Below are 265927 nucleotides of genomic sequence, written 5' to 3'. Positions count from 1 at the left end.
AATGTGAAGGATATTTCTGTTCCCTAAGGGCAATACAATCTGATAGAAGGTACCAGTACAAAAAGAAATATACTCGTTTACAAGCAATCTGAAGGTAGCTTTACAAATGGCATTCTTGTAAAGAAAGAGAATCAACAAAACCACACCAGTTCTCAGTGTGAGAAGAAGGGGCTGGTGGTACAGTCTTACTATGTTTTAGTAAAAGAGATGAACAGCAGAAGACAGTCTGCTTTCAGTAAACTCAGTCCAGTTGTTTCCATTTCACTGGAAGGTGAAAAACCTGTGACTGAACAGAAATACTTACAATGCACTTCTCTACATCTGAGCTAATCATCTTGGTTCCTTTTGCAGTCATTGGAGAGAAATGGACAATGAGTGGTGTAGGATGAAACGTCAATATTACAAATTTCTAATTCTAGATTTTTAAAATAGAAATTTGTAATTGAAACAGGAGGTTTGTATTATGCCCAAACATATAGGAGATAAGTCCTGCCTTTGCAATGACCTCTTGGAAAGGAAGAACAAACAGGGTTGTTTTTTTTTCCTCCCTCTATGTATGTCACTTCAATTTTTGTTTCTGAAATGGATTACTGCAGAAGCACTGGCAGACAGTAGATACTAAATCATTACAGTTTTTCCTCATGTATGAAGAGTGTGTTTCATAACAGAGGCCGTGTCAAAGTTAACAGGCAGCATATTCCACTAATTGCTGTTCATAATTGTCATCTCAGGCTTGAACAGTCCCACCACGCACAGAGTGGACAGAATGAGAAAAGAAATAATCTAAAATAGGAAGCTTATGGGCTGTTGATTTGCCTTCTTGTTTCATTTCAATCTGTATGTAATCCCAGAATAATTTTGCAAATTGTGTCTCAGGTCTACCAACACTGCATCCATTCCCAGGGCTCTTGTTCCTCTGAAATCAGGAGGTGAACCTCAGCAAATTGACCACGCACACAAAAATTGGTTCTGTAAAAGTTAATTCCACTCTGCAGTCTCTGGAGAATGGCATTGGTCTCAGTAGCATGCACTGTGGCCAGGAAAACTGACAGAGACTGCCTGCAGACTCGAGCCCAGAGTCTCTTGTGCTGCATGATGCCACAAATGGGTGAATGTCTCTAACCGAGGAATCTGTCAGAGGAGTTAGTGAGTGGCAAATAGTGAGATATTAAGGAAGAGATCTTAAAAATGTCAGTCTGGTTGTATTTAGGACAACATTAATATAAACACCTCCACTGCTAGAAATTTGGTGTCATGAGCATTTGTAGATAGGTAGATTTTTGAGCAATGCCAGCCAGTTTGCGGCTGCTTATAGAAAGCAGAAGGAAACCACTGTGCCTGTCCTGGTGTCTGTCCAGCGTCCCCACTGAGGTGGCATATGTACACAACAGGGTGAGTGAAGCTTCAGGTGGCCATCTCATAAGCAGAGTTTTTCTAAATGAAAGCACCAACCTTACTAACTGGCGCCAGAAGTATGGAGAACTACCCCAAGTTTTTATTACTACAGTTTCACAGTATTGCTGAGCATTGCAAAATGTTAAAAGAACTAATATAGGGGACAAGATATCTACTTGTGCCTGAGATACCAATTCATCATCTCAGCTTTTGTTAGGGCATGGAACATCTTCTTCTAAGGAATATAACAGTGATGACACAGGAAGCTATCAGCATGAAGGAGTTAGTGTCAGATAATACTGATGAAAGAACAAGAAGATAAAATATGAATGGAACAGTTGGTCTAACCACTGCAACACTGGAACTGTCAAAAATGAAAGAACATTCAGGGAAATGAAGAACGGAAGGACTAAAAGGTGGGACCAGAAAAGTCAGGGTAGAGCTACAAAATATGTCGGGCAAAATATGGAACCTGCATGGCCTTGCAGCATAAGCTGATGGACTTAGGTTCCTATAGGATCACATCTATGACAGTGTCTTATCTTGTTCTTCTCCTTTGTGGGGTGTTTTTCATTCCTACTCATTCATCCCTGCTCCCTCCTGCATAAGGATATAACACTTTCTAATCCTTTTGTGGCAGCTCAAAGGCTCCTCATACTGGAATTGCTTCTAAATACTGAATTCTGGACTAATGGCAGCCTGGAAAGATGCTTCTCGACACTGTTACTGCATTGAAGGGGAATTCTTGCAGGAACTTGCAGTGTCTTGAGTTCACTCCACACAGGCAAACTGTTTAATGAGAAAAGCCAAGTCAGAGCCTACTAAGCACTGTTTACATGGAGTTCAGGACAAATAGCACAAGTACTGCACATCAGTACAAAAATAAGTATCACTTAGGTAGACCCAGTCTGACTTTATAAATTGTTAATAAATAGTGCCAAGGCCTACCAAAATACTAAGCCAATGTAATGATAAACTAAAAGCTTTCCATTTCCTTGCCTTGAAATAACAACTCCCATGTGTTTTATACAGTTATTACCTTCGGGGAATTTAGACTTTCATAAGTGCTTTGGCTATTTACTTTATTTGCTAATGGAGTTAGCTGGGCTGTAATGTGAGGAAAGTTGAAAAGGCAAAACCGGTTTGTGTTCAGAAGTGCCTAGCAATTTGCAAAGGAAACAGTAAAAGTAAATTAAAAAAAAGTGAGGCTGTTACTTCTAATAATGCAGGGAGATGTGTTCCCTCTAATTTAGCTGCCAGCCTAAGCACGCTCCCAGAGAATTTTTAGCTGAGCAGCCCAGTTTGCCAATTGTAATTGTTTAAATCCCCCCCTGGGGGAAGGCAGGTACGTCTGCAAACCTGCAAAGAGTCACCTTGGACAATTTGCCATTTCCATTGTCTATTCAGGCAATTTTCAGGTCTTGGGAAGACAGCCCAGTGGAGCTGTGCTGGTGCCTTGCAGAGCGCATGTCTGTCGGGTGCTGGACTCCATCATAGACATTACCATCCCTGGCTGAGGGGGCCTGAGCCTGTGCCCCAAGAGCCGCCGGGTCCCCAGGCGTGGGTGCTGTGCATTGCTGGGGTTCAGGCAGTTGGGAAGTTAAGGTGCAGGAGTAGTCGAGAAGGCAAGACAGAGGAGGTCACTCAAAGTGGTTGGGGGAGACTCACCCTGTTACCGTGGGGGGCCTGGGGAGAAAGCCCTGGTTTTGGCTGGCTAGAACAAATACACCTTCCTTATGAAATCTTCCTGGGATAAAACCTACGAACAGCCCCATGAGGAGGGAGCGAGACCCTACACGACTACGATCACCGTGTTTCTCACAGCTGGTCTGACACCCCAGGGAGGTACTTGTGTGGACTGGACTTTGACGCATCTATTAACATTTCCTTCCTTTCTTCTTGGCGGGATGACAGAGACTCTGTAGATTTTGGACAGAGGCAGGCTCTCTCCATCTGTGCTCAAAGCTAACTTGAGTCCTCTCTCAGGCCCCTCTGCGGGCTGTCCCAGGGCCCTGGGAGTTTGTAACGCAGCACCAAGCCCCTGCTCATAAACCCCGTCCCCAGGATTTACAGCTCTGGCCCAGCGCTGCGCTGACATCCTTGTGCAACTTCCCTTTCTCCCCCTCTCCTCCGGCTCACACAAATGCCTGCCCTCGATATACAACATAAGCATACTCCTGCACATTATACTGACAGCATTTCACTTGTGTGCGAGAAAAAAAGCAATCTGCCCTATTTTTTTAGTGGCATTACGAGCACCCTAGATGCCGTCCAAGGGCAGAGGCTGAGTCTTAGTGCAAAATCACAGATATTCATTATTCTAAAAGCCCTGTTATGATCCCATCTGCTGTTTGTTTGCTGCAGCATTGTCAGATTTCAAACTTCAGGAGAGGAAAATAGAAACTACTGTACCAAACGAGGCTGTTTCATGGGCTGAATTTCATTAACGTGGTCTTTTAAAATGGGTTTAACTAAAGCTTTTTAGATGGTTCTGTCAAATCAATTATTTAAACAGGCACAAGGTGCTAGATAACCAATGATGCAAGCATCTAAATCCTCAGAAAATTAACTGTTAAAATAGCTCCCTTTCTTTCAGTGTTTTGCTTCTGTTTCGCATGCTTAAAGGCCTCTATGCAGCAAGTTGTGTAATTAAAAAGACTTAACGAATTAGAAAGAGAAACCTATATGAGAGACGTCATATGAGTACCAACCCTGTTTCTGTCTTCTGATAGATCTGAGCTTGCAGGGCAGCTCTGGGGCATGTCCATCCCTGAAGTCATTCAGCCATTGTCAGGAAGATGTTGGCAGCAGGAAACAGGCCAGTCTGGCAAACATCACTGTTTTCCAGCATCATTGAAATGCAAGAACTTGAATTAAGGGAAAGTGCTTTGTCTTTCCAGGAAAACAATGTATATCTTTAAACAAACTAAGTGAAAAATGCACTGTCATCCAACTCCTTTATTTACATTAAATCCTCCTGAGGCTAAGGCAGTGACCTGAGTGGACAGGAGTTTATTTAATTGGAGTGAATCATTCTTTTCAGTTGCCTTCAATGTAAGGGAATGGGGCTGCAGGAAAAGCTGTTGGTCTGGCCAGCCTGTAAGATCCCAGAGCTGAATGGGAACATGGACTGTAAACCAAAACATGTTAATCTTGAAAATCTTTAAAAGCCCCAAACAGAGGAAACCAGAAGACCTGGCTGAATGCGAGCCAGAGCCAGGCTGAGGTGCAGGTGAAGCAGCAAAACTCTGCTCCCTGTCTGCCATCCGCAGGTGACCTTTCCAGTTTGGAGGACTGTGAACCCACCTAATGAGGAGGGTCAGTGCATGCTGCGAGCTCTAACAGAACATGATTGAATTTCTCTTTTACTGCTTCACTGCTATTGCTGTGCAGTGACGTGTGGAGTTTGTTAATAAACTGCTGTGCCCATTATTGTTCCTCATCACAACAGACACTATCAGCGTCCTCCCCTTCCTCTTCTCTTCAGCAGATTCAATCACTTTATCTTGGCAATATATTAGTAAATTAGTACTATAACTGAGACACTTTATATATCCAACTGTCTGAAAGACAGACTGCTTGCCTGCTTCTACAGGCATGAATATAACACTGTTAAATACAGATGCTGTGCAGGGCTCAAGTTGTGTAATTATTTCCACAAGCTGTTTTCTCTATTAAGTAAAATTTTTAATTCTTTTTTCCTCACCACCCTCCTCAGAGGGTAAGAATTCTCATAAACGCAACCTTCAAATAATCATGTTTTTACTACCAGTATATAATTTAATTTAAAAGGAAAGGAGGGGGAAGTTTACAGGGTTCTTATTATCCGACTGTTACATTTCATGATTAAATGCGTTAAAGTAATAATTCAGAGCGAAGGGGTAGTGCTGAGGGCAGGAAAGTTTACAGTGTAAATACTTAGTGAGCCATGCTGGATACCCAGGCCTCTTATCTTGTGAAAATGATTTATAGAAAACAACTTGATTACATTTTCAGCCCTACTACTGCTGGGTGATTAGATGAGAGCTCTTTGTTGTTATGACTGTCTACTTTAACTAAACTTAACTCCATCTGCTTTTCATTTAGCAGCCACCACCTCTCTCAGGAAGGCAGCTGCCAGGTAAAGAACAATTTGGAGGCTGATGCTGCTGGGGGTTTGCAGCCCTCGGTTCGGCTCCCTGGCCTCCCACAGGCTTCCTGCCAGAAAGTCTGACATCACTTAATCCCTCAGCAAGGTCTCTTGAAATAGCTCCTCCATCTTTGCTTATTTAGACTACAAATTTCTGAGGCAGGGTCTCTTTTGCTAGGCTGAAACTGCTGGACTTTCAGGCATTAATGGAGTGCAAATACTGTAGACAGGAATATTTGGTATCATTATGCTTATGTCATCTGATAACACAATTTAAAATGGTACTAGCAGGTGTGCCTGAAGGACCTGGGCATTTCTTAGACCTTATCACTATAGTAGGTGGAGGAGAAAAAAGAAGTAATCTAACATCTTCTGATTTATCAGACTTTAGCTTGTGGCAGGCTCTTTACAGCAAGGACTTCAGTATTTGCAACTATGTTTGGAAACGGCATGTGTGGAAGAAATACCAGGAGAAAAATTAAAAAAAGACAGCCTCTTTTGATCACTTTTCAATGCACAAATGATTGCCATCTCTGCTTTCTCATGTACACATATGTAATTGCATTTCATTTCTATGCTTTCCCAACTGCAAGCAAAATGATGTAAAGCCCTTTGGACCTAATTCTGCTGTCAGAAACACTGACGTAAGTCCTGCAAGATACCCACAGTGTGGTTGCTGGTGTTTATGAGGACAGAATCTTCCATATGGGAGCTGTAAATGAACGTACATGTTCACTGCGGATGGGGGAGGTGTTCTGGAAGGGCAGAGAAACACCTTACCTGGTCAGCTTGAGGGTTTGAATATTTCCATTTGACATGAAGGAGATCCATAAGAGGGCCTTGGGTACTGCAATGGGGCTCAAAGTCAAACATGAAGACTTCCTGTGCAGTACACAGCAAGTAACAGAGAGCCAGAAATGGAACTGAAACTGCATAAAACAGAAGAATTTCCTCCTATAAATCTGTGCACTTTATTCTGAGATAGAGACACACTTTCCCCTGCTCAGAGTTCACAGCTCAGACCTTTGACCCGAAATAAGGGCTTAGTTATCTTTCTTTTCAAAGAGAGAAGACATCCCATCTATCCAAAGAGGAAAGAAAGGGGTCCTTGTCCACCCTTAGCATAGGGACCCCTCTTGCACTGCCCCCAGCTAACCAGGCTCAGCACCTCCATCCTTTGGTGAGGGTTTTAAACCCCAGGACGCCCAGGATGGGTCTGCGTCATCAGGTGCGCTCTCAGCACTCTGCCTCCCAAGGAACAAGAAAAAATATTCACCACGGAGGAAAGAGTAATCATTTGGCTTAGGAATTACAGCCACCACCTGAGGCTAAGGAAAGCTGGATTCTAGTCCTTTCACTGAATGATTAATATAACATATAACTGTGCAGTGGGGACTGGGTAGCGCATAATTTACGCTTCAGAGCACTGTTTCTCAGCAGGCAGGTGGGTGGGGTGTTAATCTTTAGGCTTTATCCCAAGAGCCTGGCTCAGTAAACCTACTGTAACAGGGATGTAATATTTTGCCTCCCTTCGAGGGCTGGACTGTGAATATTCCCATGTCTTTCTTTCCCTGGAGGCACCATGTTGCTCATCCAATTCCTTCCTTCAGTTACTGGAAACTCCATCCTCCCCTGGCTAGGAAGTGTTGTCCTATAGCTTGTCCTATAGCAAACCACAGGGAGCGAAGGTTAAAAATGTTACTTAAACAGATCAAACTACAGGTTTGTATGTCCAGCTGAAAGGGGGGGTGGGTGGGCTTACATGTGCATTCAGGGAAGCTGCTAAAAGTGAAGGTTTTGTGGCTAAATAAAAGGAAGTGTGTACTGGGGAAACCTATTTCCCTGTTTAGTCTGTTTTCAACTAGCTCCCTAAGGTTTCTGGTTTCATCCAGGGCTATACTCTCAGGCCAGGACATTAAAGTTTCTAAAGACAGTGGGAAAGGACAGAAATAGGGACACATGAGCATTGCAAATGCCCTTAAAGTTAACTAAGAAATGGGTTATAGTGCAGGACAGGCAAGAAACCCTCTCTGCCCAGAACATTTCATGCCTCAGTTTCTTTCTTTGCCACCACTATGTACAGTCTTTTTCTAAAGATTGTTACAGCTGGTTTATTTAAAAACTTAATGTACATGATTGCATCATGCATATTTTTGTGGCTCACACAATATATTGAAATTTGACAGTAGCAGCTATGAAATATCATTATGCCCATTTTAAACAGAGGCAAAGAAATTTTTGGTGACTTGCCAGTTATAGTTCTGGGACAGGAGACATAAGGGCCATTCATAGGTCTTTGTCATGGTTTAACACCAGCCAGCAACTAAGCACCACACAGCTGCTCACTCACTTCACCCCCACCCAGTAGGATGGGGGAGAGAATCAGGGAAACAAAAAGTAAAACATGTGGGTTGAGCTACAGACAGTTTAATAGGACAGAAAGGAAGAAAATAATAATGATAATAATAATAATAAATTGTCAATAATAATAGAATTGGAATATACAAAACAAGTGATGCACAATGCAATTGCTCACCACTTGCTGATCAATGCCCAGTTAGTCCCCGAGCGGCGATCCCTCCCAGCCCCACTCCCCCCAGTTAATATACTGGGCATGACATCACATGGTATGGAATACCCCGTTGGCCAGTTTGGGTCAGCTGCCCTGGCTGTGTCCCCTCCCAACTTCTTGTTCCCCTCCAGCCTTCTTGCTGGCTGGGCATGAGAAGCTGAAAAATCCTTGACTTTAGACCAAACACTACTTAGCAACAACTGAAAACATCAGTGTTATCAACATTCTTCTCATACTGAACCCAAACCATAACACTATACCAGCTACCAGGAAGAAAATAATTAACTCTATCCCAGCCAAAACCAGGACAGTCTTAGATCCTGTTCTATATCTGGATTATGCTGCTTCTACTCATGAATGCAGAAGTTGCAAAGGGATCTAAGTGAGTGTTCCCATCTCACAAAATATTGCCTCTATTACTTGAAAGTCCCCTGGTAGTTATGAGAGGGAATAAGGAAGGGAAAGTAACTGGCTGAGGTATATAGGATCAGATGTATCACATCTGCCTTGTTCCACTTCTACAAAAAAATGAAGCCTTTCCTGAACAAGGGGAAGCTGTTTCACCATTTGTCTATGTAGCAACTTCCCCACTCCTATGCAGAAATTGCATTTCTGTGTACCTGTGCAGAGCTGGCTGGAGAGAACGCAGTTGCTAATATTTCGTTCCCTGGGCAGTAAAGGCTTAGGCTTGAGGGAAGATCTCCAAAATGAAAAGGCTTGCACTGGAAGAAGTTTCATGGCCTCCCTCACTGCTCCCTTCCTTATTTTAGCTAAAGTGACAATGTGGTCTTCATTGAGCTGCTGCACATTGTAATGACCCTAAGGAGATCTCCTCAGCTGCGCATTGAAATCACTTTCTGCAGAGTAGTGAGCAGGATGCTATGGGATGGTTGATCTTCATGGATTTGTCATGGAAACTAAGGCTGAGGTTAATCTCACTTTACTCTCAGTCATTCTGAAGATGAAGTAACTTGATCACAGCTAGAAAGAACTTAAAGTTGATGCTCAAACCAAAATTAATGTGATTTATTTTAATGCCACCGTGTAAGGATAAATAATCAAGAGCACACAATTGCAGCTCATTTGTGCCAGAACTCTAGTGCACAGATCTTCTGCATTACAAAATAATAAATTGTAATTCTGTCATTACTTGCTGCCCACTCACAGTTAGAAGAATCGTTCATTTCATCATCCTGCTCACTACTCTGCAGAAAGTGATTTCAATGGGCAGCTGAGGAGATCTCCTTAGCATCATTACAATGTGCAGCAGCTCAATGAAGACCACATTGTCACTTTAGCTAAAATAAGGAAGGGAGCAGTGAGTGAGGCTGATATTCACAGCAAGCTGTGAAGCTAGGAAAAAAAGGGAAAGAAAAGAAAGTCTGTTCTCCTGTTCCTTAAGTTGTGGTGCAGAACATGGAAGTTTGCTAAAAAAGAACCTCAAAATCTCCATGTGATGTTAGTAAAATCAATGTATGATATATAGAAAAAAGATACATCAACACAAGACCCCTAGTTTTCCAGCAGAAAATCTTTCATATATGCATAGGAAAAGTAAGGCAGATCAGAAAGGTGGCAAAATCTTATTCTGCCCTAAAAAGCTTTTTTGCTGATATTTTTCTGAAAAAATATTAAAACATTGGAGTGTTGGCAGTTTCCCAGGCATCAGTCTAGAAAGATCAATGCAAAAAGGTGACTAGAGCAACTGACACTGGAGGAAAAAAGAGGTAAAGTCTCTGACTTGAATAAGAAAGAAATCCATCAGTTCTTTTCAAAGTACTCTATCTCATCCATCAAATACACCTGCCAAACTTTATCCTTGGACACCTAAAAAATCAGGTAAGTCTGGAACTGCTAACAGTTGTGTCATGGAGGAATAGTGAGGTATAGGAAGGATGGGAAAGGGTAAACATAATGCATCTAAAAAGAGGGAGGAGGCAAAGAAGGGGGAAAGAAAAGGAAAGGGATCAGGGAATTACAGAGCAGGCAGACAACTTCAATTTCCAGAAAAATTCTGGAACAAACACTTGAACAATTTATATTTATCTGGAAGTCATCAAAGTAAGCACCAGCAGATATGAATTTGTTAAGAGCAAATATACTGTGTTTCATTCTGTGACGGAATGTCAGGCCTTATGACTAAGGTGTAAGCACTATAGATGTGCTATAATTTGACTTTCATAAGACTTTGGTGCTGCTTAACATGACATTTTCGTAAGCAAGGAAATACGATCCAGAAGCAAGTTCTACAGAATAGTGCAAAATGAATTAATAACAATTTTTATCATTGCCTAATTGCTAAAAGGGGCTTCTCCATCTAGAGGTTTCCACTGATTTCATACTGGGTCTGACTCTAGTCAATATGATCATTATTGACTTGTATACAAGTTATGCATTAAGTAAGGTAGAGCAAAAAAAATTTAGCTGTTGTGAGAAGAGACATCATACTCAAGAAAGGTCTTCATGATGTATAGCAGTCCTACTCAGCATGCATAATGGCTTGGCTGGAGCAATATGTGTCCATTTGGCACATTGCTTTTCAAAAAAGATCTGCAATAAAGGTAGAACTGGAAGGAGAATAACTGCAAGAATATTCAGAGAAAAGTAGAAAAGTATTTTTTAACACTAAAAAAAGTGGAATGGGAGCAGAGGAATATATATCTTCATGGATGGTAGTGACGTGGAAAAACATACATTTGCCACCTGTGTGGTGGATAGGACACATGTAACATGAAAGACAGAGTGAAGCTAGATGTAAAGAATAGAGCAGGCAGTGAAGCAGTGAGAAAGCGTGGCTTGGAAAAAGGTGTGTATTGGGCTTGTGTGGCAAGGTTTTGGTAGTGGAGGGGCTACAGGGATGGCTTCTGTGAGAAGGTGTTAGAAGCTTCCCCTATGTCCAACAGAGCCAATGCCAGCCAGCTCCAAGATGGACCCACCACCGGCCAAGGCCGAGCCCATCAGTGACAGTGGTAGCACCTCTGGGATAACAGATCTAAGAAGGGGGGGAAAAACCCTACACAACAGCAGCTGGAGAGAGGAGTGAGAATATGTGAGAGGAACAGCCCTGCAGACCCCCAGGTCAGTGAAGAAGGAGGGGCAGGAGGTGCTCCAGGCGCTGGAGCAGAGATTCCCCTGTAGCCCGTGGGGAAGACCATGGTGAAGCAGGTTGTCCCCCCGCAGCCCGCGGAGGTCCACAGGGGAGCAGATATCCACCTGCAGCCGGGGGAGAATCCCACACCGGAGCAGGTGGGTGCCTGAAGGAGGCTGTGACCCCATTGGAAGCCCACACTGGAGCAGGCTCCTGGCAGGACCTGCGGATCTGTGGAGAGAGGAGCCCATGCTGGAGCAGGTTTTCTGGCAGGACTTGTGACCCCATGGGAGACCCACGCTGGAGTAGTCTGTGCCTGAAGGACTGCACCCCGTGGAAGGGACCCATGCTGGAGCAGTTCGTGAAGAACTGCAGCCTGTGGGAAGGACCAACACTGGAGAAGTTCATGGAGGACTGTGTGCCATGGGAGGGACCCCACGCTGGAGCAGGGGAAGAGTGTGAGGAGTCCTGCCCCTGAGGAGGAAGGAGCGGCAGAAATGCATGATGAACTGACCGCAACCCCCATTCCCCGTCCCCCTGTGCTGCCCAGGAAGGAGGGAGGGGTGGAGGAAAGGTGTTTTAAGATTTAGTTTTTATTTCTCATTATCCTACTCTGACTCGATTAGTAATAAATTAAATTAATTTTCCCCAAGTTGAGTCTGTTTTGCCTATGATGGTAACTGGTGAGTGATCCCTCTCTGTCCTTATCTCAACTCACGAGCTTTTTGTTATATTTTCTCTTCCCTGTCCAGTTGAGGAGGGGGAGTGATAGAATGGCTTTGGTGGGCACCTGGCATCCAGTCAGGGTCAACCCAGCACAAGATGACACCTCCAGCACTTGTAGTCTGCCGCAGCACCACCAAGGACTGCAAAGCTGTGGTGATTCTGCTTTCTTGGCAAAGGAAATGGGGAAGGTGGGTGGCTCTGCAGTTTCCTTCCAGAGCTAGTTTTCCATGGTGTTTGACTGCCACAACAGAAACTGAGATGAAATAGATGGATGGGGCTACGGCTATTTTTTTTCCAGTCATCTTACGGTGTCTGCATTGCCCAAAAGCTCTGCTTTGGACTCTGATGCTCACTATTTTATATTCCTGGCAAAAGAAAGGGGTCTTTTAGTGAGAGGAGGTTAATGATTTTACCCACTTTTAGACCACTCCAGTAGTGTGACTAGAGTATAAATGAGACTCAGCATTTGATTTAACTTATTTTGTTTTCCAGCCATCAGGTTGGAGCTTTCACCATTTCAGGTTTTCAAATATGTTGGTTTGCAATTTGTTGTCATATGATTTATCATCCAGCATCACACACACCATTAAAAAAATATTTTCATGTCTATGGCTTTAGTCGTGAAAATATCATAGAATGGTTTGGATTGGAAGGGACCTTAAAAATCATCTAGTTCCAATGTCCCTGCCATGGGAGATCACTAGATCTGGTTGCTCAAAGCTTCATCCAACCTGTCCAAACAGGTTGGATGGTTCAAGGGATGGGGCATCCACAACTTGTCTAGGCAACCTGTTCCACTCTCTCACCACTCTCACAGTAAAGAATTTCTTCCCAGTATCTAAACTAAACCTACACTCTTTCAGTTTAAGACCATTACCCCTCGTCCTATCACTAGACTTTTTGATAAAGAGTCCCTCCCCACCTTTCCTGTAGGACCCCTTTAAGCACTGGAAGGCTGCTATAGGTCTCCCTGGAGCTTTCTCTTCTCCAGGCTAAACAACCCCAACAGTTTCTTTCGTCTTCCTTTGTTGTCCTATGTACCTGAAGAAGCCCTTCTTGTTATTTTTTTACATCCCTAGCCAAGTTCAGCTCCAGCTGTGCCTTGGCTTTCCTGATCCCCTCTCTGTACTCTTGGGCCACATCCCTATAATCTCCCCAGGATGCATATCCCTGCCTCCCCTGCCTATGCATTTTGGTTTTGTGTTTTAGTTTGGCTAAGAGGTCTTGACTTAACTCCTGCCTCCCCTGCCTGACTTCTTGCATGTCAGGATTGAGAGCTCTTGCACCCTAAGAAAAGTGTCTTTATCACCCAGCTCTTGTTTGCAATTTTATCTCTGAGAGTGGTTTTCCAAGGGACCCCACGCACTAGCACCCTAAACAGCCAAAAGTTTGCCTTTCTGAGGTTTAGGGTCCTAACTCTACTTTTCACCCATCCTGTACCCCTCAATATTGAGAATTCCACTAGGGCATGATTGCTACAGCCCAGGCTACCTCCAGTCTTGACCTCTCCAATAAGTTCTGCATCAGTGAGCAACAGGTCCAGCAGTGCCTTTCCTCTGCTCAGGATTTCCATCACCTGTACTAGGAAGTTATCCTCAACACACTCCGTTAGTTTCCTGGACTGCTTGCAGTTCTCTGTGCCACTTTTCCAGGAGATGTCTGGGTGATTGAAGTCCTCTATCAGAATCAGGGCCTACGAGCGTGATGCTTCCTGCAGCTGAAGAAAGAACTCTTCATCAGTCTCCTCTCCTTGATCAGGTGGCCTGTCGTAGACACCAACCACAGAGTTTCCTTTGTTGGCTTGGTCTCTAATTTTCACCCATAAGCTCTTGACCTGCGCATTGCTATTCTTCAAAGATAGCTCTGTGCAATCAATCCCATTTCTAGCATAAAGGGCAACTCCCCCACCTCTCCTTCCTTGCTTGTGCCTTCTGAATATTTGTAGCCATCAACCACAGCTTTCTAATCCTGCAATTCATCCCACCAAGTCTCTGTGATAGCAATCAGGTTGTAGTATTTCCATCTGGGCAGCAGCTGCCAGCTCCTCCCGTTTGTTTCCCATGCTGCATGTGTTGGTATAGAGGCAGGTCAGCTGGCCTGTCAGCCACATCACCTTTTTAAAGGAGTTCTCCCTATTTCCTTCAAAGCAATTCACAGGTGTTTTCATGTTGCTTCCTAATGCCTTAGCAGCCCCTGGCTCTTCTCGAGTGCTTAGAATTCCATACCCTTTTCCCCCACCCTAAATCTAGTTTAAAGCTCTGTTTATAAGTCCAGCCAGCTTGTTGCCCAAGACACTCACAGGAAAATATACCCCTGCAAGGAAGACAAAAATCATTGCTGCATCCAGGTCTCCCAGTTACCAGGAATCCCTGGCTTTGCTCGACCCTCCTAGTCCAGCACCACTTGAGGATCAGATAAGGGGGGCTGGTATTGGATGCTGGAGAGAAAATGTGTAGAAAAAACTCATGGTGAATGATTATGAAACAATTTGCCTAAAAGGAAACTTTCTTCCCTGCTTCTAACCTTCAAGTTGTGTTTGGCAGGAGTTAGTGCAGGCTGCATGACCCAACCTTTTCCACAGTGACTCAGCATTATATTGCCTACAGTTCTTCGTAAAGCAGACATAAGGTGAAGTCTGTTTTCTTTTCTGTAGAAATAGGGACAGCAGATGGCTTGTGGAAGAAACTAAACTACATTTCAGGTCCTCCTGGGGCTTGTTTAACGCAACCTTCCACATAAATAGTCAGATTGTGTTTACTTGCCAATGAAGAAAAGTCTGTTTTCAAATTCTTTTCTTTCAGAAGACATAAACATCAGCAAAGGTTGAGATAATGTTCAAGCAGTTTTAGTAAATGAGTAAAAAAAAAAATCTAAATTGCAGAGGGAAGATAATAATATCAGCACTTCTATTGTGAAAGGCTAAAATAAGGGCAGAGAATCCATTTCATAAAATTTCTGAGATTTTACAATAACACTTCTTAGTCTGCCATATGCAGATCTGAGCTGGTCATGAGCAATCAGACCTTTAGTTTCAGGGTCTCTATCAATTTGTTTAGTCTTTATGTGACTGGCACATTTTTAAATTAATTTGCTTTGGCATTTGTAACAGTAATTTCCAAAAAATCATCTATACAGGCTTTGCATATCTTCCTGATGGTGAACTGAGCTTGCTGAAGTGTTGGAAATTTGTCATTTCAGTGTCTACTTGTAGTCTACAATTAAGGCATAGGAAATAGCCTGTGATTTGCAATGCAGGCTGATACGAATTATGTATTTTCTCAAATAATAAACTAGGTTTATAGATATTTTCATCTATTTCTCGTGTTACAAATTTATCTGGCACAGGACTGTCAGGTTAAATTATCTTCCAAAGGGTCATTCAAAAGGATGTCTAAACAAACATCCCGAAGGAGATGGGGATCTTCCAAAAACTTGTATCTCCTATTATTTAAGGATTTTGTACATCTTGTCATTGAAAGGTTGAAATTTAACTCAAAGATTTCCTTAGTCAGGATTAAAAAGGGTTTTCTTGTTTTCTATTTCTACTATACCTTTCCACCTTTTTAATGAACTTTGCCAAAAGTTTCCTAATAGATATAAAGATACGAAGTCCATAACATGGAATGAGAACCTAATCAAAGGCCACGTAATGACATTATTGAGCTCCACAAGCAAAAAAAAGAAAAATTACAACAGGGAATTCTGTGAATGATGAAGCCTGCTGCAAAAAAACCACCATGATATATTATCTGAATTAAATGTCTACCCAGTGTATTGTAAGGCAATCCAGAAGAAGTGTCCTGAGAAATGTGCTCCAGAGCTGCTCTCCTCCCTGTTGGTATGGTAGGGTGCATGTGGGGTTTATGGCCATGTGCCAGGGAGCACTTACTGACTTACTCAACAGCAATCTCAAGAACACTTGTGTAACATCTGTCTTTACTGGAACAGCTTCAGTGTGCCAAGTAATTCTCATCCTTGCTAGAAAAAAGCCTACTGACACCATCTCCCTGTCCTGGATTCCTAGGTCTTGTGTGACAAACTAACAGGACAGAACTAGGTGCCAGATTTTAGTTCATAATACAACCCTGCTAGAGTGGTGGTGTTAGTCAGGACACAAGCTTTGAGAAATGCTTTGACTAGCTCTATTAGGTTATTAGCTCACTGTTAATGCTATTTACATAGTGCTTCATTCTATTGCTGAATTAAATATACCCATACTGGATAGGATGACATCCCAGAAAGAAAACGTTTCTTACAGTTGTTGAGAGAAACTTCACACCACAGTTTGTTTCTGGGGAAAAAATGCTAGATAAATTGGTACTATTTCATTTGGCCTCAGGGGATATAATGTCCTCTGAGAAGTAATATGGGACCTAGATAACAGCACACACCTTTTCTGAAGAGAAAATATAGAAATACTATGTTATAAATCAAAGACAAGAGTGTAAAAGAGAAAGATGCTTTCAGTTTGAGAAGACTGAAAGGAGGGCAAGATACCAATGAAAACACTATCTAGGAATGGATAGCAAAGCTTAATGAAAAAATACTGTGTTCAAACAGTCCTGTCTGGAAACCTAAGAAAAGTGTAAATATGAAGAAGGAGAGGAAACCTTTAGAGTGATCATTGGAGACATTATCTGAGAAAAGCTTTAGAAGCTGAAAAAGAAACATTTTAGAAAGTTAATTTATCAAAGTACATGGTAACCTATAAAACTCTTAGAGATGTTTTTATCCTGAGATTTCTGCTTGAATTCTTTCCCAGATAAATCTCACCTTTCACAAGAGGTGACGGCAAGAAAATATTTCTGCAGAGGAAGCAAGCGGAACACAGCACGGTGGCACTGGGGCACAAGCCATCCTCCGTGCCAGGGAGACTGCCTGGAGCTGGGAAAGATGGGATTTTTAAAGCATCTAGACCCATGTTACTACCTCCAGTGGTTATCTCTAGGTTGAATCCCCAGCATACTTCAACCCTCATCAGAGTTCCCATGCTAGAGCTCTTGGATCTGTTTTCAAATGCACTGTTTTTGCCCTCTTGTCTTTTAATGTCTAAAGGGAGTTTCAGTATAACTTTTGTAAATTGTTGGTGCAGCAGTCAGCTCTTTGGCTGCTGGGAACGGGTGGTTTCTTCAGAGCTGTCAGCAAGCTTTTAGGAGATTTTGCACACCTGTTATTTATCACTTCTGAAGCCACATGCTTCTCATCCCCTGGGGTGAGGCGGTATACACGTATGGTTTAAGTTATGTTTAAAAATTAAAATACAACTTGATACTTATAGAAATCTTAACCTTGGAACTTTTCTTGCCACTGTGTAACTTTCCCTTATGTAGGTATGATTGCCTCTCTTCAGGAAATATCATCCTGGTTACCTGAGGGATAATTCCCATATGCCAGATTTATAAAGGAAGGAGTTAGAGAACATCCTATTTCAAGTGGGAAACAGTGAGTCATGGTGATGACAAAGAGAAATATGATTCATGTTGTCACATTTTCAGGTATTTCAATTCCTCAGATATCATAGGTAATGATTCATCAGTTCTTTACAGATTTCCAAGTGCCTCTAATGTTTTGTTCTAGCAGCTGCTTTGTGATGGCTCTCAGCTTTAGGAGTCTTACTCTAAAAAGTAGTGAAGCCTTAAAAGCATGCACTGAAGGGTTTTACAGAAAGTCCAGGCCCTTTGCCTTTGCAAGCAACCCCAAAATTCCTCAAACAAAATTACTGAGATTTTGGCCTAGACGTCTGAAGTGTTCATTGCAGTTTGGATTGGAAAGTAACTTGATCTGCGGAACCAAGGTAAAAAGACTGAGGGCGAGGTGGAAATTGAACACAGAAGCTGTATGTGAGTTAGGATGGGCAGTCATCCTAGCTTTTACAAGCAGGGCAAAATTTTGGTGGATATGGGTATTATTTACTTTTATACTAGCCCCTGAGAATTATTTCAAACCACTCATTGATCTTTTAGGTGGCGGGAGGGGTCTCCACAGCACCTGGCTTTCTGTTCTCATTTCCTCTTCTCTTCAGGCTTTTTATAGAATTATCCCTTTGCCCTATAAACTTCCAGTGAATCTAAACGTAAAATGAACCAGGCAGAATGTAACAGTCAGCCCCCCTCGACACCCCACCGCCAGGAATTTCCCTCTGTGCTTGGAGATTTAATAGCAGAGCTATTGCTCATGTAGCAACTCCAGCAATAGCAATCATGGTAATAGCGATCTCATTGCTAACTTCATTTTTGTGACTGTATGGATGAGACCCTATCTTGAAGCGTTCACTATTTCAGTAATAATGAGGCTGTTCCTGCTGAATGTACAGAATGTATTTTATGAAGCATTTGCCTTTCTTTTTTATCCTTGTGTGGAATTGCTCTCTCATTCACAGTATTTAGCAATTCACAAGTCTAGTATTTCTGTGCAAAATGATAATGTTTTCATATATTTAAATCACAATTTTATAGCCCTGACATTGTTTTTTAGTGTCTATTCCTGTGGACTCTTTTAGTACAGGTTATGGATTTTCCTGCCACCTTCCCAACCCTGAATTTTAGTAGGCACTGTGGCTTGCATTAGGATGCTCAACTTGGAATTGGCCCCTTTTACATATGCAGCACTCCTACCTCCTCACCTTTTCAGCCATGTGTCTGCTGATTCTCTTCTCTCCTTTCACATAGTGCACTTATTCCTGTTCACTTTAGGTTTTGTTTTAATCTTTATTCCTCTGACATTTTCAGCCCCTTTCCCCATGTTTGGCTGTCCACACAACCTGCTCCCTTACCACACACGTAAGACCCTACAGTCCAGAAGGGCTGATTCCTCCTGTTCCTCACTGCAAAAACATTTGCATGGCAAGCCATTGCAATGCAAAAAGTGTCCAATCACACTCTTTTACAGCGTGGTACCACATCTTATTTTCCTCCAAGGAAAGGACGTAATTTGAAGAGTTGTCCAAGGACTGCACTTCTGCAGTCCTGAGGAAAGGCTTACTCAGGTGCTGTGTGAGGGCTGGGGTGCCACCAAAGGGTTGTGTGTGCATGGAGCACGCTCACTGTCAGAGGGGTGCTCCTGCCAGTTAGTTGTTAAAGTTCTTTCAGTGCCTAATGAGCAGATATAAACTGAGAGTATTAGAAAGAGATGGTTTGCTGAATTCAAAAGATTTGCAACAAGCAATAGCATAATCCCTAGTTGCTCCTCAGTCAGCTAGTCTGAATCTGTATCACATACCATTGATGTTTACCACATAGTCCTCTACTGGGTCCGATGGCCTTTGTGTTTTGAATAGCACATCCTGAAAACAAATTGTACTGCTCTGATTCAAGGACGGTGACAGTTTAGGAGATGGTGGATTTTCTAAGTAGTTTACTTCGGGAAATAATCTGTAAGAGTGTTACTGGGGTTTGTATCTTATTTCCTGTTAGAATTTATCTGATTCAATTTCTTAGGTTTTCTTACGCCTTTCTCACTAAATAAAAGAATATGTACTCGCCTCTGTTTTCTCCTTGTGAAGGCATTATACTCTGTAATCAAATCACCCCTCAATCTTCTCTTTTAATAAGATAACCAGATTTAAGCACTAAGCTTTTAACAGCAAGATGTTTTCTCCAGAAAATAGAATAACTACTGTGGTTATCTTCGGAGCTCTCTTGAGGCTTCTAAACGCCACTATAAATACAGCTACCAAAACTGTGTGCTGTATTTCAGTACTAGCTTCACCTATGTTTCACACAGGGATAAAATTACTTCTACTTCATGGATTACAGGGTTCAAACAGTCCTTTTTCACTAATGCATGTCACTCAGAGGTATTAATGAGGTTGTCTCCCCTGCTGTGAATTTTAATTCTTTTCAGAGTCTCTGCTTTCCAGGGTACAGTCCTGCATTCTGTTGGTATATCCCATCTGTTAAGAGACATTTTATTGTGTGACTTCCCCATCTTCATTATTATTTACCAGTTTCTCAAAGCCCTTAAATTTTAGCAGAAGCACTTTTTCCTCCTTACTTCGTAATTTCCATTGTTAAACAATCACGGCAGAGTAGTGGGGCCCTGCACAACTCCCTCACAAAATGTTTCCTGGAATGATGGCATTCATAACATGATTTCTTTTTCACATACTACTGAGAAGTGCTTATCGATTAACTTGCTCTGGTTTATAGTTTACAAAATGTTACACTGGTTTTGTTAGTGAACCATAAGTGATCCACGAATGCTCAAAGTCCTATATTGCTTGTATTACTAATAACTCCAAGGCAACCAAGGGTATGTTGAGGGCTCCGCAAAGCATTATTCTGCCTTTTTACCCTCTCTAGCTTTCCTAAACGAGTTACATATGACTTTTATTTCAAGCATACAGAGTTTTCCACAAACTTTTAGTACTGTGGCTTAAGAGTGCATTTCTTCTTCCTGAGAAGGTAAATTTTCTGTTAATCTTACACATTTCATCTCTTCAAATCCCTGCAAGTCACTGTACACTCGATTAGATGGGTGGTTTTTTTCTTAGTTTATCATTAGTAGTCCTTTCCTTTCCTTACCTAAGAGGCTTCTCTCCTGAGTAAAATGGTCCCTTATTCCAACAAGACAGGTCACATCTATGCTAGTAACAACTTGTCATTTATCTTTCCTTGCCCATCAGCTGAGAATGACCAGAGAGGCACCTGGCCTTTCTTCCAAAGCCCACAACCAAACCCTATTATACCCCACAAAGTCCCTTGTTACACCCTGTCTTTGGTTCAGTCAACGACATGTGGAGGTTTGTCATCCGACTTTATTTTCCCATCCGGTCCTGGAGTCGCATTTCACATTGTTGTGCCAGAGAGTCAACTTACCACCATGCTGTGATGAAGTCCCTTGTCTGCATTGCATTCATAAGTCAACGCTGATGATTTTTTATTACTTCACAATGTCTGGAAGGATCATTAGTGGTGGCTTGTTGTATACTGAAAGGTTCCCTGTAATTTTTTTTTTTTTTTAATAAAAAATGTAGATCAACACAAAGCATAGCACAAACTGTGACATAGAGACCTGTGCATAATTGAAACTAGTCTTAGAAGGAAAGTGCCAGACAGCTGTGTCTAGCTGGTGCTGTCAACCCCACGTAAAATATGTACTCTATAAACTGTGACTTACTATGATGATATTAAATCTACATTTATTTATCATGTGCAACCTTCTTCCAAACAATTCATTTCCTCTTGTTAATACAAAGTTTTGAAGGATCTTGAAATAATTGATGTCTAAAATGAGATGGGAAAACCTGGGTGCTAACTGTTTTTATGTTTCCAAAGGGGGAATGTATCCCAAATCATTCTTGTTTAATATTTGGCATAGATGACATTTAAGGAAGAGTGCAAAAGCATTATGAATTGTTCTGTCTTTAAGGGCTAGGTGTTTACGTTTCATTCTTGTAACCAAGAGGAAGATATTTTTAAGAGAACACAGCTTCTGCTGCCATTTTTCTGCAGGAGAGTAATTTCTGAAATGTTAATATAGTTTTATCATTTTTGTGGTTTTCAGTATTTCTAGAATACACAAGAACATATGCTCTCACTTAGGTACTTCTTGGATTTAAAAAGTTTTCATGGAAATTAATGTATCAACCTTGCTGAGACATGATGGGCAAATTCCACCTTTTTGTTAATTGTCTAAATCATTTCAGCCAGCTTAAATCACTGGAAGGCCTTGAAATAAGTTCTTTCTTACTGAAATCAGAAGAAATTTTGCTATTCATTTCAACTGGGCTACAACATGTGCTGGTCTTCAACCAAGTGGTTGAACTTTTAAAAGCACACAAGGAATATTTATGAAAACAAAATGACTGATGGATAGACCTCTCTTTACATTGTAAAAGATTTTCCTACCTCTTCAATCAAAGCCAGGCTGATACTTTCTTCAATTAATTGTCAGTGGATTTGTTTGGGCTTCTCTTCATTATAAGCTACTTTCTTGAGATGTCAAAATAAATGTAATTCATGAAATTATTTACACTTTAGGAACCTCATTATGTTTAGAAAAAATGTGCTGTAAATTGACCTTTTTAAAAACACTTGCTGTCTCAGAAAATCTCCTTGTATAAATATTTAAACTGAGAACATCCTTTATTATTACCTCTTGACATGAGCTGCCAGGTGGTGTATCTATTTATATTTTAGTTTGCCTTAATTTCATTTTATTTATTGGTTTGGTGATTAAATTTCATATGAAAAATTCAAGAAAGTGCAGACAATAATAGTAAATATCAATTATGTAGCCTCTCAGATGAGCCAATTCAACAGAATTGCTAAGAACCCATCCATTTTCTCCATGCCAAGCAGTAATTTCTTTTGTATATTGTGCTACACAGGAATAAATTACATTAATGTTGTCTAACAAAGCTGTATCTTCAAAGGCAAAAACAAAGAGAAGATTAGGGAAGAAAAAGGACTGACAGTTCTAGATCAATTGTGAAAGGCATGAATGGAAATACAGTTTAACTTTACATCACAAGTGCATATACTACTAAAGCTCAGCAACAAACAGCTAACTCATATAAACTGCATCTCTGAATTTTAATTCAGTTCTGTCCCTGAAATACTGTCCTATCAACAGTGTTAATTTCCAAGGGATGTTGAATAGTTTTTTCCTGGATAGTTTCAGAACAAAACTTTAAGAAACAACCCAGACCATCCGACACTAAAACAAGAAAACCCAAAATGTCAAGGTCTTTCCTTGAGGGGGGAATATGCAGAGATTCAGGACTAACATGCAGTCTTTTAAATAAAATAAAGTAAATAATCTCTAAAAATAGTGCAAACAATGCAAAATATTGTGTCATACAAGGAAGATAATCATGTAACCCAGCCATCCTGGTTTACATACATTTTTCTCATTGTCATTAACCTTTTGGTAAGTATGCAGCAGTATGATATTAATGAGAAGCAACCTTAATACAATTATTTCACTTTCCATACATGGTAGAGGGTTTTCAAAGACACTATATGTAGAATCCAGAATGTATGTGTAAACTAATATATATAGGAGATAAAAGGATGCTTAAGCTCTTGATAAACGGGTTCCAGGGAAAATAAGCAGAAAAGGCTTTGCATGCAGGTGCAACAGCTTGGATCTGAAGCGTTCAGATTCTTGTGTTGAGAGCCTGCCCCATTGCTCTGTCTCAAAAGGAGTCTCAGACCTTACACACAGTGGTCTGAAGCCAGAGCTAGTTTACACTGTTATCAGAGCTTGGCCATCTATGGCTTTATGCCCCATCCTAAATGTAGAGTTGCCAAAGGTACAAAACCAAACTCAGTATGTTAGGGAGATTTTTCCCCCCTTTACTTTCATTAAAGTGTCAAACAGCTAAGAATCCTTTCTTGTGGAAGAACTGCCCTCCAGGTTGTTGTGTAAATCTCAGATGGTAAGAGATTTGAAAGATGCTGATAATTGCCTGTCTTAGTCTCAACGTCATGATAAAACGCAGTGTCCAACAAGACCAGTATAACGAAAATATCCCTAATTTTATTGTAGGTCCAGATTAAAAAAAAAAAAATCTTTCTTTTTGTTTGTTTTGGGTTTTGTTTAAAAAGCTAATAGGTGATCCTGCAAGCCCTAATCCAATGTTCACAGAGTCAAAAGTGGATCTATTTAAGATCACTTCCTCAGTTACTATCTTGGAGGCAAATTCATCCTTATTATACAGATCACCATTAGCTTAAGTGAAACTATTCTTAAGAGGAAAACAAGGAAGAGTTTCATACCCTTTCAGTGCCTGCAAAAATGAAATGGGCATACTGTAGGACAGTCATATGTTATAATTCAGTTATGAAATGAGTTCCTTTGTAAACAGTGTCTTCTTAAGACTACTGTGTTCATTAAATACTTGTGTTACCTGAAAAATATATATAAATGGCTTTGTTTTTATATGGTTTGTCAACACGAATAAAAATCTGCAGCTTTCACAATTGGTTGTAGTACCTCATTTTTCTCAAATTAATATATAATATATGTGTAAATTTCTGGACTGAATTACATTATTAGAACTAGTGGATCATGAAGCACAATTATTTTTCATAGAATGCATGTTATGAGAATAATACAGAATCATTCTCCAGATCAGTTCTTTTCTTTAAATGCCTTGACCTGTTCTTTGAAATCGAGTCTTTTGCTGAAAAAGAATTGAAGTCATACGTGAGCATGAGCTATTTCTGTCTTTCCTTCTTTAGGTGTTTTTTATTACTAAATACAGTGGTTTTTAGCTTTTAAAAACAATGTTTTTCTTTTCATTGCCTTTGTGTGAAGGCCAGCATGATGAGGCTCTTCCTGTATTATAAGAATACAGCATGTGTCCAAGACTGAAATATGATCACATTCAGCCAAGGCTTTTTGTATGCTTTTGTAAAAGTTTTTTCTCAGTCATTAGTCTGCTATCTTGTCATTGACTATTTGCACTTGAACTTTTTTTAAGCTGGATGGGGAATTTTATCTCATCCTGTTCTCTCTACATTTCTCTTCTAAACATTTATAGTAACAAAGAGCTAAATAAACAGAATTGCTTCCTGATCTCCAGGATATTTTAACCTTTTTAGTGACTTTTCATCTCTCCTTTCTTTCGGCTGGACTGAAATGCAGAAAGATGATGGTGGGATTTTCAAGCGGCACTGAAGATGTTGCAGCAGTTGTATAGGCTTTTGAGATTGTCCTCTGCAAAAAAAGAAGAGCCATTGATAAATTGTGCTCATGTCATTTGACTAGCCATTATCATTATGCATAAAGTCCTCCTTTGAAAAAATAATTTGACAATCTATCAAAGAACTGGATGTGAAAATTGGTCTTCAGCAAGATGACAGATAAGTTGAAGCTGCTAATTGACCTGTTCTGTAGGTAGTCCTGTATTTTCTTAATGTAGCTCCTAATAGTCCATAAGATAGTTGTGTTTAAAAGCCAGACAGTATTTTAGAAAACATTACTTGGTTTAAAGATTTTTGTTTGCATTCTTGCCTCCTTTTAAAGGAGTTTATTCCATTTTCCTTTCCCTGGACATTTCAAACACTGAAAATGTGAAAAGCAAAGCAGAAATAAGATGTTGGATGTCTAAATTCTAGAAAAAGTTACAATTCTGCATTGTACACAAGTGGAGTCTGTGCCTCCAGCCTGCACTGTACAGAATTTATGAGCAGCTGTTAGGAGATCCTGTAAGATGATGTGGATTCAGCTCTTAACCAAAATTAGTCAGTAGGCAGACAGTGGTTTGCCTTTTACATCAGATATGGGCTACTGCTACTTTCAGAGTGACCCATTGCTTGGATAAGTTCAGTCTGTGGATGAAAAGAAACCAAGCATTTAAAACAAAGCTGAAGCTTATGCTGGAAGTAAAGGAGAGCATTCTGGGGAGGTTGTGGACATAACACCATCTCTCTGTGTGCAGATATAAATCCCTACATCAGTCGAATCAGCATATAGATTTAGGAGTTTTCACAGACTCTAGTTTGCCACATTGAAGAGGCACCTGTGAATAAGTGTCTGTCATTTTTGGTTGTCCAAAAACCTGTCCCATTACGGATGTTGTAGATACTTCCCAGTCAGCCTGCAATGTTGCAGCATAACTGCTGGACATCCCCAAAAGTCCTCAGCTCACACGGATTGCTGCAGAACATCCCACGTCCCTCTTATTGTGTAAGGGGAACTTTTCCTGAACAACAACATTTTTATATCTAACAGGAAACTGTGTTGCACACATAATTTATTCTGGAGAGTGGATGAGAAAATGATTCACATATGTCAGAGATTAGTTAAAACACTTCTAGAAAGTATTTGAACACAAGGTAAAGGCGGCGGTAAAACAACTTTTACAGAGTAAAGGACAACTTGTATCTCTGTAGATAATGTAAACCAAAATGCTTTTTTGTCCTCGGGTATAAGTCATGGACTGCAGTAATGATGCTGGCACACAAATTTTGAGCAGCTCCCACAGCAGCTTGACAGTCCCAGAGCACAAGTCCTCATATGAAATATAGTTGCTCCATCTGCTATTCCCCTGGCATGAGATGCTCTTCTTGCTTTCATGCCAGTGTGGTGGGAGAAACACTCCTACTCACACTAGCTATAAAATGCACATACCAGAATTGTTTTTCTGTCACTGCTGCTCCTTTTCTTTGGTGCTTTACTCAGTGTCATTGTAATTCCCCCTCCACTTCCTATTATCTCATCTCCTAACTTGTACTACCATCACTCTGGAAGAGCTTTGAATAGAAGCTCTCTTTGCTGAAGTCCACCTATGCCTTTCTGGCCTCTGTCAGTCCTTGCTCTCAATAAGGAATAGGTCATTCCTGCAACTTTGAACTCTGATGGGCAGCAATACATCAAAAGCTGTCTAGAGCCTATAGACTCTTCTGTTGCAACTGTCCCAAGTACTGCTGTTCTAGCAATCATGCAGTGAGAGTTGCGATACTTACCAAAGCTGTCTCACCCTTGCAAAACACGATACTCAGGATTGTCTTTTCTGTAAATTGCGTGATCCGATTGGTGTATTCAGAGTCTGTGGAAATTCAAGCCTTTCAAATATAGCTCTACCCATAATTGTAGCAGAACTCTTCCTGTCGAGAAGGATCAGGTATTACAAGCTGATGCACATCTTAGTTGCATAGCCATCTTTGCCGAGTCCTCCTCCTGTTATTCAACCAAAGCCATTCTGATTTCACTGGCTCATTTTCTGCTGTTCAGCTCTGAATCTGTCTCCGATTAGACGTCTGTGAACCAAATAATTCAGAACATCATACAGTGCTCATTTTTCCCCTTCTTAACAAATAAAGCCTCTGCAATATAATGTGTTTGACTGATAGGCGGGCTGGTTGGTAAGTAGGTATGTAAATACACAGGTAGGCAGATAGATTGATAGATGGATTTCAAAGACTTTTAAAATTAAAAAGCATCTTATTTTAATGGCAAAAGATGTCTCTAAGAGCAAGCCCCATGTTCCAGTTGTGAGCAACCTCTGAACTACTCGTAGCCTGCCACATCCCTGTTGAGACTTTTATCTTGTAACTTTTTCATATGTGTTATTTCAGAGAACTGGAGTTATCTTGTCTCTTGATAGAATTGTAGTTGTTAAAGAAAACTAAATTTTGACTACAAGGTCTTTTATGACCAAGATCTTGAGATGTTCAGGAAACACAGCCCTAAGTATATTCCACAAAGACAGTAGCCTACACCTGAGCTGTTTCTGCAACTGGAAGCAGTAGACTTGCACTGCACCCAAGCCAATAAGGGATGTTAATGTGCTTTTACAATACATACTATTCAGAGCTAGGCCAGAGCATGTAGCTTCATCTTCTGCTGCATGCATGGGAATGCAATGCTCCACTGAGAATGAGGACTGTCATGTTCAGGTGACAGATGTAAGTGTGGATACAAAAACCTGACTTTCCCTCATCTGTAAGTGATAAATATGTTGGTGACTGGTCAGATCTTCCCTGGGGAAAGGGAAGAAGGCTGCGTTCTCCATCTCTGTCATTTTCTGGTGATACAGATTTAGACAGAAACCATAACCAGGCTATGACTTTTTTCTCTTCTCCCTAAAGCACAGGTAGCAGGTACTTTTATAATGAAAGAAAAAAAGAACAGTCTCCTTATTCTTACATTTACTGCTTTGACCAGCTTCACTCTTGCCCAGATTAGTTCAAGACAATTTTTCACTTGATTCCAGATTGCCTCCAGATTTTTTTCACATCTTTTTCATTTCCTATAAAAGCAAGGGTGTCCAGTGTGGACACTACAGCTGCCTGTGCTTTTCCCTCTGTGCACTTTCCCCTCCTATGCCACTCCACTGGTAACATTTGTGCCTAGATCTCAAAGCATGCATTTGAAGTCCCTGGTCAGAACCAAGCACATCATATTCTTCTGTAGCCCAGTATCCTGTGGAAGGAAAACCAGGCAAAAGGGCAGAAGGGAGCCACAGGAAACTGTGACCAGATCCCAGTTTGCATGACTGGGGACCAGAACGCAAGAGATATCTGCTTAATATAAATACTTTCATCTGCAATTTGTGAAAAAAGGCAGCACAAAAGGAAAAAGAGAACTCTTCAATTTCTAACTGTAATTCCTAAAGTGAGAACCCCCCAAGAGTTATCCTGGAAAGAAAGGCTGTAAAATGAGCTTTCTGAGAATCCAGCTAAAGAGGAAACTTTGATCAGTATTCAAATATGGAGAAACTTCAATTGGACTCTCACACCTTTTAGACACTGAAACCAATCAATGAGGTTGCACCAATATGTAATAGACTGGAATGAATCCATTCTTGGGCACATAGACCAAATCATCCTACCATTATTTACATATTTATTTATTTTTGCAGAGGCAGCTCATTTATGAGTTCCTCCATTCAAAATGATTCATTATTTTCAAGGGGTATTGCACTGTTACACATATGTCACTTAACTATAGAGGTGACAAGGCTAGCAGTTAAATGGGAGTGTGATTATCAAGAAGAAAGAAGTGTTCATGCAGGTGAAAGGTGGGAAACAATGTAAATGGGGAAAGCAGACAGACAAGCAGAGCAAACCAAAACAAAACCTTCTACAAAATCTAAGATCATTTCCATGTCATACAACTGGTTTTAAAAAGCCCAAGATAAAACATACCTCCACTCAAACTGAGCTGAAGAATTTTGTAAGGTTTTGCTATTTTTCCTTCCCAAAGGAAAAAGCAGTATTAAACAATGATATTTAGATCCAAAGCTTGTCCACAAAGTAGTATTTCAGCTCCATGATCAGCCAGGCAGATCAGCCATCAAAATGTAATGTGTTTTAAATAAGGAGTTTGTGTCTCTGAGGATGTTCTCTCTGAGTGGAAGAACATTTGTTTTAAGACACACATTGCACAGTATTTAGGAAGAAGAAAAAAAGCAAAACCTAAATCAGCAAACTAAAACCAAAACCACCAACTCAAAATAGCTTATTGATTAAGAATCACTCCAGTCAAGATAGCAAAATAGAAAAGAAAAAGAAAAAAAAAAAAAAGAAAGAAAATCGAGCCACATAATCTGTATTTCTGCTGCTGAAGCAGAAAGGTGTTTGCTTTATACTGTTTCTCATCCTGCTTGGATTTAGAATATTCTTAAGTCTGCTTTGATAATTGTTTCTATGTATGGGGGAAACACAAATGCAGGAAATAAATGGGTGATATGAAATTGCTAGTACTACCCTTTAGGACAATTCTCTTGAGTTCTTATCATTCACAGGATGTAAGGCCAGAATTTACAAATACGGCTTTATCTCCTGGTATGTTTTTCCTGAAGGGAAACATAACTATAGAATGACAACTGGTGTGGTAGCCATTAGTTTCCCAGGTGGTCCTTTGGACACACTTTGATAGATGATGTGGAGAAACACGCACTGGTAGGGCACAATCTCTCTCTTCTGCAAGTATACACTTAAAATGGATCAGATACATTACACTTTCAAAGTGCCTAGTTCTGTCATTGAATCTAGGCCTGAATGTTTGGTCAGAAGAATATCCTCTTCATGTCCACCTAAGAAACAAGCTCAGTCTTAACTGTTAGTGACTTGTCCACTGGTTAATCCTATTCCCATTTTTTTTTTAAAGAAAATAAAATTGTGTCTTGTTTTCTCTTTTTCTGTGACACCCCTTTACTGGAAAATCTCTGTGCCGTGTAAACATGGCAGTGTGACTAATCACAACCTTTCATCCTCTCTTTGCTAAGCTTTGTACCCCTCAAAACTTTTGCTGTAGGCTATCCCATCCAATCCTCCAGTCATTCTTTCAGGGAGTTGTCTTCAAAGAGTCTCCAGTTTTTCAGTACTTATCTCTCACATGGGTACATGTCCCCAACCAGTTTCTGTTATTTTTTTCATCTCACTAAATGTAGAGGTAATATTCTTTTTTTGATGCTACATGAGCACTCTTAGCGCAGCACCTCACGCAGATGCTAGTGTTAAACTGTCTGGTTAAACTTCTTGGTATCAGTGATTAATGTCTCAGCTAAGTCTCTTACAATAAATGCCGTCAATTACAAGTCCTTCTGGATAGGGACTTCTATAGTGAACGGTTTGTAGCACGCTCTTCTTTTTTATCTTTTTACTCTTTCAAATTCTCTTGTTACTTTATTTTCTGCTTAATATAATATATTCCTAGTATGGACCAATGTTTCTCTTCTACCACATGGCTATTACCATGCAGAGCTAACATTTGGGTGAGTGAAAGCAGTGGCAGTGTGTCATTCTTCGCTCAGAGTCTCTTTTTTTAGCTAGCATTTTGGTCAAATTTGACCCTACCCAGAGATCAAAAAATGCACTCTTCAGAAACAGCAAGTTGGATGAAACTACCTTGTCAGGGATGCTACTTGGTTGTCAAAGGATAAAGGTAGTTGCATCATAGGCAGGGAAATTGACCTATTAGTTTAGCTGTGTCACTGAAGAAGAAGCTTTAGAGAGGCACCACAACAGGCATGGTTTTTTTCCTGGTTTCAGAATTTCATGTTACTGCTAAACAGCAGATATAATGTATCAAATATGTGCATATGCTGGGTTATTTTAAAAGAAAGAAAGAAAAAAAAAGAAGAGTATTGATCTGCTGTATAATCATTCATCATCATTTGCAGCTTTTTCTCACTTATTTAGGAGATGGCCCACGGCTTGGGCGACTTACTAAGCCCTGCACCTTTTTGTGCTCTGTTTTGTTTAGAAAACCTGAAACGAACTAGTTAATTTCACCCCACTAATACTTATGTACATATGTAGCCATTTCCACAGAAACTCCTGGGATTCAAGTCACATTTGCTGTCCCACTAGCTGGAATTTCCAGAAAACAGTATTTTCCTAAAGCTGCAGACAAAACCTGCTCTGAATTCTGCGCTACTGACCTCCCAGGAAGTTAGGTTTTGGAGGCTATTGTCTTTCTCTATTGAGCTGAGAATCTAGACCAGTTCTGTCAAGGTGTGGGAATAAAGTCTATTCTGGATTTTTTTCCTTTAGTACAACTGAAGTCAGCTGTTAATTATTTAAGTGATTTTTGTTAATAGCTTCTGATGCTTTATTTATGTTAATATCAAAGAGAATTTCTTTAGCTTAAGGGTTGTATCTGCCCAGTCTACAGAAATATTATTTGGGACCCAGATGTCCATATGTTTCACTACCTGCATTGCATTGTCCTGCACAGCTGCTTTCTGAAAGAAATATCTTCCAACTTTTCAAGTATTTACAGCTCAGGCTGTGATTTTACAATGGCCCTAAGTCAACCGAAGTGGAGCCTGTCTCACCTAACCTTGGCCATGCATTCCCAATTCTCCTTTTTTGCCACCTCTACTACTCATCCTGATGCCCAATGAACTGGTTCAGTAAACTGATCTGCCTGAAAACCAGCCCAAAAATAAGAAAAAGTGATGGGTTTCTGACTGGACAGGTTCCCTGATCATTCATGTCACACAGACATTGGCACAGGCCTGGTGATGGAAACATGTGGCTGGAGATAATCAGGAGATGTGAGTCTCTCTGACAGTGCCAGCCTGCCCTTTAGGTGGCTTCAATAGAAGCTGGGACCTAATATTTGCCTCATCTTTATTTGGTGCACTGCTCTTATCTTGCTTGCACTCTCTGACTATCTTTCTTAAATAAATGTATTATTTGCCATTTCCTTGGGTTTCCACTACTTCAGCTCTTATTGTTTTATTGTCCTTCATGAAGAGACCAAGGAGACAGATCTGAGTTGTGGGTCTGGCATAAGCACTGCAGCTTTTTACTGACCTTTTCATAATGGATTACAAGCAAGCTGGTAAAAGCTTTTGTCCAAAGAAAAGTCTGCTACCTTTATTGGTACCTAACATAAAGCCTGTGCCTAACATATCCCTCTTGACATTTGCAGTTTAGGAATTAGAGTTCTCTTGAATCATTTTGCTCTTTCACTAGTGAGAAAGCCAGAGGCTGAGGAGCAGTTTCAGCAAAGGCTAGGGGAAAATCCAGCATTGCAAGGAGCCCCTGCGTTGCTGGCTTCTTACACAGACAAAATGTACTTGCTCTTGGTGTGTGTATATGTTCGGCCTTCCAGGGACTTGATGACATTTGAATCCATTGTCCAACATCAGCCAAGTTTGGAAAGGTCTGAAATTCTCAAAGAGAGCATCAAAATCCCTGTGTGATTCATAGAAGGAAAAGTATTACTGTAATGAAGAAAAGTGAGTGCTGGTTAGAGGAAGGTTTTCTCCTATGGAGCACACATGCTGCTAAACACCAGAGGAACTTTAGAGGACAAAACCCTAGTAAACAGCACAAAACCCCAAGAATCTTTAATCAGAATCCATACTCTTTTAGAAATCGACATCAGTCTGTTAACAAAGAGGATATGAAAATCAGAAGCCATTACCTCTAGAGCCCACTGAACTATTTATTATATATCAAGATAGCTTAAACTGCATTTTTATTTCTTGCCTTTTCTTTAGGTAAAAGTAGATTATCCACACGTTCTTCTTCCTTTCAAAAAGTTCTCAGTGACAGTGTAGATATAATGTTATCACAGAAGTTTATTCATTCCTCTTGCATCAGTATTCCACAACGATATAGAGCCAGTCTGAGGTTGGCAGTGACTCAAGGGCAAGCAGTCATTTTTCTAATCAATGCATCTTCAGAAAAGTCATTTACCGTCCAAGTCTAGACATATAGCAGAAACCTACTTTGCTTTGCTCTACTTAACATCCAATCTATTCTCTGGAAAGCTGAGAGCAACTTGAATTTCCGTTGCCTCATGCAGATTTGGCAGGGTGCCATATGGATTGTTAAGCTTATCAAACGCTGTCTCTGGAGCTCCATATAAATAGTCTCCAAAACCTTTGAATGGCAGAATAGATTGGCTTGCACCCGACCAAATCATGTCATTCCTCTTTAGGATTCATTCTGAGTACTGAGAACTCTTTCTTTTAACTTCTACGAGCACCTTTCACCTATTGTTCTAAATATTATCCACCACTCGGGTCGGGTTGTTCTTTTATCACAACGCTCTCTGAACGTGTCCCAGGTCTTGTATCAGCCTGTGTTTATATGATCAGACTATTGTCAGTGAGCTCTGTGAAGACTGACATGAACTTTTTTTGTAAGGATGACATCTCAGTTCAAAACCCACTTCAATAATCCTTGCAAAGCTCTACACAATTTAATGGTCAAAAATCACAATACAAATGAGAGGTTTTGCAGGTATCAGAAGTACTGGATGCTATGCGTAAAGACTTATTTTTTCTTCTTCTTGCCGCTAACACTCCTTCACCTATTCCTGGCAATGGGGTCACTTACCACCCTCAAAACACGATTTCACTGTATAGGATATTGCCACTTTGAAAGCACTAGCTGGGTGAGTCATCACTTCCTATTGATAGCACTACAGACTTGTGTAATTCTGCTGTGTCTCCTGCTCCTGATAAAATTGCTCTGTGATGCAGCCATAATGCATGCTACAGCACAGTTCATTTTGGACCTCAGGGACTTAAATCTTATCAGTCAGGGAGTGCACGAGCTCTAAAGGGCCACTGGGCCACTGTATAATTTAAAACATAAAGATTTATATGGCAAAAAAGGCCTATCCTTAAAACCATTATTGCATCATTATTTCAGATTAGTTCTAAGGATAGGTATGCAAACTGACACAGCCTAAATAAACTGAGCCACTATAAAAAAGTGTATGATGGAAAAGGGATCTAATAACCCTCAGGTGTTCCAGAAGACCCTATTGATTCAAGTTGCCCAATAGATTTATGGAAAATAGACTGAGCGACTGCTCTTAGAGGGGGCTGTTACTCCTTTTTCCATCAGCACTGAGTGCAAGATGCACTCAGACAGCTTTTTACTTTTTCCTTGCCCTTTTTTTCTTTCCTCCAGCAGAAATATTGATCTAATGACAAATGCCTGCAATATTTTGAATAAGCATTCTTTTAATCCTATATCCGAGGCATTTTCTTAACAGCTGTGTCTTGCATCAGTTTTCTGATACTTGTTTATGCATCTCTAAATGTGGGAGAACACAGAAAACACTTATGGTCAGCATGCAGAGATCACCTCAGACTATGCATTTTAAGGCATAATGGTGAAACTATTCTCTGCCTCTCCTTTGGGTCATCATTTCTGCAGCTGCAAAAGAAGCATGGCCTGCCTTGTTATCTTGTGCAGGACAGCCATCCAGTAGTAAAATATCCTGCAGTTCCTTGTGAGGCTTTCTCTATCTGGTTATATGAGGTATTTGAGTGAGTTGCAGGCAGCAGTTTCACGCTGTAGCCATCTAACTGGCTGACTTCCTTGTGTCAAGCACTTTGTGTAATGACATGCGGTTCTTGAAAACAGAGCTCTTTAAGATTGAAAATGAAGCCTGGACTGCAGATATGTTTGTCACAAAGTATTCTAGTCATGTCTCAGAAGTAGAAATTATCTGCTGTGACAGAAAGTGGTTGGTAATGATCAAAACTACATGGTGGCTCATTCTAAGAGAACACATAATCAGCCTTTTTATCTGACCATTTGAACTGTTCTGTAATAGCATATCTGATTTCTTTCACTGTTAATAGTACCTATTCCTCGTTTTCCTTTTTTCCTGAGACCCTGTAGCTGCCACACCACCCTACAAATGATTTTTTCTTTCTTTAAATTCCTCCTTCAGGCTGAAGTTCCTAAAATAGTCACATCAATGCATTCATCAGACCTCCAGGCAGGTGATCCAATTAGTGACTTGTTGCTTGCCTTGGTGGGAAGACCTGGCACCAAGGGTGCCCTTCAGAGGGTTTGGGCTGGTTTCTTGCTGAAAAGCAATAAAAGGTGTGCGCTGGATGTTAGCACCTCTTGATTGCTGGTCCTTAGCTAATTTTGAGCAGATGTTGAGCAGTCTGATCCTGCTTTTTTTGGTCAGGTCTGCCAAGTTTCCTGCTTGAATCAGGCATATTCCATGTTAAGGAACACTTTCCCCTGGTCCTCCCTTTCCACATCATGCTTCTCCTCGGCTTAGTCTGGTCTTTTCTAGGGGTGAACAGTTCAGAGAAGTCTATGTTTTTCCTGGCAGGAGAGCTCTGCAGTGAAAATGTGCGCAGAGCCCAGCTGTAGAGCAGAGCCACAGGAGAGAAAACCCACCACAATTAGACAATCAAAATAAGACTTAGTACTGTAGGGTCTCTGTCAGGGAAGCCAAAAAAAAAATTGAAAAAGTGGTGAGGGAAGAGAGAAAAGGGAATGGGAAACAGAGAGGAAGAAGTTAAAGGAGGTAGAAATGTGAATTAGGAAAAATACAGAGTGAAGGGGACAGACTAAAGGATGGAGATTCTGTGGCAGCCTGAGAAAGAGGCAATGAGTCATCGGTATCACTGGTGATGACTGCCTTGCCACTAAACTGCACTCTCTTCTTCTCCCTCCCCCTCAGTCAATCCGAAAGCTCTGCATGCTGCAGCCCTCTTGCTCCCCCTCTGCACCCTAACCCGACTGACAAAAGGGCTGAGTAGACGACAAATATTTGGAGCCCTTCAGTCGACATCGTATGTTGGCATTGATATAAGCCACAGCAAGGGTTAGCAGGAGTGGGAGTAGGAAGCTCACTAATGAAGGCAAGGTCCTCTGCATCATTTGCTCTTCAGGTAGCTGTTATGAGATGTTGTCCTACTGCTTTGCTGACCTTACTCTAATATCATCTTCAGTTGACTTTGCTGCAAAATTATGTCCTATCCTTTATCACCTACCTCCAGAGGAACTGATCTCCCTTGTCTTTTTTAAAGCATTTTACACATAGAAAGAAAATGGTGTAACTGCTTTCCCAAACACCTCTATCATATGCTTCCTTTTCCTCAAAACTTTATCCCTCCAATCTTCTTTTCATTCTTGTTCATCTCCTCTTTATTCTCTGATTCATTATGTCCTTCCTGAGAGGTGGTGCACAAACCTGGAGAGAACCCTACAGATCATCTCAGGTTTCCAAGGCAGGCAGCAGAGCAGAGCAGTTGCTCCTGGGGTCCTGCAAATGACACTGCTGCTAATACCTCTCACACTAAGGTTTTTAGATTTTTCTTTTCATGCATATGCCCTTTTATTGAATCTTGGGGAATGTGTACTCAATTAGGTGACAGCTCTTCATCCTAAGGTAAGCCTCATTGTGGGTACTGACATAACATGTTTCCAGCATCTCCTATTCAGACCTCTTATTGCACACCAAGTCTGTTATATGGATATATAGTATAGGGTCACTCCAGACTGTGAGACAGTACCCATGCTGCAGGATCTAACCTGCTTATTACTGAAACCAATGGTTTAGGCTCTTTAGCACTTTCAGAAAATGTTTCCAATACAGAAAATATTTCCAATGCAGTGGCTTAAATTCATCTTCTTGATCTGTCATGGTAGAGACTACCTGCACTTACTGAGTTGATTGAATAGTGGCTGAAGAAGCTGCTAGACCCAGCTGAGATGTGCTTCTAGAGACCCTTGAGAGATATCTTCAGTAAAGCTCTGTACCATTTCTCCACGTCCATGTGGCATGGAGACTTCTATTTCTTCATAGTACTACTGTCTTGGCCCATAGTTTCAAGCTCCTTCTTACATATATGCTAGGTGATTAAAAAGTTAGCAAGGTGTTAGCAAGACCTTGGGTTGGTAAGAATTCCTCTCCATTCTGGGATATAACCTGAGATCCTGTAGGACTCACAGATTTTTTTTTTTTTTTTTTCTGCTAGGTTGCTCGCAGCCTGTTATTCCCCATTTTGTATTTGTGCATTTGATTTCTCCACAAGAAGCATAACATGTTGCATCTATCTTCATCCAATTTAATCTGAAAGATCCCAGACCACCCCTCACTGCATTCATCAAGAATGACCTGAGTTCAGATCCTGGCAATGCTCCTGAGCTTGCTTTTGCTCAGGAAGTTCAGATACATATTCTCTGTCAATGCAGCAAGTTCTTAAGAAGAAAATGGAAAGTAACTGTTAGCAATGGAGACCTCCTGCAGCTCTCAGTGTGAGATGCCCTTCAGTTTGAAGTGAACTGTTGATAACTTCATCTTGAGGTTTGTGCCTTGTTACTCTATAGGTGTCTATAAAGGCATTGGATTTTGATAACATGTCTCTTGGGTATCAAAATTAGGCTGACTATCCTGTAATTCTTGTCCTCTTCCTTTCCTTTTCTTAAGACTATATCCTCCAATACCTCCCCTGCTCTCCCTGGTCTGTGTGAGATCTCAGATCATTGCCAGCTGCTTTGTTCCTTAAGTACCCTGGCATGGATTTCATCAGGCGCTGCTGACTCAAATACATCTGTACGGTCTAAATATTCTTTAATTTACTCTTTACTCTGCTCTGGTCTTTGTTGCCCCATTTCCCTATTTACTTTGTTTCAGTGTCTGGTGAAGACTAATCTCCTTCCTGCAGTCTGAAAGAAAGCAGGCACCCAATACTTCAGCTTTCACTGTATCACCTGACTTCTGCACTTTTTTGTTAAGTAATAGATTTTCTTTGAGGTCTTTCTCTGTCTTCCTTTTCTACTTGCTGCAGTTCCTGAACCCTTTCTTGCTGCCTTGTTGCTTCTAGTGGATTGCATTCTGAAAAAAAAAAAAAACGAACTTGAGCTTTTCTGTTTGTTTTGGGGTTTTTTTTTCTATTTATCATTATTTTCTTTACAGTCATCCTTTACTGTATACCTTTCTTTTCCCCCTGCTTTTGACATTTACCATGTTTTTTTTTTTTTTCCTCAAGGGAAGAATTATCCTCACAATTTAGTGTAGCAGTTTATCCTTATTGCTTTTTATTTATTATTTGTTTGTTTTGCTCCTTTTAATCACATAGAACAAGGATGGCCAACCAGTGGTATTTCAGATGCTGTAACTACTTTGTTGGACTCCCAGCTCCTTATTCTGCTGTTTTCATGCCTTTTTTTCTCATACTAATTAACCTCTGTTGTGGCCACTTCTACCTACATTTCACCATCAGATTTCCAGCCAGCTCCTCTTTACTAGTCAAAATCAAATTGAAAATTTGCCTTCACTGCTAGCAACTTGCAAACCCGCTCTAAAACAAACCGGCGTGAATACATTGCCAGATGGGTCAGTGTTGCTTTTTGGACAGATGGATAGCTAGGTAACTAAATCTCCCATTGTCCAGGTCTGCAGCACTGCCTTTCCCAGCCACCGCGATTGCCTAGTGTTCCTGCCTGCATCCTCTGATCAGCCTATACAGTGGAACTGACTCTCTTCTTTTCCTCTTTAACTCATTCAAAAAAAATCTACATCTTACTTTTATCTAACTTCTAGAAGCAGCATATACATTCCTGGTAAGTTTTTTAACATGTCCTGTGCCTACTCTGAAAAAGAAGCTGATGCCTCTTTTGCTGTCACTTGTCCCACCAAATTTCAGGTGCCAGTTAATACTGACATTTAACTCTGGCTTATGCTCTCCTGTTTGTGTCCCATGTCCCTGCATATAAACATTTCAGATACTCAGCATATTGCTGCATTATCTTCTTTTTTTGCAATTTAACATCCAATATCTTTCATTTGATTCTCTCCCATTTTTTGCCATCACCTGTAAGCTTCTGTCACTAGCTCCTTTTAATCTGACATTAAATTATTTAACCACTAGAGGATAATGTGCACAAGCACACTTGCAATCATACCCATTAAATTAAAAATGTCAGTATTGTTTCTGGTTAGTGGTATGCAGCCACATCTAAATGAGATGATTCATCTATGAGCAGATCATAGCTGTATGCTGTAGTACAAGCTCTGAAGATGTGAGATGTTGTCCTAGAAATACCATTTCAGAAACAGGGATTCTTTGTGATGGGTTTCAATCATATTCAGGTGAGAAATGTGGAACATGTTGACTTAAAAGGAGTTACCCTACTAAAAAATACCTCCCTAAAATTGTAAAGTCTGGTGATCTGAATCATAGATAACAAGGCAATAAGCATATTGTAGTTTATTACATAGATCTGAATCATGGGTAAGAAGGTGATAAGTGTATTGTAGTTTATTACCTAAAAAAAATTTTTTTTTTACTGAGTCCCAGCACAGGCCATAGAGTATGTCAGCCAAAAAAAACCCCTCACTACATCATAAAAAAATCTGATAATTTTTTCCTTTTTTTAATATAAAGCAACATTGGCAAAAGCCTTGTTTTTGTAACTCATGAGATTTTTACCAGCGGACATACGTAATTTTTGATTATAACGTGGTGTAACAAACATTCTGCAAATCAAAGCAAACAACCGCTGGGAGTTCTCAGGCCTGTTATTATCTTAGCTCTAGCAAATACAAACTCCAGGCTGCACATTTGGTCAGCTATAAAATGACTACAGATGTGGACCATATTTCATCAGAGCTCTGTTTATTAGGTTGTCATATTTCTACAGGGAAACCCCCAGAGAGGGGGTTTCAGAGTTTTTCCCTTTCGAAATGGAGGTTTGTGGATTCCTTCACCAGGGGAAGCAAAGTTTCTCACAGCAGGAACACAGCAGCACCCAGCGTCTGCAGCACGGACCCCGCTCAGGTCGGGGCCAGCTACCCAGCGTTTGCACTGCCCAGCTTCATCTCTGCTGGCTTGTCAGCCCATCATCTGCTCAGGGGATCCCAGCTGGGGCTACATGCTCTTCAGCGTAGACAGCCCCAGTGTCTTCGGGGCCAATTGACGCTGGCTGCAGTTCGCACAAGACAGTTTTGCCCTGAGGCCACCAGTCTGTGTCCTCTTGCCACTGTTGGTGATTCTGCGTCAGGAACCTGAAGCAATTTTAAACAGACTTACTTAAACTTCTTTCTTAATTCCCATTTATTTCTACTTCGAAACTAGAACGTGCGTAGCTACTTCCTTTAAAGAGCTCAAAATTAATTTTGGTTCTTGCATCGTGCTATCCAGCTTAACTAATGATATCAATCCATTTCAATTCTCATTCCTTTGCTTAAATTACTTTGTATTTCTGGTAATATGAATACTCGTCTGCTAATCAATACACTGGAGATATTCCTATTGATTTTTTCTGTTTTTTTCAAAGAATCTTTTCTGGTAAACTACCAATTGCTGCTATCTAAATAGTTTTACTGGATGCATTTATCTGCAGTAAAACATTTTCTTACTGGTTAACAAAGGGGAAAAAAAACCAGTTGTATTTTATCAAATCTGAAAGGTACACAGACTTGCGACGTATTCCTGGGGAATTGCCCCTGTCCCACTGGAATTAGTGTGGCACAGCGTACACGGTCAGTGGAGACTTCCTTGCAATGCCTGGCACTCTGCGTCCACCGCTGTGCGGATAATGGCTTTGCCAGCTTTGCCATCGTACTTAGCAGGCCATAATGAACAATGCGTGATAGAGTCTAAAATAGGTACAGTAGAGGGGAAATTAGCTCTTAATTGGAGAAGTTACTTTTGGACTATGAAAGCAATTTGTCCAGAAGGACTAGCACCCTGCAAGGAGGGGAGATTAGACTTGAATGACTTGCTCTTGGGTCACCTCCCCACTCAGCCACTAATTCAAAAGCCTTCATGCACTGCGGTGCTGCACAGCGTACCTGACTGCAGAGCAAAGCTTGAGTGTTACTGACAGCCTGGTATTGGGGGAATAGATCAGGAAAACAAAGAAGAGGAAGAGAAACTATTTAGGTATAATTAAACTGTTCTTGGGTCTCCCTTGTGCCTCTTCCTGTGTATTTATAAGGTAAAAACACTTAATATAATATTTTATGTAAAAAGTAAAAGCTTTGCACTGACAGAACTCGTTTGAGAGTGGATTTTTTGTATTTTTTTCAGAGTGGCTCTGTTTCAATGGGTCTTTAATTTGCCATGCCAGATTCCTGTTTCAGTCAAAGTGAGAGATGGAAGAAATGTTAGCTTGCTTGCTTACCAGCTTACCTTACACAGATACAATGGCAGAGAGGCATTTCCTAGTGCTGCATTGTATTGCTATCATCCAGAATTCAGAAAAGCCAAACAAAATACTACAGCTCTCTCAGTAAGATTATTTGGTGTGGGAAGGAAGTAAATTTGTTCTTACTTCCCTTCCTGTCCCTGAAATCTTTTCATTCAGCTGTTTCATCTTTTCAAGCTCTCCTTCACAGCTGTGAGGTCTTGGAATTTTCCAGGTTTGGTGATTCCTGCATCCAGTTCATGAGACTATAAGAAAAACATTTAATAATTCAAGGGCTGGTAGAAATTAGAGTGTATTCAGGTGCTTCATCCTGTTGAAAAAAGCAAACAGCTGATGTTACATATAACCCACTAAACAAAGCCAAAATGTACATCTGAGTTTTGGGAATTCTGTTTCACTGGTATCTTTTTGTATTATTAATCAGATTAAGCTCATAAACTGCGTAAACGCATCACACAGAATTAGCAAGAGGCTTGCAATAATCCTTTTCCTGCTTTTTAAATTCATCTGTCTGTTTTCATAGATATACCTATTCCACTTCTTGCTGCGGTATTTTCTGTTGGTCAACAATTCTGTTTCCATACAGAAACCAGATGATATGCAAAAGACCATAATTAAAGAATGCAATGTAATTTCATTATTAAACTTTTTCTTCACCACAGAAAATATTCTCAGATCTGGTGAAACATTAGGCTTGCTTGATGCCACCATCAGGAGGGGAGGCCTGTCTTCTCTGAGAAACACAGGCAGGTAACTCTGGTGGGTCCATCTCTAATGAAGCACATCAGAACTTGGCCACTTGTACATCAGAGGATGGCAAAGCTGAGGTCGGTACAGTGAAGGTTTTTACCTGGCCTAGGAAGGTTACCTGGAAAGTTATTTGTGTAAGTTTTCTTTCCCCAATAGGGAATCACTCCCTCTAAAAGTTATTCACAAAGATCTATAAAGCCTGCAGGTCCCTTTAAACTTTTCAAAACTGCCTTTTTTCTTGATAAATGAGAAGTCTGGGAAGTTTCATAAGTCCCCAAAGACTTGCCAGGCAGAAAACTCTTGGCAGCTTTCCTACTTTTTCACTGATTCTAAAGCAAATACTTGTAGAGTGTATGAGGATCCCTACTGAATAACGATCATGCTACTTTTGTTCATTGCCAATTAAGTTCAGTAGTAAAATTATTTGGATCGCAGAAGGAATAAGACCATATTGATTGCAATGTGCTGATGCTGGCTAAAATAAAGGCTTCACTAGGCGTATATCACCATCATCTTCATAAATACAGGGATGTTAATGCTGGATGTAATGTCAATACCAACACATACTAGCAGATCAGTGGAGCTGAAAATATCATAATTTGCGTAATGAGTGCAGAGAAGATGGCAATTGTTCTTTATATTTCTGTTAAAATGACATAGTTGCCATTGATAGCATTTTAGTGGTTATTTTGTCTTTTAATATTCCCAAGATGCAAGTTAGATTTATCCTCCTAAATGAAAACAAGAATGGGATGCCTAAGATGAATACTCATAGTGGTTTGTGCAACATGTATGGAAATCACATCAGAAGCATGGGAAATTGAGATCTTCTGGAACGTAAACATTTACTTAATGGTCTTCTTGCCTGCAAATCACAGGGAGCTATTTTTTAGAGTTAAATAATAGCCAGATTTCATCGTATCTTTTTCTGCCTGGTTATTGTTGAACAGATACTATACAGTGTGAGAGGACTATACAGAGAAGACAGACACTCTTGCACATTCAAATAGACATGTATTTTTTACTTGTAAGATCCACTGCTCACTCAACTTTTTTGGATTGAAGACGTGTTAGCTAACTTTTAAAAATCCTCATTCAAGACATACAGGATAACATCCTCATGAAATCCTTCCTGATCCACTGAAAAGATGTCTAGCTCTTGTGAAACAGTAAGGACAGCTAATGTTTCTCTTAGTAATGCTCATTTTATGTTTCATATCATAGATATTTGGTTAAGAATAATGGCAGAGGCTTTGTAGCAGATATGCTTTGGGGAAATTACCATAATACTAAAAATTTAAGTGCTTATCATATGTAAGTGCTGATTAAGATAAGTTTATTTAATCTGGAACCCTTCTAGCAAAAAAATGTAGACTGGATAATGCAAAAAAGTAATATGTATTTCACTGAACTTCCTTCTGGGTTTTGGGGGTGATTTTTTTCGAATGCACACATTTTGCAAAAGTTGAAAGTTGCTGAAAGTTGTTTCAAATTGAAACAACAAAACTGAACAGCAAAATATTCCCATTTAAGCTGAAACACCTTTTTTTTTTTTTTGTAAAAAACAATGCAAATGTAATTTAGTTGGATTTCAGACAGAACGCCCTCTCTGCTTTCCCTCTCCTGCCTTTATTCAGAACCACCAATGAACCAAAAACACACAGTATTCAGATGGTTCGGGCTTCTTGGATGGTAAAGAAATACCAGTTATTAGAGGGCTTTTTAAGGGATCAGAGAAAAGCACAATGGGAACCTAAGCATGGAAATCAAAGCCAAAGAAAATCAAATAGAAGTACAACACAAATGTTTAATAGTGAGCTTGATTTCTGCTGGGACCAGCTACAGAGGAAAAATGGTAGATTCAAGACTGTAAACCTTCCAGGCACACACTTTAGCCAAGTGTCAGCCATTGGGCTCCATACAGAAGTAGCTGGAAGAAATTTTATGGCCTATGATATACAAGAAATCTGACTGCATGACCTAATATTCCCTTTCTGTCCTTAAGATCTATTAAAAATAATCTTTAGTGCCCCCCACCAGAGAAAATGAATCTCAAATATTAGGATAAAAACTCATATTTTTGGTATGATTTTTGATGGATGATTTTTGTGAAGTTTAAGAGAAGCTCTAGAGAAAGCAGTACTCATTCAAAATGTATAAATAACTCTCTTGCTGAGACTGAAACAATGACTCTGTGTATACTATTGGCAGTGCAAACCCAATGCAGTCTTTTTGAAAGAATGAACTATTCCTGCAATGTTTGCCAGCTGGAGAAGATTTATTTTCGTATGTTAAGTGTTTGCCTTGTGCTTAATTCAAAATATATCTTTAGTTCATCTTCTTTACTAAGAGCCCTTTTGTTTACAGTAACTGTTAACTTACTATAACAGCAGGGACTGTAGACAATACTACATTGTTTCACATAGCTTGATGTTATCAGGCAGAACCAGACATATTGGCAAAGCAATAACGACTAGCATGGCAGTTCACTTTAAAAAAAAAAAAAAAAAAAAAAGAGGGAGATAAATATGTGGTTAAGAAACACAAGAATAATTGGTATTTTTCACTGAAACAAAAGCATCTGCTTTGCCCATTGTTCATTTGGCAGATTTTATACCCAGGATATTATCATCCCTATTACAGTAAGGACTGAGTGCCTCATATGACCTGGGGGTTTTGTTTAGCTTAATTCTAGACAAACAGAGGAGCTGTGTGGTACCAAGGAAGGGGGAGGGAAACAGAAGTGCAAATTTTTTGCCAGTTGTGGTGGGATCCACTGCATGACTTGACATGCAGTAAAGGCTAGGTTCCATGCTTTGTGGTCCTGCACCCTGTCCCATAAGCAGTGTCTTCTTCACAAAGCAGTCTAGTGCATGCTATTTTGATTTTTTTGCCATTTTTGTAAGTGCCCAGGGGTGGAACTACACAGCAGCAGGGCTGGCAGTTTGGGCAGCTGTTGCTTCTGCAAAAGCACTGAGCAGCTTCAGTAAGGGATGCAGCACATTTGCTCCCTCTGAGGACCAAGCATTATGGAGGCATGTAGGGTATGCAGTTAGCATCATCCTAGCTCACAAAAATTACCAACCTAGGATGCAGCAGGTTTTTGTGTATTTCCTTTCTGCTTTCCCCTTTATACAAATTAAAACTGTATTCCACCAGATTTGCTCAGGTTTGCAGTTTTGAATCAACCAGTCCCCAGTCCAAAATTGCTTTCTGACCAGGGAGGTCTTTTTTTATTACCATGAAATGTTCTTTCCCATGCATGGTCTGGCTTTCTCATGAGTTCAGTTATGCCAAAATGGATAACTTTATGTCAATTGTAAAACAGAGCCAAGCAAGTGCTTTCACATAGTTCTGCTTCCCATGGAATCTGTTACTGAATGTGGCCCCGTCTTTTCAATAGGATTTTTGCTTGTGTGGCAACCTATTTTCCAGGTATGCCCATGCTGGAGACATCTCACTTTGTGTGGGAATGCAATTTTCACCTGGAAGGATAAGAAGACCAAGAGGTAAATGCAATGGGGAAAAGCAAGTTATTTCAGTAAGCTCCAGGGAAAGACACCCTTTTAATCCATACCCCAAATAATTTCTAAAAGATTGCAGATGTCTCCTATGAAATGGCAGGAAACTGGTAAACATCAAAAGACGATGCCTTTATATTGGGCAATCTCTTCTGCCAGTATCCTCCAGACCTAAGTTCTTCTCAGTTTCCTCTCTGTTGAACGGCTTTGAAACCAGCCTCAGTGAATTGCCTTTTCGCCTGATTACTGTCACTTCACAGAGAAGGACGTCAAACACTCAGCAGGTGCAATGGAGGCTGTGAGATCTCAGACCATGGAAACATTCAAAACTCAACTGGACACAACCCTAAGGAACCTTTTCTATCTTCAAAGTTGGCCCTGCTTTGATGAGGGGTGGGATGACTGTCAGAGGTCCATTCCAGCCTCAGTTCAGCATCTGCCTCCAAGAGAGTTAATTCTTCTGTGCCTTGGCTTGAACTTGATCTATATGTTGCATTGCCAGTTTAGGTGATGGTTAGTCATTTTTTGTTAAGGCAGCTGGTCACATTTTTCTGAAATGGATGTCCTTCCTTAAGGCCATGTAAAGTATTGTTTAGTAATATTTGATATTCTGTATAAGGTCTTTAAGATATTCTTTATCACTATTTACCACAGTGAGCTGGGCTCACAGTCCAGTGGTTATTTGCTGGAACCCACAGCAACATGAGCTATTTGTCCTCTAACACCACTATCTTTGTCCTTACTGAATATCAGAAGCATTTGCCAAAAACTTGCTATTAGTTTCACTGCCTCCTCTTGAACTACAGGATATAAATCATCTTGTCCTTTTGCTAGCTTTAACTGTTTCTTCTCAATCTACCACGTGATGCAATTGTAAAAGTCCTTTTAAACATTTCATTTCCTATTCCTACAGGTCCTGATCCAGGTCTCGGAGATGTTACTGCTCTTCTAATACTCTCTTCACCTCAGCATTCATAAATTAAAAAAAAGTTGTGTTCCAGAGGTTTATATCCATTTGCTTCTGAGGCAAGGAAATTAAATTCTTCACAAGGTGGTATGATTGTACAGTGCTGGCTATGCAAGAATGGCCTCAGCTGTTAGCAGCTGCTTACCATTCCTGTCCCTGTGCAGCACCAACACAGTGTCAATTTGGCGTTTGTTTTTCCGTATTTGTTCAGATTTTTTCTAACAGCAAATAAAAAAATTCCTCCCTTCTTTTCCTCCCCCCTCCATCCCTCCCTCCCTCCTTTCCTTCCTTCCTTCCTTTCTCCCCTTCCTCCCTCCCTCCTGTCATGACTTGTGTGTCACTCATTATCTGTTCTCCAGCATTTCTTTAATTTTTTTTTTGTCCAAATATTTGCCCATTTAATCATGGTCTTACACCTTTGCATTTTAAATTCTTGATACACACCAAGAATTGCCTACCTATAGTAAATAAGCGCTGGCATTGCAACTCAATTTACCAATACATATGCAGTTTTTACTCCCTCCCATGGAAATGGAGTGAGGATGGAGTGTTCCCCTACCCTAAAGCCTCCTAGATGTTAGGATTGCCAGCCTGGGGATAGGGTGTCCATTTCACTTGCTAACTTGGGAGAACGTGAGTGATGGAAGGGACCAAAATGGAGAGTCAGCAGCACTGTGTCCCCTCCCCACAAGAGCACACATCCAAGCAAGCTGGCGGGTTTTATGGCTGGTAATGGACTAACAGATCGTAAACTTTCTTTTGTGTAGAGTGAGGAGCTGATGGCTATCTGTCTCCATGTCTTCCCACCGTCTTTCAGTTTAGACCAAAAAAAAAGTCCTTCCACACGTTGGTATGAATGCTCTTGTGGCTTTTTCATAAGCATAGAAGTTGTTTGCTGAATTCCACTGAATGGCCGTTTGCACAGGCTCTGCACAGTGCCCACAACTTAAAGATCTTTAGCAAGATACTCAGCTTTGTTCTTCAGCCCTGAGATGAGAACATGAACAATAATTTGTGATAGTTAACCAAGGTTATTTGGCTGAACTATTCAATCCTTTATAGATAGCTTAATGGCGATGAGGGTGCAATATTTTAGATACAGTATCAAATTAATGTCTCCGAGTTCTCACCTTGAACACCGTTCATTTCTCTGTGCATACCACAAGATGATTTACAATGAGTTCTGGACAGTAAAAAATGCGTATACCAGTATCAAATTATTCTATATCTTAGGCAGTTTTTCAGTTTGGGGGTTTATGAGGCGAGATTATTTCTCTAGATGTATGCATAACCATATATTAAAGCCACCTGGAACACATGTGTTTGTGATGGATGGCAGATGCACAGGTTTTCACTTGGCCCCTTTCTCTGTCCTCTATAATCTATCTAAGACCTTTTTCATATAAAGATCAGAGGATCTCTCAGATGTTCCTTATGCTCTTTAGACGGTGGGAAAGTGAAAAAGAAGATTTTGGACAGAAATTATCATTGCTCTCACTTGACGTTTTTGTTGGGTGCTATATTCAGTTTGGTACATATTTTAACTCAGCCAAGCAAGCCCATTAGACACACACACACACACACACACACACACACACACACACACACAAAGAAAGAAAATGAGGAGAACTGCTATTAAACCAGTCACACTATTTTGATAATATGCAAAGCACAAAATAGCCTAGTTTCTGCTTGCTGTCCTTGGCTTTATTTATAAGGTGCATTTTGAAATACCCCTCTTAAAATAATGAGCTTTTGCTCAACTTCTGTTAACAACTGAATATACTATATTGCTTTCTTCTATTTGGTCAGTCACTGGTGTATTTTGTGCTTTTGTGGAAGAGACTCATTTTATCTCAGTTTCCAGTCCTGCAATCACAGAATATCACCCCTGATACAACCTCATCTTGATTAATTTTTGCAGCTCCGATCATTTCATTTCTAGGTGGCACAAATAGTGTGGAAGTGTAATAGTTCATGTCCTGGTTTTGACTCGGGTAGAGTTAGTTTTCTTTCTAGTAGCTGGTATAGTGCTATGTTTTAGATTCAGTATGAGAAGAATGTTGATAATACACTGATGTTTTTAGTTGTTGCTAAGTAGTGTTTAGACTAAGTCAAGGACTTTTCAGCTTCTCATACCCAGCCACCAAGAAGGCTGGAGGGGCACAAGAAGTTGGGAGGGGACACAGCCAGGGCAGCTGACCCAAACGGGCCAAAGGGGTATTCCATACCATGTGACGTCATGTCTAGTATATAAACTGGGGGGAGTTGGCCGGGGGGGGGGCAGATTGCTGCTCAGGAACTAATTGGGCATCGGTCGGCGAGTGGTGAGCAATTGCATTGTGCATCACTTGGTTTGTATATTCCAAATATTTTATCATTATTATTGTCATTTTATTATTGTTATTATTATCATTACTATTTTCTTCTTTTCTGTCCTATTAAACTCTCTATAGCTCAACCCACAAGTTTTACTTTTTTTTCCCGGATTCTCTCCCCCATCCCACTGTGGGGGATGGGGAGTGAATGAGCAGCTGTGTGGTGCTTAGTTGCTGGCTGGAGTTAAACCACGACAGCTCAGTACAAAAATTAGAGGGCACTCCATGACATGATCAACTTTGGATTGAAACAAAGCGAGGCACTGTGTCATAAAATTTAAACAATGGGAAACTGCTACAACATAAAATAGCAAAATACTGGAGGAGAAGTCTATCGGTTTCTATTAAAAATAATATGGATGCAGCACAGGAATTCGCTAAATAGCTGAAAGTCATCTGAACGCCTCTTTCATTCATACTCCTTTTTAACAGATACTCCAACTTTCATGCTTATACTTAATGCTGTAATATTGATACAAGACCTTCAACCAAGAGTGGCTGTTGCCCTGATTTAGGGTTTCTTGCACAAGTAGGATTTGCTGTGCTGAACTGCTGATAATGTTCTTGGCCATAGAAGGAACATCGGAGAGATTACTAATGGTATCTTAAAAACCTCTTGTCTTATATTTACATTGACTTTAGTGAACAGAATAACATCTCGCCTTATTCTGTCTTATTTTATACTGTGGGATAGCCATAGGCAATGGCCTTTTAGGGTCTGGGTGGAAGGCATCTGTTGGCTGGGGCTACAATTTTATAGGCACTACACATCAGAATTTGATCCTAAGGGCTAATTTTCCTAGAGAGGCACAAAAAGAAGTGAGTGAGTGCAGCGCTAAATGCTACCCTTTGCACTCATTTACACAGGACTGAGTGTGCTTCTTTTTACTCTAGATAATTTCCTGTGTAAAAACTTGCCTAAAAAAGAAATTATGAGCTCATCTGAGAAATGGAGGCCTGTGCTGTCCAAATAACCAAACATTTCAGTGGCACTCATGGGGAAGGAAGAATCCTAGCGCTACCTACCCAGCAATAGGCTCTGACCTGACTGTTTCCATGCATAAGCAAGATTTTGGGTTACAAATAGATAATTCTGTTAAAAACACCAGCAACTGAAAGCAAAGCAAACCAAAAAGAATGGTGGGAATGGGAGGAATAGGATGCAATTACAAAACATCAGTATGTTGCTGTATAACCCCATGGTGCACTCATGTTTCGGACATTGTGTGGTGCCCTCCACTCGCCTCTTCTTTCAAGAAAGAAAATAACAGGATTAGCAAAGAGGCAAAGAGATGGGAAAGGATGTTCAAAAGTTTCTGGATATGGTGTGATCCCTCTCTTCAGCCTGGGGAAAAGGTGACCAAAACCTATGAAAACTGCTGAAAAAGCTGAGGAGAATGGCTCACAGTGTCTTTCAGTGTTAGGACTAGCGGTCATCTTACAAAGCTGGTAGGAATCAAGCTCAAAACAGTTAAGATGAATATTTTTCATGCAATGAGCAGTTAAACTATGAAATTCCTTAGTGTGATGTGGGATCTAAAAGTTTGCATGAGTTCAAAAAGGGATTAGGCAATTTCATGTAAGAAAAGTCCTCTGAGGATTATTAAATAGAAAGATCCCCATCTCCAGAAGAGCCTGAGCTATAGATCACCAAACACTGAAGGAGTTTTCTGGGCATGTAGCACTACATGACCTCTTCACACTCACACAGCTCCCTGTGTGTCTGGTTTGGTCTCACCCAGAACAACCGTTTTTATGTGCGGAAAATTCCCGTGAAAAGCATATCAGATTTGTTACAGAAGGCCAAATGGCCCAAACCGTACCAATGGTGTTGCAACAGCAGCTAAAACTCAAAGCTTTAGCAGAAGATAAAAAGTGCTATGATGAACTTCCTCTGGCTATGGATGAGGAAAACTCTCCTCTTTCACAGAAGAGTGTCCATGGTGTCTGATACACCCACAGAAAACCAACATTTTTTCACTGTTATCCTTGCACCCATAAGGACTATTTGCAGACTGAGGTTCAGCTGTGTCCTGCAGCTCGGATGTCTCTGAAGCAGAGCATGCCAGCAGATGTGAGAGGATCCCAGCACTGCTATCACATGTGCTTCTCCTCCTTCGACTCCTTTTCTCTCATAATCTTCTCCTGGCTGCTGCTGAGCCCCCGGTCTAGCTCTGGCAGACTTTTGACTTGTCCCAGCAGTGCTGGCACTGGGGAAATTACTTTTGAAAGCATGGCCATTCTAATGAAAGGATGAGTATTACACCTGATGTCATAGGATGTCTGAAACAACAGCTGGACTTCAACCCATGGTACTTTCTTTCTGCTGGGCATGAAGCATCTCAGAGCTTGTGCCAATCCTCCTTGCCTCCTGGTTTGTCAGCCGTGAAGGGGCACAAACCATCCTGGCAGGAGGCTCTCAGCTGCAGAGTACTGATCATCCTCTTGCCTTCCACTCTGCAAGCTTTTGAGGATCATTGCATTCAATCAAGGTCACTATTATGATAAAATAAGACATCTCCTTCATGTATCCAATGAAACATAAATTGCTTGTAATAAAACATATGAAAAATCTCCAACCAAAACTGATTATACCCCCCCATTCATGCCTTAGCCACAGAGTGATTCCTGTATTCTTTAAATTTAAGTCTAATCTGGGCAGCTTTTTAAGTATTTCTGTTTAAGGATTTTCAAATTTTTGGTTGTATTTGTTTCTTAAAAATTTGTTCTTCTTTATTGTGCCATCATCTTCATTGATAATTACCTTCTAAACATTTTTCAAGCCAGTTGTTTTCTGACTGGTGAAACAAACCCCCTGGGGGAGCCTAAAAAGTATCCTCAGCTGAGGGACAAGACATCCCAAGAAAAGTCCATCTGTCTTTTGTCTCTCTCCTCCCTTGATTCTGTCTGCTCACCTTTTCTCCGCTCATCCCATGCAGTAGTTCCCTCCTATCTGGGAGCCTTATAAGGGGTGTAATATTTATTCTAGCAAGCATGATGGTGGTGGGAATTGAGAAGGATTGAAGGCTGTGCCTTGGGCTGGAATTCCTACATTTTATTGTACCTTTTGGATTAATGTGCAAATATGAATGATGCATTACTGCTGTTAGAAGGCAAAATGAAGAAAAAAATGGAATGACGAGATGGTTTTTGTTGGTCCTTCAGTCCTCAGGAGAATTTGTTTGACAACCTTGAGATACGGGCCCAGAAAACTGCCTTGGTGTTTATATCAGAGGGAGAAAAGACTGAGATTTGTGGGGCCAAGCATTAGTCTGAGTAGCACACAAATGCATTAAAAAGGACTGACCACAGCCTTGGGACCTTTTATTTCCAGTACATATTTCGCTTTCTTTCCTTCACTGTTAAGCGACTAGAAACAATTCAGGGCCCTTTATTTTTGGATGCCTGCTTGACAATTTTTACATGGGTCTTGTGTTTTTTTTTCTCAGAAGAGAGGCATGTCGCTCTGAAATAAAACCTAATTTTCTCATTGCTGTAAGAGTGCAAGACAGAGACACAACCTTCAGCAGGTTCAACAAGGGACCGGGTAACATAAAGGGAGAGTGAGGAGCTAGACAAAGGTGCATCCTGTAACATCCATAATGCCATGACTGTGAGTGCTGGGTGAGTACCAGAGGAATGAGCCATGGAAAGTAGCCAGGCTTGGTGCCCTCCCTGAATTTCCCTTCCACTGCTGCTGGCAGGGACAGGCTATAGTGAACCTGGGATGAATCTATAGGGATTTCCGGGCTGAATTTATAGGGATTTAAAACTGTTAAGCTGTACTGAGTCAAAGACATGAAAACTGAAAAGCATTGATTACTCCTGAAAACCTTGGTCAATGCAAAGCTGAGGTTGAAGGCTGTCCATCCACCTCTACGAGTTAACTAGAATAAAGCTACCATGCACCCTCTTTTGTCCCCTTGCCTCCCCTCCTTGTGGTTTAGGAGAAGGAGAGTGCAGTCTCTGGAAATAGAGGCTGGAGTTGTGGGTGGTCAATGTGCCTTTGATTTTTGTTTTTCTCCTTTGATAACGCTCCTTGAGAGTAGAACACCGTCTGAACCCAACCCATGTTTTTTATGTCTCATAAATATTATTAGGCAGTCTTACAGAATATTTTTAAATTGAGGCAAGCCTGTTTCCCTAGTGAAAATAGAGGGTACAGAAGAAGCAACATTTTCATTCTTGTTTTTTTTGTTTATTAGTTTGGTTTTTAATTTTTGTTATTTATAAAACTCATCAAAGCTGTTACAAATGGGAAAAGTGACAAGGTTAAGATCCACATGCAAGTAGAAGAGTTGGAAAATAATACGACGGTATGGTTTGCAATGAGAAAAAAATCAGCTGATGATTCCAGTTTCTTACATTTTATACAGCCTTTTATAGATAAATTAGTTTGCCCCTCTTACATACACAAGCCCTTGCAGAGTCAGATATCTACACCCTTTGCCTCTTATTCAGCTGGATGAAGTCTTCACTATTGCTTTTGCCAGTTTGTCTATCTTCTTGTCCCTTTGTTTATCTTCTCGGCCACTTTTCATAAACACCCACCCAGCAATGTGCATTCACAGCCAAACTACCAATGCCAGTGTTCAAACATGTGAGTGTCAAGGAGCGGAAATGAGATCTGGTCCTAATCCAGGCAGTCAGAAGCACATTTCTAATACGTTGATGTGTTGTGATGCATGATTGCACATGAAGTTGTAAGTGGAACAGAAAGGGGTTTTGCAGTGAGATGAAATGGTAGAAGTTGATTATGCCAGAACTTCCTGGAATAAACATCCTTAGAAACCCTCTTAAATACATCTCCTTTTGATACATTACGTCACATTTTGCCAATATTACATATTTATTTTTCTAATTCAAGATTAAGACACCATAGCATAGATAAAAGTAATTCATTAATTACTTTTGTCAAACCTATATCAATACCTATCATATTCCTACAATTATTATTCCCTCAGCACTTCGTTTTGGTACTAGCCAAAGCCAGTATTGACAAATGTACTTCTTAAATTGATAAAAATACTGATCCAGTCAACAGGTCTCACTTTCTGCTACAACCTTTAGAATCTACTGAATTATAGTAATGCCAATGATGTGAAACCAGTTATGACAAGAGGTAATTAATGTTTGTAACCCTGCTGGAAAGAGATTGCAGTGCCATGTAAAGCTGTGTAGGGATACCCAGTTGGTTTGGGGACAGACTGAGAGCATGGGATGCCCCTGAAGAACAATTTCTGTAGAAAATCCAGAGTATGCTAACCCTATCAGAGCACCACACTAACGTAAGTGCAAGCATTTTAGGATCCAGTCTGGCATTATATTGAGTCATTTGAACATAGTAAGATGCTTCATAGTTGTCCTGGGTAAGAATGTGCTATGAAGCCATAGCCACAGAGATGAGAACAATACTTCCCAAAAGTCTGTCAGCTATGTTTTGCTGCTAGAAAACTTTACTGATGCTTTTTAAATATATGAAAAGAGAAGAGCAAAGCAAAGTCATTTGACTCAACATTTTGTAAGAACAATGTGAGAACATATCAGCAATAACATTGCATATAAAAAAAAAAATCAGCATTTTAAGCAGATGTTGCTACTGTAGATATGAAAACACTAAGTAAAATTTCAATAAATTCTGACATTATGAAGACTCTTAAGTAAGATAAGCATGACACAGACTTTTCACAGGAATGAGAATGCCTATCAAATGAGCCTTGAGGTACTAAATAGATATAGAGATACAGACTTACTTTATGTAACTCAGGGATATTACCCCAAATGAGATTTTTTTCTAGTTGAATCTATGCTCAGGAGATGCTTTCTCTGTGACTGCTGTATTTGTAAATTCCCTTAGACAATTGCTATACACAAGTAATGTCTTGGTTTTCCATTTGCACAGGATAATTCCTTCGGCTATCACCCATCTCACTAACACCGACATTTGCTATTTGTTAGTTTGTCAGTCAGTCTGTTTCTAAAAGATGGACTTGATTACAGCTCCAGCTGGGAGCTTTATTGAAGCAAATTTTTCCAGAAACAGTTGTGGTGAAACAAGATATTAGGAATTGCTCTGTGAATGCTGAGATTTTCTTTTCTTTTCTCCTTTTCTTTTCTTTTCTTTTTCTTTTCTTTTCTTTTCTTTTTTCTTTTCTTTTCTTTTCTTTTCTTTTCTTTTCTTTTCTTTTCTTTTCTTTTCTTTTCTTTTCTTTTCTTTTCTTTTCTTTTCTTTTTCTCTCCCTTCCCTTCCCTTCCCTTCCCTTCCCTTCCCTTCCCTTCCCTTCTCTTCTCTTCATTTTTACAGAGTGGGCACAGTATTAACAGTTGTCATAGAGCAAGGAAAGAATTTTTTCTCTGAAACTTGAGGGACCTAATACTCTTTTCAAAAGGTATGTACGTCAAGCACAAAGAGACCAACACATGTGTCATGCTGGTGTGTCACAGGTCCAGAGATTAACAGGATAATCCCAAAATGGGATGTGATCCTTTGTAACATTCAAGACACAAGGAAAAAAAAAACCTCTAATATTGCAGCAGTTCATGTTGTTGGCATGAAGTGTTGTCACCAGGTGTTCACAGAAAGTCATGAGACAGCTTGCCAAGCTGCAAATAGAAGTGTATTAAACTCAGTTGTGTGGAGTTTCAATGCCCTTTATTTTTTTAAATATTACTGAAGGCAATTTTTGTTTTCAGTTTTGGGTTAACACACAACTGAAACTCAGTGATGCTCAGCCAAAACCCACAAGTCTTGCCTAGTTTTGAATCAAAATTCTACAAAACCACATTGTTTATCATGGTTTCTACATGAAGTCATAATTAACCCCAGGTTTGCTCAAAACTTTGTCCAAGTTAACTAAAAATTCTGTAAACTGTGGGGAACCTGGCTGAAGTATTGGGTAAGTATGAAAACATGAGCTGACATTTGAGTTTGGTCTGACTCTAGGTTTTGCTGAAAAAGTTTCAAATTACTGTAGCTGCAATCTGATTACTTAATCCCAGAGGGTAGATGTTAATAGAGATTAATTTAACTTCTGAACTACAGAAATCCTTTAAGGGTTTAGTGTTATCCAGTACTCCAGATTTACAACAAATATACTAAAATACCCTCTCCCTAAAGAATTTCCATTTAGAAAATACTCTTTTTACTCAACTTGCTTATTAGAAACTTATTAGAAAATCAAAAGTTTCAGGTATGTGGTGGGGTGTTGGGTTTTTTTTGGGTGGGGTAGGGGTGGTATTGCAAGCAATGCATGTTCTTAAGTAGTTTCAAGTAGATACAGTTATTTCTGTTCTCTGATTTGCTATCCAAAGCATTCTTCCAGGGTATTAGTAGGAAATATTCACTTGTGTATATCTGGAGCCATTCAAAAGGAAAAAAGAGAGACAGGGAGACAAATGAGGCAGAAAGACAAAGAGATGGAGTCACAGAGAGAAGAAAAAGTCTGTTAGGCCTCAGGAGGGCCCTTTGTTTGAAAATCATGAATAAATTTCTATGGCTGAAAATACTATTGTAAAATGTGTTGCTTTGACAAAGGATCATTCTTGAGTGAAATCCTGACCTCACTGGGATCTCTGGAAGTTTAGTTTATCTATACTGTACGTAAGCTCCATTGAAAGCAGGGTTTCATCATGGATCTCAGTGCAGGGGATCTTTATTATCAGATTATTTTTGTTTTCTACAACAGATTTTGATCTAACTGCAGTTCCTGGACTTTGCTTGGAAGTCCCATGTTGGTAAATGCTCAGCACTGAAGAAGACCACATGAAAGGTCAGGACATTTCAAACATATTATCACATCCTAAACTCACACATATGAATGTGCAGTTTAATAAATATAAAGACCAGAATTAAAACTAGATAGCAATTTCAGGTAATTAAATTCTATTTTTCCAGAAAATTCTGCTTGGGGGAAAAAAAAAATCTACCCCAAACCCAACACTTTCCCAATTGTAAAGGATTGCTCCTGTTACAAAAAGCTATGAAAATGATGCAAGGGTTAGGAACAGCATCTAGCCTAAGTCAGCAGCATTGTTTAGCATTACATTTTTCTAGATATTTATTGTCACCTAAGTACAACAAATACTAGAGATGAAGTATTTGATTTCAGTTTGAATTTGAAACTGGTAATTTTAGCACCAAGTATACTATATAGTCACAACCCTATCACTTTAAAACAATTTTAGTATTAAGTACAGATGGAGCATATATATATACATGGCTTTATTAATAGCCACATAAATCTATGTCTGAATTAATTAAAAGTCAACTACTATCTAAAGATTTTGCACTAACTTAACCCTGGTTTAGTAAAACAGATTCTCTAAATAGGACTAAGCAACTGCCAGGGGTTTCGCTATTTGCATCATTAATTCTCACCCTTTATTTGCAAGACTCTCTCTCCCAAAAGTAATTCATCCCAGTTATCATATCACAGCAGAACTTCACACCCAATGCCAGGTTTCCAATGATTTCTCCCCATATGGCAACTTCCTCAGCTACATTATGTACAGTTACTGTGCAGCAGTCTCAGGGAAGTGTGTCTTTTGCACAACAAGGTTCACTAATAAGTTGATCACCAATATATTTCTGGAAGTAGAACAATGATTCTTTGTTAGTGATTGAATATGTTTAAGCTTAAAGTAGAAAAATTATTTTGCAATTAGGAGTTCCTGGATTCTCAGGATTTGGTACTGCATGTATAAGTTCAGAGACTTCAAACAATTTGTGCATTCACAAATTTCTTTCTGTAGATACTAGTTTCTTGATATGTACCATTCTTTGTAATGTGTGTTAGATATTGAACTTTAGATCCATAAGTAGTCCTACTATCTACAACTCCCATCTTTCTTTGTTTGCAGAATTAGGGGGTTTGGTAGTTTGAAACCAGGAGGAACACTGAGTCAGACTTTCTTTTTCCTACTGACAGTCTCTCTGTGCTCACAGCCTATGGACTGGAAATCTCACTTTAGGTATTAGACACAGAACACATTTGGCACTGCTCAGCAGTGCTGTCCCTGAGGGACTGTCTAAAAAACTGGTCTAGAGAAATTAAAATCTTTTTTTCTCTGTGACTACAGAAGGTGGTACATATAACATTTACACTTCAGATGATGATGGATTTACACTAGAGGAGCAGGAAAGCAATAATCCTCAGAATTGAGACATGTGGTAAATCCTCCACAAGAGGAAGTAACCTAAAGCACTCATGTAAACTACGTTCACAATTCACAGGATCAGAGGGAAGGAAGATGATCAGATTGCACAAGAGGTAGTACCCACTGCAGGCCCAAATGGTTTTTGCCTGCAGGTTTATCACACTGAGAAAGCCAACTCTTAATCATTTGTGTTACTGGATATTCAAACTGTGTTGATGGGTACATTATAGAAGCTTTTTTAACTAGACTTTATCATGTCTCCACATTTTCGTAAAGAATATAACTCCCTTTCTTCATGGCACATGCATTTTCATAGAATCAGAGAATGGTTTGGGTTGAAAGTGACCTTAAAGATCATCTAGTTCCAACTCCCCCTGCCATGGGCAAGTATACCTTCCACTAGACCAGGTTGCTCAAAGCTTCATCCAACGTGGCCTCGAACACTTCCAGGGACGGGGCATCCATAACCTCTCTGGGCAACCTGTTCCAATGTCTCACCCCTTGTCCTATCACTACATTCCCTGTTAAAGAGTCCCTCTCCTTCTTTCCTGTAGGCTCCCCTTTAGGTACTGGAAAGCTGCTATAAGGTCTCCCCAGAGCCTTCTCTTCTCCAGGCTGAACAACCCCAACTCTCTCAGCCTGTCCTCATAGGCAAAGTGCTCCAGCCATCTTTGTAGCCCTCCTCTGGACTCGCTCAAACAGGTCCATGTCTTTCTCATGCTGAAAGCCCCAGAGCTGAGTGCAGTACTTCAGGCGGGGTGTCCCAAGAGCCGAGTAGAGGGGAGAATCACGTCCCTTGACCTGCTGGTCACGCTTCTTTTGACACAGCCCAGGATGTGATTGGCTTTCTGGGCTGCCAGTGCACATTGCTGGCTCAATTCAGTTTTTCATCCACCAATACCCCCAAGTCCTCCTCAGGGTTGCTCTCAAATGACTCATCACCCAGCCTGTGTTTGTGCTTGGGATTGCCCTGACCAATGTGCAGGACCTTGCCCTTGGCCTTGTTGAACTTCATGAGGTTCACACAGGCCCACCTCTCAAGCCTGTCAAGGTCCCTCTGGATGGCATCCCTTCCCTCCAGTGTGTCAACTGCACCACTCAGCTTGGTGTCACCCACAAACTTGCTGAGGGTGCACTCAATCCCACTGCCCATGTCGCTGACACAGATGTTAAATATTACTGGATGCAATAATAGGGACATAGAGCCATTGATTGCTACTCTTTGAGTGTGACCAATTCCTTATCCACTGAGTGGTCCAAATGAGAGGATCGATCCCACTACTTCTCACATGCTAGGTGAGCTCTCTACCATTTGAGCTAATTCCCCCTACTTTCAATGGATCCCAGTTATATAGGCTGTAGTGCAGTGTCTTTTCAAACCAAATAAGTCAAGCATGATGGTGAAACAAGTAGTAGTAGTAGTAGTAGTAGTAGTAGTAGTAGTAGTAGTAGTAGTAGTAGTAATAATAATAATAATAATAATAATAATAATAATAATAATAATTCAAAGGGTAATTGACAGAAGGAAGGAAAGAAAGATTATAAACCAAGCAGGTAAAATAATGGCAGCTCCTTGAATCAGTGTCCTGGCTAGGGATAAGTCTTAGCTTTGGACATCTTACAGAACAGATCTGTGCCCTGGACAAACAGATTGAAAAGCCAAATAAGAGTTTCTACCCCATCAGATGACAGAAGCTGGAGCTAAGATTCGTGGACATCCTTTTTCATGTAAGAATAAAATTTGGCACCATACTTTCAATTGTGTTCACCCTCCTCACATGGATCATAGCTGTTGTAAACCATTAATATGACACTCTTTAAAAATACCACTAAAAGAAAGATGTTATCTTCACAGTTTTCTTCTTTGTTCTGTGTTTGAACACTTAAATAAAGAGAAAGTACCTTTTTCTTGAGCAGCATCTTTAAATTACTGGTTATGGACCTTCTTTACCTTGTCTACAGGGAAATGCCCTCTGTAACTTGAATGGTAAGCAAAAGTAACCATGAAAAGGGAGAAGAGGTGCCCGCGTCACACAGACAGAGAGTTTTCTCACATGTAACTACTCCTTGGTTCCAGTGAACTGCTTTTTGTCTGTGCTTTTCCTCCAAGTCCTTACAGGTGCCTTATGTAAAACCTTCTAAAGGACTTGCTTCTAAAACGTTATGTCAAAGAAGCAATTAATAGATTCAAAGAATCACATGATCATTCAGGTTGGGAGGGACTCAGAGAGTCTCTAGTCCATCCTCCTGGTCCGTGCAGGGTTAGCTGTAAGGCCAGGCCAGGTCTCTCAGGGCTTTGTTCAACCACGTCTCCAATGATGGGGATGGCACAACCTTGCTGGGAACCTGTTCCAATGCAGGTTTCTCCTCGCAGTGAAACAATTTTTCTCTACATCCATTGCAAACTGCTCTTGTTTCAATTCATGCCCACCAAATTCAGCAAAAGCACTTACTTAACAACACAAAACGGAAAAGAACTGACACCTTCAACCTTGGCAACCTTGTAATAGCCATTCAGCCCAGAAGGATTCTTTTCCACACATACCACATCTCCTCTCCCATGTTGTCTGAAATATCTCCCAAGACTGTCCATCAAACCTGAGTGAAAGATGAAAAGTCATGGAAGTACCCTGTATCACATAAACAGGAGATATCAATTATCTTAGTATCTTAGTTTCATTATCATGCAAGGGTTTAAATATATTCTGCAGCTCGTGTCTTTTCTGAGTGTCATATTCTTCATGTAAGTCTATACTTCCTCAATATATTGTTATCCTAAATCTCTCATTAGCCTATACATTTACATGGTTGCATTTTTCTTTTTAATCTGCCCATTGACCAGATGCAAACTAACAAGTAAATTTGCCAAGTAGCCAATAGTAGGGAAATTTTGCTACAGGATGACCTGGCCATCTAAAATTGATTCCCTGTAAACAGCTTAAAACAATATCGCAAGTTAGGTGTGCTCTAATGTATTCCCTTGGTTCAAAACATAACAGCACAAATAAGTGTGAGCAGCTGCATGCAACTACATGGTCACATATATGAGGGACAAAACCTGAAGTGCCAGTAAGAGACATTTGACATTCACTGAAGACAGATCATCTGGTGCTTGGAAGCAGTAAACAGGATTCCTTAACAAACCCACCAAAGTAGTAGCAACCAAACTGAGGAATGAGAGAGGCAGACTGCTAAAGCTGTACTGCCGAAGCTATACAAATAAAATCAGTCAAGTGCAGCTGGAGCGCTCCCCGAGTATCACATCCTGGCTTTCCAATGGAAATGGCTGCCAAGCATTTGCTGAATGATACTGTAGCCTTGCTTACAGCCTTCATTTATTTTGTGCTCCTAAGGCTGCAGGTTTATAGATCCCCAGCCATACAATTTAATGCTTTGTGCCCACACACTTTATTTTATATTAAGATGCTCCCAAGTACCTTGTTTCCAGGTTTTCGGCTGCTTTAGACTAATAGTCTCCCTCCCTATTCCAGTCACTAGGCAGTCTTAAAGTTGCTGTGCCTGACCTCAGGGAGATCCTGAGGGAAAGTTGTGGAAAAAGAGAACAGGAGTAATGACACCTGTACTACTTCCCTCCCTATTTATGTTTGTTTTCCCCCTTTATGAAAAGTACAGTCTGCAAGAAATAAGAATATTCCCCTCCACACCAAAATGTAACAGTATCCCCTCATTACAGATAGAGATGATTTAAAGCCAGTGCAAGGTTTGGTTAACCCTTCAGAAGGAAATGTGTAACTCAGCAGGGAGTGGTAATAGAAATAATGACATACAGTGAAGGGAAAAAGAACTCTTCTCCTGACCTGCGAGGTTCATTTCATACCAGGAATTACCAAAATTCTGCAGCACATTTCACACATAGCTTAGTTTTGCGGTGTTTCAACTCTGTTTCCAGGTTGAAGTTGGAATCAATTTGGGGTGAAGTTGTGCAAGACTGCATAAAATGGACAGCTGAGCATATGAAGCTGTGCAGAACAATTTCTCTAGTTTTCAAGGTGCAGTTTCCAAGGAGGATGGCTAAGGTCTACCTATTTTATATATTTTTACACACTCAGAATGCATGTTTGAATACACGGTGGAAAATGTGGCTGGGATTCAGTTGTCTGAAGTGATGTTTACTGCCAGCTGATATGCTCCAAGGTGTGCAGTCTTATCTCTAGCTGTCACTCCATAAAGACACAGGTCTCCCAGAGGTCCCAAGGGATATGTGCCACTCCCACAGGGATACCTTTACCTGTCTCTCTTCAGAGAGCTATAAAGCCATACTTTCCACAAAAAATGCTCCACAGCCAATGAAGGTTCATGTGGTTATGTGCATGCAGGGGGATGATCTAGTGCTTCAGATTTCACTTGAGGAAAACTCCAGTTAAATGAATGGGAATTTTGTTTGATGTCAGGATCAGACCTTCAGTATATGGAGAACATGTACCCACTTCTGCCACTTCAGCCTTCAGCATTTGGTTGTTGTATAGAGATGGCTTCTGTGAACTGCTGCATGTTTGTAAACCCCAGGCTTCTAATGAAAGTTGTGAGTATTCAGCACCTTTGCATGTCAGAAACTAACTCCGTTCATTTTTCCTCTACCAAGAAAATACTTTTTTCCGTAATTAATCACTAAATTATGACTAAATTACACACACAAGTGAAGGGGACCCCTGGTTAGCCATTAACAGTGGATAAGTGCCAGCTGTCAGAGGTGTTTTAATACCCATAGGTGATTATTACTTTTAAAATTTAAATATTGTAAAAATACCCTGTAGGACATACAAAGCCTGATCTGCAGATGGTGAAACGCAGAGTAGTTTCACTGTCAACTCTAGCCCCTAATTCTAATTTAACAGGGCAGCCACATAATTAAATTGTGATTAATATAATTTATTTAGTATTAAGAGGCATGTGTGTACTGAATATGAAATATATAAGCTTCTAATGACCAGCTGCTATTTAACTTTATTGTCTTTCTTAGCATGAACTAAAATGAATGATATCCCAAGCTGAAAGTATTTAATACTGAAATTGTCGCAGAGAAACACCAAATGAACACTAGCTCTTTAACCCAATTAAAAAATATTCCAGTTGCTATCAAATGTATTTTACAAACAAGGATTATTTATAAATACGTTATGATGGAAGGTAATGTAAAAGATGGACTGAGAAGCATGATTTGAATAACTAATATGATGAAATATTGAATTATCATTGTGGTCCCTCTCTCTGTAGACCAATTATGTGAGTGTGTGTGTGTATGTGCGCTGAGCTGGAACTCCACTCTGCTAGAGCTGCCAACAACTTGGCCTGAATGCGAAACGACTGAGGTAGTCTCACCCTATAGATCTAACCTCATATGTGGGTACATGTACAGCCCTTGTCTCACTTTTTTTTTTTTTTTTTTTAAAACGTTTACATTCTTACCAGTAGAGGAGGTGCTCAACAGTGTGTGTCAAAGGTGGCATCACAGGTCTGCCCTCTTCCCAACTAGTGTTGAACCATCACCAGTTCAGAGAAATACGTGCTGTGGCTGTTTGCTTGTCATAGTACATCTTTGGTGCTAGTACTTTGTTGGTACTAGTTTGGGGGTTTATACAGGTGAGGGAGGAAGTGTGTACCCCTAAACTTCTACTCCTGTGGAAAAAAATGTTTGGAACTCAAGTGAATAGCCTACTTGCTTTTCAATGAGTTTAAATGAAAAAAAGCTATTTTATATGCTTTGAAATGAATCACAAGAATCATGGCTCTTGTTATCTGAAAATGTAATACAGATCCAGGTCCATCTTTCCTATTCTGCAGCTTATACTTGGTGGAATCTGCTGTGCATACTGCCAGATCATAGCGGTACACACACTTGAAAAAATGTCATTTGTCATCCCTGTTACTGGAACAGAGCCCAATAGATGAATGTCAGGAGACCACCAACTGAGTGTGACAAAAAGCACTGAGGCTAAAGATTTCTGGGTGACTGTTACACTTGGCTGCCTGTGTGGAAAAACACCCACGTCGCTGATAATATCCGCCTATTTCTTTTCTACAAACAGCATTTCTCTCTCTAAATATCTGTTTAATATTTTACAAGTGAAAGTCACTGGATTTGGGGATTAAATTATCACCTCTGCTTGCACTGTAAATAAGCAGAGACCTGCCTTCCTCACCTCTGAGCGCGTCATGAGGCAGAGGGTGGAATGCACCCCCAGACTCTAATCAACGGTGTTTGCACATCGAGGATTGCTATCTTGGGGAACCTGCTGAGAACAACAGGAAAATCACTTAGACGTTTTTTCCTTTACCAAAGACTGCAAATAAACTTGCTATAAAACCTGCTTTTCTCTTTCCCCACATAAGGAGAATTATATTAGCAGAAGTTGACAGTTTATTTTGGGAAAACATGCTAAAATTACTGTTCCTACACATGATAAGTGGTAGCTGTCTATGCTGTTTTGTAACATCTAGTAGTCACCATACCAGGACAGAACAGATTATCCCTGACCCCCAAAATTTTCAGTCAAGTATAAGTCATGAGACAATAAATAGATCAACAATTTGAGAAACAATGAAGTAATATCGGTCCATGCCAGTAGCCCTACCACAGCAGAAGCACTTTTACTTTTTTTTTCCAAGGCTACCTGGCAAAACAATGTTTTAAGATGGCTTTTAGAGGAAAATTAATTTCCTTTGCACATACTTGTAGATTGCCTCTGTCGAGTGTAAGGGGCTGCTGGCCAGTGCTCAGGGCTGATCAGAAGCAAAACCAAACAGGTAGGATGACAGTAGGCTGAGACATCACAATGTCTCACTTAATACAATACTTAAGACATCTTCAGAAGAGGGAGACAGAGATGGCAGCAAGGTAAGGGTTTGCACAGAAGGGGCTCTGCACCAGGAAAATGGTCATCTGCTCCAGCTGGATGATGATAGGCATTTGCTTACGAAAGCGTCATTGAACTGACTGAGGTATGATGAGAAGTGTTTCTGTTGGATAGCTGGAAAACAGACAATATCTCAAATGATAAAGGACCTACATTTTTTATATATATCTTATACTAAATAGATCATAATTATTCTGAAATGCCAAAGAGCTTGCAGCTCAGCTGGGAAATATAAGTATGTGCAATATTAAATCTAGTTCTAAAAATACTTAGGTTTTTAATTCCCAGCAAAATTAAATTGCAATATATGTAACCAATAATAAATGAATGCCACAAAGTGATACCAGGAACCAGCTGGAAGTGAGAGCTAACAGACATTGCATGACTGAGAGAAAAATGGGGAAGTTATACCTCATGATGAGCCTTCAAAGAATAGACAGAGTTAATGTTTGATGTAGAGCAGAACTCACAAACAGGATTAAAACAATTGCAGCTAATGAGAATTTGGTGCTACGATGATACTCAGCTAAGATTTTAAAGGAGACGTCTTGGGCAGGGAAAGAGATTTGTAGGTCATCTGTATTAAAAGGATAATTGAATTTGTGCTCTGTTGATGAGATTATCTAGAGGTAAGATATAAAGATGAGTGAGAATGGAAACAAGGACAGACACATTTGGGATCCCCACTGAGAGCTAAGGGAAGACAAGGACATGCTTCTAACGGATATGCTGAAGAGAGTAAGAAGACCAGGGGACACCAGAGTCACAGATAGTGAGAGGAAGTGCAATTTCAAGAAAAACACTAGGGTTGCCTCTGACAAAAATGACTGGCATATCTAAGGATGGAGTATTTTTCTCTAAAATTTTGATTAGAAGACATTGTTAAAGACCTCATTAAGTGTGGCTGAAGATGAACACAAGGGGAAGAAGCCAGCTTGGAGAGTCAAGGATGGAACTGAAATGTGTGACCTGAGATTATTCGGTGAGTTTAGAGATGAAAGGAAGAAAGAAGATACAACAGTAGCTGGAGAAGCAAGGGGAAGTCAAGAGTGCTTTTAATACAGGAAAGACAATAAACCTTGCAGTAGGAGGGGTAAAAGCAATAGGAAAGTGAAAATACCATGATGAAAAAAAAAAGAAAAAAAGCAGTAGGGAGACTGGGACATGGCATGGAAAGAGCTTTTATGGCAGTGCAAGCGTGAGGAGAAAAGAGCAGGAGAGAAACTTGGGATGGGAGGGAGGGAAGAGTCATGAGAGGGAATGGAAGTAAGATGAGGAAGATCATGTTGTATTATTACTTTTCCTCTTGAAGGTGTTGGAATCCTTCATGAAAAGAAGAACAGTAGTTTTGATAAACAAACCAAATATGGCAAAAAAGAAGGGGACTAAGATAAGCGTCACTAAATATGAAAGGAAGCAGAAAGATGGTGTTGATCTGGCAAATCTATTTATCTAAATGAAAGGAAAGGGAGAGGAGGATGGAAAGAACTGAAGAGCTAGTGAAGCTGGAGGTAACTGCACAGAAGGAGAAGAGCTCAGGGGGGAAAGAATAAAAAAGGAGGAAGACAAATACTTAAGTCAAAGGGAATTAAAGCCATTGGCAGTGGACAAGAAGGGAAAAAACACAGTCTGTGCTATGAACATATTGTATTGTGCCCATCATGACCCAGAAACCAAATCCACCTCTGTGCACATTTCTGTCAGACAATTATAATGAAGTTTTTGTGTTTCCATATGAGGACTAATGTGTTGTTGTGATGTTGTCATTCGGATTCTTAAAAAATGTGCTGACACCATTTGTTCTTTTGGCACAGGCTTAACTGACCCCTTCTGGCACCACTGTTAAAGACCACTTTCCATCAATGGGAATGAGGTAGCAGTTTGTTTACACAGGATGGTTGTCCAGGGGATAAAGCAAAAAGGCAGGATCTTTTCTCCTGTGCTAGGATTAGCTCCACAGCAACAAAGTGGCAGAGATTGCAGCTAGAACTGCTTAATTCCTACCACATAAGGGTCTTTGTTATTGGTACACTAGGTGTTTATGTGGATGAAAAAATACTCTAATAAATGTAATGCTTCCCATACAGGGAGAAGTCATGGCCCCAGATTTTGCCAGTTACATTTATTTCCCACAGTTCGAATTGACAATGTGATTTGGAAAATAAAACTGCTGTCAGATGCAGAAAGCAGACTTTGCTGTTTATCTAGAGATTCCTGTTTCAGCAGGGCTTCCAACTACCAGGGATCTACTGCTGTGCCTGGTTGCATGGCCCTTCTACTCTTTTGTGTAGTTTCAGTCATCTTTTTCATGTCCCTTTATTCCTAAAGTTCCTCAACTGGGACAGCAATGACCAAAAAGCACAAGGGGATTGTTCGGGCAGTCCTGAGGTGAAGTCAGTACCACAGATGTTCAACACTTTCCTAAAGCAGGTCATTTATATGATACTTTTATTCAAGGGAGTGAACTGTAGGGACCCAAACAAAAAATCTGGGTTAAGGGTGTCGTGGAAAAACACTTAGTGGTACAGACAACAGAGCAAATCAGGCCCTCCTGCTTATAGCAGCATATTTACAGGGTGCTTCAGGTGACAGCAGATAGCTTACGTACTTAATGATGAACAGCCAAGGTGTTTTGAGTAGCAAGAAGTTCTCAAGAACATGTTTCTGGAAAAGTATTGTAGGTATTGTAGCGAAGATCTAGAGAATATAACAGTTTAATGCTTTCTAATGCAAGTGCCTCAGCTGAGTTAACATAGACTGAGAACATTGGTCTTGACCTCTTTTCTTTACTTCTTGTGGCTTTGAAAAGAGCATAACAATGCCCAATTCCTTTGTACAGTGAATTAGCCAAGTGCTAATTCACTCTCAAGCCTGTACTTCTTTCTGACACTACTGTAGACTGCTGTTAAGAGGAAGAATTAGTCTAGACATTTATTTTGAAATTTACATCTTTGTATCTCTGTCAATGTATAATGCAGTGTCACTGTTAACATTCACCTCAGGCAAATTCAGTAAAGCAATAGCGATTGCATAAAAGCATGAACAGCTCTGGATATTTTTTCTCAGAAATGACATAAGTAGTTCTTTGTGTCAGGCAACTTTCACTGGTGGTCTGAACAGTGGTATAACCTGCACGTTATGTACTGTTAGGTGTTGTGTGAGCTCTACCTCATTCATCTAACCACTCAGATTTTGCTGTCATTGCTTTAGAAAACACAAAGCCCATGCAGGCCAGTATGTCCACACAGAGCAGCACAGTGCAATGCGGAAACGCTGGGTCCATTTAATGCAAAACTTCAAGCATGCTTGAAGTGTGAGAAGCTTTTGGGGCAGGGCCATGCTGTGGTACACTGAAGTACACCCTGGCTGGGTCCTGAACCTGCGTAATGGAAAGCTGGCCGCTCACAGGTCCCTCATGAAAATGGGTGTCTTTGCCATGGGTGTCTGTGAGCCAAGGGGAGCCATTCTGCATGCCATCACATTACCAGACGGGCAGCTGGATTCAAGAAGGGAAACTACAGGTATTTAGGACATGGCATGGACTTGCAGGCTTACACCAGGGCTGTGTAATGAACCAAGGCCAGACATACTATTTAAGCCATTTGTGAAATCAGCAGGTGGAAACTTCAAACAAAAGCAAATAAGGTAAAAAGCTGTCATGAGAAACTTCCACAATGTCCAGCAAAATGAAAATGTGCCTTTCATGTTACATCCATGAATTATTTAGTTGATAAAACAAACAAGTGTTTCTGAAAGTCAGCTACCAAAGTACAGCACAAACCTGCAATCATTACACAGACAAGTAGTCCCACTGACTTCCCTGGGACCAATTTATATGACCAGAAGCCACTCTTTTACACAGAAGACAGTTCAATAGCATACTGATAAACCATTATACCATCAGAATGGTCCCTTATTTTGACTATCATATTTTCTGTGTATGTATTAATTTGGTATACATTTCACATTCTGTTTAAAGTTGTTTTCCAAAAATTATGGATGGTAATATTTTAATGTGTTCTGCCTCACAGCAGATCTTTGTGTCTTTGATACTGAGTGCATTAAAATACATTTTCCTGGGAAAAACAAAGGGAGAGTTGTGAATCATTCATGGCTTGTGACTTTCTTTGCTTTTCTACCTTTTCTGCTCTTACCCTTGTCGCCTTGAGACTATTTCATAGAATCATAGAATCGCTTAGGTTGGAAAAGACCTTTAAGATCATTGAGTCCAACTGTAAACCTGACACTGCCAAGTTCACCACTAAACCATGTCCCTAAACACCACATCTACACGTCTTTTAAATACCTCCAGGGATGGTGACTCCACCTCTTCTCTGGGCAGCCTGTTCCAATGCTTGACAACCCTTTCAGTGAAGAAATTTTTCCTAATGAAAAGTGAAGAAATTTTTCCTAATATCCAATCTAAACCTCCCCTGGAGCAACTTGAGGCTATTTCCTCTTGTCCTATCTCTTGTTACTTGGGAGAAGAGACCGACACCCACCTGGCTACAACCTCTTTTCAGGTAGTTGTAGAGAGCGATAAGGTCTCCCCTCAGCCTCCTTTTCTCCAGGCTAAACAACCCCAGTTCCCTCAGCCACTCCTCAGAGGGCTTGATCTCTACAACCTTAACCTTCTTCGTTTCTCTTCTTTGGACACATTTATTGTGTCAATGAGCTGTTCTCAGGTTGTCACCTAGAAGGCAGGTAGCACAACAGCCAGACCTCATTCTTGCCTTGGACTTAATATCATAGAATATCACCCTGGCTTTACATCCTGGCAAATGACTCAGGGGCAGGTGTGTTTGGCTCCAGGACAGAGCAAGTGCTATGCAGCTGCTCCTGATTTATAAACATCCCCTTTCCCCTGCCTTCGACCAGAGCACAAATACTTGTTTGATTCTGTGTCATCCCACACCATCTCCCCACTGGACAGCTTTCCTCAGATCAAAGCCTCATTAAATCAATGCTTGCTTGTCCCTTGCTTCTGCACTCTCTGTCAGATCTCAGAGAAAATGTTGGTCCTGTCTATAGCCTGATGTTGAGGGTAGGTCACTAAGGGTCTCATTTTAAATAACAGCAGGTCCTGCCCTGCTGAACTTCTGTTCTCATCAGCAGCATGAACTGCTACAGCAAGGAAATCGGAAGAACTTCTTAGAGCCAAGGAGCTATAAGGGAGAGCATAGGTGTAGCTCACACCAGACCATTTAGTTCAGAGCTGCTCAGGAAGGGGGGATATTTTTGAGACATTTGCACAGGACCACCAAGGTCCTTTATAAGCAAGTATGAAGACAAATGACCTCACATTTGTGCCCCATTCAGAGCCCTGTGTCTTCTAGATGAAAAGATGTGGATGAACAGTTGGAGTGAGCCTATGCTGCAGTCAGCATCAACATTTCTAAATAGCTCCATGGGCTAGGGGCAGTTTGAATGCAAATCAGAACAGCCTGAACGCAGCCCTAACTTACAGCAATCCAGCCAAGCAGTGGAAAGATGGAAAGAGAAATCCAAGGAAAGTGCTGGTGATAATCCCTGGGACGGAAAGATTTGGGTCAAACTCCAAACTACTAAACTGGGCAGAATCTAGTTCATTTTGGTTAGTATGACAGGCCTCTACCTCCTCCTGTGTATCTTAGCACTTTTTGGTAAACTAGGATAAAAGACATAGGATGCAAGATTAAAACAGACACCTGTAAAGGGTCCTTGAAAGACATGAGGGATGAATAATGCTGGAGAGGATTCTGAGAGCTAAGATGGATGACGGGAGATAAATTAAGATGGAAGGTGGGGAAGGATGCTTGCTTTGTGACTTGAATGTCTTGTGAAAGTCAAAAGGAAAAAATGAAAATGGTGAAGGAAGAGGAAGTAAGGTAGAATGGAGCCTTGAAGTAACATCTTTCAGAGCGGGTATGGATTGCTATGCATAATGCATCACTGATTACAAAGATGTTAGTGCAGCCATGCATCTCATCTCGGCATGTCGATTGGAATTTAAAGGGAAATAAGAAATGTGATAATATGCTTATTTCTATCAAAACCCACGTGTATTCCTGCTGTTTCCAGTGAGAGTTTTCTTTCCTAGAGATCAGTTCCTTCTCTTTATGTAGCAGTGAAGCCATAAACCTGTTCCTGTGAACTGGCAATCTGTTTCCATGGAAATGAATGGGATGTCACAAATGTAACGTTATGACTTCATTTCCAGATCGAGTACAAGAAGATAGGCAGCAAAGGAAGGATCTCAGGTTATTTCAGGCTCTTACGGCTGCCCACTGTAAATCTCATCTGTCTGGGCAGACAATGGGGAGGAGGGAGAGGGTTGAACTGGACTGAGTCATCCTTGGGGTTGCTTGGGAGAGAGATGAAGGTTGTGATGATGATTGTTCCCTGTGGGATGGCTCCTCTTGTGAAAGAAAGGCAATTGGCTTGTTATTATTTGTGTCTTAGTTGGGTGGTGTTTTCAATTTGTTGCAAGAACTATGTACTCTCGTATTACAGTGTACTAGAAAAAAAGTGAATAAATTGTGGCAAGAAAATGAAGAGGCTAAATGGAAGAAAGATTTCCTTTTTATGACACTAGAATATTTTTATTACTTTATCTCTATATATACCAGTCTTTCAAGCTGTAAATCATGAGAAAAGCTCATCCCATTTCACACTATTGACTAGCACAGAGGGCTGAGCCTTCATTTGAAAAGCAGTGAGTAACTGGTCTACTAACAAATTCAGGTTTTTTACAGGCCATTTTTGTTCAGTTGTGCCTTCTCTCCTTTCTTATTAGACTGTCTCTGACCTGGCACTTACATTTGAAGCCAAGAAGAAATTCCACAGTTCCTCTACTCCTTCTGCTCCAGTGTCCTGCTTATCAGTTGTGTTTACACAACACATTGGACCATGTTTGCCCTGGCAGTTCTTTTGAAAGTCAGAGGCAAGGGTTATTCAATAACTAAAAAGCTTTCTTAAAACCAAAGAATATTTATTTTGAGAAAATCTTCCTTTTGAAGCCTGCCAGATTTTTTTTTAAATTTTTTTTTTACATCTTTGAATCCCCAGGCATTTTCCTGTCCTGGCATTGTCTTTTAACAACTGTTAAGTGTTTGCTGAGAGGTGGCTTATCTCAGCCCATTCTTCCCTTTCTGCTTGTTTTTTTCTCTCTTCACATTTCCAGGTAAACTAAGCCAAGGAGGTGGTACAGTGAGCATGGTGAGAACTAGGTCAACACACAGTATTTGTAAACCATTACGGAGTGCTTCTAATTTTGTCACAGACATGGGAAAGGCTTGATGTTTACCTTCTTCCTCTGTAACTTGTCAAAAGGCCAGCTGGAATATTAAGCTGTGACACTACAAAACAAGTCTTCTGAATGTTGTCTTGTACCAGGTCGGCAAGGCAACAGAGCAAGGCAGTGCGCTTACTTACGCAGCCACACCCTGTCTCAATAGATAAGGATAAAACTGCGACCTCTTCCTTGATGACTTTTTCCCTCAGATCTTTGAGAATAACCAGATCTTTCAAAAAATTTGGTAGCTGAGTATTTTGTCCATTGGCAAGGAGAAGCAGCTCTTTGATACGTCTGTTTTTTTATTTCTGTGACTAAAAGAAACCATGAAGCTGATCAGATGTTTGGCTTTGCCAGTGTGCTACTGCAGTGTGGAAATGCTTTGAAGTACAAATCAATCAGGCAGCAGGTATCAAGTTCTGGAAGTGCCAGTGTTTACCTGGACAGAAATCTAGTTACTCCCTGACAAAGATGCATTCAACCTCTCTGATCTTCTTGATGAGAATTACATTTCAGTGGGGTTATTTTGGCTGTAGGTTATTGGAAGTGAACTTACAACATTAATTATCTTCAGTGAAGAAGTATTATAATGCTATCATTTGCTAAAAATGAACTAATAATAGGAAAGAGATTTCCCTTTGCTTTTGTGGCTGTCTGCAGCATAAGTTCGCTTGACCTGGTGACAATTAATTGCATCTTAATTGGCTCAAGATGAAGGTTTTTCTGCCTATGTATAACCATTTCAGATGTATACAGGATGCCAGCAAAAAGAAACAGCGAAACTAACAGGTCTTCTGAATAGAAATAGATATTTCAGACTCCCAGGTAATTACTTACACCCATGGTGAGCCAGGTATTATTCATAAATAAGAAAGTAACTGAAGGATCACAAACATTACTGAGGAGATACTAGAACTTCATGAAAACATCTGAAGAAGCCCTTGAGGAGTAGTTTGAGATACAAGATTGAATTCCGGAGTGTTAGTCCCAGACAGTCCTACTGCCACACAAGCACTGTACACTTAATTCCAGCATGTCAGTATAGATCAGAAGGTGCCCTTCTCTTCTGGCACCCTAGTCATTCAAAGTTCTTGTGTCTCTAAAAGCCTATATCACATTTAATAACAATTAGAGCTGGCACTGCCAAATATGCAGGCACATCTATAACCTAGCCCTTCAAAAGGGACAGGAACTGGAGGGATGCAGATCATTAGAGTTGAGTGCAGCCGTACTCCCTGAACATCCATTCAGTCAACAAATTAAAACCAAAAACATGGCAGTGACCAAGCACTCCTACTTTGTATGCGTGTATCACACACAGCAATGTCTCGGGCTTCCTGATCACTGACTCCTACTTCTGTCTTTTTTTTCTGAATCACCAATTTGCTTGCAGGCCCCATTTTCTTTCTTTTGAGTTACTTTGTTGCTTTTTGACAGGGGAAAATGTCTGCTGTCACACTGCATTTGTGATTGAAACTCCTGGCTTGAAAACTGATGAGCTGCTTTCCTTGCATAATTTCCCTCCTAAGGTCTGTGCTGTAAATAGAAGGAAAAAAATAGCAATCTATGCTCCATGGTCATGGAAGCCATTATTTTTCTTTATTTTTGCAGAATATCTGCAGATAAACAGCAGGAAATCTTTTTCCATGTAATCATTTAAAATTACGTCAATTTAAATATGACAGCATTGCAATGTTTTGTTAACTGCTAGCTGCAATTAAACATTGTACATCTTTTATTATTCGGATTTCTGGTGTTGCAACAATGTGTGGAATCTATCCAAATTTAGGGAGTACTCCATCTTACAAGACAGTTACAGATCATCTTACCCTGCCTGGGATCAATTTTAAATTTGAGTCCACCCCATAGTGAATTTTAATGCTGACATAAGTCTTAGAACATTCTGACTGCAATTTGCTCTCTAACTACTTCTTTCTCTTCGGTTTTTTATTCTCTTCAGTCTGTGGAAGCATCTCTCATTCCTTAATTTAGTGCTTAACTTGCAGGTTGATGTAATGCTTTTTACAGCCTAGGAGTATCCTACCAAATTCTCCAGCCTTCATTTCCATAAACACAACTGATGTGGTCGGTGGCAACTGAAGCTCGCTTTGCATGTGAAAAAGGGCTTAATCACTCATCAAAGAACCCCCAAACCAGAATAAAATGTGAAAGAATTTAGTAAAAAATCATTGCTGTATAAATACACCAAAACAACTACCTCTTAAGAGCTAAGTTAAGATTAAAAAAAAGCTTCTGGATCAGTTTTTGTTCTTTTACATTACTTAGAAAACAGACAATATCCTTAGCAATAACTTATTAGGTAAATTATTCTACAGCCTGCCACAGATGTCTCTACTTGATGCAGTGATAGCCCAGATCCTCCAATGTGTGCAAACTTGTCGTTTTTCCACTGAAACTAAAGGTAGATCTCTGGGCAACAGAATGAGTGTGAATAGGCCACCCATCATCTGACTGAAAAAGTGACTATAAAATTACCCAGCCATTACACAGGATAAAAAAAAGAATTAATGGGAATTGAGTAAGAGAAGAAGAAGGGCATCATCAGACTGCCATCAGGTTGGGCACATGACTTGAACACAAAAGCTAGGAGGCTATTCACTGTTGATGACCTTCTAATGTAGTAGAAAGAGAGGGGGTTCATCGAGTGAGTCAGAGTAGACTCATGACTTTGCAGCTCTAAATGCATCTCAGGGCGAACCAGAAATAGATATCTTGACCAAATTAGGGGCCAAATTCACACTCCCCAGAGAGACTTAAATTCTGCTTTTGGAGCCTAGACCGTGTTCATTTGGCGTCTAACAACTTCAGCAGTGAAAGATATAAATCTTTTCACAATCTTGAAAAGACAACTTATCAGCTTTTTTATTTAAATAATCCTAGAGAACTGTCAGACTAACTCTCCTGGAAGTTTTGAATTAATAAGAGTTGAGATAACAAATAAAACTTCTCTGAGTTATTTATTCTAACCTTAAACAAAGAAACAAAAGTCAACAGCCAGGAGATTCCCAAACTGTTGTTGTTGCCACATATGCAACCACAGCAAATCCTGACTGCCTGCAGGTTTGAGTGATTAAATGTTTGTTTCCTCTCTCTCTCTTTCTTTTTTCTTTCTTTCATTTTTTTTTCCCGGAGTTTTGCTGCACAGTAAGTTCTTGGAGGCAGTAAGCAACCAATGTTGATAGGAATCACTAGCTGTGCGAACAGTCTTAGGCTGAAACTCAGGACACCAGGGTTTTCTTTTCATTTCATATTTTACAGCATTTAATTGTGTGTTCAGGGCATTGTACAATAGTCTTTCTCTACCTTGGACAATGGAGAACTGGCTGTAAAGCAAAGATCTACATTACAAAGGAAAAATTTCAGATAACTCTTTGTTTTTCTAGATCTGACTCCATGTTAATAAATTACCTTAAATTTGCATTCTGGGTGAAAAGCTTAGCAGCTCTATCTGCTCTGTGATTTAAAAATCTGATCCAAAAGTAGCCAGGATGACTCTGTTGTTGTTGCTCATGATTAAGTGGCTGCTGTTAGAAAGTAATCTCACTTTGACTTGAATATGTTAGAGTCAGTCTGCAATGACAGCAGAATACCTTCCAGGGAAACTGCAGAGCCTTTATTGATCTAGAAGCAGAAACAATCTAGCAGGTCGTTTCCTGCTAGCACTGCTTTCTTCCTCACAGCTAGTGGTAATAGACAGGAGAGAATCTCTTTGCAAGATCATTTCCCCTGATTATTGCTGGCTCCTCTGCTGGCATCACTTGCATCCCCCTCCTCATCCTTCTGGCTCCTTTGAAGAGATGCCACTGGATGCCTCTTTAAAAACCAAAAGCGTGAAGAAGAAAGGCAAGAATCACTTCAATTGTTCTGGAGTTTGTAGACTATATAGGAGGAATAGGCCAGAAAGCAGATTTTGTGATCCAATAGCCACACTACTAATGCTCTTCAATCTATGCCTAGCCAGGAGGTTTTAGATACTGTTAGGAAAGCATAAGACCCCTACTGATTTTTTTTGGAGCAGTTCCTATGTTTCTACACCTCCTTCCCTACACCCTTTGTCGTGGGAGATTAGTGGCACTTCTGTGAGCCCTCATGACTTCGTTAAAGGCTGGTGGGGATGAGGGAAACCATGGCAGGAGACCCAGGAGTAATTAGGAGTGTAAATGAAGCTCCAGACTGAAGCTGAAGGCACTGAAATCAACACAACCTAAGGGACCCAGGGAGGCCTAACCACCACACATGGTCTTGAAAATCTTTCTAGTTTCAGATCTTCAGGTGTTCAGTTATTTCTTTAGACCTTGTTATTCTCAAAAGAGGAGTAAAAAGCTGCAAATATTGCCAGTTCCAAACACATATAACTGTGAGGCAAATGCTTTACTTGTCTTTTTTACTTGCTTTCCAGTTTTATGACTTTAATGATTCAAGCAGTGTTGAGCTTGAATTTCTCTTTAGAAGGGCAGACTAGAAACATTTGGTTTTAAAAGAAATCTGAGAGCCTCTTGAATACATGACTGAATAAGCTGGGATCTGATTGACAGGACTCGCTGGGGAAGGCCTTGCTGCGAACCCGTGGTGGCCAGCCCCTGGAGGTGACAGGAAGAGGCCAGCTCAGCTCTGTAAGTCACGCTCCCCCTTCCCTTCCGCCAAAGGGGAACATCATTAACAAGGGCTAGAATTTGAAAAGGCAATGTACCACTTTTCCCAAAACGAAACTTCTGAGGACCAAGTTTTCTGACAAGGCCATTGCAAAAGGACCGTGTAAAGACTGTTCTGAACGGCTAAAATCATCATTCCAGCACTCGATCTGAACATCTGCGGAGAGGATTTGCTGCAACAGCAGCAAACAAGAGGCAGCCGGGGGTGGCCTGCTTGCCTTGCTGAGAGACACTCGGGGAGCAAGTGTCTGTGGGAAGGCGTAATTCCGAACTTCCCAAATCCGCTCCGTGAACACATTGTCTGCTCAGCCTCTGGCTCATGGCTGTGGCTCTCGGGGGGGCTTCTCGCAGTGCGTGCTAGCTCTCCAGGCCACTCAAAATGGGTTAGGTCATGGCAATCCAAGCTTCAGGGGGCAGATGGTCTACATAATAAAAAACACTGTCAGTCTTACTGGCAGTCTCAGTGGAGATCCCGAAGAAGACCAGGGACAGAAAGTGATTATCGTAAGATGCTGCTCATTGCGTGCCAGAGCAGCCTCGGCGGTGCTGAACGTTTCCTGCAGCAACGTTCAGGGGAGGAGGTTTGCAAAACAATCTGCAGAGCTGCTGAATCCCACTGGGTTTCCAAGGACCAGGAGGGCTGCAGGTCCCTTCCAGCTTCAGAAAGGGCTTGAACCTCTGTTCTGTATTTGCTTTTCTTTCTCATGGATGCCAATGATGAATTTACAGGAGTTCTTTGTGGGATGGGAAACAAGAATCTGGTCCTCTGTGGCAAAACAGTCACCTTCACAGAAATAAAAGAGTTCTCTCAAAGCTGCAAAAACATCAGGGAGAAAGAACATTAACATCACAAATACTGAAAAATTCAGGCACTGATTTTATCTGTGATACCTGTGAAATCTTACTGCTTTTAATACAGTCACGCAACTACAACTGATTGGGAATATCCATCCTGTTGACAGAGAACAGAAGGACAAAATTTGCATTACTGAAATCTACTCTGCCAGAGCTGTCAGAAGTTAAAGAAAGCGACACCTTTCTTTTCATCAATACTATGTACAAATGTTACAGCGGTACATAAGGATGACAATAAAATTGAACCCTCACCGTGCCTGCGCCCACTAGACAACTCTGAAGACACAGCCCCTGCTGTAACAGCATATATGGTAAATCCTCACACATAAGGTTTATGTAAAGTTTCTTGCTTTTCACAGTAGTTGCATTTTGTGCTGTTTCTTGTGGTACAGAAATAGTACTTATCCTGGATGCACACACCTGGAAAGTAACTGCTAAATTTGCAGAATAAATTCTTAATAACTCTTTCCAAACATATTTGCCAAGTACATTTGTTTATATTTTAAAGCAGGGATTTAGCTTTCTGCAACAAGACTAATCCAAACAAATGTTCACCCAACATGTGTTTTCATCAAAGTATTATTATTATTATCATTATTAATATCATTATTAATAATAATAATGATAATAATAAGAAGAAGACCCTTTAGTCTGTGTTATTATTGGAAACCTATAGGATCATGGATATCCAACGTACACTGAAGTGCTCTTTAATGCACTTAGCACAGTGCAAACCATTGGAGCTAAACAAGAATGGACAACAGAAGTTTTGATCACCTTTGCTGACTGAGTACATGCTAGTTTAGTGTGTCTGTATCTCCTTTAGTGTGCTAGAGTAAAATAAAAATGACACATTCTGTGGCACAAATAACTTCTTGTTTGTAATATGTCTTCTTTATGTTCTCAGTATTTGCTTTGTGTAAACATCTGCCGCAGCTCAGCAACCATGAAACACAGAAGATATGGATTTGCTGAAGACATTTATTGCAGTATGATACCGATGAAGTTTTAAATAACATAACAAGTGTTATAAAACAAGCAAGAAACTGGAGAAAAAAAGGAAAACCCTCAAAAAAGCCCCCATATTTTTAATTTCACCAACTCTATTAAATAGATTGATTTAAATCTACCAGGTCAAAACCTTCAGGAAATGGACATGCCCGGAACTAATGTATAAACCACAGTCACTCCAAAAAAGCTAAAAGCCTGTCTCACTGGAACTAAACCTTTTGTGTGTTGATGTCAACTTAGCAAGTAATAATAGCTAAATTGTTTTAAAACTCAAAACATTATGGTTTTTATTTCTGAAGGCTTGGCTTGGAATATTGCCCAAATGTAATTTTTAAACCCAAAGTGAAACAAAATGCTTCAATTCCAAACATTTCAGCACATGAGTAATTAAAAAGGATGCCCAGGATTCATACAGCTCTATAAGCAAGATGAATGATTTAAAGATGTATAGAGATTTTCAATAGTCTTTGGAAAAAACAAAACCCACAAGCTCCAGATCCTGTAGTGCAGCTTGACCATGATGAGAAGCATGACCTGAACATGTAGATCCAGATTTGATAAGAAAGAAGGAAATTGCTCTCGTTGTTCTGTATCAAATAGCTGTGACTTCATTGCCTCTCCTGAGGACAGGAAAAAAACAGCTAGGTGAAGCAGAGGCAAGTAGCACTGATTATGAGGCACTTGGGGTATAAGAGCAATGTAGTGTGCTACTCCAAGAGTTAAAGCTCTTTGTTTTGCATCCCATTGACCAGCCTTGCAGTTCTGTCTATAACAAGTGCCTTGGGCTTGCGGAGGGCTCCGTAGTGCATCCCTGAATGTCTAGGGGTATTCCAGGGGCAGAGAAATACTATCACACCATGCTAAAATTTTGTAGGAAAAACTTGATCAAACAAGGTTATTATGGGCCTGCCTCTGCTGTCTATGAAGTTAAAGCCCTATTGACAACAGTGGAGAGAGGATCTCCACAATACAGAATATTCTGTATTCTCTACAGAGCGAAGAGCTCCCAACAAAGAGTTTAATGGTGCTGTAGCTAAGCAGCAGGAAATTTGCATTTTGTCATAGATGCCTGAGGGTTCAAGATTCTGCTGTTATCATGTTTAATTTAGCACTTGCAACAGAAAAACAGATAGAGCTACACAGTATCTCTGCAAAAATAAATAACTTCTTCAGTGCCAAGTCTCGAGCTCACTTTATAATATTTCCTCAGAAACTGAGATGGTTATCAACAACCGCAGTGATTATCAACTCAAGGAATTATAACAATCATGGGGCGGTGTGAACTCTATTGTGCTGTGCAGTTTCCCTTAGGCCTGTAGGACTAACCTTTTCTCAGCTTTGGACCCTGGAGTGAGGAAAATTACTGTCTGATGGATAGCCTATTATTCTCACAAATGCCATTACGGGGCCTGCACTGTCTCTTATGTCCATAGTCTATGCCTGCAGGGCAAATGTCACACTGGAGGTTTAGAGGATTTGCAGCAAACATTCATTTCAGACTGAATGGACCTTATATTGTAATCCACTGAAAGATGGCTTTGGTGAATCAAAGATGCAATTTGGGGGCAAAATTGTGCCCCACTTTTTTATGATGATCATAATTTATCTTCAGTTACAATGGCACCTTAGAAATTTCCCTCATTAATATTAGGGGCATGATAAAATTGTTGGCTGTTATTTTTATTAGCAAGACTGGAGTGTGTGAGACACTGCACAGTGCAAAGTACTGTGCTGTAAAGACAAGTCAGGCAAAGGTGATGTTATTGGTACTATCACTTCTGTGTTTCCTTTGGAGAACTCAGGCATGCACTGATTATGGAAATCTAGGACCAAGCTAGGAACTGATTCGAAGTCTCCCATATTCCAAGCCAATACGTCAAAGGAGACCAACTTCTGCTATCAGTGCTTCTGTGACAAATGTGGTAGTTTGGGTGGAAACACAACAGAGAAAATGCAAGCAAGCAACATTTTATTTAATCAAATTGACAATATAATCTGTTATCTATCCATTATTAAATTAGGGCTTTTTTAGGTTTTTAGCATCTGTTTTGGATTATTTATGTCATTTTAATTCACATATTTCAAAACAGCTTCTGTTCAAAACATAAGGGGGCAAATTGAGCCTTTAGACTGTATACCACCAGGTATTATATATTCTTCTCAATTTTTTGTGTGCGTACTCTCCCTCGCCTACATTCAGTTTCGAGATGCTGATCACAGGATGCCCTTTTCTCTTGTGTGGCTTTACACTTCTTATACCTCCCTTTGTGATCAAGTGGAAAAAAGGTTTACGTGATATAAAAATCCATAATGTGCACTTTCTAATGCACCAGTTGGTGCTCTTGGAGATGCAAGAGGAACACCCTTGGACAGTAACTTAAGGGCAAAATACTTCCCAAAATGTTAAGAGTTTGACATTGTTCCTTTTTACCATTTAACCTGGTACAAGACTAATGATTTGTTTTTCACTGTATAAATCTTCAGTTCAGTCCAGCTGAAAGTCTGTAGGTTTCTGTTCAAAGCATACTTTGAAAATGTTACCTAAGCCATGCACCACCTGACTGGAACTCAATCACATTTTTTTTATTTGTGAGAACCACCAACATCCTCAGTCCTCCACACAGCACAATCTATTCTTGGCCGTAGGGTTTCATTCCACAGCATCCTGCAATTGCAGCCCCACAGTGCAGGGAATCACATTTCTGCTGCTTCCAATTCAAATAAAGACAAAATCCAGCAGACAGCTGGATGAAAAGAAAAACCTGACTTTTAAAGAACTTGAAAATCTCTGTTTAAAATCTTAACTCACTCTCTTTCTATGATTATACGGTACTCAACAAATGTAATTTTCCTGAATATTCTTATTTGCCTTGTGAAATCCATGATGCAGGTACTGTCAGACACAGAGATCCTGGCAGCCACATAGTGGGATTAGTGGATGAGAGTGAGCAGAAGTTTGAATCCTTCCTTTTCCTGTAAAGCATGGACCTCCAACATTTATCCAGGCCCCTTTATCCAGGCCCCTGCCCCATCCTAGGTTTGGAGTAATTATCTTATTACTTCTGCAGGAATACAGCACATGGAGACTGAGGAAACCTTTGAAGTGCTTTTCCACCCAATAAAGCAAGTCTCAAAATATAAGAGAAGGAAAACTCAGGACTGGTTATGGATTGTTTGGATGGTGCTTTCCCAGGGGACATGCAGAAAAGACTGAACCATGACTTCCCTCATGCAGCCTACAAAGCGTGTATATGGCCTCTGTCTCTTTTACAGCCTGCCTCTTGTGAAGGAATCGATGCTTGTAAAGGAAATCCCACCATTTTCCCTTATCTCTGAGGTTTCCAGTTCTCCTTACAGACATTTATCATCTGCAGTTAATGCAGTGAAACCAATGCCTATGCAAATGACACCTTTGAGAGCGGGAAGAGTGGTGGAAGAGCTCTGCTTGTGGCATGATGTGTGTAAGACAGAGCTGGGAGCCATTGCTTAACAGCTGGGACTCTATTTTCAGGATACATTGCAAAATGTTAAGTGTCCAGCTTCAGCATTTCCACTCCAAATCTTTCACTATGAAAGCAGCAATAATAGAAATTACTAACAAGGTAAAATCCGATGTTCCAGGGTGGAAAACTGGCCATCTGTATGAAGTACTGTCCTCTTTCTACAAGTAAAGTCATCCTCACCTGCCACATTACTCTCCAGCTTTGGGAAAAAAAATGCTCTACAGAGCAGTCTTTACTAAACAATCCTCGTTCCACTGAAGAAGAGTGTGGAAAAGATGTGCTTGATTTCACTTGTAAATGAGCCTTATATTTTTTCATAGCATTCCACTAATTCACTGAACCACCACTTTGTCCACAGTTCAGCACCAATGAGCTGTAGGGCTATAATTCATATCATAGAATCACGGAATGGTTGAGGTTGGATGGGACCTCTGGAGGGCATCTGGTCCAAGCCCCCTGACCCAGCAGGGCCACCTAGAGCCAGCTGCCCAGGACCGTGTCCCAGTTGTCTTTTTAATACCTCCAAGGATGAAGACTCCACAACATCTCTGAGCAACCTGTTCCAGTGCTTGGTCAACCTCACAGTCAAAAAGTGTTTCCTGATGTTCAGAGGGAACCTCCTGTGTTTCAGTTTGTGCCCATTGCCTCTGGTCCTGGCACTGGGCACCACAGAAAAGAGCCTGGCTCTGTCCTCTCTTCATTCCCACTTCAGGTATTTATACACATTGATAAGATCCCCCTTGAGCCTTGTCTTCTCCAGGGTGAACAGTCCCAGCTCTCTCAGCCTTTCCTCACAGGAGAGTTGCTCCAGTCCCTTCATCATCTTTGTGGCCCTTCGTTGGACTCTCTACAGCAGCTCTGTATCTCTCTTGTACTGGGGTGCCCAGCACCGGCCACATTTCTATCTGTATACCTAATAAAATGTTAATACCAAATAATTAGAAATTTGAATTTGTCATGTTTTCCTTTCTGTTTCATCATGATTTCTGTACATACTTCATGTTTTATATTCTCTGATCTATTATCAGATTTCATGACATTTTCTCAAGGAAGAGTTAGGATTACGGCCATTAACTGTTATTTTTTAGTGATTATTATCTGAACAAATGTAGATATCTTATCTTCTGAGAGGCTGAATTTGTATGCAGGCCAGATCAAATCTCGGTTACTTGTATCCCTGTCAACTTATATGAATTTCTTAATTTCTATTAAAGCCTACAGCCTCTTTCATTGCCACAGTTCTTCCTTGGGTTTGCATCTAGAACACCACAGGGAACACCCACTGAATTATGTATCTATCAGGCTTTCTGGGTCAAATAAGAGCAAGGAAGATACAAAAGAACAGCATGCACCGAAGGAATACTCTAACTGAATAAAGGTTGCTTAATTTTGTAGAGTTCACTATATCTTTGAAAGTGCTTTCTTTTCTATTCATTTTAAAAAGAAGAAATATTTGATCTCATTTTCCCTGCAGAAACAATAATTTTCAACGCTGTTTATTCCACACATGGTATAATCTACCCCAGGTTATACCCAAGCTTCATGCTGGAAGATGGTCAAATAAGGATTGTTTAAAACACAGCTCTCCTTTGGTTTTGCTGACTGTGATCCCACCTTCCATTCCCTCTCTCAGAGAGAGCTTCTATGCACAAATCTTTCCCATGGCCCCTAATAAGGAGAAGGTGGGACATGGCACTTTATTTCTTTCTCCTGCTCCCATTGAGGTCTTGGCACACACCCAGAGATACACCTAGGAGAACTGGAACCCGGTGAGTCAACCAGAGGGGTAGGGGAGAAAGCAAGAACTCCTTTTGGCTCTTGTGGGCCTTTTGACATTATGCATTTGTGAGACATTATGCCGTTCCAGCTTTTTCCCCCCCCGAAGACCACTCACAACTACTGTAACATGGGAAGAGAGAGACACAGGGAGTTGTGGAGTCCCTGCTATCTGTCTCCTTTTGAAGCTTTTCATATGGATGGACCTGTATTTCTGCAGACCTTCCATAATCTTCATGATAAAACTTAAAGACCCACCCAGAAAAGGGTCTCATTATGCCTGGTGCAGAGTAGAAGGCATTGTCCTCAAGACATTCCTCTGATACACACTGTAATTTGGGAACATAGTTCATGCTTCAATTCCTATGAAAGTAGTCCTTGCTTTTCCACAGGAAGGACAGAAAATTAAATCAGTAACTTTTCTGCAGACATGTACCCATTAAAGCCCATCCCATAGGACTGGATCATTTGGAGTCATATCATTTAAGTAAACACAATAAAGTAAAACCAACAGATGTGTTTATTATCATGTTTTCCACTGACGCAGAACATGAGAAAAGCTTCTAAAGCAGTAGTTGGAAAAGAATCTATAATGGGATGAACTAGAAAAAAAAACAGAAAGGTGGAAATTGTGTAAATCCAAAATTTTTATTATTAGAATAATTGAGTACTTACTCAGGTGCAAGCTCAGCCCTGGGTGGTCCCTGGGAAACAACTGGCCGCCTTTTCATTCTTGCTCCCATGCTTGTTGCAGTGAAGCTCGCCAAAGATTGTTGCATGCAGCATCCCTGCAATCCTAATGTCTTTGTTCTGCTCTCCAGAGGCTCTGCTGAGCTGCTACAACCTCTTTGCTGTTGGCAGCCCAAGAAGCATGAAGACTCTTACTGAGCAGGGAAAATAGGGGGTGGATAACCCTCAAATAACAGAGCTGAAGTGAGGAACCAGAACTGAATGTCAGAGGAAAAAAGGGTAAGTAAGGACAAGATTGAAAGAAAAAAGGAAAAATAGGTTGGTCTCCATTGCCAACAGAAGGGACATAAAGGGTTACTAGAGAGATTTTGGCTATGTATCCTAGTGATTTTAGAACCTTTTGTTCAGTTAATTGGCAAAGTAAATCCGGGCATAACAGGATTGAAATTCTTTTTCTTAGAAGGGACATTTCTCATAGTGAAAAAATAAGTTGTGGAGCCAAAACTTGTGAAACAATCAGCTTTTCTTCAGGTTAAAACAGTCAGCCTTTAACTCTTACCAAAGCTTGAATATATAAACAGGGAACACTACAACCTCCATCTTGGTTGCTTAGAGTAAGGAATTAAAAACTGGCTTTTTTTAATCTAAAGAAATTCTCTAGCTTATTGAAGACTGCTACTTTTTGTAAAAGATCTGTCAAAAAAACCACTGCTCCAGTAACAGGCCATCATCTAATTCTACACTGCAACCTTACCTCTCATTCTGGTTCTGGTTTTGCAGGGTTACATCAATAGGACAATTCTCAGGTTTGTTGAGCAGCCTCAGGAACAGGAAGGGTGACAGTCCAAGGAATTGCTCAGCAAAACACCAGTAATGCTGGGATTAGGTCACTTTTATAAGAGACACGAGCTCACTTCCCTTAAAGATGAGAAAGGATTTGAATTGCACACCCTGGGTCAGCAGACAGTAAAATCAGCACAACCTTAAGGCTATACAGCTAGCTTCTCCCTCACCCAATCTTTTCCTAGCTAAAGCTACATGGGGGAACAGGATGAATTCCCAATACTGAAGTTTTCACTGGGATTAATTACATCAGTTACCCCCATACCCACCATCTTCTTCCTAATTGCTGTTTTCTAAACATCATCTTTTAGTTCATGTTCATGAAATTAATTATATAAGCACATCCAGAGTTCATTTAGTAATCTCATGTCCTTTGCAAATTCTAGTAAACTTTGCATTTTCGGGCATACACAAGCTTTCCCCTAGCGACTAAGAAATACAGACACGCCAGTAGACAGTCAGTGTTTGAATTCAGATTGCTATATATCAACATCAAGATCAGAGCAGAAAGGTTGGTTTCAGCTCCCCCCCTCATCTCATCTGCTTTGTTTGGACCTCACTTTCCTTGTCCTGGGGCTGCAGAGCAGCTGTCAAGGCTGTTATCTGCTATCCATACTCCAGGCAGCCGCTCCCCCAGCAACATCTATCAGCCAGTACCAGGCGAGAGCTGTCCACAGGTTCCTCTGGACCTGGTAACATCTGGAGAGCTCAAATTATTGCCATATGCTGGAGAAGCCCTCCCTGGAAGGCCAGAGAAAGGCCTGAGCTGTGTTTGCAGCACGTGAAGCATCTCAAATGGTATCTGAGACCAGTTCTATGGGGAGGGAGAGCATAAAAATACCGTAGTCGTGGAGGAAGAACGTGTTCTTCCAAATGCTGCACTACACCCAAATCTAGAGCAGCTGCCCCTGAGGGCTATGGCAATACATCAGTAAGATATATTGCCCAAAGCTATTCTTTAGCACTGTAAAACTTTTTTTTCTCCTGCAGTAGGTTTTCTCATTGTCTGCTGGTTTCCTGATGAATTATTGGATTACAAGCAAATAAGCTACATGTCTTTTAAAGGCTTTTGGTAGAAATGGCTTGGAATTTATACATTCACATAAGATCTTGATTAAACATTACAAACTTAGAGGCAATTTTCATAAGAAGCTTTTTCATAGAAAAATTCTCCCTCCCCCCATTCATTATGGTGAATCCAGATTAATTCTGTCAAAGCCAATAACATTGATCTGGATTTGTACCATTGTATCTGAGAGGAGAATTTAACTCATAGTACATATTAAATGATGATGAGTATGCTACATACGCCTTATATGCAAATGCATTTGCTCTCTTACCCATTCTCCCTCTCATATGATGTTTATTTGCATATTATTATTTAAATCAAATAGACTGTTAGCATCCAAGTTACAAAGACGAGGTCGCCTAAACCAGAAAATGCCAGAAATAAGCTACCACTTTAATTTGCTGCTTTATGCTTTTCATGATGATGCAGTCGATGCAGGAGCCCTATTCATCCAGTTATCTGCTGGATACTTTAACAGATTCAGTATTCAGCCTTTATGCACTGTATTTTGTTCTCACTAGTTTGCTTAGTGGCTGAGGGGAGAGTAGAGCAAAAAACAGAAAAACAACCCTTGAGAGGAAAATGTCTTTGAAAAAGACAAAAACCTGGGGTAATTACTGGAACAGATACTGTATTTCTTTCTTTTCTTTACTGGTAGGCAGATGTACAGTCAGCTACTTTAATCCTTGTAAGTGCAGCATCTCATGACAAAGCTCTACCTCTTTTTTTTTTTTTTTTTTAATTCCCAATTATTTTAACAAGTTCAGAATCTGTCCCCAGATGCCTTTCACTCTCTGGGCTTTCTCAGTTTTCTCTGTGCTTGTTTGTTGTTCTTTTTTTTAAGTAAGTAAGTGGAGTAAAGTTTCCTTAAAAGTCAGCCAAATAGAGACTATCATAAGATATGCACACAAAAAGCACTATAGCAGGCTGTTAGGATGGGGGTTGGAGGTGGGTGGGGTGTGTTTCAAGGGCTTTTGGAGTATGCCCAGGAGGCTTTAAACAGAGCCTTGCAGAATCCTTGCTAAACTCCACATGGTTGTCATTTGACTACACTTTTTTTTTTTGCAAAATGCATTGGTCACCATCATAAGAAACTAGAACTTTTAAAAAACCTTTATTATGATCCAAAAGGTCATTCAGACATGTCAGACCGCATTCTTGTATACCCAGTTGTGCTTTAGATTTCAGTGGCTTTTCAAGAGTAAGAACTACTAAATGGGAGTAAAAGTCCTTATGCATTTCCATTCAAAGACCAATTTAGCCAGGGAGATCTGCTATGAAAGTGGAAGTCAAGTTGATGCAGCCCTTCGCACCACAATGCATGCGAGCTCTTTGGTTGTTCTGATTATTTTTCCTTTTGGAAAGTACCACATGATATCAAAAAAGTTCCAGCTAGCATTTTGCCCTCCAGCATGTTGGCTGAATGCTGACATACTTACTGGCAACAATGTATAAAAAAATAGGACAAATATTTCAAGGAAGGAATGCAACGTGAGGTCTTGTTACCCAGCAACCATGTGTTTAAAAGGACATCTGACAGTCGCTGCCACTGAGAAATTGATGGCCTTCTAATTATCCATTGATGAAGAGGTCAGCAAGGTAACATAAGACTTATAAAGGACTGTGAAAGCAGCAATAAAAACATGGTAAAAAATGGATACTTAAAAAGGATTTTTCTAAAATGTCAAAGTCATTTTGATTTCTGTCCTTCTATTCCATTTAAGACCTTCATGGAAATAACCAGCCTTTTTAGTGGTCATTGGTAAAATTAAATTCAAAGGAGAAATATCAACATATGTTCTTATTTATTCTTATCTTGCCTTCAGCTGTAGGAGAGAGGGATCCACAGTAAGCAGGCACATTAATATTTTCAAATGTTTTCATTCATCCAACTTTCAAATGTTAAGGAATAACTTTCTGACAGCTGTGCTGTGAAATATTCCAGATGTAACTACTAGTGGCTGCCCAGGGTCAAATTCTGAGGTGAAGTTTGAAGTGTGGTACCAGTAAGTCAGGTTTTTTGCATTCAAACTCCCTAAAATATTCTACTGCTGCATATGAGGAACAAGGCTCTCATGTCACACAGTTCAAAGGGAGAAGTACAAATAGGGGCCAATTAAACTTGACTTTTTTCACCTTTTTCAAATATTTATTGTTTTCTTTATTACTGTGTATGGCAAGATCCTAAACCTGTTGATTGCTATGGTCTCTTCTGGCTTTATGAAATTATTTGGTTTTGCATTACAGTGATACTTAGATGTCTTCCCAAAGAGAAAAAAAGATCCACTGGTAGAGTCTGTCTGGGCAAACACACCGTAAGAGTCTATTAAGCTTACAGTCTCATCAGAAGAGGTGAAAAAATGAGGCCAGAGACTTGCTCCAGGTCATCAAAGTGAGCTTCAAATTTAAACCCTGAGTCGCAGCCTCTGTCAATACTTTTATTCTCTGGGCTGCACCACTTACTCTCTTATTTTAAAATAATCATGCTTGCCCCAGGACTTTTAGGACTTGAAAGTCTTCTCCAGGATATGTGACGGTGCTAACAGCAATAGCTGCTGTCATCAGAGCCATTGCAGAAAGGCAGGAGTAGGAAATGGCTGGGGAGAAGGTGACCTCAACCCCAGCACAAACTGAAATTAAAAAAAGGATAATACGAAACTGCCTCCGTTGGCCACAAGACATATGCCGAGTATGAGGTTAGGGAAGAGAGAGGAGAATGGGCTGGGACACTGGAAATCATCATCACTTTGCCCCGTCCCTTTTGCCAGCCCAGACTGTTGGCTTCCTGGTGTCAGTAGCTTCTTCAGCTGCTATCAGAAAAGTTAGAGACGCAACCCACAGAGAGCAATACGCTACGTACCATGAACACTGTGCATAATCCTATCTAGGCAAGGAGGATCAAGGGGCTAGGAAGCTTGGAGCCCAATGTAGGCAGCTACAGAATCCAGGAGCCAGCCTGCAACCACCCAGCTTCACTGTCAGTCAGCAACCTGTTTGTACACACTGTTGGTGAGTGCCAGGCAAGCACATGCTCCGATGCCCACAGAGCCTGCAGAAAAGTCAAGGAATAAGCAGTGAGGAAAAACAGCATGAAAACAGACCGTGGGAGCAGCTGAATGTTCCAGGGAGCACTCTGCCACCAGCCCAGAGCTCCAGCCCAAGAGGTGTGAACAGGCTGTTGTCCTGCAACATCTCTAGGTGCTCTCAGCTGCTCGGGGAGGTGACAGCTTTTGCCACTGGTGTGAAACAGATTTCTTGCCTCCTTAGATAGAAGTGTTGCTTCCATCTCCTTCAGTGTAAACAAACAAGAGCCCTGTGATCTTACAGGCACCTTTTTTGTAAGGCACGCTTCTGAATCCACTCCAAATGCTTTTTCCTTGTACATTCACAGACTACTATGGACAGGAAAGTGTGGGACACATAGTAGTGTCTCACTGTCAGAGAAAATAGCTGCTGACAGTTTATGCTTGTTCTTCAGAGGGTTTTTTCCTGTGATTTATTTAAGACACAATTCCGATGAAATACATACCAGAGACTTTTAGCTGAATCAGAAATATGTCTCCATACAGAGAATGGCAGAAATGCAACATCCCATCTTGTGTGTGGAAAGAAACTTTCATCCATACATATCTTTCTTTTGAATAAAAAGGTCTCTGCTATTCCTGCAATATTGTTTGTGTACTACAACTGGACTCCATCATTCCTGCTCCTGACTAGTGTAGAGGAAATTGTAGACCTGGAGGAAGAGTGACCCAGTGACGTGCTGCTCCCATTTGGCCCTTTGGAGAAGGGAATCTCTGAGGGTGCTAGCTCCCCTACAACTCCCCCACATGTGTCTCTTCACTGGTCCTCAAGGCTGTGATGACCGCAGTTAGACTCTGCGGTGTGGCAGTAGAAGGTTTCTGCTATAGTACCAGAGACCTGAGGAGATTGCAGAGCCAGGAGATACAGCCCTGCTAAGCCTTTGCCATGGAAGGCAAACAACATAAGGTTTCCTATCTAATTTTATAGTTAGCCATAGTGCACATGAGATGGAAGATTTAAACCAGCCAGTGCTATAATATACAGAAGTCTTTAAAGCGTCCAGCTTCTGAACCCACAGGCCCAGCAATACCCTCAGCAGACTGCTGGAGTCTCGGCACTGGCCACAGTTGTCATCTAACCCACCGCGCTGGTGTTTTGCCACTGTGAAAAATCCACAACTTGGGCCACAGCATTCAACTTTGTGGCTGAAAACTGAATGAACTAAGTAAATATTTATTGCATAGGATTTGCCACAAACCTAGCTCAGTTTCTGTTTTCTCACAATCCAGGTCACTGCTTTTCTACTAACTTATCCATTGTTTGGGGAACTTTTGTGAGTCTTGTGACCACAGAAGGATGGTTCTTGAACTGTCTTGTGGCTTTTCACTGTTATCTGAGTTTTACAGCGGTAAAGGCTGGTGTTTGCATGGTGTCAGATAGCACCATAAACCCAAAGACAGGACTGGCGCATAGCCCTCTCTTGACTGTCTGTGCGAGAGCATGTTCTACCTTTTGACTTCTGTGATTAGGAAACAAAGCAATGCTTGTTTTAGCTTGATCCACAGTGTTAAGTAGCCAATCCAAACCTAATTTTGTTGCCAGGTTCGGGAATACTGCATATCAATTAATAAACTTGGCTTTGGCCAAAAATGTTCACAGGAGCACAGCTTGGTTCTAACAAATGGAAAGGGCTAAGAAAACACTGTCTGAGTATGTTTAGCCCAACTGCAAGTCAAAACTCACTACCTGTAGTTTTTTAATGATATTTTCCTTTCTCTGCCATTCTCTCAGGTCAGAATTGGGGCATGCAATTAGAAGCAGCAGGGACTACTTCTTACTTACATATTAACCTTTCCAGCGCCCCATGCCCTTCCTTTTTACATTGCACAGTAACAGGTTTCTGCTGATACAAACTGTCTGTTTTGGTAATTGGGCAAGATTTCAGTTCTAGAAGGAGGGTGAGCATCTGATAAGTGACATCATCTAATATGACTGTTGAAAGAGTCCTCCTTAGGAAAAGGAGTGTTTTGAAAGGATAGATAATCAAATAATTAATAAAGTCCACCTAGAAATCATATTATCCCCAACAGGCCAATCTTCATTTTGTTAAGCCTCCTCAAGACTGGGCTATAAATCCCCCTGGCTGTGCAGAACAGTGCTGTATAAAACTCCAGATTTTGGTCACCATCTCACAATACCATGTAATGACCACAAGCTTATGTCCTTAATGGCACTTATGTGTCTGCCAGGACTGTGTGTGCACAAACAGGCCTTAATGGCCTCACTGGAGACCTGCATACCCACCTCTGTCCATGGGTCCAGGAGCCCCATTTCAGCTCAGGCTTTGTCTTGCCTCTAGCCTGGTCTCCTGGATGGACCTTGGATCTGTGTTGTAGCCTTGTTTCCAGTCCTGTCTTTGGTCCCTTCTCCTGCTGCTCCCAACTGGCTTCCCTGGATGGATCCTAGATGTGTTTTATCACTTGTTTTGGGGGGGGGGCTGTTGCTGGACCCTGTTACCAGCACCCAGCTCTGCCTGCTAGAGGACAGTGCTGTGGTCAGTGAGGGCACTGTGCACACCGGAGTTACCCTCAGCTCCTGGCTTATCCCCCTGATGATGGTGTCATGGTTTAACCCCAGCCAGCAACTAAGCACCACGCAGATGCTCACTCACTTCCCCCCACCCAGTGGGATGGGGGAGAGAATCAGAAGGAAAAAGGTAAAACTCGTGGGTTGAGATAAGAACAGTTTAATAGAACAGAAAGGAAGAAACTAATAATGATAATAATAATAATATTAAAATGACGATAGTAATGAAAGGATTGGAATATAGAAAACAAGTGATGCACAATGCAATTGCTCACTGCTTGCCACCCAATGCCCAGTTAGTTCCTGAGCAGCGATCTGCCCCCCCCACCCCGGCCAACTCCCCCCAGTTTATATACTGAGCATGACATCACATGGTATGGAATATCACTTTGGCCAGTTTGGGTCAGCTGCCCTGGCTGTGTCCCCTCCCAACTTCTTGTGCCCCTCCAGCCTTCTTGCTGGCTGGGCATGAGAAGCTGAAAAATCCTTGACTTAGTCTAAACATTACTTAGCAACAACCGAAAACATCTGTGTTACCAATTCTTCTCATACTGAATCCAAGACATAACACTATACCAGCTACTAGAAAGAAAACTAACTCTATCGCAGCCAAAACCAGGACAGATGGCTAACCATCCCCTCTAGGTGGTTAACACCCATAGCATCTAGGATCTGGGTCACACAATCAAGCTGACAATCTGTATATGCTGCTGTATGTGTGGAGAGCACTTCTAATGTTCACTGACTTCCACCTGTCCTGCTGCTAGCAGTCTTGGTCTTGAAGACTCGTTTTCTCCCTTGTTCCATTTCTGTCTAAGATGTCCACATTCTTCTTTACTTGATTTTATTTCTAATGATTTTTTTTTTTTCTGCAAAATCTCTGACTGGAAAGTTCCAGGGATAGCAGCCCAACCTCGTGAGCAATCTGTGGGCATGTTGGGGGAAAATAGTTGATGGGACCTGTCATTTGTGTGTATAAGCCTCCTCCCCTACTCCACATTATCTGGATTGTTCAAAACATGACAGACAGTGATGTTGAAAGGGTAAAAAGCTATGATAAAACAATGCACTGTTATTCAAAGAGGCATATTCTATCCTACAGTTCCTCCCCCTGCTCTAAAAGTATGAACATAAATCATGTTGCTGGTTACATTATCACCACGCACTGCAATCAGGCATTCATAAGATTCAAATCCACTGAAGTCATCAGCAGGCTTTGAGTTAACACATCCAAGAAGGTCCAAGAAGTATTTTGCAGTACTTGGTTTTCTGGTTTTGCAACATAGTTTGATCTTTTGGAAATGGGGGTCAGCAGAGAGCAAGCTGAATTGAAGATAAAAAATTAGCATATTTTGGTATGCTTGAACTGATTCTACACCCATTTGAACATCATTTTCTACATGCCCCTTTACCATGATTCAAACTTCACCTCCTGTCACTGATAAAGTCCCTGGTATTCATTCTTAATACAACAGAATGTTGCTGTTATGTAATATTTATAGCAAGCCTTCCTAAATCCTCTAAATTACCTAAAGTATGCAAAAATTCAAGCTATGCATCAAGGACCAAGCACAACAGCTTTCAGTTGTGGGAAAGAGTGAAGGTTTAACTCTCAGTTTGCTGGACTTGACAAGCTTAATCCTAACCCAGAACATTTGTTTTAATGCATTTCTTTGTGTTTTGGGAAATAAAGGAGCATTTGTCTCCATTGCACATGCACACAAAACCAATTTCAGTGCCTCCAACTGTCATATATAATACACGGAAAAGATTCGCTCCTGGACCGTGTTCTTCTTGTCTGGACACATCAGACGTGTAGCAGATGCATGACCTTCAGATGCCTTAGTCTTTCCCTAGCATATCCTAAGAACCCTGATACATGCGGATTCAGTTTTCTAGTCAGGAAGCATTGGACCAGATAAAATAGCTTGAAAATTACCATAAAGTCAGAAAATGAGCCTGGCAGGAGCCTTAAGAGTTCCAGCCCTCTGCACAAAAGGACAATCTAGGCCCCTCCTGATAGTTTGTCTTCTGCTTTATTCTTGAAGAGCTCAGTGCTGGCAATCGCATCTCCTCCCTGTGGATGTCAGAACATAGGTACTTACTCTCAGCAGACACTATTCGTAGTCTCTGACCTAAATCTTTCTTGATACAATCTTATTTTATTCCCTCTTATCTGATTCACCGTGGTTATAGAGACAATTTATTCCTTTCTTCTTTTCATCTTTACTTGAAGGCTATTATTTTGTCTTCTCCTTAACCTTTTCTTTTCTAGGATAAACAAGTCCAAGTCTTTTAATCTTTGCTCACAGGTCATGTTTTCTAGATCTCTCTCCATTGGTCTTCTCTACCCTATCTCCAGCTGTTCCACATATCAAATACTGAATATCTTCACTTGCCTTGGATAGGACAGGCCTGCTAAAACATCCTGGTGTTACCCATCCTATGTGCCTAAGTCACAGTAATGGGGCAGACGGCACCGAGCAGAATGTGTTTGCTTTTTGTAGATATAGGCTGACAAGGCAATGTTTTTCCTACTGCCAGCAAAGTTGACCTAAAGAGCGATTACAGTAGCAGAAATGCTACTTACTGCCCTACAGTTTTGGTCAACTCTAAGCCATACTTTTGTATGTCTAATTTAACATTTATGGGCATTTTTATGCATATATGTACTTATAAGCATGTGTGTGTGTATATATATATATTATACATATGATCTCACACATATACACATATCCCAGTATATGTACGTGCATGTATACGTAGTGTTATATATAAGCACACACATATATATCTGGCAAGCAATTCTTCCTTCACTTCCCTTCGTTAAATGTGGAAGGAAGCACAATCTCATTCACAGTAAAAGAGCCTATGCAGCACAGGACAGATGCCACTAGTCAGCAGATTGGTTTTCCCTGGAGGAAATTAGTGAAATTTTACAATAAAGGGCAGGGAACTTTACTGGACCTTTCGATGATCTCCTTCTGTAATGTCACAGAATCTTGTTAGCACAAAGACAATAAAGCAGGCTTGTTTAAATAACCCATTACTGTTCATCTCTTATTCAGACCACATCACCAAATAAATGACTGCTGTGTCTGTTTTTTGATCAATCCTTCTTTGTTTCAAGCTGCAACAGAGGTTTTCCAGATTAACTCCCAAGTAAATTAACTAGTTCCTGCTGAATGGACCACACTGAATAGGGCACCCACCCAGAAAAATTACATACCTGACAGGGACCGAGAATCTGTTTCTTGTTTAGCAGTACTAAAACCAAGATGCAGACAGGTAAATGTTAGTATTGAAATACATATGAAGTGATTGGAAATTGTGCATGCATAAACTGTTCTTCACTGACATACGAAGGTGGTGAATGAGTAGGTCTTGAGTGTCAAACAGTTTCTCTCAAATTTATCTCAATATTTCTTTCATGTGAATCAAGTCAAAAAGTGATTAGCTGAGCTGGGCTGAGCCCACTTAAAACAACTGGTGTTGCTGAAAGGACAGCCCTCCTCCCTCTTCCTCCTCTTCCTTCTCCTCTCTATTCTTACCTTGCTCTGACGTCCCAGGGAGCTGATTCAACTCACTAAATCAGCAGAAAACTAAGGGAAAAAACAGAGCAGGGTTTTGCTGGCTTAGTGAGCTGGACTGGGACCATCCAGCTAGACTTGCTCCTCTCAGTCATGCACTCATGGGCCAGGGCCTTCTACAGCTTTTGTGCACCACCTTATTACACACCAGAAGTTGACCAAGGCCCATGGACACCACCATAAAACGTGTGAAGATTAATCAGCTGCTCCATTCGCTTATCCATTTGGTAATCTTCCCCTGGAAAGTGCAGCTGAATTTACCTTGGTGTCAACAGAAAAGGATGGGCTTTGGGGAGAGAGACTCAGAGCAGAAGTCCAACTTTGCCTTCCTCAATCAGCTTTTGGAGAAATATATGTCCCAGGAAGGAACACGGAGTACTAGGCTAAATACTCCCTCACAGCACTAGATGAAGGCTAGTTATAAGTACTCCTCCTGCCACCCCAGTGATATTATCAAAGACTGGGGGAAGATGATTGGACCACAAATCCTGAAATACAGATATTTTATCTACAATAGCTTGGGAAAAAAAAAATCCCCCAAGAGAAGATGCATTTTTTTAATTGAATTTCCCATTAGGAGAAGTGCTTATTCATTGAAGTGATAATATGAAAGTGCATCTCTTCAATGGTGATAAATGAATAGCAGCTCCAGAAAATATACTTTCTTATCAATTTTCAGGCCTGCTTCACTAATGCTAAATGGAAAATTTGCCTTAAAACTATGATATGGATTAAACCCTTTTGTAAACTTTAATAAACAGTGTCGGTAATATTTATTGTATGTTTCTAATTATTGAAAAAAGTAAAAAATTACAGATAAAAGAAAAAATATATGTATTTGCAGAAATAGCAATTGAAACTCAGAGATAATAACCTGGAATATTATTCATTTATGGGGGCAAGCAAATCTTTACTGCTACGTTTAGACAGGCAAGACTAAAATGCTAATTTTTCACTGAAGGCAGAAAAGCATCTGGAAATTAACTTGCCTGTTTAAGTTATGTGGATTTCTCAGGCCTAAATGTGATATCCTTCTTGGGTAAGTGAGGACCATATCTCTTGAAGTCAATGGAATTATTCTATTAGAAAAGAAAAACTAGACCAAAAAGTCTGAAAAACTGACCTAACCATCTCCTGCTACGGAGGCTTGGCACTGTAACAGAAAGCTTGGAAGTATTTGTGTGTGTGTGTCTGTTATCGTTTTTGTGTTATTCTGGAGCATCCATTTCTTTCTTTGGTTGGAATATTTGTATCAAAAGAGTTGAAACTCACATTTCAGAGCAGCAGAATCTGTTCATGTTCATTGCACATAGAGGACTCCTCCAAAGACTGAAGTGTGGCACTTCTGTATTCAGATTCAACCTGTGACTCCACTATGCTCAATGGTAACGCTGCCACCAATTTTAATAGAGCCATGCATCACCTGAAAATTTGGGTGGAAGCCAAAACCTACACAAATCCACCTTTCTGGGCTTTTCTGTATGAATAAGTCTCACTCCAGTGTATGGGACCATACCTCTCCCAATCCATGGTTAAAATCATCACTGTTCCCTGTAATATGAACATTACGTTAGTGTGTTAATTTACTCTATCTTTTAGTGGGTCTTCAGTCCCTGGTGCAAAAACGGTAGTCCCTTTAAAGTTCAGCTGTATTTTACTCCACCTTGTTTTACTGTGGTTTTTTTTTTCCTTTAAGAGGACCAAGGCAACAGCAAAAGAGAAAGATGATTCAGCAGGCTACTGCTGATATCAGCAGAATCGTGGTTCAAAAATGTGAGGCTGGGCAGCAAAACTATTCTTCTTCTTGCATTCCAAAGAGCAAGTTGATTTTCCTTTTCTCCTCAGTGTATAATCCAACAGCAATGAGCAGAACTGATATTCTGAACAGCCAGACCAATATGGATGATACAGAGACTTCCTGACCCTTCTCCCCTTGCCGAGCCACAGCTGCACCGAATCTTGGCTGAAGTTCTGGCAGAGTGAGATTAGTTCTTTCATTGCACATTTATTTTCCATGTTCCTTGAATTTCTGGATTCAAAACATCATAATATCGAGTAAAAGGCATATTTTTTCCCCACTCTTGATTTTCCAAGATGGAAATGGAAGCAGAAAAGCTAAAAACTTTGCAAACTTGTAAAAAGTGTCTCAGGACATGCCAGATTTGCTCCGTTTCTAATGATGCACTTTTAGAAAAGAAAAGTTTTCAAGTCTTGAGTTTACACAGGAGCTGATATTGTCCTGTTAACATAACATCCTCTTCATGAGGTGCCACCCTGGGCAAAGACAATCCCTCAAGCACTGGCATCACAGAACCATTGTTGTTTCACCTCTGTGAAATTCTGGGACCCCAGGTTGATCCGGAATGAGCAGAATGTACTCTTAGTACTTTCTAAACTGTTAAAAACAAACTTAGGTTTATATGCCGGTGAAGTTCATAATATCAGTTTTGCCACTGGCAGAATATGTTCTGTGTCCACATAGTTCCTCTTGCAGCCTTGCTTTCTGCAAAATAGCTCTGCACAAGTAAAATGAAAATGCTTCCTACAGGTTTTAAAACTGGTATTGTGAAAAAGCATTTTGTATTCTATTGAGATCTCAGGCCAGGAACTAGTAATGGCTTTTTTTAGCGGTGTGCCATGGGAACGCTCAGCTAACAGACGTATGTCCTCAGGACCTGCTGACATGTCTGGAAAGAAGGGGCAGTGTGGCTCTTCTACAGAGCCAGTGATATATCATAGCCCTGCACAAAGTTAGCATCGACATACACAGTACTGTCAGGTTTTGTGCTGATGTGAAACTTCTTTTCTAGGGATTGGCACTCGGTGCCACTACATTCATGCCTAAGGCAAATGCCAAAATCTTTTCTCCTACAGCAAGCAAGCGCTTACCTAAGTTTTGGATTCTTCCTTTCTTTCACGTAAACCAGCTTGAAAACATCAAATTTAAAGAAGAATAAGAAACAAAACACTTCTTGAAAACATTTTCACAAATTGCACTGCGGAGCATAAAAATGCCTTTACAAAAATGTACACAAAGTACATTGTTCAGGGAAACTATTATTATTCCTAACGGTTACTGCTCACTCTGGGGCATCTTTCCTTTAGTTTATACCTGCATCTGTCTTACAGATATGATCTGAACGATTACTGTTCACTCCTACATACTGTGGATGAAATCCTATTCTCTCTGAAATCAATGGCAAAACACCCTTCAGTGCAGCCAAAATTTCTTCTGTAATTATAACTACAGTTTATTCCCTGTCTCTAGTGTAAGTTTCTTTCTGCATGACGCTGGCATACTCCTTCCATCTGGCTCCTAACATATTAAGTTTCCTACTTGTTTTTACAAATGTATAGCCAATGGTTTCCAGAACTTCATTCCTAGATCACCGATTTGCACACAATTTGTCAAAACTTAGTTAAAATATTCAATGTCCCCAGTGGCCTGAGGATGATAAATGGGATGTCTGTTCCTCATATTTCTTTCCTTAGGAAGCTCTAGAAACTCCATTTATGTGAACTGAAATCCACTATCAGAGACTAACCAAGAGAAACTTGTCTGGTAAGTGATACTTCTGTGCATTTGCTGATGTAGTCAATTAAAGTAATAACCTAATATCCGTGTGCTGGCACCATTTCAAAATACTTCCCTAGTCTTTTCCCATGTACGACTGACTAAGGAATCTGGATTCAACACTGACATGAACGTTACAGATGTTTTTTCTACATATCTGGCAGAGATGCATTTAATCATTGCTGATTAAAACTATAAGCCAACCAATTATTATCTCTAACTGCACCCCAAACATAACAGGATGTGTTTTTGACATATCCCTGCTACATGTCATGCAGACACTGAGTGGCCTTAGATTTTTGTTCAGCAGGAACAATTATAAATGTAGACAGCACAGACTTCTTCGGCTGCTGCCCTGTGCCCACTTATGAGCGGTATAGCTTGCTGTTAAAAGAATGACACTTGAATGATACTATAGCAGTGAATAACATTTGTTTTATCTCCATTACAGCCCTGCTGTAAGGATGTTTTAAAGGAAAAAAAAAAAAATCATTCTTATGATGTGATTTGTTGGATTCAGACTGGAATTTGTGCCACCAGCTCTCTAGCTTCATTCCTTCATGCTTCATCTGCCCAATTATCAAATCCCCTGTTGTACAAAGACACAATTCAGCTGTTCTGAGGGCTTAACTGTGCCCTCAGATACAGGGATGTGCAGTGCTCTACATCTTGTAACATCAAAATGTACAGCAGCCAGTTTTCACTGGGTACACAGAGATGCATCCACATCAGAGTACTGAAGTAAACAAGTAAACATAATCCGAAAGATCATTTAAGGAGACAAACACGAATTCAGATGCAACGAACTGCTGACCTCATCAAACCAGTAACATATACCAAAGCAACACTGAAACATGAATGCTGGGAAAACAGATGCTCTGATTTACTTACACTTCCTCCAAGAGTAGATAGTCTGGATGGACAAGTGCACTGTAAACTAGACTTTTATCCAACTTGCCCAATATCTGACATTGTCTCTCATTTGGGGTAACCAGCTATTCCCTTTCCTGTGAAAGACATATGTCATGGCCTTACTTCACATCAACTATCTCCCCGTCAGTTCATCTCCCTGATTATCAGTCAATTCTGAGACAATCTCTGTGATCTAAGTTGTTTTATGTGTGCTTGCAGCTTTTACATCACATGTTACAAATAAGGATTCTTTTCTGTGCTGGAATGACCAACACGCTGATGCTGAGAAAATGTTTAAAGAGAAATACTACAGAAAAAAGAGGATGCAGGCAGAGCTCCATTCCAGAATGATGCACCAACACCTGCTTGTGATCAGTACTGAGCCATGGGTTTGCTCACTCTTTCCAGAGGTTTACAGTGTACTGCACCTTCTTCTATGCAAAATAATAGAGGTATCATTATAATTCACATCACTCTCAGAAATGTGACTGAGGCCAGTCAAAGGATATTTTCTGGTCCTCAGAAAGGAAGGAACGGTATCAGTCCTACTTTCTGCCATCACAGAGCCCCAAACAGCATAACCGGCGCCAGCTGGTACCCATGGAACTAGCATGGATCACTCAATGGCCAAGGGCTGAGTGACAGCTGAGAAAGAGTGATCATCTGTCCGCATTGGTACCTTCTCCAAGAGACCCATGCAGATGAGGAAGGGAAGAATTCACTGCCCTGGCGTTGCTTCTGTAGGCAGGCACGTGGTTTCCAAAGAACGGCCCATTTCATGGTGCCGAGGACGGTTTCCACCCCATCTCCTTTAGGCACCTGCAATTCCAAGAAAACAGAGACGTGTCCTTTCCTCCAGCTTGTCAGTGAAAAGAGACAGGAACCTTCAGGGAGCCATTCAGAGCACTTAACGTTATGGTACAATTCTGTAATAGCCTGTAATAGGCAACGTCTTGTCTCTCCACCATGCGCATATATTTCCCCTAAAGGAACTAACCATGGAGAAAAAGCTTATGAATGGTAAAGGTGGGAACATTTGGCTATCAACAAGTAAAGAGAGGATTTCATTCCTTGTTCAGCACTTTGAACTACTTCACCCTACAAAAAGTTATAATAAGGCAAAGTTAAGAAATGGAGACAAACAGATTCAAAGGCTTCCTCTCCCTGATGAAACTGTTAACACTTTTGTAGCATGTTTAGCTGGGGAGTACACAAGCTGATGAATTCTTTAAAAGCAGCCTTCATTTTTACTGACAGGCTGAGCTGTCAGAATTCATTACACAGGTGAAATCAAAATGCAGGCCTCTGCAGGAATAAATACCTATGCAGCCAAGGTGCTGCTTTGCTATGATTACTACTCAAAAATATGCCAGATACAAGTTTGTGGAAAAGCTCCCATTAAAATAATAAATGAAAAATAATGGACATGTGGCACTGAAGCCTTCTTAAAAGATTGCATGAAAGACTTTATCATTTCAGAAGCATTGAGTTTTCCTTTGGAGCATAGCGAGAGGGTGCTAGGTTCCTGAGAAAATAAATAAAATGGAGACGTTCATTTTTCATTCTCAGTAAAATATTGATGAAGCACCTTTGTCAAAATCTGTTTGGCAAACTCCATGGTGTATCTTGAATTACTGCATTTTATGTTTCTGGACACAAGAACATCATCTTTCAAGATGCGCCAAAATAATAGTTGTAGTGAAACAAGAATATTGAATTTTGGTTTATTACAATCCACTAGGTAATAAAACTGTCAGTGTTACATTTGGACAATTTTACTGAGTGGAATAAAAACTCGTCAGTGTTTTTCACATTGTTTTTTAGATGCTCACTGACCATTTTCTGTTTTTACCACAGTTTTTGGTTTCATTGTCATAAAAATCATTGCCTTGAGAGCGCTGCAGACTTATAAATATTAACATGTATTTTCTGTTTGTATTAATAGGACTGACTGGTAGGTCAGTGCCCCAGACAAAGACTAATGAATCTTTAAAAAAAAAAGACTTGGGTCACTTCAGAGTGGTGCAAGTATATATCTGCATTTGATGAACACCAGGTGGGTAAGTAGGACAGAGAGGCGATTCCCCTCGAGGAAGGGGAGAAAGCAGAACTAGAAAACAAAATCATTTAGGACTCCTGAGATGCGCAGATACAAGGGAACTCCATCCATATCCCCATGCAGCACTGCCACCACACATGTACACATAAATATACATATACGTGTACAGCTATTTGAAAAGATCGTTGCCCTCGTTGCATTTCACTGGTAAAAAGAAGACAAAGAGCTTCCCACCTTCAGACCAGCCTTTACAAGCCCCTGGGCTGCAGCCAGCTTAGAGCTTAGGAAAATCTACAGCTGGCCGAAAGGTTTAGTGAGCCGTGTGCCTGTCGGTCTCAGTCATTCCTGCATTTGTTCTCTCTTTCACTCAAGGCTCAGACACAGGGAGTCCCAGGGACTTGGGCACCAAAGCCCTTTGTGCAAGTCTCACCTCAGAACTGCTCACAGGTTGCTGTTAGCAGCAGGCTGTCGACCGGTGGAGTCAAACGGTCTGATTTGGGTCCCTGGCTGGGAGGCAAAAGCACTGTGAATAGAAGAATAGGAACGTGTTCCTTCGCAATTAGGTGTTTGTATGAAGAATAACCTCGTTTGTGAGAATGATCATGAATAGCGAATAAAAGGAGGTATGAACAAGATCACACTGAACAGCTGCTCGGAACTGGAACAAATGTTGGTGAATACTCATTTGCAGTATTCTTCTAGCTCTGGGTTTTCTTTTCTCCTCTCAAATATGGTCTCTACTTGAGTGGCTTAGCAAAATAAAGACAGATGGCAAAGGATTATCTCTAACACTTCATTAATTGCAGTGCAGCCATTACAGTATTTCTAAAGCGCTCACTAGAGCTTTGCCTGATGATTTCCTTTTAACTGAGTCGCATGCCACTTAGTGAGTAGGGACCTAATAAGAAATTGTGACTTATTAATTAAGAATGTCTATGTTAGTCATAACAGCATATAAATACATTAGTAAATTTCATGGCTGAATATATTGCATATTTAGGAGAACTTTTCCAGTGTAAAATAAGGAGCAACAAATTCTTGCAGTGGCATGGCTGCCTTACACTGCCTTGCAGTCATGGCACAGATAGTGAATCAAGCCAGATTTTAGAACCTAATTCACTCTGATGTCATTCAGCTTTCAAAATCAGGAGCCTAATTTCCTTTTTCAAAATTGGCTTAGGCACATACAGCCAAACTTAGATGATTCAAAGCCTAAAGATGCAGATAACACACAGTGAAATTACTGATGCGACCAGGTACTTAGTTCTAATGACTTCAGAGGCTATCTGGAAATCTCTTGCATATATTTCCTTCTGTTTATAAAAATGTGATTCATCCAATCCTGGAATAGAAGTAATAGCAGGTGACTTAAGTAACCCACTAACCTCACACCTGAGGATAAGTGACAGCACATGTCTCATTTCTTTTATTCTCTTTTAGATAAGCAGTAGGTTGAAATATATGTGAAGAAAACATCTGTTGAACAATTTTGAATAATCTTGTTTAAAAAAAAGCAGAGATAATGCACAGAAAGGGAAAGGACTATAATCATAAAGGATCTCCCAATTCTGATAGGGAGCAGCTTTAAGAAGTAACTGATAGGCACTTACTTAAAACATTGTCACATTTCCCTTTGTTTTCTTAAAAATCATGAGGAGTTCACGTACCTTGTCACTGCACATCAGACAGGAATTTTGCAACTCCGACATTCACAATTCAATAGAGTTATCAAAGTTCACAGACTTTCATCCAGTGAAAAGCTGGCTGTCTCCAGCAGCTGCACAGCCAGTACAGCTTGCAGGTCCAAAGAGAGGATATCTGTAGCAGTCAGAAAGATAAGAACTGTGTGTCGCATGGACGTATTTAGACAGGAAGGAACTAAGGGAATGAGAGATGGAGGAAAGTTGTAAGTGAGAGGTGACATAGGATCACTAATATGAAGTGTTTCTGAGGAGGCTGCTCCCTTTGCACTCTGGGTGCACTCCGATCCCTGAGGAGATGCCGGTGGCCCAGGACAGTTAGAGGCACTCGGGATTCGCTCAGCCAAAACCTGCTGTGCTGCCCTGGTCTCCTTCCCCAGGCTTTTATAGGCAGTAGATCCCATGGCACGGTAATAGTCAGTGCCCTGACCCCACCGGCAGTAAATTGCCTTGCCCCATGCATATAGGACACTATCCCCAGCCCTCTTCCACAGGGAGCAGCTGGTCTTTTCCCTGTACTGGCCTAAGCAAACTTCCATCCCTTCCCTCCCTTTCCAAGGTAGAACCACTCCACCAAACTCAGCATAGGCTAAAGAGAAACTGTTCAACCTGCCAAGTGGGATCTTCAGGTTAATAGGCAGCTACAGCAGAGAGGTATTACCTCTGCATACCAGACAATAAAGTCCACCACTGGAACAGTCTGATCCTGGTGTTACAAAGAAAATGACAAATAAAAGGGGGGGTCAGGAAAAAGCAACAAAAAAAATTTGTCCTTTCAAAAGTCTGACTCAGATACTGAAATCTGAGGTGCTCAACCTTAATTTGGCTAAGCAATAACAGCCTTAGTTTGGCTAAGTGATAATACAGTCACAGTCTAATAGTGCCAACATGAGGGAAAAGATTACTGACTGTAGCTGGATGCTTAATTTTGCAAAGAGAGAAGAAAACAGAAGCAAGAAAAAAAAAAAAAGAAAAAAAAGAAAAAGAAAAGCAGATGAAATAGCAGCAGAAGCTGAACAAAATCAAACCAGAAATAACACATTCCCAGGAGCAAGGGTGGATAATTAGCCACTGGAATAGTTTGCCACTGTATGTGGTGAAGACATTAAACCTTCACATCAAGGTTGGATCTGTTCTCCTCTATCCAAACAGAAGTTTTGATCTTTATGCAGAAATCACTGAGTTTTTTTCTGACATGTGCTGTCCTGAACATTGGATGATATGACTTTTATATTTTCTTCTGGTCTATCAGACTATTTAGGGACTACATGGTCTTCATACACCAGGTTGGTAAAAAAATGCAAGCAATGCTATGTTGACTTTTTGTTCTACTTCTGTTGTTATTTATTAAGAGCATTCTCAAGAGCCTAAGTGCCAGGGTCCCCCCGGGTTCTCCCCAGCTGAGTTAGAGGATGAAATGCAGTTGTGCCTCCAAGGGGGTGTTGCAATGCCCAGTGTCCCCTGCCTCCCCAAGAGGAATCTGGTGCCCTGGGTCAGACGTTGCAGCTTACCCTGCAGTGCGTGAGAAGTGCTGGCTGCCTCGGGTGGAACGCAGGACAGGCAGCGCACCGAGTGGCGAGATACCTAAACTAGCTTGTAGAAAATGCTGAGAGACAGATGTTTATTTCTCCCTCTGTTTGGCCCAATTCTGAGATACAAGGGAGTAACCAATGCTACCTCTGGACTCAGAGAGCAAAACGTGCTCTTAAATTAGACAGCAAGATGTTGCTTTCAAAACTGACCTAGGTTCACCCTGGCCTTTTAAAATGAAGGAACTGACAGTTCTGCTCATCATCAGCAATCACCCATCAGAGGGCACTTGGCCAAACACAGGTCTCCTTCAGACCCTGGAACATGGTTTCAAACCTAGCCTTGTTTACAGAATAGGTAACAATGTGAATGTGAGCACTTTCCAAACCTTGCACCGAAAATATGGTGTTAAAAGTCTCACTGGACCATGAAAAGGACAATTAATTGGAAAGAGATGAAGTTTGGCTTTTGATTACAGAATTGGATAGATAATTAAGCTTTTAAAGTACATGTATGGGACAAATATGTCACCACTTCCCTTCCAGGCTATCATCATTTTTATCATGTTTTTCTTGAATCTAGGACTTTTCACACATCAGATGCTCTCTATCATTGTGTTCAAATCACATCTTAAACATCCTATTTCAAATGGATCTTCGTGACTTATTAACTACAATGTATTTGTATCTCTTTCGTTTCAATTGTGCATATGCAGTTTTTGCAAAATCTTCTCAAGGTGGGACACCGACTAACCATGTGTTTTGAAAAGATTGAGTAACAATGGTAAATAGCAATAATTATTTCTGCTAGTGCTGGGAAAAGGGTGAGGGTTAACAACATATTCAGAACAGAGACACAGAAGTGTCTAATTTTGTAGCAACATAAGACTACTTTTCTGAGGTTAGTGGTCAGAGGTTGGTCTCACACTGATCTTTGGATGGAAAGATTCTCTTTTGATTTATGGCTGAACAAGCACAAAGAAAGCATGTGCACAGTAATTTTCCATAGAAATTCAAGGGAGCTCTGAAAAATAATTTTGGGGAGTTTTAGGGTGCAAAGTTATGAGCAACTATATTGCTCATAATATAGTCCCATTCTTTCCTCTTTAATTTTCAATCAATATAGGAGTGTAGGAATTGTTATACTAGAAATGCAGTCCAGTATTCTCAACTACTACCCAGCAGATGTTTCAATGTAAGATTTAAGAATGTCTCAGTAGAGTGCAGGTGATGTAGTTGTCCCTCATTATATCTCCTCCTGATCCAGTAAAGATTAGCCTATGCATGAGATTTTGTAGCTATTTCACAAAACTGTTGTCATTCTTTATAGAAACTTTAAAATCTTTTTTAAATTTCTGATTTCATTGCCTTTCTGTTGTAGTGAGCTCCACTTTGCAGGTCAGTTGTTTCATCGCTCTTTTCTGAACTTGTTCTTTTCCTCTCCCCAGTACTGTTCATTGTATTTTAGATGGGGCTGCACACTTGGTTACAGCATTATAACTTCTTCAGGGTTTATCACTCCATTCTTATCTCTGTGGCATATCCTGTCTTTCACTGACTGCATTCAGCAGAGCCCTAATGGCGCTATGGTGAGAACCCGGCCTCTTTGTTGGGCTGATAAGGTTAATTGAGAACTCTCTAATGTCTGAGTAGTTTGTACTTTTCGCTTCAACAGGCATGATTTTACATTGCTTAACACTGAAATTCACTTGCCATCATTCATCTGGATAACTGAGGTCTGAATTCATCCTCAGCCCTCTGGTTCTTCTAAGTCACCTTGACTCATCTTTTCCCCAGTGATCACTCCTCCTTCCAAGTCATATATACGTATATATAATAAACACTATATAGCTAAACAAGCTGATGTATCATACCCTAATCTTAACCACTCTCTTTGTCACTGCTTCTCCACCTGCTCTTCTTCTTGAAAACAAGCCACAGGAGGCTACAGAAGACTACAGCCAGCTTTGTTGGGGACCATGCCAGCTCACCAGCACTTCACAGCCACCTCAAAGCAAGGCAGCCTGAAGGGAGCCAACAATGAGCAACACAGGCTGCAAGCAAGGTAAGATGCTACCTATTATCAAAATGTGCTACTTCACGGTATCATTATGTCCTCAGTTTACGCCATGGGTATTGACAAATTAGCAAAACAAATCCATGCACTCCTACAGATCCCTTCAGATGCTTTGGGGGGTTTGAATGTGGGATTGAGGCTGATAATATTATATGTTGTCCACATCCGTCTGATTTGATAAAATGCCAGGAAGCAGTGTAATAGAAACTTTATTTAAATCTCTGCTATGACTGTTTTTCAGTCTTTATCAGGCATTTCATAACAATAAAAAATGCATCATTATTTTTCTCACAGCACTGAAACTTTACCAGTATCTGGTAAGGCCTGGGGTTTCTGTTCAAGTATAAAACAGCTCATATTTCCCTTTTACCTAATGCTGACCTTGAACTACATCCTGCACTATTGAACAGTAGGAGTGTTTCCTATAAGACTTGGGAAACCTACATGAACTGGGCAAATCTACCTTTAATCTTTCACATGGAATAAAGCTCCTGAGAATCATAGCAGATGATAGTTTTACATGGAAATCTACTCGCCTGAGGAACAGCTGTCATTTTCCAGAACAAGCAGGCATTCAAAAATATACCAGCTATGAATTTGATCAAGTTTGCCCAAGCTAAAGATATGTCTTTACAGAAAAGTCATTAATAAAACTATTGCTGTGCTACCGCTATGAAAGATGGGGGAAAAAAATGTAACAAAAAAATACACTGATAGATTTCACCCAACAGACAAACGCTCATTAAATGTTTTCAGGGTACATCACATTTCAGTTAATTTCCTGTTACTTTTAAGCTTTTTCCGTACAAGGGCACTTTCTGCTTTCATCCCATCCTTTTTCCAGATGCACGAATACCGGAGGAGTGCTACGCACAAGAGCTGCAGATTCACTGGAAGAAGGGAAATTAGTTCTCCCAGGAGTTTCGATCCAATTTTTCACATTAGAGTTGTGATAAACTCCAGACACATTTAAAAAATATTGGCACTGCATTAATTCCAATGACTAGACTGTTTGGGTTTGTAATGGATGGTCTGTGCTGGAGATGCAGAAGCTGTTGCTATTCTGAGTAGTGTTTTGTACTGAGCTTTAGAAAAGTGATTTAGCAAGTGATTGACACACACTGAGCTTACTCCTGCTTTCTTTGGAAACAGCAGCCTTAATTTTCAACTGAATAACAACAGTTCAGTTTAGGCACCTTAAAACAGTGAGTTGAGGAGGCTGGCATGGTCCCTGCTGTAAGGAGTGAATTTGGGGCAGCCAACACCGATTCTCACTCCTGCCTTCTCCTGCCTTTGCAGTCTGACACCTGGGTCCTTTCAGCATGCATGGAGAGCTATGCAGTGACTGAGCTGTGAAATACTTAATTGGTGTAATACTGTCTGGCAATACTAGCAAAGGGTATGAACCTATTGGGGACATCTGAACACAGAATCTTTTCAAAATACCAAATGACCCATACTAACAGATTGAATTTATTACAATATTTTATTAAGACAAAAGAATGAGAATAGTCTTCCTGTTCTGGGAAACTGCTGAGTTTTTAAAAATTTATTTTCACTCCCAAACCAGGTCAAACAGTCAATATGGAAAATTTCCTCAACTTGGTAACCAATAATAGTAAGAAAGAATGGAAATTATTGAAACATTTCAGCACAAAAGTGTTTCATTTTTATTTGAACATTGTATAATTCCTTTTTCTTTCCTACCAGTTAAATCAATTTGCCTAAATAACAGCCATCACAGTATGAACAGTCTGAGTTTTTTGGCTGAAAACAGAATTAATTTTGATGAATTCAGAACATTTCTACAAAAGCAAATCCTAAATAAGAACTTCCTTAAAATCAGTTCTTTTTCACAAATACACTTGAGTCTTCAGAGTAAAAGCTTTCCATAAAAAAGAAATCCAATTTGTCTTTGCTCTTGGAGTAAGAGTGAAACTCACTGTTTCTCACATCTTTCTTTTGCAAATATCAGAGCTCCAATTTTTATAACAACATGATTAAATCTGTTATTTTTCATTTGCATAAATATTTTAACAATGGCTATAGACTTCAGTGTCAATGTTTTTATCTCTGTATAAGAACAACTCAACCTTGGGAATCTCTTTTCCTCATTTTTATAAGCTTATATAGATATGCTTAAACCAGACACAGCAGGAAATGTGCCACCAATGCGTTTCACGACCATAGCAGTTTTACTACTATTGCATTTGATTAGGCTGCTTTATTCATTCCAGTTATCTTCTTCAAGGTCAAAAAAATGAGCCCTGCAACAGCTGTTTTCAGTGTAATTTTCCTGTATACTAACCTATACCATCCCAATAACACTAGGTCAAATAAAGTGATTAACCGTTCATAAAAAAAACAGTGATGTCCTATAACCACAGAAAGACAAAGAAGTTGCTACTTCCTGTAAATGTAGAGAGATGTGTTTTTCAATAAAGTGAAGGGAAAAATGGCACCGTTCCCAGTTTTTCAAGGGTCTATGTATAAGGATTCATTTATCACCTCAGTGACAGAAGTTCTGGAACTCCTGTCATTAATGCTGAAGCAAAACACATTTGAATGTCATGTCAATAAATTATTTGCCAACTAGAGGGTTGAAGTGTTTTACAGTTGTTAATCTGGCTGGTCTGGGAATAGAATTTACACACCATTTTCATTCATTACTAGGAACAAAATAAATCCAGATTATTGCAATCATAGAATAAAAGAGGGAGCCTTAGTTTCAAAGATTATTAAAAATGCAGAATATATACAAAATAACATTGTTAATTTGAGAAATATAATATATTTTGATAAGAAGTGATGTACTTGCTTTTCTTATTCTGATAAACCACATAAGAACTGTGCAATCCCCAATTGTTTGCCAATTACTTAACAGAAAACTGAATACTCTTTTTTTTTTTTTTCAAATTGATTGTACTGTGTTTTGTCAAGAACCAGGCAAAACAAATGGGCACTGAAGCACAATCTGAAAACGAGCTAATCAAAGCTATTCTGGGCAAAGGACAGGGAAGTATTGCAGACTTGTAAGCCTGTAAGGTCAACATCTGTCAGCAGTTCACTCTGTCCTATGAAATGGAGGTCAAACATCAGCACCTTGTCTGTCTGTAACTGTGTCAGTGAATCAAGAAGGGCATATGTGATGGGATCTCTCAGGCAACCACAACCTGGCTGTTCAGCCATTGCTGTATTAGTTTATGCTCCATTTATGTCTTTCAGTGGATATAATATAACTTTCTATAGTGGAATGCACCATCAGAGCAATAATGTAGAAGTCAAAATAGCTTCTTCAACAAACATTTTTATAACATTTACATTCTAATTAAAATTAACAATCATCCAAATCTTCAAAACATGAGAGATGCAAAATCCTTTCCCACCACCACCTTAACTGAACTCATCTTTTGTATTTTTGGAGTCAGGAAAAGTTTGGTCAAGAGTTGTTCACACAGAAGTTTTCAATTTTGAAATTTATCATGTTTTTCATGGGATAAATAAGGCAATAGGCCAGAATGGAGGCATGGTGGACAGAGAAAAGGAAAAAAAAATAGGTGAATGCCTGTAGAGCAATGCTATGGCTGTATGATGGTGAGCAGTGTAAGCTCAATTCTGAAAGTGTTATGTGCCATTCACAAATCTCTTGAAATATCCCACTTTTTTTTGACTTAGCACCAAGAATTAGGAGGTTAGTCAAAGCATAAATGTGCACATACCATCCAGTGGAGAAAGAGAGTGGAGGCCACTATACCATAGGGGCCCCATAAATACTGGTATTTGTAACCCAGGTATTGGGGAGGCTCTGTGCTTTTGTTTCAGCCCTCTTCTAAGGCAAAACACCAAGGTAGGATGTTTTGTATTAACGTATGATACAGTAAATGTACAAAATACCATGGAGCTGTAGGGTAATATAGATGAGTCTGATATATGCCAGCTTTATAAAGAAAAAGTTTGGGGAAAAAAATGGGTTCCCCAAAGTTAGCTTATTAAACTCAATGATATAGCTCAATTGGTTGCAGAAGACTAAAACTTTGGACCGCATAAATGGTTTCTGAACATTTGTGAGTAGTCTTGATTTTGTACAGAGGAATAGATCAGACTAGAAAAATATCGGACTACCAACCAAGCCTTTATGAGCTATGCCACTTCCATCCAAGGCCTTCAGAGAAGGCAAGTGTCCACCCCAGCCAAAGCAACATGACATTCAGAGGCTGAATAGGATTTCACGAATGGGCAAGGACTGCTCATCCCCAGGGAATAGATGAGCTGGTGGAAGACACGAAATTACTCCTAGAACATCCAGAGCTACTGAAGAGCATGGAGAGCTACCAGCTCTCTTGGATTGTGCTCTTTGCTCTTCATGCACATGTGTACAGCTTTGCTGGCCATGGCAGGGAACAGCCTTGACACCCCACTTGTCAGTGATCCCAGAAGTATTGAAAGGAGACGTTTCTCCCCTTGGAGTTGACAGCTTCTTGGGCTTAGTTTCTCCTGCCTGTTTAAGTATAGGACACAGTTTCAACACAGTTAAGTTCAAGAGATGTAGGGAAATTATCAGTGCAGAAGGTATTCTAAAAATAAGGCCTCGTTAATTACTAATTCATGAGATCTTCAGAGCGGGGAGTATGTCAGAATGGCTTACTGAAGAGAGAACATCTTATAAATAAACATTATGTTACACATATTAATTACTTTATTGGTATATTATTTTTATTAAGAGAGCATATGAGAGAACAATGACTCTTGAGGGGGCAATTAAACGGGAGGTAAGATGTTACCAGATTTAATAAACTATGTTTAACACACCTTTGATAGCAAAACATGCTTTAAAAATGTAGTGAGTAGTTCTGCTGATTTCTTAGTACTTCTTCTGCCATGGAGATCACTGAAAATTTCCTGTTGTGTTGCCCAGAGATTAGACTGTACATAATAGTCCTAACTGAAACTTCAGTTACACACTCGCAACATGAAAGGCTATGGTAGAGTTTCACAACTATAGCAGGGAGCCGGTCTGTTCATCAGCAGTAACAAAATTTAACTTCCAGCACCCAGAAGATTTTGAGAAGCCTAATTCGGGAGAATTAAAGATTTTTTTCCCCGAGTGTACTCAAAGAGTACCTTCCTGAATAGATTGGCATAAGGTGCAGTTCATTAATCTGCTTGAAATTATAGGCAGTTTCACTTTGAGTTACATCTTATAGTAATGAAAATTCTGAGGAAAACTGTCATATTTTATATTTTTACTGCAATTGGTATCCAAGGGGCTGTTAATGATTTGAAAAGTGTAAATGTTCATTTCAAGAGAGCAATTAAGTTTTTTAGTTGAATATTAATGCCTGCTTGGCTTATGAGAGAAATTTCACTTCCAGTTCACCCAGTTTAAATGCTGGTGTAAGAGCCCCTGGCAGAATTTTCACATTCAAACCAAGGTCCAGATCTGTGGGTTTGGTAGTAGGCCAAAATAGCCCCCATCATAAGATAAATTCATTTTAATTTGGGGGAACATAGTAGCATCACCAATGGTTAGGCTCCATCCATAAATATAAAATTTAACATAGGATGTATTTGATCATTAGAAGGTACAATCTTTAGCTTTCCTGTTTCAAGAACACAAACCAGCCTCGTCATCTCTTTGAACTTCTTAACGTATTTGTTCTCCTTTAGCTTTGCCCAGGTATGCAAGTGCCCAGTCAGTCATTTCACAATGCTGGGGTTGGAAGGGAACTGTTAATGAAGCAATTAGGTCTGGGGAGTGAAGATTTGTTGAGAAGACATTGAGGAGGTATAGAAGGTCTGGGTGTATATCCACAGAAGTCCAAGAGACAGATGGGCGATGCATAGGAAAGCTGTGGAAGTGGAGCTAGCTCCTGCCGTTGGCCTCTGGCTCTCCTGAAGGCTCTCCCACAAGTGGCAAGGAGATTGAAGGCAGGACAGATGCAATGGCAGGCAGCCCTGGGGAGGCATGAAGCATTTTAGAAGGACCTAGATTTAGCTAAAAGCTTTTTGAAAGACACTTAGTACGATGCTTCTCACCCAGCTATAATGGCCTTTGTCAGGTAGATGTTCACCGCTGAGGTTTTCATTTTAGACTTTCTGTCAAAAAGAGAGAGAAATAGGCAGTCTTAGGCAGCAGTTCATCTGACCTATTTTAATGTATTGCTGAGGAGGCGGTGAATTGCCCAGAAGTGGATATTTCTGGTCAGATGAATTTGTCAAATGGTCAAATGAAACCCACCTTTACTCTCAGCTTTGGGAAGAAGAGATTTCTGAAGAGGAGCCCAGCGTGGAAGGAGTGTGGATGGCTGTGGGTTGATTGTATTTGTTTTAGTTGCTCTGACCATTATTTAAGCCTGTGCAGAGTAGTGCACGAATATTATGTTTAATGATGACAGAAAGTGTCAGATTCCCTATGTGTGCTGCACAGATGGTCCACAGTAACCCCGATTGTGTATCTACTGTGCGCAGAGAGGCCACTTGTACCACACATATGCAGGAGATTTGAAGCCTTCCAGAAACATCAGCCACATCGCACACATGGTGAAAAGTTGATCCTCACATAGCAGGAAACCTGTGATGAAGAAACTATTCCAGCTTGGTTCTTTGTTATCCGTAAATCCCAGGCAAATGTACACATTCCTCACATGCCACCATTCAGCTCTTCCAAAGAGCCAACAGGACATATGTGGGGAAATCCAGATGATACTACATAGCCCTACCATTACTGTCATTAGGAGAGCAATCCTTCAAAGGGATCAGTGAGCTAAACTACCATGACGGCAGACATTTGGTGTAGCAGAGCTGTGGATGGCTGTGTTATTGCAGGAAAAATACTTTGAGGGTTGATTTAATCCAGGCTCCTAACAAAGAACAAGCTGGAAAGTCATATAAGAATCCTATACAAGACTGAAATTTCACCTTGTATTTGTCCCAAAAGAAAAAAGTGTGCCATTATCATTGAATTTAAATATCTTTTCTGTTAGCTAATCAATTTTTAGTGTCTCAATCTGGCTGCTTTTCCTCAGGTCAGCTAATATTTTGCATCAGTTCCAAGAAAAAAAAATCAAAGCACTATATTTTATATACAGGGTTACTATTTTAACTTCATAGTTCAAAAGAAGGACTATTTTTTTTCCAAAATGACAGTTTCTCCCCATCTTTTGACCAGTTGCCACTGATATTATACCACCTGAAGATTTTCTGCTTTCTATAGTTTTGTGCAGTTTGGGCGATGTGTACAGTGGTAAATCAGCGTGAGGTTCCCAGACACTCTAGACTTGTTCTATGACTTGTATAACATGCTAATGTATGACTGTAAGATAATAATTGGATCTCCTCTGAAATTCTACGTGATGTTTTGGTCAACCACTAGAAGACTAGAGCTTTAAAACCAGTTTATTGAATTAAAGCAATGCAAACTTGTTCATCCTAAAGCCAGTCGTACACTTCAGTAAATTTTGCCCATGTGTATGACTACACTTAGAAATCAGAGGTAAAGGAATCCTCACTGACCAGCTAATGGGCTGGGACACTCTTTCTGGACCTGAAAAGCCTGAATACAATGTTTTCTCCTGGTACAAGAGCACTTCAGGAGACTGCTTTAACTACCCCAATAGAGAATATGATATGGTGCGGGAAGAAAACTGTTAAAGCTAAGTTAGGTTTTGTGCAAAAACCTTAAAGACTTATTGAAATAAGGCAAAAACGTCTTGTTCAATCAGGGAAGTGGGCGTTGGCTTGCCTGAAGAAGAGGAAACAGAAATTAAATTTCCTACTTTATTCTGTGAATTGTTCTCAGAGCTACCTCTATACTTTCTATTACTTGCATTTTTTAAAGTTGCCCTGATTGAAAATGAAATGTTATAATTTTGGCATGCCTTGTTCTTCATTGTGAAAACAGGGAAAAAATGCATTCATTTTGGTTCAAAATGTTCTTTTTGCTTATTTGATTTGAAAGTGCCAAAAATTTAACCAAACTTAGTCAAGGAAACCAGAAAAATTAATTATCCACTCAATCCTCTAACCGGAAAAAATTAAAGAAAAAACCCTAAGAGTTATTTTATGATGGAGCTTTACAGATTTACGCATGGAATTGTATGATATGCTTGTGACAGCAGTAGCCTTACATGGAATGGTCAAAGTGGGTCTTCACACTCCCATGTTTCTTTAAGGTTTCTCTTTACGTTTTCTCGCTGCTGGTGTGAATAACAGGAGGAAGCTGAAATTCAACTTGCAGTGTCCAAAGATAAGGGAAGGATTTTTATTTTCCTTTTTTTTTGAATGAGAGCAGCTGAAAACTCCGTACTGAGGAGAGATTGAGGAGTTGGTAGCCATGGGAACCAGGCTAATGCTGGTGTCTTTGTCTAAAGGAATCAAACCTCTCAAAACTCCCAGAAACATCTTTATAAGGGCAACAGCAGCCAAACTGACAACAGGAAGAACAGCTATTGATGCCCTACCAGTAGAAACTGGGAATGTCAGGATTTTGGAGGACTGTGACCATGATTTAACAAGAAATCCATAGTATATGCAAGAAAATTCCAGAAAAAAAAAAAAAAAAAAGAAAAGCTACAGAAGACACTGTAGCAGCTGTTGGGAACATGGGTTTGAATGTAGGAGGGAATGACTCAGTCCTCAATTAAGTGAGATGTGCGGGCATGAGTGTCACTTGCATGCGTACAGGATGGAACTGGGGGCCCAGCTCAGAAAATGGTGCCGGCAGCTTTTAACCCTTACACTGGATAGCGAACTGCACAGCATTTTTTTCCCCGTGTGATAGGAACAGAGAGATCTTTGGAATCCTATGCAGCTCCTCTTCAGAAGTGTCAGCCTCCCCAGAGCCTGAATACAGTGGCACCACAGAAACATCTGCTCACAACTAAAATTGAGACATTCCAAGCAGCACATTATCCATCACCACAGCAAGAGGGAAAATGGTTCCATAACCGATGTGGGAGTAGAGCATCTCTAGGCAGATGTGATTCGGCCACGGACCCTGCTGACAGGAGGCTGACCTGAGAGCACCGTCCTGCAACACCTGCCCCTGCACGGGGCAGAAGACACACACACCAGCATGTGTCCCCACACCTGTGAGAGTCAACACCTTTCCTTAACACTAGACCCCACCGGTGCCCAAAGCTACTCCTGACCTGGCAGCAAGCGCAGGTCAGGATGCTTAAAAATGAGAACCTAAATCCAAAGTTCCCTGCTAAAAGCCTAACGGTGGTGTGATCGGCGAAGAGGCTGAACCTCCGATCCCGCAGATCAAAGGGACTATCTCGGCTGCATAGAGCTGTGCTGACTCCTGGCCAGCACGCTCAGGGTGTTGCAGAACTCAGCTTTTTGTGCTTCTCTTCGACAGTGCCCCGCATGAGAAAATCCCTTGGTTTGCTCCCAGCTCGTACGTTATGTAATATTTAAATGCAGCGATGGGATACCTGGAGGAAAAAGATCTACATTTATACATGTGCTGTTCCATAAAACAGATTAAACCCTCAGGAGCTGCTAGCAATAGTCTAACAGGCATTCACCCAGCCAGACATCTTATGGGAACCTGTTTTTAGTGCTGATCAATAGTAAAGATTCTGGGAAGTGACCCTGAGAGCTATTGTCTCAGTGTCATATATATTTTGAAACTGGGAGCTTCTGATGTTTTAATGCAGTAATTTCTGGAAAAGGATATTTGGAAGGAGTAGTGAAGATATGTAAAGGTGGCATTTGTCAGAGGCAGATATCCAAAAAGGGGGAATTTCTGGGAAGAAAAAACTCGTTAAAATCCAAGAGTCTGAGCCAAGCTTTTAAAGCTGCATTCACGGCTCCTCTGTGAGTTTGTTGAACAGTTACTGTATGATCAAGTCATGAAATTTCCCTTCCCTGAGAAAGTGGTAAGTATTTCTCATCACAGCCAAATTGTGAAGCTTTATTCATTAATATTGGAAATCCTGACTTCTAAATGTTTAAAAGAGTGAAAAAGAGTTGCTTTTATCTATAAAGAAAAGTTTATCATCTCCTTTGTAAGCTTAAAATTTATTATGTGTATATAAATTCTACTCAATATTCCAAGTACTCCTCCTATGCTGCCTGATATTTTAAGGATATACCCATTTTTTTAGTACCAGATAAATATTATGTCTTTTTTCTCTCCTTTTCTATATGCATTTGGCCTTTTTGGTTTGGCTCCAGACACAAAGCAATTAGACTTTGCAGTGTTTGCACCATTACTAATGCTATAATAACTTGGAGTAGTACCTGGGAAAGAAGACCGAGCCTTTTTGGGGGCAATAAATACTTTATGGCATATGTTTTTACATTTCCATATCCATTTATCCATATCTTTATTTCTGAGGAAGTCAGTATTCATTAACAGGAATACATTTAAAAATGTGTCATTATGGTAAAGCATTCTTTATGTGATGTAAAGAAGAAATTGCAATTATTTTCATTCTCAGGTGTTAGTATAAGGAGATGTCACGTTTTTTTAACATACACTTTTTTTTATCTGAGAGCTTCCATAAAAGTCAGCAGACTCATGTCTCATTGTAGAAAAAAAAGTTAATGTCTTAGCTAAAAATATTTTAAGAACTGAAAAATATCCTTAAATTCAGCATCTTGCAAAATATATGTTTCTTTAAATGATTTCTTTTATGTCCTGAGTGCAAAATGAATGTAATAAACCCCTAAGCTAGCTTAAAGCACAAATTCAGTAGAATAATTATTCGTGTGCTTAACTGCAAGTATATGAGGTGTGCAATTCCGCTATCTATAGTGACGTCACTCACAAGTCTGAGCAAAAGCATGTGTTTAAGTACTTTGCTGGATCAAGACTTTAAGAAAATTATTGTTGCAACAGAGAAATTAAAGTCTCACTGATGGAGCTCGACTGTAGTGAATTTAGCATAGTAATACCACGTACAGAAGTCCTTTGTGGTACCTCGTACAACAACAGACAAACAGCAATGTATTTTCTTCTTGTTTGGAAACGTGAGTAATAACTTTCTTCCCCTCCTTTTGAGCTGTAAATATCAGGCAGAAGTCAAAGGCATACATCTGACTGGTTTTGTGTTTTTGTTTTGTTCTTAATAGTTGATTCCAATATAAAGTAATTTTTTATATTTTCAGAAGATTGAGGTAAAAAGAGAAAGCCAACAAAAAAGGAAGGAAAAATAAACTTGCTTGGAAAGGAAAGAAGATTATTGGGAAAAAGAGGGATGAAGGGAAAGCTTAGCAATATCTAGAGAGATGAGGAGAGGAGAGAGAACTACAGAGATATTATCAGATAAAAGCTGCAAAGGGTCTTAAAAATGAGGGTAAGGAAACCTGAATTTTATGAGGAAGATATATGGGGACTCTGGTCAGTGAACCTGAATGTTGGGCAGTTTATTCAAAATGGCGTATATTGTATAGGTTAAAGAAAGGCCAGTTAAGGAGAGTAATAGGAAGTGGTTAATACCAGTTATGAGATGATCACTGTTGGATTTCTTTTTCCTATACCTACCAAAAAAGGTTGTTATTTCGAATGTTCCAGAATAAGCAAAAAGATTTAGTGAAAGTCTCAATGTGAGGAGGAGAATAAAGTGAAAAAGATCAAAGCTAATACTGAGCTACAGCATTGCAAAGAAAACTGGTGATAGAGCAACAGTGGAGGGAAGGCATTTTAGGAAGAAGTAAGAGAAGCACCATTTTAAAGCGGCTTGATTCTGAGAAGCAACAGGAGATCCAAGAGAAAGGAGTGGAGAAACAGATATAGAGACAACAACTCAGAGAGAAGAAAGAGGTTTTGGATTTGAGGTTCAGAAGCACTGGGGTGAGAAAGAGGGTAAGTCAGGTCACAGGCAAGGAATGGTGAGCAATACTAGGTGGGAATCCGGAGGTGCCCAGGGAGCCACTGAAGCCCTCAGAGAGGTTTCTTCTTGGAAAATTTAGTTATTGAGCGATCACAGCTGAAAGCAAAGGAAGAACATTTTTGATGGGGGTGGGGGCAGGGATTGCTGTCAAAATCTCAGTTCTCCCTCTCCAGAATGAGGCCAGGAGGGGGAAAAGAGGACGAAGAGAAGAAGGATTTAGGAAAAGGGGGAGCCGAGAGAAAAAAGGGCAGCAAATTACATCTGGTCAGATGTTACTCAGAATGAGTAACACAGAAGAACGAGGAAGAAAATGAGAGAACTGAAATGTGAGGCCGCTGCTATAAAATCTGAAACGACCAGAAACACTATCCAGGATGGACTGTTTTAAACTTTCCTCCAAAGAATTATACCCTCTGCAGGATAAGGGTGTGTTCATCTAAAATGATGGCTTTTTGTTACACGTCTCAAATGGTATTTGGTGGGTATTTAATGGGATGCATTGCAGTTCAGCCACAGGTATAAAGCAAATGATGCATTTCTTTGCTTGAGGCCCTCATTATGCTCTGTAAACAATCAGAATGGAGATTTATTCTCCACTCACTGATTTCCTGCTCTTGGGGAAAAGCACGAGGGGCATGTTAGAAAGAAAGCGCTAAGATACTGATTATCTCTTTCTCCAAGCCAAATTGGTTTAGGTTTCTCCAGGCATCCTAGCAACAGCTTTATTATTATGGAGTTATTTCCCCCAAAATACTTCTAAAACAAGTACCAGATTAATGTTTCAGATAAGAAGAAAGTATATTCATTAACTCCCAGAGCTGGTCTATTGAAACAGGAACTTCCAATGAAACATGCAAATTTGGTTTCATTTTGATATGCTGATTTTTCTTGTTTTTTTACATTATTTAACAGTGAATGGTTAATGATCATCAATATACGATACACTCACTCCATAAATGAGAAAAAATAATTCCTGTTAGCAAATGTTTTTCTGCATTATTAGCATATTTCATTTATTACCTTTTGATCTAGCTGTAGATATGACTCATCATATGTACATGCATCACTTTTGTTTACTTACAAACCAGCTATACTGCATATTATGTTGGAAGTAAGCATATATATGAAGAACTTATTTAGCTCTACAATAATTGCAGTTTCTGTTGTTTACAACATTATGGAATTCAGATTTCTTATAATTTCCCAGGAGAATTATGGTATGTTATGAGAAGTGAGTTAATCTCATAAATATGTATTTTTTTGTTTCATGGTAAAATTTTCAGAAGTTGTCATGTTACTTAGACTGGTACCTTCTAATAACCATTTTTTTAATCCCCAAGTAGAAAATCCATTACGCAGCCTCATTTTCAAGAGTAGCTTAAGCACCAAGATGTCAGTGAGACTTGGGCTCACATGGCAGTTCCTGAAAAAATATTTCTTCAACCTTTGAAAGACAATAAAAGATGAGTATATTTACTGCTGTTATACAGATCATTACTTACCATTTCATGAAGAAAAGATACAGAAAAGAGCACTTTTCTCATTCCCTGATTTTTCTGCCATGGTACGGCTGCGATTTTTCAGGAGGGAGAGGGGGTTGTTTTGGTGCTTCTCACACCTTAACCATAGGTATAACCTTCCCAATCGCTCCTCAGAGGAATGGAGGCTGAAAACTCTTTTTATTGCCCTTTCATTATTTTGCTTCGTTGTGGGCTGCCACAGTGATAAGGTCTCCCGTAGGGTCGGACACTGGCTCAGTAGTGTCACTTTGCTCAACCACAGCACGAATTGCAAGGGACTGGTGCAAGCTGATGTTGGAGGACACACGTTTGCCAGCGTGGATGTGCACCGCTGCTGGGGGAATGCAGGAACCTCCGTACAGATGTTCTTAACAGGGGAGTATCTACAATGTTTCTAGAGGACAGGACTAAAGAGGTAGGAACTGTTATATCCATATTGCAAAACCCACGTGCTGCTTTGGGTAAAATGCAGAATGCTAAGAGTTTGGCCAGCAAAGTCTTTTTAGCGTTAGAAATCTTGCTGGTAAATACAGAATGTGATTCCCTTGAAGGCAGAGTTCGTTTATATCTAATTAACTGTGTTCCTAGAGATTGTTTTTCTATTCTTTTCTTCAAGAAAATAAAAACTCAGGTGATGCCGCAAGGTAGCCCTGGATTCATTGTGCAGGCAAATATACTTTGTAGGCCATTTTGGTCAAGTGACACTGTGCAGGAAAAATTAACACAAAAATAGTACTAATCTGTGTAAAAATTAAGTGGGATTTCCTTTTTATTGACAACATTGTGTTTCAAGCAGTTTTGCACTTACCACCTTTTTATGATAGAACTTAATTCAGGTGGAGACAGTTTCCACCACTCTTCCTACTAGTGGTATATATAATGGCAAAGACTTAATATTAGAAATAGGGATTATTTAAAGTCAGCAAACCTTCTTATGCAGCCAATAGTGCAAAATACTCTGAAGTTTTTAAAAAGAAATCCTCCAAAATGTCAAGATTACCATCTGGCAAGAAGGTTGAGAGTACACAGAGGGAATCGGTGCTTTCATATAAAGTCACATGAGGCCTAGGAGGTTAGCTGTTTATAACATAAGATTTCTTATGAACAGGAGCAAGTTGTAGCATCATGTGGGACAGTGATTCAGAGACAAGTAGTTCTAACTTTGGACTAACTGCGTTTTGAACATTTGGTATCATCAGCAAAAGCATACTTCAAGTTTAATACACTCCATATTTACAATACAATAACAAGAAAAAGAAAGAATAAAATAAAATTAAAAAGCCTTAGCTTTTTTTTTTTTTTTTAAATCTATATTAAGACTGTTTTCTTCCAGTGAATGTATTCAAAAAATGGGACAGCCCAAAAGGTATCATGGAACAGAAGGAAAGGTGTTAGCTACAGTGCTGAAGTCAATGGCCGATTTCAATATTTTTATTCATCTTGACTGGTGCCACAGCTACAGGACCAATTACACACAGTCCCCTGTCCCTGCCGAGCAGGCTGCCCTGCACGGCACCCACGGCAGAGTCATGGGGGAGGGCAAGAAATCCCTCGAGGACTGGGCTCCCCTGTAGCACTGAAGCGGAAACACATTTGATGCTTGTAAATCCTTTCATTCTTGGGATGCCTGCCTCTGGTTTGACCAAAGCAACTAAAAGCCAGTGTCTCCAGAACAAAGGGAAATACAGTACGAGTTCTCTGATTCTTTAACACTTGTGTAAGTTCCCCTCTGGCCAGCTCTCTGGCTGGCTGGGAGATGCAGTTCTGCATCCAGCACATCGTTCTGGGCTGCCCGAGCACAGTGAAACACTGGAAATATATGGCTGCCATTACTTATAAGAGATAAATACATACAAATTTAAAAATATGTTGATAGTACACAATATCAAAAAAAGGGGATCTTTGACCTTTCTTAAAAAGAAATCTATTTAGCCTTATAGCAACATTATGGAAACAAAAAGATTTGGGACAATAATCTTTTTTTTCAAAAATACTTATGACTTCTAGCTTCTCCTCTGTTTTCTGATTGGCAAGAGACTGGTGATTGTAACCAAGAGCTGCATCTGGTTCACAATGAGGTCTGGACCTGTGTCATGGTTTAACCCCAACTGGCAACTAAGCCCCCACAGCTGCTCACTCACTCCCCTCCCTGGTGTGGATGAGGGAGACAATCGGAAGGGTAAAAGTGAGAAAACTCGTGGGTTGAGATAAAGACAGTTTAATAAGTAAAGCAAAAGCCACACACACAAGCAAAGCAAAACAAGGAATTCATTCACCACTTCCCACCAGCAGGCAGGTGTTCAGCCATCTCCAGGAAAGCAGGGCTCCATCACGCCTAACGGTGACTTGGGAAGTCAAACGCCATCACTCCGAATGTCCCCCCCTTCCTTCTTCTTCCCCGAGCTTTATACACTGAGCATGACGTCATATGGTCTGGAATACCCCTTTGGTCAGTTGGGGTCAGCTGTCCCAGCTGTGTCCCCTCCCAACCCCTTGTGCCCCCCCAGCCTCCTCGCTGGTGGGGTGGGGTGAGAAGCAGAAAACACCTTGATGCTGTGTGAGCACTGCTCAGCAGTAATGAAAACATCCCTGTGTTATCAACACTGTTTTCAACACAAATCCAAAACACAGCCCCATACTAGCTACTGTGAAGAAAATTAAGTCTGTCCCAGCCAAAACCAGCACAACCTGTGCTTTGTAACTCAGACCCGTATCTCAACAGAACAGTTTTGGCTTGTTTTGCTTTAATAGGGTGTCAAGGCAGCCACATGAAGGCACAAAACATTGTAATACTGGAATGTTAATTCCTTTTTGCTCAGGAAAGGGAATTATTAAAGCACCAACAAATGTTTGGGGCCTGCTTATTATCCAGTCCAACATTATATGCTTCATGCTTCTCAAAACTCCACCAGGGACTAAACGTAATACACTCGTCAGTTGTACCAACATTTCCTGCCTGGTATATTTAAATTCCTTTCAGCAAAACAAAGTATATGTTGCTACAAATCAACCCAAAATTTAATGAAAAGGCAAAGGACAAACCATGTTGTTCCTCACATCCTTCATTTTGTGGGTACAAAACCAAGCCAACCCTTGCTGGTACGATGACCCTGTACAGCAACGCACAGTGCAATGGGAAAAGCCTGGCACCTGCAAAGCTCACACATGAAATCCCCAGAAGTTTTCAAAGTGCTAGGATTTTGGAAAGATTTGAGATCCCTTTTTGCCAAAGAACAGCTGTTTTACATGGAGACTTTTATTACCTAAGCACCAAGGTTTGCTTTTGCATTATTGAAAATACATATTACAGTACAGCAAACAAGTAATGATTTATTGTGAAGTCAGGCAGATTAGTAACATAGTTTTGTCGCTTTCGTTTATGACTAAAGCATATTAATAACAACTTTGTAAAACTAAGGTAGAGCATAATAAGGTATATAATAAATAAAAGTCAGAAACTTTAATAGACAATATTTGTTTATCTCTCTCCTTGAAATCAGCTGTATGCAGCCGTCTTATTTTACAAGTCTCTAAAGCAACTTTCCTTAGTGGAGCACTGAACCTATTTAAAGTTCAATGTACCTCTTGAATATATGCTTAAATTTAAATCTGCAGCATTAACAACAAACAAATAATTCCCAAAAGGCTAACAGTGTTTTTTCCGTATTTTTTAATAGATTATGAATTTTACATATGCCTGGTCAAAATTCCGGGAAATGCTTGGGTCATAATTGTAGTCTATCGCTGAAAGCATGAATTAAATTTGAGGCATCCCTGAAAAGTGCTGTTCTGCACTCAGGTTATGCTTTGTATGTGTAATACACACTGTAAAATTGGGAATTATGATTGTAAGTAAAGTTCCATGTATAATCTGTGACAATATGCCATTAAATATTGCACAGTGGTTTTGATGCACCTGTGAATTGTATTCGGGCTTTTCTAACAGGGTGTAAAATCCAAGAACCCAATCTTTCTTCAGATGCACCAACAGTTCCCATCATTTCATTCACATAAAAGCTCCTTGTTGCTAGTGAAAAATGGTTGATGAGTAAAGTAGGACATATCTCAGTATATGGTAACTTTAATAAAACTCCTCCCACTTGAACACCTGGGAATTACTTTAAGATTAATTCCAGGTATTCTGGAAAAGAAAGAATAAATAAACATTTAAAATGTAAATAAATGTATTTAAAGAAAAATACATTTTTAATGGCCCAGTCTTTGTTGTAAGTTATACTTTCAGCTTCTGTAATATTACTGTAATGCTATACCGTACCTTTGTAGAGCATTCCTTTCCTCACGAAAAACTCTTTTATAGTTATTTTGCATACCCTTTCAAAGATAATTCTATAAGACATTGCCATTTCCACAAAACAACTACATCAAATCTGTTCGGTGTAAAATAAATATTTGCATTGCTTCACATAGCAATCAACTAAGCAATGTCTTACTCCTTTAGTTAATCTATTATATAATAAAGGTACTATATTCGTAGCTGTGTGTATGCCCTCTAGCCAAGGTCTTCCTGCTATTTACAGTCTTTATCATATCATTTTGCAGAGGCCTGTGAAATGAGGAAATAAATCTTTATTTAATTCCAGGAACAGAAACACAGAAAGCATGTGTTCAAAGGTAGCATCTCCGTTCACAGCTGTGGACACACAAGGATCTGGATGCTGTTCAGCACCTGCGGCTGCTCTGGAAGTGGAGCTTAGTGTAGTCCCTATCCCACCGTACCCAGTCTTGGCTCCATCCCTTCCTAAAAACTTAATGTATGGCTTTTTTGCTGTAATTAAGTCCTATGAACAGCCAAGTACAGAAAGGAGGCAGTTGATGCTCTACTTCTGTAATACAATATTAAAATCCTGTATTTTTTTTCTTGTGGATAGACAATGTGTCTCTTCCATGATTTATGACATTTAAACATGCTGACTTGCACACTTTTCCTGTTATTATGTTCAGTATGTTGAAAAAGCGTGCTGACTGATGTGAAGTTTTATCTGACAACCCTTCTATGTAAAAGCGCTGTTTGAGGGTGATAATGAGACCACCACGTGGGAGCTGATACTCTGCTTCAGCCATTGACCTATCCTGGAAGGCCCTAATTTCTCTTTCTTCTGGTTTTCTGATGTAAAATATTTCCTTTTGGAAAATATTTCTATGACCTTAGAGATTCGTTCCCTGCTAGATTATATCTGTTCCTGCTTTCAAAGAAAATAATGGGCAGGGTATGAATAAAGAATACAGCAAAAGTACATACCATCTTACAGCTTATTTCTCTCATCGCCATTTCTAGTCTATAGATAATTAACAAGGAAAAGCAAAAAGTCTGCATGAAAATACAGTCATCAGCTTCACCGGAGTCACTGAAAGAGCCCCACAAGTTCATTCAAATGTCTTCCCTTGCATAACTCATCTCTTGCTGAAATAACTGCATTTTCCTATGGGGTTTAAACTTAATATTTGTTTTACAGCATGACTTCATCACCATCTAAATTGCTTCTACACTACACATACCCACAGTCCCACCCACTCCTGCTGTATATTTTAAGTAGCTTCACAGAATCCTTTTTAACTTGCGAACTAGAGTGTCTCACAATCAATGGGACTTCAACACATACTTGTTTTACAAAATCACCCCTATTTCATAGGGTGCTGGAGTCATTATTGACCATATATAGGAATTCAGATGAAGTTTACAAACACTTTCTTCACAGGTATTTTTCCTGATCTGTTACATTGTGTTTCCCTTCATGTTCAATTTTTCTCCTGCTTTTTTGCAATTTTATATTAGTTTTGATCCATTTGTATGTCTGTTCTCTGCTTTAATACTCCCACTCCCTTTTCTTTTTATTAGCTTATTTCTGCTTGCTTTTTCTCCTTTTTTTGGTTATTAATTTCTCTCTTCTGTATTTGCCCTCATCCCCTTTCCTTCCTTTCAAGCTAACAAATGTAGACTGTATTTACAGACTGGATTTTTTTTAAGAATAACATACCAAAGTCAGACTACAAATATTACTTATGCCTGATGTCAGTTATTCACTGCTTGTCACTTCCAATGCATGCGTCCCCAAAGAGCCTCCACTGACACTCTGGCCTAAAGTATAAAACCTCTACCACTACATTTCAAAAAATAACAAAATCTTTTCATGTATGAGCTGTCAAAAGAAGCTGTCGGATTAGCCAGCAGAGGAAGGGACACACTCACTACCCACAGGCACTATATAAGTATGAGCCATGTAACTACTAGCAGCAAGAGCTGATAACTCTGGGGGAGGCGAGGCCCTTCTGAGCAGTGCCAATGCAGTAACATGGGTTGATTTTTTTATTTTATTTTTTTGTAACCTGCCTTTGCCAGAGTATTTGGTACACTCTTGAAAGCAGGGCCTGGGGGGAAGCAGTGCCTGGAACACAGCTGCAGCTCCGCTAGAGGAGCACCACGGGTGAGTACCAGGGTGGCATTGCACGTGTGGTGTTAGACAATGAATAAGGCCATGTTGTGCTGGCTGCTGAGCTGTTCCTGGTGGAGAAACCAAGTCAGAAAGAAAAAGCAAGCTACGGAAGGTGGAGTGGTTTCATATTCTGCAAAACTGCTTTAAATAACCTCTCTCTGATAGCTTCACCATCGAGGGACATTAACGCGACTCACCCTGCAGCCTGGTAAGATGCAGCGCCAGCTGTGGTGTAGAGAGGGTGTGAGTGTGTTGCTGCCAGCTCTAAGCCAAAGGGGAAGCAAAACCTCTCATGCAACTTAAAACCATCGGCTTTCTGGACCCCTCTTCATCTAGACTGGAAAAAAAATGGGAAAGAGCTGGTTCAGGGCAGCAATTCTCACAGATGAAGTTCTTGAGAAAGTGGCACCCGTTCCTTCTAGCAGAGTGCTTTAATGAAAAGGAGAAAAAAAAAGCACATAGCTATAAAGGCAATACAAGGTTTCATGTGTTAGCCTTATACCTCAGCCTTTGATTAAGATTTTTGCTTGTCACATTAGTGTGTTACTTTGATTGCAAAGTACTTCAGTATAACCAGCCTGTCCTCGTACTCAGAAAATTGTACAACTACAATAGATAGCATGAAATACACATTATGATTAATTTATCTTTATTTTGATATATCATAGTTGTTTAAATAACAAATTAATCACTTCACGCTCACCTTTTAATATTCCTTCCTTTTCCTTAACCGTTCCCAAGATCCTTGTAAAGCTGACCCTCTTTTCTGAGAAAAAAAAATAGGTAAATACATCTTTAGAAAGGGCTATAGCAAGCTTTCTTTCTGAAAAACAAATGCCGCTGTCTGGATTACAGCTTTACCAATCCAAATCATTTTTAGTTCTTGAGAACTAGGTGTGTTGTTCTGTCCTTTTCCCCATGCGTTTCAGAGCTAGTTCTGCACCTCACACGACACCTGAAATAAAAATAGATCCACTTTAATAATGGTGAGACCCTGAAATCAGAACTCACAGCTTCTGGTTTTATTCACACTCTGACATCCACACCACAGCTCAGCTGGCTTGAACGATACAATTGGCAATATTGACCCATCTCTCCTGATCTTGAATTTTCTAGCTCCTGATAATTAAAGGAGAAAGCCATGCAACAGGCAATAAATGACTCCCGTAGTGACTCTCCCCTAGTGTTTACTGTGTGTTATAGGAACTGCTAGATCTTTCTCATCTCCCCTTCTGATCCAGCCTTCCCCGATAGCATCACTCCCCATGCTGGCTTGATTAGCTGAAGAGAAGAACACCCTCCTGGTGTTCGAGAGCTGTGTAACAGCCAGGGAGCTGCAGGGTGATGTGAACATAGAAGCAGGGTGGGGGTTTTTGCCATGGATAAATTTTGCTTTGCAATTTAGTGTCATCACATTTTCTATCTGTTACTGATTCTGTTATTATGTGCCGTTCCCTAATGCGGTCATGAGTGTGTTCCTACATTCCTCTGGTACAATAATGAGAAATGTGACGCTCTGTGGTTTTAGTCCCTGTAATGAGAACAAGGCAGTTCTCCTCACACACAAAATTTGTAATTATACAAGACTATATTGTGTTACTGGCAACTAATTAGAACTCTCTGTTGAAATGACATTACTTTATTACATATCATTAACACAAAATGTCAAAATTAGCATGATAGATGTTTTTATATGAAAAATGGGCCTACTTTTGTAAGTGAAATCAACAAAATTACAGCACTTTAAGTATCAGTGTTTTAAGACATTTTATATTATTGTTAAAGAGGTATGGTCAGAGGTTTTGCCACATACAAATCATAAAAAGGGAATTCTCCCTTTTAAAAATGCCAGTGACTATCAATTTTGTCCTCCGCATGTATTATGCAGATTAAATAAAATTCAAAAAATGTGAAATGCCAAAGTGGGGGCCTGAAATTTTAGTATGAAGCTCATATTTCACTCCATATTCTTAGAGCACAGGGCATACATTAACTAATTTAGTCTCCTCCTCTGTGACGTAAGTAATATTATTATCATATTACATACAGTTAAACTGAGACAAGGAATTGAAGTGAATTCCTCCTGGTCAGCCAGGAAGTAAAATGCTGGTCCTGGGACAAGGACGCAGAGCTCTGCACTTCGGAGCAGGCTGCATATCAGGATATCACATACACTTCTCCTTCACGGATTTAACTGAGAACAGTAAAATACCTGTTGTTAGTGGAAAGGTGTTTTGCAATGACAGGTACACACACAGAAAGCAAATAGGATGTTCAGAGATGTAAGTAAAAGTTTCTTACTACCTGTAACAGGTTTAGGACTAAAATAAGTGTACAATCACTTACTGTAAGGTTGTGTGATTCTTGTTTATTGGACTAACCAAGCAATCTCTCATTTACACGCTAGGTTTGAATGTTTGTAAGCTAGACAATAAGCATGTTTTTCATCAGGGGTCTGTAGGAGACATTAGTGAAGTCAAGCCATAGTTCCCAAGGTACCTGTTCCTTGACAATATTATGAAGTCGGTAACATATAAAAGTGATGTGAGGGTAACATTCCCCTGGCAGCATACTAAACATGCCGCAAGACATAACCAATGGATATAATTTGCAAATGTGTATGGAGAATCGGTCTTGACAGTTTTGTTTACAAAGGCAGGCAGCTATTTGCTGAGAACAGATATGACATGCTATTCATCTTGCTGCTACTAAGCCAAAGGGATTGCAACTATGATAACAAACTGTTAGATTTGATTGTTGGAATGCTTATGCAATGTTAGTAATAAAGGGTGTTTAACAGCATATCTCGTTTGTTCTTGGGCAATCATATGGTATTTCTTATAATAATTTTCCCGGGGCACTTAAAAGGACAAGCCTAATTAAAGCACTGATATCTGTCTGGCTCAGCTTTAATGAGTCTATGTTCTCTAAGTAGGTGTATGTAGGGAAAAGAGGCAGACATGTCTTTATTTCTCTGCTTGCATGGGTTGAGGCAGGATGTCAAATGGTGTAGTCATGGCCTCACACCTTTCAGTTCCTCCGTTTCAGCTGGGGCTACCTCCACGCACCTTCTGAAACCAGAAAGTAAACACAACTGTAACAACCTCGTAAGTAAAGCCCAAGGTGATAGGAGAGAAAAACAGGAACAAAACTAATGCCTTGTGCTGGATCCTAAATATAGCCAAATTCAATTTGACAGGGAGAATGCAGTGACTGAGGGAAGACAACAGTAAGTCCTCATATGTAGTGCTGAGACCTTCAGGGAGCTGAGAAGGGGGTTTCTTGCTTTTTTCTTGTGGCATTTGGGCACCAGAGCAGGTCAGCATGACTCACACCTCTCCTTTGTCATCAGCCCCCTGCTTCAAACAATACTGAGAAAACACTTTTCCCAGCACTCCTAAATACTTGCACCATTTGCAGCACCCACTAACATGTTGCTCACATATTTTCTACAGAGCTTATTATTAAAGTAAAAAAAAAATACCGCCCAGCGCACAAATACAGGACTAGAGTGTCCTGCACCACCTTGTTTGTGTGAGCAGCTGGATGTACATGAGGGGTGGGAATGGAGAACTCAGCCTTTTTTTGTGAAATACTGCTCAGTAAGCTTCGTTGAACGTGCACACGCAGCTCAGTGATGTGCAGGCATGGGCTGATCCAGCTGTGATGGCTAAAGTGGTGCTTTTCTCCGGCCATCTCACTCCCACCTCGGCAGGCGTAGCTGAGGCGATGGCTGGAAGCGCTGAGCAGGCAGACCAGGCTGACCATCAGAAATCATGCACGTGCCTCACTCATGGATTTAACCAAGGACGAGTACACTCAAATACTTGGTGGTGGTGGTGTATCTGCTGCAGGTTACAGCTTGGCCCGTTAATGCAGGCTGTTGCTGACCTCAGTTCACACCTCCTGGTCAGTAGACTGGAGGGACTAGAGAGTAAATACATCCTACAGATGTAGGGGCAGGGAGGAAAGCTACATCATTCAGTACTTGAGTTGCTGTGGCTAATTCAGCCTGAGTGCCACAGTAACTCACACACAGCGTTTTGAAATGTATTTTGATCATTACACATAAGTTTACACAAGCAGGACAGATCCAAAATCCAAACATTCCACAGCTGGGCCTCTAGAGCTGAACAGAGGGAGATGAGCTGCTTTGTTCTCAGTCATTCTTACTCACAGTTACAGGTGACTTTGTGAATAGCATATGCAATGCCAAAATATAACTGAAATTCTCTTTGAATGCAAGCAGGCCTTAGGTTCAGAAGCAGCTGTGAGATGGTGACTGTTAATGGCAGATTCAAGCAGCGTGAACAATAACGACACATTGTTTAAGGTGGACAGAGCTTGTCTTCACCGTTGTGTGGTGCTGCATTAGAACAGGACCTTGAGAACCTGTGTTAATTAACACAATTTTAAGTAGTGTCAGCTGTTGCCAAGTAATCTTACTGATTAGAGCAACAAATGTTTTATTCTGGGTCTTACAGAATATGGATTTAGGAAGACAGTTATGATCAATAGGCAGGTTTTTAAATTTTTGTATCTCAAAACCTTTTGACAGTTGTGAAATATTTTAATGGACTGACAAGATCAATGCATTTTATAGTAATCTGTTCTTAAGAAAGTGTAAAGAAGAAATACGTCTGGAACGGGGTAATTTTATGTTCATTTCCTGAGGTTCTTAGCTTAGTTCCAAACAACACAATTTCTTACACGTTTCATTTTACTCCTGTTGAGTATTCTTATTGAATTAGATGAGCTTAATCAGGTATATGCGTATTTACATAATCAGTTTCTTGCCTTAGATATTATTTATGAATCGAGGGTTATGGCATCTCAAAATGCAAAGATCTGTGTACAAGGATAATCATTTAAGGTACCCTTAAAGATCATCCTGGCATCAGGGTGCTGCTTTCATTAAAGGGATTTGGAACATGAAGTCGTCCACGGCTGTTCCTGATCAGCTCAGGTTGTGGCTTGCCTCGCAGCTGGGGGATCCCTAGCCAATGCTTCAATGGATTGGTTGTCTGTCTGAGGCAGAGGCTAGGCTGTCACTGGTCTTGATAGTGAGAATGAAGATTGTATTTTAGTAGCTATATTAAAATTAAAAGGTGAGACATTAATTGTATTGTTCCATACTCCTTCCCAGAGGCAGCAGCTGCACAGTGTGGCATAATCTAATAAAGCTATCCATCATGTGATGCCTGGGTGTGAAAAACTTACCAGTTAGTAAGAAACAACTCCATAGCTCTTGTTTAATCAGTAAGGGCACAATAGAAGTGCTATACATGTGTCTAAGCTTTAACAAGTGTTTGTATATTGATCTGGAATTAAAATATCGGTAAGCCTCTGTTTTGACAAGGAATGGGGAAATCTTCTGGCCAGAACAGGTCAGCTAACTTTTCACGTAAAAGGAGATGCGCTGCATTTGCCTACTCCTCCCCCTACTACAGACATCCAGCCTAAAGAATGAAGGGCAAAACGCACCTCCTGTAAAAGGTGGTCACACAAGGTGGGGTGCCTGTGAATTGAACATGTGACAAACGAGCACCCCGTTGTGCAGCAGGGGCTCCCTTCAGCACAGGCTACAGGGCTGATGGTTGGCTTCTGTCCCCAGTGAATAATGCAGCGAGCAGGTCTTGGCAGTACCTAGGATACATGATGTAGCTTACGCCTCTAGCACATTGGCTTTACGTAAGGCTGCCTGATGGCTTAGGCAGGCTTCTCCACATTTATTACATTGTTTCATATTTTCAGACTTTTTTTCCCCCAACACTCAGGAGGATATCAATTCCACTTCCTTTTTTTAATTTTAAAATAAAATAAAAAATTTAATCCCCCCCCCCCAGCACGGCTACAGGAGTCGAGATTCAAATCACACAGTTTTCTTTCCCATTCTCTAGTGCAGCCATACCAACATGTGCAGGAAGCAGAAGGTCCTTGTTAATGATGTGGAAAGGCCCCAGCGCTGCACATTCCCCTCCTTCACACACCTATGCCTTGCAACAGGTACCTCATGGGCCTCACAGATAATTTCTGGGTGATAGCTAGAGGAACTGATAAAGCACCTGTTTCTTAAGAGCACACCAAAGCAACTTGGTCTAGTACTAAACTCAAGGAGCAGACTTAGCACCAAAAGCCTTGTGCTACCCTGCCCCTCGCAGCCTGGGAAGCAGAGCTCTGGGCAAACAGTCAGGACTGCCAGGTGGGCTCTTTTAACTGCTGGGGCTTAATGAACATTAGGGGGGAAAGGTTTTAAAGGAGACTGCTTGGCCAAGGAGCTTTTCAGTTTATGCCTGGTTTTAATGGCTCTAGAATAGTCTAGTTTTGTTATTGCCACTCTGAAAAGGTTACTTGTGGATAGATGGTCCTGTAAGCTGAGTCATTTTGCTCGTTCCACCTCTATACAAATGACTGAAGTCTAACTACCCTTAAGGCCTCACACAAGAGCATTTGTAACTCTGTCAGTCTCTTATAAGTGAAACATGAAGAAGGGGAAATTCCCCCCTTTCTACTATTTTAACTGGTGTGACAGGACTGCATGTGTTGACTCGAGTTCCTGAACTGAAGGACTGAAATCAGGAAGGTTGGAGGAGGTTTATAGGATGAGCAATGGAGTACTGTGGCAAAAAACGTGCTTTCAAAAGGTGCCTCAATGATGAGTGAGCAACTGGATGTGTAGATCTATAGGCAAATGAGCGGCAACGTTTGAAAGAAAATCTGTGAACTACCATGGACAATGGGATAAAGGTGTATCTGAAATTCATTTTTTAATAGTTCTTGGTGGCTGCCAAGTGCAGCATGTTAAGAAACTGGTCTTCATGATCCCATCTACCCTCTGCAATAACCCCCCCCACACACCTTAATTTAACAGGAGTCACCAGTCAGCTCCCGAGGCATAAAGAGGCAGCTGAAACACTGCGTGTAGGCTGACTTCAATGCTGGATGCCGGGCAGCGTTTGGCACAGGTGGAGGGGGATTTTCATCACAGACCCAAATTAACGTCAGTGAAGTTACCCCGCGCCTGCCAGGGCCGGAGGAACAATCTTCGGGTAGGAGCAGCGCCCAGCTTGCCACCCCGCCGCCCTCCCCTCCCGGGCGCCGCTCGGCCGAACAAAGGCGGCAGCGGCGCGTCCCCTTTGTGCGGCGCGGGCAGGGGAAGGGGCGATCCCGCCCCGCCAGCCGGGCCCGGCGGCGCTGGGCGGGCCCCGCGCCCGGCCCGGCCCTGCCCGGCCCGGCTCGGCTCGGCTCGGCCCGGCGGCGTGCCGGGAGGAAGCGCCGGCTGCGCGGCGGGCGGGCGGGCGGGCGGCTGCCAGCCGCTCGGCGCCCCCGCCCCCCGTCTCCTCCCCTCCGCCGTCGATCCCCCGCCCCCCTCCTCCTCCTCCTCCTCCTCCTCGCGGCGGCGGCTTTCTCGGCCCCGGCTCCCCGCTCTTCCCCGCGGCTTCGCCTCGCTCTTCTCCGGGAGGCTCCCGCGCCGCGCTGGCGAGGACGGTAAGGGCGGCGGCGAGGCGCGGCGCCGGGCCGGGCCGGGCCGCTGCTGCGGGCGCGGCGGGGCCCGGGGCTGAACGCGGCGCCGTCCCGCAGCGGTTCCCCTGCTTGCTGGGGGCGGCCTCGGGGAGCAGCGGCGGCGGCGGGCCGGACCCCCCCCCCCCGGCCACCAGCCGCGGCAGGCGTCTGGCGAAGGGGCTGGCGGCGCCGCGCTGCCCCGGGGACGGGCGGGGGGCTCGCCCCCGCCGGGCGCTGCGGCAGGAGCCGCCCTGACCAGCCCAGCCCAGCCCTGCCTTGCCGCCGGGGGTCGGCGGGGCGGGCGGCTCCCCCCCGGTGACAGAGAGCAGACCCCGTGGGGTGGGTGCCCCGCGCGGAAGCGGGGCCCAGTCGGCTTCGCCCCCCCGCCTTTGGGGGCGACTGTTCCGGCCCCCAGCCTGCGAGCGGGTCCGCGGCGGGGCGGGCAGAGCGGTTTGGCTCCTCTGAAATTCCTGGCTAATGTCAGGGGAAAACATATGGCCCAGGAGAAAGCCGGTGGAAGTGATAGCTGTTGAACTCCCCCGAGTTACTTCCCCGAGTCGGTGCGAAGTGTGAACTTCCTCCCCGGGATGCCCTTTCGGGGGGATGCGGGGCTGAGCACATGGCCGCCGCCTCCCCCGGGTCGGCGCTCGCCCTGCTCGGGGTCTGCTCCGCATCTGTCACGACACCGCCCGAAACCGGGCCTGCCGGCGCCTGGTTTCGCTCCAAAGTGCTAACCTGACCTAAAGAAAACTTTAGGTGGGAGAAGGGAGGAGGCTTATCCGAAAGGTAATTTACTTAAACATGGATTTTTTTTTTTTTTTTTCCCCTCCTTCTTCCCTTACTCGGACAAAGCCTCTGTGAGGCGAAGGGAATGCAATGGAATTATTTCTGTCCCAGGGCCCAATATACAGGGCAGCTCATAGGGCAGAGCAGCAGGTTAAAACTTTCAAAGACCTGGCACTGGCAAATTAACATCTCCAATGAATCGTAGTATTAACTTTTTTGAACTTGAGTTTTGTGGTCATTCGCATGTTGATCCTTGCTTGTATTTAAAGTCTGCCGTTACTGCGTTCAGATATTTAAAGATAAAGCATCTCCTTTGTGCTTAAAAAGACGATGCTATTGTGTTTTGTAAGCAGCAAGACAACTTTTATCTTTAATGTAGACCTTTTTATCACTTAGCTGTAAATACTTGCCACTGATTTGTCGGGTGGCTGTGCAAAGGTCACTTCAACTTCCTTTTTTTTTAAAAAATGCGTGTATTGATTTAATATAATACTGGGTCAGATTTGGCATTTATAATTTATTTCACATTTGTATTTATGTGCTGTAAGAGCCATGCTTTATAAAGCAACTTGTCCTTGGTTCTGCCCAGAAAGTCTGCTGGCTGATCTTGGTGCATGCTGTACAGGAGGTGCACAGCTTGGCTTGTGTCTAATGTTAAGTGTCCTACTTATTTAAAAATGTTGAGAGCTCTAAAAGGGTCAGTGTAATCCATACCACACGCGTGCTCAACTGACCTAGAATTAACAAGATAAAACACTTTTAAGCACTTCTGGAGCGAAAGGTGGTGCATTATTTCCTCGCATACGACTAACACAATGGATTGCTTGCTCAAAGTGTCCAGTGCCTTGCTCCTCGGTTCAGAGGGCGGCTGAATACCGCGCTTCGGCAAAGGCTCGGCTCGAGCTAGCAAGATGGGTCATGAGAGCAGAAGGCACCAGCAGTGAGAATATGCTCCCTGGGGAGATGTATCTGTTGGCGACGGCGGCCCAGGGAGGTGGGTGCAGAGACCACCAGCAGTCCTTCAGAGGCGGCGGGCAGCCTGTGCCATGATGGAGGGCTGTTGGAGCTGACAGAGCCATGTGCCCTGCCAGGGCCCCCATTTTATATGGGTTAGTAACTTATCATCTCAGTTGGTATTTCGTGCTGCGGTACTGAGTTTCCCCTCTGTGGGTTTCACCCTCTGTGAGCAGGAGGTAGCAGGCAGGTGCCTGTGCGCCGCAGTGTAGATGGAGGTATACCAGGAATGTGGTGGTTAGTGTGATTTACTGCCTCGATGGAACTGATAGCCTATGCCAGCAAGTTCACGCTGTTGCACAGAAGGCCTAGACTGCCCTCGTGCCAGTGCATCCATGTTAAGAAAATTCTATCACAAGCCAAACTTAAGAGGGAAACGGTGTTTTCCAGATTCATATGGAGATCATTTGCTGCCACTTTGCCAGAGTGGTTCTTTCCATGTCCTGCTGTAGCGCTCGGCCCATCAGCACCCTCCTTCCCTGCTCCTCATAGGCCTGTGGTGCACATGCTGGAGACACCAGATCTCAAATTGGTGCTGGAGGCACTTAATATGGGCGCAGTCTTCCAGTGGATGGGAGGTGTTTTTCTGTTAAAGGTTCATGTTATGCTCCAAAATCTGGAGGGCTAACATTGATGTAGTGAGGCAAAACTGAGTCAAATTGTAGAACGTAGCCTTGCAAACATGTTCTGGTTGCTCGGAGCTACAGAGTGCATTTGGGATACTGTGCTAGTGTATAGAAGGAAGGTGTTTCTCAGATGTGCTTTTTTAAGTATGTTTCCTAGTGGTGATGTAGTTAGATTGGAAATAGGTACACTGAAATATCATAGGGTAAATTTTGGCCATTAATTGTAGCGGAATGCAGAGTAAATGAAGGCTCATGTTTACAGCCTGCCCAGAGCTAGAGGGCGTATCTTTGAACTCTGGGTAAGGAATGTCTCTGGTCTCTCCATAGCTGACACTGGGTCTTGCTTTCCACTGCTAGATTTTGGCTCTGTTCCACAAGGCCTTAAGCACATGTGTTGATTAGCCACAAGTTAATAATTTTAAATTAAACTGAAGGATAAGTGTATGTCAGCTACAAAGTGTTTTTATTTCAAGGAAGTTTTGTTTTAGCAGGGCAAGTTCTGAGAAGTTAGAGAACTAGTTTGTGAAGTCCATAGGGCTCAAGACCTGTAGGAGCTAGAGGTTTAGGAAAAAAAAAGAAAAAAAAAAAAAAGGCTTGGACTGCCTTAAATGAAAGGTACAACACCTGCTTGGAAACTGCATTTTAAGGAGGAGGAAAAGCTTGCCAACTGGGGCTGTGGACCTTGCTGTGAGAATAAGATACTGCAAGTTACCAGAAAACCTGTAAGGAATGAAGTGAAGGAGGGGATTCATCATCAGAGAGCAGAAACTGCAGCGTCAGCACATGAATTGCCAAAAGCTAGAGCACGAAGAAATTTAAGATTAAGAGGAAAGAAAATTAAAAGAAGAGAAGTCAGTTATGATGCGAGGACCAGACTATCGTTTAAAAATATGTCTAATGCCTTCCAAATTAGCAGTTGTAAACACTTTTAGATAGGGATGAGGATTTGAACATGGGAGAAAGATAGGGTGCCAAAAAGAAATGACCAGAAAAAATGTCTTATGCCTGCTTCCGGATTGAATGCAGTCAAACTAAAGAAGCAAAGGGTCTCTGCTTTAGGGGTCTGAAGGAGTTGGTGCAGGACACTGGAGCCAGGTTAAAAAAAAAAAAGGATTGGTTGCTATCTGTCAAGTTGAAGTGTAGCAGTTGTGACAGCAATATAGCAGAAGAAGTATGCTTGTATTTATTTTAAAAGGAGAAGAGAATGAAATCGTCATACATTTTACTCTGGTCTCAATAGTATTCAAGGATTTAGAAGAAATTTGGAATGGCAAAAGTAATTAAGTATACAAAGATAAGTGGAGAAAACAGGATAAAATGCATCATGGATTTGCCACAATTAGGTCATGGAAGACTAAGTCATATTATTACTGGTTAAATACTGAAAGTCCTAGACAAAAGGAGCAGAAGGCTTCAGTTCGGTGTGTGTACACCATGGCGGGCATGACACCAAAAATGACTAAATTGAGAAGTACGAGGCTTGGCTAAAGAATGGTGAGGTGTCTCCTGAAGGAGAAATTGTGACACCGTCTGCATGGATAAAGGAATTATTGCTCTGGATTAGTATTAGTGAGGGGCTGGTCTTTTTAATTCACTGTACTGGCTGAGATAACTATATGCAAAGGGTGATTGCTGATGAGGCAAAGTTAGGAAACCTAGTCAGCACCAAGCAGGGTTGGATTATTGCACAGGAAGAGCTGAATGTCTGTGATGACTGAAGCAATAGGAATGAGAGGAAGTTAAATAGCTCTAAAAGCGAAGTTATCTACAGAGTGATTATTAACAACACATCTGCTATCAGCTGGCAGGTCATCCCTTAAAACAGTCCTGGAGGAAAAGGCCTGAATCCCGTAGTCAAACAGGGGTGACTCCATTTGATGGTGGGCATGAAATGAAAGCAAATGTGATCCTCAGTGAGAGCTCTTCAGTGGAGGTAGGCAAGTTATTATGCAAGGCATTAGGGAGACTTCATGTCAAATACTGTACGTAGTTCTGGTCACATGTGTACAGAAAGTACTAAACTCTAGTGGAACACGTATAGGGACATCCAGGCTACAAAGATGGGGCATGAACAGTCTGGAGTTAGATGAGAGACCCAAACTTCAGCTACGCTGGCTTTTGTAGCTTAGTAAAGGCAGAGAGGGGAGATAGCAGCTGCTTATAAATTCCCTGGGGCAAATTCTTGGAGGAGAGGAAGGGTCGTAAACTGAAGGCTCATCCGTAATTTTGGATTAAAAACTTGACATACAGGAAGATTTTTTGATGGCTTGTTGAATGAATGTCAGAGTATTGTACATGGGGAATTTAAAATGAGTTTCCTAACTGTCAGATTTTGGATGCCCTCCCAGCTGTATGTCTCCGAAGTCCCAGTTTAGTGTTGTAAGTTTGCATGTGACTGTTAAGGAAATGGGCAGTTCAGGTAACTCAAGCTACCGTAACTTTTATGCTTTGGTCCTGACTACTAATCAACAGAAATACAAAGCACTTCAGTGAAGGAGGTATGATGAGCAGAAATACTTATTTTTGGGGAGTATGTGTTGTCCAGTCACTTGATGGTGAATGGAATTTATAACAAGTAAAAACCCCCCATCTATGGCATTAGTAGCTGCTGCTTTTTCTTCTTTTTAGCGTATAATGGAGTGGAATCAAGTATGAGTCATAAAATATTAAAGATAACTACAAATTAATATGCATGGGGCAGAAAATGCATAAATGAACGTGCAGGCTAGAGGAGGTCGGGATGGCTGACTTGAACCCATAAATAAATAAAAGGATTACGCTCTCCTGTTGAGTGTGTGCCCATATTTATCTTCTGCCTGATTTCATGCTCTCTGGTCTTGGGAGTGCTCTGTGGCACTGGCTGTGTCCTGATGTTTGAGGGCTGTGCTCCTGGGAACAGAAGTAGGGAGGCGTTGCCTGGGGACGGCCTCGGGCAGGCTCTTGCACTGTAGGTGAAATGCAGGACTGCTGAAGTCCCAGGGTGAGCGCTCCCAGCCAGGAGGATGCGTGCTCGTATGTGGCTTCGTTTTACAGGTGTAGTACCTCACCTAGGTGCTGGTGCTGAGCTATACGAAGGCCAACACAACCTAACTGCCGGTAACAAATTGAGGTATGAGATATCCCAGTTCAGACACTTTCTCTAGTAACTCTGTTGAAGACTTGTCTGGTACACACCAAAGAGCTGTGTACCTCACGGAAAGTGCAGTGATGGTGTATGTAGTTAGAAGGCTGCACTGTGTTGACTTGATGTGATCTTTGCTATAGCATCAGGGTCTGTCCATTTATAAGCTCTCCTGTACCTGGGCTTTGTATGCCCAGTCAAACTTCTGGAAGTTTTGAGATGATCCTTCAAAAAGGAAGAAGAATGTGTGTCATCTGTGTGGAGATATCTTGAGAAGAATCGTTGAAAAAATAAGGTGCTTTGAGTGTGTTTGTATATCAAAGCAAGATCAGTGTCTTGATACTGCTTTATGTCTACTTGTTTTGAACTTATAAGGCAGGTGTGTTACTTCCTTAGAGATAATCTGGCTGCAAACTCCTTTCCAGCGTAGTTTATTAAAAAACTGAACTATTAAATTTTGGGTGTTTGCTTTAAATGAATGTGTGTGTTTTCTTTTAAGAGGAGTTGTGTAATGAGCTCAATGTGTCAGCATCCCCCATAGGAAATAAATGTGAAGAGATTGTGTTGAGCCATCAAAAGAATAATTTAACAATCCCAGGGAAAATTGAATTTATTGTCTTGGTAGCTTTTAGCATGTATTATTAGGCTATTCACTATTGTGATTTTTCATTTGCTCCTGTTGCTCTTTTATATGAGTGTTGGGTGTATCATTAAAAAAGATGAGACTAGGGCTATGCTTTGCATTTGTATAACGTCTTTCACTTGACAGCCTTCAAGTTCCAACTATTAATGGATGAGGTGGAAATGTTATTTCAGATTTACAAAGGAAAGATTCAACCTAAATTCAGACAGTCTGTAGCAAATCAGAGAGCAGAGCACTTGTTTCCTCATGCTTTGCTGTGTTCTTTAAAAACAAAATCACTCAAATAATTTCCTGTTACAATTTGAGGTCTTGGAAAAAGTCTGCATTAAGAAATGGAAGGAAATGTTTTAAGATTTTATTGGACAGGGAAGATAACAGCAGCATTCAGTATTGTCTGCAGCTCAAGCAAGTGGAAAGGAATATCCTTTTTAATAGGTCAAGGAACTGTGTGTTTTTGGTAAGCATGGTCAGGCTGGGAAGCAGAGAAACGGATTGGAACAAGGATCAAGTGGTACAAGAGATGGAGGTAAAACCTGGAACATGCACATGTGAAAGAATACAAGAGAGAAAATGTGATTGCGAAAAGAATTATGGAAAGACTGTGAATGACCAAACTGGTGAACAGGGAAATAAAGGAGGAATGCTTATATATTACACATGAACTCAGTATGCACAGTAACTTGTGTTCAAATTAAATTGGAAAGCTCATGTTTTATTCATCGGTGTGATGTAACTGTGGGATATCTATTAGCTGGTTGGGGTTACACTGTTTAGAAAAGCACATTTTGAATTAAGACAGGTTAGAGCGAGGAAGGAACAAAGCAGAACCTTAGAGTAAACTGCAGGAGAACCTTTTAGATGTATCTGTAAATTACATGGTGTCTTGCATAGTTCAAAAGCAAAGGTAAACACAAGAATTGTGGACAGAAGAATGGGGAAAGAAAGGTTGTTCTGCGGCCTTCCAGTGGTGTAACTTTCAGATTTCTACATGGTGTGTTTTTGTGCAAATAAGAGCTGAAGGAGTGTCCTTCTGTTGTGAAAGGACCATTGGTAACAGTCGTCGTCTTTGTCCAGTACCTCTACACAGTATTAGACAAATCTATTTTAAATAACTGCCCAAATTCATGAGTGGACCCAGACCTTTGGATTTGTAATGACCTTTGCATGTTGTCTTTCTCTATTTGACAAGTTAATCTGTGCGTGTTACCATTTGGGAGGTTAGTGGGCCACTAGAAACAAAACTGTTTCCTGTGTATATATATGCATATATAGACATATATGCAGCTTAAACTAGGATGAAGGAGAATCATTTAAGTAATGGTTGGGTAGAGCAGTTTTGAGATAGTGATGATAATATACATTTTATCTGTACTTTATTTTAGTATATAAAAAGTAATATTGTTGTGGTCTGTTTGACAGACTGTTATTTCTCCTCCTGTCCACCTCCAGTGGTTTTAGACCAGTTTTTTAATCTCTTAATTAAGAACATCTTGTCACTTCCCATGCATGTGTGTACTTCAAGACTACATTTAGAAAAATTCAAATTTAATACTAAAATTTGTAAATTAGTCGTGTAAGTACAAATAGTTAAAATGTGAGATTTCACTTGTGTGTTGTATTTAATTGCAAGATTGTTATCTGTGTTCTTTTGCCTTTCTGAGCTGTGGTATTACTGAAGTCTATTGCTATTGAGTTCTTCCAGTGTGCTAGTTTTGGTTGTTGAATGATAATTGCAGTGAGTGACAATCCTGAATGAATTTAAATGGTAGGCAGTATAAATGGGACTTCATGGATTGCTCTTGCTTCATTTGGATAGATGTTATTTTCTCACTGAAGATCACTTGTGGCTGTCAGACTTCTCTCTACATAATAAAACTTGAATACAATATGTAGGGAGTGACTGATAAATGAGTTAATTCCATTAATTAATATCTGCTGATCAGAAGCTAGAATCCCGATTCTGTACCATGTGAGATTTCTGCCATGTGTTTGTATAAATGTTTGGGGAGTATCTGCAGATGTGAAGGTCTGCTCACTCAGATTTCCTGCAAGACCTCCACGCATGCTTTGCTGAAGGATTTCAGATGTTTTAATTAGTTTTTCCTTTATTTATTGTTACTGTGTTGTCCCCATCTCACAATGTTTGCTGTGCAAGTTCAGGGGGTTACTCCTATTGTAGTATTGGGTCCTATATCAGTAAATGAAATGATGCATATTAGGTCAAGCTTCAGAAGTTCTAGCTGAAGTGAATCCCCCAAATCTTTGTGGATTTAGGGCTATGCATTTCAGGTCTTTCCCCCCCCCCCCCTTGCTTCGTGTTTGATAGTCTGTGAGGAGAAGGAGAAAGTGACTCTAATAAAGTACAGCATATAGGAATGCACAATGTAAGCACTTGAATTTGGAAAGAAAATGTTGTTTTCCTCTGATCTTTGCTGTAATGGTTTGAGGTGTTCACTTGTGATTGTAATAAACAAATTTGTTTATTTAGAAAAAAAATCTTGGGTTTTTTTGTTTTTTTTTTTTCTGAAGACCTGTTTATTATAGCAAGTTTGTACTATCACAAAGTTTCTATTTTTGGAATGATGTATCTCTTTTTTTTTATTTTCCTGTTTAATTGAAAGATGATCAGTGTCATTTCTCTCTTCCTTCCCTCTCCATCCCCCTTAAAACAAAACAAAACCTTCAGTCCTTAAACAAAAGTGTCTTTGTTTTTACATTTGTTTTATGAAATCGCTTAAATCCTTTGGGAAAAGCTTTCCTCTCACAGGAAGAGGGAAGAAAAAAAAAACCAAAAAACTCCTAAAGCCAAAACCAGCAAGACTGCTACCAGACATCACAATGTTTTCCTATCTGAATAGTAGCAGACTGCATAAAAGAAGCAATTTCTGTTCTTAATGAATGAAAAGTGCAATTGCAGAAATGCACACAAATAGACATATGGCTTTCACTCAGCAAAGGTAAAATTTGTAGCATTCAGGGCAAAAATTTGCTGCGTACCTTTCTTGGAGCTTCTTTTGACTGTCTGTCAGGAGTGGAACTTTAAATGGGATATTTGAAAGCTCTGAGAGATGAGAAAATCAACTGTGCTCTGCTGGCCTTTCTGATTATTTATTTATTTATTTATTTATTTTTAAACCACTTATTCCTAGAAATCTCTTGGTTCTACATCTTTGGGCTGTTCTGACGGTGTGGCTCCAGTTGTGAAGCCATTTGTCCTGGTACACTAGGCAGATGTGTGAATTACCCTCTCCTGACCTAGGAACCTGGCAACTGACAGCAAAGATGAGTTAAGTGAGAGAATGAACCATAAAGATCAAGAACTATGTGAAATACCACCCTGTTAATTTGTCTGCATGGGCTTTATCCAGAAAATACACTAAAGAACAAGAGTACTGATGAGATAGAACAAGATTATTGCAGCAGACTTTCTCCCAAATGTAATAAAAATGCAAAATCAAGTCAGTGGCCTACTATTCTCAATCACCTGTATTATTATGTGGGCTGGAGGGATCAAGGATGAAGGAAAATTTTCCAAGTAAATGCTGAATGTGAATGAAAAAATAAGGAGGCCTCCCTTAATGCCAGGAGGTAAGGGCTTATTTTCTGCAGAGTAGGAAATCAGATGCTGGACTAAAACAGTGGTATAGGACCATCCTAGAGGACACCTTTGTAAGCATTGTACAGAGAATTTGGAGTATGGTGGCCTCCCTGGGATCCAGTGGCACCTCACATAGCATCCCCTCACCTCTCAGGCAGCTCTTGAATTTTGCTTGACATTCCCTCTGTTCGTGCCCTGTGTTGCCGCTGTCCCCCTTCTGTTCCCAAAGCCCGTGCTGCGTGAACATTTACATCCCAGCATGTGCTGGGCTTTGTGTTCACAACCTGTGCAATCGCTGTAGCTTTGATAGCGTGCAGCCGTGAAGCAGCTGTGTCCTCGCAACTGGCTTGTCCGTAGCGTGATGGTGAACCCGCCTGTCGCTTCCCAGACTTACACCCTAACCTCGTCGGTACTTGTCCTTCTGGTGCTTGGGGAGGGGGGGGGAACTGTGCACTCTGCAGTGCCTTCTGGAGTAGCGTCCTTACCACTCATAAAGACGCGTGTGTAGAGATGATGATATGGACGTTCACCTTGTATTGGAAACATTTTTAAGTGCTCCTCATGAAGACTAGACCAGAGAATTACAGGCTTTGGGGAGATAGAAGCTGAATTAACTCGTGCTTTGCTGGCTAAGCAGCAGTAATGTTTTCATTACTTGGCCTAAAATAGAATAGGCAAAAGCTGTAGGGAGAGGCCCTGTCCCTCAGCTATGTTGGGTTTAATAAAAGATAGGATTTCTCCTTCTAAACTCATTATCTAAGAACTGCTGCGAAGGTATCAAATGATGCTGTTTAGATTGTTGCAATCAACTAATTTGAAATCCATATTACTTCTGAATGACTGTTACTGAAAAGACCTTTCTATAAGGTGCCCTGCCCCAATATGAAACCGGATCCTCACACTCCACCTCCTACGTACGTCTTACTGCATCATGTGGGCTGCACTGCTCAGCCAGAGAGTACAGAGGGATAATTGCCTCCTGCGCTATCATGGAGGTCAAAATTAATCAAATGCTACTAATGACAGTAGGCTTGCTTTACTGCCGAATGGCAGGATGACATTGTATATTTTGGTCAGGGGGGATCAGTGGAGCTATGGAGTGGAATTGCTGCCCACCCCATAGACCCGTGCTCACTCTCCCAGTACCCTTCGTTCCCGCTTTGCTGCAGGGCCAAAATGTTTTCCTGGAAAACTCTGTTTCCTGTAGGTGTTGCAGCTGAGGTGGGACAAGGTGGAGGCTGGAGGGACAAAGACTGGTATCAGAAAAGCCCTGGCAATATATGCACCTAGTAATTGTTCTGTGGCTTAGGAGCGGACGTGGTTAGAGTTGTGGTGCTGCAGGCCAGTGGCGTGTCATCCGTTGCTGGGGTTTAAGCCTGAAGGAATTGCAGTGTGAGTTGGACAGGAAGGCAAGGAGACAGTTTGTATTATGGCAGTTGTGATTCGGATACTGTCTAATGCAAAGCTGACTGCTGTGAGGTTCCAGTCTTTCTGCTACGTCTTTCCCATGCCTAGAACTTCCACTAATTTAAAGTTGAATTTCTAATGAGAAACAAAACCTGTTCCTTAATCAGTGTGATTTGCTTTCATGGAATACTTCATTCAACTTAGTGCAAATTGTGAAAGCCATCTAGTATTTGAAGATGAAGTCAGCTGTTCTTGATGTTGAACCAGACTGAAGAGTGCTAGCAATCCCCGTGAAGTCCTCCTTCAATGAAGTGTAATTTGGTACCATAATATACTGAGCTGAAAGATGCAATAAAATAGTTCTGCACTTAGTCCTTTTTACAATTCTGGAGTTGCAACAGTGGGATTACCATTGTTTCCTTAATACCTTTCTCTTCTTTTTAGGCAATATATAGAACACCGAACTTTTAATATCTACTTTAAGTGTTATTAGAATAACTGATATGGTGGAGTGGAGAAAATACCCTCTTGTTCTTCTGTAGAACAGTCACGTGCCTACAACTTTTTTTCTTTTTTTTTCCTCCTTTATTTGAAGCTGTTTTGCAGAGTTACGCAGAGCTGTGCAGATCTTCCTAGGCTGGGATTTTTCTAAGGTCAATGTCAGAACTCACTTTTTCATACTTGCAAAGATTGCAGTCTTTGACAATGAGATATACCTCACATTCGTTCTGTTTATCTTGTTCATCAAGTCAAACAGCATTTACAATTATTATCCATGGTCAACTAGCTCATTGACATGGCAATTAATAGAAGAATAAACGGGAATGTAAGAAACTCTGTGGTCGCCACCCTACAAACTTCACTGGCAGTTCTAGTGAGTGTTCTGCAAGGATAAGGAAGAGGCAGAGGTTGGTAAGGATATGGAGGAGGGAGTTACAGTGCTAGAGTGTATGGCTGGGTTAGTTCTGGCTGCTGTGCTTTGTACCTCTGAAGGCTCCTGAGAAAAAAGGGAGTGTGCCGTTGGGTTGCTGTCCGGTGTCTCTCTTTCTTTTTAGTATTATCATGTCTTTGATTACAGCTTCACAGCCTTTGGCAGTTTAAAGTGTAGGAGAACTTCTTTACCCTGCTGTGAAATTACACAACGTACCTGCTTAATTGTTCTCAGTTACATGATGGTTTTTGTTTTAACCAATTCTTTTCTGACTTGGGAAGAAAAGGGATGTGTTCTTCGTGAAAAGGGATATATTCTACATGGAACCCTGTGTACAGCTTTCTCAGATGATTTAAAAGCACATTTTAAAACCGATCTGAATTATCTTGAATTACATAGTTGGTCTGCAGCCTGAATACATATGAAATGTAAAGTGATGTAAAATGAAGTTGTCTGGTTTATTACGTTGTCTGCTCATAAAATACACTAACTAGTTACAAGGGAAAAATCTTGGGGAAAAGATTCAAATTAAGTACTGCCTTACTGTCTCTGTTGTTACTTTTCTGTTGTTGTCTTAAATTTTTTTCAGTTAGAATTTTTCTTCCTTCTAACAATCTCAAGGATGTGTATTTAAACTAACCATTAATGCTTCATTTTTTACATCTGTAGTACTTTTACCTTTATGCTAATGTATGTAGATGAACAGGTCAGGACTTGACCTATATAATAAAAGTGCCTTAATTTACTCCTGTGTTCCAGGGTGTGGGTATTTAAATAAAAAGGGGCAAAAAAAGATGAGCTGGTGCCTTGTGCACTAATTGTAGCTGGAGACCGACACTTGTGAAAGGAGTGCAGTTGTCAAAACAGCCACCATCTGATGCTGTTTTTTCCCATCCCTGCCATAAAGACAGCTTGTGGAGACAGATCTGCAGCAAGGCAGAGGCCGAGGGCCTGGTCGGGGCAGAGGCTTTCTGCAGTCCTCCTTTTGGTCTTGATGGCAGGACGCGTGCATTGGGCTTGTCCTTGCAGCGGGGTGTGCCTCATGGCCATGCTCCCTGATGCTCTTGAGAAGAGGCAGCCCCTGGAAAGCGCTGCAGCTCCCTGCTATGGCCCAGGTCTGGGCTTCCTGCGGTAGCCCACGGTATGCGGCCTGGCCTGCCTCTCCCCTGGGATCAGGGCATGGTTGGCCTCTGGGTTGGACCATAGGGTCTACCTAGCCATTGCTCCTGGATCCTTTGCTGTCCCCCCTACCTCTGGTTCTGTGAGGGATGCTCAACGGGAGAGCTGCAGCTGACTTCACGGGCTGATGCGCCAGGAGCCCAACCGTGCAGAGCACTTGCAGGGCATAGTCGAGGCTTTGCATCGTAGATAGAGGGAAGGTAGCAATCCCTTCACATAAAACACCATGAGAATACACAAAACACCATTCCCAGGAAAATGCGCATGCTTGAGACAGGGAGACGGAGTTGACAGGGGAGCTCTGGTTTATGATTTGCACCACTGACCACGGGACTTGCAGCATTCCTCAATATTCAAGAAGCGTTATGTAGATGTCTGCAGGTAATCTTGAGTCATCTTGGAGACAAAAGAACGAACCCTCCTCCCTATCCCTCGGTATTTTTGCCATAACATGATGGTGTCCACATGTGTACACGCACGAATAATATTCTTTGTTTAAAAGTCATAAGTATTTCTGTAGGGACCTGATCTAATCTTCTAGATGAGCTTTCCCTTTCCGCAGCTGGTTTGGACCGAATCTGGGGAAGCAGTTACAGTACATGGTCTGCATCCAAAGGAGGAGCGTTGCTCCTCTGAGGACCGTTAGCTACGGTAGGAACATAGTTCTTAGTGGTGGGGCTGGGCTCAAACTCACGTCCTGCCCTGGGCTTTGGAGAGGTTGTCCATGTCTTCTGAGCTCTGGCGTTGCTTTCCCATGTCTTCTGAACTACAGCGTTGCTCCCCCATATCTTCTGAAGGGTGCTGAACAGACTGGTGACAAGGCAGTGTGAGGTGGGTGCCCAGTGAAATGTATTCTCTAGGTCCCTCTCGCAGGTATCTCTTCTAAAATACCTCAGATGCTTTTACTTTTCACTCCCTATCTGTCCTCTGAGGTGCTTTGTCTGGAAGTAGTTACTTCTTGTAGAAGTTCTTGCTGGTGGTATAAGATAACTTGGCAACATCTATGAGAAAATGGTTATATGGGGAAGAGGTTATTTTGAGATTTTTGTCTTATCTGGAGAACTACCAAAAGCTGGGAAGTGCAAAATATGTGTGGGGTTTTTTTTCCCCTGAAATTTCACACCACTTTTCAAAATAAATTCTTCTGCCTTTAAGTGGGTGAGTCCTTGCTCAAAAGCAGTGATTCCCAAATGTTCGTATTTAAGCCAAGAATAAAATCTTTTTTTATGCAATCTCTTGATTGCCTTTGAGAAAGAAAGAATTTAGTCTTCTTTTAGAGACTTTATTCTCTTTATAGAACATAATGAGTTTGCTTTTCAAAGGAAAAACTGAGAATTGCAGTGAAGATGCTCTGTTACATTTTTGGCTCGATTTTATGCAGGATAAAGCCGTTAAACAGTTTACTGTATTAAATGCTAAAAAGGATAAGTTATATAATTACCATGAACTTTTAAATAACCATTAGTGTTAGTACTTGATTGTGAGTAACAGCATACTGTAATAATATTCAGAAATTAGCGGATACAAAATAACTATCTGGGCCTTTCCTCCTCCTAAGCTGAAAATCAAGGATGTGGCTTTATAAGTAGGAAAATGGTTGCAGATGCAGTCAGATCTTTTAAAGACCTTTTTTGCTTTTCTTTTTGTTTATCCCTATTTGCATATCTTAATTATGTAAAAGTCTTCAGTTTGAAAGCTGAAGTGCTATTTTATTTCTCCAAGTATCTTTTATTATCAGCTCAGTGAGTGCCAGTTTTTAGGAGCTTGTTAACTTGCCTGTGACAGTTTCTTCATAGCTCAAATATGGCAGCTGATGTCCGACTGCTTTAAAATAATAATGAACACTACAAAATTCTTTGTATACTTAGTAACGTGATCCTGTAGCTTCATTTCAAACAAACAGGCATGTGTATGGTGTATGGAAACAAGTAAGTTCTCCCTTGCTCTGTGATATCTGTTGGTGGACTGCAGCTGACCCTTCAGGCAAGAAAAGTACCTAGTAGTAGAATATGAAGTGGTATTAAACCAGTCCTGATAGCAGTTGGCTTGTCATGTGTGCTTGAGGGGGAAAGGTCAGAAAATAGCCTGCAAACATTTACTTCCATTTCCATGTTAACACTTCGGTGTTAAATTGCGTTTTTATTATTGTCACTGTTGGCTAGAAATGGGGTAGGAGTTGAACTCAGTTTATGGATAAATCTCACCAAATTAAATTCTGCTCCACTTTAAGAGAAGCAGCACCAAATGTAAGCAAAATGTCTCTTGCTGTTTTGGTATTTAAACTTTTATGACAAAATGGCTTAGGACTGAAAGTAGTAGTTTCAGTCTCAGTGGAAAATGGAGACTTCTCAAAGCTGCTGCACTGGAAAGTATATTGTTCTCTGTGGTTCTCCTTTTTTTGTTGCACTCTATGCCAAACCTATAATCACAGGATTTAGAAACCCCTCCCCACGCACTTTTTAATAGTGGACCAATCTTTCCATGAAACAAAATGGGTCCATGGGCTTCTGAATGGCTGACATTCATTTAGTTCCCAGGTGCACCAATAGAGCTCCCAGTTAGAGACAGCAGGAATTCCTGAGGTCCTGAGCCCAGCTGGAAGTTTCCTGCTGTAGCACCTTACCTGACTTCGCTTCACGTTGTAGTATAAAAGTATCAGAAAAGATTGTATGAGGCAAAAGGAGATGGTAATTAAAGATGAACCTTGCTCTTCTACTAGTCATTTTGCAGCACCAGATAATTGATACTATTTTTTAAGATTATATCATTGTTAGGGGCATTCCATTGTGTTTGAAGGATTCCTCCTCCGCTCCTCAGTTTGTGAAGACCTTTACCAAGTGCTTAGACTTCATCAGTTAATCCAGGAATTTACAGAAAGGTAATGCAAAGTTCACAAAGTAGTGGTGTGGTATGACTGTGTCAACTTAAATTGTTTAGTATGTTCACAAGAAGAGGTTTTTTCTGTTTTCTTGTGCTTTTTTCTCACTGTCAAGTCCATTCCCAGGAATGATGGGTTGAGTGTACATGTGTGTTGCATCCAGATACCACTCCAGGCAAAATCACCGACAAACTGTGTGTGGTTATTGTTTGTTTTTGAGGAAGGCAGATACTCCACTTCCTAAGCCAAAAAGAAACTTTTCTCAGACAAAGCTTGATCTTTTTGTAAGTATTTTAAATCCCGTCTGTGTATTGCAGGTGCATGCTCAGACCACATGCTGCCTGGTGACCACTACCTCTGTGGACAGAAGGATTAGAATAGAGTTTCAGCCCTAATCCTGGGTTTCCTGTGCAGATTTTCTTTACAGTCTTATTCCTGTTTAGTTGCCTGTGTGTTAAAGAGCATGTTTTTATTTATACTTGCTCTGAAAAAAGAAAAAGGCACTAACAATGGTATTTTGATTTTTATTGTATTGATGAACTATGTAAAGATTTATGCCTTCCCCCCGCCACCCTGACTCGTCACAGGGTAGTAATTAGCCATGTGCTATGCAAATTCTTGCAGTAAAAGGAATTTGTTATCTGTTAATTAAAACTAAATGAGCAATTTTAGATTTAGGTTATTTCAAAGTATCTAAATTATTTAGGATTTGAAGTCTTCATTTTTTTCAATGAATGCTGTAGTCTACCTTTTGTTACTTTTAAACTCTACAGTAAATATATATGGTTTCTTTTGTGCAGAATGATATCCTGTAATAAAAACCCCACAGTTTTGGTCTTCCTCGGGGCTTGAACTGACCTTCAGAATTTTGTGAAATCTGAAAAAACATTTGATACCTTTTTTTAGCAGTCTTGCTCTTTCTATTTTTTATGATCCCTGCAGTTTTCAATGTGGTTTGCACAAACTGAACTGCATCTAAAATTTAATATTGGCCAGGACAAAAACCTGCAACTAAATTTGTTCACCAATATGTTTAATTTATCAAGAAGTCGGTAAAAGACTGTTTTCTCCTTACACAGCTCCTTTTGTTTATCCTCAAAACTTTTGTATTTAGAGAGCTATTTAAATAATTTGTCACCATTAATTAAAACATTATCTAGCATAGAAGGTGGTTTAAGCAATAGGAAAATTAGTTTCTTGGTGTTCTAAGAAATTTAAAGGAGATGTTTTTGAATTGTGTAGTAATGGCATATGATGGCTTTTTGCTTAAAGAAAAAAATACTGGAAGCATATATTTGTGGTGTGTTTAATTTTTTGCTAGGTTTTCATGTTTTAATTTCAGGTTTTTTACTAGTCTATTGAAAGACTGGTCTTGGTGCCCTGGTGACACCTCTGAGGGTTGGTGTGAAAATCTAGAAAATCTGAAGTCAAAACTTTGGAGGTTTCAAAGCCTCTTAAGTCAGTAAGATTTTTTGACATGGAGATGGACTTAATTTAGATTTGTAATAGCATCCTCTGTAGCGGATGCTACAACAAAATAAATCTGTGGTAAGACATACAAGAGAATGTATGGAGGTGAGTGAAGTTACAGGGCTGCTGGGAAAACTTCAGCTGTTGACAATTTCACTGATGTGTTTCTGCAAAACGATTGCCAGTGTTCCCTCATTCTCACTACTCAAAAAGATGCTTAAATGAAAATTAAGCCTGTTTGGAGGTACTGCTAATTAGCTTTTGTGTCCCACATTGAGGGAGCCATGAGCTGCCCCCCTGCATGGGGGGAAAGGGAGGGAAGGGAATTCTTCCATCTCCGATCCGTATATTTGTAATCTCCTACTGTTATTGTTCAGAGGCCTAAAAAATATATTGGATTCTCATTCAAAAAGAAGAATGAATATATGTTACTGTAGGAACAGTGTTTTAGGTAGTTTAGGCAAGAAAATAGCTGTTGTATAAAAATGCCTGCATAAGTGTAGAGTCTTCCATTGGCATGCCTTTGAGACAAATAAATTTGTTTTCTATACAACTGAGTGCTGGGTTTTTTTCGATTCTCATAGAAGCTCAGCAGTAAGCCTTGAGCACAGAATAAATTCTTTATCCTGTGTGATTTGTGTGTATTTGTCTTTCAAATCTGTTTAACAAAGTAGTGCAACAAATTTAGGATTAGTGACATGCTAGTTAGCTTTGCTGAAGGAGGCTGGGGCAGAAAAAAAGGGGAAATTCACATTTTTTTGCATTAGGTATGATTAGCTGGCACAAAGATTAGCTGTATCATGCATTTCTTTTCAAATGGTTCGTGACCTCACGGGTGCAAGGAAGTTGTGATCCAGCTGTAGCAGTATAAATTTGGCAAAGAAAATAAGTACGGGTTTTGTGCAGATTTGTATATTGGCAGTAAAATATTCTCAGCTCATGGGCTTTGCTTTTACCTCTCACAAATGTAAAAATAATGTTGGTTTAGTGCCAAGTGTCTGTTGTTACACATGCCTGTTTGTATTTTAGTGCTCTTTACTGCTTTTATTGCCTTTATTTTTTCTCTGGATCCACTCTGACACTTATGATATGGACTGCTGTTAATACCAGCTTAAATCAGGTATCGCTCGCAAAAGTTTCTGATACGTTATGAGTTTTAAATTGCAGTAACATGAATCTGGACTGTAAATCCTACCTTTAATCTAGGCTTATTTGGTTAGGCTGTGTTAAATCCATTCCTAAAAATACTCAAGCTTTTTTGGTTTTTTTTATTATTTTCATTTGGGATCAAATCTCTTTGAACTGTGTAGACACGCACCTGTGCTCATTTTAATCCCTGTGTAGTTTCATCAATTATCACAGCAGGCAAGAAGAAAATCAAATTGTAAAATGCTTTTGAAAAGTAAATACATTCAACCTGGGGTTCAGGTTTCTGTTTTAATCAAACATCATCTGTATTCATGTTCTTACACAAAGCCGGCTAAGGGAGGGGCATGAAAAGCCTTTTTTTGTTTTCATTGTGAAATACCTGTTTTGAAGTGCTCTGGTGTACGATGGGTATAATATGTTAGTGTTTGCAGAGGAAGGCTGTGGGGTGTGTGTGTGTGTGTGTGTATACGGATTTTTTTCTTTTAAGCTGGAGAAAATCTAGGTCAAGAGATTTCATTCTTATTAATAACTTAAGGCTTTATTCAACAAAAATTATCCTCCACGGCTAGAAAGCTTCCTGACTGTGGAAGCGCTGGTGGGGAAGGAACTCCTGCCCTCAAACATCGATGGGAGCATTTCCCTTTCCATCAGGCTGTTAAAACGCTCACCTTCCCCCATGTGTTTTTGATTGCCACCATAAAAGCTCACAGGGGCACACGCTTCGTGTTTTTCTCAGTGCAGGGCTATGCTTGGGGCCGGGGACCCTCGGCGTTTCCCCCTCCACGTTGTGCCTGCTTTCCAGCCTAGGCCCCACGCTGTGGCCCCAGCCTTCCAGCGCTGCCTCCACCTCCTGACCGTGGGTGATCGCATTCCACCCAAAACAGGTCTTGTGGTGTTGCTGTAACAAACTCCGGCCACAGGACTGAATTTTTTTTTTTTTTTTCCTTTTCGTGAAAGCATCCCTGTCAGCAAAATAAGTAAATAAATATGAAAGCTTGCCAATTCTTGTTTTAATTCATTGGGAGATACTAAAACATGAAATCTCTCCCTTGGCCTTGTCCAGCTTTCCTGCCTCTCTTCCTCAGCAGTCTCTGCCATGTGTGTTTAGCTCCGCAGCACCAGCGCCTCGGCCCGGTGTTAAATATGTAAACAGGAAAAATTGGGAAAAGTGCTGTTAAATATGTAAACTGGAAGAATAGGGAAATTCTTGGCTCTTTCAGCTACAGTAATCTACTATATTAGAGGTTTAAACAAACTTGGGGAAAACAGTTGTTACGAAGCCTTTAATTTTCCCTTAAACTTCTGTGTCACCCTAGAACCAAAAGCAAAGGTAGTTAAGTTAGGATAATTAATCATGGAACAACTTACACAGGGGATGTAATGAATTTTCCATCAACTTGCAAGTTCTGTAAATCAAGATAAGAGGCTTCTCTAAAATACACTGTTTGTAAGCTATGGCTGCTGTACTTGACAAAAAAATTAGGTTAAGTAAGTTAGATGCCATCTGTGTTGGCATCTTGAAGTTGTTTCTGGAGTAGTTCCTTCAAATGTTAAAGTTTAGAGAATTAGTCTGTATTTCCATGTCTAACACTGTATCAAGCAGTGCAAACTTGAGGCAGAAAAGGTCATTTTAAGTTGAAAAGGTTGTGTTCAGGACTCCTGTATTGACACTTTCCTTTTCTCCTATTCCTGCCCAAGATCTTGTGAGAGAGGTCGGAAAACCTACCCATCTGCTGCTACAGGACCTGCCAATGGTACCTATCTGCCCTGCAAAACTTGGTTTTGTGCTGACAAAAGGCAAGGAACATTACATTTATCACTTTCAGGGGAAGTCTTCCAATGCGTGGAGTTGCAGGTCCCAACTTCCCAAAGTGAGATGTGCAGAAGCCTTAGACGTTGTAGTCAGCCCACGGTGACTAATATAATTGCATCTTCTTGAATAACTACTGTAGATGTGAAGCAGACTTTGAAGCAAGTCATTTGACACCCACACAGGATGAAATTATAACATCCCAAATAAATTGCTATGTAGTGTAAGTGCTAAAGTGTTGTCAATACAAAGAAACTTTGTTCCCAACAATTCTTCGTATGTTGAAAATCGCTTGAAATTTGCTGGATTAAAAAGTTAACTTGCGTAGTTAGGTTATTTGCATGTAAAATGAGCAAAGATTATCAAGATCATTAAAAACATAAAACACAGGAGAGAAAAATGTCAAATGTATTTTAAGTATACCTGTCAAATTCTGTTCACATCCCACATATTTTATTGTAACTTTCACAGTTAGTGACCAAATGGTGACTTTTGGTGTACTACTTTTCCTTTGAAGTGTAATAAAATAATCATTGCATATTTTGTGGCAAGAAAATTGAAACATATTCTGCTTGAATTGCATCATATGAAACCCCTCAGCAGGTTCTGAGGAGGCATGCTTCTGAAAATTTATCCCCCTTTTTATTAGCACACAAACATAATAACTGGAAACTTAAATGCATTGTCTGTACAGTGTGAAAATGTAGCCGTAGAAATGATAGCACTGCAGTAAAGATTAAGGTAGAAATCTCTTTAGATGTTGGACTTCAAAGTTTGTTCCTTTTGTCTTTAGTGCTTTTGATACTTAATTTTGTATGTTACACAAGCACCTCCTTAGATGCCTCATATATTTGAGCTTACAATTCAGAATATTCAAATTCAATGTTTGGAGTTTAATACTTGTTTGGGTGCCTGTCTTTGTAGATAACTTGCACAGAATTTTCTGCAGGAACATCAGCATATCTGATATAGCGAATGTTACCAACTTTTACAAGGGAGAATGCCATATTGACATTTTATTAGTCTGGTGGAATCATCAAAATGTGCATCATTAGGGATATGTCAGTGCCTCCAGTGAAAAATATGTAATTTGATATACAAAACTGGTGCATGTATTTTTGGAGATCTTTTTGTAACCCAAATGACGAGCATTATTTTCTTAGCTGTGAGATCATTGAAATTCCAAAGATTAACCAGTGCACATGTTAGTGGTCCATCTCTATTATTTAAAAAAGAATTGCTAGGTAGTTTCAGAATGAGTGACAGGGTAGGATGATCTCTCAATTGCCGTTTGGCTTCAGGGTAGAAGAGAGACCTTGCTTTATGGACCAATGACGTGCAACTGGCAAGTTGCAACCTCCCATGTGTCCTTTCTCTTCCTTTCTGACTGCTGCTGTGAAATAACTGTCTACTTTATGAATTCTGTTCCTATTTCGAAAGCTTTTTAAAAATATTGTATGCTCTTTCCTTCTTCCCTGACCTCAGTGCTGTTCAATGAGTACAAGAGTTATCAAAGGAAGACTGTGCACGTGGCAGCCTGTGGAAAAGCCCTATCAGCTGTCTGTGGCTTTTCATCCTGCATCTAGTGATACAATGCGACTGCCTGATGTCCTACTTGGTATTTTTTATTTTTAAGGTATAAGAAAAGTGTCAAAAGTTTATGAGTTGTCAGAACAATGTGAGAATATAGCCTCTTAAGCTTCTCTCCTGGTCTGACATTTGACAAAAAAGTGGCCCAAATCAAGGTCAAACTGATGGAGGTATTCTGCAACTGTTGCTACTTTCATGCCTTACCATAGTGACCTGATACAACGTTGCTAAGTGTTTATAAAAGAAGCAGTGAGTGGCCAAGTCCTCAGAAAGGATGTGTAAAACCTTCCGATTCAAACTGTTGATTTATACTGCTCTTAGCGTTAGTAGTTGGTTTGGCTGCTTGCCCCTTGCCTGTGTTTGCCAGCTTCCCGCTACTTGTAGCGGAGCAGACGCTTGGAGTCGCTTCCTCTGGGGTATGGAAGTGTTGTAGCACTGCACTGAAGTTCTGGGTAGTAATAATTTGTACTTTCATTAAAATCTTTTAACCAATAACCAGATTTTGATAACTAGCTTTAAAACAAAGAAAAGTAAACGATCATGGGATCTTTTGTATTTTTTACTTCTGTACAGAATTGCCTCAAATGGCCTGTTTCTAAGCTAGAGTTGCATCAGTATATGAAGCTGTTCTTTGCTTCTCAAAATTGTGATGTGCAGCACGAGAACGTTATAATTAAATGCCTCTGATGAAGGTAGACTTTGCAGAGCTGGCATGTTGTCCTTGATCCCTGCTTTTGTAAACATATACTGGGTTGTCCTAAGCACTGAGCCCATGGCCTAGGGGTGGGCTCCACTACTTGTGGCCCAGGGAGGAAGGCTTTTGGTAAGATGTCCTGTCTCCATGTGTTGCTGGGTGTGGTGTAAGGATTCCTTCTGCAGCCTCATTAAAGTTGGATCATTGATATCCTGTACCCAGCACTCTTTTTTCCTGCAAGTGTGATTATCATTTTACTGTTCCTGTCAATGAAGATAGTGAAATATTGAAACAGGTCACAAAGGGAGGCATTAAACTGCTTGTGGTTTTTTGTAGTCCAATATTAGGTATATGTAATAAACAACAGTCATACTTTAATGTAGTTTCTAGCAAAAGTTTATAGTGTGTGTACTCGGGGGTGTGTTGACCTGACCCTCCTTGAGTCCCCAGCTTGGTCAGTAGTGTGGGGTCCTAGGGTACTCCCCAGTTATATACTGTCCCGGGGAGCTCCCCGCCTTAGGTCTGATGCAGACAAAACCTGGGTGTGAGAGCCAAAAGAGTTGAGGTGGGCCCCCCAGCTTGGCTGGTGACAGCGAGTAGGACTGACCACTGCAGCAGGCAGCACATCTGTGCCTGGCTGAGGTCTGTACGCTACTATATATTGCCCTTGTACCTGGGGTTTTTGCAGTGTTGGTATGTTTTATAAATACTTTGGCGCTCATTCTCTTGTGCTTTGGAAAGTCAGTTTTAGAAATTATCTCTGATGTAGGTCCTCTTTGTATGTTTGACCCTGTGGCCTGACCCCAAGTCGAAGCTTTGCATATCGTCTTATTCCCAGCAAAGTGGACTGTGGGGTTTTTTGAAGCCCAGCTGTAGAATTAGTATTTTCTGTTATGGATGATGTATCTGTTTCATGTCTCTTATTACTAACATTTCATTTGTTGTCTGATTTAAAGTCTAAAACTGAGTTCACCTGTCTGTATCCTTTCCTCCTCCAGCTGTAAAACATCTGAAGAGAAACAAATACAGTTGAATAACCAGGAACCAAGTTAGTCTTCCTGGTTGTACTGAGCTGTGAAGAGGGAATTGACAGTCTGGGTGTGATGCAGGGTAAGCAAGTGGCTGTCCTCAAGTGAATATAGATTAAACTCAATTCTTGCTACTTTGGGGTTTTAATGATTTGCTGATGAAAATTCTTTACCTGGAAGCTTGCATGTAGAAGTGTGGGCTGGAGAGTCTTTCAGGCCAGAGGAAAATTTGCCTTTGCAGGCTGTAATGTCCATCTCTGTTTCAGTCATGCCTAATGAAACAATAAATTGATGACTTGTTTCCCTCAGCTGTTTCCTCCTCCCAGTTGTTTCTTATTTCTTCTGAACTGCATAACTTTTTTTTCCTCTGTGTTTGCAAATGTCTCATTATTAATAATTTGTACTTACTCTAGTTCTCAAGCTTATATTGTAAATTCAGTTCTTGTTGCGTTGGCCAGTGAACAAACGAAGGTGGCCTGAAACTCCTCCAAAACGTGTGCATGACTCGGTGTTCAGTAACCATCTGGTACTTTCATACTTCCTGGTCTTCCCATAGATCTGATGAAAGTGCCGTACTGCCTCTAGTCTTTCAGGTACTTTGGAGAACCACTCTTGCAGTTCCCTGGCATTGTTCCTGGCAAAATTGCTTGGGCAAATATTACTTCAGCACCTAACTGTGTCCTGAAAACCCGAGAGCTTTCTTCATCTGATCATTTAATGGGATTGGGTGTCACTTTTATTGTTTTGAATGTGGGTCATTGTCCCTTGGTCATACCCAAGGGGGAACTAATACATCTCATGTGGTATGGTAGTTCAGTACCAGGATAGGAGGCTTAGGACTGCCATGTCTCTTGCACAGCTTGCCTTATGCGGATATGGCAAGATGAGGGGAAGATCAGAGGCTACAGCAAATTTGTTTTGTAATTTGCCTAAAAATCCTACTTCTCCAACCGTGGCTGGATTTGCAACAAAAACAATCATGAGTCCAAATCTGTTGAAGGCATTAAGTAACGTTTGTTTAACTTTGATGTTGCAAAGACTTTTGAAAGTGTCTATGCATTCCAGAGTATCTTTCTTAAAATGATACTGGTGTCGCTATTAAAAGCCAGAGAGAGGTGTCACCCTTGTCAGGTCTAAAATCTGTCTCATGCATAGTTCATGCTTTTAGTTCCGTGCTTTTGTTATGCTTAGTAGAGTTCCAGCTCTACCCATTAAGTGCTGCTAATTTTTGTAAAGTTTGTTGTGAGAATGCAGACAGGGTAGTGTAACATACATGATTGCCTCTTCAGCTGCATATAAGTACTCATGTATATTTTCATGAATGTCTTGTCTTAATATTTCTGCCAAATAGCAGGCAAAGATGTTGATAGCATATGGTTGCTTCTGATGCCTGTCCTAAAGTCAAACCAATTACTTAGCTTGTAACTCATGAACTACAAAGTGGTTATGCTTTCCTGGGGACTGTGAAAAATGAATAAAGCTAAATTGCAAACTCAAAAAAAGGACAGTTCGGAATTTGGTTTACTTCAGGTGTTACACCCAGGACATCATTAAGAAACCTTTATATTTTGCACATAACTTTACGATAGCGTATGCTGATACTGGATCATTGTATGTTCCCTGGATCATTAGTAAAGACTCGGAGAGTACACTGTTTTTTATAAATGGAACTCTTCAGGGCTGTATGCAAGTCTTCAACCATTTTCAAGACCTCCAAGTCATGAATCTCATTGGCATACTTATATTGGTATCCCTGAATGACAGATTCTTAATTACTTTAATGATGCCCTTTTTAGGAGCTTAATTGACTTCTTTTAACTGCTGGAGAAGTCACCAGAAACTCTTACAAAGGGTCTCTTCTTTTGCCTTAATTTCAACTTCTGTAACCTATTTTATGGTTCTCTGTAATGTTTATAGTAAGAAGGCAGCATGTTATTTTTCTGTTCCCTTTCACAGGGAAAGCTTAAGAGACATCATTATTCTGACTGAATTTCCTAGTCATATTTACTTAAAATAAATCATGGTACCAGGCCCCTTTTTAAGCCTATCTTCTCTCGTCAATTGAATCATTATACTTGCTTTTCATCATATACCTTGTTTTCCTTACTGCTTCTCACAGCCTTTCTTTCGAACTCTTAGCTCAGCTGTTGTCACCAAAACCAGGAATGTTCATAAGCATGCAGGCTTTCTTCTTTCAAGTCCCTGGGCAAGAGGTGTACATTCACAGAGACTGAAGATGGTAGGAGATCGTACATTAGCATATAAACTCAATTCATAAATTCCCAGTTGCAGTTTTTAGTTGGTGGTACTTGAATTGTGTTTGTGTTTTCAGGTGGAGAGTGCTTTCAATCATCTGCTTTTCAGTGGAGTTTCTTGAAGGAATGGTTCCCCATGACAGTTGTGTCTATCCTCTTTGATAACTACCTATCTTAGCAGACCTAAATCTGACTGCTTTTTTGTTGTCATTAATTTGCTTGGCATCTGAGTGTTGTTCCTCAGGTACACAAAGAGCGTGGCAGGATGGAAACCCATCAGGTCCATCCATGCTGTTGCTTTGTTCAAGTACTGTGATTTCCCTGCCTTCAGTTGCCCTCCAAGACAATTTCTTCCTCAAGAGACACACCATCTCTTTTTACTCATCTTTGGACTCCTGTTTTACTGGGCTGCCCACTGATGCTTAAGAACCCTAATTATTTCCATCATAATGTCTATACTTATTTTCATTCATTTTTTTTAACTCTAGAAAAATAAAACCCATCCTGCAGAACCAGGTAGCATGCTGGCCAGAAAACCTGTTTTTCTGTGTTCCTTTTTTTTTTTTAATTCCTTTTTTTCCCCTTATTATACTTCCATGACTGTTTGTGATTCATTCCAAGAAAGTGCTAGACGTCCATTAAAAAGTTCCTAGAATAAATGCATATTTTATCATTTACCTTTATAAATTTATAAGAAGTCCAGTGAGAAGGGTTGGAAGGACAGAAGCACTGGTTTTGTAAGTAATCATATGATTGCATTAAGGACTCCATTTTGTTTTCCTGATAAATGGTGCAACAGTGCATGTGGATCATAAAATGATAACTTGTCTGTACCTGATGTGAGTATTTCCATGGACACAGAGTGCTTAATCCATAACTGATACAAGCCTTAAATGAAGCCCTCAGTCTTGGAGACTAGAGAAGAGAGTATCTGAGAATGTGGACAGAAAACTAATGATGGTAAAACGAAACTCTGCTTTGTGTCTCTTTTCTTAGATATGTTTTTCAAACATGCATACATACACACCAGCAAACTGGACTTGGTAATCTGCTTCTAATTGAAGCTTGCTGTCAGTATAATTAACATTTAGGAGATTAATGTACCTTCTGCTTCTGTAAATGTACTGTAACCTTCCCTGACAGTATATAGTGGCTGGATAGCTTTGCTGATCAGAGTCTTCTAGTGAGATGCTCACAGCTGCAACAATAGTGGTAGTGAAACTGTGAGACTTTTAAAGACGTTGCTACCTTCCAGTTGCCCAGTTGATGTAACTCTTGCTTGGGAAAATTAGCAGTATTTTCATCAAACTTTGTGGTGAGTAAGGCTCTTCTTAGTTTCTTATAGGTGTCTTACTTTGCGATGAAATTTATTATTTTTGGTCTAAGTTGGGGTGAATTTTTTTTTTTAACAGCTTTGTATAAAGTCAGCAAATATGAAAGTTAAGATTTCCAGCTCAGAAGTAAACCCTCCAATATTGACAATACTTATGCATTTATTTGCCAGCAAAGGTAATACAGAGTAATGCTTATTGTAACACTTTGTGAAGTATGAACATGTTAACATTAATTGTGTGAAGCCTGACGTCTGATTTTTCTGGATTTCTTTAATTTGATTCCTCCATCTTTTCAGTGGTTTGATGTTGAATAAGTAAGCAGATTACACCTTAGTTTTACTGTTGTTTTTAATGAAAACATGTCTGTCTACAGGAGTAGAAACTGCTGGAATTAGTGGATATGGCCCCTTTCTAACAAAACTCCACTAATTAATGCTTATGAAAATCGTGTTGTCTAAATTGACTACACCTTCTAATTTATGGTTGATGTGAGTTTTTTGCCTGAAAGCTATAAAGAAGTGAGAGTAGTGACTCAGCACATGTGAAAATTTAGGGTCTGCATTAAACACACTGAAATTTTTTGGCACAATATCCATTGGTAAATATTTCCTTGTTTCTAGTTATGTGTACAGCTGAGATCTCCTATACCGCTTCTGCTTTGTTAAATATCTTTATTTTCTCTCAGGATCTGTGCTCTGTTTGGCTGCAGAAAGCATTCATCTCTCTTTTGGCACAGAAAGTATATCTTATTTGAGTAGCTAGATTCTTCCAGCTGTGTAGTTTCAGTTTCCTGACTTCAGTTTCTCCCCAGTGACAGTGATTAAGGTAACGCCTTATCAAAGCATCAAGTTATCAAACGCTTGATCGTCTGCTGCTGAGTTTCCATATCGGCTTATTTCTTTGTCAAGAAATCCTACATTTTAAAAGACCTTAGTTTGGATTATGGAAACCTCAGGGTAGACTCGAGTGAGGTTTGAAGGTTTTAGATCAGTGCCTTTGGGATTGTTAGAATAAGAAGCCCATTCATTCATTCATTCATGGATCCTTCCGAATTAGGTTTGGCTTCTCTTCCTTGAGATGTGTATTTTTGTAAGTATTAAAACTTTGATTTCATACTTAGCAAGAGAATGAAAGAGAGGAAGAACATAGTATGTGAGGATGAAAACTCCTTTTAGAAAGAAAGCCCAAAGAATTGTTGATACTGGACAGCGAAGCAGGAAACGATGTGTGTCATACAAAGGCTCCAGCTTGTTGGATAAAGGCTGAAACTCAGGATGTAGTCTATAAATACAAAACAGTTTCATAAAAAAAATTTTAAAGTGCAGTTCTGAGTGCCTCAGAGAAGCTCACTGATAACTGTGCAGCTACTTTAATATATATATATTTATTTGTGCACATGCATATACACACATACATTCATGCTATACTTTCTTCTTTAAACATGAATATATTCAACTTTGTGACATGTATTTCCTGTAGGAGACTGGTTGCATTACCAGCACCAGATGCAAATTTGGGATCTACATCCCATATTCTTTGCAGACTCTAACCCAGCAACTTAATGGAAAAGCAGAAAGTAAGGGACTCCAATTTCAACAGGGCAGAAGGGGTGGAATTCCTGAAGCCTAGTATTTTCCTGCACAAAAAGACAGAAACTTTTTTTCCGCAGTATTTTGTCACAAGGTTTTCTTTTTAAGCAGTACATCTAGCAGCCTTCTAGGGGTTTTGGGGGTGTCTTCTGTCCTGAGCAGTTGATAGTTGTAAAAATTGTCACTCAACGTGGAGATAAAAGTGCTTGTACCTGAACTTGCTCAAGCTGTTGGCCAAGAAACATGGCTGGAACAGATTTATTAGCTGCAATTAGTGGCCATGTTCCCTTTTTTCCCTCTGATTTGTTGAATATGAATTTACAGGGATTTTAAACTATGAGTTGCTGTCATCCTTTTGCTTGCAAAGTTGCTTTGGTTTTGTAACTGAAATGAGTGTCAGTTCAGAATTACTGCTTAAAATACAGTGATTTGGAATATCAGAATAACCTGTAATAATAAAAGCGTGGTTTTGGTTGGTAATCTGTTGAGCTTTGTTGTACTGAACAAGGCAAGGTTGGAAAATATCTCTTTTTTTCCTCCCATGTTTTTAAAATGCTGTTTATTTTTTTTCTTCTTTCACCAAATATCAGAATAACAATACTGCAGCAGTCCCATAATAATTGAGTAGCTGTAATGCTATGTCACTCTGAATATGCTTATGCCTTCATATTCCTTTTGTTATTTTTTCTAATTTATAAGCACTTACATGAAGGTGCCCATCTGTCTCTGAAATCCCTCCATTGTTGCTTGTTTATTTTGTACCGCTGTTTCAAAGGCAGCCAGTCTCCAAGACGAAGCTCCATCCACCCACCCAACACAAATGAACTCTCGTTTTAGGTGTACTAATGTCAAGACCCAAACTCAGGCAGGTTCCCCAAAGACTGGGAGTGGGGAAACCCAAAGTAATTGATATCTGATGAATACTGCTGCCCTTTTGGTGTGTTAACTGTATGAGACAACAGTTTTCTTGAATTTGTGCTTAAACAGTTTCTGGAAATATTTTTTGATATTTTTGTTAAAGGAACCTTGTGTTTCATCACATGGTCTGTAACCTGATCGCAGGTTTCTAGAGTGAGTAACTGATTAGAAAATGAAAATAATTTGAAACAGCTCGGAAATGTTTGCTTAACAGAAGCTGCTGTGCCATCTGCTTGTGCCAGTAAGGGTGCTTGAGCACATACTAGCAAATAAAACCAAACCCCAGAAATCTCAGGTACCCGAGTACTTTTCTTTTTAGAGTATTATGATTAGAGCTGATCTTACCTGAGGTGGCTTGTTGAGAAAAAGAACATAAACCTAAACAAGGATTTAGGTCACATCTTGTAACCTACTAAATTCTGTATGGCTGTTCTGCATGCAAGAAGCAGCAGTGAATCGCATTCATTTCAGGAAGGCAGTCTCGTTATCCTTCCCTTCTGATGGTGGAGTTTAAGGATTTTTATTTTGAATTTTTCTGAGCAAAAGACAGTGTTCTGGAGTGCATATTTAACCAGGGCTGCTTTGTCAGCTGGGTGGAGGTGATGCACAGGGAGGTAAGGTGGTTTGCAGGCAGGGTTTCTTGCCTGCTGTGGCACAGCACTCTGTGGCTCTCCCGAGAAGATGATGTCTCACCACCTGTGCTCTTTGCTCTGAAGCATTCCCAAAGCGTGTCTCTGAGCAGTTTCAGTACGGGGAAAGTAACGACATGAGAGAAACTCACCTGTAGGTCACCTGTTAAATTTCAGAGTTTGGAGATGATGCTGTTAGGACTAGCAGTATAAATGCTAGAGAACATCTAGAGCTGACTGAGTGCTTGTCTGGTATCACTGACCACCTCTTTGCAGCCTTTCAGTCTCCAGAAGGCGGCCTACGTTTCTGATTTCTGAAATTTATGTTGTTTAAGCCAAAAGATTCAACCTAAAAGGATGCTTGTTGCCTGTCCTAAAACTGTGGTTTTGATGACATGTGATGATGAAGCTAAATGCCTTCCCTGTTGCTGTGTCTCCAGGCACTGCTGCAAGGAGCCTCTGGGAGTTCCAGGACCTGCCTCTGTCCAGAGACCTCTGCTAAAGGTGAAGACCTCCTAACAGGCCAGGCAGCCTTAGCAGGAGCTCAGAAATCTTACATCAAGGTAGAGAGATTCATTTTTCAAGTGAATTGACATAGCTGATACAATTTTCAAAATAACGATTTCTTTTCTTACTAAATAAACACACAAATGCATCTCTGAGCTTTCTTCTTCTTTTGTGTGTATTGCTGCTTGCTACCTGGTACAAATGTTGTCACAGCAAATGCTGGGGGAGGGGGGAAAAAGCAACATAGTACATGGTAGGTTTGAGCCAGAAGTAATTCCTTGTAATATTAGTAGAAAGATGTATCTGCAGTTCTTTGTTGACAAGGGAACAGGCTGTTTCAGAGCTCTACAGCATGCTCTGTTTTTAGAAATGTATCCCACTTTAATTGCCGCATTCAGAGCTTGCTTCGAGTGGCCACAAAAATATGGAAACACTCTCGGATGTCTTCAGCAATGGGAGGAGAATGAGGTTTGCATATGATGAATTTCTGTTTACCAGCACTGTAATTATTTCTTAGTATGGTCATCCAGAACTCATTCTTGCTTGTAAAGGACAAATGCTGATGGATAAAAAAGAAATGCGACCCCAAGAGCTTTGTTGAACCTATCAGCGCTACAGACCCAGGCACTTTGGGAGATTTGACTATACTATGGTTTTGTTAGATAGCCAGGATTTTTGAATGTAGTGATGATATATGCACCATGTTTCCTTCATACTGACAAGATTAATTGAACTTTGTGTAGAGAATTGGCTGAAAAAAGTGAGTAGTAGTGGAAACATTTTCTACAGATTTCTTCAAGATTATGCGTAGGTCCTTCTAAAGGTCTGTCAACTTCTGCATTTTTTTAAAATAGCTGCTGCAAGGTGGTAACTTCATTGTTGGAAGGTTCCTTAAATAAATATTCCTTGATTCATCTGAGAAGAATTGCAGATTTTTCATGTTAATCCTTTATCGATCTTTCTAATTTAGACTGGAATTAGAGCTCTGAACTAGACCAAAGTTCATTGTCCTACCATCCATAGAGTAAAATCAAAATCAGCGTGAGTTTTTCCATTAGCGCAGTCAGCATTTCACCCCATAACCTTCCTTCATGATCTGCTCTACACACCTGGGAGTAAGACCACCAAGCACGGTTAGGCCCACTCATCTGTTTCTTACACCATTCCCGTTCTCTCTGCTTCTCACTTTGAATTCAGTTTCAACTGTGTTTCTCCAGTCCACTAGCAAGGTCATCTTGAACAACTGAGGATACTCTATTGAAACCTTGGCAGAACAAAAAAACTGATGATGATGATTATATAGTGACTTCAAACTGAAGGAAAAAAACCAGTCCAGAAATATTTCTCTCTTTAATGTTTCCTTTTGTTACGTTTGCCTTGAGAGTACGTGAAACAATACAAGTTGAGATAACCATGCACTAAAAAAATAGAGTATTTCTTCTGAATGTTATTTTAAAAGTGCAGTTGTACACATTGAGAGAGTAAAGACTTCATAGAAAGTATCTGCATACTCCTATGGGGTTCATGGATGTACCTAAGTGGGGTGGTGGTGGTTACAATTCATGTGCAACAGTATAGGGTACTGTCAGTTTTTGGTGATGCACAGTGTCTAGGATTGAAATGCAGCCTTGAACACTGTCATTACTTCCAGCAAGGCAGTTTGTTCTGTGCCTTTCTGTCTCTTGTTTCTCTTTGTTGGAGGGGTGTGTTGCTAACCAGAAACACATGATAAGAGACAGCCAAATGTTCTGGTGAAAATCAAGGGCACTTCATAGCTGTGAAGATTTTATATTTGCCCTAGCTTTTTTTTTTTTTCATTGATGCAGCTGTAACTGTTGTTGTAAATTATATGAATAATTGATCAAGGAGTTCTTGTTACCTCAAGTAATGTTATGCTTATTGCTTCTCAGAACTGTGCTGCTCTTTGTTGTACTACAGCATTGCTCATATGCTGCTCTGTGTGTGTGGTTTTTATTCCCTTAAAGTTTTCTTCTGCTTCCACCCGCTTTGCTCTCCCCCTCTCCTCCCTTCCCTGCGAAAGCATGTTGTTTCTGCTTCAGTGTATTCCATGATTTAGCTGAAAAGCGGGGTCTTTTTTAAGCAACAGCAACACATTTAAAAAAACCTCCACGGCCCTGGGAACTGTGCAGTGTACACATCTGGTTTCACATAAGTATGAATTGCTGGCTTTACAAATGCGAAACATGTAGCCCTTGCCGCAGAGTTAGCTAAAGTGTTCCGTAACTTGAGACTGTATTCGAAAGAAAAACAAAATTGTATAGCTTCTTTACCGTACTAATGGAAAACATTTAATTTACTTCTTCAAGCCAACCAAAAGAATGACGCAATGCTGCTCAAGCAGATTTACAGTGCCTTTTCTTCCGTAGAAATCAATACAGCTTGAAGGTGCTGCTATGGGAGCTGGCTAGTTGACTGCGATCCAGCTGTGTTCAAATGTAAACTTCTGTACCGCAAACCAAAACTGATGATTTTGATTTATTCAGGCATCGCTGTATCTCTGAGATATTATGGTGTTGGATTTTATTCGTGGCTTTTCTCTGCTTTATTGCCATTAATACTAGATTGGAATTTCAAAATAGCAAATTCAGTCTGCTTACGATTTTTTTCTCAAATCATTCAGTTATTTTCTGCATTTCCTGAATTAAAGTGCTTAGCTCTGTGGTAGTGATATCAGCAAAAGAAGCTCTGTGTACATGCCATGTGTTCCTTTCAGTGGAGTCTTTTTTTCCCCTCAAAAACAAACAAAAAAAAGGGCAAAACCAAAAAACAGGCCTTCATTCAACAGGAGTGTTAAGGGCTAGCATAATAATTTTCTGCTTTGTACAGCTCTGAACATTAAATGTTCTTCGGTTTTCTCCTGCTAGAGGAGGTAAAATGCAACAGTGTTGTTTTGCCTCAGTCCAAAAAAGTTCTTAAAATAGAACTATATTTTTTTTGAAGAAGTGAAACCAACAGTACAGATTTTCATAATACACCAACTTTTATGCCTTTGTTTCCTTTCCTGTTTCCCTCTGCTCCCACTAATAGCTTTGACTTTATTTAAACTCTCTACTGTAAGAGGCTGCTGGTGTTTCTCTCCTTCTCATTTTCTTCCTTAATGGGATTTCAGTCTTGCTTAAGCGCTTTACTTCTGGCAGAAATTCTTTTGTAAAATAGCCCTTAGGATGGGGTCTCTGACATGGCTTTTCTCCCCAAGTTCTGTATTTCCTTGGGAAGTCCTTCACCGGTGGTCTGTGTGCTGGTCATACTAACTTCTACTGGAAAGAAAATCGCGACTTGATGCTTGTAGGCTAGCTTGCCAGAAGTACATTTCATCTTTTTCTTAAAAAGAATTTCTACTTCCATTTCTCAAGTAACTTTGATCCACTTTTCTTTATGCTCTAACCATTTTTCTCTCCCGTATACTTAACCATCTCGTGGTGAATAAATAGCTTGAGAAGATGATGTAGAGGAAGTGAGGCCCTTTTTGCAGGGGTAGGTGGGGATGCAGTTGGTTAGCAAAGAGGAAGATGGGGATTTGAGTTGTATGAGAGTCTGGGGTTGTGGAAGTATTTTGGACTTTTTTTTTTTTTTTTTTTTTTTTTTTTTGTCTTGAGGGGATGGCGAAGGTGATAATGAATACTATTAAGATGAAGAGCAGTGTTGCTGATAGTTGCATTACTGTCTTTGAAAAGGCTACCATGTGAGACTTGATAGAGAAGTACGCGAATCCAAATTACAAGTATTAATGGTTTTGCTTATCTGGAGGAAAACAGTGAAAACATCAGAGTTACAGGCCTGAACTACAGTACAGTTCCAAACATTCTTTAAAACAATTTTGTAAATTTTCAAACTACTGAATAGTTTTACTCATAGTATAAATACTGAATTTTTAAGATGTATTGAGTGTATATTCTGCTACAAAATCTTCCTTGATGGAAGTGTGGGAGAGCATACAGTGACAGTGTGATTATTATGTTTCCTGTAAACATAAGGACAGCTTATATCCAGTAGCTGCTAACTTAGACATAATAGAGATTTCAGATATTAGATATTGCCAAGAAATTTGAACAGCTTAAATTTATTTTCTGAAGTGCTTCCTGATACAGACAAAATGCCTCAGCATTAGCATCGCTTAATCACAGTGACAAATCTGGATTTTAGTGTTTGTACAGTCATAAATTTCTCCCTGGCTGCTATTTTGCAAGTTTTGTCTTGGATTGCAGAATATCAAATTACCAGAGGTACTGCCCCCCAATACTCTTTCAAAGGAGGGATGTTATACGGAACAACACAAATCTTTCTTCTACTAAAGAGGCCTATTACTACCCCCCCCCCCCCCTTTTTTTTTTTTTTGTAAGATTTTCCCAATATTCAACCAATTCTACTCAGACTATCTATGTGGAACTGAAATGCAGTTGACTTCAACAAACAAGTTGATGCATTTTGGCTGTATGTTTAGCCCATAGGTTTTCAGTTTGACTACTCCAGAATTCTTGTTAGCATGAAAGGTCTGTCATTTAGTTTTCCTTTCACTTTTTTCCCTACACTAGCACTGGTAGTCCGGGCTGGAGTATGCCATAAAGACTTTTAAAGCTACACTTTGAATAAAGCTTACATTTACTACAGCATGTTTGCTTTGCATGGTTACAGTACTAGCACTGTATTCCCATGTAAACACTGTAATGAAGTTGTTAAGAAGAAAAGAAACACAGCTTTTGCACTAAAGTTCATGGAGCATGAGATAGCTATGCTTAGGATGCTGGTACTTTGAAGGGATTAAAAAAAGCTTCTCATAAATAAATAAATACAAATAAAATTCTCAGACTAGCAAAACAGTATGTAAGTAATGAGAAGAAAGGCACTAATTATTACATAGAGAATAATTTGAATTGAAAAGCCACAGTGGAAGCCACTTTATGATCTGACCTTCCTACATATGAATTGAAAAGCAGGAAAAAGTACAGGGCATGACCTAAAAATGGTAGTCTGGAAGCTTCTTTGAGTATGTTGTGTCTTATTTTTGTCTAGCCTGAAATTTAGTTTTTCCTCTTAAGTAAAACCTGAATAAACTGTTTTGGCTGTTTGTGTTGTCCTCATGGTTCCAGCTCTGCCAAACATAGCTATTGCTACTTTATTTTAAGAATGACTCTTACTTGGAATTTGAGTCCTGATGGAAACAAAATGCTGTCAGGAAGATGCAGACCTGTTGTTAAGAAACTTAAATAAGATAAGGCTAATCCTATTGTATGCTTCCACTTTAGGAGTTAGCGTAGAAACTTCCTTTACTAGTTACAGCACTATACTATTGGCTACATGCTTTATGGGATTTCTCCCCCAGTTTTTTTCTGAATTGTTGGCTTGGTTAGACATTAATATTCCAAATGTTTCATGCAGTCGTGGATCATGGCACTACACTGCCAATTTCCAGACTTCTGGCGGGGGCGGAGGGGGGGGAGCTTTTGTTTCCTACTCGTCAAAGAAGGCGAGCAAAAATAAGTGTACCTATAATCTCTTTGATTATGGCAGATTTAGGATTCTTTTATGCAGGATGTTTAATTTGAAATTTTTTTTTGTATTAGTAGAGATACAGTGAGAATTAGGATGCTGAATACCTGTGAGCTTTTGCTCAGGTGATTTACAGTTTCAGAAGCAGAAACTGTGTGCATATAATAAGAATTTTTGAATTGTCATTTTGGATTGGTACTGAGCCAAACTTCATTATCCTGCCTTCAGGAAGAGCTAGTATTGGCTATTTTAAAAAAACCAAAAAAAAAAACCCAAAAAAACAAATTTAAGAATTCTCCTACAGGTGTAGGAGGATAATGTACTCCCAATATTTGTTTTTACCTTGATCTTTTTCATTTAGAAATACAACTGCAAACTGACTTCAGAATGAGGTTATCTTTTGACTTGTTTAAACCAGCCTTAGGTTTCTTAAAACTTGCAGATTAATAGAAGATTTGTAAGGAGTTAGGGTATTAGAGCGTATGTTCTTGAAATAAGTTTGTTTTGAAAAGACATGCTTTTCAGACTCTCCTAAAAATGAGCAACTTCTGTAAATAACTTAATCCTAAGCAATGGTTGCATGCATGTAAGTAAGTAGTGGTCAGTCTCTTTTCCTTTTCTTCTAAAGAATCTGAAACTTGTATAAGACCAGATAGTTATCAGTAGGTTTTGACTCACTGGGAAGAAGGTGTAGATTAAGAGCAGAAACTTTTGTTCTTAGATCAGCAGCTAACTTGCTGTGTGGCCTTGGGCATGTCCTCTTGACTTCCTTGCACCGGCTTACCATTGTATCCACTGTTGTCACCACCACCATAAAGTTCTTTGCAAGCTTTGGAGTCAAAGTACAATTGAAACTGTTTATTATTCTGAGTGGACTCAACTTCATTTGCTATGCAGTTCCTCATATGGCAATGTAAAGTGCAGTTGAAATATGCAGTTTAGTCCATAAAGAACTTCAACAAAATAAAACCACCCTGTGCAACATGTATTACAGTAAAGTGGATTTGAAAAAAACACACACAGTTTTATTTTAGGGGTACCAGTGTGTACAAGGCAGGGGGAGTGGGGATAAGGCTATTTTGTTAAAAATGGGAATGCTATGACCAGAACAGTTAAAATAAGAGGGAAGGAAAAGATCTGTCCTAAAATGAATACGTGGCAGTCTTAGTTTGCCTGGGTCTTTAGCAGAAGATTTCCACTTGTGTTTTCTGCCAAGTAAATTAAATTTATGAAGAAAAGCTAGGCTCCAAGTGTTGGACTGTTAGTATCTTTTAACAAGGTTAATGTGGTGAAGCAGAATATTGATTAGCGAGGTGACGTTTAACAGTGGACCAGCTGAGACATCTTTGTGTTCCTATGTAATGTGAAGATTGAGTGTCCCGTAAGCTTATTGTTTTGTGTTTTGTACTTACTTTTGCATGCGTGCCAGGACATGCTCCGGGAAGAGGCATAAACTTTTTTCCTTTTTTCTTTCACGAATACATTTATTTCCTGTCTAGAGCTGGAAAAGAGGAGCAACAAGAGGGGTTTTGTTAAATACAGCAAAATCTAATTACAGCTTGATTTAAAGCCACATTTACACAATGGCTGAGGGGTGAGTTCACTTCCACAAAAACAAACTTGTTGGCTTCCTACTGTGCATCGGGGAATGTGAAGTTGCATGTCCTGGAGAGCAACTGCCTCCCTCTACTGGCACCAACTTTTCGTACACTGTGCTGCAGCTCTGCTGCATGATATAAAAATATGACTGTACTCCTATGCAAAAGAATACTGATGCATGAATTCACCTCTGATGCAGGAGAAGGTGTATACTCATCTTACTGATTGTGCCGCAGGTAACACATGCTGTGTTATGTGTTACATGTGATAGGCTTGATGTGTGTTTTCTATGAGCTGTAGAAATCTTGTTCCTCGAACGGTTGTTCCCTCCAATCCGTATTTTGAACAGTTGTGTCCCTGGCAATTCAAAGGAGTAATGTTGGTAAGTAAACTACATTTTCTTGACAATATAGTTTTTACTGAGTGTGCACCTCTGAAAGGTACATGCTCTCATCTTGATTGTTTGCTGAAGTATCTCTGCTGAAGGTATTTGAGTAGCTGAAAATGTGGCTTAAAATTTTTGGTGGTTTTCTTTCTTCAACTGGTTTAAATGTCCTGCTGTTCTTTTAGCTCTGTTTCTCAGAGGAAAAGGTTGCACATCTCCAGCTTACTGAAAGTTCATAATTCATAATATGTTTTTATCTTCCTGCGATAGTCTTTGCCCAAAACCCTCATTGCATATAGCTTCATAACAGCAGCTCATAGTTGAGACTGACATGCACATGGTCTTTATTCTTTTCTTGTTTCCAGCTGATGATTGCCATTTTTAGCAGAGTTTTTGATTACTGAGCTTGCACTTTATGCTGCTACTGTTCCTTCCATTTCTGCTTCTCTAATTCATAAGGATTAGAGTAGCAGAGTCTAGAGATTAAATATACGTGCTGCTGTTATCTAGAAAAATCAGTGCTGAGGAAAGGTACTGGACTAGTCTAGCCCAATACGCTTTTGGCAAACATATGTTGCAGTTCACATCTTCTGATGTGTCCTTCATTTTTCTTGTCTTCAAAATTGTTCTAAAATCTTACACCTGAGGTGAAAATAAGGGGCTTACTGTTCCTTAGGCATGCATTAATATACCCAACACAAAATTATCCAACGTGCCCATTCAGTGACCCTCAAGCAGGAGCAAAGCAGTTGTGCATGGTGAGGAAGGAGGTGTTGACGGGAGGCCAGCAGAGCAAAGGTGTTTCCCTGGAAGAGGGAAAGTGGTGGTAGAAGGTGGCTGACGGTGAGACTGAAGTTGCTGTGCTGCTCAGCAGCACTGCTGAGCCGTGTTTGGAGGCTGCTTAATGAAGGGATTTCAGTTAGTGAGAGGCTGGGGCAAGAGAGTTGGTGCCTCAGGACACAGGGGAAGTCTTGGGGAAGGAGGAACAGGCATGATGGGGCAGGAGGGGAGGGAGCAGATCCCCGTAAGGGTGAGTGGTGTCATGAGAAGGAATAAGGGACACCAAAGCTTGCTCAGGAGATAGTATTGCAGGCACTGGAGGAGAGGCAAAGCTAGAGAGACAGAGCCAGGCTTGGACAGCACATCGAAGTAAAGCAGTTGAGGGAGATGAGGGTCTCTGAGCTGCATCTCTTCAGTGCGGTTAGTTTTGCAGAGAGGCTGGAAAAGAAGAGGGATGCAGGTCTGTGGATGGCTTGGGAGAGAAGTGGTGAGACGAGAGAGTCCGGCAGGGCATTTCTGACAGGTAAAGAATGAGCCGAAATTAGCAGTCCTTCCTGACAGGGGGGGGCGGGGGGGGGGGGGGGGGGCAGCGTGTGAAGAAATGGAAAGTTGCAAAAAACAGAGAGGAGAAGGGACAAGATCTTGTAAGATTAATCTTTCTCTCACTGCTAGTGTGATCTCCTATTTTTTGTTTGGTGTCTGCTCATTTAACACTTCTTGGAGGATTTCAGGCTCAGCCATATTATTGTGATATTGGTGAACTATATCTGAAGTTGATGGGGGAAAAAGAGAACCACAAAGTTTGCTGTGATACTGAGAGACATCAGTCAATAGTATGAAGACAGTCATATCTCTGTGTATAGCTATATACAATTGCACTCCTAAAACTACAAGAAAGTCTCTTTGCCGTGAAGTCATACCCAGGGAAGTCTGCTTATCTTAAGGCTCAGACTTCTATTCAGTTTACACAAACTTTTGTAAACATCAATTCACCATTTCTTGCTTCTTCTCCAGGTATTTCTGGGCTTTAGTTAGGTCCTTGCTGGAGTTCCTGTATTCAGTACTTCATATTTTCTCAGAGAAGTAGTCATGTGAAGGTCATCAACTGTAGAAAGAGAAAATAAATTGTCTTTTCCAGCACTATTTTGACTGCATTGTCTGTGGCCTTCAAACCTTAAGGTGCCCGACACTGCTAGGAGGATCACCTTGTGGTCTTACCTTTTTCCATCATGTAATGTTGAAGTTCTAGCCTAGTAAAAGGGAGGAGATGGACATTCACTGAGATAAAAAAGCAGTCAGGTCTCATCCTTCACTAGTCCTCTCCAAACCAAGGCAGTGAAGAAAATGGTGATGGGAAGGAAAGTCTTTGACCACATATGTGAGTGTACAGGGATCAGAGTCAAATGTTTTGTATGGCTGCCAGCTGGAGAAGAGAGCTGCATTCACACTGGAGTACAGTGTCCAGTGAAGTACTCATTGTCGTGACCCTTGTGATCCCTGTCTGGAGCTGTCCCTTGTCTCCCAGGTGGCTCTGGGCACTCACTGCTGGAAGCCAAGCAGAGATGTAAAAGAGTTTTGTGGCTTTTGCATCGTCTCATGTTGACCTGAATTTCTGCAGTCAATTTTTCTAGAGGAGATGACTCGAGGGGCAGAGGTGTGTGGATTGCCTCTACGTATTCTCCTGATTGTTTTTTGTAGTTAAACTCTTTAAAAAAACCAACCAAACAAACAAAAAAAAAAACACCAAACCAAACAAACCAAAACAGCAGCAAACAGTTTGATAAGGTCCCAGCTACTAGTCAATGTTGTTATGCAGAAATGACTCAGGATGAGTTGCAAGCTTTGTTCTTTTGGAAGCTTTTCTTTCAGCCATGACAATTGTAAAGTTTATTCTCCTAGGAGATGCACAGATCTTCCACTCCCACCCCCTAATAATTACACAAACTAGGTGTTCCTGCTGTTTCTTTAGTGGATACATTTTCAGAGACGATAAAATTTTCAGCTACGTTAATTGCCAGAAGTACACTGTCAAAATACTAGGTATGTGATTTTATTACTTCCCTGAAAGAGCTATAAAACCCACCACCAACCAAATACTGGACTTTGTAAAATTTTTAAAAGGAAGACTGACTTAAATTTATGAAGAAGGATGTTCCAAAAACATGTAATACAGGACAGAGATTGTTTCCTCTGCTCTGATCACATTGAATTCCTATTGTAAAGGAATCTAACTCCTGTGTTGAATCTAATTTTTGTTTAACACAAAGCTTTTTGGGGCCCTGTCCGAGTGGGAAAGTTTACAGAATTAAGGCATTAGGTGGCATAACCCTCCTGATGCATCTACCAGATACGATTGCATACGGGACTTGATGTATGAAATGGGCCAGTAAGTCACATTAATCAATTGACTGCTCCTTTTGAGCATTAAATGCCTACTGTGGATTTTTCACCTAACCCTCGTTAGTGCTGACCAGTAGCGATATGGGGCGTTGAGCTGTTCAGAAGGCAGAGGCTGCATGTTTTCTGCATTTCTCTTCATGGAGGGAAACAGCTCTTTTTACGTGCAACGTGGTGAGCCTTAAGTGGACTTCCAGTGGAGGACCTCACTCCTCCTGAAATTTTACCACTCTGGTTGCCAGTTCTGGGGCTGTCTCCCAGCTTACGAGAAGTTGCATCATTCCACCAAATGTAGTTTTTCAAGGTAGCCCTTATCCTTCCATAAGCATAGCTGATGTCATGGTTATTATCATGGTAGGTGATCCAGAATTTCCTGTTATGCGATAAAATTAAATGTTTCCACTCAGGCCTGTTTCTTAGAGTGTGTGTTGGATGAAAAGAATCCCTATTTATTTTTTCCCAAGGAACTAGTATTAGGCTCTCTGATTTATTGAAGTCTGAAGAGTACAAAGAATGTGCTGGTTTTAGCTGGGATGGAGTCAATTTTCTTCACAGTAGCTAGCATGGGGCTGTGTTTTGGATTTGTGCTGAAAACAGTGTTGATAATTCAGGGATGTTTTCATTATTACTGAGCAGTGCTGACACAGCGTCAAGGCCTTTTCTGCTTCTCTCCCCACCAGCGAGGACGCTGTGGGGGCACAAGGAGTTGGGAGGGGACACAGCTGGGACAGCTGACCCCAACTGACACAACTCCAGACCATACGACGTCATGTTCAGCATGTTAAGCTGGGGGATGAAGAAGGCGGCGGGGGGACATTGGGAGTGATGGTGTTTGACTTCCCAAGTCACTGTTAGGCGTGATGGAGCCCTGCTTTCCTGGAGACGGCTGAACACCTGCCTGCCCATGGGAAGTGGTGAATGAATTCCTTGTTTTGCTTTGCTTGTGCGCGTGGCTTTTGCTTTACTTATTAAACTGTGTTTATCTCAGCCCACGAGTTTTCTCACTTTTACTCTTCTGATTCTCTCCCCCATTCTACTGGGGAAGGGAGTGAGCGAGTGGCTGTGTGGGGCTTAGTTGCTGGCTAGAGTTAAACCATGACAGAATAAAAAATAATTTTTCAGTGAACTCATTCATAGCTGATTTTATTTTTTCACCATTGGCCGCAAGTCCTCCTACTGTGGCACCATGGCATGAGAAGAGCTTGTTACCCCTAGCAATTAACAAGCTTCTTAATAATAAGGTTCTTAATAGACTTAATAAGTATAAATACTTATACTAGGTAAATGCATGGTCTAGAACCTAAATCAGCCTTCCCTGATTTGTATGTGCCAACATCTTCAAAATAGTTTTCTGATCTATAAAGTATTTTCCAGAAAGAGACGTATTTATGCATAGATCTGTTTAATATAGTTTAAAAAAAAAAAAAAGGATTCACTTTGTCTCTTTTATTGCTGCTGCCTGTTGCAGCCACAGTTTGTAATTTATATTAGGTTAGGTGCTGTAAACTTTCAGAGGAGTGAAATATTTTCTCATGTGTCATATAAACAGTATTTGATCAAAAGCACTCTGTGGTAGACTGCTTAAGCAAAGCAAAACTAAGATACATGACCTCAGCCAAAAATTAGTCAGTCATTTCAGTGTGATTTAAGTTATCTCTATCCAGAATTGCTTCACATTAAAATGTAATCATTCCGATATCCAAGCTTGATATATCTGCGTCAATTCTGAATCGTTACCTGTGGATTATTCCAGTAGGGTTTTGTCCTCTGTAGGGTTTTCTATTTGTCGCCTGTCTTCTCTTTCTGTGTTCTAATAAGAACAGGTTTAAAGAAATTAATAAACCTATATACACCACGCTTACTTTGTGACTGTTTCAAGTTACGTCTTGATAACTTATTTCTACAAGAACATGCTCTTTTGCAATGCTCATTCACTTGAGTTTTCACTGTGATAGGCAGCCTGTAATGAAAATGTTGACTCACTTGAATGATATCTTTGTTTTCTTTACTTTGTAAGGCAGATTGCAAGATAATTTTAAATTACAAGTATTAGATCACATTTTCGTGAACATTTGCTTATGATTATGCCAAGCTACTGCACTCACTCACCTATTTTGGTCACAGTCAACATTTTAAATTTCAGTGTTAAGGGAAGCAGAAGGTGTTTATGTAGAAGAGTACTGAATGATGATAGCTTCGTATCTTGTTAGCTTAATATTTTGAGTCTCTTCAAATGAATAGTACTCCTTGTGTTAAAGAACTTTGTATAAAGAACAAAATGGATTCATCTTGTAACATAAAATACAGGTAATCTTGGGGAAGAAGGGGGAAAAAAGGATCTGTGAGATGTAACCTGGATATGCAGGTAATGTAGTCTTCCATTCTTTTATAGACTGAGCACCAGCAGCCTTTAATTTTCGAACGCTTTAATTCTAGTGCAAGTACTCAAATGACTCACCAGTTATCTAAAGCATCAGGTAACTATACCTATATTTAGCTTTGTTCTATCTTCTTATCCTTGTTTCTATCTTCATTTTCTCAGTTGTAAGCTACAGTGAGTTTCATTAATGTTTAGCAAAACAAAAACCCAAAACAACGTGGGAAGTGTTCCCAAGTGTTCTCATGAGTACAGCCTCTGCAGGCTCTTCACAGGTTCTTTCTTCTGATGGTCAGGGCATGTGGAGGATAAGTCCTCTGTCTTCTTTCACAGTACCTTTAAACACAAAATACTTAACCCCACCTGCCAAGAGGTTACACTTTTCATTTGGGGGTGATACCATTTTTAAGAAGAGGTGCCTTCTCTCTGCTTCTTGCTGTGAGGTCTGCTCTGGTGGCAGTGTCCCAACTAGCGACCACCTCCAGTGGTGCCTGCATTTTGGTGGTTGGTCTTTGCCAAGGCATGACCTTGGTCGGCCATAACTGCTTTCCTCCTCCATTGAGGAAATGCTGTGTGCTGCAGACTACAGTATTTAACCACGGGTTGGGGTGTCTGCCTTTTTAGCTCGCTAGATCGAAGTGCTGAATTGCAGGAGGTCAGACAAGAAATCAATACTGTTTTTCTATCTGGCTGCCTTGAAGACTATGTAAATTAAATCTATTTATCTGTAAAAAAGTTATGTCCACACTGCAAGAAATACGGTTGGCAAGTATGAACTGCTGCTTGTGTTGCTGCTGGGAAGGATCTTGCCTGGATAATTTTGCTTTTAGAGTAGTTATGGGTAAGTTCCCCTGAGATTTGTAGTAGTGAGATGCAAATAATGTATACAACAATGACAGTTTTACTTTTTTCCTCACTAGTTTTGTAGATCTGTCTCCAGCAGGCTTTGAAAGCTGATGAGGTGAGCGAAGATGTACTGCCACCTGGAACGCATCCTTTGTTTTCTGGAGTTCTCTGCCTAGTAATACCTGTTAGGTGTAGATTTTGTTGCCCCTTTCTTTTGGACACATGCTTTTTTCATTTCCTTTTGGTTTTGTTCTTTTGGGGCTTTTTTTGACATAGTGAACTCCTCAAGTGCAGGCATGCATCTTTTTCACCGCCAGTAGCTTCTACAGATTTTAGGCTTTATTTTTTTAATCTCCAGACCATCTCACATATCATATCCCCAGTTAGTTTGGCTTGATACTTTTTCCTGTTGTATTTTTATTTACTTGAGGAAGTTACCTGGAAGTTCTGCCAAACATTAACTCAGACTTCAGCTGCAGGAAGGCTGGAGGGATGTCATGGGTTGGGAGGTATGAGATATTCTAATATATGATATCATTGAGAAGACTTTAAGGAGTCTCTGGTTTTACTCCAAATCCCTTCTTTCACTAGTTTTGGGAGTTGAAAAAACAAGTATACAGAGACCTAAAAAAATTTTGTGACTACTGCAAAATGTGAAAGATAATTTTCAGACTTTTCCTTTATGCACTCTCAGATCTGTAAAAGTCAATTTAAATCCCAAATTCTGAATGAGTACAGACTTCTGAACATAGTTAATTCTTTACCCTAACTTATAAAGTAGAATTTTAAAAAAGAAATCAGTCATCTAATTTGGCTGGGTTTTGGTCTCATTTTATTGATGAGATGCAAAACAATAGTAGAAGCTACTGTTTCCTGATGTAGTATACTAGTTTACCACAAGAGATGATGATATTCTAAGTACTCAAAGAGAAAACGAGCCTTCAAAATTCTTCTCAACTTCAATATTTCAAAGCTATTTCAATTTGTTTTTAATGAAACAGATACAGAATTGTATAAATGGGGCAGTTGTAAGTACTCAGAATAGCTTGACTACTTTGAGAGATAAATGGTTAGATTTTGCAGGTTAGCCATGCACACGCTGTAGCCTATGTGCTGAACTGATCAGTGTGAAAACTCAGTACTATGCATAGGGGTATTTATGTTGCTTCCCCTCGGTCCTTCCAAATATGAATATTTATGCTAGTGCATGGGATATGGTGGGATTGCATGGAGCAGTCCAACTGTGTATAGAAATTATGATGGCTTTTAAGTTATGCAGTGTTTTTCATAGTTACGTGGTTTCTGTTATAAAATACGAATAATACATACAATGTTAAACGCTTACGCAACTTTGAAACTTGCTCATGTTTCCCTTCTCTAGCAGCCCTTTTACTGTGGTTATGCTGCTTATGTTTTGACTACAGACTGCTGGAATTTGCTTTGAAAATATCAATGTGTGTTTTATTTGCTGATTAGCTTTGGAGCAGCTTCTTCTTTAGATCCTGATTAAGGCAGAAGTTTGGGGAGCAAGGATAAGACTTTCTTGTTCAGATCGCTAAAGACTATGTTATTGTAGAGCATGCAGGAGATACATGTTTAAGACAGACCGAAAGCTCCAGTTCTGGCATCACTTAATTTTGAGTGCTCACCTTTTGACCTTATTTTCCCATGTTTGTACCCAATTTCTATAGGGACAAAAAAGGATTATTGTTATGCTATTAAGGTTATATTGTTATGGGATTACTGATTTCCCTTTCCACCTCTGACATGTTTGGGACTTTTAAGACTCACCACTGAGACATCACCCACTTGATGCAGTGGGAAATCAATGATCTCAAAAATATGCTGTCCTTCACAGAGTACAGTATTAGAAAAGATGAGGCATACTTGCTGCATATTTGTGCTCACAAAATGTATTTGACTTTGCAGTGAAGACTAGGTTCAGACCTGTAAACATTAGCCTGCTTTATTCCTAATCTTATGTTGATACAAATTCTTGCCAAAGTAATAAATGCCCACTAAAATGATGTGTGTCAGCAGTGTTAAATTAGAGTGCCAGTGAGGCAGAAGTTGTTACGTACTTGCATTTTGTTTAATGTAAAACTGATGATCCTGATGCCTGTGCTTTTACCAACCTGTTCTGGAAGTGCTGGGGATTTGCAGCTGGGACAAAGGCATAAAAGGCTCCATCTGATTTGGGACTGATCCTCTGAGCAGTCAGTGCTTCATGAGGATGGCCACCTGAAGAAATTCTGGTTATCGACAGCAGTAGTATTACAAGTGGTGACTTGTGTGAGGCTACTATGCCATGCAGACATGTGGTGCGGAGAAATTGGGCAACAGTTTTTGCCCCCAGGCCTAGGAAAGAAAATGCTATGAAAATGCCTGCTGTTTTGCCCAAGAAAGGTTTGAGAAGGCAGACCAGTGAGTAATTTGTCCCCAGGATGTGACAGAGTTCCCCTGGTGCATGTTTCCTATTTTCTTCAGAGCACTCCCTAGCTCCCGTGCTAGTTTTGGTAGGATCACCACTCTCCCCCTCACCTGAGTTGAAGCACTATGCAGGGAGGGGAGTGTCTGCTCAAATGGTCAGAAAAGGGTGGAAAATAAGAAGTGAGAGCCTCTAGGTAGGCTTGAGGGGTGGGCACTTGTCTGTCCCCATTTATACTAATTTTTCATAGCCCTAGTTGCATAACTTGTGTGCTCATTTTGCATTAGAGGATTGGATAAAAGCCACAAGCAGTTCTGGAGGAAAGGTCTGGGACTTTATCAGCCCCATGAACTTTAACTGCTAGGTGTACGAGCGGCCCAAGATGCAAGTATGCTCTTTTTCAGGAGCATTATATGGAGTGAGAGTCCTGAAGACTCTCATAAAAGGGCTTTTGGCTTGCTCTATTAAATAATTAAGTCTCTTCCTGGAGAGGCTTTTCATCTATGCCAGCAAAATGCTTCTGGTTTCCTGTAAGAAAGCCATGAGGCTGGGTTCTGGTATGGCAAGTCACAGTTGCTGGTTTTATATGGACACAATTTCTAGTCATTAAATTAACAATCTTTCTATGATTAAAATCTAAATTTGTTTTACATTTGGCTAAAAAGGCTTGAAGTTTAGTAAGCTGTCTTCGAACTTGTTAGCCTTGAAATGATAACCAAAGCTGTTGCATTCAAAGCTAGTTTTCTTCTCAGGTTCATTGTGCTCAATATCTTCAACTCTTGTGTAAAGTAATAAGATCTGAGAGCTGCTCTGAAACTCTGAATTATGGGTGTGGACTGGAGACTTGAAGTCTCCAAGGTTTGCAGTCTCTGAGCTCCCAGCGAGCTGGCTGGCAGTGGGGCGGGTTTTGAGTGAGTGCCTGTACGCATTAGCATCTGCGAGGAACCACTTCATGTTCCAACAGTCACACCTTGACTTGCTTTCTAGTTGCATCTTGCAGCTCAACATAAACACCTTCTCACACAGAGAGATGTAAGGGAGCGGAAAACATTCTTTGAAGAATAAAAAAACAATGGGCTTTAGAGAGCTTGATGGGTCTTCATTGTCATCACACAAGATCAAAGAAAGCCTCAGAGCTGCGCGTTCTACTCAGAATTGGAAATAACGTTCTTAATTACAGAAGTGAGCAAGTCTGACGGAGTTTTTCCTTCAAAGGGAGGAATGCTACACTAAATCCTTCAGCTTTTGCACTCTTTGCAGCATAGCATTTTTGAAAAATTACACCTGTCTTCTAATGGAAGACTTGCATTTAAAGTTTCCCTGGGCCAATCTGTAGATCTCTTGGTTAGATATACTCAGCATCAGATGTGTCACCCATTGCAGTACGGTGGTCATAGTGAAAATGATACTAAATAGAGAAGGAGAAGAAAGTGCCAGCAGTGGTGATGAAGATTAATAATGTGAAGGTACTGGAAGTATACTTATTATATTGCAAGCTCTTTTTTCTGCTCTTCCACTGAGGAAAATCTGTACTTGTCTGTCAGCTTTCTAGCTTAAGTGATGCTCTCAGTATCCCCGTTTTCTACCACACCAAGTACAAAAAATGTATCTCCGCTTTCGAAGCCCTTTTGTGGCTTGTTCCAATGTAGTTTTAACCTCTTGTGTCCTTGTGAGCAGTTGACTTTTGCTACCATTACACCTTGTGTTAGGACTTCAGCATCTTAAATCAGTTATGTTTAATTTTTTTTGTTGCTCTTTCTTTTTAAACCTGTTTGTTACGGTCTGCTAATGTGTCTTTCTCAGTTGGCTGTTTGGAAGCAGAGGCTGCTTTTTCTATAATATATTTTACAATCTTTGGCTCACTAGGGTCATGATCATTGATTTTATGTGAGTCAGGCATCCACTATATGGTGTCTATGGTCTGGATGTGCTATTTAAGGCTATTTCTTCTGCTTACTGTGTTACTGATAAGCAATGTGGTCCCTTTCTGTGGTTCACCAACTTCATGGCCATCTAGCTGGTCAGCTAGAGGTCATGAAGTGGTGGCTAGGAGGCACACATGTTTTGGTCTTGCTAAGGTCTCAGCTGTGCTGACAGGTATGTTGCCTTCTGAAATGGACAGTTCAAACTGCATCTCTGCTGCTAGCTGTGAAGAAAGGTAGTGGAGGGAAAAATAAGTAGGGTGGAAACACAAGAGGGCACAAAGAATATTTGTATAGTTTGAGGTGAGTGCTGAAATACGGTATAGAGGTGGAAGAAAACTTGCACTGAAAGAAAAATGGAGGGAACTTGAGAAATGGAAGGTCAACATTGGGATGGAGATGTGTTGGAGTGGTATGTGACAGGAAGCATGTTTCAGGGTGATGTGAACTCTTTAAAATTACCTATCCTTCGAATCTGGGATTTCTGTGTTCTTAAGGATACCAACAGAATACTACCGTGTTCTTCCACGTCTGATTGTGTGGCCAAAGTGCAAGTGCTCAGCGTAGTAAACCTCCTGCAGACTTCACTTCATATCCTTCTTTATTGCATCCATCAGTGGTAGGATGAAACACATCACACTGACAGCTTAACTGCTCCTCCCCTGGTTCTCTGATGTGGCAGTAATGGACCAGTGTCTTCATTTCAGTGAGTTAGGTCTTCAGTGAAGATACTGCCAACATGTAGGTCTGTGAAGGTGAGGGATGGTAATGTCCTTTGGAATGTGGGTGTGTGGGATTTTTTGTTTGTTTTTTATGATTCTGAGGAAAAAAGTGAATATGAATGCTATAAAAATACTCTGTAGTAATCAATCTTAGTGCCATCCTGCAGAGAATCTCTGGCTTTAATAGTGAGACATCTCTGCCTGTTATTAAGCTTCCAGAGGAGTGCTGTCTATGGCATTAAGGGATATAATTAGCATATTTGAAAAGAAAGCCCTGAAGTTGCAGGTTGGCTGACCAACTTCAAAACATGATCGATAACATTGACATGTACACACATGTATATGCATAGGTAACTGCTGTCTTACCAATTGAAATCAGGATCAATCTAAGAAATATCCGTGTGCTCCATAAAATGAACATAGTTTTTTCCACACTGAGTACTGACCTTGAAGCCTGGCATTTGTGACTTCCTGGGAAAAGTTTGTATGTCAAACACTAGGCCTGTGTTTTGTTTTCCTCCACGAATGATGTTGGGTCTTGTGATGAGTTTGCCACCAATTTGCAGACTTCCCAAACTCCGCCAAGTACTTGCTAGGAAAGGAAAGAGCCCAACAAATAACTATTATGAAGTCAAAGGTAGTTTTCAAAAGAAAGAGGAAAATAATGCTAGATAAATTTCTTTGGGAAGGAAAGTTGAAATGTAGAAAAACTTGTGGAACAGAAAATTGTCCCCTCATCTTTTAATCTGTGTAAAGATAAAAAGTACCATACAAAAATCTTTAAGATTGTTATGTATACATAACCATGGGATGGTTTAGCTTATGTCTAAAAGTCTAATGAATGCATCAAACCAAGTGAAATATTCATTAGAGTAATTGATTCAGTTCAACCTCTCAAGGCTACAGCTTGGAAATATACACACTGTTGCCTTTAAAAATGCAGTATGTTGATTCACCAGCCTTTTTGCTCAACTCATTTTCATTCCATATGTTTGTTATACTGTGCAAAATCTAATTGAGTAACTGAGGTAGCAGCTTCCAAGCAATATTTGGTATATTTTATAGTCAAAGGTTAAGCGGTATCCAGAGTGAAACCCGTTTAGTTGCAAGACACATCAGAAATTTTTTATTTTATGTATTTTTATATTGAAATCATGTGATATATAAGTACTTATACAAGTGATCATAACATAGTAAAAAGTTATTTGTTCCCAAAATAGTCATCTGTCTGTTAATTCACTTAGATATGCCTAAATGAAGTGTAAAATTCATTAATGTGCTAGCTAGGCAATTTTCACTGTAAGATGCTGGTTTCAGTGTCTCATGATGAATTCATCATACCCCCATAGCTTTTCCTTTCTCCTCCCCTCTGTGATGGACATCTGCCTCACACCATATGGTTTTGGAAAATTTTGCTAGAAACTGGTCTGTCAAGGAACGGGGCTAGAGAAAACCAAACTTGCTTTTAATTTCTAAAAACATTGTAGCAGACCTTCTGTTTCCATGTGGAGGAGCAGGAACTTGAAGCTCAGCACAGGCGGGTAACTTGTGCCAGGGACAGGCTTTTGCTTTCGATGAAAGTCTGCCAAATATTGGCCAACTCGCCTACCTTTCACAATTTGTTCACTTCCAACAGAGACTTGCTGGAGCTGAGGAGTCTCTTGTGACTGTGTCCTCATGAAACCTCTCTTGGCCTCTCTTGCTGGCATGCCTATACGTGGCCGTATCCTGTCACAGGACCGGTGCAAGGTCCAGGCACTTGTGTGCGGTCACCACGGGTGGCAGGGCAGGCTGGTGGAGCTCTGCGTTGCTCTCAGTTGGAGTTCTAGCCACCTGCCTTTGCTGAACGTGGTCTCTCGTAAACCACCACTGGCTCCAAACATCAGACCTGCAGTGCTGTTCCCCATGCCTTCCTTGCCCAGCCCATAGTCGCGATGGTTAGAAGTGACTCTTAAAATCGAGACAGATATTGGGACTCTTCTGACTGGTCTGCTAAGGTAAGCACAGAGGTTTAGTGAACGTTGATTGTGTTGCAGAGACAAGTAGGTGTCTCTCGAAATTCAACTTCACAGCTGCCAATGGGTCCCCCGACTGCAGCTGCCACCATGACGTTTTAAAAAAGAAAGCAACTCCTAGAATAAACGCTCTACTGCAGTGGTGTGTTGCGAGCACGCTGCCGGCGTAGCCCTTGCTGGTGATGTGGGCTGTACTTGCCCTTGGAGCCAGCAGCTCTGCGGGGAGGAGGCAGGAGGCTGGCTGCTGGGGAGCGGTGCTGGACCGGCACCGGAGGGAGCAGCGAGGGCTTCGGGAGCTTCTGGGCAGAGATGGCGGATGCGTAGGCTTAGCAGCTTGCGTGGGAGGGAGCCAAAACTGCGAGTCCTGGGGGCAGCTGAAGCCTGTTTAATTCTTCTTTAAGGATTCTCGGTCATTTTGTCACTGGTCATAGGTGCCTTGGTGGGCTGTGAATGTGGATTAGATTAAAAGAATGATTTAAGTCTCTTTGATTTTCTTTATGTTGTGTGTGTGTGTGTGTCTTTTCCTTTGCTTAGCAAATATTAGCATTCCCAATAGGTGGATTAGAGGGCTAGGGTCGAGGCTATTGGTCTCGTTCCTCTGTTCCTACCTTTGGCAAAATGTTGTTAGAAAAATCATTGTGGATCTGATCATGAAATAATTGCGCACCTCTTCTTCACATGTCTCTTGAACTCTTTTTAAATTAAGTTTTTAACCATTGTATAACTGCTCCTCCTGCCTTTATTCATGAAATACCTAGTTTTCTGGCTTCAAGGAGTACTACTGAGAAACTTGGAATATTCTACAGTATTTTAAAGAAGCACAGTTTATAAAAATTGATGAGCTCCTTAGATGATGTAATCTGCAAAAGAAGACTTAATAAAACAGCCTCCTTCGTTTATTGCAACACAAAACTTAATGTTGACTGAACGTTGAATCAAGAAGCAACATGTCACTATTCCTGCCTTTCATTTTTATTTCTAGATGTATATAGCTTTGAGAATATTTTTCTTACAGAGATGAAGTCTGCTTCTAGCACAGAACGACTCTTTATGGGCAATTTTCACTGGCAGATTAAGAAAGCTGTGACACAGCTATTTACATATTGTCAATAAATATGGTCTTGCACTGTTACCACATGGAAGACTTGTTCCGTTAGGAACATTTTATGTCGTAGCAAATACAATTTTGGTACTGAAGTAAGTATGATAGATGAAAATGTTTATAAACAACCTTTAATATCATGCACTTGGACCATGCCTGATACTGTAGGGTGCTGGTGATAAGAGTAAAAAATTAGGAAAAGTGCTCACATGGGCACATAGGAACTCATTGTTGCAGTGGGGCTCACGGTCTTGCAAGTGTCATGTTTATGCATGTGTTTTATGTGTAGCTTAGTGGAACATCTTAAAAATGTGTTGTGAAGTTTGTATATGCATAATGCTGTAGCATTATGATATTTCGGCAGTATCAGTCATGAAAAAAGGTACTGTATCTCATGAGAGACAGCTGGCACTGGCACTTCTGAGAAACAGGCTGTGTACTTCCATCTTGCCACTGACGTCTGAAAACCTTTTGGTCAGCATAGAGCTTGGGTGATTATATGAACCATGTGGGAACAGGAAACTTCAGAAGATTGTTTCCCAATTTGTGCTAATCAGAGTGAAGACTAATTGAAATGTACTATCAAGGAAGACTAAACTACAGGTGCCGTATCTTTTTTCATGATTAATTACCTGATATTGTAGAAGCTTGCAGCATCTTTCAAATACACAATGGTCTCTTAGATCATAACATTCCTTAGTTTTGTTCACTTACGCATTTGTAAGATGCGTTGAAGGCTTACTTTAGTTAGTTCCCCATACTTCTAAGGAGTATTTGCTCACGGTTAAGTACTTTCCAAATGAATTAAGTTGTTTTGCATAATGGCAAAAATTTCCTTGGCATTTCCACCATAGCCTCGTGAAAGTTTAGTTAGGACTTTACGCACGCAGAAGCCCTCGGGTCATCTGAGTATCTGCCCACGTGTAAACGTAAAGGACAGAGCGGGTCCTGTTGACTTCTGTAGGGCTACTGTGTGCTGAAAGCATGCGTGTGGCGCCTCGCTGGTCCAAGGTCTACGTTGTAGATGGTGAAGTACTGTACATAAACTGATCTGCGATCTGCTGTGTATGTGACGCTGGTAATGTGTACATTCAAAACAAGAATTCCTACTGGCGGAATAAACTGCTGCGTTTTATTGTCTCCTTCTAATAGACCTAGCAAACTACAAGTGGTCAGCTTCTGAAAGAGCACTCCTAAATATATCCTTTTTTTCAGAGATGGAGACAAATGCCCTCATAGGCAAATCATTTGTAAAAACAACAACAACAAAACCCAAACAGGAATTTTATCTTTATGTACCGAGACAAATAACAATCCCAAACGTTGATGCTTTCGGCTAAAAGGTGTAATCTGTTCAGCTCTCACTTCCTCGTGCGCGGTGCCTCAGCAGCCCTGTGCTATGGCAAACGGCTATAATTAGATTAGCAGCCTGCTAAGCAGCGGTGACAGTCTGCGAGCCTCAGCGAGCATGTGCTGGATTCTGCATGTGCCTCGCGCTTATTGGCGGGCGAGGTTGCTGCCTGCCGGTTTGATAGGTTTCCCCAGTAATCTTTATGCTGCATTACAGACATAGATACAGAGGTACTGTGTGCATGCAACGGGAGAGGTGCTCAGCTTGTAGCGTAAAAGAAAGCCCACAGATGAAAGGCACTGGTCTTTGTTGCAAAACATCAGTACTTAAGGACTGCTAGCTGGAAACGGAGAGGTCAGTGAAGGAGTTTTACTTGGTGGTAATTACTTTCAGGTCTTTATCTCTCCGGTAAAACAGTCATGCATGAAATGAATACTGTTAATCATGTCATCTGTTTAATTTGATCTTGCTTTCATTAATATCATGTGTAGTCCGGTGGGAGAGCCATCAGATTACAAAACATATTATTAGAGTGGATTTAGTTCAAAAATAGAGTGTATTTATACAGGAATATTGCTTTCATTTGAAATTTTGAGCCTGTGCATGTGAGTGATTTTACTGGTTGCCTTTTGTTATGCTAATGGAAATATTTCTTTTATTGGGATATTTTCTGCAAAGCAATTGAATTAGAACATTTATAACTATTGGCATATGAAGATAAATCTCTATAAATACTGATTAGTTTAAAGAATAATTTTGTGAAGTGTTCTTTAATTTGATCACAGCAATAACTATTTTGATGGTTCTTTTGCAACAAGATAGAGGGATGAGGAGTAATATGCTATTGTTCTTTCAACAAAGATGCTGGAGCCTTCATGTTTGGGTGGATTCTTTGTTTCATCCACTGGGTTTTAAGTGGCTTTCAAAATGAAACTAAAGCCACCCTGCCTGGTAGATTGCAGTATATCCTTTGCTTGCACAGACATGTATTTTTTATTTATCTATCTATCTATCTATATATATCTGTCTGTCTTGTTCTCAAAGGCTGAATTTTGGCCCAAAGCCTTGTTTATTGTCAGAACTGCCTTCAGCAGTAGAATGAAACAAGATATATATGCCAATCTTTTCATTTGTGATTCTGATGCTATTACAGTATTTATCATAGCATCATACTCATTTAAGTTCTTTTCATACTTGACCTACGCATCAATTGATGACAACTTTTCCTATAAAAAGCATGCATATTTTATGAACACATTTTACAGTGAAAGCTGTTCAGAACAGAAGGAAGCAAGCATGAAGTATTAAAAAAAAAAAAGTCTCTTAATATAGTCATGCCTCATTTGATGACTTTTGAATATTGAGGCTGACTGTTGAGACTTCAAAGTTAATGCCCTTGTCTCCGTCAGACTCCAGAGCTCACATGAACTTGTATATTAAGTCACCAGTCATCTGGCTGGCTGGCTGCCACCATGCGTCTGAGGTACGAGTAGATTGTCTCGGCCAGGATCAGAAAGGTGTTAGGAACAAGAGCTATTTTCGTGTTAGTCTTCACTCTTCCCTCTGCACCTATCCATGGAAATGTTTTTCCTGTTGTATAAACCAAAGCAAAATTTAAGTTGTTCACTTTTAAACTATATGGTATGAAACTGTGTTACCTCCAGAGTAGATACCCTTAAAAGTGGGCATTTATTAAGTTGCTAACTTTAGATGGCTGTGGGGACAACAGATACACATGCTTCATTATTTGTGATAGTGTATTCAAAAGGAAAAGTATTTGGGAGGTTTAATCACAGCTGGTACCAGTTTCTTTGAATTTTTTCTGTTGACTGAAGTAGTTACCTTGGTGTCTACATTCACCTGGGTTTTATTTGCAAAGTTGTTTTCTTCCCTGCAGACCTGGAAAATGGCATTTTAGCATAGCAACAGTTAAGCCTGGACAGGGAGGACTAAGGATGTGAAGACGTGTTGTTTTCAGTCTGTTTCACGTTCTCTCGTTGCTCCAAATTAAAGAGGCTTTAAGTTCATCTACGTCTTTTGCCTTTTTTAACAGAGGCTTACCTGAAGTAATTTATCTACATCTTTATGACCTTTGCAACAGCATCCCATGAAGGAGTAAATAACGGTGATGTTAGTAATAAAGAAATGTAGAAAGTAATATCCCCAGCTGAATTATATATTTACCATATCCAGACAGTTTATTTTCAAGAAATGAGAGGCTGGTATTTTCTGTTTCATGTATTGAGCTATTGTTATTTGTAAGTAACATAAAGCACAGCTGGAAAAAATGCGGTAAAAGTTAGCATATTTTTACTGGTGGATACAGGTGATACCACCACCCACTGGAACTGAAATGCTGCACCAGCAGCTATTTAGGCGTGGACATCTCTACCTTCAAAAAGAGCTGTGGTGATCTGTGTGAGTATCACCAGAAAAAATGACAGTTGTGAAACTAAAACTGGTGACAGTGTAATTTAAACTTGCAATGCCTTAACAGCAAAGAATAAGCTACTTTGTTATTGCTTCTCTTTGTTACAAGCTCATTTTTCTTCTGGGCAAACAAAGAAAACAAATTGAAGCAACAGTTCATGTGGATTACTCTCTAAAAAAGTTGTCATCTTTGTTGCTCTAAACATATTTTAACTATAACCAGCGTATTACTACAGCAAATGTAGCACGCTTCAGATTATTCTCGAGCTTCTGTATTCAAGTTTTTGACAGCGAGTTTTTTGATGTAGAAGTTTTTAATTACTCTTTGTTAGGAGATGCATGTATAGCATGTTTGCTATGTGCCTCTGTGAACTGTTCTTATTTCTGATATGATGCCCTGTAGATAAATTTCCAAGTTCTTTGCTATGTGAAAGGGAAACTTCTCTTTCCAACCAGGAATGCAGTGTGTGTGTGTGTATGTGTATGTATGGTAAGGGCACAAAAGTATGTTACAAAAATCAAGGTCTCAAGTGTTTAATATCTCTCTCTCTCTATATATGTCTATATGTATAGCTGGGAAAGAATCACTTATACCATCTAACACTAATATATGTTTGTGTAGAAATTAATATGTTGTTAACACTTTCAATGTCATACCAGTAGTCTCATTATAATCTCATAGAAATATAAATGCTCCTTGAAGACTAGCGTTTTCAGAAACACTGGCTTTGGCTGCTAGCTGGAGACAGATATATGCAGTAAGCTGAGTGCCTGTAATAAACAGTGCTACGCTAGCTCTGGTTTATTGAGATGTTATGTCTTTTTTACTGCTACGTGTGCAAGTGAATTTTGCATTACTTAAAACCATGCGAAGTCTAAAGGGGAAAGACGATACTTAAGGTTAATGCATTTTATTTTTTTTGTAGTCTGTTAGCAGTGAAAGAGATACTCCTGAAAAACAGTCGTAGGGATTTAAAGTATTACCACAGTGTTTATTTTGCAGGATTTATACTTACATGCCTTACAGTTTTTAAGTCGAGTAGCAGTAAGTGATATATGTGTAAAGGTTTACATTACAATGAGAAAAGTGACATTGTGCCCTAAAGCTCCTTTTTCCTTTTCCTCTGTTTTTGGAACCAACTCCGGTTATTACTTTGCTGATGAAATGTCTGTCTGTTTAAATGGTCGAGACATTCAATAGCCCATCTATAAATGCTTATTATAACACTTTGAGAGTTCATGGGAAATCAATAGCCTGTTTTCTGTATTTTGCTGGGTGAAGGTCCTTTTACTCTTTTAAATCTGAAAACTTTGGGGCTGGGTGGTGGGGAGGTGCAGGCTGAGCCCTCTCGGTGGACATTCCCTCTGCAGGCTCAGCAAGGCGTACGTTAAGCTGGGAAGGCCTTATTGTCATGATGCTCTTCCCGCACTGATGCAGCCGCACTAATTAACGGGGTCGGAAATGTGACCACGTCCTCTGTACGCAGACGGCTGCTGCAGCCCCAGTTCGGAGGCACGGGTGCTCCTGTGCCTGGGGACTGGGCCCAGCCAAGGGCCTGTGGTGGGGAAGGTCTGCCCCGCCCTGCCCTGCCCCGCCCTGCCCTGCCCCACCCCGCCCCTCCCGCAGGGCTCTCGCTCGCCTGGCACAAGTTATTCTGGGGACTAACTATGTGGAGTCAGAAACTTAAACAGTGGGTGAAATATGCCTAGCTGTAGGCATCTGCGTGTCAAATGTTTGCAATGTTTAGAGGAAGGTTGTGTTTTATAGAGCTGGGAATGGAAGCAGTGATGTCTTTTTCTTGCAGTTCTCACAGCTGCAGTGGTATGGTGAATTGAAAACAAAATGGGTATTATTAATTTTTTTTTTACACTTAATCTCCTATTATGATTAATTTTAATTGTTCTTAAATGTATTACCTGAGGTATTAAGTGTGGCTTGATAGATTTAATGTAGAATACAACCGGCAAATAGTAATCCTGGATGCTATTGTCTGCGTAATCCTGGTAACAAGATTCCTGTCTCAGTTTCACGTTGTCTTTCGTGGATGTGCTTCAGCCACCTGTAGGCACAACTACTTGCTACAGCCTTTCTACGAAGCACCTGAAGCTTCCAACCCAGATCCTCACTTTGTAAATATGTAATTTTTAAACATGAATTGTCCGTTCCATAACAGACATTATTTGGTTTTATGCCCTGTCATGCAGTTGTCTCATAGTTCCGTGGTATATTGGTTTATTAATTGAAACAGTATATTATTTATACTGCTGATGATTATATGGCCATCTATTTTTTTGGCTGTGTATCTGTTGGGTCTTGTAGAATGATTTTACTGTATCCATTCATACCTTCCTAATATGAATGCAAGTACTACAAAATCCCAATTAATGGCAAAGAAGGTTATTAAATTCTTGCCTCTCTTTAAAGGGAGCTTAGTGTTTTGGAAGTTGGTAGACTAGCTCAAAGATTAGGCTGTTCTGCTCCCTGATGAGGCAGTCTGTAGAAACACATTCTGTAGCAAAGTTATGCAATGCGGAATACAACTTGTATGGATTATTAGTGCCATTTAACTGGAGAGAAATAAGAATATCCAGGTTTGCAGTGGTATGCACATTTTCACAAGTTTGTGAATATTTGGCTCTTGCATCTGTTTAGGGTCCATGGTTATAATTAGCTCTTTTCGGGTCTGGATACTGGTTTTGTAGGTAATGATACTGAAGGAGAGATGTTAATAGGATGTGGTGTGTTGGCCTACAATGCAAATGGATAATATGATACGGTCCCTGTTCCAAAGTGTTTCCTGCCTGTATAATCTAGGCAGAAAAAGGCTAGAGAAGAAAAGAAAAACAGGGACAATAAAGATGAAGCATCTTTTATGTGACCACAAACTGTGGGCTTGCAAGGTAGGCTGAACAGTCTGTGCTTTAGGATTATAAACCATCATTGCAAATGTCTTTTAAAAGAGTGAAAAATATCAGAAGATCAGTATAACTATTCCTGTCTACATAAGCACTTACAGTACAAACTTCCCAGGGTAGGATGATTTCCTTCTGTCTCGGTGTCATAATTGGCATTGGGTATTTTGGGCATTGCAGTCATCTGGAAATGAGTGTGCAGCTTTGTATTTCTACTGTGACATTGCAACAGCAGTCTAGTAGGAAAATGTATGAGGGACTTGATGAATTACATCCCTTCCTCTTCCATTACTGTTACATCAACCCTACTGCAATCCATGGTCCTGCCCCATTTTCCTTCAGCGTATTGTGGAGTGCAGAGATTGCTGTTTTGGCCCCTACCTCCCCAGGGACTGGGTGAAGCCCAGCAGAGGCAGTACGGTTGCTGTTAGTTTTGTGTGGAAGGCAGGTACCATGGTGGGTGCAACAGAACAGGACCTCAAAATAGACGGTGTCATTGTCCTCCAGTGTTTTGGTGCCTCTTGTTTCTATTCCCCACAGTTCTCCTCTTCTTGCCTTGCTGCCAGCTCCTTTCTAAATTTTGTCTGGCCCATTTTCCCATTCAAATCTACTCTTCTTTTTCACTTTCTCCTGTCTGTCTCTGCCCTTCAGCTTCTATCTGCCATTCAACCATGTGCTCTTTGACATCTTTGCAGCCGCTGCTCCCTTTTGGGGGGGGTGGATATCCAAAAATACCTTGTAGGCAGAGGTGCCCAAGGATGGCACGCAGGTGAAGAATTTAAATTCTCTACCAAAGATGCTTGATATTTGTTTGGTTATTATTTATTTATTTGTTGGAGCAAGATGTCCTTGGCTCCTGCTTGGAAAGCTTATTCTGACAAATACAAATCTTATCCTTGACCTTTCCAAGTCTGATGTATCTGCTTTTTTTCTCTCGGCCTGTTACCTCTCTACTGAAAGCAAGCATCTCTGTTCATCTTCCTGTCATCTCTAGATCGGACCTTTCTGAAGTGATTAATGAGCTTTGCTGACCACTTTCTGCGAACAGGGCTCCTTTCCATCATGCGTCCATGCAAGGTACCCCACACCAGCCATGCTGCTGTAAGAGCTTGACCCGAGGAGCTGCTTCTGCTCCTCCTGCTCTTCGTAGGTGTCTCAGGCAGTGGTGGCACGTTACTGACCTGAATCTTGACAGCTTCACTGCTGCCTGCAGGGCTCCGAGCTATGTGGGTACTTACTGCTTTAAAGTCACATTTATTTTGCTCTTTTTTTGCCACCTACTTGGCACATTTGCTGCACTGGGTGCCTAAAGGATCCTGCTATAGGCTCTTTACTGGAAGGAGGTTTTGCAGACTGCCATCATTAAATCCTCACAGAGCAATAGCCAAGCAGATCATGCCCCCATCCCATGCTAAAGTATACAGGTATTGGGTTCTTCATCTGTAGTGTGGCTTGATGAGGAGTCTTTCCTATGGTGCGTGTAGAAAAATTGGGATGCTTCTTTACTATCAACTGTGATTTTTAGCTCTCTAAAGAGCCAGAGTTTTTGCAAGTATTTTCTCTTTCCTTATGCTACAAAGCAACTTATACTTTCTTATTTTACTTCAGTATGACTCTGAAGCTCAAATTTGCATCAAAACCATGTCTGCAACTAACTCTTAAAACACATCCATTCTTAGAAGTCATCTACAAATACTAAATCCATCTGGTGTTGAATTACCATTGATTTTTTTGCAAGCTTGCTGAAACTGGATTGATGCTTCCCACCTCTCCAAGAAATATGTACATCTGCCATTTATAGTGACTCTTACTTCTGGATTTTGCAGAACATACTACTGGAAGCATTAGGATCCTACGCAGAGCTTTTTTTTCTGCTTCTCACTAAAATTAAGTATGGAATTAACAGTATATATAAATACATGACGGGGGGAGTAAAGAAGATGGAGCCAGGCTCTTCTCAGTGGTATCTCATGACAGGACAAGAGGCAACGGGCACAAACTGAAATATAGAAAATTCTATTTAAACATAAGAAAACAATTTTTTTTACTCTGAGGATGGCCAAACACTGACACAGGTTGCCCAGAGAGGTTGTGGAATCTTTGTCCTTGGAGATATTCAAAACCAAACTGGGACATGGTCCTGGGCAACCTGCTCTAGGTGGCCCTGCTTTCAGCAAGGGGTTGGACTAGACAATCTCCAGAGGTGCCTTCCAGCCTCAGCTGTTCTGTGATTCTGTAACTAGAAGTCTCCAAATAGCAGACCAAGCAGGCCTTGCAACTCTAGGCAAGTTATTTTTTCTGTATTAGTTCTGCTATCCAAAATTCACATTTTATACCTATTCTTAGGTACGAATGTGCACATGTATAGATATGTATACACCTACCTATTTCTGGCTGCTGTGTAAACATACCTGGAGGCTAGGACAAACTGGAGAATATCAGAGGTGGAAAATGGAGGAGGAGAATGTTTTTATATTTTTCTTAAATATACAAATTCCATTTCAGACAGGCCACACTGGTTTTCTATGCTCTATGCAGCCACTGAGATATTTTTTCCTTCCAAAATAATATGCTACGTCTGTATAGTAAAAAATGCTAGATAAAATTGCTTTAAAGAAAGTTTTTAATTTTTCTTAAATTATTTCTGTTGGGCACTACTTATGCATAATTACATCTTTGTTGTGGTCCACATTATGTTTAAGTGGGCACAGATTGCCCAGAAGGAGATCTGCATGAGAGAAAGAGGAGATCAAAAGGCTCTGGGTCAGAAGAGGGAGGTACACCCTCAGCTAGACTCCCCTTTCTCAAAAACATAGCTCCAAATTAAGTAGTAAACATGGAAAAATTGGCCTGAGAACTCTCTACAGGCACTTTGTATTTATGCAAATACTTTTTGGAGTCCTACATACACCTAATTACTGCTCTGCTGGTATTCAGCCCTGTTTCTGCAGCCCACGGTAGCTGTATAGATCTGACAGCATTGCTGGAAACTAGGAAGCTGGACAAAGCTGACTACTAAAATTACATGTAGTCTCTTGGTGTATACAAATGAAGCACCAGGTGACCCTCAGAGGCAGTGTTGGAGGAAGCTGTCTGGATAACTCTGTGGGGAAAAAGGGACACTTGCACAGCTCTTCGTGTCCCTTCAAAGCTATGAATCTTGCCTTATAGCATTAACACTCTTTCTCCTTTTCAGCCCCCATTAAAGTCAATTTTTCCCTTGTTTAAATGATCACCATCATTAGTATTATATTATTCGGGATTGAAGAGGTTGTCTTTGTTTACATCTTGGCCAAGATAAGTGACAGAGCATGCAGACCTGGGGTTTTATATTTCAAGTTGCAGAAACCATTATCTTTGTTCCCACAAGCATTTGGATTTTCACTATTTAAATACATGGTAATGCCATGTTTTCTCTTCTGATGCTCTGTGTTCAAATTATTGTGGGATTTACTTTTTCCTGGTTGTTCACAGGTCCTGACATAACATCTTGGAAATGCTACTTAGACATTTCTAAGACAGTGAAGCACTTTCAATAATAATAATAATAAATAATCTGTTTTGAAGATGAAACCAATCTCTATTTATGAGAGCTTGCTTAGTTCCATGCTTAACACATCCGCTTCAATCACAGCCATTAGGAAGTTTTGAACCTTTTTTTTTGTTGTTGAATTTTCAAAAATTAATCAGATAAATCTTCTAATCCTTTTGAACTGTGCCTTTTTTTTTTTTCCCCTCTGTTTCATTTTAGTTTAGCAGTTAAGCCTTTTACACTTGAATAGATTACTTTCTTTGGTCCATGCAATTGTCTTTTGAAAATCCTTTAGAGGTAACCTGTAAAGTGGAGAAGTTTTCTTGTCAGGTATCACAAACGTGCATGAGGAAAGAATGGGTTCGTACTGACAGCTTGCGTCTCCCTTCCCTGCTCTTCTTTCCCTTCCTGCATGTATGTTTTTAAACTGTCCCTTCGTCTGTCTGTCCTCCAGCCCCTTTTCGTCCTGAGTCTATAATGCTCATGTGTGCTGTGAATTTCAATTTCAAGGACTGTTTGGCCATCTGAAGCAAGAAGAAAATGTCCTGTTCCATATTTTAAAGTGTAAAACGTGCTTTTCATTTCCTTTTCATGATATATCTGGAAACATTACAAACGTTTGATGTGAAATTCTTCAGTAAAAGTGGGACCTGCCTGTAAATCAAGCTGCCCCGCAAGTCGGAGATGGGCTCAGCGCTGCCAGCGGTGGGCGAGCGGTAGGCTGTCACTGGTGTGACTGTTGCTTTCTTGCATGGTTCTGCCCTTCCAAACTCACGGGGAAGAGGTGATGGAATTGGCAGAAGGAGTTCCTGTTCAGCTACTTGCTGTATTTACATGGCATTCCCCAAGGAAGAGTTTACTAGTTTTAGGGACTTGATGTCAGATCTTCAAAATGGTTTTAGCAATATGCAGCTTCTGGAAGCAACGTGTACTGGGGTGCAAGTTTCCTGCTTTTCCTCGCAGCTGGCAAGGAGTTTTTGTTAAGTGTGAAGGTGTTGGATGAGCTCCTTTCGTGGGATGCTTTCCTGAAACCTGCCAGTTGGAGGATCCTGTAACACCAAGCCCAGTGGTGTTGGAAAAACAATTGCAAGTTGCACAAAGGCGGATCTGCACCAGGCGCTTTGGTGCAGGACACTGGGACAGAGGTGTGACTTCTTGAGATCGTTACAATAGCTTGAGATCATTACAACGCTTGGTTTCTTTCAGCCAGAAGTACCAACTAAAGCATGACCCTGTACCTTGTGCCACTGCATCAGCGCTCTTGCTCTGCTACGGAAAAGTTTGGAAGCTCTGGGTATTTTTATAAAGAGGACAGAAACCCAGCTACAGTGATGCTTAAGGGGACCCTGTTTGCGTTTTGTCTTCAAAATGGAGTTGTTTGTCACATTTAGAAAATCAGTTGCTAATACTGAGAAACAGGCTGATGAGGTTAATTTTTACTACTAGTTCATTTCAATTTTTTGCACTTGTGGGAGAAGTCAGATGGCCCAGATACGAATGCAGAACTGATACAGGCTCAAAAAAATAATTGCATTTTTTCCTTCTCAAAGAGCAAAACCATACTAGGTGTAATTCTGTTTCAGTCCCCGTTGTATCTAGCATGATTTTAGCATAGTTTTGGAGTCCAGAGGGATTTACTTAACATCCCTATTTCACATGAGCTGTCACCTGAGGTGATTTGTACTTCTTTAAATGTACTCCCCCTTGAAACTTAAGTCCTTAAGTAGTCTGCATAAGTTTTGAATGCTTGTGTTCCCTCTGATACGGTTAGATTACAACCTTTATTTCTGTATAGATGTGATTTTTGTCTGTATAATTTTTAAATAAATAAAAACAGGGTTAACATTAGTCCCTCTTCTAGGTTGTCCTCTGCTCAGCTGGAATCTTGAATTTGCTTTCAGGGTCTTTTAAACCCCTGAAGTGTCCTAATATTTCTTATCAATAAAGGTCACTTTCTTGTGTAGCTAGTGCAATTGCTATTAAGTTAGCCTACTGAGAGCCCTGTGTCTTAAGGAGCCTTTATGATGATCTTTCCAGACAAAGTAGCACTTATACCAGTTTCATAATTTCTCCCTCAGGTGAAAATTCTGCAGTCCACTTGAATCAGAAAATATCTTTCTCTTCCTGCCTTAAACCTGTTAATCTTTTACAATAATAATGAAAAATGGATGCATAAAAAAAGCAGTCATCAAATACAGTATCAGTGGAGTAAAAACTGACCAGTCCTTCCTATCTCTGCTTTATTTCTCCCAAGGTCCTCGCAAGCAGGAGAAGCCCATATCTTGAAGATTTTTCCTGGTGTAGCGCGTCTAAGATGTAGTCTTCCCTATCTGCCTGTGCTGTGAAATCTTCCATCCATGTCTGTCATCCTACTACTGAAGTACTGCGCCATCACTTTTCTAGCCTGGATGAAAGCATCCTTGTCCCACTTATATCAGTTATGAATATTGCTTGAAAGAGCATTTCCCAAGCCTGTGGCTTTGATCATATCATCTCTTTTTACATCTTTTTGTTGGTTCCTTCTTCTCTGTTGTACCCAGTACTGAAACTCTTGGTAAGATATCCTAGCATTATCTATCATCTCTCATTTATTATCAAAATGTTGGTTTCCTGTCTCCATAATGCCATCCTAAGTCACCTTGTCATTACACTTTCAAACAGTTGTCATCTTGCTTTGTTTTACGTCCTTTCCACCAGGGAAGAGCTAATACTGTTAAATCAATTCAGTGTATTCCACTGTGTTATGGTCTTCTTTTAATTTACCTTGTATCACCAGGCAATCTTGCAAAATGAATATTAGTAACTTTTCAATTAAGACCTAGAAAAAGGTCTTTTCAGAAGGACCTGCATTTGTACATGTAACACTGCATCTGAAGAATCGTATCTGCTGGGAAGACTTTTCTGTGCAAATAGTAGGCAAAAGCTTGTAATGCAACAGAAAGTTGCTCAAGTGTCTTCACTGATTACAGAGAACAAGTCTAGTCCAGTGGCATTTCTAGATGAGTGGAGATGTATGCAATGAGAATTATCATCAGTTAGGAAAGCAAATTGACCTGGGAAGTAAGATAAAGAATAATGTTAATATAAGATAAAGGACAGCTTAAAGAAATTAAGTACAACTTGTTATGGTGCTGTTTGGTATTGAAGGTCCTAAACAAACTCGGTATGTGTTTTATGGCGCTTCACAAAATAATTTGTGCAGGTGTGGTGGCTGTGGAAGCAAAGCTAGCCATGTTATTTTGGAAGACTCAAAGCATTGCGTTGTGGCCTTGCAGAGGGGATGTGGCCTTCCTTCAGGAGCCACGAGTTGCAATAATTATTGCACTTCTCTTCCACCGACCAAGCGCTTTTCTTCACGTACAAAACAGGAGTGACATGGGTCCAATCTGCATTGTGGTTCCACGCATTAATTAACTAACTCTGTTTAATACCATTCTGGAAAGCCAGGGGGGGTTTGTTGTTGTCCTTTCAGGTTTTGTGGTGGGTTTTTTTAACAGGTGCCTGGAAGTCCTAAGTCCAGTTGTGTTTGCCAGACTATCAAAACTGTGCTACATTTACTATCTCCCAGTGAAGGCAATTGGCAATGCTACTGTGTGGTCACTTCATTTAAAAAAACCAAAAAAACACAAAAACCCCAAACACCACCAAACCTATTTATTGAGACCTTTACCTGTATTTCCAGTGTTCACATAAAAACACTTGGGAGTGCATGGCTATTAAAATCACTGGGACAGTGTTAAATGAAATCAGAAAACTTCTGAACATTAACTGCTACTAGATATTTAGAAGAGATCTGCAAACAGTAGCTTTCTTAAGAATTTGTGTTATTTCTTTTCGGTATACTAAGAATTACGAGGATAAAGAACATAATGGGTCCCTTGGAGGTGCCAAGTGAGATGTTTGTGAAACACCGTCACAGAGGTCTACTTGGTACCACAGCACTGTCATAAATAAAACTGACTGGTGATAACTTTGAGCAGATAAGTTTTGAAAAAGTACTGGGTACTAGTTTAAAGGACAGTGGGAAAAGACTAAAATTAAGGAATTTCCTGTTTTAAGGGTTGAAATAAGCACAGGAAAAAAGATGCACCTTGAAATTCAAATGCAGCTCTCATAAGCATTTCTGTTTCTTAGAAATATGGTGGTATATTTTTTCTGGGGTTACAGTGGGGACAGCATTTTTTTTAAAGTTATTTTATTGTAAAGGTCACACACGAGAGAAGTACCTGAGTACCGTTAAGGTTCACAGAAAACGCACAAAACCGCTGGGGTGTCAGTGCAGGTGGGAAGCCGGGACGGGGAAGGGTCTCGCAACTGCCCCTGCAGCCCCCTGTGCCGGGGCAGCTCCCCCCCCAGGGCGGGATCCTCTGGGCTGGGCAAAGCCGAACCCGTTGCCCCAGTGCCCTTTGCCGTCGGTGGAGAGAAATGGGCAGGTGTGGGTATGGCTTCTCTGACCGGCTTGGGTGGTGGAGGTGGTCCTTCTCCTCTGCCCACTGTGGAAGGGACGGGATGGATGGCTCAGACATGGCTGCAGTTTCTTGGCCACGTTGCTGCTCTTGGAAAGCTGTTTCTGAACCTAACTGCTGCAGTGGTTAGAAACGGTTTAATTTCCAATGTAAATTTTTACTTTTCTTTAGCATGATATTCTATGACGATAACTTAAAACTTGTTGCACTGCAGTGTGGTGTGGTGTTTGGTTTTTTTCCCCCTCCATATGTACCTTCTGTAGAGTGAAGCATCTGTAAAACAGAAAAGATTTTTTTCAAGCATAGCTTCCTTGTATCATCTCTTCAAGTTTATATAAATCACATGGACGCTAGTGACAGTTTACAGGAAGAGCAGCGGAAGAACTTCATTCCCTGTAAAAATCTGTGCATACGCATATGTAGCAGGTTTGAAAATCTGAAAACACCAGGCATGACAATGGTGTGTGATCACAGGGGCCAAAAGGTTTGTGCAATTTGGCCGTCGCTTCCCACTGAAACTGGTAACAGGCATGGGAATTGCCAGGAATGGTCACTGCCTATACATTGCATGGCTTGGGAAGAAACCTGGTCTCTGCCACAGGAAGGCAAGTTCGGGGGCAGCTTTACAATCTCATTTGCTTTTTAAATTAGTCGTGGTTTGTAGGTGGGTGGTAACCGATGGAAGGGTGTAGCCGGCCTCTTCCCTCTTAAAAATAATCTCGTTACCAGCGCACGGGCACTTTGCTGTGCCTGTCCGTGATTCTGGGAGTTTTGGGATCGATGAGTAAGCAGAGGCTGGAAGCAGGTTTGAAAAGATGGGCAGGGACAGGCTGGTGTTGGGGCTGGGGGCATCCCGAGGCTGAGATATGTCTAACAGTGTGGTGGCTCTCCTCATGTCACCGTCGACATGTTTGGAGGTGTACGTGCCAATTCATTGACTGAAGTCTCTTGGGTTTTTGTAGCAGTTGCTTAGCAACTGCAAAACACTTCAAAATGGTATTTTTCTTCCTTACCCTGGGACTGTCCTTGCAGCAGGGAGAGGAGGGGGGGAGTGAGGAGTGTGGCGGGGTGGCTGCCCAGCAGCCGCTGTCCTTCCTCCCACGTGTCACTGCCAAGGTGATGGAGGAGTGCCCGGACTTGTACTGCGCGCTCCCCTTGCAAATTCACAACTCTTCTACACCGTCACAGCAACTTCATTCTTTTCACGTGCATAAAAATTACCCTCAAAAAGAGACAATGCTGTATTTTAAATGTTCCCCTGACAAGGAGTGAAATTCTCCAGTAAAACTTTGGTATTTTAAGGCAGGCAGTCAGGCTGCATGCAAAGGGATATAAAACGAGATTTCTGCTGCCACTGAGCCACCAATGCCCTTCACCCTCGGAGGATGGGTGCGCTCTCAGCGTGGGCATCAATGAAAATAACTTTAATTTTTGCACCATCCCAGCAGTTCATGTGGTATAAAAACAGCCAGGTGTGTGAACCATTTTAGCTGGCATGCCAAGTTATAAATTCTACAGTCGGTATTTCAAATTATTATTTCCCATAAATTATGACTTACATGTAAGGATTATGTTCAAATTAGTGCAGCTTGAAATTGGTGCTTCATGTGTTTTTATCATTAAAATATGATGTCCTCGTTGGCACTAATTTAGTTTTGGTGTTTGATTTATTTTCCAGCACCTTAGTTTTAGAGCTCATGTATTGTTTGGCAGAAAGGCAGCTGTTCAGGATCTAGAGCCACTAGTTTGTAGTAACAACTGTTGGTTTTCATCCTTATCAGTTTTTCTTTCCAATTAAGATGCAGCTGTTAGGACTTTTGGAATGTGGGGGGATTTTTTTGCCTAATGATGTAAATGGGATAATCCTAAAGTAAGGATCTGTCCTTCAAAACAACTGGGAAAAGACCAGGTTGTGAGACTTCAAAGTTTAGTCGGAAGTACCCTGGGCTGTGATTTTTGTGACAATCTACATAAAAAGATCTGGTGGGGTTTTTTTCTCATGTGCATGGAAGAGAATTAATGATTCAGAGGAGATTATCCTAAAGGATTTTTCACACTGCATCTTTTATAACATAATAGGGGAATGTACATTTGCTAATGCCTTTGAACGTACAGTTTTCTTGTGACATTTGGAGCACTCAGATACAGGGGGTTTTTTACTTTTTAGTGAACACATAAATTTGTGGGGGTTTTAGCTTTTTTTGCTCAGGTACGTGTTCAGTGCTGTATGTGAAAAAATCCCTGAGCCACCTTTTTTTTTTAGTTACAGCCTATAAATGGTAATCAGCAGGAGAGAAAGCTACACACACATATCATTGCAGTGTATTGCAGACTGTACAAGTATGCTAGACCAACCATTTAAAGTCAGGAAGTCAAGCAGGCTGAAGATGTTCAGTGCTAGATTGGAGCTTTATGTGTAATTTCACTTTGGTGGCCTGTTCATGCATATGTGTTTCTTGAAAAGAATGTCATGTACTCTTCCCCCAAACTCCACTCATACAGCAGAAAGTCACTTATACCTAAGTAAGTGCATCCACATGAGAAATCACAAGCTGTATGTATGTATACATACATACAGACAGAGAGAGAGGATGTACACATATATATGGCACTGCACATATATATATATCAGTCAAAATATACTCTATATATATGTGTGTGTGTATATATATATATGTGTATATATATATACACACACACATATATATAGAGTATATTTTGACTGATATATTTTCCCAGGTGGAAGATCCTTTGAACAGGAGAGCAGCTTCTTCTTTATATCTTCTGGATGTGATTTCTAGAAAGCTGGGGGTCGAGGGGGACAGGGATCCCAGGTTCCTGGCTCACTTCCTGCTGCTTTGTGTGGCAAAGGAAGGCAAGGAGCAATCCTGTGCTCGTATAAGTCTCTTTGGAGGGATTTGCATAGTGTATTTAGATGCTGTTTCCTCCTTTCCCTCCAGCTTTCTGAAAGGAACATAAATTATAGCCAGTTGTTTCAGCAAATTAATCAAAAATGCTTTGGCATTACCTCTTAACTATAGATGATAGCATCATCTAAAAGAATAAAAACTAGTCAGCCAGGTCAAAAATGGAGAAGCTGAATATTTGACACATTCTCCCACTAATAAAAGCAAGTAAAAATTCCTATTAATTTTCATAATAAAAACCCTCTAGTTTCACAAATCATTGAACTCAGCGATCAACTTAGAATGTTAGTGCTATTGGCAAGCGATATTATAAACCGATACATTTTGCTCTTATTGACTCAACCATAAGCCAATGACTTTTCTCTTTTATTTTAACACAGCAAGAGTCAGAAAAAGTTCTTATAATCTCAGTATTTTTCCAAAGATTTTTATGAACGGTAAGACCACAGGAATACCCCAAGGAGGTTGTTACAGCAGGCTTATGACAAAAACTATTTATATACAATGAGATGCTATCTTTTAATAGAAAATATCCAAATACAAGTCTTCAAGGTTTTAATTCAAATACTTGATGCCATTTCAGTAAAGACCAATGTATGAGAGCTTGCTGGGATGGATAGAGCTCCTTGTCCCCATGGGATCCTGTGGTAGCCCTTGTGTGAAGGCACTGCATGGTGTGGTTGGGTGGTGAGGGTTGGCTGTGCTGAGAGCATTTGTTCTCAGTGTGATGATTTTTTTTTTTTTTTTTTTTTTTTTTTTAAGATACAAAGAAACTCATATTTTTATCAAGTTTGTGGGAATGTAGGACAGATACTCTGGTCTGTGTGGATGTGATGACCGTGAAGATGATGTCTTTTGAACATTGAACTTTATATGAGAATGTTCTTAACTTGAATATTCTCTGTTTGAAGACTGTCTGATCAAGGATGGCAGGTTGACTTTTAGGGCATCTAGTGCCATTAAACGTGCCCCAGGATATCTGAGACAGCATGATGGGCAGCATCCTGGTGTGTAAGAAGCTCTGAGAGTGAGGTGTCACTGTGTTTTAAATAGTATTGTGACAAGGAAAGAGTGTCTTCTGCTTGCAAGCAGTCTGCAAAAGTAAAACCAGAGATGGGATGTTAAAACCTTGTATGCCTGGGAACTGAAGCTAGAGAGACCCTTAGCAAGTCCTAAGAACTGCATTTTTGTTGCTGGTGGTGGTGATTCTTTTTCTGCTTACACAGGATCTATTCCTGCATGATAAACAAAACAAATTCTGTGTGTATCGTAATAATAATTTAAAAAAAAGCTGTGGGAATAGTTAAAAAAAACCAAACACAAACAAAAAAACCCAATAAAAACCCAAACCCCCAAAACTGAAAAACCAAGAATTTTTATAACTTGCTTGGTCACTAACTTGATTATAGTGGATGTATAAAAAGTGGTCCATTTTGGTAGTACATTATGTTACCATGGTAACATTGACTTACTAATTTAGAAACCCTTCAGGCTAGTTTTGAGAACACTAACATTGCACTAGTATACCAAAACATGAAAAGACTTATTGTCAAAGTAACTGCTAAATGTTTAAGATGAGCCCTGTAGATACATATGGACTTCCCCCCCCCCCCCCCCCCCAGTTTCTATTAGGATTCACATTGGTTCTATTATAAAAAAGATCTGTGACCAGAAACAAATTAATATTCATATATCTTAATGGTTGTACTGTTTTCCTTACTAATTTATTTTATTTCCTTCTTGGAATTGGACCTTTGGGGTCCCATTGTGAAAGCCATGGTAGGTGCAACTGCTTAGCCCCCCAGCTACAGGGAGCTGTTATTAGCATGCTTCCTGCATCTGATATGTGGACTGTATATCACACTCAGAGTCCAGGATATTAACAGGTTCTGCATCATCTTATTTGCATGTGATCACAGACTTTTTCCAACGGTATTGATTTATATCAGCTGCACTTATATTGGGGAGTTTTACTACCATTTTTTGCCCTGCGTATTTGGGGAGAAAAAAAAAAAGCTAGTGATTCAAATGCCCTATCAAAATAACTAGTATTATACTTACTCTCAATTAATAAACAAACAAAAAAAAATTACTAGCAATGGGAGGACGAAATATTCACTGGGGATGCAAATGCCTCTTTCTGTGAGATGTGTCAATGTCACTGTTTCTTACTGCATCTATCATTTCCATTATCTTGCCATAAAAAAAACCCACAAACAAAATCAGCAGTTATACTCCCTGTCGTGGGTATCTTCCTATACAGTGGAGTAAATTGTAGGCTCAGCTCCTTGAACCTGTTCTTGTAACACCCTCTAAGGCTGCTGTGAGCTCTTATTTCTTGCTGAGGTTGGTGAGAACTGTGGTTGTGCGGGACTAGCAAGGCATGTGCGTGCCTCGGGTGCTGGTAAGTTACGGCCTTTTCACCAGATCTCATCATGGGGGATTTTTGGCTTGCAGTGTGATTTTTCTTCACTCGCAGTAGAAAATACCACATGCTTTTCTGTTGCATATCAATATATGTACACACAACTGCATTTGTCACTTCTTTACCCAACTCAGTTATGTTAAGCAAAGCCAATCTTAGCATGGGAAATAAGCAGTATTTATTAGATCTCAGTTGAATTGATTCTGCAGTCTAACTAAAGAAGACTTTTGCCAGAAAAGAAGTGACAAAAAAATTGGAATATTAAGAAATATAGTTAAAACAGAGTTGACTGAAGAGTAACCTGCTTTGCAGAAGTATATTTAACCAAATCTGCATTGTAGTGACTTGGTATGCTTCTTGTTTCATGATAATTTCTTAAATCCTTTCTTGGGGGCGGAGGTAGATTTTAATCTTATTTTTTAAGTGGTACTAAATTGACAGATCTGGAAATCAATAGCTAGGATTAGATCATGACACCAGCTTGGCCAAAATCTAGGCTGTTCTAGATTCTAAGCTTTTATTTAAAAAAGAAAAAAGGCATTTCCAGCTCTTCTGGGGGTGAGGATTACTGTTAAACCTGCAAGCAGAATGCAGCTGAAACAATCATATTCTCATGTGTCTCTGTACTACTACCCAGAGCTCGGAGACGTTTCGTGTACCATACCAGCCTTAGATAGCGTTGACTCTGAAGCAGAACAACTGCAGCCCCTGTCTGAAGGCTGCTGTATCTTCTCATCTGAACATGCAGCGAGTGTGCCTGTGTGCAGTGCTCCTCTGCAGGTTGAGGGGAAAAAAGCCCAAACCAAAAAAAAACGCAATGCTGTGTTCGTGCCAGGATTTCAAACTTTCCCATAACCGTTACTGCTGTGCAGGTATGAATTTATAAGGAGTAGCCAGCACTGTAAGCAGGGTATGTCAGATGCAGATACTTGCATTAAATAAAATAGTTAACGTTAAGATTTTTAAAGAAAAACTGAACAAACCTACAGGAAAGCATCCACGTTTCTCACAATTCAATGCACCCAGAATTGAACCAGGCTATAAATGGTGCTTCTCTTCCTTGTCCTCCTCCCATCCGTTTGGGGGGAGGACATTATTTTTATCCCGGATCAATTCTCTATCCTGATTTTGCTGCACCCCTACGAGCAGTTGCACCAGTGTAACCTGAGGGATGTTTTGGAGGAGAGAGAAAGGTCTTGCTGCCATGAGAGAGGCGGGCAAAGCCCTGTTCCTGCTGGAGTACGGCTCCCTGCAGCCCTATTCAAGTGCAGAGGGTGCCTGCAGCGACCCGTCCTCGTCACTGTGCCTCTTCTCTCAGCAGCCTGACCCTGCCCAGCCACTCGATCTACAGCATCATGGTGATGTGCTGCTGGGCCAAAATGGCCTCATTTTAGGTCAGAGAGGTAATGGATCAGTGCTGGAACAGTACCTAAGGAAGCTGGTCTCAGACTGGGGTGGGCTCCAGACCAGATCTTGAGGTGAGGTTGGGGTGCACACCCATGGGCCCCTTCCAGGGGCACTTTGATGCTGGAGGTAGCACAGAGGGGAGCACTGGTGGGGACAGGGAAGGAGCCTCATCAGTATGGGTGAAACACGGACCATGTTGTAAAGGCCAAGTTTCCATGCAAGAGCGAGCCTCAGCCGCTGAGACCGCAGCTGCGGAGTTTTCCAGCTTGGCTGTGCTCCCCCTTCCCCTACAGCACGCCATCCCAGCCGGACGCCACGGCGCGGAGGAGCGCACAGTGGTATGTGCTGCTGAGCCATCCCAGCTGTGTTTCAGCTGCCCACTGCTCCCTTCTTCCTGCAAAAGTAAATAAATATTTAGAGTTTGAATTACATTACCTAGCAAGGACAATTTCATATTCCCACATGCTTCGCTCCTTATAACTCGATAACAGCAGCAATGGCATTTGGGAATTATCTAGAGATAAAAAAAAAATTGTAAGTCTATCTGGATTTACCTACCTAGAATGTATTCTGACAACAGTGATTTAGTTGAAGAACTTGTGTCCTGCCTGAGCATCCTGTTTAGTTTCCCCAGTTCCACCTCCCTTTGCTACTAAATGTATTTTTTGGATGTCTGAGAGAATTTTCTCGTCTGTGGTTGCTAGATGATGGGTATCCCAAGGTTTTCCAAGCTTGAAATAGCATTAGGGTGATTCTGGGAGCAGGTACCCATCATCTAATTGATTTTAGGGCTGGGGTGTTGAGGGGGGGTGTCCTTTTTTCTTTTGTTTGTGTGTTGTGGGTTTGGTTGGGGGTTTTTTCCCCTCTTTAAGTATAGCTTTTGCCTGCTCGCCAGCTGAGGAGACTAATGCATAAAGACAAAGCTGAGATCTGCCTCCAACAGAAGCAACCACCCGCTGCCATGCTGCGGTGCAGAATGTGGAAGCAGAGGCTGGTTTGTTTCTTTCCACACGCCAAATCCAAATGCTTGCTCACGGCTTCCTGACACAGGCTGTTTGTGTGCCGGTTTGTGAACTGCCAGTACAGGTAGCTCGGCCCTGTCCTCTCCCCATCCCTTCACCTGGAAGGAAGATTCGGGTACATCACCACTGGGGTTTTGGGGCTGTCCCTTCCCACAGAGGTGGGGTGCCATTACCCACAGCCCCCGTGCCAGCATCCTCTTTGGCACTTAAGGTTTGGTTTTATGTGCTAGTGCAGTACAGATTGGCTGGGTTCATAGAAAAGTGACCCAGGCTCCTTTTCCAAGCAGATTATTTGGATAATTTTTTTGTTATATGTTTTTCTGCAAAGGCAGCTTGCATCCTTCTTGCTCCAGTGTGTATTTGTGTCTGGTTTATCCGAGCTTCCCTGAACACCTAAGAAGTTACTGTGGTACTTTATCTACCCAGTGATGCTCGTTGTTGGGAGAGAGATGGCTTGCAGGGCTGCTAATTCACAATTTTTGTTCCCAGTGTCCTAAGCTTTTATTTACCTACACGTTAATATTTGCCATGCCTGATGAGGCTGCGTTTTGTCTTTGGTGTCAGTGACACAAGTTGCATGTTTTCTCACAGTCTAGCAGAGGAATAGATGGAGAACAGAGCTGTTGTCATGACTGGAATTAACATACCATATGGTACATACGTCACCTTTGTCTCGTATCATTGTCTACTGCAGAAAAATTATTGGAAACCGTCTTTTATTTCCAAACTCAAGTTTTCAGTGCAAATTGTTTCTTTTTCTTCCCCAGGTTCCTGCATATTTCGTGCAGAGGCACTGTTGTTCTTAGACTAGCAAATTAAAAAAAATAACTCCTCAGGTGCTAAAGATAACCTACGTGTAACTCTATAAAGAATTATTTTCTGCTACTTCTTACTTTTTAAGCAGCAATGTTGTTTAGCATTCCCGGTAGGTTAGCATCTCCTGTAGTGTCTATTTGTCTCCAATATAGCAATATAATCTCTGATCCATGGGTCTGTTAGTGATATAGTCTCCTCAGTTTGCTGCTTCCCATTGCTTTATTAAAGAAGTCAGTCTAAGCTTATATAACTTTAATCTTGGGTTGTTGGGATTTTTTTTCTTCAGAATAGGTTATATTTCATTTGTGCCAGTAACTTAGGACTTTATGTCAAAATTGCTTCAGCAAAAGTAATCTAATGGGTAGCGTGATAAAACAGGATTTAACTGTTGCATCTTTTTTTAAAAGCTGTATCCTGCTTCGTCTCTCCAAAAGACTTTAGTTTTGTCCTTTCTAAACTACACTGATGGTATGAAGGGGATTCAGATGCTGTACAAACCACATTCAAATTAGGAAGAGCTGAAGATACAAGTCTGGACAAATATTTAAAGTTCAAAAGAATCTAAAGAGGTCAGGAACATAAAACAAAATGCAAAACTGTAATTAACTTTACAAAAGTTAATCCCAAATAAAACTATTGCATGTTATGGAGAGACTTCAAAAAGGGTAATGACATAAAAAACTTGGGAATAATACTAGCAAGGGTCTGAAATATCATGGGAGGGAGCCTTACAGGTATTGGCCCTATGAAGATGCCCAACTGGGCATACTGCAGGGGGGGGAGTAGCAGCTCTGAAGGTCTGATCCTGACCCCACTGAAGTTGGTGGAGGATCCCTGTTGATGTTGGGTGGCATTGCAGCAAGCTCTATGTTTCTCTTATGTGGACACCTCGAATAGGCAGTCAGTTGCAGATGCTTTATCCTTTGGAGGAGATCATCAATATTTGAAGGATTTCAGGAAAGAAAATCACAAATGCAAGAAATAAAATTGAAGGCAAAATAAAATTGAAGTACAAAAGAAATTTTCAGCATAGGTGATGTAACAAGAATCAGGGATTAACAAAGAAAATATAAACAAAATTTCTTTAATACTCCCTTCCTAGATGCATACCCAGGGAATGGTCTGCTACAGAAATTGGGAAAAGGCTCTAGCTCTTGTGGTCTCTAGTACTAGATCTAACAAGCAATTAGCTAAGAGATGGTAGAGAATAATCTTCAGTTGGCAGGGTAATGGACTGGAGAAGGGATCAGCTCTTTTTCCTAACGCCTGTAATTCCTAATTGCTTATTAGCTTTTTATATGTGTGAAAGTTATAATAAGACTGCCTGTCTCTCTGATTCTCCTGCAAATCTCTCATCAGAAAAAAAAATTGTATCCCATGAATGAACTTTGCTGTTTCTCTAAAAACCTATTAACTAAATTATACTATATGAACTCTACTTATTATGACAGATCTGTTTTCTGTTGTCACGATATAGAGATGATACTGGTTTTTCTCCCATTTATAATTTAATTCTCAGCTCTTTCACATAACCTCTCTCAATTTACATAAAGTGATTTTCCCCCCCCCGCGAGTTGGATGGATCTATTCTGATACATCTCCTTACTCTCTTTTCTAAAATTGAAAATCATGGAATCATTTAGGTTGGAAAGGACCTTTAAGATCATCGAGTCCAACTGTTAACCTAACACTGCCAAGTCTACCACTAAACCATGTCCTGAAGCACCGCAAAATACCCCCAGGGACTCCACCACTTCCCTGGGCAGCCTGTTCCAATGCCTGACAACCCTTTCAGTGAAGAAATTTTTCCTAATATCCAGTCTAAACCTCCCCTGCCACAGCTTGAGGCCATTTCCTCTTGTCCTATCTCTTGTTACTTGATAGAAGAGACCAGTACCCACCTCCCTCCAACCTCCTTTCAGGTAGCTGTAGAGAGTGATAAGGTCTCCCCTCAGCCTCCTTTTCTCCAGGCTAAACAACCCCAGTTCCCTCAGCAGCTCCTCATTAGACTTGTGCTCTAGACCCTTCATCAGCTTTGTTGCTCTTCGTTGGATGTGCTCCAGCACCTCAATGTCTTTCCTGCAGTGAGGGGCCCAAAACTGAACACAGTACTGGAGGTGCGGCCTCACCAGTGCCCAGTACAGGGGGACGATCGCTTCCCTGCTCCTGCTGGCCTCACTATTTCTGATCATCCTCCAGGTAAAACATCTACTAACCTGGGGATTTATCCAGTACTCCTTAAAGCAAAGTTTCTTCTTGTGCTGTGACCCATCCAAATTGTTTTTCTCCTTTGTGAATCATTTGCAATGCCTGATGACAAGCTTGGCTACTTTAGTTGCTAGTGAATATTCAGTAGGTGTAGCTTCCCTGGTGATCCCTCTGTTAATCTTTGGCTAAGCCTATAGCCAGTGGGCAAAAATCCTCACAAGTCATCTTCCCTTGGATTGCCTGCACTGCCTGTGCTCAGGGGTGCCCACGGGGGAGCGACACAGCTTTGAACCAGTAGGATAAGAATTACGGGGTGAGCTAAAATACCTTGTATCGCTATACATTAAGCTTTTCCCATCTGGATTCACATGTAGTTGAACACCGCGGTTGTGTAGGAACCATTCTTCCGTAAAAACATGCTAGTTGCTGTGTTGCGCTAAGTGTATAATCCTTTTTTTTTTTTTTTTTTCCTTTAAAAAAAACAACAGGAGAAAAAAACCAAATGTTGAGTTGAAAAACTAGAAAGCAGTTTGAGTAGGTGCGGGTGCAGAGGAGCCGTCGGAGCTTGCCCTGCCATGTTCTTCTGGGACGGTTTCAGCTGCCGCGGGAGGCTGGGTGCCGGGGAGCTCCCCCTCCATCCCTCTGGGGAATAGCAGAGCCCCAAAGGAAGAAAGTTGGGGCTTTCCCCTTTCACCTTCCACTAGCATGGGACCTGGCTATGTTTCTTACCTTCCTGTGGCAAGCAGTTGCTTCCTCAAGGAGTTTTACTCTCTCAAATATGGCTGGGTTGGCTTGTTTGCAGAAAGGTGGGTAGGCTGCCAGTTGGACAGCCTCAGCGCCCAAAGTGTCGTATCGTCAGTGAGGTCTGGCCTCGGCGCCGGCCCCCCCCCCAGCGTACGGTCAGCTCTGAGCCGAGCTGCCGGCATGGCAGCGAGCAGCCTCCAGCAGAGATAACTCTTATCGTGTGTGCTGCTGGCTCAGCTCCGCTTTTCCTCACATGGTGACAATTTCTGCCTGCCATCGGTTCCCCCTTCGTGTCCTGGTCGTGCAGGCAGCGAACATGGCCAAAGGATGCGTGTTCATGCAGTTTTAGTGTTTGTGCCTTCAGCCTCCAGTGGCAAACTTTGGGAAAGTTAATTCTTCTTCTTTATCACTTTGGCCCTTTCCTGCCATCTTTAGCATTAAATAACTCCTGTGCTGACTTTGTTCTTTCAATTGCATTGGGAGTGTCATCTCGTTTGAGATGCAGGTCAGCAGGAAAACAGCCAAGTGTGGAAAAACACACCATCGACGTTCTCTGGGATCGGAGTGGCATGGGTGACCTAAATTTGAAATGCTCCATACTCCATGGCTGATCCAGCATCCTCAGGCTGCAGCCTGTCTGCTGCAGTTGCACACCAAGAAGTGCTTTTATTGAGGAGCAAGATCTCTGCCAGTTTACTCCACTAAAATTTGGAGTTTGGAAGTCTGGGACAAAATGGAGAGAAATAGAGAAAGCAAGAGAAAGAAATGCAGAAAAAGAGAATTTGTACTTGAGAAGCTTGATCGAAGCAGAAGAGCTTGCATTTTGGTCATGAGCTGGGGTGTGTTTCAGTGGTTCAATTTGTTCATTTTCTAGAACAGGCATGAAATCGCTAAATTTGTGTATGTGGACAATAATAATAGGTTACAAAACCAACACACTAGCTTCTTTGGGTGGGAGGAGAAACCAAGAGCTGCCTGAAGGCAAAACATCTCTAATTTTTTTTTTTTTTTTTTTTTTCTGTTTTTGAAAAAGCTCCTTTTTTATTGTGTGTTTTGCTGTTGCCCACACTGATGCTGGAGAGCATCTTTGCAGTCTGCATAAATTGGAACAGTGGGTGGCCGACTGTGCTCGGTGCTTCCTCCAGGTCATGGCTGCCACAGTTTGCCACTGTCTTTTATGCGTGCGTGAGCATGGGCACACACATCCGAGGTGTAGGAGTGCGAGTTTTAGGAGCACTTGGCAACAGCCCCCACACATGCCGATCGTGATGCCTGCTCACAAAGCAATACAGAACAGAAAAAGCCAGGGAGGTTTTCCTGAGGACTAGTAAGATGCAGCTTGTAGAAGCATGCCTCGTTTTGCTTTTGCTGTTAAAAGCAGATATGTTTTGGTTTACTTCCAGGCCGCAAAATGCTCCTGACTTTTTCTTTCCTGACCCCCCATGATGGCACCAGTACCCCAGGGAAGGGATCCTGTCATTCCCTCTTGGACAAGGGACAAACCCTGGGTCAGTGGTGATGATCCAGGAATATTTTTTGCAAGGTCTGTCTAACCAACAAGAAAAATTGTTTTGGTTGTTTTGGTAAGGGTTTTGGACACAACAGAAGTGAGGTTTTGGGGTGGGTTCCCCGCCCCTTCTTTTCCTTGATTATGGGAAGTTTCTGGGTGGTTGTGCTGGTGGAACAGTCCAGAGGTAAACAGCAGCATTCCTGCAGAGGCTTGCAAGAATTTATACTGGGGTTTGCTGACACCTATTTTCATATGAGAGATGGCAAAAACATACTGACATATCTAGTCTATCTGCTTGGGAATAGGAGATTTCATTTCTGTATGCATCCAGTCATGCAGTGGGTTTAATAAGTTGGGTTATTTGTTCTAGCTCATCTGCGCTTCTCCCTTTCCTTGGAGCTGATCCAGAAAAGGTCTTGAAAGAGAAGGTTTTTGGGGGGAAAGGAGATTTTATTTGCATCACAGAGGAAAAATTGCAAGTTCTCACAAAATTTGATGGCTAGATTTGATATCCTATAGTTTTAGTTGGTCTAGAACTGTTTTGTTGCTCTCTCCAAATCCTAGTAGTCTGTGGGGATGTTGATCCTCTGTTATTTTTATTCTTTGGTATCTTAATCTAGGAGCTAAGTAACTTCTTTAATGAATGGTTTTGCTCTCTATCTCTGGCAGTATTTCTGACGTTTGTCACTTAGTCTTATCTCCCCCTGCCATGAAGTAAATTCTGTTTGCTCTTTATAAAGTATTTTGCATTATAAACAATGACATTTTACTGAGGATCTTCATCCTCCTTTGCAGGAACTGGAAAGTATGCTGGGGAGGAAAGCAGTGATTTTTCTGGACTTCAGGGTAAAATATATCAATAAAATACTATAAACACACACAAATATATATGTGTAATGTAAAAAAAGTTTCTATTTCCAATGATCCCTTTTCAAGTTTTAAATTTTCTCATGCAATACTGAAATTAATGACAACATTTAGCATTTCAGTTACTCATTTTCTGCTGTGGCTAGTGATAATGAATGAAAGAAGATAAATGAACCCAAGTGGGGGGAGGAGGGAAGCAAAGCTGTTTTATAAGGATTAGTAAGATACTGTAAAAAAAGATCACAAACTTTTACAGGAATTTTCACTAACAGCCTGGTATATATTTATCCTCCAGTGCATGCATGGCCTCACGTGAAAAAGGCCTCACGTGCTACATTGATGTAATTTGGTGCTTCACTATGAAAATGTAGTACATATTTATTTAGCAGTTTTGTGGGTTTTTTTTTTCCCCCAAGTTATTGTGCTTCTATATACTTAAAGAGAAAAGCACATATGTATTTAGGTCTTGCATGTTTACTGACATGAACTTCTTCAGAAATACCAGTAGTTGTTCACCTTTGTGCACTGTGGAAAACAGGTGTATATATAAATTCATGCTTGTTAAATTTTATTTTGATCTACTGAGAAGAAAATTAACAGATTTACCCGAAGACCATGCCCAAAGTTCTGTAGCAAATACAGAAATCTAAGAGAAACTAAGAAGAAGGAATAAAAAAAAAAACATACACTGTTGTTCATTTTAAGTTTCATATCATTACTGCCCAAATTTGTGGTTTTTGACAGATTTTTCTTGTTGTCTTTTGCCTCGCATATGTTTTATAATATGAAACTTACAAACCTGGGGTTTTGATGTACCTACTCATTCCTGGTTTGTCTTATGCCTTTTGCTTTTATCCACGTATTTTAATCTAGAACTCATAATGATATTCAAGCTTTAAAAAAGGTTCACAAATCAGTGATTTAGTGCATGGTTTGTCACTTTTAATTTCATAACAGCTGTAAGATAAATAAATAAATAATAAAATCTTTACAGCACAAGGCTAGGCAGTTTTTCTGATAACTGCTTTCCATATAAGACTACAGCTAGAAAAGAGGGGAAGTGCTGAGTTTCATAATTCACTGAAGTTTGACACTTTTAAAGTTTGTATTATAACAGCACTTCATAGGCTATAGATGGGGCTGTTTCAAGTTCTGTTGTAAATCTGACTTTATAAGGCTTTAATGTTCTGTAGGCTACTAAAAACCACTCTAGGATTGAATGTGTGAAATAAAAAAAATCGGTGGTTTTAATATCATTTAATGCTCAGGGCATTTTGTCATCTTAGATGTTTTTTTCACCAAAATTTCATTGTTCTTGAATTTTTGAATAAATCTTAAAGCTTACATTTGTGTCTGAGGGAGGAGGGGGAAAAAGAAAAGGGAAAAAAAAAAAAAGAACTCAGAAATACAAAACTCATGTCTGCACAGTAAACTTTAAAGTTTCAACATGAGCTTTTGGCACTGGAGAAAAGGGCATAAATATTTAGCATGAAACATAGTGTAATAATAACTGATAACGTTTTCACATGGTTAGAGCACAAGCCTCCCTGTGAGCTACAAAGGATAAGCTGTAAGTCCCAGAAAGTTAGCTTTTCTGGAAGACTGCCGCTCTGCACTGCATGTCTCTCCTTGTTTGAAAAGTCTGGGATTAAGCAGGAAAGGAAATGGTCTGACCTGAAATGTTGAGGTTTTACGTAGTTTTTGCGTAGCATCGTTTGAAGGATTCACCTGCTTGGCAACATAAAATGAAAATGCAAACAGTTAGGAAGTATGATTAAAAACTTACGTCTTGATTCCACATAAGCAGCAGTGAGTAATACGACAAGTTAGCCACTGGTCAACGTGCTGTGCTTTGCCATTGTGATGTGATCTTGACGCAAGGCTATGCAGGGCTGCTGTCACAACCTTCTCAGAAACTTCGCTCCCTTCACTTTGTGGTGGTGATGTGAGATCAATGAAAAGTTTGACTCAGGAATACTGTGTTAAAATTGCCCTCAATCCTCATGCTGCTTTGTAATTTACACTAGTTATGTTCGCTACTAGAGTAGTTGTTTCTGGCTCCGTTGTTTAATCCAAAAAGGGCGGGATATCACGTGCGAGGGTGACAGCCAGCCCACCCGTGACCTGCCAGCCGGGCTTTCGGTGGCCTCCTCTGAGGGGAGGAAATAGGTTTGAGAGTGATAAACATAAGGGCAGGAGGGACCCTGGAGCAAAGACCTACAAATTTCTCTCCGCCATACTCCTCCCCCTGTTTCTGTGGGCTTGAAGTCACATTAGTTTCCTTAGCGAGGTATAAGAAGCTTTCAGAGGGTCAGGGGTTGGTGATGGTAGCATGCTATCCTTCTTTATCAGGTCGTGGTTTCCTGAGCATCTCTGACATTGCTGCTTCTGGCCGTTTCCACGCACAGGGCACATTGCATGGCATTTGGTTGCTGTTGGGCGAAGAATAGAGAACTGGGGAAGCTGTTGTCTCTGCCCGCCACATACACCACACCGTCCAGACCCAAGGGAGCCCCGGCAGTCAACCTGTAGCACACAACGTATGTTTTGGACAACAGCACGCTTGTTTTGAGTTTGTATGTAACTCAGCCACTGGGAGGGACACTGTGCTGTGCTTATTTGGGCCAGCAGAGATAAGTGGACTTGCCTTGCACAGGTGCACAAGAGACCTGCCAGGAGAAGAAGGGGAAATTACCGTAGGATAAAAGCAGCTCCTAAGGATAGCATGTCCTGTCACCTTGGTCCCTGGCGAGGTGACCAACTGCCAGCTCCTTCTGTCAGGCTCCTGTGTGGCCTTAAGCGTGGTTTAAGATGGGCTGGCTGATTGTCTAATGTTGTTCTGTGTAGGCAATTGCAGAAACTTGTGTAAGGGTTCAAATAGCGGGGAAAAAGTGGGGTTTTTTTCAGATTTTTAGGTATTGCCTACTTTCTGGATATTGAAGAAGCTATGGTCCACGACTGTCCTCACAGTTAGGCAAGAAAATTGCTTTTCTTTCCATTAGACACGTTTTTTTCAAGAGAGGGAGGGATTTGCCTGTGAAACTTGGTCCCCTTCAGATATCCTCTATGGGAAAAAACCAAGGCTTTTTATTAGTATTATTTTACTATAGCCAGATCTACACTTGAACACTTTTGCATGCTGTATTGTTTACTCATGTTGTTGAACTTGAGCTTAAAACTACCAGGCAGCTGGGAACTTGTTTCCCTAGCTCTTGTCCATGAGGAATTACTGGAGAGGAAGAGTTCTCCCAAGAAGTAAGGGCTTCTCCTAGAGGAAGGGAATTAAGGTATCTTAAGTTTGGTATGAATGCTCTATTGGCCTCAATTTATGTGCTTTGCATCCATGTTGTACCGAAGTCATGCTCTATAAGGCAGGACAGTTGTTCAAGTGCTCAATATTGGGAGCGTGCATGACAGCAAAATCCTTTCATAATGATGATACCTGGTTGGAGTATATCTGGTTGCATGTTAGAAGCATTAGACATAGGAGGTTTTGTTTTAGGAAGTGTAAAATAATGTGCCTTCAGGCAGCTGTGCAGCTTTGGTGTGAGGAAGACTGCGGAGGACAGTTTCACAGGTGTAATACAAAAAACCGCATGCTCATTTTAACCCTCTGCACTTTCTGTAGTTTTATTTCAAAGTACAGAAGCTGTACTTTATGCAATTTCTGTTCCTAGTGACGGTTTAGTTAAGGGGCAGAAACACGGACAGGTTTGAACACAGAGCAGTTGTTTGTTTTTAATGTGCATTGGTATCAGCAGTGCGTGGTGAATTGGCAGCACAGCAAGTCCTGTGGTAAGAGTGGATGTCTGGGCAGTAGACCCTCCCCGTGCTCCAACTTGCAATCTGGATATCTCCTGCTCTGAATGGGATTGAACGTAGCTGGGGGGTATGTTATTACGTATAGTGAGAAAACATCTGAGTGATTTTGCTTCTTGAGAGGTGCTGTTCAGATTTGAAGGGAGAGGAGGGGAACCCGAAACTTCTCTGTGTCAACATCGTGACGCTAAGTGCCTGCTTGCGGGTACCGTCTCTGCTTGTGTTGTGGAGGTCACCAAATAAAGCCAGGTTTAGGCACATACATTTTTAATGACATAAACCTTTGGGGGTGGCTTTGTGTACTTGGCCACTACCAGATCAGAAAATAGGAGTAGTCTTACTAAGCCCTTTGCCACATGTTTGTTGAGGTTGTAGAAGCACAGCAGAGAGGGTTGCTTTTGCATTGTGTAGAAAGTGAGTTCTTTCTTGGAGATCTGCTTATTTTTGCTTTTGAGTGTGTGTGTGGATTTAACTACAGAACATGTGTTCACACAGCTCTGCTGTTTAAATTAATGTGGGGTGACTCAGTGTGTATTCATTGCTGTCATCCCACAGCAACTGTGACAGAACATTTTATTGTCTGAAGACAATGCTAATAATGGTGGCATTAAAACGGCGTTGTAATTTCGCAAGACAATATTCTGTTCCCAGAACTGCGAAGTGACTAAGAGGTTTGCCATTGTCAGACAGAGGAACAGGAGCTGACCTGCAGTGCAAGCAGTGCCCTCCGCTTCGGCTGGGCTGGGCTGCCCTGCCTCTCTCCGCTCCCGCTTTCCAGGAGCTGCACCGGCACTTGTCACAGCAGCGAGCGCCTTTGCAAAGCAAGCACTCCAGTGTTCGGCTGTGCTGAGAGCTGTCGTAACGCAGCCCCTTCCCAGGGTGGTCCCACCCTAAGCTCCTTCGTCTAACAGGTGAGCCATCCACCAGCATCTCGGACAGCCGGAACGGCTGGGAAGGGGACACGTCGCTTCTGGCCGCCCCTTACCTACCGCTGCTCTGGTGCTTGGCCCCACCAGGTGTGCAGTTTGCTGAAGGAGAACTCAGTACAGGTTTAGTGCTTTGCAGTTAGTACATTGTGGATGCCATAGCATTCCCGTAACTTGTAAAACAGCGATTCAGAAGTGAAGCATTTTACACTTTACATTAGTCATGCTTTTTTTTACCGTGAGCTTTGGTGGAGAGATTGTAGGATGAAAGAAACGTGGCTGCAGTGACTAGCGGAGGGCAGCTGTGCTGTCTTTGTAACTGAGGTATAGCTTATAAATACAAATAAGTTGTCAGTATGAAATTAATAAACATTACATATATGTTATTAATACTTAGCATCACCTTTTATTGTGTAAACATAACAATAACAACGCCCTTATCAAAAGAGTTGGTAATAATGCTTGGAACCTGTAAACAAAGATGCAGTGGTGGGAGCCATACACATTCTTTCACAGGAAATATTAAACCAGTTCCGCTCTCCTAAGTACTCCTTTTTGGTGGATTCCTGGTATACTGTTGTAATTATCACATTGGATGATGACAGCATAGACAACGTGATGAGAAAATGAACTGAAGGAGAGATTGTTGGTGGTGCAGAAGCACTGGTTGGAAACCTCACCAACCTTAAACCACATTTGTAGTACCATGGCTTACGTACAATGTTGACAACATCTGCAGCGTAAAGCTGTTTGGAGGTTCATTGGTGAGCACATTGATATTACCATTGCAAAGTTCGCTTCATCTGCATTAGTAATTAGCAGATAAGATAGCCGCGAATCCAGACCCTGAGATCTTGCACTGAACATCTTTAAGATGTGCAGCCACTGAGGAGGACTTGCTTCCTTAATGACTCTCTTGTGCCAGCAGTGTTTCTCAGGAGCCGTGTGACAAAGTACCAGAGGGTTGTGCTTTGATTTCAGTAGCTTCATTATTAAGTTGTGCTCATCTCCAAGATGGATGTTTTTAAAATGTAGTTTGTGTTTGATTGGGATACTGAAGAAAAAGAGCTGATTTAAGGAAAATGACATGGGGGAAGAGAGTTGCGTGTTTTACAATCTTGAGATTCCAAGCATCCATGCTGTGAAAAATGGGAGTTTATTTAATTAGCCGGTTTCTGTGTGGGTTTGCTGAGTTCCTTTAGTTTGTTTGTTCTCTGTCAGTTTCTAATAGTTCTATTATTTATTTCCACTAAACAGAAAAGATGAGTTTGGTGATCTCTGTTGCTCAATGTCTGCTAGGAATACTGCCTCAGAGTTATATCACTACAAATATTTGTATGTTCCTGCCTGTACTGTGAGCAGAAACACTGGGGAGAGCCAAACAGTTAGTTTAAATCAAGATTGTTTGCGTATCTTCTATTTTCTTTTGGCAAACTCATTGCACAGTTCTGCCTAAATGTGATCTTCCATGAGCTGCAAGGAGCAGATCATGTCATTGTTATCAAAAGGGTTGCTCCAGTTGATGTGATACGTACCACAAAACTTTACATGGGACCTTCAATAATTTCCCTGCCTAGTATATGTTTTGTGGCATCAGAAAATCTCCTTTGATTAGACAGTTTCTAAACACCTGTGTTTGTTATACCCACCACTTAATTCTGTCCCAACATACCGTGCGTGTCCCTGTGTGTCCCTCCATATCTGTATCACCAGTACAGTATATCTGGGGCTCCTGTAGCATATTCAGTATTATGGCATGCCAGCCAGGCTTGCACAGAATGGCACAGCCCATTAGCCTCCTGTTTAGCCTCTACTGACAGTTAAACACCAGCATCAGCAGCCTCTTGTTCTTTTCAGCCTTTTCTTGAACTGATTCCTAAATGCAGTATGCAAAGAAGTCCTGCACAGCACTGCCTGTTAACTAACTGCCTCGCTGAGTATGTTACAGGTGCTCACTGCCAAAAAGGAGAGATCATGCATTTTTTTTTCTAGGTAGTCTTTGTCCTGCCTCATATTTTCTTGATTTCCTCAAGTCATCCTGTTTTGTGTGCTGTTGACAACTAAATCAGAGAGATGCAAAAAGCAGAAAAGCAGAGGAAATGCCCAGTGCATACTGAGAAGCAAATATCTCAGTCTTTCAAGAATGGAAAAAAGGAGCGATAGAAAGACACGAATGTCTATGGTGATGAATTTTAACATGTACATTGTAATATTTATTACTGTGTCTCTCACGTCTGGATCACTTGCTGTTGAGGATAGGGTGAGGCAAAGAGACACCAGTTTTTTGGTACCACTGAAACAGGTAGCAAGGTAAGATCAGAGAATCATGTAGGTTGGAGGTGTCCTCCAGAGGTCACCTGGTCCATCCTGCAGCGCAAACCAGATCCTATTGGATCAGGTTGCTCAGGGCCATCCACAGGACAGTTTTGACCTCCATCTCCAAGGGTGGAGGTCCCACAGACCCTCTGGGCTCCTGTTCCAGTGTTTGACCTCCTTCACAATAAAAAGACATTTTTACCTGTATAGAGCTGGAATTCCCCATGTTGCAGCTCTGGCCAATGCCTTCCCTCCCTCTCTGTGCACCTTTGAGGAGAGTCTTTTGCAGACAGTGGGTGGGTCCCCCTGTAACCCTCTTTTTTTCAGGGCTGAGCAAACACAGTCCTCCTGCGCCATGTGCCTCAGCCCCCTAGCTCACTCTGGTGGGTTGATATGGGTCTGGCGCCAGGCAGCCAGCATCGCTCCAGGCAGCAGGTCTATGGGACGAGCTCTCTTTTTTTCTGTGCTGCATCCCAGCTGTATTCCAGAGTCTGGTTCCCTTTTTTGTCTCAACTGGTCTCAAGCTCTCACTTCCTTCTATCTTTTTGTGTAACATCTCCAGAAACAGTTGTCAGATAGTTGTATACACTATGATGTGGCCCAATTCGATATATGGTAATAGAAAAGAAAAACACAATTGTTATTTCTTAGCTCAGGTGTTTCTTTCTCTGGTGGTATCCATTCTTACAGCTATCCCCATCCAGCAAGTCTTGATCCTGACATTTTTTCTTGAAGAACTTAAAAACGTGTTGTCTAGTATAAAATTAAATATTCTGCAGTCAAACACAAACATCCAATCCCAAAAGGTGGATGCGATTCCAGATCCAAGATCCTTGCGTAAATCATATTATGTTAGTGACTAAAGTGGAAAATGGTGCTTAAGCAGTTTTCTGCTGCTTCCGTTTTTGGGGTTTTTTTTGGATTAGGTTGCCCCTGGTATTTCAAGAGCCTTTATACAGATACTGTATACTCTCGCAGCAAATCCAAACACAGTTTAGCAGGGCAAAGCACAGTTGGAAACTGGCTTAGTGCCTGGAGTCTGCTTTTAACCTCTGCAAAGGTCCTTCTCTTCCTCACCAGTGCTGAATGTGGTGGTGCAGATATCCAACATTTTCTAGCCAGGGGAGAAAAAAAGAAAATTTCAAGATAGAATTTTTGAATCTTAGTGAATCACATGTTACAAGTACTGGCATGAAAGAAGGTATCAGTTTGTAAAGATCCTAAGAAACAGGGTAAGGCCTATGGTAAACTTCCTGGTTAATGACCTGAGAGCTACAGCACCTGATGAATTCTCATGTAATTTTTTAAGATACCCATTCTCTCCTAGCTGAAAATTCACATGCAGTTATTCTGTGTATATATTCTAAAAGCATTATGGTTTTCAGAGTACATAATATGAAACAGTGGGTTTCAACTCTTTTTTTAATGTGCTGACCATTAAATGTTGTCTAATGTATGTATGAATTCTATGTGGCTAATTTAGACTTTGGACAGTACATATTCTTTTTACAGGTATTTCTGAGAATTCCTCTGGGAAAACCCACAAGACTCATCAAGGAACTATTGACTATAGGTTAAAACAAATAGTATGTCAAGAGACTGACAGCTTGATTTTATATTGTTATTTCTCACTGACTGAAGAATCATATAATGGTTTGGGTTGAAAGAAACCGTAAAGATCCTCTAATTCCAACACCCTGCTGTGGACAGGGACACCTTCCACTAGACCAGGTTGCTCAAAGCCCCATCCAACCTGGCCTTGAACGCTTCCAGGGACGGGGCATCTACAACCTCTCTGGGCAACCTGTTCCAGTGCCTCATCACCCTCACAGTAAAGAACTTCTTCTTTACATCTAATCTACATCTACCCTCCTTCAGTTTAAACCCATTACCCCTTGTCCTATCACTACATGCCCTTGCAGAAAGTCCCTCTCCAGCTTTCTTGTAGGCCCCTTTAGGTACTGGAAGGCTGCTATAAGGTGTCCCCGGAGCCTTCTCTTCTCCAGGCTGAACAACCCCGACTCTCTCAGCCTGTCCTCATAGGAGAGGTGGTCCAGCTCTCTGTGCATTTTCATGGCCCTCCTCTGGACTCGCTCCAACAGGTCCCTGTCCTTCTTATGTTGGGGGCCCCAGAGCTGAATGCAGTACTCCAGGTGAGGTCTCACAGGAGCGGAGTAGAGCGGGAGAATCACCTCCCTCGACCTGCTGGTCACGCTTCTTTTGATGCAGCCCAGGATACGGTTGGCTTTCTGGGCTGCAAGCACACATTGCCGGGTCATGTTGAGCCTCTTGTCAACTAATACCCCCAAGTCCTTCTCCTCAGGGCTGCTCTCAATCCATTCTCCGCCCAGCCTGTATTTGTGCTTGGGATTGCCCCGACCCATGTGCAGGACCTTGCCCTTGGCCTTGTTGAACTTCGTGAGGTTCACACAGGCCCACCTCTCAAGCCTGCCAAGGTCCCTCTGGATGGCATCCCTTCCCTCCAGCATGTCAACTGCACCATGGAGCTTGGTGTTGTCGGCAAACTTGCTGAGGGTACACTCAATCCCACTGGCCATGTCGCCAACACAGATGTTAAACAGCGCCGGTCCCAATACTGACCCTGAGGAATGCCACTCGTCACTGGTCTCCATTGGGACATCGAGCCATTGACCACAACTCTTTGAGTGTGACCATCCAGCCAATTCCTTATCCACCGAGTGGTCCATCTGTCAAATCCATATCTCTCCAATTTAGAGATAAGGATGTCATGTGGGACAGTGTCAAATGCTTTGCACAAGTCCAGGTAGATGATGTCAGTTGCTCTTCCCTTATCCACCAGTGCTGTAACCCTGTTGTAAAAGGCCACCAAGAAAATGGATCTGTTTCCCCCTCCCTAAAATAGAGTAATGCTAACACAATATTGATGCATTCTTGAAGAGCTGTTGCTCATAGCATGATGCTCCTTTTGGAACTTGACATAAATGTGCATCACTTTACAAGGTGCATGAATAAAATATTAGAAAGGTAGAGTTTGTGACCTAGTTAGGAGTTATGTGCATGATCTCATTGGTTGAACTGAGGAAACAACTGAAGTAAAACGGGATATCTTTACATATGATAAACCTTGTCTTAATTTTTGGTTTGGTGTTTTCTAAGGAAAGGGGCATTTCTGAGTGTGTCCTCTTTTGATTTTGGACTGAACATAAAACAGCTAGACATCAGAAAACTTAATATGCACAGTGAAATATAATTAGGTAACTGCCTAAAAATCAAAGGGATTTTTTTGTAGAGAGGAAGCAAGAATCCCCTTTTGGTACTAGAAGGACATATGTAGCTGAGTCCTATTTTCATCTCCTCCTCTTCACCAAGAGGTGTTAGTAACAGATGTGTATGATCTGCTGCCAAGGGTGATTGGCCAGGGATATTAGGAGGAATGGACTATATTTCTTACATCTTTCATGGTCCCTTCTTCATGTAGCAAAGGTGCGTGAGGTCTAATTTTTCAAAAGGTAGCCTTTAACTTTGTACATTCCAGTTTGAATTGTTACATCTGGTCTTCAGAAACACCAAGTACCTACTTCTTCATGATCACAGTTTGCCTTGCGGATGCTAGGTACCTCTTGAAAGTATGTACAAAGTCTCCGAATTTAGGCTTAATTAACCGTTTTCATGAAAAACACAGACCTAACTTTTTCAGTACCTGCATTCATCTTTTTGTAAAAATTATGCAAAAATGTATGTTTATAAAAGTGGGTTTATATCTATATCATATAAAGTTACTGTTGGGAAAGGTAATATGCTTCAGATATGCTCCAATTACACTGCTCTAGCTACAGTTATCCATTTCAAAAATTGGTTTTCTTTTGTGGTAGATTAGGCAAACTGAATACAATTAGATGTGCTGAAACATCTGTTCAACATTAACTCTCAGAATAAGAGGTTACCTGCAATTTTTTGTTAATCATAATTATTGCGAGACTTTTTAAAAAAAAACAAAACACACACAAAAAAAACCCCAAAACCCATAAAAACCCCAACACAGCTATGCAAGTGGAGAAGCAGAAGATTCCATTGTGGAAAACACCAGGTACACTTTTTAAGTGAGATAAGAAAATGGCACATCCAGATGTGAGTATTTTACATAAAGAATCAAACATTTTAAGTCACCTTTTGCTAGCAGTACTAAAGCTAGCAAAGTTTCCTTATGATTCATGCAGGCAAAGGTCAGTGACGAACTGAATTTCTTTCTCAAAGATTTCCATTTAGCTTTTGTGGCTCTGTAACTGTCTTGGGTTTGTTTGGGTTTTTTTGTTTCCCCTCTATTACAGTATCTTTTTTTTTTTTTTTTTTTTTTTTTTTTTCCAAAAAAGCAGTGAGATGAATATTTTTACAAAGAAAGAGGGTTGGGAGGTGTTTAACACAATTTCCAATTTTTGTTTTCAATCATGGGAAACATGTTGTAAGCAAGCTGTTATATATCATGCAACTTGTGGTTCCAAACACCTGCTGCGTTACATGCACTGTGTGCTCCTCTGTGGAGCACGGGCTGTGGCTTTGAGCTTCCTCTCCATTCATTTACAGGTTGGCCAGCTTGGGCACACAGCATCCTCTCTGTGTGTCTGCACGCGTTAGTGTGTGATATCCTGATTGAGATTTGTTGTCATCCGGGTAGTTCAAACAAAGTTGTGTGTGTGGTTTTCACTTTTCCTGTTGTGGTATTTCTATGGTTTTAATGTTCGGGGTCAAGACTTCACTGAACCTGGATGAACGCAAAAAGCAGAACAGCTATGGAAAATATATTTAAGTATAAATATTTAGCTTTTCATAAGAAGGCCAGACTGCAAGATGCTTTTAGCTGGCATGATGTTGCCTACTTGAAACTTGTTTTATAATAATTTTGTTCCATTTTTCTGTTGTTTCAGTTTCCATCAACAAGGAGAAACAGTCTTTTTTTCAATTATTCTTCATTAAGATTCAGATCTCTGAGTCTAAACTGAGATAAGCTCTGGCAATTCTCAGGTTGTGGATATCTAAGGAAAAGGCAGGTTCTGGCTCAGGAAACAAACTCCCTGGTTTCCAGCAAGTAAAAATGGGAAGAATCACGTACACTCCCTGAATCCTCACCACGGTGCCTGTATGCTTACCCCAAGCACGGGTCTCACCATGCTCTTCAGTTAAGAGATGCTGAAAAAGATATGTCCTTGGCAGTGCCTTTGAGAATTCATTATATGTCCCTCTGCTGATAGTATCCAGGGCCACATGTCTCTTTCATTCTTCAGATGTATCTCAAATAAGAAATCCAGATGTTACACTGGCCTCTTTCTCTGTTTTAGAGTCCTCACTGGGATCTTGCTTTGCGTGGCAGACACATTAGTCATTCGTTCCTCTGAGATTTTGAAATTTCGAATATGCAATATCAGTCATGATACTCGGTGATCTGGGTGCCACAGTGTTTTTTCTCGTAGCATAGTGCTTTTTATTGTAAGGGTGCTGAACTGACAAGCAGCCAACTAAAGGGACCACTGGTGGGACAAAGTGGAGTTTTCTGGCCCCACTGACTGGAAGTGTACATGACCTCAGAAGGATCAGGTCCCTTTAGAGATAAGGCTGACCCACGAAAAGAAGTAGGGATGCTAACTAGAAAGAGAAGGAAATCTTTATTTTTGTATGTTACTCTTGCATTTCAATGACTCTTAGTCCTAAAGGTCTCAATCCCATTAGGAAGGTATATATTACTTAATGAGTCTTCTAAACATGATGTGTTACTAGAATGTCCTGGCACTACAGATGGAAGGAGAGTTCTGGTCCTGCCAGCACCCAGCCTGGGTCTGGATGTCCTTAAGTCAGTCAGTCTTGAAAAGGAGCATCACTCCTTCCTGAACAGTTTGCATATCCTTCTGCTTGCCAAATGATCAAAAAAAATACATATCTGAAAATGGTAGAAATGTTTCAAATTTATCTAGCTACAAATTTATTTTGAAGATCCCCAGATCTCCTCATAGTGGTTGTTAAAGTTTTTCACTTGACCTTGAATTTATGAGCAGATGAGAGAGACAGTTGAAATTAGGATAACGAGCAATTGTCCTATGCCAGCTGCCCGGCCATTGTGGAGTGTTTTTCTGGGCATTCCAGAAGGATTTTCGGAGAGAAATTTAATGAGGCTGTGGGATTTTATAGAGCAAAAAGCTGTAGAGAAATGTCCGTTCAAAGGAGAATGTGATAGTTCACACCCACATAATTGTTTGATTTGAAAAATATTGAAGAAATTACTATGTTTTTTACAGTCTGAGTCTAGTCCAGAGTTTCTTATCTTGGTTTGGGTGCTTCCTGTCTAGGTGTTAGGCATTTTCTACCCTTACAAAGGAGGTTAAATCTTCCAGCTGAAGCTCAGGACGTAAACTGGCTTGTGTTCGTGGCTCAGTCTCATGGATTTTTGTGATTTTGGGAAGTCTTACATCAGCTTTCCTTGTGCTGTTTTAGATCTGAGATATTTAAAAGTCTTTTTATTTATTTCTCTTTCTTTTTTCTCTATTTTTTATTTTTTAAAAATAATTGGAAAGATAAGGACAGTTGCTTTAATGATCCATGATGAGGCCAGAATTCAACTACATCCCATGTACCTGTCTAGTAAGAGCCAGTGACGGATCAGTTCTTTGCACAGATATCAGCTACCATGTCTTTGGCACTATATCAGCATATCTATTATTGACTTTTAAGAGAAGTACTGTGGGACCACTTATTGTTCCTAAAAGAAAGTATTGTGGAGAGCAGTCTTTCCTGTTGAGGTGATACGAATCTTCTAGCACTGGCCTTGTTAAGTTTCTTAAAGGGACAAAAAAAAAAAAAAAATCTAAGGAAGAGTGGCAGTGAGAAATAAATGGAGTGGTAACTGTGCAGAGCTGACAGTGCAGACTGTGGCAGCCATGCTGATGGGGTGCCCCACTGTACCCTGCCTGCAGGGAGCAGGTCTGCATCACCGGAAAGAAGCACTGAGCTTTTGATAGTCGTCCATACTAGCAAACATTTTCAAACTCTGCTGTGCATCCAATGTGAAACTGTATGGCAACATGCCTAGCTGTATTTTCATCTGAATCATACATCTGCAAGAGAAATTAAATCCTGGACCTCCAGGTTCAGGAAGAAATCCAAGAAAGAATTAAAAAGCACCAAAGAATCAACTATATTAGTTGTCAGCCATAAGTTCTGTTGCCTTCTTGGAGGCCAGGCATTTGGTAGGGGTTTAGTTGCAAGTAGGTGGGCTCTTCCAACCCAAGGCTGGCCACGTATTGTACTACAAATTCCCTAGAAGATGTGGGACAAGCAGAGCCTGTATCTTTAACATCCTCCTTCTGCCTCATGGAGAAGACAAGCTCACATTACTTGGTGGAGGCCTTTCTGGGTTGCTCTGCGTTGGGGCTGGGCCATACAGGTAGATAGTTGGGGGAACCAAAAGTTTGTGACAGGGGTCTGGCATGGTGCATGCAGAAGGGGCAGGGTTTTCTAAAGACATTAGAATTATACCTGTGTGAGTAATCAGAACTTCAGAAATATTCATATGACACCTCTTACACTAAAACAGTATAATTAATTGGGAAAGGGGGATTTGGTGCCTTTAGCTGTCCTGATAAGGCCTCGCTTATGTTTACTGCTGAAACTTATGCTATATTCTGCATTTTCTCTACTGTTTCTTGCAGTTGCATGTTTATGTTTACAAATATTCACTGTAGTGTACCTGGTCCATTTCAACTGTGTTAAGGGTGTTGTGATGATTAAGAAGTTTTTCTGAAATGTGTCACTGAAGGGCACTATGTTGGACTGATGAAGTGATAGTGGAGATCTGTTACCAGAACAGTTCATCCACTTAAAACAGTGCAATTAATGTATGGTTCTGCCTTGAGCTGTTTATCCTGCACCTACAAAATCCAGTGCCGCCTGCGTGAGGATTTGCTCTCCTGCTGGTGGAGGCACCTGAGTCCTCACAGATGGTTGTCCACAGTGGTGCTTCATGGTTCATCCCATCTCTGTAGGAGATGCGTAGACTGGAGACTATTGTGCTGTCGTGTTGAAGAACTTACACAGTACTTGTCTGACTCCATATTACTCTATCAACCTTATCCATTAACAGTTTTGTCACCATACGCTCTTTTTGCGGATGCTAAATGGAGTTGTTGGTGTTTTGTTCCACAGCATGAATGTTGAAACCAGTCATGTGCTTAAAAGCTCCGCAGAACGTTAATCTGCTTGGGTGGTGTTCATATATCTTCCTTGGTCATTGCTGCCCTGGGTCCACATCCAAGTTCAGTGAAGCCCGTGTCGTGTGTCCCTTCCTAGTGATTTCACAGTTTAATGCATACGCTCTCGAGAAATCCTTGAGACCTGGAGCAGTATGTTTGCTGTGGAACCAGAGGATTATGGCAACCCACTGTATCAGAGCTACTCCAGTATTAATACTTGCACTTTTTATTACTATGACCTCTTCCTACCACTTAGAAGATGCAATAGGATATGCATTTCTTAAATAGTATACGCTGCTGGTCACTAAACAAGAACATATTCCACTATATAGTTCACACTGACAGTCATAACATAAATGTGTTGATCCCTGTTGCTGTTTGAAATAATGATGTAAAATAAGTGTTATATACTTTGAAGAAATGATAGAAACTTTTCTAGTCTCGCAAAAATGTTGAAGGGCTTTATTTTTGTGTGTGGCTACTACCTCAAGTCCATTTGAATTACTAGTATTGGAGTAAACCATATATATGTGCATGTTTATGTCTATATACTTTTATCAATAAAAAAATGAAAGCGTATACATGTTGATATGGGAAGAAGGAAACTTTTTGTTGCGTGCCCTTACATGATGTCTCTGTTTTGGAGCGCTCTCAAAAAACCCATTGTGCTGGAGAGTCTTCCTCAGTTTGGCATTTCTACCCTTCAGCTGGGTGTCACCAGCCTCATAGCAGGGTTAGGAAAACTGCTTTTTCTCTTACTGCATCAGTGTCCTCCTGCACATAAAAATGTGCAGATGAAGGCTGTGTCCTGCAGCAGAGCCGTTTTCCTCCCAAATGAATACACTGATTTATTTTTCCCTTAACTATTGTGTATGCAAATACTTAATTACAGGAACATAATCTCAAAATTTTTATATTACATGCTTTTCTGTCAGCTTATTGTATTGTGAAGATATTAACAAATATTTTTAGCAGGTGACACAAAATACAAAGGTTTGGGTTTTTTTCTGCATGGATTTTAATAACTGATTTAAATCCCCAAAAGTACCTAAAAATTTTGAAGAGAAAAAGGAGAAGATACTGCATATGAAATGAAACATGTATTGATTGGCTAGACAGGAGTAGTGTTTTGTAAATACACTACTACCAGACTTTAAAAAAAGCGTTCTCTAAAATAAGTGCTTTAGAAAATGGGAAGAGGCTAATAAAAAAAATAGCAAAATTCATACTTTTTTATTAATTTTTTGCCACCATTTGAACATTATAGTTCTTCCATGAATAATCACTTCAAATAGGTGTTGAAAAGTAAATAACTCGTTCCTAATAGACGTATAAAAGTTTAGTAGTAGTTTTTTGTTGCGGTTGCTGTTAGTTTGGAAAATAACCTGTCAGCTCTCTCTAGTTCCCAGCGGGGGGTGGTTTGAAGTTAAGCACACAAACTTTTTCCTCTTTGACTGTAACTCTGAATATGGGAGATCACTTAAAAAGAGATCATCACTGTAGATTCCATATTTTCATGTCAAAATCAACTAGCAGCTGCCGTGAAGTAACACTAACATTTACTTGTTGATATTTTTCCTCAGTTACTTGCGAAGTAGCTGACACCGATTCCACGCCCTACTGAAGCTGTGTCATGGAAATAGTGTGGTGGTTTGGGGTTTTTTTTACAGTATTTTCTCTCCATCTAGAAATAGCCAAAACCAAACCAGAAGAGATTGTTTATCTATAACAAGAACTTAAAATGCACAATTTTGTGTTGTCCTTCATCAGTGAATTTAAAATTTCATTTTGAAATTTGGCCCTGTTTGCGTTTATACATTGATCCACAGCATGGCAGCATCTTGTCTCACACCTCGGATGCTGCAGCATATGTGAGCTTGTGTTCTGAGGCTTCCCAAATGACTTTTTAATTAGTTGTTATTACTACACAGCTCATAGCTTTTCCAGTGTGCAGCCATGTTGATTTCATCACTTATCTTGTCTTTCATGTGAAATAGTCCTGGTTGCTCTTGTGGCTGCCTGGCGTTTCTTTCCCTGCCTTCTTGTGGCATGGACCAGCCTTGGCGTCCTGTTTCCGTGACCTCCAACATCACAGCAGTGCTGACGTGTATGCGCCTGCCATATTACTGGTCTATCGTGTTGGGGTTTTTTTAAGGCCTTTTTTCACATTTTGTTTTCTTATTTTTTTCAGAATCCCCTGGAGCATTACATTCCCCCGTTCAAAGTGTGGACAAGAGTTTGGCATTGCACTTTTACAGGTACCTTTTTGAATTAAAATGCACATTTTTTCCCCAGGTTTGATAAAAGGCGGCCAATTCCAGAAGGACTTTACCATGCCCTCTTCTGCTGTCCTGGGAGGTGTGTTCTGGTAGTGAATTTCTCTTCCTTGACCTTTACTAATCGATTGGGTTGGCAGATTCATTAGTTGCAAATATATACTTCGGTACTGTTTAAGGAAGATTGAGGCTTGCTTTTGCTGGTCTCAGTCATTCAGTGGTATATGTGTCAACGTGGCAGAATCCTTTGTGGAAATAGTCCAGTAGTTCCAGGCTTTTTCCCATCCTTTATTCCCGACCTGTACTTTGGTCACAGTCTTTCCATTCAATAGATTGCGTTAGCTTTTTATAGCAGAGACCTTTCGTGCGAGTGAGCGCTTCTAGCCTTAGTCCTCCAGAGCTTTCTGTTATTTATCCGGTTATTACTACTGCGCTCAAACACAGAAGAAAACTTAAACATCTCTGAGTCCATCCACAACACCCTGAGACTGATTTCAAGGTCTGAGCAGGAGACGAGCATTAAAGTTTAAAATCTTTCATTCATCGTTAAAGCCCCTAAACAAAAGGGGGAAATCCAGTGTCAGGAATAATGGAAAGAATGTCATAGATCGATTAGCTTCATCCTTAGTGAGTACAAGTAACCAGCTGAAACCCAAGAGGGCAGGAGGGGACAGGAGCAATACATGTGGCACTTTGTACCAATAGTTATACAATTCTTGAAAGACTAGTAGGGCACTTCTGGCATTTCACTGGAGCAAAGAAAAAAATCAGTAATCAATGTCTGATGTGTCATGTATCAAATCAGCAACATGCTTCACGAATACTTAGTTTTAATTCAGGTCTGTAGAAGACATTTCATGTTCGTCTTTCCAGTCACCATATTTGGCTCCAGAACATAAATTTGCATCGTGTGGGGTCTTAAATTAACAATTATCGCTGCTGTTTTATTTCAAGACAAAAATGTTAAGTCTGTGAGTACACATGGCTAATTTAACGGTAAAAATCTGTTCCCAGAACGTAGAAATCATCTCAGAAGCCATTTCTGTCAGCTGAGGAAACTGGGAACTTGAAATTCCAGATATGTTGTAGTATGAAATGAAAGGCAGCAAAACTTTCTTAGTTGTGCCAAGGACTGACACCAGGAACATTCAAAGCCTTCTACGTGATCTGTGTTAGTTTTTGTGGTCACAAGTTAACCTCCACTAATTTCACAGTCACATTTCATTTTTTTACCTTCCTGATGTCATGCTGTATGGGATTTATTTCTGCCATCTTAGAAAAGGGATTCGTTTGGTGTTCGTACAGATGCTCCAGGAGGTCTGTAGTTTTCTTGGAGATATATTCTCATTTTTGCAAACAGAAAACATTGGATCCGTGATTTGTGATGAAAGCAGCATTCGGTCCTGGCTGCAGTGACACAGCCAGCCCTCCCTTGTTACTAGCTTTTAGAGAATGTCTTGAAACCAGTCCAGACCAGTGATGAGCTGGTGCTAGTGAGTGAGGGACATCCCCTTAGCTGGAGGGACTCAGTTCCACAGTGGTGACGGGGACGGCGCGCTGGCAGGGAGCAGCTACCTTTACACAGCAGGTGTGGGTGGATGAACAAATGGAAACCACGTGTCCACTTGAGGCTCGGCACCTTGGCTGCTGCGTCCCATTATTTGTCTGGCTTAGGCGGATTGGCCCTCCGATGTTCAAATTCAGTTTCTCTAGATCTACCTGCTTTAAAAGTTTGCTGATACTCATCTCTGAAGAAGTAACAATTTATTGGGATAAAGCAGTAGCTACAAGCTTGGGATACTTGTATCCAACTTCTGCTTTTGGAAGAAATTTCCTTTGTTATTTTGGGCAATCATCCTCAATCCTGTATTTAATTCCCTGTTTGGAGATTTTCTTTTGCTTACGGGGGGGGACCTATGAATGTGGCTGTGTATCACAGGTCTGAGAGGAGAACAGATATGTAGCAATGGTGAGGTAGTGTAATAGCATAAAGGAGGCTAGGAATAGAGAAATAATTTAAGCAATCTTTCTAAGCAATAGTCTTAAGGCACTTGTGAGGACAGGGTCAAGAGCATTCCTAGTTCAGGACTCCCCAGGGGCAAGCCTATTGCATGTCTCGGCACGCAACAGCACAGGAAAGGGAGCTGAAAGCGATGCTAAAAGGAAGAACTGGATTTACTGAGGAGTCTACAGCAAACCTCAGCACTCATTCGATTGACTGTCCGGTGTTTCTGGTTGACTGGACTTCCTCCACTGTTCATTTTCCTCTTGAACACGTGCGGGGCTCCAAGCCTGGCCTCCTTCTGTGATCTCCTCCTGACAACCCCACTGGCACCGGCTCCTCGCTGTCGCCGGCCCCCTCCCTAGGCTTGGTGGACAGCCTGCCCCGGCCGCGGAGGCTGCAGGAGAGAGGAGGGGACGTTATCTGTTGACTGCAGCCCAAAAGTGGCCTGGGTTGGAGGGAGCTTTGCTTCAGGAGGAGCTTCACTGGGAAATACCCTTTTCCACTGCACCCTTACCCTGGCTTTGTTCCTTCCGTGGGACGTAGGAGCTGCAAGGGAGGTGATGAGGAAGAGCACTTGAAGTATCTCTTCCTTTTTCCTCTAATCCCTCTCTGTCCTTGTAATCTTTTTCTACTTCCCGACCTGCTTTTTGGTGCTCCCTTCTCTATTCCCAACACCTTTTCCTCTCTGCTCTTTTCCTAGTAATTACATTTCTCCTCTACCTCTCTGTGTCTTGCCATTTCTTGCTCTTCTTGTGTCTGTCCCCACACTCCCAATTCCAGGTTTTGGTTTTGTTTTGTTTTTTTTTAGCTTGGAGCTGGGATGCCTCAACCCTCCCTGCACTGCCTTCCTTTCCACTTGATTAAATGCACTGATTGTGACTTGATACAGCTTCTGTTTCTTTAAGACAATTAGGTTTTTATGGTTTGTTAAAAGTTGTAGCCAGGAAGAATTTCCATTGTCGTCCTAATTTCATCAGGGCCCTCAGATATGTGAAAACCATTCAGTATGCAGAGTCTGGACAGTCACTTCTTAAAAGCAGCTTTCTAAGAACATTGTTTTAGTGAAGAGTCATTACATTAAATGTCAGTAATAGCAAAATGCACTTTGAGCATCGAACTTGGGTATTAAAAGTTTGGATGCTCATTAACAAGTCGCTAACTGGATATTCATTTTCAGATAAATAGTTTGTGAACCGTTTGTGAAGATCAGTAGTTTTAGCATGTGGACTCGATGGGCACATATTTCCAATACAGCAATTAAGAAGAAAATATACTTGATGTCTTCTAACAGCTAACATCTCAACAACTCTAGTATATACATCTGCTGTAGTCCAAGGGGTTACACACAAATGTGTAATCATGCCACGCACATACAGCGTAGTACTTATGTTGGGTTATACAGCTGTATCATTGATTGCAGCATCATAATAATACTGAAGACCTAAATTGCATTGTGTTCCAGTGCCAAAATTGGTATTTTTAACCATCTGCTTGAATAAGTCTTAATTATACAGACATGTCTTCAAGGCGTAGTGTTATGCACTCCTTTCATTTTCTTTCTTGACTTCTAACATCATGTATCTTTAGACTTGAGGCTGGAGAAAAGGGGAATGAACTGTCCTGCGGTATGGGAAAATGTTCTCTTATCTAGAGAAAAACATAGCTGTACCACTCAAAAATAAACTGTATCATTCACTGAGTTGCTCTGAAGGTTGCAGTGCCCGGTAATGCTGCTGTAAATCATGTGTGGTTTGTTTTCGTTGGGGTTTTTTATTATTATTTTTAAAAGACCTGATTTGTTTTTTCATAGTCAAAACTTTTATAGTGCGTTTATTTAAGAAAAAATAAATGGGCAATATTTCATGTATGTAACATTTCAATGCTTAGAAATGGTTAACTCAGGGCAATTATGGTGTAGAAATTATTTTTAAATAGCTCTGCTGACCTTGCTGCAGTAATATCTCATGTTACAGAAAAGGCTGTTTAATACAAAGAGTTTTGACAAACAAGACCCCACAGCTAATCAGAAAAGTGGCTCAAAGTCCTCAGTCGTTGGAATTAGGCCACTCTATTGTACTCCACTGGCTGAACATTATCATTTTTCTAATGGTACTGGGTTTAGCATACTCGAGAGTTTTTTAATTGTGCCTACTGTACTGCCTATTAAAGGTGGTCGTGTAGGTTCTTAATATCAGTAAAAGACATTCCTTGGCTGTATTTTAATATTTATTTCTAAAGATGAAATGGTTGTGTTCATGTATAGAGTTTATTAAAAAGAATTTTCCATATAACAAGATAAGAGTAATCTGTTAAACTAAGAGAGAAAAGTTTTAAATATATATGATCTACGTGACTTTCTGGTTTCTTGCTTGAAAATTTAGTAAGTATGATAAGAAATATTCCATATACTTGTGCACTATTTCTTTCAAATGTGTTTTTCACAACAGGTAAGAAACTTCAGAAGGATGCTATTAAGCTTTGTTTTGAAACTTTGAAAAATGTATTTTAAAAAGTTTCTCTTACTAATTAAATCTCTGACTAAAGGAAAGGAAATTTTAAGTATGATATATTTTTTCCATTTATAATAGCTCTTTATGGTTTCTGGTTTTTGCACAGCATAAATTGTTGGGATTGTTCCTCTTTCCTGGGCTATATTTGTTTACTTTGGGTCTTCATGTATTTGAACATTTCTGGAGTTTTACAGGGTTAGTAACTGCAAGGTAATGTCTAACTGCAGCTGGTTTCTTTGTGGGTTTATTGTTATTTCTCAAATAAAATCTGTTTATAGCTATGATACTATGTTCCTTTAATATATTTCTCATTGTAAACAGTTTTAGAAAACTTTCCTCAATAAATAAAGAGTCTAAACATAGCAACTTGGGATTTCAGGGCTTTTGACCTCCTATGGCAGTCTGGTAAATTTTTTCCTTTCCCACAAAAATGAGCTGCCAGTGGAAGACACTGGAGAAATGGGAGACAGGATCAAATCCCCAGTCCCCGAACTGTGGCAAGTATCCCACCTCTTGAGGAAGAAACCAGTTGGCAGAATATTGAGTGGGTCTTCCTATTTCAGCTGAAATGTCCTACTTGCTACAAATTACTTAATTGCTCTGGAGCAGGGTTAGTAACCCAATTTCCTCACCAAGTACCCTATGTGGGCTTTTTTACTCTTTCCTTAATTTAAAGAAAGCTTGCAAATATTTATTTTTTAAAAGTGGAAACCTTTGAAAAGAAGTGCTGGAGAAGGATCTGTCTCTATGTATGGTATAGCCTAGTACTTTGAGCATCTGCCCTGGAGGGCTGCTTCCAGTCCGCACTCCTAGTCAAGCGGAGGAAAAGGTGTTTTCTTTGTCATCCTCGTCATCCCTGACTGCATTTTTAGGGCTGGCAGGTACCTGCTGGATAAGGTGGTGTGAATGAGCGAGACAGGCAAGGAAATCCATGGTTCCTCTACAGCTTGGGAATTAGCCATCAGGGTTAGTTGTGTGCATGCCTGTTAGTAGAAACAACGGGGCTGCACCTATGCTGGGTGGCATGTGTGTGCAGGGCATGCCCACGGGCCTCTTCCCCTGAACATACCTCTTGTCCTACATGCTCACGTTCCTTCCAGATTTCTCACAGTTCCTTTCCATGGAAGTTCAATATGGGAGGGGGGCAAGGTGTCCAGGTTTTGACCTGGTTTGATGTTCAGGACATAGCTGGGGTGTTGTACCCAGACAGAAGAGCTCAGAATTGATTCTCAATTTATCAGTTTAAGCAAAAAAGTACTGGCAGAGGAACATGTGCTTCAAGGTGAGCCTAAACATCAGATACCCAAGATTTTATGAACACTGCGGTCACTTAAATAGTGAACATAGAGACTCTCTTTTCCTACAGAATCTGCCATTTCAGATGTGTCTGTTTCAGTGTTCATTAGTTTTGTGTGCAGCTTGAGGTTGCTTTTACAGGTTTGCATGAAGCGAGATGCCAGATCTCAAAGGGAAGCCATGTTGCCTTGCTGCAGTAGTTATGAAGGAGGTGAACCTACTGAAGTCACCTGGTCGTGGGTCCTCAAGTCTGACTACAAGGGGCTGTGTTGGTAGACACACTGCACATTTAATATAAACTTTCATTTTTAAAATCTATACTTTTCACTTTATCAATTTAAATCTGGCTTGATTTCTTAGTATTTCCAAGTTTACATGCAGAAGAAGTTCCTCTAAGCCAAGGTGATTTATGTTTTAGGGCTCACTCCATAGTGTGAGTTAAGACCGAGTCTGGTCCTGTAGTTGCACTGGTGATGGCAAGTATACTGCAGCAGAATGCTTTAACGTTCATACAAGTTTTCAAACACTTAAAGGATTTAGGACTATGGTTAATTTACGTCAGTGTGTTAAATAGTCCAGAATTGGCATTTTGAAAATATTGCTATCAAAATGTATGTTCCATAGCTGAGTTAATCAGGTTTTTGGTGAGGGATGCTGCAGAAGTTACTGAGCTGTTTCCCAGCTGCCTAATTACTGATTACGCTTGTGCTTCCGTTGTTCTCTGCAGGGCAGAGGATCAGACTTCGCTGTGTGGTCGGGGGCCACGTGGGTGACTGATATATGGAGTCTGCAAATCCTGCTAGTGAGGCGGCATATCAATGTGGTAATACTAGAATGAGGGTGCTTTGCAGGTGTATCTCCACATTTTTGCAGATAGAAGATTTTGATTTCCTTCTTCACTAGTGCATATGATTTCTACTGAACGTAGCACCACAAAGATTTTGGTAGCTTAAAATACGTTTCGCTCTTAAAATGGACTTATTAAGAATTACCATGGATTTGAGACGTGAACTAAAATGAATAGTGTTCCACTTAAAACATTTTTTTCTGAGCTTCATAATTAAAACCGTTTTGTTGTTCTGCCTCCCTCTGTTTTCTCCCAGTGCACAGCGATGACCCTCAAGTTTTTTGTTTGTTTTTTTTTTCCCCACATATTGAAAATGTTACCACTAGGAAAAAAAAGGTAGTTTACCAGGATGCCAAATGCAAGCATGGCTGTGAAGGACAGCTGCCAGGAGCAAGGAGTTGTGATGCTAGCTTTTCCTATCAGTAGAGGAGAAAAAAGGAAAAGCATAGTCCAGATAGCCCTGCTCCTTCAATCAGAGCAGAGCAGGAGTTACTATGTCTTGCAAAAACACGATGGTGCAGTGGGGAAATGGTTTGAAGAGGAGATGGTGAAGGAGCAGAGAAATAAGAATCCCCCTTTTCCCAGAGAAGAGGGACCAAACAGCTGAGACCTGGTGCAGCAGGGACCTGTCTCGGGGTCTGATGAACCTCTGAAATGTGATGGAGCACCAGGGCCAAGTATCCTGTTTTGAAGAAGGGGGTTGTGTTGATTTCTAAAAGTGCAGAGAGGATCCTGGGGAAACTGTGTAGGCCCAGGAGACCACAGGATAAATTGGGAATTGTGATGTTGTTGTAGGGAGGAGGCTATAAATTTAAACATGATGGTTATGGAGAGATGTAGAATTAAAAGGATAAAAGTGGTTTGGACTTGGGACCATTGACACTGGCTGATGAATGAGCAGTAGAGGTGTTTCCTAAAGCTTTGCAAAGTGTTCATTCTCATAAAATGCACACTGAAATAGAAGTATTCACATAAAGATAGAGGTACAAATGTAATAAAAAGTTACATTCCTTATTATACTTTCTTAGGCTCTTTCCTGATTTTTTTGTTTAAATGAGAGGCTGAAATTATTCTGAAGAGTGCAGTATGGTGTAAGCAGCACAGGGGTCCAAAGAAAACAGAACTGATTTTCAATTACAGCTTTTACAAACACAGCATGTAATATTGCTCTAAATAATAAGATGACTTTTTTTTTTTTTTTTTTTTTTTTCTATCTAGTTGGAAGAAAGGGAAATTTCATTTCTGAGCTTCCTTATGCATTTGTGCAGCTGTCTGCGCCTTTTGAAAGAAATCAGAGTTTTCATGTTTGGGAGCCATCTATAGGGCAGTATTTACCCACAAGCAAGTGTTGCTGAGAGTAGATTGTTGCTACTGGGTAGGAAATGTAACAGTGCTGGATTTCAGAACTAAAAAGAAGCAAAATACTTTCTGAAGATTTTTTCTTTCAAAGAAGCAACTCTATCCAGCTTCCAGTGAGCACTAAGCATACATTACAGGGGCAGTATGTAAGTATAGCTGCTAAGTTGCTTTCCAGGCATTTGTACCTCAGTGGATGTTCCAGAAGCTATTTCCCCATAACAGTGTTAGCATTTCTGCTTATGGCAGCATCCTGGTTTAAACCTCATCGTTTTAACTGCACAGTGAAATAGAAAGAGTGCTAAGTGGTGGCAGTGTTTTGTTTATGGAGACTTTTATCTTAAAAGTCTTTGAGTGTGATATAAGAGCAAAGCAGAATCAGTGTAAATACGTCAGCCCATTGTACGTTCATCTATGCAAGTTATTACAGAGTTAATGCTAGTTGTAGTTTGGGGTTTGGTTAGAAGTAATACATCAGCAGTGAAAAGTGGCCACCTTTGCCAAAGTTTGTTACCTTCCCACTTGGTAGAGATTTCCCACGTCTACATAATCTGCCAGTCTTGGTTTTAGGTCACTGTAGTTCACATTTTTTATGACCTTTTGAAGGCTTAAATGTCTACTTGAACAGATACTGCTCTTCATTTACTGTTCACTGTTTCATGTTTTGGGGCGGAGCAGAGTTGAAAATCAGTACTTTTCATTAGTATTTTGAGTCATGGTAGATCCAAAAGATTATTCCATCTCCTCATGCTTTATCTTGACAGGTAATATTATGTGAGACCAAGTCTACACCCATACACATGTTTATCTAAAATTGGTTTCAAAAATGAAATACTGCTGCCATTCTGGGTGTGGATTATCTTATCTCAATTTAAGCCTAGTTTATTTAGGCTTAGCCTGTATTTTTAAACTTATTAATATAAATATGTGAGGGTTATAATGACATTTATCCACAGAAGAACTTATATCAGTTTCAGACATACACATTAGTATAACTCAGTGCATAGACCTGTAGCAAGCTATTCTCAGTGAAGCCCTCATTTATAGGCTTTGCAGGAGCTGTTAACAAAGCAGCATCTTCACAATGGGACCTGCAGCTATAAAGTGCACCTAGTTGTTAGGAGAGCCTGACATTTTCCATCTGTGTCCTGTGTGTCTATGCAGATTTTGTTTTATGATCTTTGCGTCCTGTTGAGATCACTTGTTGATTACTTACGCTGGAATTCATGTGATGTTTATGGTGCATCTTGAGGTAGTGGTAGTTATATTTTATCACCTGGAAAATAAAATTGACACGGGCCTTTAAATATCAAGGAAAGCGGAGTAAGGGCTGTCAGCCTTCATTACATTTATCCACTGTGTTTCATCCTACCTCCTGTACAATCCCTTCATCTGCTGTCCCAGAGGGATGAATTAAGAGCATGAGCTTCATTGTAGTTTTGTCGGGTGAAGCTGTGTCCTCGCCAAAGTCAAGAGCAGAAATTCCACTAACTTCATTTGGGCCACATTTTCCCTGTTGTTTTTTGCTGCTTTGTTGCAACTTGAATACTGTTAAAATATGTAGTGCTCTTTAGTGGAGACTTTTAGGCAAAGACTGGCTGAAACTTGGCCAACGTGTAGGAGCTACAGGGCAGTACAGAGCTGGGGAGGGAAGCACGTTGTCTGCTGTCAGCATCATTAAGTTTATGTTTAGAATGCAGCTTTAGAATGCAATGAAAGAAAAAATAAAACTTGTGTATCGTACAATAACATTGTGTTAATAATAGTGCTAGAAATAAATACTTGCCAGAATGGGTCCAGTTCATAAATTTCTTTTACATTTCAATAAAGTGCATATTTAGAATATATGGAACTGTAATTCCAGAGTTTCTGCATAGTTTATCGCCTCCTACTGTCTTGGCTTTAAATCAAGGAAAGAATATTTTATAGAGGATTTATTTGTAGTTAATGTTAGTTGTATAGCTATTGCTGCTCCAGGCTGTATTGTGTTCCCCTAAATCATGCAGATAGTGCATCTGTTATTTAAATGTGAATATCTGACAAACATATTACAGACCTAAGAGTGATTAGAGCACAATGCCTAGAATGAATAAGTGCTTTGGATCTCTGCCTCTGTCGCAAAAGAATCCTGAATCGAAGTGTCTGGCTGAAAATACAGCTTTAAAAAACCAAAACCCCTCTACCCCTTTTTACATTTTGTATTCTACTCAGCAGGTCTGCAACAGTCGCTGGGTGTTGGAGGAGCTCAGTTAGTAAGAACTTTAAGAAAGGTTTTATTAATGTAAGCGTAGTACTAAAATGAACTATGTTTGAATGTGTGCATAAGTTTTTAGCTTTGTTTTTCTTTAAATAATCTCTTAAGTCTAGCAGTTGTTAGAAGGAAGAGCAGTAATGGAAATCTGGAGTGAATCCTGAAAAACACAATTCAGTCCACAGAAGAATTACACCTGCAGAGTAGACATTTGGATGTAAACAGAGTAAAAGGAACATTTCTTAGGTCCCTAAGTATATTTCACACGTTTCTTCAGAGTGGATGAAGAAAACCTATTTACCTTTGAATTTCTGCAGTGCAAAAATGGTACCAGAGCTGTACGTGACAGGAAATTCAGATGCCCAAGCAGTGTGTTTCTTTGGAGTTTAAGCCAGAAGAAAGCCATTTCTATACCCCTGTTGCTGCAGCGATGATTTTCACAACTGGAAGCTAAGTGGCACAATTTTGTCTTCCTGAGACTACACTGTACTGTTGCTGCTCAGCCTTTTTCATTACCGATGAAATTAGTAAGTAGCAAGGCTCTCTAGTGTCGCTGCTGTGTTTCAGGTGCCTGTGGGCAGCAGAGAGGCTGGTAGGAATTGCGCTCACTTTCCCAGCTAGCAGCAGAATTAGGCTGCAGCCATCATCAGCACAGGCAGGAGAAGTTGTTTCATTAGCACTTTACATTCATCCACCTATCTTTCATCCCACTTTCTTTTCTAACAGTATCTGGTTAATAATTTTTAGCTCTCTGAGGCGAGAGTACCAAATAAACTTTCTGGTGATATTTAAATGCAGCACCTCAGTGAAATGCAGCAATTTAAACAACACATAAAAATATAGTTGATCTTTTTCGTAGTTGCATGTACCTGAATTTATACCAGCAGCCCCACAGGTACAAAGCCTCCGTGTCTGGCCATGTAACCCCCTGGCCGTCACTCCCCCGGCCCCCTGTGCTGGCTCACGTGGAGATCTCTGCCCTGGCTCCTCCCAGGTCTTTGCTTTTCTTTCTAGGCATGCCTGAAGCTCATTGCCAGCCACAGCATATTTCCATTGACTTCAGGGCACTTGGCCCCATATGTCCTTGCAAACAAGCACTCTTGTTCTCTCGGATGAACATGCATGCACAGTGGGATTTTTTTCTTTTCTTCTTCTTCTGTTTTTTCGTTTTAAGTGTGGTGTTGAAGCCAAAGTGGATGGTTAGCCTCGTAAGCAATGCTTGCTGACATTGACCAGGGCTGTCCTGAGTGAGGAAGTTTTTAAGTGCTGGGGAAAGAATTCCAAAAGCAGCCTTTAGTCCAATGCCTTGGTTCCCACAGCTCCGATCCGTAGTGGTGTGCAGAGCCGCTTGCCGGGAGGAGAATAGAATTGGCAGCTGTCCTCTGGGGCAGGACCACGGTGGCCTTTAATGATAGTGGCCAAGGAGGAAGTGGAGGGTTGTGGTCTCACTTACTCAAGTGGTATGAACTCAGTTGGGTGACCGTGTTTAGTACAGAGAATTGGGATTTTGGTTGTTTGGGGGTTTTTCTTCCTCCTGACAAGACCTCTGCTCTCACATAGATGTGATTTCTGCACACGAGTATCAAATATACACACTGATGGGGTATTTTTACAAGCACTTAGCCATCAAGCCCTGAGCTGGCATCATGGAAAGATTTGATTTGTGTGTATGGAAGAGAAATGTGTGTGTGCAGATGTGTGTTGGAATTGACCTCAGCGCATTTGGAAATTTGATACTTAATTTCAAAATAGTATCAATAAATATGTTGATTCAAATGAGGAAAGCCAGCTTTTTCTCTTTCATAGAGACTTAGTTAAAATTCAGGAAGTCAAACTGCTAAGGAGTTAGCACTAGGATTTATAAAACAACATTGAAAGGGAAGCTTAATTAACATTTCAGTACCCTTTCAATTGCACTGAATGCGTGTCTGGTTTATCACCCACCTAAATATGTTAGTTTGTATTTGAAGAATGCTTGTGACAGTGAGCCTTCAGGAGAAAGCTCAGCTTTTTCCTATAATCTCATTATAGCATTTATATATTTTATTTGCTTGCTTTGACCTTGAATGATTTAGAGAGAATATTCAATGTATATATCATGTATTTCTGGGAACCGGTACTTGAGGATGTTTCTTTTTACTGTTAACATATCTTTAGCTGGAATTTAAATTTTTTTGTGGATTTTTTTGGTCTAAACAATGTACTGATGGCACACCCTGTATTAGTAAGTTGGGTGTTGATGGATGAGCACACACAGGATGGCAGTACACACGACAGCAAGTCATCCCTGGGAAAGATGCTGCTCTGCATTCCTTAGGATGAGTGAAGAAGTAGCAGCTGCTTTTCTTTCTCTCATGGAAGAACACAGCAATAACAGAAATGGGATATTAAAAAGGGCAGCACAGATTAATGGGGCAGTAATAAAGCAAATGAGACCCATTAGCGAAATCACAGCTTGAAAAGTAGATTCCGTGATAAGTGCCCTTCAGTGCCTCATGTGGGAAAAGTTGTTACAGCACTTGTAACATAATCCATGGTGTTGGTTTTTAGACTGTTGTGACAGTCCTAAGTGATAGGATCTTAAAATAATTTAGATGAAGGTAAACTTCATTTGCACTTAGTGCTTGATAGAAAACTCGAATGATTATATCTAAATGTGAAGAAGAGTTCTTTTCTTTCAAACCCAGTCAGAATGTTTCTGCATGCTCTCAAAATCTTTCATCAAAAAAAAGCCTTTTTCTGTTGTTCTGATAAGCCTGTAAGGTGATCACGAGAACTTGGGAAGCCTTATTTTACTGCTGCCGCACCGGTGCTGTGGGGACTAATGTTCAAACAGACGTTGAACTGGAATCGGTGGCTTTAGCGAGATCTCCTACTTTTTAATTGTTGATTTTATATTAGATTAACGATAGAAGGTGTGCATTGCACTTAAAACACTACATGTTTCTGCTCTCTTCTTTTTAGACCAAAGAGTTTCCGGAGCATGTAACAAAAAAGGAGAAAACCCTTAATTGCCTAGATTTACAGACTATGTTGCCTCTAGGGAGAAAAGTACTTGGGGTTTAGAGATAAAATATGTACACAAATCAACTAATCAAAGCCAAAGATAGTAGTTCGAAAGTGCTCTTTCATTGATCTTGAGGAGATAGGTGGGTCTAAGTCTGAATTGACACATTTTGCTTCCCTTTCTCCCTCTAGAAGTGCATGGCTGTATCATGGTGGGGTTTAGATTTTTAATTTTTTCTTTCCCAGTGTAATTGTGTAAGATCCAAGCTCAGGCTGTAAGCAAGGAGCAACACGTTTCTTGTGAGACGCAGAGGGGTGCAGGGCGAGAGGGAGGCACGGGCACCCCGAGCGCCACCTCACCGGTGGCTGCATCCCGTCCGTCCGTCTGTCCGTCCGGCAGTGGGAGAGGAGGGCCGGGAGGCGGCTGTTGCTATCGCTCTGATGTCAGGCGCTCTTGCTAATGTGTGGTTGGTTATTCTGCGTTTCAGATCACTGCTGGTAGCGGAGCACAAAGGGAACGGCGAGACTCCCGCATCTTTCAGCGAGAAGAAAGGAGTCAGCGGAGCAGACTAATACGGACTTGCGTCGGGTGGCCTTGCCCTACAAAGGCTGCCTTTAAAAGAGAAACACAGTGTTATTTAATGAGCTGTGAGATGAGGCGCTGCTGCTAACGCTCAGATCCCAGGATTCATCGGCTATTCATTGTGCTTAATGTACATGTTTCTGCACCGTGCATTTAGGAGATCCCAGAGAAGAATCCAAAACGGCTGCGGGGGAAAGACCACCAAACATGCCTACAGAAACACTACCGACAGGTAGCATGGTGAAGCCGGTCAGCCCTGCCGTGACTTTCACGTCTGCCGTTCCTCTCCGCATCCTGAACAAAGGACCCGACTATTTTCGCAGGCAGGCGGAGCCTAATCCAAAAAGACTGAGCGCAGTGGAGAGGCTAGAAGCCGACAAGGCGAAATACGTCAAGAGCCAGGAGGTCATCAACGCCAAGCAGGAGCCCGTGAAGCCGGCAGTGCTGGCAAAGCCACCGGTCTGTCCCGCGGCCAAGCGAGCACTGGGGAGCCCCACCTTGAAAGTCTTCAGCAACAATGCAAAGACCGAGAGCGGCGTCCAGAGAGAAAATCTGAAACTCGAGATTTTGAAGAACATCATCAACAGCTCCGAAGGCTCTAGCTCGGGTTCAGGGCATAAGCATGGTCCCCGAAACTGGCCGCCCCACAGAGCTGATTCAACGGAGCTGAACCGACACTCGTTTGCCGAGTCTTTGAAGGTTTACCCCACGCAGGGCCGTAGCAGCCCGCAGGAGAGCAGCTCCAATGTCAGCAGAAGGCTCCTAGATCAGTCAGCAGAGACTTTCTTGCACGTCTCTCACAGCTCCTCAGACATTAGGAAAGTAACTAGTGCAAAGCCCTTAAAAGCAATACCCTGCAGTAGTTCAGCCCCACCTCTGCCTCCAAAGCCCAAAATCGCTGCCATTGCTACCCTGAAATCCCCAGAGATTGAGGCAGTCGAGTCTGGATGCGGAGTCAGTAGAAGACCCTCCCTACAGCGATCAAAATCAGACTTAAGCGACAGATACTTTCGTGTCGATGCAGATGTCGAACGATTCTTTAACTACTGCGGACTGGATCCTGAAGAGCTTGAAAACCTCGGGATGGAAAACTTTGCAAGGGCTAACTCAGATATTATATCCCTCAACTTTCGCAGTGCAAGCATGATTAGCTCAGACTGTGAACAGTCTCAGGACAGCAACAGTGACCTTAGAAATGATGACAGTGCCAATGACCGTGTGCCATACGGCATTTCTGCCATTGAAAGGAATGCCAGAATCATCAAGTGGTTATATAGCATCAAGCAAGCTAGAGAGTCACAGAAAGTGTCCCATGTGTGAGAGAAAAATCCACCGTAGAAAAAGCAAGGACTGTATCTTTGTCTGTGAATATTCAGTTGTGAAGGGTTGTGAAGTCTACTTGAAGTCTTGTACACTTCTCAAATCTCTTTGTGTTGCTTGTTGTGCAATGTTTCCAAGTTGCATGCCTGTCAACATGTGAGCTGACCTGGCTTCCACTTGAACAATAACTAACTACAAAGCCTGGCTGAGCATACACATTATCTGCCAAAAGTTTAAGACGAGAATCTAATTAGGGCTTCAGTATAATCAAAGTGTTTACATGAAAAGGTTATATGACTTCTTTGGTATTTATGTGGTTCCTTGTGGATTTTATATATGTCACTTTTTGTCTTAATACAGATATTGTCAACTGACGTTACTAGTTTCTAAGTTGAAACAGAATCTCTTCGGGGGAAAGAAAAGCAAAATTGGCCAAAATAAGAGGTTTAGGCATACGACGATAGGCAAAGCAGCCTTATCTCTTGTAGAAAGTGCGTTATTGGCACAAGTAAAACTGTTTCTAAAAGGCAAAAATGCTATGTTCTTAAATTATATTTCATTGTTAAACTATATATCCCTACTTGTAGTAAGGGACTGTTCAGTAAAGGTTTCTTTTTTCTAGGTAAGCTCCCTCTGTTTTACAGCAGAAGTAGTCCAGGAATCTGCTTGACCTCTCATAAACTAAATAAGTCTTGCATTTGGGTTGGTGTAAGCATTTTAATGATTTTGTATTATCCCTGTTGAAAAAGCTTAAAGAAGGTTGGAGTCAACAGATGAAAACGGCATAGGTGCGGGATTTTGTGGGTTTGGTTTTTACTCAAAGATTCCTGGTCTTAAACTTTTGACAGGAATGATTAGATCCTATAGCTGATATTGAATGCCTTTATTAGTCAAACACATCATGACTACAAACTCCATGCTGTCTTTTAATTTTTTGTAGACCTATTCGAACAGTTAATGAACAAAAATGGAAACACACAGCCATATCAATATAACGCCTCCTATTCAGAAGTAAATACACTCAGTAGCTGAACTATATCTGAAAAATTGTGATTATGTTGTCTTGCATATGTTATATCTAAGGCTGTGAAAGTTTGTTACAGCTCTAGGAAAGTGTAGAAACATGACAGTATGTAGCTTTTTTTTTTTTTTTTTTTTTTTTTTTCCACCTTATGATGGTTAGTGCTGCAGGTCAACCTGTAACAAATCTTTTGACAATCTGTGTCTTCCCAGTGGTTTTAATTAACTGTCATTTCAACTGACAGTGGTGGTGCGGTAGCGGGGAAGTTGAAAGTACAGTGGTCTGCTTCATTATTATTGTATACATGCTTTGAAGTAAATTGCAGCACTACCTTATACTTCATCAGCTAATAGGAAACTTTTTTATTGTGTAAATGCTGTAAGACTTTGTATATACTTCAGTTGTTACGAAATCTTTAAAAGGAAGAGTGTTATGCTAATAAATAGCTCCTGGTGCAGGTATGGTAGGTTTTTTGTTCTTTTTTTACCCCTCCCATTCTTAAAACTATATCAGGAACTCAATTGCAGTGTGTTTTAGTGCTGTAGAAGGTCTTGGTTAAATAATAGTTCCAGTAAAAGGTTTCTTCTACTAAAGTGCTTTTCAGAATATAATTTTTTATAAAGTAACTCTAGCAGCATGATCTGTCTGAAGAACTAGAAGAGATTTTCAAGACTCCTAAAATAGCTTGCTTCTTCCTTACCTAGCAATGTTACTGTTCCCGTTTATAGCATCTGTTCATAATGAATCACCGCAGTCTTCTGAATTATTCTTCAGTAGTGCTTATTTATATATTTGAATATTAAAGATGTTTTACAAAGTCAGGTTCTATCTTTTCTCTAAGAAGCCTGTAGCCCAACTTCTTACAGATAGCCACAGTTAATGCAGGCAAGACTGGAAGCAGAGCCACACAGTCATTTGTTGCCTATGGAATTATCCTACATCAAGTTTTATATAATTGTTTTCCAAATGATTGTTCAGGGTGGGGAGAAAGCACACATTCAGTTTCAGGAGGCTACTTTATGGTTTTTACAGTTGGCTTCACAACCTAAGACTTACAACATTCCTAGTTCGGTCAAAAAAATAAGGAGCTATGTATTTCATCTACAGGCACATTTGTGACATTTTAAGCTCCATGGGTTTCAGTTGGCATTGACATCACACTGGTTTTTCAAGCATATTTTTCCAATAGTAAGTTCTACTCAGTTCAGTGACTATTTTGCCAAGGAAAATAATGCTTAAGGGATTAAAGCCAAGTGTAATGCAGCTGTACAGCAATGAAATAAAGAAGTTAAAACTGAAATAAAAATGCACTCACATTGTTCTCTCTTAAGTGTTTTAACAATGATGATAAACATGCTATCTCAACTGTTGTCAGCCAAAAACAGTGATAAAGAAGCCTTTGTAACTAGAAAATGGATTGGAGCATATGCTAGTATTCTGAACTTGTTTCCCAAGGTTTGTTAGGAAGCTGTAGGCTCTTGAGAAATCAAATTAATTTCCTTTTAGTGCCACAAGGGGTTTAGGCTTGTGAGCTATGTGTAAGAGATCATTTCCTCACCCGAGATCTTAAGCAGCACCTTTGACACAGGCTCGAAGCACAGGCCCTGACTCTGCTATCCCTGCTTCTTACAATATGCACGTGAATAAGACTTTACAGGACCCAGACCTTCACAGTCAACTGAACTTGCAGCTCTGGTGCAGTTGCAGTAATGGAAATCACAAGATTGCAAACTGTCCACAAGGCTTTGAACAAGCAGGTAACAATTGTCTTCATCTGTCACTTTATTACAGTTTATGTAGATAGGTTTTATTTATTTATTTATAGTCTTGCTGTCACTTGTATGTTTGCATAAAAAACAAATCGTTGGTGTCTGATCTGTTTTTATTTTCAAAAGGGAATAACCCTTTTGCCTTAGCAGACAGGTAATCCCATCATGTCGAGAGGGTCCCTTGTGTGTCTCTGCCGTAGGAGATTCCTCAGTGCCGAACACTGAATGTGCAGGGAGTTGTAACCACCTCGAATGCCTCATCAGGGACCCGTTCTGGTCGTGTTCCTGCTGCCTCCAGCAGGCATTTACTCAGGTGCAAAGCGCACAGCAAGCGTCCATGGTTAAACAACAGCTCTTGTTGCAGCAGCAGCAGCAGCTCTGGAGGGAGATGCAAGTCTGTGGCGTCCTGGGAAAGCCAGTACTGAGCCCAGCGCTGACAGTCCTGGCCCCAGAAGTGAAAGAAAAACACAGTATGTTTTCAGTTCACACTCACGCACGCACAAAAGAAACCACCATAGAGGTTTATGGTGGTTCTGTTATTTTGACTTGCCGGGGAGGGAAAGGAAGAGGAAAATGATGTGACGAAGTACACTTGGAAAGCTATGTACAGCTTTGCGCAGAGATAAACCATTTCTCTGAGGGAAAGAGACGGGCAGCAAAGTAAAACCGGTCTTTTAATCACTTCATATTACATAGTAACAATGTCATGAAAGCTGAGAGATGCAGGATCTGTGCAACAAATTTACGTTCAACAAATACAAGTACTGAAATTTTCCTTTTTTATGAATACTGTTTCTGCAAGGGAGAGTGCTGTGCTGCAAGCGTATGCACGATCTGAGTGACCGAGGGCTTTTGAAGGGTAAACACAGAATGATGATGCTTTTGGCAGAAATTCAAAAATCAAAAGACACGCTCAGACAACAGAGCCAATCGGTATTGCTGACTTATCTCTTTTTACAGCAGCTTATCCATCCATGGAGGCCATACGCATTTGATTCCAGTCATTCAATGAAAAACAAAGTCTTTAATGGAGCTCTGCAGTACAGAGCTGTATAATTTCAGTCTGCAGAACAGGAGAGGAGCTATACCTTAAAAACAGTCTTCCCAATACCTATTGATTATGGGATGATAGTGTTTAGGACATTATATTCAGAGCTTACTTGTTCATAAGGAACTTCTTATTAGGCAGAGTAGTCAAATGGCAGAGTAGTCAAACCAATAAATCTGGGAGGTGCCAGTTTTCCAAGGCTATAAAACTCGTGTTCTGTGTGATTAACGGTGCTACACCAGTAGCTGAGCACACTAGGCTTAGAATATAAGCATCTGGATCTTTGTTCCCATGAACAGTAAGGGCCCGCTGCCTATTTTGGCAATGAATATAAATGCAGTTACAGTGTAAGGTCCCTTTGTGCTGTACAAGAGAATAAATTGGTCAAGGTGTTTTGTCCTGAATTGTAATATAACTCTATTTTAAAATCGTTGTTATCAAGGCTTAGAAGTTTGCTGATACTCTGAATTCATCTGACATTCCTTGCTGTCAGCAGAAGGCATCCAATAATCTGCCCTTTGAAATATATCACCCATAGCTTAATGGGAAAGGCCATTAAAATTGTTCAGTTTAAGGATTTTCATCTCCTGATGATGGCATCTGTTATGTGAACCTCTAAATAAGCAAATTTCAGTCAGAAGTGTTAACCCATAAATGCCTTTTCTTTTTCTCCATGGAAGTCCAAGTGGTGGTCAATATCTGTGTCCTAGTATTTGTTACAGTTAGTACGTTGCTGCTAAAATACTCAGATATTGTCCATTTGGGGTGCAGTGCAATATAAATTGGAGACACCTACACCACACCATCTGTCTTGCTCTGGTAGGTATGAACAGCCTTCAAGCATATTTGATCACTTAAGAATTTGGTTGTGGCTGCCCATCAAAGCTCAGTAATAATAAGTGGTGACTTTTTTTTTTTTTTTTTTTTTTTTTTTAGTTTTCATGAACAACAATCATTTATGTAACAAAAACTGTAGTCTCTTAAATGTCATTCTTCTAAATTTAAAGTAACTTTCATGATGGTCTTATGACAGGAGTAAGAGAGTGCTAGTATTTGTGCTATTATTGTTTCCTGCTTTTGGCACTGCAAGTCTTCTCCACCTTCTTGGTGTCTTGCCTTTTCTGAATTTTCCCAGCTTCCATCCTTCCTTTCTGTATGTTCCTTTCTTGTCTTGTCTGGCTCTTTCATCTTCTCTTCTCTGAAATGTGTGACCAAGGTCATCATATTCTCCTCGCTTAGCCTCCTTTCTTAAGTAGCCTCTTCCCTTAGTTACGTCAATGCCCCTGAATCCCAAAGCAACTTTGCCACAACTTGTCCTGTCTTTTACAATCCCCCATATTCATGGCAGCCTGTTTCCAAGAGAGTAACTCTGTGGCTGCAGTTGAGCTGCAACGTCCTGAACAGATAGTCATCTATTTAATGGGTTATTTTTTAATTTTCTGGTGTGCCATGCTATTTGCAGGCAAGGTGAAACAGCAAGAGGTGGTTCTTCAGGAAGAAGTAGTGATTGAAAACACGAAGAACAGGATGCCAAACATATCTTGAAATATCAACCTCTTGGTCCAAAATTGCCTGTATTTCTTTCTCTGCTCTATCTCGCTCAATGCATACTCTTGCTACTTCTTTGGCTCCATATAAAATGCTGGCTTGAGGACTGCGGTGTGCAACGGTGGTACAATCTCCAGTGAAAAGAATGATACGGGCCCACTATCCAAGCAATAGTTATTTTTTTGCCTTCTGCTGTTTGGTAACACGGTACCTGTGTGTCTCACACCTGTGGCATCCAGACCACTTGCACTGCATGCTCAGTTCCCAAGCAGCCGGCCAAAAAGCTCTGTCTAAAAAAGACTCGTAAAACAGGACAGTGGAAGATCCAGGAGAGACAAAGTCTGTCCTCACCTGGCTATTGTGGGAGACTTTCAGCTGTGGTAAGAGAAGAGCAGGTTTGGAAGCAAAAATCCCAGGCTGCCACCTTATGCAGCCCTGGGGCTGAGGGTCTGACACCTCAACCCTTCATATGGGAAAAGGGTATCCGTGTGTTCATCTGGGAGACAGGATAAATCAGTGTATGGAAGCAGAAGGCACTTGGTGAAGCATGCCACTGTTTCAGTAAACACCTGCTATTCATATCTCAAAAAATGAAGAAGGGAAAAAAAAGAACAGGGTTGAAATTTGGAGAACAGCTGTGTATGCAAATGCTTTCAGACGAGATGCGGAGGTGGGTAGATAATTTTGCTTTTTAAGAAATGAAGCTTTTAAAAGATCTTTTAATAAATGACCTGCTTTTCAAGTCTATTAATCTTTTATGAAGTCAGTCTTGCCACCCTGAACTGCAAAAGCTTTGCTCCTCTCAGCACAGAGCGTTTAGAAATGTACTGACAGTGATTTGGAGTGGCTTAGGTAGTAGGATAAAAGGCTGCTTAGCTGAACGTGAACTTTGTATTACTAAAGTTTTGGAGGATGGTGGTGGTGTTCTTTATTTTAAATAGACGGGGTGGGGGGGGAGACAACAGAAAATCAACATAGTCTTATTTTTTAATCTTGGCCTGCAAAGAAGACTGGGAAGCACAGGTTCAGTTAACGTGTCTGCATGAAAATTATAGTATTAGGTTTTGGCAAAGTCTTGATTTTCTTCATCCATGTTTTGCATATCTTGGAGCATATCAGCTTACACGTCTCTGGCACAAAACTCACTCGTTCCATCTGAAAATGCTTTCTGCGAGCTTATGGGTTTGAGCCCATCTGCTGAATTTTCTTTTGTGTTGAAGGACTGAACAAAGAGCTGTCACAATGCTTTCAATTTCCCATGGTTTTGTTTCTAGCATGTTCAACCAACAAGGCCTTTCAAACCCTTTCCTACATTGAAAATAGAAGCTTTGTATCAGTATACGTGCTGGTATTGAATTCAGGAGGTAGAGAGCAGGCAAGAAGTCATATTGTAAAATGATTTTTTTTTTTTTGCTGTTGTTTCCTAATGAAATTGCAGTGTTGGTTCCCCCCCCCCCCCCCCCCCCCCCCAATGCCATACAGTGAAACAGAGCCAAAGAAGCTAACAAAACCATACAGGTTTTCCCTGCAGTGGCATGAGGAAACTTTAAAGCATGTCTGGGTGCTTCAACTGGGAAGACCATGAAAAAAAGGATACCCAAATTCTGGCCCCATTGAAGTCAATGGGAGTTTTACCACTGATTTTAAGTGGGGTGGGCAGGAATTCACCTACTGTCAGAGCTTAATATTTTGCCCTCTTTGGGGGTGGGTTTTTCTCCCTGTTGTAAATCTCGTGCATTAGTTTTCTACCGCTTCCTCACCTATTCTTCTGTCTCCCCAAGCAGCACAAGGGGCAAATCCCCCAGGCACCGCAGGTAGGAGCCCTGGGTGCAGTGAAACCTCGCGCAGGTGTGCAGAGAACCCTCCTTGCTTTCGGACAGACCCACAGCAACGTGGCTGGAGCACCCGCTGTTTGCGGCAGTATTTGCCTGGGCCATCAGCCTGGCTTGGTTCAGAGAGTAAAAGCCAGCATGTTCTCTACCTTATTTATCTTTCTGGCTTGCAGGTGTGTCCCATGGTAGTCAGGTATTCTTAGAAGTGCATGGATCTTACCAAAATGGCATCTAGTAAAATTAGTCACCCGAAGAAGCTGTTTCAGACCCTTGAGACCTAGATGATATGGGTGCCAGAGGACACGACCCTGATCTGAACACAAGGAAGCAGCTGCAAAGTCACCATCTCATCCTTTGCCGTGGAAGGAGAAACCACACTGGGTCTAGCTAGGTGTGTTGAAATTCCCCACCTACAGCTCCTTCTGCTCACTGGACCAAGAAATTTGTCCCCGTACTTTATTCCTCTGCGGTGGCATCGTTCAGGCCCCTGATGAGGACCATCTGGGCTGCCAGACAGTCTCCTAGAAGATGCTGCCCACGCATGCAGCAGCATGCGTTGCACCTAGGCTATCACTAATTTTTCAATTACTTTTGCTGTGTTTACCCCCAGAAGAATTGTATAATATTCTGTACTGAACTGTCTTAATATTTTTTCTACAGGATGTAGATCTGTAAGATGAGGCAAAGAAGAGGTTTGGTGAAGCACAAAATACTAATACTGATATGAGGAGGTCAGTACCTACCTGCCCAGCACAGGGTGTGTCTCTTTACACATAGATAGCACACATTATAATTTGTTCTCTGAATTTTCACTGAAGTGCTAATGACCAGCTTATGGAAAACCTGGGAACTAATGAGCCATCATGAATATTCATATCAAGCCTCAGGGGTGCCCCTTTCACACCAATGAGGAGTTTCAGGAGCAATGTACAACTGGTGCTATTTTAAAACAAATTTACCCTACCCCAAACCACGTTTAAGTCATAAACTGCAAAGTAGTCAGCTGTGATATCAAAAATCTTTATGGGAGGTTATTTATTTGAGGGATCAATTCTGAAACGTTCAGGGCAGACCCTGCTCCTTGGAGGTCACCATCGAAAGATGTATGCTTCTCCTGTGGTTGCCTTACTTACAGCTCTGCTACGGAAGAGGGAGGAAGGGGAGCACTCCGGGGCCCTGTTCTGGCAAATCTCCCACCACGGGCAGGACTCTTCTGCGCTGTCGGGGCTCAGGGAGTTGTATGGTTTAATACCCAAAGGCAGCTGTGGTGTGGAATTAGAGATTTTTCTAATGGGCTCATTCCCACGCAAGTACCACACAGAGCTGATGCTCAGGGACACGCTGGGTTTTCAGGGGGCTGCTCAGTGAACAGATGTGTAACGCCATGAAATTGTGGAATGTGTTGAAAGTGTATGGAAAGGAGTTTCCAGACCACATGTTTTGCTGAATAAAAACCGGCATTTCACATGGTGGAAATCGTGGCAGAGCACTCTGATTCGGTAGATACTGGGCAAAAGTCAGCAGTTCGACTGGCTGACTGAAGGAGAGAGCCTGTGTGACTTAAGGAGTAATCAAGTCCTGCAGCTGCATCGGTCCCTTCTGGGTTACAGCACAACATGCCAGGCATGGGGAAGGCTGGGTGCACTGGAAGGAGGGATTAAATCTACAAAGCCATGCCACCAGCCAGGCTTAGGCAATTAATTATATTTTTAATTCAGCATTTTAAGAATTATTTATAGCCTCATATTAATACACAGGAAATCTAATCCATTAGCTTAATGTGTTTGTGAGTGGTGGTGGTTTGTTTTAGTTTTTTAATATTATTTTAAGTTAGAGAAGTAGTTCAATATGAACACCTGGCAGCTATTGATACCTGGCACTTTTTTTCACTGTGCCAGATGATAGCAGGTCATGTAGATAATAATATGGGATTGTTAGCTGGGTTATGAAGAAGATGAACCTCTTCAGAAAGAAACTGATTAAAACAAAACATACAGAACCTTTTCCTGACTGATGCTGACTACTGCACACATGTCTTTCCCAACAGCCACAGGTAAGTTGCTAGGCTCCAAAAATAAATGATAGACTTGCTGTCTTTAAAACCATTAAACAAGGAAGCAGGAGAGAGAGCATGAATTTTTAGAGCGACTTTGATGTTAGGGAATCCGGCTCATGTCCTGTCTGGTGCATGGGGACAGCGAGGGGAGAGACTGCTGCTTTAGCACATGGTCTGCAGGAGAACAGAAGGGGGAGCAGAAATGTGATCTGAAAATAACATCAGCCACGATGGTCCAACCATGAGGTCTTCCTCAGGAACAGTCTGCAGGAGCAGAGCTTGTCGCTGTGTTTAAATGAACAAGCTTTTCAGAGCAGGGATGTGGAACAGATTCACCGCTCAGTGCTCCCAAAAGATCTGACTGGCCACGGCCCCCAGTGCTGGCTTTTTAGTTTTTATTGCCGCTCTCACGATACATCCCTACAGACTCATTTGTAATCCTTCTCTCATTCCCCTAAGTGGGCGATGCCAAGATAAGAATACTGGAGGTCTTTGTACTCTCAGCAGTGAAACACAGCAGAGATGAGAGCGATATGAAAGGTCCAGGAGTACAGGAAATTATCCTCAGTTGGCTCCCTTTGGAAACCACCCCCTTTGGGGGAGGCACTGATGTGCAATAGGGGAGGTGGGAGCCACATCCTTTAAACATTTTGGAAAGGAATTACTGGCCTCTTTGAACAAAATGCTAATCCCAGGCTCCTTCAGAGCTTCTGCTGGAAAACAAATTGCCACTTTTTTCAGTCCTGCCCTGCATGGCACCTCAAACATTATTGCTGCTGCAAATAAGCAGCATTTCTACAGCAATTTAGTAGGTGTGGGGGGAAATGGCACATTCAGGAGCTCCTTGGCTGAGCCATGTCCTCATGCATCCCCTCCCACCTGCAGGAAGGTACACTTCTGCAGAGCAATGCTTCTTGGCTCCGTATTTCCCCTAGGCTTCACCACCGCTGTTTCTTTCCCAGACCCGTGTTTTCACGTCAGCTACTCAGGAGCCGAAGATCCTTTCTCCTGGACCTCATCATTCTGATGTTGAGTGGTGAAACCAGAAATCAAAGCTGCAGCTGTTTGCCAGTTTGGCTCATCCTTGAAATTTTCCTGACAACAGCCTGGGTCTCCACTTTATTTATGACCAGCCACATGAAACTGTTTCGTGAAGCATACCACTAAAATTTGAGTTTTCTCGTTGCTTTTTTCACTGTAAGCTGAGGCCATTTATCTTTCTTCCTTGATATTTTTAGTCTTTGAGTTTCCTCCGGTTGAAGCATTTATTTCTTTAGGCAACGATTTCTATGTACTTTGAAAGACAGTCTATTATTTGTTAACATTACGGTACATGTAACTCTACTAAACTATTGATACGCATGTAGTTAGTCCGTTGGATAAATATGCATTAGTGACCAGGGTGAAGGAACAGTAAATGTATGGGAAATTTTAGAAATAAATTTCTGAAAAGCAGTTTGGAGCAGTTCCAGTCTATCTGAGCACTGCAGATGTAACACAGGCTGCCTGCATTTGCAATGCACAGTAAAAATTATCAGAAGATTCTGATTAGTAAATGGAGTGTGTAATGTGTTCCCAACAGACCATTTTCCCATAAGAAATAACTTACTTTGAGCCCTGTTTATTTTTCAGAAGTGCACAATAGAACTGACCTTGAGAAAATTTTCTGTGGAACAGGGGAAAAAAAAAGCCACCTTCAAGTTAGAGGAACCCCAAATCAAATAATTCAGTTGAAACACTTCTGCGTTATTTCTAGCAAAGAATTTGATTGACAAGTCAGTCGTGAAAGAGCAGTAAATATCTGCTTCCAGGGATTTGTGGTTTCTAAGGAACCCAGGGTAGAAGGGCTCTGCCACCGCCCACAGCCCACCCCCCAGCTGTCCCAGCCGCCACTCAGGGGTTGCTGCTCACAAGCGGAGTTAGTTACCATCTGTAAAATAAGTAGGGCTTTTGTCCAAGTTGCTGCTTTAAGATGGCTGCTGCTTTACCGACTTCTCTTTGCCCTGCTTCCCAAAGATGATTCTCCTTCAGAAAACATAAGCAACTGCAGCCGTTGCATGGTTGTCTCTCCTGGTGACGCAGTGTGTAGTTATGTCCTGTCATCTTTAGGAACACGTTTCACTCCGTCTTGGCAACCCTTGCACCATGATGAGTTGCTTATGTGGCCTGTAAGAGCGTACACTTTGCAAAGCGTGAAGGTGGTGTATTACAGTATGATGATAGCACAGTCAGCGATGGACAGTGAAGCAGCTGGTAGCCCCTGATGCTCCAGTTCACATCTGCCATGAAGGAAGTGGCTTGTGCTTAAAATGGGCAGATCTTTGGAACCTGGAGAATTCATGGTCATCGAAATCAACTTGTCCCATGGTTAGGTTGCCTCAGTGGAAAATGCTGTGCTCTGAGGCCCTGCTCTTCAGCACCACAAATGCTGGTGTTTTCTACTCTGTGGAAGCTTTCCAAATTCTTCGGAAATGGAATTTTGAGATCTTAGTCTTTTCTGGAGAGGACTCTTTCCTGAGACAGTGTTGCTTTTGTTGGCACAGCTGCCAGTTGTTGTTGCAGGCTGATCTGTAAGCTCAAGTGGGCACGCACTTACAGCAGTTACAACCCCTCCTTTTTTTCAGTTCTTTCCAAGAAAAATCTGCAAAACCTAGAGATGTGTTCTCTGTAGTAAAATGTAGGAATAGAGACTCTGGAAAGTAATTAGGAAAGGTAACTATTTGCCCTCTCCTTTTCTTTGGCTCTCCAGGAGTGCTCACGCTACAAAAAATGGGTCCATGCTCATACCAAATATTTTAAAATATGTATGTGTTTGTCACATGTAAACCACTGAAAACTCTAAATAAAGGGACGCTACTGATTTTTCTTTTTACAGACTAGGTTTTGGATTGCAGAACAGCTCACTGCATGTTGGCAGCTGCTGAGGGGTGGGAGTGGATTGACTGCCTTCTCAAACAAAGTGCCACCTTGAAACGTGAATGTGAGCATCGAAATGCTGCATTTCAGCTTGGCAATCAGCCCTGTTCAGGATTGGAACAGGGCACTTCTTTGGGATACTTGCATACTGAGTGAAATGTGTTTGACAATTCAGTATGTGCACTGAGATAACATATCAGTGTACCAAAATGCAGCAGGCTTTGTGTTGCTGAGGTCCCAATATTTTTCTGACCACTTCTGCACGGTAAGCATAGTGTAACTTTGCTGTGAAGAGGATTGTTGTATTTCCTTTGCTTTGGAAATTTTATCCATTGTCTGTTTCACTTAATCTATTTTCTTTCATTATATTAAAACCTCATCATATTCCTTTCCATCAGTAGTTAAATTTCTGGGTTGGTAGCAGTGATTCCTTGCATGTACTCTGCATTTTCTCTTTGATCTTGAGTCCTTCTCAGTGATAGGCTATAAAAAAACACCAAATCATTATTGCTGAGGATGCCACACTGATGTAACTGCAACCCTCTGTAGCTGAAAAATATCAGTGACAATTCTCTGTTCATCTGATCCCTGACTTCGAGAAATCATCAGATCAAAGCTAACCACTTAGCCAGTTATGCTGGGGTTTTTTCATTTCCAAAAGAAATACCACAACTTGCAGAGCAGAAAATCCCCTGTATCATTCTGTAAAATCCTGCAGAATGAGACATGCTTATGGCTGTGAAAGGAAAGAAAAGCAGATAAAGGTCTGACCCTCTGTAGAAGTGAAACTCCTGTCATTTCTGCCACCAGGGCTCTGATTTCACCCAGGAATTACAAGAACTACTACCTTTAAAGAGTAGTTTGCCTCCTCAAAGAGTATTTTTGAGAAAAGCAGCGCTATCAGCCCAGGTACGAATTTGCATTAGTGGAAAGTGATATGCCATTGTGGAATGCAATCTTCAGAAATAAATTCCTCCTGAGTGAGTTTTGTTATGTTGGGCTTTTTTTTCCTTTTAAATAGACGCATCGATTTTTAGGCCAGATGAGATCACTGTAATTGTTTTGTCTGACTTTCTCCATAACATCAATTATAACCAGGCATGAATTAATTCCCCTTCGAATTACAGACCTTATTTCAGTTGAGAAATCCTATTTTGATTTGAATAAAGGCAGTGATGGAGAACCCACAACAGCATTTACTAAATAATTTCAGTGGTTAATAACCCCCTGCTTAGATAAATTGTAATCTCCTTTCCAAGTCTGAATTTGTCCAGCCTCAAACAGCAGCCCTGAGGTACTGCTGTACATTTGTTTGCTAGGCTGAAGAGCCTACTGCCACAGTTTTTCTCACTGTGTAGGTGCAGAGACCGTGACTGTGTCTGCCTTAACTTTTTCTTGGGCAAACTAAACAGCCCTCAGATGAACAGGTTTTCATCCTACCTGCTCCAGGGAGTCCTAGCAGAACTGACTAGTATAGTCAAAATGAGAAGGTCCGTTATCCATGTATATGCCATTGATGTAGCGCTAATGATATTTTCGTTTCTTTGTGCAGTCTTCGCATATGCTGGAGCAATGGTTGAGCTTTACAGGACATGTCTGAAGCAAGCGACCCCAGCAGCCTTACCACAGCTTCTTGCCCCTTCCCGCCATTCACGAGGCAGTGTGTCACCAGATCTGTCAGCACACCACCACATGCCATGTCTCCCTAACCCACTTCAGTCATGGTGATCCACGTTAAAAAAACGACCCACAAAACAACAGAAAACCAGCAACACATTGTTCGGAGTGTTAAGGCTAGCCTAGATCATGGTGACAGATTGAGGTTGGAGAGCGGTGATGTGAGCAGCTACACTGGGTCACCTGTAGTCAAGACATGGTGTTCAAGTTCAGCCAAAACTTCTCTTTGCTCCGTCCAAGGCTGTGTGTTGAGCATATGATTCCATTGAGCAGTCCTTAGTAGGAACCGCTTTTTCCTGAATATTTACGCCTGACTTAGTACTCAACTGCCTGTTACTCAAGGCCTGCCTCAAATATGCATGGCCTTGGATTAGTTGACGGTTAACCTCACCAGACATCATTCCGCCCACACACCTTGCCATGTTAAGAGTCTGCGGCATTTGTCAGGCTCTTTGCTTGCTCTGGAGGAACCAAAATCATTTTGCTCCATCCTCAAATTTTGGTAATTCTTTTACCTGTTAAAAAACCCAAATGGTTCTTCACAGTTCTTCAGCAATTGCCATTATCAAGATTCATGATCTGTTACTAATAAACCTTTACAATTTTCTCTTTCAGTGAGTTATTTTGTAAGTCCTTTTCAAATTTTTGTGGGGGACCCTAGCGGTACATTTGTGGGAACTGTCGCATCTGTAACCCCCAATGTTGTCTTCAGAGATCACTTAAAGAAAGCTAGGGTGTTCAACAGTCTCCCTTCACCAAGTGGAATAGTTACTTTCTCCTTATAGCTCCCTTTTCTGTTCACTTCCCTCAGAAATGGAGCCCTAATGTCATGGTGCCTGGAGCACAAGATTTTAGGAGAGGTTAGGTCCCTTTTAGTACACCACAAAGTGTTGTCACAGGGGAAGTGTTAACACAGTTGTGTCTTCACTATCTTTTTGCCATCCCATTTTTAACTTCCTCTGAGGTTCTTTAGGAATATGTTAAGGAAAAAAAAAAGTTATTTTCAGCATAAGGGAGACAAAACCTAGTGTTATATGTGTACAAGTGCCCTTTTACTGTGGATCCCATCATCTCTCGGACAGCCTGACCTCTGCATGTTGGCTTTTTCCTGCTGAACTTTATTTGACTTGAAAGACTAAAATCAATTTTTTTTGCCTCTTACCTGTCTAGCTCATGTATCGGTCAACATCTGTTGACTTTGCCAAGAGCAACTCTTGCTCTGTTAACCCACAAACTTGCTCTCCAGAGTTCTTCAACAGTGGACTCACTGCAACCTACCAACTTCTGGGTCTGCTCAGGATTTCTCACCCCCACACAGCACAGAAATAATATTAACATTGTCCAATAAATCAACAAGACATCTTTGGGACTGTGCTTGCAACTGTTCAGTCAAAACATAAATGTTTCTGGAAATGTCAAGGATGTGAGTTTAGAGTGGGAAAAGATGAAAATTCACCTGTCATAGGTGCTACTCCGGTTTCAGTGTTGTATAAACATAAATTAACCTTAGTTTTGACTTACTGGGATTCCTAATGAAATACCTTGTGACTGCTTTTGTTTTTAAATTTACTATGCTTTAATTCAGTAATTGCTTTATGACTGTAATTACTAGTCTTTCAGGCAACACTTATTAAAAACAAATTAGGTTGTTCCAAACTCTGGTGATTTTATGATCATATAGATCAATATAAATCACATTTAATTAAGCTCTTTATCACTCAGGTTTTCCATATGCAACATATTACAGCATTGCAATAACAGGCAATATTCCTACCTTTCCATACCAATTTAGTCATATTAAAACAGAATTTGGTTTATAATGAGAAGCTGAAAACCAGACTTTACTTAAGTTGCCTGCTGCACAGTAACAATTATATGATGGTGTAAGTCGACAGTGTTTGTCTACATAGGAAAAAAATCAGAAATGTGAGCAGAGTCTGAAAAATGGTTTTGAAAAAAAAAGCAAGCCAAGTTGAAAACTGCATTTGAATCTTTGTTTCCTTTCCAAATCTTATCAGAGTTGTTACAGGGTATAATTCTGGCTGCACTATAATGAACAAAAAAAAACCCAAAAAACCTTAGCTAGTTAAGATTGCAAGTATTCCTTAAGATCTCCAAGCCAATATATGCAAAAAAAGTATAGTCTGGACTTGTTTTCTTTCTTACAAGAACCACTCTGTAATAAATTTCTCTTTAATGGCCACTAACACTCTAATTAAAAATTTTGGTATTAACACAGGGTAGAATTTACCAACACACAATGCCTTGAAATTTACCTCAGTAACCCTCTAATTCACACTCTGTTGCACTTGCTATAGGGAGCTTGCAATATGGTGCCTGTTTCCAAGTGGCAGTAAATACAATGTAATGCAGGGTCTTTCAAATACGGTTTGACCAGCCTGAGGTCGGTGAGTTGCCTTCTACTCATCCCAAGGAACATACTGGTTCTTCTGAAGTCAGTGAAGTTATGCTACTGATTTCAGTGGAGCTGGGATTTCTCTGTCAATTTTAAGTTTTCGGTGATCTTACAGCCAGTGCATTTCTTTTTGTTGATTTTTATACCAGGCTGTGTAACTTGTATCCCTGCCCTAGGTTCTCCCTCTCAGAAGTCCTTGGACTCTGCCCTTTGTGGACCACACTCACATCTTCATGCATGTCTAGAAAATGTCTGTTGGGAGTTATACAGTCAACAGAGGTGCAGGGAAAATGCTTCTTAGGTTATTTTATAACGTTATAGCACTTATTATCATTTACCTTCTCCCTAGCATGTAGGTGCTAGATCAGGTGGCACAACTGGAGAAAAGAAAACTTTAAGACACACTATCCCCTCCTGATGTCTGACAAGACACTAAAATATTGATGTAGATCTAAGAAAAGTTACTACCAATCTCTAGAAACCTGTTCTCTCCTGTATGCCCAGACTAACATAGCTATAGCAATACTCTGATTACTATGCATGCAATCCCAGACACTGTGCAAGAAAAGGATGACCCATAAGCACCTCATCCTCTGCTAATTTTT

The 265927-nt window shown here is 40.8% G+C and overlaps 1 protein-coding gene across 7 annotated transcripts; it reads left to right on the top strand.

The window, feature by feature from the left end:
• Positions 1 to 134318: 134318 nt before the first annotated feature.
• Positions 134319 to 250521, top strand: FAM110B (family with sequence similarity 110 member B). Of its 7 annotated transcripts, XM_030012643.2 has the most exons (4): positions 134319 to 134442; positions 165547 to 165669; positions 233781 to 233847; positions 247625 to 250521. In XM_030012643.2, exon 4 carries the CDS (start codon positions 247927 to 247929, stop codon positions 249037 to 249039), a length of 1113 nt encoding a protein of 370 aa, XP_029868503.1. In that variant the 5' UTR covers positions 134319 to 134442; positions 165547 to 165669; positions 233781 to 233847; positions 247625 to 247926; the 3' UTR covers positions 249040 to 250521. The 7 variants fall into 7 exon arrangements, with proteins under 7 accessions (XP_029868503.1, XP_029868507.1, XP_029868506.1 ...); XM_030012647.2 differs by lacking the exon at positions 233781 to 233847; XM_030012646.2 differs by lacking the exon at positions 165547 to 165669 and having other exon boundaries at positions 134333 to 134442.
• Positions 250522 to 265927: the final 15406 nt, after the last annotated feature.

This window comes from Aquila chrysaetos, chromosome 4 (genome assembly GCF_900496995.4).
Source record: "Aquila chrysaetos chrysaetos chromosome 4, bAquChr1.4, whole genome shotgun sequence".
Taxonomy (NCBI): domain Eukaryota; kingdom Metazoa; phylum Chordata; class Aves; order Accipitriformes; family Accipitridae; genus Aquila; species Aquila chrysaetos.
The sequence above is the reverse complement of the archived record's forward strand: the minus strand, read 5'-3'. Positions and strand labels throughout refer to the sequence as shown.

Excerpts from the sequence above, each read along its gene's own strand:
- FAM110B (XM_030012647.2), top strand. The coding sequence starts at position 247,927 with ATGCCTACAGAAACACTACCGACAGGTAGCATGGTGAAGCCGGTCAGC.